At 43.8% G+C, this 261,248-nt stretch overlaps 1 protein-coding gene across 2 annotated transcripts; it reads left to right on the forward strand.

Moving 5' to 3' along the window:
* Positions 1–109,021: 109,021 nt before the first annotated feature.
* Positions 109,022–237,183, forward strand: CUEDC1 (CUE domain containing 1). Of its 2 annotated transcripts, XM_075589539.1 has the most exons (12): positions 109,022–109,367; positions 149,096–149,230; positions 188,062–188,599; positions 191,076–191,203; positions 195,984–196,110; positions 204,289–204,475; positions 206,379–206,462; positions 208,691–208,786; positions 229,961–230,054; positions 231,655–231,713; positions 233,011–233,080; positions 234,096–237,183. In XM_075589539.1, the coding sequence occupies exons 3-12, from the start codon at positions 188,309–188,311 to the stop codon at positions 234,100–234,102; spliced, it is 1,143 nt and encodes a 380-aa protein (XP_075445654.1). In that variant the 5' UTR covers positions 109,022–109,367; positions 149,096–149,230; positions 188,062–188,308; the 3' UTR covers positions 234,103–237,183. The 2 variants fall into 2 exon arrangements, with proteins under 2 accessions (XP_075445654.1, XP_075445656.1); XM_075589541.1 differs by lacking the exon at positions 149,096–149,230.
* Positions 237,184–261,248: the final 24,065 nt, after the last annotated feature.

Below are 261,248 nucleotides of genomic sequence, written 5' to 3' on the forward strand. Positions count from 1 at the left end.
TACTCCTTTAATTATAAAAGCTGATGCATGTCCAGTAAAGTGCTGCATTTGGTGATTATCCGGTCCATTAAAAAAAATATTACAAAAATATATATTTCCTTTGTCAAATAAAGCTCTCCATGTATTTATATGAGGGTTTGTCCTTCTTGCTTTGGGGGAGTCAAGATAAAGCGCCTCCACGGCGGGAAACGCGTCAGAGTTTTAATTTGTGTGTCTGTCCTTTTGGCTTATATGCCTAATAAATAGTTGTTATTTTTTGCCCTAGCCCTTTGCTCTCTTTTTTGGCAGTGCTCTACCTTCCATTTCTATTTAACTCAACATACATTACCACATATTAGGCTTCTCAAAAGGTCTTGAGTTGAAAATATTAGAAGCGTTAACACTTACTTTGTTGAATTCTAAATTCATATCCCAAATGTATGCGTTTATATCCTAAAAAACCCTGCATTGGGAAACTTCTAGGGTGTGTGCTTAACTCCCCTTCATCAATCTCTAATTCATTTTTTAAGGCTTGGGAGAGGAAATAGTTTTTTGAACTAAAAATGCCCTAGTATGAAAGTACCCCATAACTTTCTTTCTACAACTCCTAGAATGTGGGAATCCGCCTTATGGCATTCAGATGAATTTGCCATTGGCGTAGAGATTAGTCTTGACAAAGCAACTCCTAATTTTGAGGGGCAAACAAATATCTTTCCTTTGCACCCTAACAATAATCGATTGTTTATCAGAATTTAATCTGTCCGATTTCAAATGTCCCAAAGATATATTCGTTATTCCTGTGAATCATAGCAGATCCAAGAAATCTTTATTTTTAGTGCACTTGTACAGACATGTGGAATGTCCTGGCCACACCCTCTTGTTTTATCCAGATCACTGAGGAATTCCTTTTAAGCTATGTAAAGATGCTCTGGTTATTTCCCCTGTCAACAAGAGTTGTGGGCCTATGATTTTAATCACCCCACAATCCCAGACCAGGTTGCTGTTAGATAACCCCACTTTTAGACAAACAGAAACCAGACTGGGTCATTCTGGACTGACTCCAATAAAACAAAAATATGTATTATTTCCTGTCCTCTCATCTAAACATTTTCTTGTTTTACGGACCACTAAATACTTAGGGCAGTTTGACTTTACATAGAACAAAAAATGTTTGTTTTTTTAATATACGTTAACCATGTGTGTACCATATTATAAAAATACTGACTTTTAATAGTATTATCATGAAAGTAAGGTATCAATGTTACTGATTTCATATGTACAGCACTCTAACCCCAAAAAAAGTATGCACTCCTGACAATATGTATTTATTATTTTAAGGAATATTTTTAGTCAAAAGGACTTTGCTAGGACCAAAGTGAACTAATGCCAGCAAGATCTGGGTACTTATTGCATTTTTTTCACCCAAATCTGAGACACAAGTAATTTGACATATTTTTTTAAAGTTTGTTTGTGAACATGGTGACTTGCAATGGGTTTAATTTCTTCTGTCTGCTCCCTTTTGTCTGATGTCATTGTGTGTCCAGCAAGGGTTTGCACAGGGTAAAGAAACCACTTGATTGACAAACACTTCCCCATTGAGAGGCCCCTAAGAATCGATTTTATAATTAATCTGCACCCCCCTTACGATATCTTTTCAAATTTTGCATGATGTTTCCTGAGATCACGGAGCAGATTTTTGTCTATGTTTGGATACGATTGGACGCAATTTCGAATCAAGACAGCGGTCTTATCCTTTCGAAACTGCACTGATTTTAACCAAATTTGCCAGGATTATATTGTGTGTGTGTGTGTGTGTGTGTGTGTGTGTGTATGTATGTATGTATATATATATATATATATATATATATATATATATATATATATATATATATATATATATAAACAAAACACAAAAAAGCGCAAGCTCCATAGATGTGGACGAAACGCGTCGAGACGTGGTGACGTCATCTTAGACGACGTGTGGGAGGAGGTCCTGAGTACCCTGATACTCTTTTCAGCTGATCCGCCTTCACTTCCAGCAGTGAACTACACATGGAAGTGATCTGAGCATTGGAGACGCTGAAACGCTGCAGCACTTGTGGCAGTAGTTGCAAACAGCCACATCAGGTGCACAGTATCATTGTCGGACCCCCCTCCACCCCCCCCCCCCCCCACTCCTGTAGATGAAGGATGAAGCCCCTTACAGATTCTCTCCAATGTTTGTGTTATTTTAGCATCCTGTAAGTGTATCTCCTAGGGACACTTTCCTTTAAATAATTTTACCCATTTTGTACACAGTTACACGCTATGGAGATTGCGCTTTTTTGTGTTTTGTTCTTCTAGGTTTATAGTGGGTGGCTACACCACTTTTTCTGAAGCAGCAAGGAGCTCCTGGGGTCATTGTGTTGTTGGGATCTTTCCCTCCTCTGAACCATCATCAAGTGGAGACATTTGGACTTTATCCTTTTTTTGGACTTTACACTGTTATGTTTATTCCATTTTTCGTTTGGTTTTATTAATTATTAGACTATCATATTCACAATTTATGTGTTTATATTTTAGTTTCACATTTATTCACGTCACTTTGTAGAGCTACTTTTTTTGTGTTTTTATTTATATATATATATATATATATATATATATACCCCGTTATAATGTGTGTATATATTATAATCCCATTATAATGCGGTGCTTGGGGTCCACATATTGCCACCGTGTTATAACTGGGATCGCAAGAAAAAAAATGGCCGCCACAATCGGGTTCCACATCCGCTGTAGTGTGTCTGTGTGAGGGGAGGGGAGAGGAGGGAGGGGAGGATCCAATCCACCTCCTATGTCGGCAGATCCCTCTGATTGCATATATCCACTATTACCTGCCCCTCCTCCTCTTTGCTGCTGTGCCCCGTATATTACTGCACTGACTGAGCTCAGGAAGAGAGGAGCTGGGGAGCCCGAGCAGGACTGCAGCAGTGACTGACTAAGTGAGTGTGTGTGAGAGTGTTTGGCTTCAAACTAATTCATGTTCCGAGAGCCACAGGGAAATTAGTTTCTCAGGGTTATCACGGTAAAAACACAGGTCCTTCCAAAGTCCTTTATGTACAGTAATATACACTGCATTATTTTTCTGTTTATTTTTCATTATTAACGTAAGCATAAAATGTGAGCTGTAATCCAGATCTGCACAGAATTATATTTCCAATATTGTTTATATTAATAAGGAGTGGAGACGGTCTATCTCATTTCAGTGTATGCAGTAGAAATAATTTGAGCCACAAAAAAATTAATATTTCCTTTTAAGTCTTTTCGAAGGAAAGATTAATAAGCAGGAATAGGATATTCAGCGCTCGTGCTGCAGAAGTTATTGTAGGAAAAATCCCTGTGCTGCACATGCATGGAGCGTCTCCCCAGAGGCTCCCACTTCAGAGGTGATCCCCCCTCAAAAGGGGGGAGGACACCCTGAGAAACAGAGAAAGAAAATTGCACAGAAGCGCACAAGAGATGGAGTTAATAACAGTATTTTAATAAAACACACACATAAATAGCTGAGAGGATCCAACCCCTTCTCAGCTCAAGAAGTAAAATGCCCAGAAAATAAAACCATACATATGGTCTCTTAACATAAATTATCTAGGGAAAATACATCACATACAACATAAGACAATCAGTGTAAAAATAAACAAAGAAAGTACTAACAGCCCAAGGGGATTTAAATGAAAACCGCCATAGAGGACTATATAGCCGCTGACAGGGGGAGACGAACACTTACACTAAGGCAAAGGTGGGGGTCCACAGATGACCGCACAGGATCCGGATCGCGGCACCAGGGAAGATGAAAAAACCACCACTTGAGCCTCAGGCAGGCTCCGTCTCAGCCTCTCAGCAAACACGCGCAGGATGACCTGTCGTGACCTCTACGCGTTTCGCACCACGTGCTTCGTCAGGAGGTCACGTACAGCGTCATCCGCGCGTATTTATGGAAGGAAGGGAGTTAGTAAGGACAGCCCCCTTAGACACCAAGTCTAACGCCCTTAGATTGGCAGCTAAATACTTAAAGTGATGCTACCTCTTTCCCTGACAGTGTCACATGTTGCGATAGTCACGTGATACAGGTCTACCAGAGTGAATACAAAACGGGAACTGTAACACAGCAACAGCAGCACTGCCAGAGACCATCACTAAGTATAAAGACAAGAAACACACAAATACCAATTTATATATTAATTAAACATAATAAATGTACACATGAAAAGATATATATAATCCTAATACATATGTTATAAAAATGAGAGATTAATTACATTTTAATAAAAAGAAGAAAAAAGAAGAAAATAAACATAATTTATCTTAAAAAAGGTTTAAGTTCAATGAGTTCATTAAAACCAATAGGATGTCTAGTTTACATTTCGTAAATCCAATACTGTTCACGTTTCAATAAATGATTTTCTCTATCTCCTTGTCTGCTGTTCATTTGTATATGTTCAAGCCCTTTAAATGTAATACAAGCGGGGTCATTATTGTGTATCTCTTTGAAGTGTTTTAGTAGCGGGGTAAGCGGCATACCTTTAGCCAGAGTTTTAGGTATGTTTTTTACGTTTCTCAGATGTTCTAACATACGCATTTTTAGTGGCCGTTTTGTCTTGCCAATGTATTGTAAATTACAATTACACAGCAGGACATACACCACATGCGTGGTCTGACAATTAATAAAACTGTTGATATTATACATCCTTTTAGTAGCACAGGACGTGACAGTTGTTCCTTTACAGATGTGGTTGCACGCCTTGCACTTCCCGCATTTATACGTGCCTTTAATGCCCAAGCGATCTTTAATGTCACCAGATACAACAGTTTTCCTTGTTATTTGGCTAGGGGCCAACATATTTTTTAGATTTGGCGCAAGTTTGAACACTACCCCTGGTTGTGAGTTTAACTGAGGGCCCAATACAGGGTCCATTTTCAGTATCCCCCAATGTTTTTTTAGGATCTTTCTGACCCCATGATGCATGTCACTGAACTGAGTTATAAAAGCAGGAATTTTTGTATTTTTGCCCTTAACCTTTTTGTTTTTCTTATATTGTGTCAGTGACTTCCTCGGTATTTTCTCCAGTTTCTTTATAGAGGAATCTATCAGTTCCTCATTATAATTCTTGTCAAGAAACCTTTTTTTGAGGAACTGGGATTGTTTATCAAAATCCTCAATTTTGGAGTTGTTTCTCTTCAGTCTAAGAAACTGGTTGAAGGGGATATTTTGGACCCATCTTTTATGACAGCTAAAGGGGTCGAGGTAAGAGTTAACATTTGTTGCCTTGAAAAATGTTTTTGTTTGAACAGTATTGGATTCAATATATATTTCCAGATCAAGGAAATTTATGCTGACTGAGCTGTTAACACCACTAAATTTTAGGTTACAGTCATTCGCATTAAGTTGATCAACAAATAGAAGATATGATTCCTCAGAACCCTCCCACACAATAATAATGTCATCGATATATCTCCTCCACAGCCTAAGCTGTGGAGGAGGACATCGAAAAACCTCAAGCGACTCCCACAGTCCCATATACAGATTAGCAAACGATGGGGCAAAAGTGGTCCCCATCGCCGTCCCCAAGATTTGTAAAAAATAAAGGGATTCAAACATAAAGTAATTGTGACCCAAAATAAAATTAATGGATGTTAGAATAAATTCTATTTGTGTGATCGGTAGTGTTTGTGGTGTCAGGATTAAGTGCCTAATTGCCTCTAAGTCTTTTTGATGGGGAATGCTGGTATATAGGGCTTGCACATCTAAAGTGGCTAATCTACATCTATCATTCCAAACAAAATTATCCAAAACCTGTAAAACCATAGTAGTGTCTTTTAAGTGAGACGGTAGTGATGTGACAAGTGGTTGTAGGTAAAAGTCAATATAAGTGGATAAATTAGACGTGATAGAATCAATCCCTGAAATTATAGGGCGTCCAGGTGGTGAAGTGAGGGACTTGTGAATCTTGGGGATATAATAAAAAATGGGAACTGTGGGTGTCTTAATAAACATATACTCATATTCTGCCTTTGACAGGATCCCAATAGCAAACGCCTCACTCAGATGCTTTTTGATGAGGCCTGAGTATTCCTCTGTGGGGTCCTTTTTTAAGGGGACATAAGTGATTCTGTCTCCCAAAATGCGATATGCCTCCTTAAAATAGTCCTCTTTATTCAGGAGGACTATTCCACCCCCTTTGTCCGCTGATCTCAACACTATATCTTGGTTGGCTTTCAAGGTATTAATGCTTTTATATTCCTCCCAAGTTAGATTGGAATTGTGTTTAGAGTATCTCTTTTTACACATTTCTTTAAAGTCTCTCTCCACCAATTTTCCAAACATTTCGATATTGGGTCCTCTGGAGGTGTATGGATAGAAAACTGAATTGGGCTTAAATCCCGAATGTAGATAACTACTAGAGTTAACAAAATCTGGATCGCTTTCTCTTAAAAGAGATTCTAGATCTTCAATTAGTGCCTCTTCCTCAATATTGAACTCATTCGGCGTGTTTATTTGAGTGCTAGCTGCTGTGTTGTTAGAGCTACTGAAATGACGCTGTAGAGTCATTTTCCTCAAATATTTTTGGAGGTCTATGTATAGATCGAATTCTTTTGCATCCCTTGTAGGTGCAAACGTGAACCCTTTCTTTAGCACCTGAAAGAGATGCTGGTCTATTGTAAGCGAGGATAAATTTAATATCCCACTTGAGATCAGTGTTAATGACTCAGGGATCCCCTCTTTGTGGGTGGGCTTTCTCCCTCCTCTCTTACCTCGTCTGAGTATCCCCTTTTGCGGTTCACTTTTATCATGGGGTTTGAGGGAGGGTTGTCTAGATCCCAGCTCGGTCTTTTGAGCTTGTTTTTGGATGTTTTCTGAAAAAAACAATTGTCATCATTATCGCTTACACTACCTTGACCTCTCAACTTAGAGAATTTATTGGAAACCGGGATATCAAATTCTATACGTTTCTCTTCCTTAGGAGCATACTGTTCTCTCCTTGGATGTTTGTATTTATGTTTGATATCATTTGGCTTCCCATTTTTGCCCACTGTTGACCAATTATCACTATGGCTTCTCTCTTTAGGTCTGTTTTGCTTATGAGGCCTTTTCTTAGAGTGATCTTTCTTATTCACATAGTGTGGTCTATTTGAATTAGTATTCACTTTGTGGGCTTTTTCATTATTCTGAGGATTTTTCTGAGACTTATTTGTTTTTGGAATGGCACCTAGCAAGTTTAGTTTTTGATCCTTACTTGTAGGTTCTTTTTTAGATGGATTCGTGCTTATTGACTTTTGTGGAGTCTGATCAGATAAAGTTATTTCTTTATTCGCACTTTTAACTGATTTGTCTTTCCAATCTTTTTGCCTGTTTTCCAAATAATCAATTTTATCTCTTAAAAATTTCTTATTTTTTCTCATCATTATGCCCTTTTCATGTTTTTTCAGTTTTCCCACCATATCTTCCACCAGTTTCGGCAGCCCATCTAGTGTTGGTAAACTGATAATGTCTGTCTTAACTTTATCGATTTTGACGGACAATTCTTGTAGTTCTTTTTTCCTCTCTCCCATAAGGAGTTTTATGAGGTTGGTAGAACTAATTTCAAGAATTTCTTCCCAAATGGCTAAGAAAGCTGGGTTTTCGTTGCCATATGTGGGTTTAATTAGCAGTCGCAGACCTCTAGGGATCCTTTTGTGTTTAATATATTCCTCAAAGGATACAAGCTCCCAGAATGCTTTAGTTTCTTGCTCTGGCAATCTAGTGAGAGAAAGTACTAGTGAGGGTAAGTCAGTGGAATCATCTTCCAAATTGACATTATCACTAAACATTTGACCTACTAATGCACTTCTATTGTTTCTATTATCTAAACTAGACAATAGGGAAGTGGTGAAATTAGGAAGCTCAGCCATCTTGTAAAGATAGCAAAACTAATATACAATAAAAACCTTAATAAAAAACCTTAGATAAAAAGTCTCTCAAAAAAGGAAAACATACATTAAACTTAAACCTTTTTTAAGATAAATTATGTTTATTTTCTTCTTTTTTCTTCTTTTTATTAAAATGTAATTAATCTCTCATTTTTATAACATATGTATTAGGATTATATATATCTTTTCATGTGTACATTTATTATGTTTAATTAATATATAAATTGGTATTTGTGTGTTTCTTGTCTTTATACTTAGTGATGGTCTCTGGCAGTGCTGCTGTTGCTGTGTTACAGTTCCCGTTTTGTATTCACTCTGGTAGACCTGTATCACGTGACTATCGCAACATGTGACACTGTCAGGGAAAGAGGTAGCATCACTTTAAGTATTTAGCTGCCAATCTAAGGGCGTTAGACTTGGCGTCTGAGGGGGCTGTCCTTACTAACTCCCTTCCTTCCATAAATACGCGCGGATGACTCTGTACGTGACCTCCTGACGAAGCACGTGGTGCGAAACACGTAGAGGTCACGACAGGTCATCCTGCGCGTGTTTGCTGAGAGGCTGAGACGGAGCCTGCCTGAGGCTCAAGTGGTGGTTTTTTCATCTTCCCTGGTGCCGCGATCCGGATCCTGTGCGGTCATCTGTGGACCCCCACCTTTGCCTTAGTGTAAGTGTTCGTCTCCCCCTGTCAGCGGCTATATAGTCCTCTATGGCGGTTTTCATTTAAATCCCCTTGGGCTGTTAGTACTTTCTTTGTTTATTTTTACACTGATTGTCTTTTGTTGTATGTGATGTATTTTCCCTAGATATTTTATGTTAAGAGACCATATGTATGGTTTTATTTTCTGGGCATTTTACTTCTTGAGCTGAGAAGGGGTTGGATCCTCTCAGCTATTTATGTGTGTGTTTTATTAAAATACTGTTATTAACTCCATCTCTTGTGCGCTTCTGTGCAATTTTCTTTCTCTGTTTCTCAGGAAAGATTAATAATCCTTACCGGCTCCAATGTTTCCTAAGATGCTTTTGCCTCAAGGAACATGAGAATATTCTATTTAATATGAACCATTCCTGGCTAAGTTTAGAGCTTCCTTTTCCTACCTGTTAATAGACAGTTGGCAAAGGAATGATAAATTCAGGTTTCAATGAATCTCAATTACTGAAAAACAATCATGAGTAATGCACAGTTACAAATGTAAACCCTTCAATACAGTAACTAAGGGCCATTGCTGTATCTGAGGATGTTGTAGTATGAAGAATGGTGCTCATGCAATCACATGTGGCTCTATATGGAAAAATCTCTTTTTCTTATTTCATAAAATGTTTCCAAATGTCTTGGATGTTGAGAGGATGTCCAGTATGCAATATATGTAGTATAGCACAAGAAAGGGTCCGTGTCTAGTGGTGTCCACTTGACCACCCACAAAGAACAACACAGAAGAATACACCCAATCAAGTGTAGCAATATACAGTTCATATGTTGACTAGGTAAAAAACGACAATAAAGTATGTTACCTGTCTGTTTGTAGCAATCCAAAGCATCCAGGGTGTGCAATCTGTAGAAGAGGATCCAGAAGCTGTAGAGAGATGCAGAGCACAGATGAATAAAAAATCCAGAGCAATTCTTATTCTGAGATCAATTGAATTGAATTGGATTTTTTATTCATCTGATTTTTGTCCGATTTTTGGCCTTTCCTTGCTGTGCTCTGCATCTCTCTACAGCTTCTGTATCTAAGGAAGCAAGGAGACTAATGTGGATTTTAATAATATGCTTTGTTTTGCCTCTTTAAACATTGGCTATCAGACAATTCTTCAATTCATTGATTTACACGCAGGACTTACCGGGTGCTGGGGATCCGACACCACGTGTCAGCCATGACGGGGGGTGGGTGGGGTGTTGCAAATGTTCCAGCTCCGCTTCATACATGTGTGTTTCTGTGTGGGTGTGTGTATCTGTCTGTCTCCGTGTGTGTCTGTGTGTGTGCGTCCGTTAGCAATAAAGCTTTGGGAAAAATAAATAAACAAAAAACCTTGTAGATGTTTTAAATCGGGAGCCACGCTATATGCGGATCCACGTTGTAGCGGATTGCGTTATAATGGGTTTGAGCTGTATATATATATACAGTGTTCAACAATCCTATACATTTGCATGCCCGGGGAGAGTGGATTTAACATCTGGGTGAGCTCCTATTGGCCCAAGCAGCACACGTGTTTGTTTTTTTACATTTTCCCTGCTCACGCTGAAATTTTCCCTGCTCTATGTGAGCCCGCGCTGTGACGGTGGCCCCTCCCTTTGGATCCTGCTGCCAGGAGCAAGAAGGTAAGCCCCATGCCTCCATTCTCTTCTCTGCCTTTCCTCCCATGTGTCCATTCCCTTCCCTGCCATGTTTCCATTCCCTTCCCTGCCTCTCCTCCCATGTGTCCATTCCCTGCCATGCCTCAATTCCCTGCCTGTGTGCCCTGCGGCAAACCCCCCTACCTTGCGGTGGTCACCCCTGCTGGGCGGCGCCCCCCCTGCCGTGCGGCGGCCCGCGTGCCATGCGGAGCCCCCCCCTACCGTGTCTCAGCCCACCCCTACCGTGTCTCGGCCCCCCTGCCGAGCTGCGGCCCCCCTGCAATGTGGCTTTGCGCTACCATGCAGAGGCCCATGGCGGGCGGAAGCCCCACTGCCGAGCGGCAGCTCCCCAAGCCTGGCGGAGGCCCCCCTGTCGAGCGGCGGCCCGCGCTGCTATGTGGAGGCCCCTGCCTTCCGGGCGGCGGCTCACCATGCTGGGCGGAGGCCCCCCTGCAGTGTAGCGGCCCGCGCTGCCATGTGGAGGTTCCCCCTACCGTGTGGCCGCCCCCCTGCCTGTGCGGCAGCCCCCACTGCCGGGCGGAGACCCCCCCTTTCGTGTAGAGGCCTCCTCTGCGTGCAGGTCTGTGTGAGAGTGTGTGACACAGTAAGTGTGAGACAGTGAGTGTGAGACAGTGAGTGTGAGACAGTGTGACAGTGACAGTGTGAGACTGTGACAGTGACAGTGTGTGACAGTAACAGTTTGAGACAGTGTGAGACAATGACAGTGTGTGACAGTGTGAGACAATGACAGTGTGTGACAGTAACAGTTTGAGACAGTGTGAGACAATGACAGTGTGTGACAGTGTGAGACAATGACAGTGTGTGACAGTGTGAGACAATGACAGTGTGTGACAGTGTGAGACAATGACAGTGTGTGACAGTGTGAGACAATGACAGTGTGTGACAGTGTGAGACAGTGACAGTGTGTGACCGTGACAGTGTGTGACAGTGGGGTGGCCCGTGCTGCCGTGTTGAGGCCCCCCTACCGTGTGGCGCCCCCCCCTGCCGTGCCGAGGCCTCCCATGCCATGCCGAGGCCCCCCTGTGTGTGGGTGTGTTTGAGAGTGTGTGAGACAGAGTGAGTGACAGTGTGTGACAGTGACAGTGTGTGACTGTGTGGCAGTGTGACACAGTGTGTGACAGTGACAGTGTGAGTGTGATACAGTGTGTGTGAATACAGACACCCACCCATAGTCAGTCACCCTCCCACCCAAGTGTCAGTCAGTCAAAGTGTCAGTCACTCAGTCAGTCAAAGTGTCAGTCAGTCACCCACCCACCCAAAGTGTCAGTCAGTCAGTCAGTCACCCAAGTGTCAGTCACCCAAAGTGTCAGTCACACAAAGTGTCAGTCAGTCACCCACCCACCCAAGTGTCAGTCACCCACCCACCCAAGTGTCAGTCATGTGTGAGTCAGTCACCCACTCACCCAAGTGTCAGTCAGTCAGTCACCCACCACCTCACCCACATACTCTCGCTCTCCCTGTCACCCTCTCTCTCTCACTCTCCCTGTCACCCTCTCTCTCTCTCTCACTCTCCGTGTCATCCTCTCTCTCTCTCTCGCTCTCCCTGTCACCCTCTCTCTCTCTCTCTCTGTCGCTCTCCCTGTCACCCTCTCTCTCTATCGCTCTCCCTGTCACCCTCTCTCTCTCTCTCGCTCTCCCTGTCACTCTTTCTCTCTCTCTCTCTCTCTCTCTCTCTCTCTCTCTCTTTCTCGCTCTCCCTGTCACCCTCTCTCTCACCCTCTCTCCCTGTGTCTCTCTCTCACCCTCTCTCCCTGTGTCTCTCTCTCACCCTCTCTCGCTGTGTCTTTCTGTCACCCTCTCTTGCTGTGTCTCTCTGTCACCCTCTCTCGCTGTGTCTCTCTGTCACCCTCTCTCTCTAACCCTCTCTCTGTGTCTCTCACCCACACTCTATGTCTGTCTCACACTCTGGATCTCTTATTTACCCTATATATCATAACTGCCCTATACTACACCGAAATAACCTATACTGCTTTCTTCCGGATCTGACTCAAGCTTCACACAGAAGACATCGGAACACCCCCTAACCTAGAAGACAGGTAGGGAACACATCCCCTCCAATGTATAACATTGCGGGAATGAGGGTACCTGGACATTGAGGGACTACGGATCAGGTAAGGTCCCCGGTGGGATTGCTGCTTTAGATATTGTGAAGCGGGGACGTACATACACTGGTTAAGGGGTTCAGGAAACTAGTCATTCACATCTGGCTTTTATTTCTAGATCAAACACACACACACACACACACACACACACACACACACACACACACACACACACACACACGTAACAAGGACTAATTGTAGTATAATGTAATAAATACATTTATGTCAAAAACGAATGTTGTTCTGCCTAGGAACTTATTAAATGTAGTTTATTTATATGGCAAAACAAGAGTACTAAAACTGGCGCTACACCAAATGTGAAACAGTGCAGTGCACAAAAAAGCAGCCTGGGGATTCTGCTAAGGGAACTATCTCAAAAGTTACCCAAATATATATATATATATACAGTGTTCGACAAATCACCCAAAAATCTACTCGCCGAACCAAAAAATCTACTCTCCACCTTGTCCCGCCCCCCAACCCCGCTCCTAGTCCCGCCCCCAACCCCGCTTTAAAATAAAATATATAAATAAACTACATGAAAATACAAATATAGAAAGGAAACCTGGCGCATGTGTACATAAATAATGTGAATTAAACAAAATCAATGTGTATATTCCATAAAAGGATATGGGTGACTGAAATGAGTGGAGTCCTTTCTTCCAGACGTTGAATGGTTAATGAACAGAAAATGGACTCAGTTCTCAATGCACGTAGAAAAAAGTTTCTCCTTCGCAGCAATTATTGTCCTGTAGAGTGAGACATAAACCAGGGACAAAACATTGCGCAGTATTGTTTTTCAGCAATGAAGTCCTCCCATATGCAACTCAAACAAATGCCCACTTACTAGAGTTAGGGTAGGCAGCATGCAGTGGAGAGAAACTGTATATGTGGTCTTCTAGATCCAGGCGTTTTCAGGGTAACACGAACCCCACGTGGTATCCCGATCTCGATGGGTACTAAAAGAACCTCCTTCTCAGGAAAATATCTCCTGAATCTGTTCCAGGTCTCCTGTATATAATCAGCCTCTCTCTGCATTTGATCTTTTTCTTTTTTCTTGTTCCTCCTCTCTTTCCTCGGAGACGTCTGCTCTTGACCTTTTTCTCTCTGCCTGCCTGGGTTCTTGCCAGTCTCTTCTGTTTTCTGTAGCCCTTTTTTACACCACATTTGCTATCCTCATAAAGGACATGAGCAGCAGTCTATTGCCTGTTGACATGCTATGCTCTATTCAGGCTTAAGGCATTCTGAAGTGTGCATTTACCACTGTCAGTGTATCTAGTGGGAGACCACGATGGAAACGGCTAAACAATGTAACCAGGTCTCCCACTGAATAGCCTCACTTCCCTAGCTACACAGTAGCCTCATTTTTCAGCTACTCTCTATTTTATCCAGCGTTGCTCTGAAGGACAATTTTAACCCTTTGTTTTCTCCTGTCAATGGAGCCTAATTAGGCGGTACTCAGTATACGGGCTGGCCTACTATATATTATCAACATAAATATAGCCACTCCATACATTGTCAATGAGTAACATATCTATCAGATGTGGCATGAAAGCGGTGTGACTGTCTTAATACACTACTGACAGACACCAGACTCTTTCAACCAATATATATACCACACTGTTATAAGTTTTATTTTGATTATTTTTTTCCTTTGGTGCCAGCTAATCTCAGTTCCTTCAACCACTACCTCCATCAGCCGGTACCGCGTGTACCTCGCGTTGTTCCGGCACGAACGTGATGACGTCACCACCTCCGTTCCTAGACCAGTGACCAGATGAGTGTCCAGGCCAGCGTCTCCTTACGCTCCTCCCTACGCGTTTCGTCAGGGGATTGTCTGACGAAGTGACGTTCCCCGTCACGAAACGCGTAGGGAGGAGCCTAAGGAGACGCTGGCCTGGACACTCATCTGATCACCAGTCTAGGAACGGAGGTGGTGACGTCATCACGGGTCGGGCACTTCTAATTTGATTTTAAACTCACGGTTCCTTGTGAGTGTAGCCCTTTTCTGGACACCTACCTAAGGGCTACTGGTCACTGTCTAACACCTGTGGCTCCAGGAGATCTGAGCCTCTGCTAGCTGGGAGCCTGGGGCAATACACACTCATAACATAGCGCAGCGCCTCCACTTACCCAGGATCCCCGATTCGAAAGATTTACCCTGGGCAAGAACCATACCGTACATTGTGAAACAACTCAACTTTACTGCACCTGTCTGTGGCACCTCCTTGACAACACAACATGCATGTATATATATATATACGCGACGGTATCATAGCATGAACACCAACTCCCAACACATATAACAGTTATTATGCTAAAGTGGCTCGGCCACACCTCAAAGGGGATATTGTCCTGTACACTCGTGGCTCGGCCACGCTCTCATAGAGTTTGTCCTTGTGACGCTTGGAAAGAATGTTATCTATCCGCTAGCCACTTGCTAGTGTCTGTTCAAGTTAATACTAAGGCGGGATCAGCGCCTGATGACCGGTGTAGGTGCACTTGCAGAATACAAAATACCTCCCGGTCACGGCGGTGACCACACCTCTTCTCAAAGGGTCCGTCGCATTGGTTCCAGACCTTCCGCTGTCGCTGCTCCTCCGTCTGTGCCCAACCGGCAGTATCAATCCACAACTCTGTGCGCTTGAATTTGTCTAACGTGACAATAGCTCTTCACTATGGGCGGCCCTACAACACCGCAACCTACAGTGACGCGGGGAATACTCCTAGGGACCTGGGGGGGGGGTAGTCTCTGGCCTAGGCAGGCGGGTCACGGACCCCCTGCTCTCACATTCCCTGTTCCTCGGAAACTCCAACTCCTTCTCCTAGCGTGGTACTCTTCCCCCACGCTTCCTGTTCTCCTCCCCTACCAACCCAGCCTGCTCATTGGCTCTTCGCCCCCAGCTGACTCCTCCAAGGTTTGCGGGGATCAAAGTTCAGTACATAGTCCCTTTTCATTGGTTCGCTGTTCGCGCGCTTCCTGGGCGCATGCGCGACCTTTCCTCTATACCAGTGACCTCGCAACATTGCGCAACAACATGGCGGCGCCCTGTACCAACTTGCCGCGTGGAACCCGCCGTACAGTGAACACAAACCCGGGGTATTAGCACATCCTTACATTCTCCCCTCCCCAGAATCCAACGTCCCCGCTTGGCTACACTACATAACATTTATACAAAAACACATAGCACGGTACATCCCCTTCAGCCTTAGATTAGGTTACACATCTCATTGAACATAACCACTACTGAGTGCATTCTATGCCGAGCCCACTGCTGAGCCTCATAATGGGGTGCCCTGAATTGATCATAAGCCATCCTCATTGGAGGTTGACTAGTTCTTTGACTTCTGCGAAGTTGTTCTTCAGTCACCTCCTCTGAGGGGTAACTAGTTTCAGCTGACATTTCCGCTTCTGCTCTAGGAGGGTTCATTACGTCTACAAAGTCTCTCTGGGGTACAAAGCACGGGCTCTGTGGGTCTACTTTGCTGGCTCCTTGGAGTCAGCGTGTCTGCCATTGGACCAAGGGGCTCTTTACCCGTGGCTCCTTCGGGATATGCCCCCGCGGCCGGAGGGCCCCTTTGAGAGGTTCCCTCCATAGGATCCTCAGAGGTGGCATTTATTACAGTCTCTAGGCCATCCTCTGGGCGTTCAGTTTCTCCATTAATAAAAATAGTGGGTACTTCCGATTCGTTGTCCCCTACTTGAGGTATGGGAAGTAGATGATTCCTATGCCACACCTTTACCCGGCCTTCAGAGTCCTTGATACGATATACCGGGAGGCCAGGCATCTGCGATTCCACCTCGTTCACCCCTTCTCTCCACCGATCAGCCAGTTTGTGCTTCCCGGGAATGCCTAGATTACGAAGGAGGACAGCATCCCCCGGGCGGATTTCCTTGTGTCGCACTTTGTGATCATAGCGCCTCTTGTTACCCGCATTCAATTTCGCCGCTGCCTTTTCAGCCAGTTTATAGGCCTGCTGCAGACTATCCCGTAACCGCTGCACATAACGAAAGTAAGTTCTGTTGGATACCCCATCGGTAGATATCCGCAGTCTCACATCTACGGGCAATCGGGCTTCTCTCCCGAACATCAGGAAGTACGGTGTGTACCCGGTAGACTCATGTCGGGTACAATTATAAGCATGTACCAATGTCTCTACATGCTTGCTCCATTCTGTTTTCTGTGAGCCCCTTAGGGTCCCCAACATATCTAGCAGGGTGCGGTTGAACCGTTCGGGCATGGCATCCCCCTCTGGGTGGTACGGGGTGGTCCGTGACTTAGCTATATTTAGTAGCCTTAACAGTTCCTTAATGAGAGTACTCTCAAAATCTCTGCCCTGATCCGAGTGGAGGCGGTTCGGTAATCCGTAATGAATAAAGTATTTCTCCCACAAGACTCTGGCCACGGTCACTGCCTTTTGATCTTTGGTAGGGAACGCTTGTGCTTACCTTGTGTAGTGGTCGGTAATCACTAGTACGTTGCCGATGCCTCGGCTATCGGGCTCAATACACAGGAAGTCCATACACACCAAATCCATAGGTCCAGAACTCTTCAGATGGGCCATGGGGGCCGCTCTGGTGGGGAGTGTTTTTCTTTGCAGGCAGCGGGTACATCTCCGGCAATGTCGTTCCACTGACTCCCTCATCCTTGGCCAATAGAACCGATCCTAAAGTAGTCCGAAGGTCTTGTCAACGCCCAGATGGCCGTGATTATCGTGAAGGGCCCGGAGAACCATATTTCTCAGACGCTCTGGCAAGAATAGTTGTCGCCGGTCAGGATGGTTGTGGTATGGAATTACCCGATACAGTAGGCAATTGTCCAGCTCGAACTTCCCGAATTCGTTCAACAATAGTTTCACCAGTTCTTTGGGGGCTTGCTTAAGTATAGAGGAATCCCCTTGCTGCACAGCTTGACGAGCCAGTTCCACCACTGGGTCTTGGATCTGGTGATGCACCAGGTCTCTCCAGGAAATGATTTTATCCTCAGTGAGATTCATTCCTTCTCGACTCTGATAGGCCCGGGGAATGGCTCGGGGGTGGCACCCTAGTGAATCAGCGACTCTTAGCTCTGAAAATGCCACCTGGTCATTAACCACGGCTGCTACGGAACATAGAGCACGGATTCCAGGCCCCGGAATCTCCTCCCATACTTCCTCATCCGTAGAGGGCTGAAGTCCGGGTCTCCGTGACAGAGCATCGGCCCCCACGTTGGTGGGTCCGGGCTTATACTTGAGGTTGAAACTATAGTTGGCCAGGACTGCTAGCCATCGGTGTCCAGTGGCGTCTAATTTGGCGGACGTGTTAATATAGGTCATTGGGTTATTGTCCGTTCGCACTTCAAACTGTACTCCATACAAGTAGTCGTGTAACTTGTCCACCACCGCCCATTTTAGTGCCAGAAACTCCAGTTTGTGGACAGGATAGTTCTGTTCGCTGGGAGTCAAGCTTCGGCTCGCGTACGCCACAGGGCGAAGCCCGGTGTCATATTTCTGGTGCAGCACTGCTCCTAGGCCACTAAGACTGGCGTCCACATGTAGAACGTACTCACGATCAGGGTCGGCATAGGCCAGTACTGGGCCCGGGTGAGACTGGCTTTTAAATTCAGGAACGCTTGTTCGCAATCAGGGGTCCATTTATCCCCAAACGGCATTTGTGCCGTGACTTTTCTTCGTTCTGTATCCTCCGGATAAATTCTTAGAAGATTATTCAGGAGTTTGGCTTTGCTCGAATAGCCTTCCACAAAGCGTCGGTAGTAGCCACAAAATCCTAAAAAGGAACGCAGTTCTTGGACGTTGCTGGGCCGGGGTCAATTCACCACAGCCTCTATTTTCCCTGGATCGGTGGACACCCCTTCAGCGGACACAATATGGCCCACGTATGTCACGGACGGTCGACAAAACTTGCATTTGTCCAAGGATAGTTTGAGGCCCTCCTTCTGAAGTCGGTCCAGCACCTTCATCAACCGCTCCGCGTGTTCCTCTAAGGTTTTCCCGAACACTATAATGTCATCCAAGTACACTAGGCATTCTTGGGGGTTCATATCTCCCAGAGTCCGTTCCATCAGCCTCTGGAAGGTGGCAGGAGCTCCGCAGATCCCTTGGGGCATGCGGGTAAACTGATAGAATCCTAGTGGACAGATGAAGGCCGTCTTCTCTTGATCTTCCTGGCCCATCGGCACTTGATAGTACCCTGACCTCAGGTCAAGTACACTGAACCATTTGCTCCCCGTCAAGGCATTCAAGAGGTCCTCGATCCGGGGCAGCATATACTGATCGGGGACCGTGCGGTTGTTTAGTGTTCTGTAATCTACACAGAGACGGACCGTCCCGTTCTTCTTACGGACCACCACGATGGATGAGGCGTAAGGGCTATGGGATCCTTGTACAATACCAGCTCCCTCCATTTCGGCGAGCAACCTTCTCACCTCTTCCACGTCTCGGGGGGCTAGACGACGGGAGCGTTCCCGGAATGGGATAGCATCGTTCATTCGGATGGTGTGACGGGCACTGCGACTGCACCCCACATCCATATCACTCGTGGAGAAGACTCTTTGTCGTTCTTGTAGCTGTGCCCGCAGTCTCTCCCTCCATTCTTCCGGAAGCCCCTGCTCTCACACTCCCTGTTCCTCGGAAACTCCAACTCCTTCTCCTAGCGTGGTACTCTTCCCCCACGCTTCCCGTTCTCCTCCCCTACCAACCCAGCCTGCTAATTGGCTCTTCGCCCCCAGCTGACTCCTCCAAGGGTCGCGGGGATCAAAGTTCAGTACATAGTCCCTTTTCATTGGTTCGCTGTTCGCGCGCTTCCTGGGCGCATGCGTGACCTTTCCTCTATACCAGTGACCTCGCAACATTGCGCAACAACATGGCGGCGCCCTGTACCAACTTGCCGCGCGGAACCCGCCGTACAGTGAACACAAACCCGGGATATTAGCACATCCTTACATGAGTATAATTCTGTTCGAGTTCTGGAGGCGTTATTAAAGTTTTTAGATATTGCACAATCCTCTGTTTCTTTGTATCCGTTGTTGGAGATTATATACAGGAGATCTGGAACAGATTCAGGAGATATTTTCCTGAGAAGGAGGTTCTTTTAGTACCCATCGAGATCGGGGATACCACGTAGGGTTCGTGTTACCCTGAAAACGCCTGGATGTAGAAGACCACATATACAGTTTCTCTCCACTGCATGCTGCCTACCCTAACTCTAGTAAGTGGGCATTTGTTTGAGTTGCATATGGGAGGACTTCATTGCTGAAAAACAATACTGCGCAATGTTTTGTCCCTGGTTTATGTCTCACTCTACAGGACAATAATTGCTGCGAAGGAGAAACTTTTTTCTACGTGCATTGAGAACTGAGTCCATTTCCTGTTCATTAACCATTCAACGTCTGGAAGAAAGGACTCCACTCATTTCAGTCACCCATATCCTTTTATGGAATATACACATTGATTTTGTTTCATTCACATTATTTATGTACACATGCGCCAGGTTTCATTTCTATATTTGTATTTTCATGTAGTTTATTTATATATTTTATTTTAAAGCGGGGTTGGGGGCGGGACTAGGAGCGGGGTTGGGGGCGGGACAAGGTGGAGAGTAGATTTTTTGGTTCGGCGAGTAGATTTTTGGGTGATTTGTCGAACACTGTATATATATATATATATATATATATATATATATATATATATATATATATATATATATATATATATACAAATATAGCTGTATGCTCATCTGCATGTCTTAGGCAGGTCTGCAACCCCGCCTTTCCCCATTATCACCCAGCATACAGCACTTCCACTGCAGCAAGGGATTCTGGAAGTGCTGTATGCTGGGTGATAATGGGGAAAGGCGGGGTTGCAGACCGGCCTAAGACATGCAGATGAGCATACAGCTATATTTGCATATTTGCTTTCCTGTGGAGGGTTTTTGTCATTTTTTTTACTCACCATAACTTAACTCAGTATATATATATATATATATATATATATATATATATGTGACAGAAAATATAGACAGCGCCCTTCACACACTATACCTAAATTGCTGCAGCCCTGATAGATGTGGCAAGAAATTGCACCAGGCAAATATGCCCAATAAACAGTGGTGTGAAAATAACTAAATGTATTATGGCAGGAAAAACTAAAAGTGACTATTGGATAAAAACACAAAAGCAAAAAAGAAGTGTGCATAACATATAAAAATAAAAATAATAAAAAAAAGCAATAAAAAAGATATTGCCAATTGATGTGGGTAAAAATGACACTGAGTGTCACTGGGACTTAACTAAAAAATGCAAATATAAAAAATGGGTTCATGTGATAGGCAATGAAAAATTCAATACACGATTATGAACCTATAAATGCAGTGAATATTAAAAATACTTAAGTCCACATGTGTCCATGATAAGTTGATTTGCAAAAGGTCCAGGCTGCTTCTTCTTGGGCTCACCGAACTCCCACAGTACCTATTAGAGAAAAAGAGAAAAGAAGCGCCCGATCCTTGTGTAAAATCAGATGAACAAAGTTTTAATATCTCATGGACAAGACAAATGCACACTTACAATTTGTCTGATAAAATAAAGCATGTTATGGGACCTGCCCATGCACCAACTGAGGACTCCTCGGTCTCTTCTTTGTGTGTGAGTGTCAGTATTGGCTCCAAAAAGGATGTTGCTGTCAGCTGCTGTCTCCAGGGGAGTAATCCTTAGTGTTTGTGAGCACTCAATCTCCACATGCAGCTGCCATTTAGCCTTTCTTCTCACACTTGAAACCGGAAAAAAATCTTCAGGCAAGAACAAGAACATACTGAAAGAACAAGACGAGAGCAGAATGCACAAGGCAACAAGACAAGGCAGCAGGATGCTTGGGGTAAGCACTACGTTATAACCTTGTAGATGTTTTAAATCGGGAGGCACGCTTAGCCCGCGTTATAAGCAGATCCGCGTTTTAGCCGATCGCGTTATAATGGAGTTGAGCAGTGTGTATATATATACAGGCATACCCCGCATTAACGTACGCAATGGGACCGGAGCATGTATGTAAAGCGAAAAAGTACTTAAAGTGAAGCACTACCTTTTTCCCACTTATCGATGCACGTACTGTACTGCAATCATCATATATGTGCATAACTGATGTAAATAACGCCTTTGTAACAGGCTCTATAGTCTCCCTGCTTGCGCACAGCTTTGGTACAGGTAGGGAGCCGGTATTGCTGTTCGGGACGTGATGACAGGCGCATGCGTGAGCTGCTGTTTGCCTATTGGGCGATATGTACTTACTCGCGAGTGTACTTAAAGTAAGTGTACTTAAAGCGGGGTATGCCTGTATATATATATACACACTGAGAGAACAAGACAAGAGCAGAATGCACAAGGCAACAAGACAAGGCAGCAGGATGCTTGGGGTAAGCACTATGTTATGCAACGAAGATCTATGCTCAGCCAATTTGCCAGAGGGCTGGCTGAGCATATAAAGGGCAGGTAGCCAAAGTTTGCACAAAGCTGCCATAGTTTAATCAACTGCCCAATCTGTGTTCAAACGGTCGTCAGGGGACGGAGTGTGCCGCAGGTGCAGGTTAAAGAGGTAATCCCGAGTCAGCATTGCGTGTTGGTATTAACCCCTTTGTGTGATCTTTGTAGCGCGACGCCTGCGCGTGGTTTCCTCCGCGTGTGGCGCGTCACCCGTGTCATCACGGGACGTGATGTGGGGGCGGGGCCTAAGCCCGAACCCTGTGTTATCCCCGTGCCTGATAGTGCGGCACTTGCGCGTAGCTTCCTTGGCTTGGGGCATGTCACCCGTGTCGTCACGGGACCTGTTGCAAAGGCGGGGCCTTAGACCAATCCTCACACTTACCCGGCGAAGTAGCTGGCCGGAAGATATTAAGGCTTAGCCGAGCTGACAGGACAATAAGAAACAGGTATCGTCAGTTTCACGGGTATGACTTCCCTTATGTACCCGAGCTGATCATGCAAGAAATAGATGACAACCGGCAAGATTGGCTCAAGTAGGCCGTTGCAGATTATCTCCAAGCCAAAACTAGTGTCAAGGAATTCATTAAAGATTCCCATATATGTTCCATCATGAGAGAGTGGCTGGTGGGGACTTGTATATTCATGGATAGAGTAGAACTCCGACAGCAGCCTAGTGCCCCTAAGGTGGACTCTGTGTGAGTAAAGGATTTTGAGGGACGGGTGATCCAAAAGCCTGATCCCAAGTATTATAAGTAGTGGCCCCATACTCTTCATGTTGGAAGAGTTAGATATATCATTGCTGTAACCAGTGGATGACTTGGGTTCTTGTTGTCTGTGTATGTAATTTGGTTAACGATGTACCATCTCTTATGTGAAACCTGTTATTGCATTGCAGGCCCAGGGTAAAGGATGGTGCTCCAAATTTGTCCCAGTGAGGACATGGGATTTTCCACCCAGATGAGAGTGGCTAATCCAGACTGCCTCTCTACCCCCTGTCACGTAAGTCCTTAATAGCTAAAGGCTGTGGCAGGCTATCCTAGGGGCATTGACCCCCCTCATGCTGACTCTGAGTGGCAGGAGTGGTGGTGACACAGAGTCCGGCCATTGCCATTAATGGTGCATATCTTGTGCCCTCCCCTTCTGGTGTCTCAAAGAGGAAGTGCTACATTTTAGAGAGTTCTCTTCCACCACTCCTAGGGAGAGTAGGTGTGTGCAGTCTCCTCCCGGCTGGGAGTGAGACATGCCAGGTAGTCCCTCCTGAGTTGACTGAAATAGAGATCAGAGGCCTCAATACTATCAGAGGGACAAGCACCATCCAGAGGTCTAGGACCCATCTCAATCCATCTGCTTCCACTGTATGACACCAGCAGTGGCTGCTAAATAAAGCATCCCTATTGGTATACCCCTGCCTGAGTCTACAGTCTATTGGGCAGGGGTGTAAAAGAAGTCTGCACAAGCGGGGACTGTCTCTGGGAACCCTGGAGCCCGCTATGGCTGGAGGCGCTGACACCTTGAGTGAGCTCTAAAGATCGCCGAAAGCCTAAGTACCGCGGACACTCGACTCTCCTGGACCCTCACAGGTATGACCGCACCACAGACAGCAGTAGCAGAACATGTTTCCAAAAAGTGGGAGAAACAGGGCTACATATTTGTATTAGAAAAAAACACTGTGTGGTGCTCTAAAAGACTAAGCAGATCTGTGAATAACAACTTGGTAAGTACATAAACGTCCACAATGGAATAAACCCCTCCAGTAGCTTGATGAAAATGCAGATAAAAGGCCCAATAAAGATGTAATAAATCCCACTGATTTACTCACGTGAATATGCGTAGTCCTGATAGTGAAGCCTGCTTGTCCAGGGGTATGATGTGTGCCTCCACCTGTGGTAATCAGCAGGAAAAAGCGAAGAGAGAAGCAGAGCACTACATCCAGAGCGTATACAAATTACCGAGATAGTGTTCCCACAGTAGAAAAAAGGCTGGTTTTGATGGATCATCGTAAAAAAAAGACAGACTAGGGCACAAAGCCCGCTATGGCTGGAGGCGCTGACACCCTGAGTGAGCTCTAAAGATCGCCAAAAGGCTGTCCTGTTACCCCACAACACAGCGGCCACTCCTGGACCCTTACAGGTATGACCGCACCACAGACAGCAGTAGCAGCAACATGTTTCGAGATAGGAGGGGAAACAGAGCTACATATACTGTATGACTGTATGTTTCATGAGTACTAGGACATTTGGTCATGGCCGTTTCACCACGACGAATTGACCACCGGCACTTGGTCATAGATGAAACCTCCGCCGGCAGCCGCTTCTAGGAGAATGTAAGCTTTAGTGGTTTGTTTTAGGGGGTTTAGTGGTTAGGTTAGGGGGTCAACAGGGATTTTTAGGGTGAGGGCTATGAGGTTTGGCAAAATCCGTTCCGGGTTTTCAGAGTCTTGATTTTGCTCTTGCTCGCCCTCTGTGGCAGAATCGTCCATTTTTGCTCCTGGCAACTTCCTTTAAAAGGACAGCCCTGTAAGCAGGAAGTTGCCGAACCAAGTTCCAGTTCATGCTGAGTACATGCAATGCGCTTACCTATGGTCTTCCTCATTACCTGACCCGGCTCACGTACCTCGACTATTCTTGTCTTCAGTAGAGTAGATAAGGCAAAAAGCCCAGAAAAAACGCTGCACCACGAATTCAGAAAGCGAAAAGGGAGATGATAAAAAAATGATTTATTGTGCCAAAAATAGAAGAGGGCAGGAATAGGATATTCAGCGCTCGTGCTGCAGATGTAATTGTAGGAAAAAATCCCTGTGCTGCTCGTGCATGGAGCGTCTCCCCAGATGCTCCCACTTCAGAGGTGATCCCCCCTCAAAAAGGGGGGAGGGCACCCTGAGAAACAAAGAAAGAAAATTGCACAGAAGCGCACAAGAGATGGAGTTAATAACAGTATTTTAATAAAACACAATAAAACAAACCTGCGCTTGTTTGCTGAGAGGCTGAGAAGGAGCCTGCCTGAGGCTCTAGTGGTGGCTGTTTCATCTTCCCTGGTGCCGCGATCCGGATCCTGTGCGGTCATCTGTGGACCCCCACCTTTGCCCCAGTGTAAGTGTTCGTCTCCCCCTGTCAGCGGCTTTACAGTCCTCTATGGCGGTTTTCATTCAAATCCCCTTGGGCTGTTAGTACTTTCTTTGTTTAATTCTACACTGATTGTGTTTTTTTGTTGTATGTGATGTATTTTCCCTAGACAATTTATGTTAAGAGACCATATGTATGGTTTTATTTTCTGGGCATTTTACTTCCTGAGCTGAGAAGGGGTTGGATCCTCTCAGCTATTTATGTGTGTGTTTTATTAAAATACTGTTATTAACTCCATCTCTTGTGCGCTTCTGTGCAATTTTCTTTCAAAAATAGAAGAGGATTACACTGACATGTTTTGCCAGCAAATGGCTTTATCAAAGTGCATTAAATCTTACCTTCTGCATGGGTATTTGTATGAACACCGAACCAGGAAGTAATTGACTGGATTCGCGCCATACACAATCGCGTGATGACGTCAAAAGCGTCATCACGCCAGTGCATGTTGTTAAAACAACAACAAAACCAACTTTATTGAATCTAAAAAACGTAAACAAACAAATAAGGTTAAAATACCAAAAAAATCTAAAAAATCATTGTGGAACGAATAATATATCCTAAAAATAAACTAAATATTATCCACAAGAAAAATATTTAAATTAAAAAAACCATTATGATTACAAGAAGATATAATTGGGGGTATGACTTCCTCATGTAAAATGATTGAACCCTGTATCCTCATAACTCAATAGAACAAATATAGCCTGGCCTTCGGCAGCTATTGCTAATTCTGGGCCTTTCCTCTGTCAGTCCTGTTAGAGCAGGCAGTGGAAAGGTTAATTCCTTCAGTTGGCCTGTTTTGCATTTCAGCTATGAGTATTGTAGCAATAGTCAGGGGCGGGCCTAAGCAACCTTTGAGCATGTTATTCCAAAGGGTGGATATGGGTTGGAACACCCCCTGATGTGTGTGAGCCAATCGGTATCCAGCTTTGATGTAATGATTCAAAGTTAGACACACTCCCTGAGTATATTCAAATGGAGGCATGTTTCCTAAATTTAGTGTGTCAGTTAGTTAGAGGATTAGTCTGAGAGAAGATCTTGAGGAGAGAGGACAGAGAATTGTTCTCCCCCTCTTGCCCCACCTGGGTAAGGAGGGGGGGGGAGGTAAAGCTGCCATGAGCAGAATGGCAGAGAGCAAGATCAGGCCTATGATGTTCTGCTGTATGCTGTGTATGCTGCTCTGAATAAAGATCCACAGAAAAGAAGCTGCTGTGTGTGTCCCTGTTCCTGGTGTCTGGAAAATGGATTGTCAGTGGGGGTCTCTCCTCTGGAGACCCCAGGGGATCCCTACTGGCTGGAGGCGCAGTGCACCCTGAGAGAACAAGGTAACACCACACAATCACCTGTTCCGTGTCCTGGGCTCTCCCCACAACACCGCAGAGCACTCAGCCCTCCTGTTACCAACAGGTTTCTGTACCAAATACAGAGCAGAGTAACCAGGAGTGTACCCCCCAATCTCATGTCGGGTGGGGTACCATAGAAGGGTTACACATACAGTTAGGTCCGGAAATAATTGGACACTGATACAAGTTTTGTTATTTCGGCTGTGTACCAAAATAAATTCAAGTTACAGTTAAATAATGAAGATGGGCTTAAAGTGCAGTATATCAGCTTTAATTTGAGGGTATTCACATCCAAATTGGAGGAAGGGTTTAGGAATTACATCTCTTTAATATGTAGCCCCCTCTTTTTAAAGGGACCAAAAGTAATTGGACATTGACTCAAAAGGTGTTTCATGGACAGGTGTGGGTTATTCCTTCATTATTTCATCATCAATTAAGCAGGTAAAAGGTCTGGACTTGATTCCAGGTGTGGCATTCGCATTTGGAAGCTGTTGCTGTGAACCCAAAACATGCAGTCAAAGGAGCTCTCAATGCAAGTGAAACAGGGCATCATTAGGCTGCAAAAAAAAAAGAAAACCCATCAGAGAGATAGCAGGAACATTAGGAATGGCCAAATTAACAGCATGGTACATTCTGAGAAATAAAAGAACTCACTGGTGAGCTCTGCAACACAAAAAGGCCTGGACGTCCACGGAAGACACCATTGTTGGATGATCGTAGGATCCTTTCCATGTTAAAGAAAAACCCCTTCACAACATCCAGCCAAGTGAAGAACACTCTCCAGGAGGTAGGCATATCATTATCCAAGTCTACCATAAAGAGAAGATTTCACGAGAACAAATACAGAGGGTTCACCACAAGGTGCAAACCATTCATAAGCCTCAAGAACAGAAAGGCCTGATTAGACTTTGCCAAACAATATCTAAAAAAGACAGCCCAGTTCTGGAACAGCATTCTTTGGACAGGTGAAACTAAGATCAACCTGTACCAGAATGATGGGAAGAATAAAATATGGAGAAGGCTTGGAACGGCTCATGATCCGAAGCATACCACATCATCTGTAAAACACGGTGGAGCAGTGTGATGGCATGGGCATGCATGGCTTACAATGGCACTGGGTCACTAGTGTTTATTGATGATGTGACAGAAGATAGAAGCAGCCGGATGAATTCTGAAGTGTATAGGGATATATTGTCTGCTCAGATTCAGCCAAATTTAGCGAAGTTGATTGGACGGCGCTTCACTTTACAGAGGGGCAATGACCCAAAGCATACTGCGAAAGCAACCCAGGAGTTTTTTAAGGCAAAGAAGTGGAATATTCTGCAATGACCGAGTCAATCACCTGATCTCAACCCGATCGAGCATGCATTTCACTTGCTGACGACAAAACTTAAGGCAGAAAGACCCATGAACAAACAACAACTGAAGACAGCTGCAGTAAAGGCCTGGCAAAGCATCACAAAGGAGGAAATTCAGCGTTTGGTGATGTCTATGCGTTCCAGACTTCAAGCAGTCATTGCCTGCAAAGGATTCTCAACAAAGTATTACAAATGAACATTTTATTTATGATTGTGTTAATTTGTCCAATTACATTTGAGCCCCTGAAATAAGGGGACTGTGTATGAAAATGGTTGCAATTCCTAAACGTTTCATACGATATTTTTGTTCAACCCCTTGAATTAAAGCTGAAAGTCTGCACTTCTATTGCATCTCGGTTGTTTCAGTTGAAATCCATTGTGGTGGCGTACTCAGCCAAAATTATGACAATTGTGTCAGTGTCCAATTATTTCCGGACCTAACTGTATATAGTGTATATCTACATTGTATATATTTAGAATATTATAATAACTATGGGCATGAAGAAAACACTGTGTTTGACAACTGTACACCAAATGTGAGTCGCGGCTGACATTTGGTTGTGGTTAAATGGCCACAACCAAATGTCCTAGACCAGGTTTCATGGTCTTGGAGCTATGGCTCTGATAGACAGACACACAAGCTCTTTTATTACCATACATATATACACATATACACAGACGCACCATACACACAGACAGATACACATCTTAGTTAAAGTGTAATTAAGGTTGTAAGCAAACCCTTTAAAAGTCTGAAAATGTCAAAATAAGGCATAAATAAATAAAATTTATATTTTGTGGGCAAACTCAGATGCTGCCTAAACACCTGCGGTAACCCAGATGGCAAAACACACTAAACTAAACATACAGGTGTTCGTGGCACAAAATGAATGTGAATATAACAGTGCAATATAACCGTGCAATAAACCCAGTGAATATAAATACCCACGTGCAAGGCTTCCCCTTTCTACGTCTCTCACTCGCGTCCCGGGTTGCCTTGCATCAGTCTAGTGTCAGCCGCTCTGGTTCCTGGTGGAGTGGGTACGGTGGCCTCTGCCGTCCAAAATGACACGCAAACTTCACCCTTCCTCATACTTTTCTGATGTAATCATATATGATGTTACATACGACATCACAAATGACATCAGCAATGACATAACTGATGACATCACATATGGCATCACAAATGACACGACACCATCATATCAGAGATGGAAATCTCATTGAGATTGGGCATCCTTTACCACTAAAGCAAGAATTGGTGAAGGAATAAAAAACTTTGGTTAGTTTCTCATTGTTTGGAATGCACTGGATCTTGTTTGTGATTTTTTTTCCGGTTGACCATTGACTGGCATAGTGTTAAATGATGCCCATATTATATGGGCATGAAGTACCCACTGTGCCATTCAATTGTTTTATTGACATTTGTTATTGGCTATGTGATGTGTTTTATTTTGCTATGTGATGTGTTTTATTTTGCTATGTGATGTGTTTTATTTGGGCCTGTTTTTTTTATTCCTTCACCATTTCTTGCTATAATGGTAAATGATGCCCATATTATATGAGCATGGTGTACCCACTATACCAATGAATGGGTGAAGGGTGGGAGTAGTTGCCTGGGGAGGGTGGTTAGGCCTCCTGGTTGGGTAGTGGCAGAGGGTGGGTTAACCCCTTAATTACTATAGCGGTTACTAACTGCTAAGGTGATAAAGGGGTTAGGGGAAATTAGATTGTCTTTTTTTATGTACTGTATTGTTTGTGGCAACGGAGGACATGGACGGTGATGAGGAGGAGGACGGTCTTCATTGTGGCAGCCTGGCAGGGGTGAGTGCAAGATTTATTTACTTTATTTATGCTGCTTAATGTTGTATTTTAAATGGACAAATGCTCTATTATCCATACTTGGATGATAGTCATTTTGGCCATTATTGTACTGTATAGGTTAAGGGGCGGGGGAGGGAGGGGAGTGTATTTATTTAAAAGTATGTTTTTTTTGGGCGCAGGATTGGTACCGCAGGCAAGCGGGGACCCCCGGACACTTGCCGGGACCACCCGGGGACCCCTGTGGGGAACACCCGAGGGCCACCGACGGCCTATAGTATAATTCCTGCGCATAAAAAAAAGGGGGTTTAAGGGTTGTTGGGAGCAGGGTGGGTTGTGTATTGCAATGTTTATTGGGGGCAATTGTCCCCAATAAACATGCTATTATGCCTTAACCCCTTCATTGACTTAGCGGCTAGCCACAAAGGTAATGAAGCTGCATCAATGTAAATTTTTAATAGTGTGCGGGAGTAGGGGGTCTCCTGAGCTGAACCGCTTTGATTTCTGTCTCAGAGACCCCCTGCTTCCCGAGTTACAAGCCCCGGTATGGGGCATAGGATGCCAGTATCGCCGCCATTTTTAAAGCATCCACGTCGCGTGACATGTGACATGTAAGTAATGGAGACACCGGTACCCCATATTTGGGCCTTTAACTCGGGAATCAGGGGGTCCCCGAGGCTGAAATCAATGCGGTTCTGCTCAGGAGACCCCCTACTCCCGCACAATATTAATACAAATTATATTAAAGCAGCTTCATTACCATAGCGGATAGCCGCTATGGTAATGAATGATTTTTTATTGTGATGTGTTTTGATACTAGTGTAGATGAGCAGGGTGTCTCCTGAGCTGAACCGCATTGGTTTCAACCTTGGGGACCCCCTACTTCATGAGATACAGGCCCCGTTATGGGGTGCCGGTATCCCCTTGCAGGATTTAAATCCCGCAGTCACGTAATGCGGGAGCTTTAAAAGCACAGGGGATACCGGCACCTCATAACGGGGCCTGTATCTCATGAAGTATGGGGTCCCCGAGGCTGCAATCAATGCGGTTCAGCTTAGGAGACCCCCTGCACATGTACACTGTTATTAAAATATATGTGTATACTGTACGATCGCCTGTAAGAGACGTGCATGGAGACGTGGCGTCTCCATGCAGCTCTTACAGGCTGCTTTTTTCCTATCAGCTATCACGCTTTACAAGTTTAAGCATGATAGCAGGGGGAAAAAAAGCTCGGGCGACCTGGCATATTTTTGCCCACCCGTACCAAAATGCGCTTCACTTGTTAGTGAATTCCGCTTTTGGCTTCACTGTGGATAATCCTGGACACATGATACATAAAGGTTGGCCCCCTGCAGATGCACGTACCAGAATTCCCTCCTACAGTCTATACGTTCCCTACCTACCAATTAATTGTAAGCTCCTCGGAGCAGGGACTCCTCTTCCTTAATGTTACTTTTATGTCTGAAGCACTTATTCCCATGACATGTTATTTATATTATTTGTTTTTATATGATTACCACGTGTATTACTACTGTGAAGCTCAATATACATTTATGGCGCTATATAAATAAAGACATACAATACAATACTTTGTAACAGGCGAGTAACATTTTCCCAATCGGCCGCAAAAGCTCACTGCTTAGTGCATAGCCCCCTAAGAAACTACAACATGTAATTATTCATTATTAAACCTCAGTATTTTGTGGTTACTTAGAATTCCCTAGTAACACCGGGCACTTTCATCTTGTGTTTTCTAAGTAAATACAGGCCTCCACCTAAGGGGACATCACAATACTTTATAGTCAGTTTGAAAACTACAATTAAATACAGTTATTTTGTTATCTGTGAAACAGACAAGAAAAGTCAGTTATATTATTATATGGCTGCATAAATGAACAAAGGCTATACATTCAGTTTACAGATATCCCATGGACAGTCAGAGATATGATTATTAGCATAAGTTACATTTACAGACAGGATTACAATTGTGTCAGGAGAGGCAGGATAGACCCTCAATGTGTCATGAGAAGAGGTCCTGCCTCAAGGAGCCCACAATCCACAGGTAGGACAAGCTGACATTGGGTACAGGGCATGAGAGGGTTGGCGAATTTGAGAGGCAATAGATCAGCTGTACATCACCAAACATCAGCGATGGCAGCAAACAGAGACACCCTTTGTTTGCCTTTCGGCATTCGCACAAAGACTAACACCTTTGGGGTGACTCAGGTGTTATGTTCCAGATATGGAAATGAAAAAAGCAGCAGGGCAACACACAGTACCTCAGTCAGACATGCAGGGGGGAGGGGCTGATGGACTCCAGGTGGTCTGAAGTGGCTTTTGTCCTCATGCTCTTAACCCCTTCCACGCTGGCTTGGTGGACAGGGGCAGTGAAGACATATTGGGGAGCCTCTCTTCTTAGGCTGACGCCTTTGGGGAGACTCGGGTGTTATGTCCAAGAGATTCTTTGTGGAAATATATCTAAAAAAAATGTGCTTCTTATTTAATATCATGGCTGTAAACAGCTAACAAATGTTTTCTAAATTTGATAGATATGTTCTCTTGATGCTCTAATCAGAACTTAAAATAGATAGGAATGGGGAATTAGCTAGGTGTGATGGAGATATAATGGGGACAAGTGAGAGTTTGGCAAGCGGGGAGACACCTATATTAAATACAGATAATACTAGAAAACTTTTCAAGACTAAATCCAATTGGAGTAGAAAGGCAACAGGAGATAAGTGATTAGCCATGGCATTTAAAGATGCGTCTTGATAAAATTATAGTAAATAAGGCACCAGGCCCCGATGGTATACATCCAAGAGTTCTTAAGAAGTTAAGTACAGTAATAGCCGAACCATTACATTTAATATTCAAAGACTCCATTTCCACAGGCTCAGTACCACAAGATTGGCATAAAGCAGATGGTGGTGCCAATATTTAAAAAGGGAGCTAGATCACAACCGGGGAATTACAGACCTGTAAGCCTGCGTTCAATAGTGGGGAAGCTACTTGAAGGTTTAATACGGGATAATATTCAGGAATCTCTTATGGAAAACAAAATTATTAGTAATAGTCGGCATGGATTTATGAAGGATAGATCATGCCCAACCAACCTTATTTGTTTCTTTGAGGACGTAAGTAGGAATTTAGACCAGGGTAATGCAGTTGATGTGGTCTACTTAGATTTTGAAAAGGCTTTTGATATGGTTCCACACAAGAGTTTAGTGTACACAATAAAGAAATTGGACTCAGTAAAAATATTTGCACCTGCATTGAAAAACTGGTTGAAGGATAGATAACAGAGAGTTGTCATAAATTGAACTTTTTCAGTTTGGGCTAAAGTTGTAAGTAGAGTACCTCAGGGATTGGTACTAGAACCCATGTTTTTTAACTTGTTTATTAAATACCTTGAGGTTGGCATAGAGTGCAAAGTCTCATCTTTGCTGACAACACTAAATTGTGTAAGGTACTATAGTAGAATCAGAGCAGGATATAATTTCTCTCCAGAAGGACTTGGATAGACTGGAAACTTGGGCAGGTAAATGGCAGATGAGGTTTAGTACAGATAATTGTAAGGTTATGCTTTTGGGAAACAATAAATAACAGGCAACTTACAAATTAAATGGGGATAAATGAGGTGAATCCTTGATGGAGAAGAATTTAGGAGTGCTTGTAGATAGCAGACTTAGCAATAATGCCCAATGTCAAGCAATAGCTGCAAAGGCAAATAAGATCTTATCTTGCGTTAAACAGTAATGGATGGAAGGGAAGTAAACATAATTATTCCCCTCTATAAAGACCACACCTTGAATAGGGAGTACAGAGAATTATGGAACTATAAAAATTGCAGAGAAAATCCGGCAAATTAATAAAGCAGATGAATAATCTGATTTATGAGGAGAGGTTAGCTAAATTAGATTTGTTTACATTAGAAAAGAGGCATTTAAGAGGGAATGTGATAACTATATACAAATATATTCGGGGACAAAACAATGAGCTTTTGACAAAACAAGAACTATTGATCCCAAGGGCAGTACAAAGGACACAGGGTCATCCCTTAAAGTTGGAGGAAAGGAGATGTTACCAGCGGAAAAAAGGTTCTTTACAGTAAGGGCCGTTAACATTTGAAATTCATTACCCATGGAGACTGATTGACCCAGGCAGAAATCTGATTGCCAATTCTTGGTGTCAGGAAGGAATTTATTTTTCCCCTTATGAGATATCATTAGATGATATTTCACTGGCGTTTTTTGTTTGCCTTTCTCTGGATCATATACTGTAAATACAAATATAGTATAATGTATCTGTCGTCTAAATTTAGCATAGGTTGAACTTGATGGACGTATGTCTTTTTTCAATCTCATTTACTATGTAACTATGTAATTATGTAACTCGCCTTGTGTGTAAGAGTAAACATTTTGGAAAGAAAAATCGGAATATAGCTGTTACTTTATTAGCAGTCTCAATATAATGATGTCCTTTTAAGAGAAAATATCAATCAGAATGGTCTGGCTAGCACTATCAGCAGGGAAGGGAGTAGTTGAAAGCACATTAAAATTGCTCTAATCTTTCCACACCACCAACATTGTTCTACTTTGGAACAGGATGAGGGAGGATGGGAGAATGTTACAAATTCTTCAGCTGTGCGTAGCAAAACACTGTCTCACAAATGGAGCATGACATATGTAACACAATGGGGTCTTTAGCAAATAATTTTGCTATTTCAGCCGAGGAAAATGCTCCTTCATCCAGACTTTCTTTATCTGTTTTGTGTAGTCTCCTTTCACCAAAAGAGCAGCTGTCCTGGAAGTTTCCTCAGATGCTAGCATTGCAAAGTAGTTTTCTAATACCATAACAGATGACAATTTCTAATAATATTTTCTTTTTTGTAATGCTAAATCTGTTAGCCTCAGCATCATTTCCTATCATTCTAACCGGGATTGCACACCCACTCCTGTTCTGTTATTAGTGTTTTTATTTTGGATAATGTCCAAATCTTGGGGCCTATACACTAAACTTCGATAAGGTAATTGCATTCCTGATCGGGTTTGCATGTTCGTATCACATGCTATGAAATTTGTGTAAAAACAGTATTCATTAAGAAAAATCGCACTAATTTGTGTTTGCTTAATGAGCAAAATGTCACTCCAGCAGACTGGAAGAGCTGCACAGCTCTTACAGGCGATCACACAGTTTTAATGTTAATTTTAATAACATATTTTGAAGCAGGGTGTCTCCGGAGCTGAACGCATTCATTTCAGCCTATGGGACCCGAGTTCCAGGCACCGGTATGGATTGCTGGTATCTCTGCCATGTTTATATAACATGGTATGTTCCATAAGTACCCAGCAAGCTCAAACTCCCACACCCACCACAAAGTGAATATATATTTATGTCAACCAGAGAGCTACTGAGCGTGGCAATTGTATATAACAAGAGACAGGGGGTGCCCAATGCTGCATCCAATTGACAAAACATATAAAGTAAAATACTTCAATAATAATAATTGGTTATTTAGTTAACCCTTTGGCCAAAGGCGTCATAAGCCTGCATACCAACGTCAAGGTATAACCAAAATAATGCAGGTCCTACACTACACTGTGAAGACCCATTATGGTTTTCCCCTCTCACTGAGGTAAAAGGAAAGGTTCACAGTGTAGTGTAGGACCTGCATTATTTTGGTTATACCTTGACGTTGGTATGCAGGCTTATGACGCCTTTGGCCAAAGGGTTAACTAAATAACCAATTATTATTATTGAAGTATTTTACTTTACATGTTTTGTCAATTGGATGCAGCATTGGGCACCCCCTGTCTCTTGTTATATACAATTGCCACGCTCAGTAGCTCTCTGGTTGACATAAATATATATTCACTTTGTGGTGGGTGTGGGAGTTTGAGCTTGCTGGGTATCTGTGTTAACCTATGTCTCTTTGGAGGCTGTGGCACCTCCCCCCAGAGCTCACTCCTCCTCCTTCACCCTTTTAACTTGGAAGGTCATTTCACTTGCTGCAGGAACAAGACCCATTATGGTTTTCCCCTCTCACAGAGGTAAAAGGAAGGGTTCACAGTGTAGTGTAGGACCTGCATTATTTTGGTTATACCTTGACATTGGTATGCAGGCTTATGACGCCTTTGGCCAAAGGGTTAACTAAATAACCAATTATTATTATTGAAGTATTTTACTTTATATGTTTTGTCAATTGGATGCAGCATTGGGAACCCCCTGTCTTATGTTCCATAAGTACCTGTTTCTCTCCACATAGTGTATCTGCTATGTAAGTCCTGTTCCAGGCATTATAGTGACAACCGGGGAGTCACGCCACCCTCGGCGTGCTCCCCACTCACCTGCAGCTCCGCCGGGTCCTCCCGCGGCACACAGGCAGCCTCCCTCCAGGACGCCGATTGTAGCTCCACGTGGGCGCGCGCGCATGCCGGTGCTCCTTTTCTGATGTCGGCCCTGAGGCAATGCCCGGTCATGCGCCCGCAAGCGCAGCTACATGAAGGCGCGGCCACACGGAGGCACACCAGCCTCTTAAAGGCACAGCACCTCAAACCATTGCTGCAATCAAATGCAGCCTAACTACTGGGCTTTATTGCTCCTCCCCTGGGAGTCATGCTGACCTATCCCTGCCGCAGCCTGTCCCTTCCACCCCCCCCCACCTTGCTGCCCTGACATTGGACCCTCTCTCCTACATATACCCTACAGTTTCACTAACTCGTCGGCTGAGCATAGAACCAGTTGTTCTCATTACTCTCTGCCTCCCTAGTCCTGTCTTGTCTTGTTTTGCAGTCTTCCTCGAACCGGCTTCCTCTACGTCTCTCCGCACCTCTGGCACCCCGAACTTGGCATACGGCAATACGACTCTCCACACCTCTGGCACCCCTGTAACAGGGGAGTAATCCCTGTTCAAGTAATGTGCATTTAATCTGGCAGTGTGGTGGTTAACTGCTGGTAGTCAATTAATAAACACCACCTGCCTGATTGCTTTCAAAAGCCTGTCTTTCCAGACAGGAAGTGACTCCTTAGCTCTGACTGAGAGCTGACCTTTGGAGAGACAGAGAAGTGTTCTTGAGACTCCCAGGAGAGACTGACCAAGAGAACACACATCTCTGGAGCTGACTGGTCTTGAGCTCTGCCCAGCATAGTTGATTGCAAGACACCAAATAAGACTTCTAAACCTGGATGCTGATATTTTCTGTGCACGCACGGGTGCGGTTCCAGGAGAGCAGAGAAGCTTACTCTACAGCAAGAAACAGATAAGACTTTCATAATTAAGAGACTGCTTATATCTGCTTATTTCATGCTATATGTTTTGGGGCTGCGAGACATGCTTGACTTAGGGAGTTGTGAATTAATTGCATGGTATTTTCACTAGAGATGCTCCCAAGTGAATAGAAGCTTTGTCCCCCCCCCCCCCCCCCTGTGTTTGGATGATTTCCTGATGAAAAGGAAAAGGCACAATAAAGCCTATTACAATTTCACCTTATAAAGTCTCCAATTGTGTACCTCTGTGAACGTCCGTCTACATATGGTGTCAAAAGTGGGATACGAGGTGTCCTTGTAGTTAAAAAGGACCGGAGATTTTTATGTGAAATTTGTTTTAATGCTTTTTGCCTACAAACAATCTGAGAAACTTAAAAAAAAAAAAAAAACCTCATGCAGCAGAGATCAGAGTTAAAGGGATACACACTGCACTGAAACTTACAAAAACCCAGAAGAGACTGCTGAAGTAGCTAAACCTTATTTTGCCTATAACAAAGTGTAATATGGTCATTGAAATAGGGGTTTTGCCTTCCAGCCATAGTCAGGGTTCAAGAAGTGAGTCAGCCCTTAAAAAGGGATAGGTGTTTGTTGTTTTCAAAAGTTTCGCTGAAGCAGTGAATACAGATGGTGACCCACGAGTGGTACTGATTATGCAAATAAAGGTTGCCACACCGCATAGGGCTACCAGCTGTGAATGGAGTATATGCAGAAAAGTGTGAAAATTGATACAAGACTGTGCTGAAGCAGGGGAATTTTTAGCAAACAAATGCTGAGTGTTGAGTCACCCTGCCGGGAATGAAAGAATGTTTTTTTCCCTGCAAATAAAAAAAGTCTGCCTATATATATCTTGGGAGCAAAAACAGACACCCAAAGTGTGAAGTGTGAATGCCATAATACCCAAAGATGAGACTGAAAATTACTGAACTCAGGCAGAAAACAAAATTATGTTGCTGAAGCGGAGAGATTGCACCTAGCAAGTAAATGGTGTGGAGAAAATAGACTTTTTTTACCTAGCAACTGCACATCTTGTATACCTGATAAGAAAAATGCATGCACAGTACTGCTGATATTGAAAAAAAAAAAATTCCCAAGAAAGAAAGTCTACAGAGATGCCTGTGAGAGCTACAACCTCTACAAGCAAAATATGCCCATCTGTAGAACTACCACAATTGGGGGTTCTAGCAAATACAGTGGCAACAGCTGCAATAGTGCCTCTTGAGGTCAGGAAGAAAATTACACCTGATAGCCTAAAAATGGAGGACAAGATGCAGCGTTCCTGTAATGAACCCTACCCCACGGAAGAGTGGCCCTTCCAGTCCAATAAAGAGGAAGACATCTCTTACGGGGAACCCGAACCGAGTCACACCCACAAAACACCCCAAGAATGGTGGGGGTGCCTGAACTCGGCACGAACAGAAAGACCGCTCCCTTTGATGAATATGATCAGCAGGAGACAGAGCGGGAGCAGCAGATCACCCAATATTTCTGTCAGCTAAAGCAACTGCAAGAAAAGCCTGGCGTATACTGCACCGACACACTTTATTCAAGCAAATACCCGGTATGTACCTGGCAGATACCTGGAATGCGCCACTCCTCACCTCTGACAAGCCCCGTTGCATTTGCCTTCCCAGCCTGGGTTCATGCCTGGCTGATGGGCGGCTGATCTGTTAAATGATAATGATTAGGATTTAATAGGCTGCAATGCTTCGCGTGTCTACCACATGGCATAAATTCATGAATTGTAATGCAGTATATATATATATACTGTGCAGTATTGCAGCCAGCGGGAATAAAATGCTTCAATCCCTGCTTGGAAAATAACTCAATGCACTCGGGCAGAAAACAGTCACAAACCTCAATACACCCGGGTATACCCGAATTCGTGGGACTAGCCAAGCTCGAATAAAGTGTGTCGCCAGTGTATAATGAAGCTGCTAAAATTTCAAATGAAGATGGAGACCCCAATATCCCTGAAGGGACGGTGTCATCCAAATCAAAAAGGCGGAAAAAGAAAAAGAAAAGCAGTTCTTCACTTACCGTGGAAGGAACAGACACGTCCGCAGATCCTGTGGAGGAAAAGGGGGACCGAGTTGCCCTGCAGCCTAGAGAAAATGGAGAATTCGTCCCGCGGTTAACCGAATATCCAGAGGGCCCAAGGCAGAAGTCGTGTACCCCAAAGAAGTGTCTGTCCGGTGCCAACAGTGAGGAACCCTCAACCAGTCATCCCAGGGAAGCGGAGCCGGAACCAGTGAGTGACGATCCCTTGACCAGCCCTGAAGACGCCCTGAAAATTGCCAGGCATGACTGTGATCTGCTCTGTGAAGAATTGGAAAGGGAGAGAAAAAATAATGCTGAGCTACAGAAGACTGTGCTCGCAATTTACTCTGCGGCCAAGACCGAATTGGAGGATCTCAAGACTGAGCTAGATACTGCAAAGGCTACTATTTCCGCCATGGATAAAAAGCAGAGCCAATCGGATAAAATGGTGGCTACGCTAAAGCGGAAGTATGAGGAGGCACTGAAGCAGATGACAGTCTTCCAGCAAGAGGTTCACACTCTTCGTATAGAGCTTGATGCCTCACATCATGAGACCAACAGCTGCTGCACAGACCTGGAAGTTTCCAGAAAGGAACTACACAGTCTCACTGAGGAGCTGGACATTGCTAAAGAAACTATTGGTAATCTTGATACAGATCTCAAAGTCTCTCAGAAGGAGCTTCAGACCCTCAACCTAGAGAAGGAAGTCTCACGCCAGGAGAGTGTCATTCTCAAAGCAGATGTGCGTAAATGGAAGGAGGACTACAAAGAAGCCCTGAAGAATACAGAGACTGAAAAAAGAGAAAATTAAAGATTAAAAAGAGAAAACTTAAAACTGAAAGAAGAAAATTTTCAGTTGACAGAAGAAGTCAAGGAAAAGTTTGAAGCAGAGCACCAACTACAGAACCAACTGCAAGGTCTGCGTACACACCTCCAGTATGTTGAGGAGAAGCAGCAAACGCTGCAGGAAGAAAAGCTGCAGGCTGCTAAAGAAATTCAAGTACTGCAGGAACGTCTGATGACCCAGTATGTCCCCGCAAAGCAGCATGAGAAACTGAAGGCTACCCTGAGCATCACCAAAGCAACGCTAAAAGCCAAGCTTAGAACCCAGGTGACGCGGCACAAAAGGGAGCACAAGAAGGTCCAGAAACTGAAACAAGTAACTGTGGCCCAAGCAAAGAAGTTCATAGTGCTCCACAATGCAATAAAAATGTGGAGGCAGGCTCAGAGAAAGCAAAGCATGCAGATAAATTCCCTGAGAAGAGACTTGCAAGACGCACTCAAAAAACAGGGATCTCTCGCGGATGAGATTACAGTCCTACAAGGACAAGTATTGACCCTGACTAAGTGTCAGTATCCCACAGCCTCAAAAACCCATGAAGACAAGGGTACAGTGAGAGCTGGGAAAACCGCTCATCTGAAGGACAAGGTTGCAAAATTTGAGCCACCTAAACAAGCACTAGCAAAACCTTCAGCCACCCAGCAGGCAACAAAAGAAGGTACACGTGCTGAATTAAAACCAAAAGAATCCTTAGCTGATGAAGCTGAAAAGATGGGACATTCTCTGGAAGTGGGTGTGGAATTGCAACTTAATCTAAAAGGGGCTGAACTAACAACCCCATTGAGTGGGAAAAGGGCGGTTTTTAAACACTCTGCAACTGCTGCCATACAGTATGCCTACAATAAGACGAGCACCCGATGCGAGGGAAATCTCATGACCGCGCACGTAGAAAAAAGACTATACTTGGAGAAAGTCCTCCTCGAGCGACTGAGGGGTGCTGATCTCAAACACCTTCAGGAGGAGACACGAATAAACTGGAGAAAGGGCTCCAATCCCAACAGGACTGAGGGTTCTCTTCCTCCATCCACTCTCATTCATGTCACTGAGATATCTAGAATGAGAGTGGAAGGATGGGCTTTGGCCGTGGCAAGCCAGAGCTTCCCAGAAACAGGGGAGGTATGTAACAGGGGAGTAATCCCTGTTCAAGTAATGTGCCTTTAATCTGGCAGTGTGGTGGTTAACTGCTGGTAGTCAATTAATAAACACCACCTGCCTGATTGCTTACAAAAGCCTGTCTGTTGAGACAGGAAGTGACTCCTTAGCTCTGACTGAGAGCTGACCTTTGGAGAGACAGAGGAGTGTTCTTGAGACTCCCAGGAGAGACTGACCAAGAGAACACACATCTCTGGAGCTGACCGGTCTTGAGCTCTGCCCAGCATAGCTGATTGCAAGACACCAAATAAGACTTCTAAACCTGGATGCTGATATTTTCTGTGCACGCACGGGTGCGGTTCCAGGAGAGCAGAGAAGCTTACTCTACAGCAAGAAACAGATAAGACTTTCATAATTAAGAGACTGCTTATATCTGCTTATTTCATGCTATATGTTTTGGGGCTGCGAGACATGCTTGACTTAGGGATTTGTGAATTAATTGCATGGTATTTTCACTAGAGATGCTCCCAAGTGAATAGAAGCTTTGTTCCCCCCCCTGTGTTTGGATGATTTCCTGTTGAAAAGGAAAAGGCACAATAAAGCCTATTATAATTTCACCTTATTAAGTCTCCAATTGTGTACCTCTGTGAACGTCCGTCTACACACACCGAACTTGGTATACTGCAATACGACTCTCCGCACCTCTGGCACCCCGAACTCGGCATATGGTAAAACGATTACGTCTCCCTCTCTAACCCCAGACTTGGCTAACAGCTCCCACTACCATCCGTACCTCTCCTGCTCCGACTCGGACTCCCAGACCATTCTACTCTCATGACGTGCCCTCGTGGCTGTTGGTGGCGTTATATCCTTTCCCACCTCAGCACCGCGGTCCCGCCTCGTTTGTGGTGAGCTCGACGTGACATTATGCTCAGCCCAACAAACATGGACCCCGCTGAGGTGGAGCGTACTTTAACTTCCCACTCGAATCTCTTCGCCAGGCTAGAGACTTATCTGGAACAAAATGATAGGCGGATAGATTTGCTTCAGCAGAGCCTTCATTCCCTTACCGTTCAAGCCCGAGCTTCCAGTCTGGGACCTTCACCAATGGCCTCAACGTCCTCCGCATCTCCTCCATCTGCTATGGAACCCCGAATTCCGACCCCCAACCGCTACGCTGGGGACCCCCAAGGATGTAGGGGCTTCCTTAATCAATGTTTCATCCAATTCCAACTCTCACCCTCTCGTTTTGTCTCCTCAACCTCTAAGGTCGCCTATATCGTGGCTCTTCTCTCCGACAAGGCGCTGGCCTGGGCCTCCACCATTTGGGAACAAAAATCTCCCATCACACAGGACATCGACCTCTTCGCCCGTGAGTTCCGAAGGATCTTTGACACACCTGGACGGCAGTTAACGGCAGCTTCCTCCCTCCACCACATAACCCAGGCAGATCGTCCCATCGCCCGGTACGCTGTGGAGTTCCGCACACTTGCTGCCGAGACGGGGTGGAACAATGAAGCACTATCTTCTGCGTTTTGGCAGGGCCTGTCGGAGTCCCTAAAGGATGAGCTTGCGGTGCGGGAATGTCCTACTGACCTAGAGGATTTGATTGCCCTTTGCATTCGGGTGGACCAGCGTCTGCAGGAGCGGAGGACTGAACGTTCCCGTCACCGTCAACGGGTTTCAAGGTCTCCCGTCCATCGTTCGTGTCTCCAGCACCTCCGTCTTTGGACGTCCCAGGAACCAATGCAATTGGGAGGGAATAAGCTGTCCTCTGCCGAGAAACAACGCCGGCGCAGTGCAGGTCTCTGTATGTACTGTGGCAATTCCGGTCACTTGGTGCTCCAGTGTCCCCACAAACCGGGAAACGCCAAATCCCAATGAGATCCAGAGGAGTCTCGTTGGGAACACTGCCTCTCTCCCCCATCATCAAGGAGGTCCTTCCCACCAGGATCCTGCTGCCAGTGACGCTGTCTGGAGAGGGATTTCATACTCAAGCACTGGCATTCGTGGACTCCGGCTCCGCAGGCAATATCAGCGATCAAGCCTTTGCTAGACGGAACAATATTCAACTTACCAGCAAGAGGATTCCAGTGGGCCTGGAGGCCATTGATGGTCAACCTCTACAGCCGGCCTTCATCACGCAACAGACGGTGCCTCTCCTACTGCAGTTTGTCGGGGCTCATACGAAGACCATTACCCCTCGATGTCATCCACACTCCCTCTGTTGAGTTGATTTTGGGCCTTCCTTGGCTCCATGTTCATAATCCTCACATCGACTGGACCAACCGGGAACCCATCCAGTGGGGTGCTCAATGTGCCAAGACCTGTACCAGGCTGTCCCAGAAGGTTGGAGGTTTGTGTACCTTACCAGAGGAGGTCAACTCCTTGCCCACTGTATATGTGGAATTCCGCGATGTGTTCGACAAAGCATGATCCGAGGCCCTATCTCCGCACCGACCTTTCGACTGTCCGATCGACCTGCTGCCCGGGGCAGTTCTTCCCAGGAGGCGATCCTACCCACTCTCTCTCCCAGAGACTAAAGCCATGAACACTTACATTGCAGAGAATTTGGAGAGGGGTTTCATCTTAAAATCTTCTTCCCCAGTTGGAGCGGGCTTCTTCTTTGTAAAGAAAAAGGACGGGTCTCTTCGTCCATGCATCGACTACCGGGGCTTGAATAACATCACACGCAAGAACCGCTACCCGCTGCCTTTGATTTCGGAGCTCTTTGACCGCCTTCAAGGAGCAACCATTTTTTCTAAACTGGACTTAAAGGGCGCTTACAATTTGGTAAGGATACGCGAGGGGGAAGAGTGGAAGACTGCATTTAATACCCATGACGGCCATTATGAATACCTGGTCATGCCGTTTGGCCTGTGCAACGCGCCAGCAGTCTTTCAGGACTTCGTCAATGAGATTTTCCGGGACATGCTTAACAAGTTTCTCATTGTTTACTTAGACGACATCCTAATCTTTTCTAAGTCCGTCCAAGAACACATTAAACACGTTCAGCAGGTGCTGTTACGCCTCCGGGAGAACCATCTCTTTGCGATATTGGAGAAATGCCAGTTTCATCTGACGTCCGTGGCATTCCTGGGATACATTATCTCTGACTCCGGGATACATAGTAACATAGTTACATAGTAGATGAGGTTGAAAAAAGACTTCCTTCCATCAAGTTCAACCTATGCTAAATTTAGACAACAGATACTTTATCCTATATCTATACTTATTGATCCAGAAGAAGGCAAACAAAAAACCCCATTAAGGGGAAAAATTAATTCCTTCCTGACTCCAAGAATTGGCAATCGGATTATTCCCTGGATCAACATCCTTCCCATGTATGTGTAAAAAATAAGAGTATACAAGCGCTAGTGCAACAATAATGAACAAACAGGAAAAACAAAACCTGGGATACAGTCCTAGAGGGTAGGTAGTCCTGGAGCTGCCGTGGAGGTTTAATCTGGGATCTTCCAACCAGATGTACAAGATGTGGGTGGAAAAACCTCTAGTGGCGCTGAGGGTAAGAAGCTGGAACAGAAGTCTTGTGCTGAGGTGTCTTTGGAATGGCTCAGAGAGGGAGACAAGAGAAATACAAGCACCACTATGGTGTATTACTCTTTAGACAATATGAGACATATGCATGGAAATACGGAGCATTTATTAGTTAAAACAATTGTGAAAAACAATTGAAGTAAAACGTGAACTGTAAAATAAACAGTAGATGATCTTCTGTTAATAAACGAATTGAGGGCTTCCCAGCACTTGGGCCGAAAGAAGCCTTGCTGCTCCACCCGAGGTAAAACTGAAATCCTACTCACCGTCCTGGAGTAGGACATGTGCAATGGTACGGGGTCTTTAACCAGGGCTGGCCGTCTGCTGTGGGGTGCTGGACGTCTGCTGGAAGCATGCAGGGAGGTTTCGGGAGTGCTCGTGTTCTCAAACAAACAGAGTGGATTTCGCGCGTCTCCTCCCCTGACGTCACTGCCGGATTGGCTCAGCTACGGTGTCCCTGGATGGCCACAATACCTTCCTACGCATTTCGAAACACTCGGTCACGTGTTTCTTCGTCAGGGAATGAATGCTACACGGGTTGGGCTTCCTTATATACCCCCAATGTTCTAAGGGATGTGAAGCAGTAAAAACCACATTAGAAAGTGACAAATCCATGTCCATTCCACTGGTCAAATTCTTGATGGAGTCAATAAATTACATACTTAGACATAATTATTTTTCTTTTAAAGATCAATTTTACCTTCAGACATGTGGCACCGCCATGGGTACGAAGTTCGCCCCCAGCTACGCAAACCTATATATGGGTAAGTGGGAGGACGACACCATCTGGTCCAATGAAGAGCTGGGGGCGAACCTCATCCTATGGCGGCGCTACATAGACGACGTTATTTTTGTTTGGGGGGGTCTTGTCTGTGAACTGGAATCATTTAAAAAGTATCTTAATAACAACGATAGAAACCTGGTCTTTACATTTAAAGAAAGTACTAATTGTATCGAGTTTCTAGATTTACAGTTATACACAGAAAACAACATCTTAAAAACCAAAACATACTACAAACCAGTACAGGCGAACACCTATTTACTGGCCAGTAGTCATCATAATCTGAATTGGATTAGAAACATCCCCAAAGGACAACTGGTCAGGATCAAACGCAATTGTACTGACCCCGCTGTCTTTGACTCCCAAGCACAAGAATTAAAACAAAAATTCATTGACCGTGAGTATAACAAACATCAGTTGGACAATGCCATTAAGACCGTTACAGCTATGACAAGGTCAGACCTGTTACAATATAAACCAAAAGATAAGACAACCACAACAGGTAATACAGTGGCCTTTATTACAAAATACAGTTCACTTGCACCTCAGCTAGTCAAAATATTTGAGAAACACTGGGGTTTGTTACGGCAAGACGACATCTTAAAAAGTTTTTTGAAAGATAAGCCGGAAATATATTTTAGAAAAGCGAACAATTTAAAAACAAAATTATCCCCAAGTTGTCCTTTCAGTAGAGATGTCCCACACATAAGAGATAGCATTAAAGGTTATTTCATCAATTGTCATAGCCAATTTGCCATCTATTTGCTAGAATGCCCGTGTGGCTTACAATATGTGGGCCGCACAAGCAGAACATTGCAGAGAAGACTAGGAGAACACATTTACAACATTAGGAGAGGCTTTGAGGCCCACAATGTGTCTCTCCACTTCAAACTCAAACATGCACAGAGCCCAATGGGACTAAAATGCCATGCGATTGAATGTCCCACATTCAGCCAAAGAGGGGGAGATAAAATTAACATCATTTCCAGGAGAGAATCCTATTGGATATTTGAATTGAAAACTCTCAGCCCTCTTGGACTGAATGTGGAATTCGATCTGACATCATTTCTTAAATAATTTCACATTTATACATCCACTTTACTATTTACAAAATACATGGTAAGGTTGTCAGTTCTTGTCCGCCGACACTACAACCAATGTGGATGCGCCTAGCTAGCATCACTTAATAATCACTAAGAATATCACTAGTAATACACAATCTAAGTTAGTACACTAAAATACTTTAATTTAATTTAATATTTTATCACATATTCAAGTATTTAATATCGTCCCACTTTTAATATTTAATATTTTATTTAGCATTCACTACTAACCAAATAGATGCACTATCAGTATTCAGCACATTATCGCACATATAAAATTTCTTGTTCCACTTGATTCTGGATATTCCTCCTTGTCCGTGTGAGATGTGCCTCTCCACTTTGACCATTTTCCAAACAGGACTGTGTTTATAGGTCCAATACATATGTATTGTTTTATAAATGACAATATCTGATGTCTATTACATCCAATATGTCATTTTTCTGGCCATTATGAAACAAACAAAGAATCACAATTAATAGATAAAATTATTGGATCAAAGTGTATAATTGTCAGTATACACTATACAATTGTCAAAATGGTATTTAATTGAATAACTATTTTGGATAGAAATATGTTTATTTGATCCACTTTGTTGTAGACTCCTTAATGCAGACAAATTGTTGGTAACATCATATTAGCAATTGTTAATGCATCTGCATTTTTATATTCAAAGATTGCACTGTATTACACACATGTATAGCCTTGGTTAATGTGCTGTATTCACACTGACACCCTGGTTAATATCCATATACTTATCACCCATATCCCTTAGCAAATTATATTGGGTTTCAATAGGGTTTAGTAATCCCTTATGGTCTCAGGAATTATCAGCACAAGTACCAATCGTTATTAGTGTGAGTTATCTGTATCTGTCATTCTATCATGTTGTATATTTTTTCTGCAGGACAATTACCTTTGTATTAATTGCCTAATAGCCTAATCATCAAGTGTCTCTACATTCCCTTGCACTAATGATGTGACCAAGGCAAGTGTTTATGGACTCATTACCCTTTGGACCGCCCTCTGGGAGTTCCCATTGGCCAATTAGAACATTGGGGGTATATAAGGAAGCGTCTAAGAGGGGATAGGATTAGCCGTCACCTTCGCGCGTCTCGCAGAATGGAGGCGGCTAATCCAGTCACCTGTGTGTGCGAAATCGCGTGGATTAACCGCCTCCATTCTGCGAGACGCGCGAAGGTGACGCGGCATCCTATTGGTTTGGAAGCGGTCTGTGTAAGTATAAATTAGCAGTTTTAGAGCACTTTGGTCACCTTGATAAAGTACACTTAGTACGAAACGCGTAGGTGCGTTTATCTGTCCGTTCCCTGTGTGTTTATCAGCATGCAATAAACCTAACACCATTTGTTCATCTTTGGAGTGGCCTGGCTGTTTCTTTTCCCTGATTGACTCTCTCAGGATCCCCTGGCAGTGCGCCATCAACGCTCTCTATTCCTCTGGATCTTCACAAGATGGACTGCACGCCGCCGACGACACGAGTGCCCCCTTGGTAGTACAGGTAAAGAGCTATAGTGCTTTTCATTTATTCCTGCTTACCATGGTCATTGACCACTTATTTCTATAACACTGGTCTGGGTTTGTGATACTGTAATCTAGTGAGGGTCTGGCTGACTCCACGTCTGTCCCACCAGTTGTCAATCAACTCTATTGGGGGCACTCCAACGTTGTTAAGGTTAACCCATTGTGGACCTATATTATACCGGATGTCCAACAAGGACTGGTCCCAATTTAGAGCATCACACCCATTCTGTTTCTATGAGAGAGAGGGTGTGTCTGTCTGAGAGAGAGTGTCTGAGAGAGAGTGTCTGTCTGAGAGAGAGAGTGTCTGTCTGAGAGAGAGAGTGTCTGTCTGAGAGAGAGAGTGTCTGTCTGAGAGAGAGTGTCTGTCTGAGAGAGAAAGTGCTGTCTGAGAGAGAGAGTGTCTGTCTGAGAGAGAGAGTGTCTGTCTGAGAGAGAGAGAAAGAGTGTCTGAGAGAGAGAGTGTGTCTGAGAGAGAGAGTGTGTCTGAGAGAGAGAGAGAGTGTCTGTCTGAGAGAGAGAGTGTCTGTCTGAGAGAGAGTGTCTGAGAGAGAGAGAGAGTGTCTGAGAGAGAGAGAGTGTCTGTCTGAGAGAAAGAGTGTCTGTCTGAGAGAGAGAGTGTCTGTCTGAGAGAGAGTGTGTCTGAGAGAGAGAGAGAGAAAGAGTGTGTCTGAGAGAGAGAGAGAGAGAGAGTGTCTGAGAGAGAGAGAGTGTGTGTCTGAGAGAGAGAGTGTGTCTGAGAGAGAGAGAGAGTGTGTGTCTGAGAGAGAGTGAGAGAGAGTGTGTGTCTGAGAGAGAGAGAGAGAGAGAGAGAGAGTGTGTCTGAGAGAGAGAGTGTCTGAGAGAGAGAGTGTGTCTGAGAGAGAGAGAGAGAGAGTGTGTCTGAGAGAGAGAGTGTGTGTCTGAGAGAGAGAGAGTGTGTCTGAGAGAGAGAGTGTGTGTCTGAGAGAGAGAGTGTGTCTGAGAGAGAGAGAGAGAGTGTCTGAGAGAGAGAGAGTGTGTCTGAGAGAGAGAGAGAGAGAGTCTGAGAGAGAGAGAGAGTGTCTGAGAGAGAGAGTGTGTCTGAGAGAGAGTGTGTCTGAGAGAGAGAGTGTGTCTGAGAGAGAGAGTGTGTGTGAGATAGAGAGAGAGAGAGAGTGTGTCTGAGAGAGAGAGAGAGAGAGAGAGAGAGAGAGAGTGCATCTTGGAGAGAGAGTGTGTGTCTGAGAGAGAGAGAGAGTGTGTCTGAGAGAGAGAGAAAGTGTGTCTGAGAGAGAGTGTGTCTGAGAGAGAGTGTGTCTGAGAGAGAGAGTCAGAGAGAGAGTCTGTGAGAGAGAGAGAGAGAGTCTGAGAGAGAGAGTGATTCTGAGAGAGAGAGATTCTGAGAGAGAGAGAGAGTCTGAGAGAGAGAGTCTGAGAGAGAGAGAGTCTGAGAGAGAGAGAGAGTCTGAGAGAGAGAGAGAGTCTGAGAGAGAGAGAGTCTGAGAGAGAGAGAGAGTCTGAGAGAGTCTGAGAGAGAGAGAGTCTGAGAGAGAGAGAGAGAGAGAGAGAGTCTGAGAGAGAGTCTGAGAGTGAGAGAGAGTCTGAGAGTGAGAGAGAGAGAGTCTGAGACAGAGAGTCTGAGAGAGAGAGAGTGTCTGAGAGAGAGAGAGTCTGAGAGAGAAAGTCTGAGAGAGAGAGTCTGAGAGAGAGAGAGAGAGAGAGAGTCTTAGAGAGAGAGAGAGAGTCTGAGAGAGAGAGAGAGTCTGAGAGAGAGAGAGAGAGTCTGAGAGAGAGAGAGTTTGAGAGAGAGAGTCTGAGAGTAAGAGAGAGTGAGAGAGAGAGAGTCTGAGAGAGAGAGAGAGAGAGTCTGAGAGAGAGAGAGAGAGAGAGAGAGAGAGAGAGTCTGAGAGAGAGAGTCTGAGAGAGAGAGAGAGAGAGAGTCTGAGAGAGAGAGAGAGAGAGAGAGAGAGTCTGAGAGAGTCTGAGAGAGTCTGAGAGAGAGAGTCTGAGAGAGAGAGAGAGTCTGAGAGAGAGAGAGAGAGAGTCAGAGATGCCAAGTGTCAGGAAGAAAACATTAATTTTATCGTTGTTCTTGTTCTTTTTTTTTTATAGTGTACTTTTCGGAATAAACCTACGTTTCTATGAAAATTGAAGTTTTTGGTTTTTTGCGGCCCACCTAAACTTAAACCTTGTTTATTTGGCCCGTGTTAGCCTTCGAGTTTGACATGCTTGTTCTACATTGTTTGATATGACCAAATCCAGAACTGCCCCTCTCCTATTTGGTTCCTCAATAATTTGGGTCATATAATTGTCTTTAAGCACCCCCAAAAACCTGTTCCCTTTTGTTATAACGCTAATCTCATTGCCCCTGTCTATGTCTGGATAATTAAAATCCCCCATTATGCAAACATGACCCAGTTTTGATGCCTTCTCCATTTGCAAAAGTATTTTAGCTTCCTCAATCTCACAGATATTTGGTGGTTTATAGCATATTCCCACAAACATTTTCTTTATACTTATACCTCCACTGCTAATTTCTATCCACAAAGTCTCTACATTTTCATCATTCCCTTCATAGACATCATCCCTTATAATAGGTTTTAGATCCGTTTTAACATATAAACATAAATATTCTATTTGGCCGATCCTTCCGAAAAAGAGAATAACCCTCTAAATTAATTGTCCAGTCATGAGTTTCATCCCACCATGTTTCAGTAATACCTATGGATCCAGCAAAACTAAAGGCCATTCTGGACTGGCCCCGTCCGACCACCCTTAAAGCCGTGCAACGCTTTCTAGGTTTTGCAAACTACTACCGTTGCTTCATTAGCAATTTTTCCACCACGGTATCTCCAATCACTGCTCTAACCAAAAAAGGTGCAGATCCCTCTTCATGGTCCGAATCCGCCATTCAGGCATTTAGGGCCTCATGCAGTAAGCGACGATTATGTGAAATCGGCAAGCTTATCGATTAGTCATGTTATTGGCGTTTTTCCCTCTCCGTATGCAGTAAGTGCCGAATACATTCAAAATCAAGCCGAAAACAAATCCGCCCACTCTCACGATGATGAGCCGATCACACACAGGTGTATCGGCGTGCGTGGCGGGGTGCTGTTAGGTTGCACAATCACAAATCTTGCTGAATCAGGCGAAACAAGCATGTTTTTGATTGCGCGCCATATTTAAAGGCAACGTGTACTGCTAATCATTCTCTGTGTTGTTGGGAGTGAGAGAGAGAGAGAGACGCACAGAGCTGGACGATTGAAGATTTGCATATTGACTGAGAGACTTGTTGTGTATTGGGTGAGCTTTGTCCTTTGTTGTTTTGTTTACATCTTTGTCTTGTTTTATATGTGGAAGTGGGTCGTGTGATTGCCTGTACATTTCTTGTCTGTTTTTTGTGAGTGCTGGAAGTATGCCCGCAAAGCGTGGGAAGAGTGATGCTGGTGGGAGTGGGAGTGCTACTCGTGCGAGTACGCGTCGGAGTGAACGTTCTGTTCAGGGGAGTGATGTTGCTGGTGCACCGAGTGGTGTTGCTGGGAGTGGGAGTGCTGTTGTTGGGAGTGGGAGTGCTGGTGCTGCGAGTGGTGTTGCTGGGAGTGGGAGTGCTGTTGTTGGGAGTGGGAGTGCTGTTGTTGGGAGTGGGAGTGCTGTTGCTGTGAGTGGGAGTGCTGGTGCTGGGAGTGCTGGTGCTAGGAGTGTGAGTGCTGGTGCTAGGAGTGGGAGTGCTGGTGCTGGGAGTGCTGCTGGTGGCGCAGTTGCTGATGGGGTGTCTGGTGGTGGCGTGCTTGCTGGTGGCCAGCTTTTGGAGGCTCTTCCATTGGAAGAAGGAGAGTCCAGTCAGCACCAGCCAAGCTCTGACCCTAAACCTGCTCGGAAGAAACGTGTGGAGAAGCCACGTAATCCTCGCTTCAATGACCAGGAAAATAGGGCTCTTGTCACTGGCATTCTGGAGCACTATGACAGTCTCTATGGACATTTAGTAGGTAAGTGTACCTTTACATTTATTATTCAAATACATGTGATCCTAGGTCATCTGAGTTTTGTTCATATGCAAATATGGGTACACAATATCTTTCTATGTTCATTAGTGTGGAAACACAGCTTTTTATCATGCCTTACAAGGACAAATAAACACAGGCGGTCAATTTGCCAGAACTGCATACAATATGAATGCAACCTTGCTTACATGTATAGGTTTAGTAGTGAATGCTCATGTGCTTCACATATTACACATAAAACAGCATGTTTGCTATCTCTTGGAACAGCTAGCAGTGTAGGAAACTGGTGCTTATATTATTATTAATTTACCTCATATCTTTTATATGTTTTTCAAGGGCGGACAAGTGCTGCAAGCAAAAAAGAAATGTGGGACACAATAGTCATTGGTGTCAATGCCTGTGGGAATAGTGTCAGGGACAAGTATCATTGTCGGAAAAGATTTGATGATATTAGGTCCAAATTGAAAAAGAAAATACAAGACCAACGCGTGCATGCTACTGGCACTGGAGGTGGGCCCACACCACAACGTCTCATATTGACTCCATTGGAGGAGCTGCTTCGGCCAAAATTACTTACCGTCGTCGTGGAAGGCTTGGCTGGTGACCGTGACATTGGAATTTATCCGTCACAATTTCCAGCAGGTGATAAATATTACTGTACTAGGCGTGTCGTTGCTTACAGTTATTTTGCATATTTACACTGCTTTTTATACTGTCTTCACAATATAAGCATACCTGCATCTATATATGTATATGTCTGATTCTGTATATATATATCTCAAAATAGACATATATGTAGTAGTCCTACTAAAAGCAGTAACTAATATAGCACGTGCCATTGCGTGCTCATTTACATGTGAATTCCCAAAATGCATAGCTGCAGTGGAAGCAATTGATGGTGGGCGAAGATGGGGAACAACAGGGTAGTACACATGTGTAACACATGTTCATGAGAAATTATTAGTAGCTACAGGTACAGAACAGAAATATGTATCATATTATTGTGTATTTTATTGATTTTACTCCGACAAACATGACATTACTGCCTATTTTAAGCATGCATCAAAGAAATTGCATGTAACGGCCTACAAACATCACTGGCACTAACACATCTATAGTTGCTTATGAAAAGGTCCATTTTTGCTTTATGTCATATACAGACAGCATAATGAGGCACACGTATCATATGTTATGTCATTGTTTTCATAACTTAAACACTGCAGATGACTACTTAGCTCATCTACCATTGTGTTAAAGCAGCTGCAATTAATATCTCATCACAGCATACACTTCAACAGAGGGGGTGGGGTTCAGCACACACACTAATTACAGCCGCATTTCACGGTCAACTTAGTTCACACCATTTTCACCTGTTTCAAGTAATTGAAAGGTGTGGCTGATTAGGCTTTTTGGGGAAGGGAATACCTTTCTTACAACCTGAATAGCACAACTGAAGTTAATCACACTCATTTGAAAGCTTAACTCTAGCTACTAAATGCCCCAACAACTCATTACTTATCAAAGCGTACGTCACACATTAGTTCACTCATATCTATAGTTGAACTACTATGAAAGACACATTATCACACACTGCATGTGTTGTCTTGTTGAGTCACAGCCACATTCAGGTGTGCCACATCTTCGATTAATGTACCACACATATCCTCTACCAAAAACAACACTTTTTGCAATATGACCACCTTCATGATAACCATTGTGAATGGTCATCTCATGATAGTTATGTACATTATGATACTGATATCACTACACAACATATGATTTTTATGTACTAATTTAATCTATTTATCCTCACGCATTACTGCAGAAACATAGTATGTTGTATGTTAGGGAACTCAAAACTTCTAAGTACACAGGCATGTACAGTGTTATTACAACTATTTATGTTCACTTTCACACACATTTTCGGTTAAGGAACTGATGTTGTTAGTTAATCATAAATACAGAACATACAATAAGTGTTTGTTCAATATTTACACATGTAAATGTAAAACTTATGTTATTGTTATATATAGTTGCCCCTGGAGGACATGTGTCACCTGAGATGGAACAAGTGTCTTCACCTGGGTCATCCAGCTCAACACAACTAGAAGGTGAGTGTATCATTTGCTGGCCATATAATATGTGCTCTTCTATATGTTATGTTGTCATGTTCATTATTTGTTTTGCACATCTTCTTTAAATAGGATTACTTAGTGTCAGTGCAAATTAAGTGTAAGGCAACATGTATTGTGTTAGTGATGTGAACTATCATGTAGGACTTCTGAGTTTAGAGCAACTTTTCATTCATTCATATTTCATACTGAGTCCAAACATTATTCGTAAGTCAAGGTAGTTTTTAATGTGAGGTTATAAAACGTATGCTAACATGTTAGGTGTTACTTAGGACACAGTACAATCACATAGTAACACAGCATACATTAACATGCCATTTAATAATGTGTACATTTCTTTTTAGAACATCATGGTGATGAGGATGATGAGTATGATGAGGATGACGCCGCAGAAGAGACTGAAATACAATCATGTGACCATGAAGAGGTGCCAATAGAAACTGTTGTACCGCCAAATCGTCCATCAACTTCCACATACGATGCAATTGTAGCTTCAGAGGGAAAAATAGTGGACGCAGAAAATCGTCGCCATTCAGACATGATGACAGTGCTGGAAAGGATGATTGGACTGCAGGAAGAAACAGTATCACAATTGGCACATCTCCACAGAGTCTTCATTGAAGTGCCTAAACAGTTGCAAAAAATCAACACCTCATTCGAAGCATTAGTTGTTCAGCAAACACAAGCTAATTACTGGAGAATGACTAATGTACCACAATTCAACACCTCACAGCCAGGATCTGTTCATGCAGGTCAGTTTTCACCACATTCATCTGATATTCATTCACCAGGCCCAAATGTTACCGGTCAAGTAGCAGACATTGCTGTGCAGGTTCCTGACGACATCCTACCGCTGCCATCTGTACAAATTCAGCAGCTGACACCTACAAAGGAGGCCACAAAAAGAAAACACAAGCAGTTACTACTGACCAGTTTTTGGTCAAAAACAAAAAAAGACTCACATGAAACAGACCGACCATCACTTGTGCAGTGTCTACCAACTTGCTCACATGTGTCAGTGGGCACAAGCTCTGTCGGTGAGTCACTTGCCATAAGCCCTGTCCGTGAACAGTCAGTACCCACAAGCCCTGTAGGTGAGTCACTGCCCAAAAGCCCTGTAGGTGAATCGCTGCCCAAAAGCCCTGTAGGTGAATCGCTGCCCAAAAGCCCTGTAGGTGAGTCACTGGCCACAAGCCCTGTAGGTGAGTCACTGGCCACAAGCCCTGTAGGTGAGTCACTGGCCACAAGCCCTGCCCGTGAAGTGCCAGAGGCCACTCAAAGTGGCTCTGTTGTGCCTAAAGTTGGTGGCAAAAGAAAAAGGAAAATTCAAGAGACAACAAGCAGGCCTGTTACTCGCTCGCAAAAGGAACAAAAAAAATAAATGTTATAATTCAGAAAATATGTCTTTGGCCTTGTTTTGTTGACTTCAGATTATCTAATTACTATTGTATGTATGCTGTAGACTGTGTTGTTTCCAAACTTTCAACTATGTTCTTGTACACGTGAAGTTTTGGAAATGTTAACACTCATAATTAATTGTGTTATAAATATTTATGTTTTAATGGTCTGTTCAGTAATGGTCCACCAGGAGCCAGTTGCTAAGTTTAGAGAAGCTGCCATTGACTTTGCAGCAAAACATTGCATTTGGGTGTGTTAATTGATGTAAGAATTGCATATGCATATTAGTCACATGCAATTATAAAAACACCTAAGTAAGTGCAAACATCTTTCTTGTATGTGTACAGCAGGATTATGTGTAAATTATTACTTACCTTTGCCTTGCTTGGCCATTGTAATTTTGTCCTTTAATCATTTGTGTGTTCGTTTCAATAACATCTCAGAATGTATAATAATATATATACACACACACTGAGTGTGTGTGTGTGTGTGTGTGTGTGTGTGTGTGTGTGTGTATATATATGTGTATATATATATATATATATATGTGTATATATATATATATATATATATATATATATATATATATATATGTGTGTATATATATATATATATATATATATATATATATATATATATATATAGTACTATATAGTACTATATAAACTGGTATACATGTATTTTACAAACTAATACACTTCATGCTTCCTTGTGAAAACACTATTTTAATAATACAGGCCTAATGTTTGAGAAATATCCTAAGTATGAGACTCTAACAGTATTGTGCTTAAACAAATGTTTATTACTTAATTCAATCATGTTTCTCACCATTTAAATAGGTTTCATACAAGGTATACTTAATGCCATCAATGTTGTGTGTACTCCTGCAATATTAAAAAAAATAAAATGTAATATATAAATATATATATATTTTTATAAGAGAGATATATTTATATATATATATATATATACACACGTATTTAAACTCATGCAGACAGGGAGTTAACCAGACTTTCACATACACACAGAAATGTAAGCGGGGAAAAAACATTTCTTTTTGCAGGTGTGTGTTTTTACTGATATGCCTGGCTAAGAAATATTTTCACACAGTGGTCTTTGTTAGTTTTCAAAAAAACACTATGTGAACGCATTCAAAGTCTAGGGATGTTTTTCACAAACGAGATAAAAGAAGGAGAAATGTTTCTCCCACAGTCCCATATCACGAACCACAACTGTTAACCCAATTAGACAAACAAATCCAATTGGCGTTTGAAATAAGGAGTCAAAGTAGTTAGTTTTGTTGACCTTGACAAGGAAAAACAGGAGTTTGTTAGCCATTCAGCACATTCATTTTGATGAGCAAATAACACAGACCTGCACACAGCTTTTGTGCTACTCAGACATGGCTGATGAATTCGTTAACAATATTAATCCCCTTTTAGGGTATAAGTACATGATCTGTGAAGCCATCTTGAACAGTCGCGGACAGAAAGCAAGCACACGCCAAATCGATGATTTCATTCGAGCAAAATATCCTTATTACCAAGACCGTAAGCATGCACGGAATTTTAATTCCTCAATAAGATTCACTTTATCAAGTAATGACTTTTTTGAACGTGACCAGGATAAGCTACAACACACCTATGGTTTCTGGAAGATTGCCCCGGAAAAACAATTTCTCCTGAAAGACGGCACTTATATTGTCGTTAAAGGCATATTTATTCCTAATGGCAATAGCAATGTATCCGCTACTACTGATCCGTTTGAATCGATACGTGCTGCAATATCTGCAGCCTCCATTCCTGAAACCCACATTGTACAAGAACAAAAGTACTATGATTATGTACCAAGCCTTTCAGCTGAAAATGCATTGGAATGGGAACCCGAAGAAATGAACCTACCTCCCGACCAATTATTTGAAGAAAGCAGTGGCGATTCCTATGAGCGCATCCTGGAGGAGATATGTGTCATACTGGATTCAGCGGTTGGGTTAAGCGTGGATGAAAATGCCTTGCATTTCTGGAGCGACCAGTTGCAGCCAGGCGAAGAGTTAATTCTAGAAGAATGGTAAATATAACAATCGTTATGCGTTGACTCTGCGTTTAAATTTTTTTTTTTTTTGTAACCACCATTTTCACTTTCAATGAGTGGATACAGCGTAACATTGCAGACTGCATAACATGTAGCGATCACAAACAAATTGTTTCCTAATACAATATAGTAGAACCTGAAAGAGTAGTACACATTGCTGACGGAATAAATATACGTACTTTCCTATCCCTTTAAACATATTAGCAACATTTTTCCATTACTCTAACACATACCTGTTTTGTTATCATGCAACATCTACAACATTGAAAACCGGGTCCACCACGTATGACGTGGGACCCTTGTCATGGGCCAAGGCGTCCTTAAAAAGGATTACTGATGTAAGTCCCGCCCCCAAGCGACGTGCGCGCCTCAAAGCCTATTGGCTGTCATGTTTTGTTATAGTAACGGTAACTGCAGTGTGTGATGCGTGCGGCTCAGTGTTTGTAGGCGTACCCTGGGCGTTAGCCGAATGTTAATTGAGTGGGAGGAGTGTTAGCGTGCGTTTCACGCTGGCTTAACATGACGTCACACGTATTGCATTTGCGCATTGTGTTATCGGCCGTGCTTTCTGTTCAAACACGTCTGTTTAAAAAGAATACAGATGTACTCGTTTAGAACGAATGTAGTTTCGTCTTCATTGTATTTGAAATAAAGATGTTATGTTTACTGGTATTTTCAACATGTATTGAACGCACAACGTACGCTTTGTTTTGCGCATGCGCTAACAGTTAGTGGAGCCAAGCGTGAAGTGCGTGCGCACACAAAGATGTGCGCGCACATCTTTCAGTATACAGGCAACGTTCACTTCTTATACATAGTTATGCCTGCTACAAATTTAAAGAAACATTACATACTGATGAACAGTTTTACTTCTAACATATAAGTGACTGACGTGTGTATCTACACAATCATATAGAGCTGCGTAACGCGTTGTCACGGATGCATATCTAGTAAGGTGCCATCTTTGACCATCATGTGTTTGCTGTATTTCAGAGATGTCGGGGAAGATACAATCGGATCAATGTATGATTTCAGAAGAGTCTACCTTTATATGAGATGATTGTGAGGAGGAGCCACCGACTACTATACTACATATGGAACTAATTTTATATTGCTTGCAGCGCTTATTAACAAACAATTAAAAATGTGATACCCTTATGCCTATATTGCATAAGCACTTAATTAACATAATGATGTTGCAAAAGAGTGCCTCATGAATTTTTATTGAGTGTTCTTTAATGACTACTAACATTTTATGACATGGTGTGTTTTATATATAACAACCATTCCCACTCTGCTAACACATTTGTGTATTCTAATATGTAATGGAACGTATGACTGTCGAAACTATGTAACAATAATAATAATAATATGAGCATGTTCATGTATAGGGCTGCTAGTTGTACGCAGCGATTTACAGACACATGTTTCAGCCTGAGGTCCCTGGCCCGTGGAACGTACAAATGTTTTTTTGCCGCATGAGGCACAGGGAGATAAAGTGACTTGGCCAAGGTCACAAGGAGCCCACACCGGGAATTGAACCAGACTCCCCTGCTTCAAACTATCAGTGCCAGTGTGTGTCTTTACTCAGTGAGCCACTCCTTCTCCCAATGTAAAGGACACTTACAACCAAGTAGCCATTTATTTTTAAAATCTCTTGTTACATGGGTATGTAGATAAAATGGTTTGGGACTGTAGCAAATAATGTTACTGGCCAGATGTTATGGTCCCCTCCAATGCATGATGTTCTGAATATGACATCACCATCATGTTATGAAGTACGTTTCTGTGTATATTTCATTAACCTAACTAACTATAGTTTACTGTGTTTATTAATCGTTTAGAAATACATAGTATAGTCAATATGATGATATAAGCTACCATAATAAAGCTGGTGTTATCATTTGTCGGTGTTATACATGGATCCTACACCAATTGATACACACACAAACAGTTGTCTTAAAAAGTGTGTCTATGCTAGTGATGAATGTGCTCCCGTAAGTAAACAAATAAGTACAGTTATCCCCTTTTCTCCAAACACCTCTATATTACATTAATGGAAATTATAAGGAAACATACATAAAATGTGATGAAATGTGAGTAATCATTTTGTAATACAATGCACATGAAACCTCAAGAGTAGCTAAATGCATATACATGATACAGAAAGTACATATATGTAACATTTGTGTTTAAACCAATATGTTGGGTTTTTAGTTCCAATAATTATAGGAAGATTGAGGTAGCCACATCTTATGAGAGTTGTCAGCAAATATACATACCATGATCAGTCATACTGCAAATATACCTATAATGCAAAGGAACAATATATAAATTGCAAACATTGACATGCCATCTTCAGTACCGTAAAGAACACATCAAAGTGTGTATTTGGTGTTAAATGTGCAACACCATGTATATTTAATGACATTCAAAATGTAAATCAGCCTGGTGTACACATCATCTGGATGTACATGTTACACTGCACCAATAACATTGTATGTAAGCATACTAGAAGCATGAATGATTATGGGCATAATATGTGTTTTGTCTTAGCATAAGGAATAACACAATGCTAAAATATTATTGCTTTGTTACCCAAGTTGTATTCACATACACACAACTAAAGTACAATTGAAGAGGGATTATATAACCTGTGCAACAATAACATACCGGTGCCACATCCCTTTGTGCACACAGCAGAGAAAAGAAAGGTGTGCAACCCATATTCATCTGTGTCCTAACAGAAGGTTATATAAAGAAACATTATTGTTAATATAACATAATTAAACTATAAAAGTAGTACTAGGAACATATGAGTTTGTACTTACAAGAAAAAAATGAATTGATGAGATTCTGTCGTGTCTGGCCACCACTGGCTGTTTGTTCATTTTCAGCAGCTACATGGGTGGGATGCTCGTCTACCAAAGCCTCAGCTAGGTCTGACTGTACATTGTGCCTGAGTGCAACATTGTGCAAAATGCAACAGGCAAGGATAATATCAGACACTTTTTGAGGCTTGTATAGAAGAGCCCCACCAGTTCTGTCCAGACACCTAAACCTGGTCTTGAGTAGGCCAAATGTCCTCTCTATAACAGATCTTGTAGATATATGGGCTGCATTGTACCTCTCCTCTGCTTCAGTTTGAGGGTTTAGCACCGGAGTCAAGAGCCACGGCCTAATTCCGTATCCTGAGTCACCTATAATGAATGGAGCACACATAAGCTGACATTAGTGATCAAATTGTACAATGCCAACATTCCTAAATCAAAATGTGTTTTGTGTTAGAACATGTAAATGTGTACTCACCCAGCAGCCAACCTGGTTCAAAATGACCCTCTTCGAACGCATGGAAGACTGAAGAGTTCCTCAGGATAGAGGAATCGTGACTGGAACCAGGGAACTTGGGTACCACATGCATTATCCTCATCGTGGCATCACATACCACCTGTACATTGAGTGAATGGTAGTGCTTCCGATTGCGGTACACATGCTCACTCTGACTAGGTGCAATCAAAGCAACATGTGTGCAATCGATTGCACCCAGCACAGATGGTATCCCTGCTATATTATAAAAGCCAGTCCTGACTTCCAGCCACTCTGTTGCCTCTGTAGGAAAATGAATATAATTCCTAGCGCGTCTATTGAGTGCATAGAGAAACTGGGTCAAGGCCCGCGAGAATGTAGATTGCAAGACCCCGCCCACTATGCCCACAGTTGTCTGGTATGACGCGGAAGCAAGATAATGTAATGAGCACAGCATTTTAACAAGCCCAGGGACTGCACGACCTCTGGCTGTGAAAAAATCTAAATCCCCCCTTATCTCCTCATAAAGAGATAAGATTGCTGCTGAACTCAAACGATAGCGACTTACAATCTCCTCCTCACTCATCCCATCTAACAGGGTTCTCTCCCTGTACAGACGCGGACGAGGCACAAGTTGTCTCCTCTGTCTTCTCCTCTGATCTCCTGTCCCTCTACCTGTCCCTCGGCCTGTCCCTCTCCCTGTCCCTGTCGTATCCGCGTCACTGTCACTGTCCCTCGGTGTGTCCCTACCTTGCCCTATATCATTCTCTTGATCAGCAAGCATGTCATAGAAAAGAATGTTCCTGCGTCTCCTAAACATTCGCAACATTTTGAAATGAGTAGCTGTGAATGAGCAGGTAATGTGCGTCCTTTAAATAGGTATGTGATGATGTCAGGTGACATAGTAAAATGCAAGGTGTTACATTAACATAATAAAGTACTTCTGTGGCAAGCTGTGTGCACTTGTTGTTCTAAGTATTTGTTGTGTGTATTCTGCAGGGAATGATGATATTTGGCAATGATGTGACGTGAAGCTTTGTACAAAGATTGCTTGCAAATAAATAGTTGCATGTGCAATGCATGTAACACTTGTGAACGCAAGAGTCAGTCATGTAATGAGACAAAAAGGCTGAGATTGACGTGGGAAAAGTTTTGTGTAACATGTGTAATTATCCATGTTATTGTGACATGTTGGCAACAATGAATAGTCGTGTGCATATGCATGCATTTGTGTAAGGAGGATAGTTGCTATAGAATGAGTTTACAAGGTGTCCCAATGCTGAATTACTGTACATGTGTGTATAAGTTAGGTTGAAGTGCTTGTAATGCAACGGTTACAATGTAAACATGCAATGTGATTGAGCGTCCAATAAGTGACGTCATGAAAATAGGGAGGACCCAAACGTAGATGTAAACATGAGAATTTAGATGTACATGAAGGTTTAAAGATGCGTGACACATTACAAGCATTGTGTAATGTAAAGGAACATGAATATACGGTGTATGTGTGACATGTGTGACATCATGTAAATAATTGTCGCTGAGTTGAGTAAAATGTGTGATATGATGTGAGGTTCTCCTTTAAGAGTGTAGTATAGTATTTTCCCTTGCCACATCATCACATGATGAGTAATGTGACCCGCAAATGCTGAAAACATGTAAAAGTCGAATGTTATGCAAATAAGACACATCAGCTGTGACACAATGCAGGGAATGCCCCCACACTGTAATGCAAATCCCCCTTGTATTGTGAGCAATGAAACGTAAACAGTACTATACTGTTATACGTCCCCGCTCCATTGACTTCCATTGATGTACAGAAGATTTTTTTTTTCTAAGTGCCGTTCCGGCAGCCTTAGCGATCGTTCTCCCGTCCAAAATGCCAACTTTAGTTGGCGGGAGAAATCGGCCATAACATCTCAATTTCGTAGTGCTGATCAGCCCCGATAAGCTGTTTTTTTTTGTTGAATCCAGCCGATTTAAAAAAGTGGCGATCAGTGTCGAAAACAGGCTTATCGGCAGCCGACTGGCCATAACCAAATTATCGGCTCCGAAACCTGGCGATATGAAGCACTTATCGGCGCTTACTGAATCTCAAACCCAATTTTGGCTATAAAATGGCCATATTTCCCTTATCAACGCTTACTGCATGAGGCCCTTAATCTTCTCAAGAAGGCTTTCGTGTCGGCCCCTATCCTCACCCACCCAGATCCTAATTTCCCATTTACCCTGGAAGTGGATGCCTCTGACGTCGGGGCTGGCGCCATTTTGTCCCAAAGGACTTCCCCCTTAGCAAGATTACACCCATGTGACTTCTTTTCTAAGAAATTTTCTTCCGCAGAACGGAATTATGATGTCGGTAACCGGGAGCTCTAGGCTAACAAGTTGGCATTAGAGGGATGGAGACACCTCTTAGAAGGCACGGAAACTCCCATAACCATCCTCACAGACCATAAAAACCTGCTCTATTTAGAAGGGGCACGTCGACTGAGCGCCCAACAAGCCCGCTGGGCGTTATTCTTCTCCCGCTTCAATTATTTCATCTCTTTCGTCCCTGACTCCAAGAACCTGAAAGCAGATGCCTTGTCACGACAATTCCTTACAGAGGATAGGTCAGAAGAACGGCTTGAGACGATAATCCTTCCCAAATTTATCGTATCCGTCAACTCCTTTGACGTCATGGACAAGATCCGATCCGAGCAATCTCAGTCTCCTACGGGGCTTAAGGTCCCGGAGGGAAGACTCTACACCACACTGCAACATCGCAAGAGAGTCCTCGAGTGGTGCCATTCCTCTAAATCCGCAGGGCACCCAGGGATACGGAAGACCAACGACCTCATCCAACGAACCTTCTGGTGGCCAGGGATGTCTAAAGATGTGGAGGAGTTTGTGAAGGCATGTGGCACATGTGCCCGCAACAAAGTACCTCGGGTTAAACCAGCAGGCCTCCTTCTTCCATTATGTAACGATGCACGGAACACGCCCCCTGCGGCGTGTTCCTTCCTTCCTGTTTGCTTCTGATCGCCGCCCTCTTGCTGCGAGTCAAGACCCTGTGTCTTTAAGGATTCTGAAGCAAGCAACACCATCTTGCTTCCTGGCAAATCCTGCCCTCTTCCTCCTGACAGGAAGTAAACCTCTCTTTGACTTTCTCTCTGTTATTAGTCATTTGCTGCCTGCCCTGGTGCCTGCTAGTACTCATCGCGTACTGTTCCTACCTGGACCTCCTTGGGACCTTTACTTATCTCCTGTAGATTCCGGAAGACTGGGACAGTTACTCTTACTGCACCGACACACTTTATTCGAGCAAATACCCAGTATGTACCTGGCAGATACCTGGAATGCGCCGCTCCTCACCTCTGACAAGCCCCGTTGTGTTTGCCTTCCCAGCCTGGGTTCATGCCTGGCTGACAGGCGGCTGATCTGTTAAATGATAATGATTAGGATTTAATAGGCTGCAATGCTTCGCGTGTCTACCAGATGGCATAAATTCATGAATTGTAATGCAGTATATATATATATATACTGTGCAGTATTGCAGCCAGAGGGAATAAAATGCTTCAATCCCTGCCTGGAAAATACCTCAATGCACTCGGGCAGAAAACAGTCACAAACCTCAATACACCCGGGTATACCCGAATTCGTGGGACTAGCCGAGCTCGAATAAAGTGTGTCGCCAGTGTATACTACTGAGGTTAGTTTACAGTCGGGTAGTGTAGGTACCTGCTTAGTAGGGTTCACCTTGACGTGGTAGCAGGCTTATAATTTCTTGGCCAATGGATTAGACTAAGAACCCTTATGTTATATTTAGTTTCGCTGCACCTTGCTGTTTCTGGCACTTTGCCTTTAAGGAGGCTGGACGTCCTCCAAGAAGCAATTCCCTTGTGGATGTTACCTTGTGCTCTGGACTCTACCGCCTCGGCTCCTTCCATGTTCATGTTCCTGGTTCCATGTTCCATGTCCATGTTTCTAGTTCCTGGTTCCCGTTCCAGATTCCTGTGCTGAAGCGTTGGCTTCCAGCAACCCCCGCGTTGGTGCCTGAGAACACGCGCGCTCCTGCTCTGCACATGCAGCTGGATCACTCGTGTCTCTGAGACAGGCACCGCACCTCCGGACGCGTCGAGCATTCTCATGCGCGCGGCGCGGTCACGTGACTACGTGCGCCGATCCCCAGCTGCGCGGCAACTTACTCCCTTTGTATCCCCTGCGGCCTCCCCACCTCGCTAACGGGTCCTTCCCTTTCCCTGCGCTTGTGAGGAGAGCACAAGCGTGACACATTACCCATCCCAGATCGCCCTTGGAACCATATTTCTATGGATTTTATCGTGGATCTTTCCACTTCCAAAGGGATGAATACCATCCTCGTTGTCATTGATCGCTTATCCAAGCAGACTCAGCTTGTTCCCTTGAGAGGTCTTCCGAATTCCCACAGGCTCGCGGATGTTTTCATCCAAGAAATCTTTCGTCTCCATGGAGTGCCATCGACCATCGTCTCGGACAGGGGGTCCAAATTCATTTCAAAATTTTGGCGAGCCTTTTCACTAAAAATGGGTATTTCATTACAATTCTCCTCAGGATACCACCCACAGACCAATGGGCAGATGGAGAGAGCCAATCAAAACCTGGAACAGTATCTTCGTTGCTTCATAACCGATACACAGGACGATTGGGTGGATCTGCTACCTTGGGCCGAATTTGCCCTCAACTCCCTACGTAATGACTCCACTCAAGAATCTCCCTTTTTTGTAAATTTCGGGTTTCACCCATCCCGCTTACCCTCCTCCCCCCTATCCTCTGGGGTACCAGCGGTTGACAAACGTATCACCCGGCTGAAAGACTTATGGAGGAAGATTCAGGAGAACCTAAGAGTGGCTACTGGAAGACAGAAACTGCAGGCAGATTGCCATCGACGCTTGGTCCCGGAATTCTCTCCGGGAGACAGGGTGTGGCTATCATCCAGGAATATTCGTCTAAGAGTCCCCACTATGAAGCTGGCACCCAAGTTTCTAGGTCCCTTTCCCGTGATTAGTAAGATCAATCCGGTGGCATATCGCCTGCGTCTTCCGCCCTCAATGAGGATTCCTCCGGTTTTTCATGTATCCTTGCTAAAACCTGCATTTCAGAGTCCTCGTTTCTCCAACCACTTCTCCTCCACTCCCCCTTCTGATGCAAGGGCAACAGGAGTACGAGGTCCAGTCTATCCTGGATTCAAGGATCTCCAGAGGAGGAGTACAATACCTGGTCCACTGGAAGGGGTTCGGACCTGAGGAACGCTCATGGATTCCCCACCGAGATCTCCACGCTCCTCGACTCATCCAAGCATTCCATCGTAGGAATCCTTCCAAACCGTACCATGGACGCCCGTAGGTCGCCCCTGAAGGGGGGGTACTGTGACAACCGGGGAGTCACGCCACCCTCAGCGTGCTCCCCACTCACCTGCAGCTCCCCCGGGTCCTCCCGCGGCAGGCAGCCTCCCTCCAGGACGCTGATCGTAGCTCCATGTGGGCGCGCATGCGCGCACGCCGGTGCTCCTCTTCTGATGTTGGCCCTGCGGGCATGCCCGGTCGCGCGCCCGCAAGTGCAGCTACACAGAGGCACGGACACACGGAGGCGCACCAGCCTCTTAAGGCACAGCACCTCAAACCATTGCTGCAATCAAATGCGGCCTAACTACTGGGCTTTATTGCTCCTCCCCTGGGAGTCATGCTGGACCTATCCCTGCCGCAGCCTGTCCCTTCCACACACCCCCACCTTGCTGCCCTGCCATTGGACCCTCTCTCCTACATATACCCTACAGTTTCACTAACTCGTCGGCTGAGCATAGAACCAGTTGTTCTCATTACTCTCTGCCTCCCTAGTCCTGTCTTGTCTTGTTTTGCAGTCTTCCTCGTGTACCGAACCGGCTTCCTCTACGACTCTCCGCACCTCTGGCACCCCGAACTTGGCATACGGCAATACGACTCTCCGCACCTCTGGCACCCCGAACTCGGCAAACGGTAAAACGATTACGTCTCTCTCTCTAACCCCGGACTTGGCTAACAGCACCCACTATCATCCGTACCTCTCCTGCCCCGACTCGGACTCCCAGACCATTCTACTCTGAAGACGTGCCCTCATGGCTGTGGGTGGCGTTATATCCTTTCCCACCTCAGCACCGCAGTCCCGCCTCGTTTGTGGTGAGCTCGACCTGACAATTAGCAGGTTAATCTATGGGCCAGTAAACCCCCCCCCCCTTTCTGCTTCCCTTGAAAGTGTAGGAAGGTAGGTGGTGACTCATGATCTGTGTACAGCCCACCTGGTAGGTGGGTACAGTCCATGAGCCCGCCCCTTCCAAAGTTTTCTAGGGGAGTAGCTAAAGGTTAGCAGTCTTGGGCTATGGCTCCTCAAGGTGTGACGACGGAGCTGTCAGACTTCCCCATTGCAGGGCAAGTATGCTCACTCTAGTCAATATTCTCAAACATATGATAGCCCGAGAAATGAAAGAAAGCCCACAATAGTGCAATACTGCTAATATATATTATTGCGGCCTCATCCGGTGTGCAGCTCGGTGATGAACTTCCGGGCTCACTGGAAGTGACATCATCAATGGCGCCAGGCGGTGGTTGCACCACAAGTCTCGCGAGACTGGCGCCCGGAAGTCACATCACCAAGATGGCATCTGCGGAGCCGGTTACACCACCGCTGGGCTCTGAAGCGGTGCGTGTGGACTTGGCCCCACCAGATGTCGCCCGCCGGGCGAAGAGTCCCTATATAAATGGAGAGAAGTGCGTCCCTGCCCCGGTGCCACCCCCTGCTGGAATGGGGACACCGAGTGGCAGCAGCCTAGGCATCATCCCCAGTTTAAGGGGAAGTGAAGTCCCGGTCTGTATCTTCAATAAAAGATGTGTTTGAGTCCCAGTCCCTGGCATTAGCCTTAAGTTCTTCTTCCTGGTAAGGGGAGCGCTGGTAGTTCACGTTGTGTAATATGTGGAAAAATCAAATAACAAAATATGGTGTAGCCAATAGATAATGAACCCTATCTAATATAAGCAATAGGTCTCACTCACAAGTGGAAAAGGAAATAGAAGCATATCAGAGATTCTTCTCTCTCTGATAAGAGATCTTTATGCTGTCTTCACACATGGATCTCTGGATCCAACTGTATAAGCCTTGGATAAGCCCTTAGTGAGCCCTGGATGCGCCTTGGATGCGCCCTCTGTAGTCAATATTCTCAAACGTATGCTAGCCTGAGAAATTAAAGAAAGCCCACAATAGTGCAATACTGCTAATATATATATTATATTGGATGAAAATAAAAATAATCGCACTCACATTTGCGTAAATATAACATTCATGGGAGAGAATAACGCAAGGAGATATCACCAGCTACCCAGTTCGCGTGTTTCCACATCCGCACGTGTCACTTCTGGACTTCCCCATGGCAGGGCAAGCATGCTCACTCTAGGCCGGCTGGCCTAGAGACCACCATAATCAAAGCCCTACTGACAGGTATGCAACTTCCAGAATTCCTGGGGCTAGTGGAGAAGATGATGTGCTGCAAGGAAGTGCTGCTGCAGCATGCCTTACAATAAAATCCGTTCAAAGACACTTCTGCCTCTGGTGTCAGTTCCTGGGCAGGAGGGGTATGATTGTGCAGTGATGGGGGCTGACACCCACACCCCGTGGGTTCCATCACAGCTGGAGGCGCTGACACAAACCCAGAAGAACCCAGAGACCTGTCCGAGCCAGTCCTGTTCCTGTCTCCTTACCATCTGTCAGACCACTCAGTTCTTCTGCAAGCCTACAGGTAGAGCACCACACACACCTGGCAATATGCCTATTCCCCAGCCTGTGTCACTAAGTGTGGTTGGGGGGGGGGGGAAACCGTGTTACATTTAAAACTGCACTGTCGCGTGACCGGGACATTTAAACAATGCAGGGAGATACTGGAAACCTATATTGGGGCCTGTAACTCGGGAAGCAGGGAGTCCGCCGAGGCTGAAATTAATGTGGTTCAGCTCCGGAGACCCCTGCTTCAATACTATGTTATTAAAATTAACATTAAAAACGCTTAATTACCTTAGTGGCTAGCTGCTAAGGCAATGAAGGGGTTAAGCCAGAGTACCTGTTTGTTGGGGGTGAAGGGGGTAGTTGACCCAGGGTGGGTGGTTAGGCCTACCAGTAAGGTTGCGGGAGGAGTTAACCTCTTCACTACCATAGCAGTGGTAATCGCTATGGCAATGAATGGGTTAACCCCGCCTGCTATCCACCCGAGAGGCCTAACCACCCACCCTGAGAAAACTACCCCCTTCACCCACCCCCTCAACCCCAATAAACATTAAAATATAAAATACAACTACCCTACTAACCTCCCCACTCCCTTCAACCCCCCCCCCCCGCCCCATCAACACATACAGTACAATAATGGGAAAAATTCCTATTATCTAGTTCTGGATAATAGAGCATTATCCCATTCTAAATAAAACATTACCCAGTCAGCATAAAGTAAATTAAAGTTGTACTTACCCCTGCCAGGATGAAGGCCATCCTCGTCTTCCTCCACATTCTCTGCATCTTCTGTGGGCAGCAATATTAAAATAAAATAAAAAACTACTTGCTATAAACTCCTTAATCACCGTAGCAGTTCGTAACCTCTATGGTAATGTTCAGAATCTGATTTCTCAGCGCCTTCCGTGCAGCACACAGACTACCCTCAGGGAGACTCAGGGTGCGCAGCGCAACCTCCGCTTACCTGCCTCCACGGGCCGTCAGCTCCTCCGTCGCCACAGGGCTCCCCCTCCCAGTGGCCCCACCGCTCCTCCTCCTTCTCAGTGGCAGGCGCAGGTCCTCCGTCCCACGCGCACACGTGTGTCCTCCTCCAATGCTGGTTGCGTGCACCCGCAGCTTACAGAGCACACGCCCAGCATCCACTCTTCTACTTCCACTCCTGCTGTGAGGCTCCGCCCCCGTACACCGCACGGGTGTAATCAGAGTGCTACCAGTGCTCACCTGGGCTCTATCAGCCACACCTATCCAGAGAGGCTCCCTGCAGTCCTCCTGACCCGCCTCCATCCCTGATTGGACAGCCCAGCCTTATCTAGCATCTCTCAGCCCTCAGTCATCGCTCGACATAGTCTCTGTATGGAAGTGTTTGGTGTACTCTCGGTTACTACAGGTTTTGACATGGCTCGTACGACTACCCCCTTTGGCTCTCGACTTTGGCTCTCCTTGGACTACGTATACTCTGGCATCCCACGATCACGGCTTGGATTTCGACCTTCCTCATCTCTCCGCTCCCTGACCTCGGCAAGGCAATCACTATTCTACTCCTATATCCGGTACCGGCAAGTACTGTCTACGTTACTTACATCTGGCCTGGCAATGCTTAATACCACACTCCGGATGCGCTCCCTTTGCTGTAGGTGCGTGTATTCCTACCTCCCCCTTCATCACAGGGGATGGGTCTGGTCTGCGGGCAGCACCGGCGTAACAGGTAATTAGGGGTTAACCCCTCTCCCCTTCCCACCTGGGTGGCCTAACCTCCCTCCCTGGGGCAACTACCTCAACCCCCTCTACCCATTGATTGTCACTGTAGTAAACCATGCCCACAAATGGGCATGGATAGCCACAATGGCAATGAATGGGCAACCTAAAAATGAAAAAGAACCACAAAATACAATACAGATGAAGTCCTACATTTGGTCGTTCTCACCTTGCAGGTCTCATATGGCATCTTTCCCCGCACCGCGTGCATTAAAACTTTGACCGTAATTTGAAAGAAGGCAGAAAATGGAAATTTTGTGTTGTCTGCAATTCTGGCCAGAAACGCAAGTCGGCGATCGCATGTTATTGTGTCTTAAAAATATAACTGCAATGTAACTGTAAGGAAGTAGGGAACTCACAACCCTTCCTTACCTCCTGCAGGGAGTGTGTCTACTTCCCCTTTCTTCTCCCAGTGCTATCTCCTCCGCAGGCAGGCTCCGTGTCAGCCGATGCTGACACACGCGGCCACCATGTTGGCCTGGACGTGCGCGGTACAGTCTTACACCGCGCGCGGTCCCGGCTATAATTTATTCACTGCACTGGCAGCTCCGTCACGCCCCAGCACTCGCTCCAGCTGTATTCACGCCCCCCTGCTTCACAGCTGATGCCACTTCAGGATCACCGCATGCACCCATCAGCTTACGCTCCACGGCACACCTCTGCTCCTACTACCTCTCTGATTGGATCTCCCACCTTTATTGCTCCAGTCCTTCCCTGGAATCATTGCTCTGCATAGCTTCTGCTTACCTGGTGTGGATCTCATCTTGCTTGTTTTTGTGCTTCTCAGGTTTTGACCCAGGTTGGCTTACGACTCCTCTCCTGGCTCTCGACCCCGGCTTCCTCATCACTACCCTGCTTCTCACGTCCCTCGATCTCGGCCTTTCGGAGGCGATTCTTCCTCGACCCTCGGCTTCGGCACCTACTACGAGTTTTCTATCTCCGGATCTGGCAGGTACCTCTGATACCCTCACTAAAGTCTCCTGGCCTGCCTACGCAAACTACCACACTTTGGATACGCTTCCTCTGCTGCGGGTGCGTGTTACTATACGTCCCACCTCAGTAAAGGGACGGGTCTGGTCTGCAGGCAGCACTACCGTGACAGTAACCCATCAATTATTGCCGTTCATGTGCACACAATACGATACCACACAGATGTATGTACTTGTAGCCAGGTCTCCCCAGCCTGTCAGCACCCCCCTCACCTGGCTGGCGATCGTGGGTGCCGCCAAGTTCAATGGCGGCCCCGCGCTGCGATTACAGGGGTGAGGGCGGTCAGGCCCTGGCTAGGGGGTTGCCGGCGACGCGTGCGGCCGGTTGCCAGGGCCACACGCACGTCACAGGCTTTCCAGCACTCCCGGAGCCGGGCGGCGAGGGCGCCGCCATTTTGCAATAGCTCGCGCATGCGCAGTGATAGTCAGGCACCGGGGAGACTCCAAACAGATCACGCATGCGCAGGGAGGCTGCGAGAGGTAGGGAGAAGTCGCGCGAGTGTAGAGAAAGGCCAGGGAACAGTGAGGCAGCCCCAGATAGCCTGCGCATGTGCAGGAAAGCGCATAGAAAGCCCGCGAAGCCCTAGCCTACCAGTGAAGGCTCTGAGCAGGGACTACGAGTCCCATGAGCCTCTGCACGCATCACGTGATGCCAGGGAGCCAATAGGGCTTAGGATGATTTGGCAGAGGAGAAGAGATACATTGTTTGGGCTGCAGCTACGCAGTCAGTTGGAGTCAGGGAGCTGTGAGGGAAGCAAGGGTGCGGGGAGTAAGTGCAGCTCCTGCCCCAGATAGGTACCCACACCCCAGGTAGGCCCCAACTCCCCATTAGGTTAGTGGGTCTGGAGAAGGGCTATAGTGGTTCTAGTTACCTTGAAGTAGCGCTAGGGGTAGGATGCCTGAAGGTAGACGCCCAAGATAGGCACCTTGTTGCTCAGCACTTTGGCTGCGAGCATCCAGTGGGTCTCAGCTTGTTGCTGCAGGCACTGGGAAGAGTTAAGGGGGTGGGGCAGGTTATTAACCCCTGTAGGCCCCTAGGAGTTTCCCCCAAAGCCATTACAGGTTGCTGTGCTGTAGGGACGGCCTATAGTATAGCGCGTGTCACGTAGTGCTGTAGGGACAGGCCCTATGTTAGGGATCCTGTCACAGTAGGGTAGATTAGATAGGGACTCAGCGGACGCTGCGGTTCCTGCTAAGAGGTTCGGATCCAAGTTGGGGTCCGCAGAGACTGTTTCCAGGTTGGGATCGCCCCTGGCGGTCCGCGTGCAAGGAGGCCGGTTGGGGATCAGATGACGCCATCCTACGACTGATCCTTTGTGAAGTCCTTGCAGGCCCGAGTGCTGGAGCACTCGGCAGGTACTCTACACGTGCACCAACAAAGATCATAACATTCTGTTAACACATAGTGGCAGCGCTGACCACGGGACACAGGGGGTTGGGCTGTGGGCACTGTGGGGATGTTATATGGTGGTGATGTTATGAGTACAATTGTGATGTATTGTTATCGTTTATTCATTCAGTAAATCTGTTATCCAAAATACTAGTGTATGTGGTTTCTGGGTGGGTTCCTATGTTAGGGTCATTCTACATTTCCATAGAATCCTACATAGGTGGAGGCGCTGAAATCGAGACCGTTCCAGAGGATTCACCCCAGGCTCTCACTAGCCGAGGCTCAGGCCTTCTGTGAGCCTGCAGGTATATGCACCACACCGGGTAACACCATATGTTCTACGCACCCACACTATATATGCGATTGGGTGGGGTGGAATACCCGTTACATTTGGAGGCGCTGCTGAGATACCACCTGGGGTGCCGTGTTCCATTTTTTTTCCAAATTGTCCTGCTCCTATTTTTGTCACCATGTTTGTAAAGTCCGGACACGAGGTACTTGCCTGGGCTTTGAGGCAATATCTAGATCCTGGCCAGGTAGTGGCGGTAGGAGGCATTCCCGTAATTATACCCTCTATCAAGGTCCGGGACTATATGTGTAAAATTCCTGGGTGGCCGTACTCATGTTTCTTAGATGAAGAACAAGATGCCACGTCCACATGGAAAACCATACTTTTTGTAGTAACCCACACTGCAGATATATGCCTGGCAGAGGCACCGTCCGCATTGTTTATGCCCGGGGCCCCATATGAGGGGTACCCCCTAGTCTACGCAGACCAAGCAAAATGGTGTCTCCCGCCAAATCAGGAGAGCGCACGTGCTGCTGACTGCGAACCTGCACAGCAAGATGTTGCAACAATCTGTCCGGGTTTGGCGTGAAAATCAGAGCCCCTCCCCTGTGATGTGAGTGACTCAGCGCAGAGCCAGAACCACTCCCTTGTAGAAAGTGCCCTTCCTTCAGATTCCACCAGGGGGAGCCAGCACGGTTATCTTCAACCATACGTTGACGCCGTAATAGACTCTTTGTTCTCTGAGGATGAGGATAAGATAGACTGTCAGGGGATACACCCTAATGTGTATGTGCCCTGGCGAGCGCCAGGAATAGATCTCCTTATGCTAATGTGCCCATGCTTGCAAGAAGCCTATGACGAGGGAGCCGACATGTGCCAGTTACCAATAGACTTCAAGATCACCGAGGTGGATGGGGAACCGTGTACACAGTGCTTTAGTCCCACCTGTGACTGTTCTAGAGGCGCACTGGCGTGGGAGCCCAAATGTGATTGCTGCGGTGCAATTTTCTTGACGCCTATTGTACCCCAGCCTACAGAGCCAGCTAAGGAGCCAAGTGAATCATTGGCGGAGAAGAGCGCGACCGCAGTGGAGGTACCGGAGCACGCCAGCTTCGTACCAACAACCACTGGCTGTATCGCCGAAGACCCCGGTGACTCCTGTGCGGAGGATACTATCGTGATATCCTCCGGGGAAGAGGTTGAAGTCCCATCGGTGGCGATGCGCCTACCGGCGAACCACCCCAGCGGTGGTACAGAGGAGATAGAGGAATCACAGGGTAAGGTGTCTATACCCCCATTTTCCTTTAGTGAAATCATCGAATCAACTATTTCGGCGGATATAGAGCCTGCTGTGGGCCCGTGGGCCCTAGAGGAGGTGTATCCAGATGTTGCGGACCCTGCTGTGGGCCCGTGTGCCCTACAATGGTCAGTCCGGCCTACTACGATGGTACCATCGGTCCTAGGCTTGGGACCAGTACCTAACGAAGACAAGGGTGAGTCGACTGCCCCAGGGGTGTTGGGGGTGAGCCTCCAGGTGACTGCGGAGCACGATAGCTCCTGAAGTCTGGTCACCAGGACGAATGGCTCCCCTCTGCATCGCGTCCTGGCGGAGGTGTCCTCCTTAGAAGGTAGCTGTCCAGTGGTGCGAGTGGACTCGTACCTATCTGATCGTGTTCCAGATGAAGCGGAACCCATCGCAAGCCAGCGGAGTGGTGAGGAACCTAATTACTTCGCACCGGCTCCTGATCTGAGTGTGAGCCCGTGCGCTCCGACACAAGTGGTCCCAGGACTGGGATCCCACGCTCCCGAGTTTCCAGCGAGTAAGTGGATTGCCCCAGAAGTGCCGGGGGCAGGTCCCAAGACAGTCGAGGTGGGAACTGACAGCGTCCCCGAGGACCTGTTGGCCTCCGTGAATCACCGCAGTGGAAAGGTATCTACCCTTTACCCCCTGCCAGGTGAGAGACTTTGAGGAAAGAGACATTATCCATTTCTCGCTTCCCAGTGGAAGCCTCGCAAGTATGTAGGGACAAAGACTGTGGAAAGAGGGATTCAGGGAAAGCTGCCTCCTTTAAGCCCAAAAAGGAGCGCTCCATTCACCACGTAGTGGACCGCGGGAAAGGTCCTGGCCTCCTGGCCTACCGCATCCATGCCGCGGATGGCCGGGTAAAGGCCTGGTTAAGAGACATTGTACTCTTCCTTCCACCAGGGGGAGGAAGTAGTACTGAACTGGTGACTGTCACTCCAGAGTGTACTCTCCAAGAGGTTTTTCTGGGGGAGGCTCACGGATGCAAAAGTGAGGTACCCCCACATGATGAGTTAGGGGCATCCCACAAATGGTCTCAGCTCGCTTCGGGTATCGTATGTGGAGTACATTGTAATCTGAGGTTTAAAGTCACAATTGATAAGTTGTACATATGCACTGCATTTTCATTGTATAACTGTGTACCAGGTTATGTCGTTCCCCAAGCGAGGATGTTGGATTTACCACCAGGGGGAGAGTGTAGCCATGTCTCCCCAGCCTGTCAGCACCCCCCTCACCTGGCTGGCGATCGCGGGTGCTGCCGAGTTCAATGGCGGCCCCGCGCGGTGATTACAGGGGTGAGGGCGGTCAGGCCCTGGCTAGGGGGTTCCTGGGGATGCGTGCGGGGATGCGTGCGGCCGGTTGCCAGGGCCGCACGCGCGTCACAGGCTTCCTGGCGCTCCTGGAGCTGGGCGGCGAGGGCGCCGCCATTTCGCAATAGCTCGCGCACTCGCAGTGATAGTCAGGCACCGGGGAGACTCCAAACAGATCGCGCATGCGCAGGGAGGCTGCGAGAGGTAGGGAGAAGTCGCACGAGTGTAGGGAAAGGCCAGGGAACAGTGAGGCAGCCCCAGATAGCCTGCGCATGTGCAGGAAAGCGCATAGAAAGCCCGCGAAGCCCTAGCCTTCCGGGGAAGGCTCTGAGCAGGGACTACGAGTCCCATGAGCCTCTGCACGCACCACGTGATGCCAGGGAGCCAATAGGGCTTAGGATGATTTGGCAGAGGAGAAGAGATACATTGTTTGGGCTGCAGCTACGCAGTCAGTTGGAGTCAGGGAGCTGTGAGGGAAGCAAGGGTGCGGGGAGTAAGTGCAGCTCCTGCCCCAGATAGGTACCCACACCCCAGGTAGGCCCCAACTTCCCATTAGGTTAGTGGGTCTGGAGAAGGGCTATAGTGGTTCTAGTCACCTTGAGGTAGCGCTAGTGGTAGGATGCCTGAAGGGATAGCCTGTTAACAAGGTCAGGAATTCTGGAGAGGATTTGCACTAGGCTAGCCAACAGTAGGTAGACGCCCAAGATAGGCACCTTGTTGCTCAGCACTTTGGCTGCGAGCATCCAGTGGGTCTCAGCTTGTTGCTGCAGGCACTGGGAAGAGTTAAGGGGGGTGGGGCAGGTTATTAACCCCTGTAGGCCCCTAGGAGTTTCCCCCAAAGCCATTACAGGTTGCTATGCTGTAGGGACGGCCTATAGTATAGCGCGTGTCACGTAGTGCTGTAGGGACAGGCCCTATGTTAGGGATCCTGTCACAGTAGGGTAGATTAGATAGGGACTCAGCGGACGCTGCGGTTCCTGCTAAGAGGTTCGGATCCAAGTTGGGGTCCGCAGAGACTGTTTCCAGGTTGGGATCGCCCCTGGCGGTCCGCGTGCAAGGAGGCCGGTTGGGGATCAGATGACGCCATCCTACGACTGATCCTTTGTGAAGTCCTTGCAGGCCCGAGTGCTGGAGCACTCGGCAGGTACTCTACACGTGCACCAACAAAGATCATAACATTCTGTTAACACATAGTGGCAGCGCTGACCACGGGACACAGGGGGTTGGGCTGTGGGCACTGTGGGGATGTTATATGGTGGTGATGTTATGAGTACAATTGTGATGTATTGTTATCGTTTATTCATTCAGTAAATCTGTTATCCAAAATACTGGTGTATGTGGTTTCTGGGTGGGTTCCTATGTTAGGGTCATTCTACATTTCCATAGAATCCTACATAGGTGGAGGCGCTGACATCGAGACCGTTCCAGAGGATTCACCCCAGGCTCTCACTAGCGGAGGCTCAGGCCTTTTGTGAGCCTGCAGGTATATGCACCACACCAGGTAACACCGTATGTTCTACGCACCCACACTATATATGCGATTGGGTGGGGTGGAATACCCGTTACATACTGTAAGTGTATTTAATTGAAATGTAAAGAGTACAAACTTGAACACACCAAAAAGTATTTTTAGAGAATGAAATGTTTTATTTGCACATGCTAATAAAGTAAAAATGAATAATACAATAATACAAAGTCTCTTCCTACAAATTTACTATTTCTTTTATTTTTCTTCTTAGAACTGGCTGGCTGCTCTTGGATGTCTTGGCCTGTAAAGAAAGAGACAATATCCAATATTAATAATCGCATATACAGTTTTATTTTTTTAATTTATATTAATGTTTTCAGGAAGTAATACATTGAGAGTTACCTCTCGTTTTCAAATATGTCCTGGGGCACAGAGTTATAACAATACATGGTTACATTAAATGTACAGGGTTATACAGTCAATTCACAGACATTTCATGGACAGATAGAGTTGGAAAATTGGGTACAAGGGATAAAGGGCTTGTGCATTTCAGATTGAAATAGAGAAGCTTTAACATCACCAGTAGAAGTGTGCTGTGCATGCGTGTCGCTGTGGAGCCTGGTTTAAACGCATATGCGTGTCATAGCATTTCTGTGCTTGCATCCGTAGAAGCGGGCACGATCCATGGCACAAGATGAAGTACTGTACAGTATCTGGACAAGAGTTAGTTCAGATACAGATTAGAATGTGAGAGGCTATGCAATTTGTGTCAGCTTTTATGCACAGTATCGCTGTCATCATACGTTGGTGGGCGGGCCCACAATGGAAATGTGTAAAAAGTGGGCGTATACTTTACCTGTCTAGGTACATGATAAATACAGCTTCATTTCTGTAGACACAAAACACATTGAATATACATCGAATATACATTGATCTGTGCTTCATTCTTTTTCTTAAGCAGCGATTTCCAGAAAAGTAATTGTCAAGGAGTTTAGCACGGCGATACTGCAGATGTACAAGAAAGGCCACCGAATAATGCAGATCCAGTGGTGGTTAGCTACAGCGGCATCCAGGTAACACTGTGCGCGCTATCATGCCCATGGACAGACTAAAAGTGGTAAAAGGATTCGCTAGGTCAGAAACGAGTAAGTACATTCTCATAATGTACAGATAAAGTCTCCGGTTCGGGTCGAGCCTCCAGGGATGCTCCATGGGTAGTCTGTTGGCTGCTTGCAGGGGCATTTACGACTCTCAGCGGCACGCTGGCACCCGCAATGATTTTTAAAAAGCCAGGCAAATAGCGCGTGCGCGCCTCTCATGTGCGCAGGGGGTGGGGGTGTTTTCATGCGCAGGTGCCACGAGGAGGACGCACTAGAACTGGAGTCTTCATCTGTAAATGATTCTGCCATGTCCATCTTTTAAATCTGTGGTGTTAGAAATTTATTTAGACTCCTGGATTTCAAGTGAGAAGATGTTTTCCAACTTGTATTTTAAATTTTGTTTTGGCCTAGGAACTGATATATTTGAGAACAAAATTCAACATTTAAAAAAATGTACTGTATTTCCCTCACACAGGAGCACAGTACTGTACTGTACAGTGTGCCTACAGTATGCACCTGCACACTTATAATCGGTCTCATGTTTTTAAAACTGTAAGGAGGCGATGCGGCTGGTGGATGAGATCAGCAATACATATGATGAACAGTCCGCAGCAGAGTTTCGGGCAGTTCTGGAGAGAGTCATGAGCTGATAATGTGTGAAAGCAGCATCAGGCGAATGAGACATGAATAGGGCTAGATCTATGGACGTGTCAGGTAAATTGTTTCACTGTACTAAAATGCAATAGTCTTGTTCTTAGAAGTGTACAGTAATGTCTCTTGTTACAGCACTGTACCTACTGTAGTGCATCTCCTAGAGGAACAGTACAGGTGGCATGTTTATTCAGGTGCTGTCCAGTACTGTATGGAGAATGTGTGTTACCTCACTCAAGCCCCTAAAGTGAGATCGCGTGCTGCCAGGGAAATGGTAGAATAGATCAAAGGGTCCCAAATGACGACGCACCGCAGACCAGAGTTTAATTGTATCTTGGTCTAAATGTGCGACTAAAGACAAATGATTAAAATAAAGTTTATTCACACAAAAATATAATTAAAATTGTTCAATCCTAAATCCTAAATCTCTAGAGTGAGAGATAAAAGCCTCTAGCTAAAGGCTGTGCAAGATGATGTGTGCTAATGTAAACAGCCACTCAGATCGTAGTGTATGGAATAGTGTGTCTGTTGCAGTGTATCAAAAAAATGCCTTGAAAAAGGTGTATTGATATAATGAAAGTCTGGAGGTTTAAACCACACAGTTGCGGTTAATACCTACTAGGTTAGATAGTATACTGATAATCAGAGACTAAATCCTCTTGATAGATTAGTGGGGGAGAGATATTAATATATCAATTTATAGTCCCTGAGTCAGTAAGAGGAAATGTTCTATTGCAAACAGAAATGGATAAAATCCGCCACTGTCTTTCTGAGATGGCTATATTGATATTGGTATTTGTAGTGCGTCTCTCTTGGTCTAATCTCCTAGTGATTGTATACCTTAATGCTGTACCAGGTCATCTTGTTAATACCCCTGATACATATATCTGGACCATATCGAACACAGTGTATATGTATATCTTAAAATGTTGTACCTCACTGTGTCTTAATGCCAGTACTGTGATGGTAATGAATGTGTAGTTACCGGCAACCCTGTTCAACAGTTTGGTCAGAGTAGCGTGATGTATACAGTGTACTTAATATAGCTCTTTGGTACCAGCCCTGTAAGTACTGTTGAACAGTATGTGCAGTCCAGGATAATCACATTTTGGGATACTGTATGCTAACGTGCGGGTATACTGTATCTATAACCAGTGGTCGACAAATCACCCAAAAATCTACTCGCCGAACAAAAAAATCTACTCGCCACCTAGTCCCGCCCCCAGCCCCGCCCCTAGTGCCGCCCCAGCCCCGCCCCTAGTCCCGCCCCCATGCCTGCTTTAAAAAAAATGGAATAAATTCCTAGTAAGAACAACATTAGTTTTTGACATAAGTTTATTTATTGTATTACATTATACTACAATTAGTCCTTGTTACGTGTGTGCGTGTGTGTGTGTTTAAATGTCGGCTCTAGAAAAAAAAGCCAGATGTGAATGACTTGTTTCCTGAACCCCTTAACCAGTGTCTGGATGTCCCCGCTTCACAATTTTTAAAGCAGCAATCCCAACTGGGATCTTACCTGATCAGCAGTCCCTCAATGTCCAGGTACCTCATTCCCGCAATGTTATAAGTTGGAGGTGAGGTGTTCTCTACCTGTCTTCTGGGTTAGGGGGGGGGTCCGATGTTTCCCGTCTGAAGCTTGAGAGTCAGATCGGGAAGAAAGCAGTATAGGTTATTTCGGTGTAGGTATAGGGCAGTTAAGATATACAGGGCAAATAAGATATCCAGAGACAGAGAGGGGAGAGAGACAGAGAGGGGAGAGAGACAGAGAGGCGAGAGAGACAGAGAGGCGAGAGAGACAGAGAGGCGAGAGAGACAGAGAGGGGAGAGATACAGAGAGGGGAGAGAGACAGAGAGGGGAGAGAGACAGAGAGGGGAGAGAGACAGGGAGACAGAGAGAGACAGGGAGACAGAGAGAGACAGGGAGACAGAGAGAGACAGGCAGACAGAGAGAGACAGGCAGACAGAGAGAGACTGGCAGACAGAGAGAGACTGGCAGACAGAGAGAGACTGGCAGACAGAGAGAGACTGGCAGACAGAGAGAGACTGGCAGATAGAGAGAGACTGGCAGACAGAGAGAGACTGGGAGACTGAGAGAGACTGGGGGGTGACTGACTAACTGGGGGGTGACTGACTGACTGGGGGGTGACTGACTGACTGGGGGGTGACTGACTGACTGGGGGGGGTGACTGACTGACTAGGGGGGGTGACTAACTGGGGGGGGTGACTGACTGACTGGGGGGGTGACTGACTAACTGGGGGGGTGACTGACGGACAGGGGGGGTGACTGACTGGGGGGGGCGCGCGGCCCGAGCTGGGGGCGGGAGCTCCTCCTGCGGGAGGACGTAAAAGTCTGTGGGCGTACGTGCGCATGCGCGCGTCCCGGGAACCAGGGAGAAGGAAGGAGGGTCCCGCTCGCGGCGGTGAACAAGTGGAGCAGGAGCGCGCTGGGTGAGTAGTGTCGCGGGGGGAACCCTCTTTGGGAGAGGTGTTCCCCGAGGCCTTACAGTCAGGTAGTGCTCACCACAAACGAGGCGGGACCACGGTGCTGAGGTGGGAAAGGATATAACGCAACCCACAGCCACGAGGGCACGTCTTGAGAGTAGAATGGTCTGGATGTCCGGGCCAGGGCAGGAGAGGTACGGATAATAGTGGGTACTGTTTGCCAAGTCCGGGGTTAGAAAGAGAGTCGTAATCGTTTTACCGTATGCCGAGTTCGGGATGTCAGAGGTGCGGAGAGTCATATTGCCGTATGCCAAGTTCGGGATGCCAGAGGTGCGGAGAGTCGTATTGCCGTATGCCAAGTTCGGGATGCCAGAGGTGTGGAGAGTCGTAGAGGAAGCCGGTTCGGTACACAAGGAGGACTGCAAGACAAGACAAGACAGGACTAGGGAGGCAGAGAGTGATGAGAACAACTAGTTCTATGCTCAGCCGACGAGTCAGTGAAGCCGCAGGGTATATATAGGAGAGAGGATCCAATGGCAGGGTAGCAAGAAGGGGGTGTTTGGATGGGCCAGGCTGAGCCAGGGATAGGTCCAGAAGGGCTCCCTGGGGAGGAGTTAGAGAGCTCTGTAATAAGACTGAATTTGATTGCAGCATTATGTTGAGGTAGGGTGCCTTTAAGAGGCTGGAGCGCCTCCATGTGGCCACGCCCCCGTGCGGCCGCGCCTGTGAGCGCGTGACCGCGTACACCCCCCGAGCTGGCGCCATATGAGGAGCGCCAGCGTGCACTCGCGCGCCTTGGAGTGGCGGTGATTGGCGTCCTGGAGGGAGGCTTGTTGCGCAGTGCGGGGAGACCCAGCAACGGTACCGGAGAGTGGGCAGCACGCAGAAAATGGCATGACTCCCTGGTTGTTACAGTGCACAGGGCCGGTCTAAAACAGAGAAATGCTGATGGGCTTTCTAGGGTGCACTCCTTGATGTCCATGGTCGCTCACGCCAGTAGAAATGAGCTGGGGGGGAGTATCTGTGAGAGGAAAGGTGGTAAAATTGTAGAGGGTGGTATATATACCTCCTGCTTTGGCAAACTACACCTCTCCCTACTAAGGGTTAAATATCCAGGGGAGGTTCTGCAAGCACTGCCAGGTGCAGATCACCTGTCCTTAATAACAGAGTGTAAAAAAGGGAAGGCTGAATCAGTTCTCCCCTTATGCCAGCTAAAAGAGCTGGATGCTACAGTCAGGCACTGGCCTGCAACAGATTTGGTTTATGATATCTGTGTTTTATTGTTTGTTAAGTGGGAAAGCTACCCAAAGATAGCTAGAGAATTGCTGTCTAGTTAATGCTCAGATAGAGCTAGGATTTATTTTGATTCTTTTGTTTGTCACTCCAGCAGACAAAATCAAGACAAATAAATAAAGCACTTAAACCAGAGCTGGATGGTCCTGTGACTGTGCTTTACCCTAAGAGACAGTGGGTTTTAAGGTCCCCAGACAAGAACCCTTCAGTCAAAAGGGGTACACACACACACACACACACACACACACACACACACACACACACACACACACACACACACACACACACACACACACACACACACACACACACACACACACACACACACACACACAACAAATATGTATATGTGCCAAATATAATCATTGGAGGCACTTTATAAAATTACAGGCACTTTCAATTAGGACAAAAACAAACAAAGAGACAGCGCAAAAAACCTCATTGTGCAATATATAAACAAAATTGTATTAGTAAACTGGTAAGTATCACACGTACATCAATATGGTTAAATTAGGCAGAACATGTTATGGACATGTTACCAATCTGTACTCTGGATAGGGGACGGCTGGTCAGCTCACTTCCCGCAGGTCTCGTGGAACAGCTGCAAACCGGCAGGATGCAGACACAGCGATCGTCGCCACAGGGGAACTGCCGCCACAGAGGAAGAAACCACTCCGGTACCGGACAACGCAGTGGAAAGTCTCACAGCCTGCAGTTAGCTCCTCGATCGCCAGCTGTAGATGCAGTGACCACCGCCACACAGGAGGGAGATACTCCAGCTCTGTCCACCGCAACGGGAAGCCTCACCATCAGCTGCTCACTCCTAGAACGCCAGACGCGCATCCGTGACGTCACCGGGCGGTGTCAGCGTAGGATCAGTGTCGCACACGAGTGAGTCACTGCGTGGGGGAGATGGAAGTCCCGCAAATGTCCAGAGTCAAAGATAGACTTACAAATATTGGCATAAAAACCTCCAATAGGAGAAAGATGAATGTGCCCTCAGTCCAACGCGTTTCGTGTATAAAACACTTCGTCAGGGAATGGAGGATTAGTTGATGGGGGCGCTTCATATACCCACAGTTCTCGTATGATTGGCTAATGCCAGAAAGTCCAGCCTCTCTCGTGGGTGGTACAGTTAAATCGCAAGTGCTTGTAAGCATACATAAAATACATGAAATACACACAATATTTATTCAATTAAAACATACTTGCGATGTTGCTAAAAGATAAAAAACATATATTAGTATACAAAATAAAAAATATATAGTATAAAACATATAATTATCGGTAAAAAGATCTACATATGATATTTAAAAGGATATAGGAATAAAGAAAGAAAAAAGAGAGATAATAACAGATCTAAAGAGAGTCTCTATATATAAAGGATTGGCATCCATTTGTATTTAAAATTCAGCAAAATAAAAATTTATAAAAATCAATAAAGAGACCATACATTGAGTTCTTCATTTAGCCCTAGGGGAGACAGAGTTTGCATCTTATAAATCCACAAACTTTCCTGTTTTGAGAGCATCTTATCTCTATCTACCCCACGTCTCCCAATACTAACAGTTTGGATACCAATATATTTCAGGAGACTAGAGTCACAGTTATGTTTATTTTTGAAGTGCCTAGAATCACTATGGTGTTCTAAACCTAGTCTAATGTTTCTAGCATGCTCTAGTATCCGAATTCTCAGGTATCGCTTAGTGCGTCCAATGTATTGGTAACCACATGGACATTGAAGTAAATAGACTACATATGTGGATTTACAGGAAATACAGTCCTTGACCGTAAAACATTCTTTTGTGGTGTTTGAAACGATTTTTTTACGGTCAATATGAAGCAGTTTACAAGCTTTACATTTACCGCAACTGAAATTGCCATTAGGTCTCGTTGGTAACCAAATTGTCCCTGATTTAGGGTCAACTCGAGGACCAATGTCACTAGGTGCCAAATAGTGTTTTACATTTTTGGCTCTGCGGTAAAAGAAGCATGGTGTGGACTGTAAAGATGGGCCAAGGACAGGATCGTTACATAGAATTTTCCAGTTGTTACTAACGATTTTCTGGATGTTTCTATTTACTGAGTTGTATTCTGTTACAAAAGGGACTTTAATTTTATTGTCAATAATACTGTCCTCTGTCACTATTTTAGTGTTATTTTGTATCAGAAGCGACTCTCTATCCATATTATAGACCTTCGCTAATGATTTAGTGAGGAGGGCCCTATCGTATCCACGATCAATGAATTTATCAAACAAGAGTGCTGATTGACTCTCAAAATCAGACAATAAACTACAATTACGTCTAATACGCATAAACTGACTCTGTGGAATATTGTCAATCCAGGACCTTTTATGGTTGCTGGAAGACAATATGAAGCTATTTGAATCCACTTTTTTGAAAAAAGTTTTCGTGTTAATTTTCATATCTGTTCTAGACTCCAAATGGGCAAAATAACCCTTTCTCCAACCATGTTATTGTCTGGAAAAGATATATTGATGATATTTTATGTATTTGGGAGGGTGACGAATGCACTTTGGAACTTTTTAAGGTATACCTCAACACAAATACATTTAATTTGAGGTTTACAGCTGAAACTAATGCCAGTGAGATTAATTTTCTAGATCTCCATTTGGAGTCTAGAACAGATATGAAAATTAACACGAAAACTTTTTTCAAAAAAGTGGATTCAAATAGCTTCATATTGTCTTCCAGCAACCATAAACGTTGTCCGGAACCGGAGTGGTTTCTTCCTCTGTGGCGGCAGCTCCCCTGTGGCGACGATCGCTGTGTCTGCATCCTGCCGGTTTGCAGCTGTTCCACGAGACCTGCGGGAAGTGAGCTGACCAGCCGTCCCCTATCCAGAGTACAGATTGGTAACATGTCAATAACATGTTCTGCCTAATTTAACCATATTGATGTACGTGTGATACTTACCAGTTTACTAATACAATTTTGTTTATATATTGTACAATGAGGTTTTTTGCGCTGTCTCTTTCTTTGTTTTTGCACTAGTTTGGTTGTGGAGCGGTACCACGAGCGCAGCAGCATAACCTCCTTTATTGTAAACAGGTTACCATTGTTTATTTAATCACTTAGATCACGAAGAGCACAATATCACATTTTTTTGAGCGCAGATCACTTTTTTTCATTATCACTTTCAATTAGGAGTAATATGCATTACTCATTTTTCACAAAATATGATGCTATTAAGCATCACACATTCACATATAGACCAGATATATTTATTTAATTAATTTGATATATTATTAATTCACTTTTAGACAATTTTATGTATGATTCACAATTCACATCATTACTTGAAAATTATAAAAATTATGAAATTATTATTATGAGCACTTTTTAATTATTATCAAGTATAAAATACATTAATATTTAGTTAACCAAGTTCACCAGTGCCATTTCTAGTTCTATTCAGCTGCATTTACCTTGGATGTACAGTTGACAGTCATTTGTCATTAGTTACAGCTAATTCACTTTGATGCAATTGGATTGGCTCCTAAAGGCCATTTAAACTCACTGGCAGCCCCATCACGTGTTCTCCTGACGAAGCACGCAGTACAAAACGAGTTGAGGTCACAAGGGGCTGCTAAATGAGTCACCATTGGTGTAAGGACGGATCGGTAGGAGAGAAGAATACACAGCTGACGGAACTCCACGTGTCTGGACCTGCAACATCATCTCCTCCTTCAGCTGCATTTCCAGATCTCCCGGTCATTACCCACACTATCCATAGCTAGATTAAGTTTTAATATATTGTTACATGTTAGATTTTGTTTCACTTATGTATTTTCACTATTGATATGTTCATGTTTTGTCCTGTCGGGGGGACATTTTTAATACAAATTATATACAGCATCTCAGTGCGCTTTCCGTTTTTTTTTTGTGTTTCAGACAGAGACATTGAGACTGTTTAAATTCCTCTATTTTCACTGTACACCCTATCCCTCATGCTGGGGGGCGGGGGGGAATATGGGTGTTACATAAGATACTATATCAATGGTACTACACACCGACTAAATTACATAAAATATTCCCATCAGTATCACCATTATGGTGGAGGCATTGTAGACAGAGGGGAACAATGTAGCACATATGGTAGTCATTCCCCAAATTGATACAACTCTGGAATGGAGTTATACAGATTGTAAATCATTTGCCCCCATCCCATTAAGTGTATTTTCAGTGTAATTGTAAACTAATGTGGGTATGTTCTTTTCTGTAAATAAATCACAATTTATTTTATCTCTTCGCTTTGCTCAATCAAAGGATCCGGGTATTAAGGTGTTAAAAGTGCTGGTCTCCCATGACACTACCTTAATGACACGGACAGTAGGTTCCAGAAGATCTGGTCACCGTACATATGCCAGAAACTCAGACGAGATTTCCCCCCTAAGATTATTGTAAAGAAAATAAGACAAACTAAAGAATATTGGTAGTTCCACGATAAATTCCATGGATAGGTGGGTCCATGGACGATCTGGAATCGGAAGGAGTTGGAGTAACCCTGTGTATCTGTTACGGGGAGTCTTATTTTGAGCACTTGTAGGGCACGCGGTGACAAATATCTTGATCTCCCTCCGCATTCCCGTCCCCCAAAAGGTCGATGGTTTTCCTAGTACCTGGATGTCTGGAGCTCTTGGAGGAGTGACCCCATTTGAGTACCTTCCTACGATATGCAGGTGCGGTGAAAAGGTGACCCTCTGGGAATTCGAGACCCTAAGGGATGTCGGACTGAACTTGAACGATGTTCTCCAAAGAATCTAAGTTATTTGCGGCGATTATGTATTCTGGGGGGAAGTATAGTCTCCTTTTGGTCTTCAGCCTTGTCTTCCACCATGAACTGACGGGAGAGGGCATCTGCCTTGACGTTCTTTGATCCTGGTAGATACGAATTGATCAAATCTGAACCGAGGGGAAAAAAAGTGATCATCATGCCAGTCGTGACCCTAACCGATGAGCGCCGTCAATGTTTAAGAGATTTTGTGATCCGTCAGTATGGTGACTGGATATTCAGTGCCTTTGAGCAGATGCATCCATTCTTTTAAAGCCATTTTGATGGCCAGGAGTTCCTGATTGTCTACATCATAGTTTTGTTCGGCAGAAGAGAATTTCTTGGAGAAGAAAGTGCACAGGTGAAGTTTGGCCTGAGGTGTCTTCCTCTGGGACAATACAGCTCCAGCACAGACGTCAGATGCATCCACTTCAAGGGTGAGCTGACACAAAAGGCTGTTTTCAGTCTCTCAAATGGTTGAATAGCAGCAGGAGACCACAAGGTGTGATCAGCACCTTTCTGAGTTAAGGTCGTAATAGGCGCTACTAAGGAGGAGAAATTCTGTATGAATCTTTGGTAGTAATTGGCAAAGCCTAGGAAGCGTTCTACGGCTTTCAGAGTCGTGGGACGGGGCCAATCCAAGACCGCTTTCACCTTGGCTGGATCCATGGTAAGGCCAGTATCAGAAATGATGTAACCTAAAAAGGCTGACGTGGTCTGATGGAACTGAGACTTCTCTAACTTAAGGAATAGATGATTCTCTCGTAGGTGTAGAAGTACCTGTTTATCGTGACCAGGATGTTCCTGTACGGACTTGGAGAAGAGTAGGTTATCATCAAGGTAGACAATGACGTATTGGTCAAGGAGTTCCCTGAAAATTTTGTTAACAAAGTCCTGGAATACTGCTGGAGCATTACAAAGGCTGAATGGCATAACAAAGTATTCGTAATGAGGTTGTGGCTTCCTCCTGTGGCACTACTATTGAACTTGATTCTTCCCTGGTAAACACAGAGGAAAAGAATTTGTTTAATACCTCTGCTTTTTCCTTATCTCCAATAATCTGCCTACCCATCTCACAATGAAAGGGTCCTATATTTTCTTTTCTCATTTTTTTGTTATTAAGGTACTTAAATAACATTTTAGGGTTGACCTTACTTTCTATTGCAATCCTTTTTTCATTATCCATTTTTACTAATTTGATTGCCCTTTTGCAATTTTTGTTACATTCCTTATAATTCTGATATGATGTCTCTGTCCCTTCTGACTTAAAGAATCCTAACGCCTTCCTCTTCTTGTCCATTTCCTCCCCTACCTGTTTATTTAGCCACATTGGTTTTGACTTATTTCTTTTCTACTTATTACCCAAGGGTATACACTGATAAGTGTGCTTTTCTAACAATGTTTTAAAGACTGCCCATTTATCTTCTACATTTTTGTATACTTATGATTTACCCCCGCTTCAGCTTAATTGTGAACAGAGGAAATGGTGCTGCAAGGGGCATTTGAACTTGTACACAAATAGACAGACAGAACCCCTGTAGTACTCAGCTGATAACTCGGTATCCGTGTATACAAGAGTCTCAGCAGCGCTACAATACTTACCAGTAATTCATCCACGAATACTACTGTTAACTCTAGACCTGTTACTACACACCTGGGGTTCACACGTGTTAAGCACTACCAACTTGCACTCACGCACCACCATCTATACATGCTGGTTATAGCAAACATCATTAGGTGCACTTTGACCAAGATTTGCTCTACTCAAATCATTAATGTACTAGTATCTGCAGTACAGAGCAGCACAGTACAGGTTCCAATAACCAGTGCATCTATCAGTAGTCTATTACTGGGGCACTACATATGTGGTCCTAACTGCCGTTCCATCAGCATAGACCTCTAGCCCATTCACTCCATATGAGGAATACTAGGGCCAGTGAATATCCCAACACTGGATATTAACCAATTATTGTATACTCCTCTGGATACACTCATTCCAAGAGCTAGCAACACTTGGTATTATTTAATCATTGTTTTAAACCCCAACATTTTAACGACATTGTCACTAATAAAGATATTTTAAGTTAATCACCATTCCATACCGGATCAGAGTGCTATCTACAGGGGTTCTGTCTGTCTATTTGTGTACTCTTCTACATTTTCCCTGCAAAAACATCATCCCATTGTATTACTACTAGATTAGACCTCAGTTTATTAAAATCTGCCTTGGCAACGCCGTGCCTTGCCACATCCTTGTTGCTTGTCCTGCCTTGCCTTGCTTTGTTGCCGTTAACCTCTTGTTGTCTGAACCCTGCTAGCTCCTTGGACTCCGCTTCTCTCTACTCCTGATCCGGCTTGTATGACAATTCTCCAGTCTCCAGTCCTGACCTTGGCTAAGTACTCCAACGATCCGACATTCTCCTATCCTGAACCTGGCAACGTACCCCGACTATCTGATACTCACCAATCCTGAACCTGGCTACGAACTATGACGATCCGTAACTCTCCACTCCTGAACTTGGCAAGTACCTTAACCATTCTCCAATCAATAATCCTGACCTGGCTGGGGGAGAGGGGGGAGGGGGACGGGGGGGAGGGGGGCAAGGGGGGGAGGGGGGGAGAGGGGGGAGGGGGGCAAGGGGGGGGAGGGGGGGAAGGGGGGGGGGAAAGGGGGGAAGGAAAGGGGACAGTGGATAGGAGGAGGGGAGGGAGGTGAACAGGAGGGGAGGGGGGTGGACAGGAGGGGGGGACAGTGGACAGGAGGGGGGGACAGTGGACAGGGGGGGGACAGTGGACAGGGGGGGACAGTGGACAGGGGGGGCAGTGGACAGGGGGAGCAGTGGACAGGAGGAGGGGGGGGGCAGTGGACAGGAGGAGGGGGGGACAGTGGACAGGAGGAGGGGGGGGCAGTGGACAGGAGGAGGGGGGACAGTGGACAGGAGGAGGGGGAAAGTGGACAGGAGGAGGGGGGGTGACAGTGGACAGGAGGAGGGGGGGACAGTGGACAGGAGGAGGGGGGGACAGTGGACAGGGGGCGGGGGACAGTGGACAGGGAGGGGGGACAGTGGACAGGGGGGGACAGTGGACAGGGGGGGACAGTGGACAGGAGGAGGGGGGACAGTGGACAGGAGGAGGGGGGGACAGTGGACAGGGGGAGGACAGTTGACAGGGAGGGGGGACAGTGGACAGGGGGGGACAGTGGACAGGGGTGGGGGACAGTGGACAGGAGGAGGGGGTGGGACAGTGGACAGGGGGGGGGGGCAGTGGACAGAGGGGGACAACAGTGGATGGGGGAGACGACAGTGGACAGGGGGAGACAGTAGACAGGGGGGGATGACGACAGTGGACAGGAGGAGGGGGGAGGTGGACAGGAGGAGGGGGGGGCAGTGGACAGGAGGAGGGGGGACACAGTGGACAGGAGGAGGGGGGGGGACAGTGGACAGGGGGACGGGGACAGTGGACAGGAGGAGGGGACGGGGACAGTGGACAGGAGGAGGGGGGACAGTGGACAGGGGGGGACAGTGGACAGAAGGAGGGGGGACAGTGGACAGGAGGAGGGGGGACAGTGGACAGGAGGAGGGGGGGACAGTGGACAGGAGGAGGGGGGGCAGTGGACAGGAGGAGGGGGGGACAGTGGACAGGAGGAGGGGGAGGGACAGTGGACAGGAGGAGGGGGAGGGACAGTGGACAGGAAGAGGGGGGGGACAGTGGACAGGAGGAGGGGGGGACAGTGGACAGGAGGAGGGGGGGGCAGTGGACAGGAGGAGGGGTTGGGCAGTGGACAGGGACAGTAGGGGACAGGGACAGTGGGCAGGAGGGGGACGGGGACAGTGGACAGGAGGGGACGGGGACAGTGGACAGGAGGGGACGGGGACAGTGGACAGGAGGGGATGGGGACAGTGGACAGGAGGGGACGGGGACAGTGGACAGGAGGGGACGGGGACAGTGGACAGGAGGGGATGGGGACAGTGGACAGGAGGGGACAGGGACAGTGGACAGGAGGGGACGGGGACAGTGGACAGGAGGGGACGGGGACAGTGGACAGGAGGGGACGGGGACAGTGGACAGGAGGAGGGGGGACACAGTGGACAGGAGGAGGGGGGGGGACAGTGGACAGGGGGACGGGGACAGTGGACAGGAGGAGGGGACGGGGACAGTGGACAGGAGGAGGGGGGACAGTGGACAGGGGGGGACAGTGGACAGAAGGAGGGGGGAAAGTGGACAGGAGGAGGGGGGACAGTGGACAGGAGGAGGGGGGGACAGTGGACAGGAGGAGGGGGGGGCAGTGGACAGGAGGAGGGGGGGACAGTGGACAGGAGGAGGGGGAGGGACAGTGGACAGGAGGGGGAGGGACAGTGGACAGGAAGAGGGGGGGGACAGTGGACAGGAGGAGGGGGGGACAGTGGACAGGAGGAGGGGGGGGCAGTGGACAGGAGGAGGGGTTGGGCAGTGGACAGGGACAGTAGGGGACAGGGACAGTGGGCAGGAGGGGGACGGGGACAGTGGACAGGAGGGGACGGGGACAGTGGACAGGAGGGGACGGGGACAGTGGACAGGAGGGGATGGGGACAGTGGACAGGAGGGGACGGGGACAGTGGACAGGAGGGGACGGGGACAGTGGACAGGAGGGGATGGGGACAGTGGACAGGAGGGGACAGGGACAGTGGACAGGAGGGGACGGGGACAGTGGACAGGAGGGGACGGGGACAGTGGACAGGAGGGGACGGGGACAGTGGACAGGAGGGGACGGGGACAGTGGACAGGAGGGGACGGGGACAGTGGACAGGAAGGGGACAGGGACAGTGGACAGGAGGGTGACGGGACAGTGGACAGGAGGGGGGCGGGACAGTGGACAGGAGGGGGGCGGGACAGTGGACAGGAGGGGGGTGGGACAGTGGACAGGAGGGGGACGGGACAGTGGACAGGAGGGGACGGGACGACAGTGGACAGGAGAGGGATGGGTGACAGTGAACAGGAGGGGGGACAGTGGACAGGAGGGGGGGTGACAGTGGACAGGAGGGGGGACAGTGGACAGGAGGAGGGGGGGACAGTGGACAGGTGGAGGGGGGACAGTGGACAGGAGGAGGGGGGGACAGTGGACAGGAGGAGGGGAGGGACAGTGGACAGGAGGAGGGGGGGGACAGTGGACAGGAGGAGGGGGGGGACAGTGGACAGGAGGAGGGGGGGGGACAGTGGACAGGATGAGGGGGGGACAGTGGACAGGAAGAGGGGGGGGACAGTGGACAGGGGGAGGGGGGTGACAGTGGACAGGAGGGGAGGGTGACAGTGGACAGGAGGGGGGGGAGTGGACATGAGGGGGGGGGGGAGTGGACAGGAGGGGGGGGTGGACAGGAGGGGGGGGAGTGGACAGGAGGGGGGGGAGTGGACAGGAGGGGGGGGGAGAGTGGACAGGAGGGGGGGGAGAGTGGTCAGGAGGGGGTGGAGAGTGGACAGGAGGGGGGGAGAGTGGACAGGAGGGGGGGAGAGTGGACAGGAGGGAGGGGAGAGAGGACAGGAGGGGGGAGAGTGGACAGGAGGGGGAGAGTGGACAGGAGGGGGGGAGAGTGGACAGGAGGGGTGGGTGACAGTGGACAGGAGGGGGGGTGACAGTGGACAGGAGGGGGGTGACAGTGGACAGGAGGGGGGGACAGTGGACAGGAGGGGGGGACAGTGGACAGGAGGGGGGACAGTGGACAGGAGGGGGGGCCAGTGTACAGGAGGGGGGGGCAGTGTACAGGAGGGGGGGCAGTGTACAGGAGGGGGGCAGTGGACAGGAGGGGGGGTCAGTGGACAGGAGGGGGGGGTGGGTTGCTTAAAATTTCCATGTCCCTCCTCTCCACTCCACCTGTATGTTTCTCCGCTCCCCCCTCTCTCTCCACTCCTGCCCCCTCCATGCGCAGCTCAGGTCCCCACCCTACAGTGTCTGACACACACACACACACACACACACACACACACACACACACACACACACACACACACACACACACACACACACACACACACACACACACACACAGACAGTGACACACACACACACACACACACACACACACACACACACACACACACACACACACACACACACACACACACACACACACACACACACACACACACACACACACAGTATCACACACACACAGTGTCTCACACACACACACAGTGACACACACACACACACACACAAACGTTACCTCTCCTTCCGGGTGCCGCCATCTTAGTTACTCCGCGAGGGAGGAAGGGGGTCCTTCCGGCCGCCGCCATCTTAGGTGCCGCGTGGCAGCTGCAGGCTGCCCGCCCACTGCCTGTCCCCCCGCCGGGGAGGGAAGTGAGTGGAACGCCGGGGAGTGGAGGGAGGTGAGTGGAACGCCGGGGAGTGGAGGGAGGTGAGTGGAACGCCGGGGAGTGGAGGGAGGTGAGTGGAACGCTGGGGAGTGGAGGGAGGTGAGTGGAATGCCGGGGAGTGGAGGGAGGTGAGTGGAGCGCCGGGGAGTGGAGGGAGGTGAGTGGAGCACCAGGGAGTGGAGGGAGGTGAGTGGAGCGCGGGGAGTGGAGGGAGGTGAGTGGAGCGCTAGGGAGTGGAGGGAGGTGAGTGGAATGCCGGGGAGTGGAGGGAGGTGAGTGGAATGCCGGGGACTGGAGGGAGGTGAGTGGAACTCCGGGGAGTGGAACGCCGGGGAGTGGAGGGAGGTGAGTGGAATGCCGGGGAGTGGAGGGAGGTGAGTGGGAGGTGAGTGGAATGCCGGGGAGTGGAGGGAGGTGAGTGGAACGCCGGGGAGTGGAGGCAGGTGAGTGAAGGGAGGTGAGTGGAACGCCGGGGAGTGGAGGGAGGTGAGTGAAACGCCGTGGAGTGGAGGGAGGTGAGTGGAATGCTGGGGAGTGGAGGGAGGTGAGTGGAACGCCGGGGAGTGGAGGGAGGTGAGTGGAATGCCGGGGAGTGGAGGGAGGTGAGTGGAACACCGGGGAGTGGAGGGAGGTGAGTGGAGTGCCGGGGAGTGGAGGGAGGTGAGTGGAATGCTGTGGAGGGAGGTGAGTGGAGCACCGGGGAGGGGAGGTGAGTGGAGGGGAGGTGAGTGGAGCACCGGGGAGGGAGGTGAGTGTGATGGGGGGGAGAGGGCAGAGAGAGGTGTGTGTGTGTGTGTGTGTGTGTGTGTGTGTGTGTGTGTGTGTGTGTGTGTGTGTGTGTGTGTGTGTGTGTGGCCAGAGGCTGAGGACCAATCAGATTCACTGCAGCTAGTACCAACCATTCGATTTTATATATTAAGATGTGGCAAAAAATCCAAGCATTTCGTAAAAAGCTATTTTTTTTTTCAAAACTCTTCATCAAAAGGAAATTTCGGATTAACATTTTCCCCAGTTAGCAAAGGTAATTCATGAGCAGGAGGATTCATGCGAATCATTTGAAGAATACTCAGCTGTTATAGACTTATTAATTGGAGAATACAATGACAGGTTCATTGACTTTGAGAATCATGACATCAAACTCAAATTAGCATTTCAACCTCATCTTGTTGATGTCTTTAAGGCAACTACAGAACTACAGATGGAATTGATTGAGCTCTCAGAAGATAATATTGTAACGTCCTTATTTGACGCTAAGAAAGATCCACTTGAAATATGGAAAAATGCAATAGAATACCCACGCCTTCGGCAACACGCACCAAAAATGCTTTCGTGCTTTTCAACCACTTATTGTTGTGAATCTACATTTTCCTACATGACCAAAATCAAGATGCCCTTAAGGTCACAAATGACGGATACTCATCTAGAAGACGAGCTAAAACTACGGACCTCCATGCTGCAACCAAATATTCAAATTCTTTCCTGCAAAAAGCAGTCACAAGAAAGCAATTGAAAGGTATGTTAACATTAAAATGAACACTAAAAATAATTTGTGTATTTATTGGTCCTAAACCCAATAATATTACATTTAAATATTTTCATTTTATAAAGTTAGTTAGTACATAGTAGTTTGATTTTTACAAAATAATGTACTTTTTGAAGTGCATCTAATTGAAGTTTCTTGGATGCGGTCTTATTAGGTTACAGCTAACTAAATGCGGCCTTCCAACTTGAAAAGGTTCTCCACCCCTGGTCTGAGGGATCCATCCCTTTTCTTTACAAAGAAAAACCCAGCACCTGCAGGAGACGAGGACTTCCGGATGAAGCCACTTTGCAGGTTCTCTTGGATGTAGTCCTTCATGCCTTGGTCTCTGGAGGTGACAGTGGGTAAGAACATCCATGCTGAGGCACCGAACTGGGTAAAAGGTCGATGGGACAGTCGAAAGACCGGTGGGTTGGCAGCTCCTCGGATTGAGCCTTGTTGAACACGTCCTGAAATTCTGAGTAGATTTTTGGCAGATGAGAAGTTACCTGTTCAGGTACTGAAACCCTGCATAGGCCTTTGGACGGCACAGAGCAGTTCTTTAAGCAGTAAGAACTCCATTGGAAAGGCTGCTTTTCTGTCAAGTCGATCCGAAGGTTATGTAGTTGAAGCCATGGGAGTCCCAGGATGACGTAGACGGTAGGAGAATGAATGACATCAAAACGGATCCTTTCGGTATGAACTTCTCCTGTCTGCAATTGAAAAGGGATAGTTTGAAGAGAGATGAAGGCGGGTTTTAAGGGTTGACCGTCAATAGCCTCTAGCTCTACCGATGACTTTTACATCTAAAGGAATTTTATTTTTCTCCGCGAACCCCTGGTCCATGAAATTCCCACCTGACCATGAGTCCAGAAAGGCCCGAGTGGTGGCCTTGAAGGTGTCACCAGTTAGGGTGATAGGTATCTAAATCCAGGTTGGCATCTTGGCTCTCGCTGGGAACTTGGCATTTCCCGACTTCTGGGGGCAAGCAAATACCTGGTGTCCAACATTACCACAATAAAGGCAGAGTCCAGCATTACATCTGCGTTGTTTCTCACCGGGCGAAAGCTTGTTGCCTCCAAGCTGCATGGGTTCTTCCAGATCCGTAAGAGAGGGGTTAAGAACCTCTGTGTAGTGGTTGTGGGGAGACTGCATACCTTGCTTGCGTCGATTTTTGCTCGCCCCTTCTTTCCTGTTTTCCACTCGGATGCATAGGCCGATGAACTCCTCCAGTTCTGTGGGGTGTTCCTGTGCAGCAAGTTCGTCCTTAAGGTTCTCGGACAGACCTTGTCAGAATGCTGCCGCCAATGCCTCATCGTTCCAGCCAGTATCAGCGGCTATGGTCCCAAATTCGACTGCGTACCGGGCCACAGGACGACTACCTTGGGAAATATGGAAGAGAGATGAGGCAATGGTTACCTTGCGTCCGGGTGTGTCGAATACTCTGCAGAACTCTTTGGTGAAGCGGCCTATGTCGCACGGGAGGTCCGGCCTTTGTTCCCAGATGGGTGAAGCCCATGCCAAGGTGTCATCAACTAGCAGGGACACAATATAAGCCACCTTATATCGCTGGCATAGAAAACATGATGACATCAATTCAAACTGAATAGAACACTGGCTAAGAAACCCGCGACACCCAAGAGGTTCGCCGCCATAGCGGTTGGGTGTAGGGAGTCGGGGTTCGGAGGCTCTGTTCAGGGGAACAGTTGTGGGAGCAAACACCGCTGAGGGGACAGGGTCCACAGTAGCCCTTTTAGCCTGGTCAGTCATAGCTTGTACTGTAAGCAGGGCCACCAACAGAAATCATGGGGCCCAGGACAAATGAAAGGAGCACGCCCCCCCCCCCCCCCACAACCCATAGCGCACCTACAATTAATTTTTTTTTCAGTGCGCAACTTGTACTTAACTGTTTTCTTCTTATTGTAATACGGAAAAAAAACATTTTCAATGCAATCTGGTTATTACACCCCCATAATACATATAAAAATACACCCCCACCCCCCCAATACATATATAGGTCCAACCACACACATCAATAAGATAATGAATAACATTTGGCAAACACTTCACTACAAGAAGATAACAGCTTACCTTAACGACTGGAGCCGGGGCAGGAGGCTGGCGCAGGGGGAGCTGGGGTGGTGGGCGCGTGCTCGCCACGGCGCTTCCCCTCCATCACACGTTGGATGCCACTCATCTCACCCCTGCAGGCCGGACACCCTGCGCATGTGCGACGAGACCTCTGCGCATGCGCACGGGCAGTGCTTGACGTGCGAGTGTGCGTGTGTGTAAATGTTGGATGAACTCACTAAACTAGAAAAAAATCCAGATGTGAATGACTAATTTCCTGAACCAGTGTCTGGATGCCCCCGATGCACAATTTTCAAAGGCAGCAATTCCGCCTGGGATCTTACCTGATCCGCAGTCCCTCAATGTCCAGGGTACCCTCATTCCCGTAATGATATATACTGGAGGGGAGGTGTTCCCTACCTGTCTTCTGGGTTAGGGGGGCACTAGAGGAGAACCATGGGTGGGCATGTGGGGGCCAGGGGAGGGCGTAGGTGGGGCAAAGGGAGGCCGTGGTGGGGGGCCCAGAGACCAAGGGGGGACAAGGGGAGGGCGTGGGTGGTCCAGGGGGGGGGTGTGGGGAGGCCAGGGGAGGCCTTGGGGGTGCCAGAGTAGACCATTGGGGGACCAGGGGAGAGGCAGGGGACATTGCTTGTGAAAAAATGGTGGCTTCACAGCTCAGAGCCTGGCTGCGAGCCAAAAAAAACCCCTGGCAATGCGCCAGCGAATCAGGTTGGGGGGGGGTGTACGGCAGGGAAATTGTAGGGATCGTCAGGGGCAACTGGAAAGCCGAATTTGTCAGCACTGCGCACAGGGATTTTTTTTGGACACTGGGGCCCGGGACGCCAATACCCTCTGTCCCCCTGTTGGCGCCCCTGAATGTAAGTAGAAGTAGCTCCATAACCCGAATATTCTGGTCAAGCTGTTTCTCCATTTGGATAAACATGTCAGAGTGCATGTGAAGGACTCAACCCACCTCAGCGGGGTCCATGTTTGTGGGGCTGAGCATACTGTAACGAGTACTCACCTCCAACAGGACGGGACCGCGAAGCTAAGGTGGGGATAGTGATATACACTGACCTACAACCGCGTACGGAGTACAGAGTGAAGGTCGTGAAGCCGGGTCAGGGTGGGAGAGGTCAGAATGGTTGTTATACTTGCCGTGGTCTGGGGTTGGAGAAGTCGGATAGTCATTGTGCATAGTCGGGGTTCCAGGAGTAGAGAAGGTGGGAGTCCAAATACAAGCCGAGGTCAGGGGTCAGAGAAGGGAGCAGTCCGAGTACAAGCTGAGGTCAAGGCAACAGAAATCAAAGCAGAATGCAAGAGCAACAGCAGGGCAGCAGGATGCTTGAGGCAAGCACTAGAAACATAAACAGAAGTTTATGCTCAGCCAATTTGCCAGATGGCTGGTTGAGCATATAAAGGGTAGAGGACCAATGGGAAGGCTGCAGGCAGTGAGTCATCACACATATTCTGTCCACTGATAAACAGGGGCAGAGTGCACCGCAGGTGAGGAGTAGTTCCTGATAGTATTAACCCCTCGAGTGCCCCTGGAATTGCGACGCCGGCGTGAAGTGGAGACAAGAACGTCCTCCGCTGCGTCGCGGGATGCGGTACGGGGGCGGAGTCTAGGCCCGGTCCCGGCAGGAGTACTGCGGCGCTTGCGTGCAGCGCACGCCCCAATGCATCACGGGACGCGTCACGGGGGCGGGACCGAGGTCCAATCCTCACAAAGTCAAGGTAAATACAAGGACATCTTTGAGCTAAGAGGACATTTTCATATGCTAGAATATCCAGCAAGTTACGTGCATATATATCTTCCTATGCAGTACACCTGCACGGTGTTTAAGTATTTTTTACGGTATCACTTTTAAAATTGATTTGGGTATATACTGTACCTACCTGTTGAAAGTTCAAAGTGAGGAAACTTTGTGTAGTTATACACCAACTAGGAGGAATGCAACTCTAATTAGAGAGATAGAGGACACTCTGTTTGCTTCAGTTTCCGGAATTGTATTTATTCGACCATAAAAAACAAAGGATAAACCGGCGCCACAGATAATAAAGTGAAAGTCAAACCAATAAGTAATAGTCCAAATGGAGTCCTATTAAAGCTGGTGATCAAGGATTCTCACATCAGTGGAGTATATGTGGAAAAAAGAAAGAGAAACAAATTATGGTGTAGTACATCAAATACTGGGGCTTGGGAACAGACTAACAACACAAGACACACAGGACATACAAACGAAAAAACACTAGCACGGCCTAAATACTAAAGAAAAGCTAATTTATTACTGGGTGTGAAGAATAAAATATGCACGCATCCGGAGGGGTAAAATTACAACCCTACTCACAAGATGCTGGATATATACAGGCAACGAACTGGAAACATGCTGCTGGGCTTCCAAGATGGCGACCGGAGCACTCTCGTTGGCGTCCTCACGTGACAGAGGTGGAAGATGAGTCACTCGAATGACAGGACTTCCTGGCGGATATGATGTCACGCACACTGAAGTCCCACCACAGACGTTCCTCCTTGGCTGTTCCTCCGCAGGCTCACCACGATACCACCACGAATCCGCTGCTGAACTGTAAAACTGCAAATTTCTCCACAGGAAACTACAAACTTCTCCACAAACCAGGACAAGCTCTAAAAACACTCGAAACTTCCCGACGCGTTTCGTACGCATGTGCGTACTTCTTCAAGGGATGTGCTAACCTCCTGGACTCTATGGTATATATACCGTCAGTCCTGAGCTCCAATTGGTTGATTGATAATTACATTATATTAACCCTATGTTGGACAGGCTCAAGGTAGCACATAGGATGGGCCTATGCTAACACAATACATGAAAACAAACAAAAACCACTTACAACATTAAACATAATAACATTAATACATAGAATCATTAAAAAGCATTAAAAATACATAAATAAATATTAAGAGGCAGAATAATAAAAAAGAAATAGAAAAGTTCACAGAAAGGCTTTGAGTTCAAAATCTATGTTCATTCCTTTTGGGAAGAGTGTTTTAAGTTCATATATCCAGTAAGCTTCACGCATGCTAGCCTGCTGAAGCCTACTTCCCCCTCTAGGATTGACATCAACCAACTCAATGGCCTGACAAATAAGACTCTTGGGGTTTTTGTCATGACACAAGAGAAAGTGATGTGAGACACTATGTGTCACCAAGCCCCTCCTAATATTGTAAATATGCTCATAAACACGTCTTTGGAACATTCTCCCAGTTCTGCCTACATATTGTAAGCCACAAGGGCATTGCAATAGATATATGACATACATTGAGTGGCAGTTGATAAATTTTTGTATGGTGTGGCTCCTATTAGTGACGCTAGATGTAAACTGTCTGGCATTCTTACTAAAGGAGCATGCTACACACTTAGCACAGGTGAAAAAACCTTTCAAGCTCCCTCCTTGTCTCTGCTTTTGTTGTTTTACCGGACAGCTCGGAGCTAACTTTGATTTCAGGTTATTGGCCTTTGAGAATATAATGTTAGGTTTTTATGGAAGTATATCCATTAACACTTCATCTTGTAATAAAATTGGCCAATATTTATTTATAATTTGTTTTATTTTTGGCGCCATCTCATTGTATTGAGTGATGAACGCAACCTGATTATTGCACCTTTGTAATATGTCCTTTTTTTTGACATTGTATTGAAGTAAAGTGTCCCTATGTATCCTGTTGACCTGATTAAAAGCCTCATTTAAATCAGACTCTGAATATTTTCTACTAATAAATTTTTGTTTTAAATCTTCTGCTTGTGTCTTAAAAGTCTCTTCTTCGGAACAGTTACGTTTAAGACGCACCATTTGGCCCTTTGGGATATTTCGCAGCCACTGCGGATTATGCTGACTATCTGCGCACATAATTATTCGCCTGCACAGGCTTGAAAAAGGTCTTAGTGTGCAATGTGTCATTTTTGACGTATATGTGAAGGTCCAAAAAGTCAATGTGTTCAGTGCTATAACTACAAGTGAATTTAAGATTAAGGTGATTTAGATTAAGGTATGTGCAAAAAACATCAAGTGAATCCTGAGTACCTGCCCAGACAAAAAACACATCGTCAATGTAGCGCCGCCAGAGCACAAGGTTTGCTCCCAGAGGACAGTTGTTCCAAATAAACTCCTCCTCCCAACTGTCCATGAATAGGTTGGCATAACTAGGGGCAAACCTCGTGCCCATAGCGGTACCACATTTCTGAATGTAATAATGTGAATTAAAAGTGAAATAATTGTGCGACAAAATAAACCAAATACTGTCAATCAAAAAATTCCTTTTAATAAGTGAATAACCACTAGAGTTCTCCAATTTGCGAGACACGGCTTGGCAGCCTTGATGATGATCAATAACAGTATATAACGATGTTACATCAGCTGTAGCAAGTATGTAACCATGCTGCCATTTTAGATCTTTCAACATTTGTAATATATGTGTCGTGTCTCGCAAATAGGATCTACCACCAGTGACTAAAGGTTGGAGATGGTGATCAATAAATTGTGAAAGATTAGAAGTGAGGGAAGAAATACCAGAAATAATAGGTCTCCCCGGGGGGTGCAGTTAAATTCTTGTGTATTTTAGGTATAAAATAAAATAACGGTGTACGTGGAAACTGAACTGACAAAAAATTGAATTCATCTTCACATATCGCCCCACTGTCTACGCCAGAAGTCAGCAGTTCTCCAAGTTCGGCCTTGAATTGGGCCAAAGGGTCACTGGTAAGGGGGAGGTATGTGGTCTTATCTCCCAATAATCTCATGGACTCCTCTAAATAATATTTTTTGTCCATCACCACAATGCCCCCACCCTTATCAGCCGATTTAATGACAATAGAGTCATTCTTCTCTAAGTCTTGGACTGCCTCTTTCTCCTGAATGTTAAAATTGTCTTTTTTAATTTTGTATGTTCTACAAGAATTCTCTAAATCTGTACTGACCATCTCAACAAAGGAGCTCACCAGATGCCCTTGGGCAAACTTAGGATAAAAGGTGGATGCTTTCTTAAAGATCATTTCTTGAGGGTCGGTAGTGCTGCGCACCTCTCTGATTGGATTTGTTTGATTGGATATTGCATCCCTAGCAAAATATTTTTTCAGGGCGAGTTTGCGGGCAAATTTGTGGACATCTATAAATAGATTAAAACTGTTTGGTCCACAAACAGGGGCAAATTTCAGACCTTTGTTGAGTACCTTTTTCTCGATGTCAGTAAGATGGTACTGACTGATATTGAAGATATTCGGATATTCCACCTTGGCCTTTATCCGATTTCTACTAGTACCTCCTCTTCTCCCTCGGGCCCTGTCTTTCTTTTTTTGGATGTAACGGGTATTCCCCCCCAATCGCAGATATAGTGTGGGGTGCAAGGGAACATACAAGGTTACCATAGGTGTGGTGCATTACCTGTTGGCTCGCAGGAGGGCTGAGCTTCCGCCACGGGGAACCTGGGGCAATTATACTAGGGGTACTCACTTACAACAATGTAGCGCCTCCACCTGCGATGGCTCCCACCAGAGGGGGAGTGGTTCCTCGCAGGACAAACAATAATGATCACATAGATAGCAAGGTATAATAACTAATGATTTTACTCACATGTATGAATAACCTGTGTCCCTCTCACGAGGAGACACTAACCGTGACGTCTCGCAGGACGATTCCCCAACACCAAGTGATCCCACCCAGTGTCCAAAGAACCCCACCCAATGTCCCGTACTCCTACAGAGAGTCAATGGGTGACTGCGCAGTCACTAATTACGCGAAGGGCCCGGTGGTGCACTTATGTATTAGATACCTGCCGAGCACTCCGGTGCTCGGGTCAGCAATCTTCACAAAGGGTCAGACGTGTGATGAATCCGTCTGATCCTCCAACCGAACTCCGGCACGTGTGGACCGCCAGGGCGGTCCCACTCTGGAATCGTCTCTGTGGACCCCAACGTGGGTCCAACCGCTTCCACAGGAACAGCAGCAGCCGCTGTGTCCCTATCTATCTAAGTGGTACTAACGTGACAGGAACCCTAACCTAGGGCCTGTCCCTGTAGTACAGCAACCTGTAGTGGCTTGGGCAACTCCTTGGGGCCTACAGGGGTTAATGACCTATCCCGCTCCCCTAACTATCCAAGTCCCTTACAGCTTCTCTAAATGCTGCCAGCTAACGTGCTGCGCAACAAGGTGCCTGCCTGTCAGACCTCACAGCACTAACCGCCGTGACTCTGACAAGGCAGCACTCTAACGCTAAGGGCAGCGTCCCTATCTTGGGCCCCCCTCAGCAATTAACCCACTACCCTAGTGGGGGGTTGGGGCCTACCTGGGGTGTGGGTACCTATAGGGCCGCAGGAGCTGCAATCGCTCTCCGCGCCCTTCCTTCCCTCACAGTTCCCCTGCTCCAACTGCAACTCCTGAGTGACAGGGTCCCTCTCTCTAGAGCAGTCCCTGGCAACACTCTCTCTGGGGTGATTAGCTACCTCAGACCCTGGGGGTGCTGCCTAGTACAGGGAGCCTCTCTCTCCTGTACCCTACCTCCTTCCCTCGGCTGCTCCGGTCTCTCACTGACCTGCGTGCTCCAAGCCCGCCAAATGTATCTCTTTGCCTGCCTGTGGATCTTCAGCCCTATTGGCTCCCTGGTGTCACATGGGGCATACAGAGGCTCATGGGACTCGTAGTCCCTGCTCAGAGCCTTCCCTGGTAGGCTAGGGGTTCGCGGGCTTTCTCCTCCCTCTCCTGCGCCTGCGCAAGCTTTATGGGGCTGCCTCAACATCTCCCTGCCTAACCTAGCCCTCGCGCAACTCCGTCCTGACTCTGGCGGCTGTACTGCGCATGCGCGACCCCTGCGCATGCGCAACCTAAGGGGCAATGGCGGCGCCCTGTCCGCCAGCCGCCGGGACCTTAGAGACGCGATCGCGGCCTTAGCAACGGCCCGATCGCGTCCCCGGCAACCGGCCGCATGTGGGGTAAGCCGCGCTGCTCCCTGCTCCAGCCCCCACCCTTGGAAGCAGCCGTCGGGCCCGTCAGCACCTGTGACCGCGCTGCACAAGGGGAGGGGGGTCTCCAGGAGCCACGGGAGCTCCAGGCTACATGTAGTTTATAGGAGGTTGGATTTCTGATGTTTGTTTGACAATTTCCACCTCTGGAACTATTGAAGTTATTCAGGAACCCCCTGTTGGAGTCTTAAGAGCCTACCTATTTATCTACACAACATTTACCTCTTGTCACTATGGATTAAGGATATATGGACATATATTAAGTAGGATTTATATTAGATCATAATATTGCTATATATTATTCAGCTCATGTAAGGTTCAGGTATCTCAAGTACTATTCTAGATATTTCTATTGTTGATTGTATATTTTAATAAATGTGTATTTCATACTTTATATACTTCTTTTGAATGCTGCGCTTATAGTGCCGGCTACGGCTACAGCTACAGTACGGATGACGTCTCCCGTCTCTGTAGCCCAAGCGAAAGTTGTAATTTGAGTTTGGGAGACGTCTCTTGCTACAAGGGGAGTGACAGAAGGCAGAGGGGCGGGGACAAGAGCAAGGGGGAAGGCTGAAATGGAGAGGAGTTGTAATTTCTGTTTGTATGCAGAATTTACAGTACTTTTACTTAAAATTACGGGAGAATTTACTATTTTAAAGTTGTTCATATAGTGTATTTCACTTGACAGAAACACAGACACACAGACACACTCACACAATCAGGGCTGCCAACAGAAATCATGGGGCCCAGGACAAATGAAAGGAGCAGGCCCCCCCCCCCAACTCAATCACGGAAAAACAAATTGTAGCGCACAACTTTTACTTAACCTTCCAATACATATAAAAATACACCCCCAATCCCCCAATACATATAAAAATACACCCCCAATAATAAAACGCTGCACCCGGTGCCGGGTCTCTCGGCAGCACCGGAAGTCAGCTGGGCTGAGCTTCCGGCGCGCTGGCGTGAGAGGGAGGTCCGGCGCGCGCACGAGCAGCCATTGTGGGACTGAGAGGTGCCTGCAGCGGGGCAGGGCCGGCAGCAACTGCTGTGACCTGCAGCTGGGCCCCTGCCACCGCCAGCCCCCCGCAGTCCCGCCCCCACCGTCCCACCGCAGTTCCGCCAACCGCCGGCCCCTCACAGTCCCACCAGCTGCTGGGCCCCCTCCACCGCCAGCCACCGGCCCCTCCCACCACCACACCACCCCCCCCCCCCTGCAGCCACTGGCACACAGCCCCCCCCCCTGCAGCCACCGGCCGACCTGCGATAATCCGCAAGGTAAGCCTGATTTTTATATGTATTGGGGGTGTATTTTATATATGTATTGGGGGGGGGCCGAGAGTGGGGTATATTTGTAAATGTTTTTTTGGGGGGGGGAGTGGGGTATATTTGTAGATGTTTTTTGGGGGGGAGTGGGGTATATTTGTATATGTATTGGGGGGAGTGGGGTATATTTGTAGATGTATTGGGGGGAGTGGGGTATATTTGTAGATTTATTGGGGGGGGAGTGGGGTATATTTGTTGATGTATTGGGGGGGGAGTGGGGTATATTTGTAGATGTATTGGGGGGAGTGGGTTATATTTGTAGATGTATTGGGGGGGGGAGTGGGGTATATTTGTAGATGTATTGGGGGGGAGTGGGGTATATTTGTAGATGTATTGGGGGGAGTGGGGTATATTTGTAGATGTATTGGGGGGGAGTGGGGTATATTTTATAAATGTATTGGGGGGGTGAGAGTGGGGTATATTTGTAGATGCATTGGGGGGGGGAGTGGGGTATATTTGTAGATGTATTGGGGGGGAGTGGGGTATATTTGTAGAAGTATTGGGGGGAGTGGGGTATATTTGTAGATGTATTGGGGGGGGAGTGGGGTATATTTTATATATGTATTGGGGGGGGGAGTGGGGTATATTTGTAGGATGTTTGGGGGGGGGAGTGGGGTATATTTGTAGATGTATTGGGGGGAGAGGGTATATTTGGAGATGTATTGGGGGGGAGTGGGGTATATTTGTAGATGTACTGGGGGGAAGTGGGATATATTTTTAGATGTATTGGGGGGTGGGGGTGTGTTTTAATATGTATTGGGGGTTAAGTAAAAGTTACGCGCTAAAAAAATATTTCCGTGGTAGGTGCGGTATGGGTTGGGGGGGGGGGGGGGGCGGGGGCGGCTCCTTTCATTTGTCTTGGGCCCCATGATTTCTGTTGGTGGCCCTGATCTCTCTCACACACTCCCACACACACCCCCCACATACACACACACTCCCACAATCCCACACGCAAACAATCACACAATCACACACACACACACAATCCCCCCTGCCACACCCACACACACAATCACACATGCACTATTCCACACACACAATCCCACACACACACACACACACACACAATCCCCCCCCCCACACACACACACAATCCCACAATCACACACAATCCCACACACACACACACACACTCCCACACAATCACACAATCACACACACACACACAATCCCCCCTGCCACACCCACACACACAATCACACACGCACAATCCCACACACACAATCCCACAATCACACACACACACACACAATCCCACAATCACATACACACAATCCCACACACACACAATCCCACACACACACACAATCCCACAATCACACACAATCCCACAATCACACACACACAAACACACAATCAAGCCCCCCCCCCCACACACACACAACCACACATCCCCCCTCTCCCTGCACTCACACACAAACACATTCCCCCTCTCCCTGCATCAGAAGCTATCTGATTGGTTACATGATGAGACCGTCTCTGTAAAAATCAAATTCTACTGACAACAGAGATTCACGTCGCTCCGTCGCCGTCGCGCCTACTATAAGCGCATGCTACAGAGTCAATGCATTTGTTTTGAAGCGACGTCGCGTCGCCGGCACTATAAGCGCAGCCTTAGGCACCTTGGCCCAGTAGGCTCTGCATTCGTTAGAGATAATTGGGTTTATGCGCCAGAGTTTTTTTCCTATTTGCCAGACTTCACAAGTAGAAGGAACAAATAGGGGGACATAAATCAGCAATTCGGGGAATTTCTATGGGTACTAAAGCATCTAAAGATTCTCAAGCAGCAAGACATTTTAAAGCTGCGGAACGTAATGTTAGGCCGCAATTATAGTGGCTGCGCGACGGAGGGCATGACGTCACTTGCGCCTGTTGCTCACGTGAAACCTGCACTGAGGTGTCCAAGAGGCGTGGCCATGATGTCACGTGAACAGTTCACTCTCAATGGTTGAACCGCGCACGTGACCCTGCCGCTGCGCGACAAACACAAAATTGTATGTCTTCTCGAGACTCGCACGGGCAGTCGCACACTCTATAGGTGGCCCCATAGAGAAGTGGTCTGTTGTTCGCGCGTGCGCGCGCACACCGTTGCTGCCACTCTAAGTCTGCTGGTCAGAAAGCGTATAGCACAGCAGATGCTAATGTCAAGTATCGACTATGGAGATATAGTATACAGCTCGGCACCCCAAACCCACCTTAGCAAACTTGACACCCTCTACAATTCAATTTGTCGTTTTGTTCTCCAATGCAACTACAACACACATCACTGCGAAATGCTCAAAGAACTAGATTGGTCATCACTCAAGTCTAGGCGCAAAGTTCACCTTTCCTGTCTTGCCTTCAAATACTTTATGGGAAAGCTACCCATCTATCTGAACAAGCTCCTCACCCCTACCACATGCAGCACTTATCATCTGAGATCTGACTCCAAAAGACTGCTCATTGTCCCAAGGTTCAGCAAATTATCCGGCCGTTCCTCCTTCTCTTACCGTGCACCCCAAAACTGGAACAATCTACCGGAGACTCTCACATCCACCACCAGTTTAAGTTCTTTCAAAACTTAGGCTGCGTCCATAGAGATGGGAGCAGTGCTGAACTGCGCTGACGCTGAGGCTCGCCTGCTGAAGCCTGTGCGATTTCATGCACATGCAGGTGAGTCAGCGGGTGCGATCAGGAGGCGGAGCTTTGGCTGTCGGCTGAAAAATCCAACTCCTGAGCACGCCTGCGGACGCTCGCGTGAGCCCCCTCTAAAGACATCCTCATTGAGGATGCCGGGGCTCTGCGCGGCTCAGCGCTGCTTGTCCTTCTATGGACGCAGCCTAAGGCTGTCTCACATTTTAATCTGGTCTGTAACTGTTACATACGCCTATAATATATATTATCTTTAACTGTGCATGCAATGTCTTGTATAATCGTGGCTTTAGTAAGCTGAATTTCTAAATAGTGGCTGACGTACCCCTGTATAAAGGGTGACCATCCAAGATTGGTTAAAAGGAAGGAGTGTCTGTGGGTACACAGATTGAGAAGCCTTGTGCCATTTGCCATGAACGAAGAGCAGGATCTCTCGTACTTTCTGGCTTGAGGGTTCTACAATTTTTTGTCCTGGTCATATTTGCTTTAATCACTGCTTGCGATAGATTTGTATATTTTATATTTGTTTGCTGAATGTATACTCTGTTGGTATTTGTTATATTATGCATTATCGCAGCTATGATGAATTATATAGATTTGTGATACAATGTATTTATAATTTTACTATCCCAGTGTACAATAGATAAATTAAGTTATTTATATTTCAAAATACTACATATATTAATGACATGTTGACAAGTTTAATAAACAATTGTATTTATATATGTTTTTATATACAATACGCTATTATGTTGCTAATTTAGATATACGTTGCAACACTTTTTTTTTTTTTTTTTTTACCTTACACTTACCTGTATTGTGTCCCTTTGCTTTTAAGTTTTTTTTTGTGATTACTATTCAGGATGTAGTATTGAAAGAATTATATTTCTCCCCTCTAGGTGGCACTGTTTGAATGTATTGCTACTTTGTTGGTTTTTTGGCCTGAGGGACACTCCGTAGCCATTAGGTGATGTCACTAACACATGGGTGTTGACTCCATACTGCGTGTTGTGTGTGTCAGTGAACTTGTGATGGTAGCACAATGCGTGACAAAGGTCTCCGTGTAGCACGAAACGTTGCACGTCTCGATGATTTTCAAAATAAATCGGTGACGATGTCATGCACTTCTTTTCCAAGTGTTTATTGAAGCAAGTAATGCGAAAATATAAGTTGCCACCACTAGGAGCAGTTTGAATCAGGACCCCCCCCCCAAAACAAACTGCAACAGGGGGTTTCCTTAGCCCCTGATCCGGGCAGCACTTCTCCAGGAGCTGGTGCAAGCTGTCCTCATCCTCCAGCTGGTTGTCCGCTGCTGCGAGATCCCGGTGGGTAGATTTGCGTCTCTTGTACTTGGGGGAATTGCCGCACTTGCTTTGCAGGGGAAGGGATGGGGGAGGTACTGGGGGAAATGCGTGTTGGGATTCCCACGCCAACCCAAAATAGATGACGAGTGCTTGCTGTTGCTCTACTGCACTTTTTGCGAGTGGCAGTCGTATCATTAGAAGGGGGAGATCAGAAGATAGAGAGGCCTCTGAGCCATATTCATTTTGCTCTTCTCCCCCTGCCTCAGTTCTCTCCCCCTCCACCCCCCTTGCTTGTGTACAGTACCTGTGTACCTCTCTGCCTTAATGCCTTTGTGGGAGTAGCATTGAGTTAAGTGCTATTTTGAAAAGCTGTGGTCCTATGCTCAATTTCAAGAGAGTATCATTCTGTTTTACTGTAGATGCAAAGAACTTGGAACCCCTTTGTTATGTTTGGTAAAAAGGGAAGAGTACTAGGAATGGCATACTTTTATACCAATTTATTTTTTAAAGTTTAGGTTCATAAATAAAGTAATACTGTATTCCCTTCCACTCCATGATTAATATAGATTTCCTTTTAAGGTAGATAAATAAAAATGTGTAGTTTTAATAATGGAAATCACTCCATGCATCCCTTCCTAATGCTTACCATCATGTTTTGACTGTCTAGTATTAAAAAAAAAAATGTTGGGGGTCACTGTCACTGATTCTGCCCATCTCCAATTATAATTACATATTGGGGCTCCAGTTAGCTTGCTCCAAAAATAGCTGCTTTGATGTTAAATTTGTGCTCAATTGAGGTATTTTGAATTTGTGCCTAAAATTGCACTAAAATATTTGTGCCTCTATCGCTCCTATTTTGCCTTTTTTTTGCGTTAGTGATTTGGGGTGCAGTTACTTTGGTCAACAACATATGACTAATAAAGTGGCAACATTTTTTCAACCTTTTCAGTGTAAACAAACAAAACAAACGTGTGTACGTATGTATGTGTGTATGTATATATAATACATATATCGCATTTAAAAAAACAAATTGAATGCAGACGCCAAAGCAAAGGGCAAAAGCGTTGCCGTCTATATATTAAACTGATATTCGTTTTACATCACATTTACAGCTTTGTTTGATATGAGAGCTGCTTAGCATTGTATGTAAGAATTTAGTCATTTAATTGTGCATTTTCTCTTTCACTTCATTATTTTTTTATAATATTGTAGGGGAAGGGATACAGAAAGCAAAACGCGGGGTTATAAGGGGAACATTGGTTGCCCAAAAGAAGTAGCTAATATGCTAACTTGTTATACATCAGTTTGAAAAAGGCTGTTGTCATTGTTAAACCCATATGAAAGATGCAAGTAGAAGATCAACATTTATGTAGTAGAAATACATCTCTGTTAAGGATGGGGCATCAATATTTAGCACCTGGGTCCCAAATGATGTGGAATTTATTTAGTGTATTGTTCAAGAGATATGTTATCTTTTTAAACTATAATATCTTCTAAACCTTGACAAAATTTGAATTGGGGGCTGCTGGTTTCCAAAAGGCTGCGATACAGTATCCAGTTTGAATTACATTGTTTCTACATTACTCCAGCTCTATTTAAATTCCCATTAGCCCATTTAGCACAACAGAGACCAACATTATGTTCAGGTTATGGCTTCAGAAATATTTGAGAATATGGTTTGAAATCTTGTTGCTTTGGCATTAACATTAATAAGCTTGTGTTGAACTTTTCTCATGTCGGGGACTTTTAGTGAACATTAAATAGGCGTTTCTTAATTACAGGGAAACGACAACTGCGATTTAACAATGCCAGTCCTGCATATTTGGCGGATGTGGTCTCTGAAGTGAGTCCGAGTAATGAGAGAAGGAGTTCAGTAACATCAACAATGTAACAAGATGATTATACATCTCTGAACTTAACTGTTTAAGGGCTGTTAAACCACCATAAGGGTACTGTGGCTCAATTCAGGAATTCTGTTAAGCTATAGAACTCTCGTCTGAAAGGTTTATACTTAATGAAAACTGTAAGAATTTAAAGGAAGAGAACCTTTTTAGTACAAGTAAATGTTTCTTTCTACGTAACAATTGGATTTGAATGTGAAAAAGTAGTAGTATCGTCATCGCCTAGTAAATTCAGGAACTTTTGTGAAGATACAGGAAGTAAAGCAGGGTTTGCAATACTGTATGTTGAATTGATCCAGTTCACTATTGGAACATTTTTCTATCTTTGATGCTGACAAAAGACTCCGGTTACAAGAAAGGGTAGCCAAGTATTGCAAAATCTCATCGCTTGCTGGCCATTGATCAAGCAGCTTGTTTTTTTTTCTACATTCCTTGGAAATGCGATCTTCTGTATTGGATACTGCATATCCACATATCCACATTAGTTATAGTAAGTTTAGCTAAAACTGGGATTTCCTTGCTCACTCTGCTGAGCAGGGGAATTCCTACTAAGGGCCAGATTACACTATTGGTGCTAGGAGTGGACACGAGTACTGATGGCGCATAAAGTCATGAATTGAACCTATGTCAGTGGGGCAGGTTGATTTTATATTTATTTAGTACAGCTTTATTATTATTTTTACATGCTTTCAGAAAGCATACAGTATGGAGGAACCAGGCGCTTACCTTTAGTGACAGATTTACGGAAGAGCGGTGAAACCAATATATATGGTTATTTTCTATTGGTGTGGAGGTGTTCCTGCGATCCCTTCTGCTTCTACCAATGATAAAGGGATGATCCAAAGCCCTTATGGAAACGTAGAGACAAAACAGAGTAGGGGGAGCGAGGGATGAATAGATGCACAGATAAACAAATGTGGACAATCAGTTTAACATATATTAAGCCCAGTAAAGGGGGGTGGGATGGTGAAGAATCTATAGGTAGAGGTGAGCTATATAATAGATGCTTACACGGCCGTGTGTAAACACAATCCAAAGATGATATCTTTGGGATGGATGGTAACCCTTCTGCAATTGGGTGCAGGAGGGGTCGTGGTAATTCACAATATAAACAAATACTCACACGGCCCAGTGTGAGTAAAGGCGTAGGGCAGATGTCTTTATGGTATACACCTAGGTTCCCCGTCAGAGATAATCCCGGGGGGGCTGTGCACGCTGCTGCTGGCAGGCAGGGGGTTAAATGCGGGTCTCTCTCTCAGTTCTCCCGTTCTGGGCTTCTCCCCTCCCTGTTTCAGTTAGGGGCGTGGGTGAGGCAAAATAACATATTGGGATCAGCAATGCTCTTAAAAACGTGAAAGTTTAATACACATTAGATAAGATCCACAACAAATGCACTCACATAGAATATCAATGTTCCGGCGTGCTCCCGTGGCTGTGGTTTGCAGTAGTCCCCGGCCGCTCTCTCCTCCGCGTCCGGAGTCGGAATAGATGGCAGTTCCTGGCGCGGCTGTGTCTACAACTGCTTCTCCCAGCTACGGAAGCCCCAATGGTCCAAAAGTCTTCACCGAATTAGAGCAACACGTTTCGCCGATTGGACGGCTTCCTCAGGCTCATTCAATGACGTAAAGAGGGTCTGATGAGCTTATATAGACCCTCATTGCTAATTAATTAAATAGCGGGAAGGATTTGTTGGTTGATTACAAATGCTTGCAATAAGTGCCTTACTCTCCATATAAATGATAAACTCCTTAGTGTGTTCCGTAACACATTGCAATTATAAAAATAAACTTGCTCATTTTCATTTTGTGCACCCTTTTGTTAGTAGGTGTCTTAAGTGTTCTAAAATAACCTTATGGTCTATGTTTGTAATAAGTTAAAAAATGGTACTAGCACCTGTTAACAATCTATATCATCTAACATACTTATTCACAATATGCAGTCATTAGGTTTATACACTGAAGTCTAAAAACAACAATCTTTATACAAATCGCTATAAAAACACACACATAGTTTATTTAAAAAAGATGGTATTTGAGACAATAATTGAGATTCAATCTCTACCTCTCTACGCATGTCTTAGCTGATAGTGGAGTTTTATTTAACTTTAAAATTCCTCATAGGATCACAATAAAATGACAGGGGTTTACATATAAATAATTAGATGTCAAAGCATTAAAATGTTACCTCAATATAAAAGGGGAAAAACGCGGAGAGGGATTGGATTGGAGAAAGAGAGGAGGAACGGGGGGAGGGACGGGGGAAGGAAGGGGTGGTGGGGGATGGGGGATGGGGGAAGGGGGAAGGGGAATAAAAACAAGCGTTAGTATTAGTACCCAGTGGAATTTTTGGACAAAGTATATTAGGGTTAAATAGAACTCTAATAGTTATAAACATATTTATAAAAACGCTGGGATATCCAAATATTCATTTAGGCCGTTTGGTGTTAGAGTTTTAAGTTGATAGATCCAGAACGTTTCTCGCTGTCTTAAACGCCTGAGTCTATCACCACCTCTCCAATTCTCCGCAACCAGTTCTATTCCCCTATAGTGCAGGCCCGATGGGTCCCCCCCATGGGCCAAACTGAAGTGGACTGGTACACTGTGAGTTGTGAGGCCTCTTCTAATGTTGCCTATGTGCTCCAGTATGCGGACCCTAAGACTTCTTGAGGTCCGGCCCACATACTGGAGTCCACACGGGCATTCAAGCAGATACACCACGAAAGAGGTCCTGCAGTTATAAAGTGTTTAGTTTTAAAAACCTCCTTCGTAACGTTGGAACTGAAATTTAGTGTCTCTTTATCCGCCTGTTTACAGGCTTTGCAATCAAAACATTTAAAAAAACCTATAGGTTTTGGTAGCCAACTTTCTGTCTGAGTTTTTTTCCTCTTTTCTGAATGCACTGGGCACTAGTTTGTTCTTAATATTGTTAGCTTTCTTAAAAATGACTCTAGGTGCCTCCGGTAAGTGTTCTCCTAAAACTGTGTCTTTGCACAGAACATGCCAGTGTTTTTTTTAAATTCTTTTTATGTTGTTAGCTTCATCATTGAACTTGGTAACAAAGGGCACTACATAATCTGATTTCTCTTTCTTTTGCTTAGGTACCAACAATTGGTCGTTACTAAGTTCTGACGCTCTGGATAGAGCATTTTCAATTATCTCTGACCTGTAGTGCCTCTCTTCAAATTTAGTTTTCAGAATACCGGCCTGCTCTTTGAATATCTCCATGTCAGAGCAATTTCGCCTAATGCGTCGAAATTGCCCATAAGGTATATTATTAAGCCATTTCTGATGGTGGCAACTACTGTTTAAGAGAAAATTGTTAGCATCAACCTCCTTGAAAAAAGTTTTTGTCTTAATGGTGTTGTCTTCAATATATATCGTTAAATCAAGGAAGTTGATGCTATCAATACTCCTCTCAGATGTGAAAACAAGATTGACATCATTATTGTTTATGTGATTTAGAAAGAGGTCGAGGTCTTCATTGTTTCCCTCCCAGATGATGAGCACATCATCGATGTATCTCTTCCACAGGACCAGATTTGCTCCAAAAGGGTTGCCAGCCCAGATGTTCTGATCCTCCCAGTGTGACATAAAGATATTGGCATAGCTCGGAGCAAATCTGGTCCCCATTGCGGTGCCACACTTCTGCAAAAACATATGCCCATCAAACCAGAACAGGTTTCAGAAAGCATACCGGGATTTGTAGCCCTTTTGAGATGACAAGACTTAACCTATCTTGACAACCTGAGCTTAATTCTCAACCTTGCATACATGAGCATCTGTAATATACAAAGAATCAGATGCTTCTTTTTGGAGCTCTGTTCTCTAAGGAAGGCGATTTAAAACTCTGCAAGGGCTGAGGTGGGTTGCATGTATGATGAACTTTCCTTGATGTATACAGTAGCTCACATTTCACAATGTCCACTGGGCAATACTTTTGGCAAACTGCACCTGCATATTCTATTTATTTAGCACTGAATACTAATTGACATGTACAAAAACGTACAAGACATTTTCTTGTATATCTACAAAAAATGTTTTCTTCTTTTTAAAGAGATACAAAATTCTTTTCAATACTCCATACGTCTATAGGGGTTTTATTTTATGGTATAAGTTTCCTCTCCTGTAGTCATGAGTTGTGAAGCAGCCTGCATTGTAACTAAAAACAGGTGTATGGATATATTTCCGCACAATTACATTTTAATATGTAACACAATGACAATATAACAAGAAATAAATGTGCACCTAATTGTAAGTGATATAAAAGAAATGATGTATACTGTTGATAAAATATCAATTGGTGATAAACCAAATGGGGTCAATACCCTAAAAGTGATATAGTGAACAAATCAACGTGATCTTATTGTCTAAAAATGTCAATGTTGTAGATAGAAGTGAAAAAATGAATACACATGTAACCTTCCAATAGGAGCAACACACGAGTCTGCAGCTGTTCAGTAGGGATGGCCCAGCATCCCAAAAGCTAGTAGAAAGAAAAAAGAAACAGCGCACAACTCATAGTGTATTAAAAATTCTATTGGGCTAATTGTAAAGAAGGCAAGTATTGCTTGTACATAGAGCTAGATAAATCAGGCAGTACATGTTATGGACATGTTACCACATAGCGCAACACATATGGCCGTCAATACACCTGGGCTTCCACATCAATTGGCACGCGTCACAGTTGATTCCTGGATATACAAAGTCCGGTTCCCTCGGTGTGTGCACACGGGTCTTAAATCCTCAGTCCCGAGTCTGGATCTTCTGTTTCAGTCCAAAGGGTTACAGCGCTACCTGGTACTACTATGGTAGCCGTAAAAACACAGCCACACGCCGAGAATCAGAGCTCTGGGTATCATGCGGCAAACACTCTCTATAGATATCGATCTCAATTTATAGATATTGATCTCGCTTTATAGATATATCTTTAGATATCTCTATCTATAGATCAATATCTATATAAGTTAAATGTGTATATGTTTTTTCATATAAGACTTCCTCAAATCAGAGGGGATCAGATACTATAAAGCTTTTAATTGAGATACAGCATACAAATCTATATTCACTGGAGATCAGGACATTGGCATATAAACCAGTCGGAATCATCATAGTGGTTATTTCATCATATTTGCTATAGTTCATGTATTGGTTATATTTGATGTATGTTTTTAATTCTGTGTATGTGCTATGCGGCTTGATTAAGCTTAATCAAGACATAGGACTATCCGTATGGTAGATTCCCATATAGGGATCCATTTTATTGTATTGTATTTTTCTTTCTTTTTTTTAAATAAATTGTATTTTATTTTTATTACTGCTTATTCTGTGGGAAACTTGGTATACCATCAGTGCTTCTAGTTATCATCAGTAATATATTCAGGTGCCAGGGTGTCTTCCCTTTTCTTCTAGCACTTTTTGTGGGGGTGTGAGATTTCAAACTTATATCAGGCTGCAGAATATTCACATTAAATATAGTATTGCATATATTTAGAGATCACACATTAGTGCCTTGATCATTCTTGATCTATAGTTATTTTGTTATACATACCAATGTGTTGAATCCTGTTGTCTGACCTAAGGCCACATGCTCAGTCGGTAAATATCTGCAGCCAAAACGGCGAGACAGAACTCAGGCCCCCGCCTCAGCAACAAGAAGTTAGTCTGAGGTAGTTAACTGAGGGGTTGTACGTAGTTATCTAAATTTACGAATTTAAATAACTGCAGCGTTTCAGCTGCACCTTAGTGCAAAACACTTCAGACAGTAAACGTGCATCAATGCTGCTACATTTCTCACTGTTAGTGAGATTTGCTATTGAAAAGGGACATTTCTATTCTGTACACAATTGTATTCTGTCATCCCAGCTAAGTGGTAGTCAAAGATGGTTGCCATGGAAAGATTCCACCAGTGGTATAAACATTCTAAACAAATTAGGCCCTGTTTCAACTAAGTAAGCTTTCAGATTTAGCTGAGTTTCTTTGTTTCAGTAACCACACCTTTTTGTTTAGGACTTGACAAACTTAGTTGATTAAATTCCTGGCTTCTATGGGTATTGAACTATCCATTAACTGACCTTATTCTGGACCCAGGTTCATATGTAGCATGTGGGTAAGTCCATGTAGCTTCACTCGTTCCCTTTTTAAAGCACACAAAGTCCTTCTATTTTCTTCAACTTTATTGAGAGGAGTTAATAGAAATATACAAGTTGTATATATGGATTGTGCTAGCAGATGTCACTTGTGAGGAGAATACCTTATGAGAGGAAGGTGTTCTGCTATGGGGGAAGTGCTTCTCTGAGGGGAAGGTAAAAAGGATTTCCTTTTCTGAGGGAGCAGTGGAAGAAGTGTCTACTCACTTTGGCTGCTTGTTGGAAAGACCACACTTTCCTGTTAGACAGGAACAGGCTAAGGGGCATAGCAATATGTAGATAAGGCAGGAGAGAGGACTAAACCAATCTCAACTGTAAGCATTGGGAGGTTGCCAGGGCAACTGACTAGAGGCTGTGTAAAAGGGGATTACTTGTAACAATAATGTTGCAATATACACAGCTCTGGCTGCTTTAGAGCAGGGAGAAACATGTAACTTTACCTGGGGAGGGCTGGCAGCCTGAGAGCAGGAAAAATACAGTGAAATAAACAATCCTGTTCCAGGACACTCCCTGTCTGGTATCAGTAGATACAGTACATGTATATGTCAGATATAGTGGTATGTGGAACATATAAAATACAACAACAATGTATCAAGTCCATGTTCACATAACAATGTTGTGCCGGCGGTACCACTGGCTCCAAAGTCCCTTTGGCAAGGGATGCCGGGTAGGTGCACCAGTCCAGGATGGCTGGGTGATCCACAATGTCTCTTTGTCAAAGTCTCTGCAACTGTTTCTTTTTGAACGTGTCAGAGAACAGTCTTTTTTTCCTCTGTAACTTTGACAGTATGCAACCTTTGCGTAGGTGCCAGCCGTGACAGCTGGCTGCTTTGCCACCAAGCCTGAGATGTGCCATTGCTCGCAGGAAGATTGTCTGATTTGTTTTTCTTATTTTAGGCGATCTCTTTGTCTATCACCTTCAGGAGGTTGTTTTCTTCCCTTAGTGAAGTTGACTCATCATCTTTTGTCGTCTGGGCTACTGACCTTAATGAATGCCTGGATATACTGGAACGCTGTGATGCGGTCTACAGCAAGAGTTCCTTTCTCTCACCTTGTGCTTCCGTGATGGCAGTCTGCACGATACCGTCACGTTCCAGATCAATCGTTTTTTGTAGGTCGTGTTCTCGTAGGCTGTCTTCCGTATTAGTCCTTGTCAGATAGGTGAACTATGCCCGTGACAACGCTATGTAACGTCTGTGGCATGACTTAATCTGAGTTATAACTTGCTTAATCTGCTTTTCTTGATCGCTAATATTTGTGGCATTACACATTTCAAGTTCAGTACTTTCCCAGGCCTTCTCTAACTTGTCGCGGTGTGCGTCAATGTCTGTTCCGTACTTTTCATGTGCCTTTTGTTAGTGTAACTGTCCACTTAGGCCTGGCACCTTCTCGTGTGTGTTGCAGTTGTGTAGTGATCTCAGCGTCTGAGTTGTCACTCTCCTGCGTGGTATCTGGTTAGGGTCTGAGTTCTGCCATGCTGCAGGTGTATGAAGGCCTTTAGCCAGTGCGTGTGGCGTGCAGTCTGTTACCTGCGTCAGCGATGGACGATTGTCTTGGATGGTGCCGGTCGGTGTCCTGCAGCGGCTCTGACCCGTGTCCTGCCGGATGTCCGATGGCGTGGCCCTTAGTAGCCTTAGCCATGGCGACGTAGCTCAGGGGCTAGGTGTGATGGCTGTATCTCACTGTGTAGCTGGGCAGAGGGTGGACTCAGGCAGGATATAACAACATTTTAATATAACAACATTTTATGTAATTTTGTCTTTCATGGTTTCTTTCTGCGCATATATTTTATTATATGTTTTGATTATATGTCTCTTTATTAATTATACATTTATGCACAGTTTTAAATGATGTATTTTAGATGTTGTTTGGTTTTGCCTTTGCATAATAGTTGTCATCCTCTTCTCTTCCTCACCTTTTTGATACCCTCATCTGCGTAATTTTAAATTCATTTTATATTTATTAATAAATAATATATTTGTATTAGGGTTATTAGACACATTTTATTGTATTAGTATTAGTGATTCGTGTTTATCATTCATTTGTTATGTATTGCGTTTTTTCCACTGAAGCTGCTATGTACTAAGCAGCGAAGTGTTTCAAATGCGTCTGTGGGAACACACCAGTCTCTCTTGGATCTCTGATATGCTTGTTTTTATCTGAAGAAATCTATGAGTGATACTGATAGACATTTTTTGAATATCAATAATGTTATTACCATCTGCGCTATTATCTGTATATTTTCTTATTTTTCACTTATCACCTTGAGAACTACAGCGCTCCCCTTACCTGGAAGACAACGCGTGACTCTATTGGACCTGGACAGTTCATTACAAGGGTGTAGAGCTGCTGTATTTGTTTATTTATACCTGTATTTCACTTATATTATTACACTAATCACTTTTTGGTGTAGGTTAAATATCCACGTATGTTTATTTATATATATATTTTTTTTTATATATGTTCACACTTTTTTTGGTTATTATCACCATTAAGTCACTTAAGTAACTTTATAGATAGAAGCGCCCGGTTCCATCCTTTTTTGTTAGGATAGGAGAGTGATAGCACTGGGTATAATGCACGGATCTGTGTAGCTGTATAAAGCTGTTTGCTTTGTATAGCTCTTACAGCTGTTTGCTCTGTGTAGCTGTATAAAGCTGTTTGCTCTGTGTAGCTGTTTGGAGCTGTAGTGCAGTATCTGATCTTCCAGAAAGCTGTATTACTGCAGCTTGCCTCCCAGCAGTATGGCTGTAGAAGCTGGAGCTTTCTGTGCTGAATCCTAAAGCACAAGGTATCCTTTTCACTATTCTGGACCCAGGCTCATATAGCATGTGAGTAAATCAATGTAGCATAACTCGTCCCCTTTTAAAGCACACAAAGTCCTTCTATTTTCTTCAACTTTATTGAGAGGAGTTAAAAGAAATATAAAAGTTCTATATGTGGATTGTGCTAGCAGATTTCTCTTGTCAGGAGAATAACCTATGAGAGGAAGGTGTCAATGTTCCAAATTGACAAACGGGGTTCAGTTGATAATAAGTTGTTTATTGTGCAGTATCATCATACTCATTTAAAAGTCTACAAGACTCTCTCTGCCAGGGAGTGTTTAGGCAGCAACCTTTATACATTTTTGGTTCCTTTCTAAAACTGTAACTAGGCAGATTATACTAACCACTGCTTAATTCTTAAACAAATTATCTTACAGCTCATTAAACCTGGTTAAAACTGGCCTCAAAACAGCTATGAATAGGTACCTGGTACACACTATCACAAGAATGTGGGCGTTACTTTAGGCACAGTCATAAATCAACTTAGGAGCGAAATCTCTCATTCACACCAGACACATTCTTACTCACAAAATGGATACTAGACTTAACTGACTTTACAAAATGGAAACTGAACATCACTTTTAATCCTTCTCCAGAGACCCCTCCAGTCCATTTCAGTAATATATCAACAGTATCTTCATTTCAGCAATATTATTTCGTCAAAGGTGTTCTGCTATGGGGAAGTGCTTTTCTGAGGGGAAGGTAAAAAGGATTTCCTTTTCTGAGGGAGCAGTGGAAGAAGTGTCTACTCACTTTGGCTGCTTGTTGGAAAAGAAAGAGCACACTTTTGTGTTAGTCAGGAACACACTAAGGGGCATAACAAAATGCAGATAAAGCAGGGGGAGAGGACTAAACCAATCTCAAACTGTGAGTATTGGTAGGTTGCCAGGGCAAATGACTAGAGGCGTGGTCAACCTAAAAAGTGACATGCAAGGAGGCTCCAAGGATGGTGGTTCCCTTCTTGTAGGGAGGGCACAAGACATGCAGCATTTGTAGAGGGGCAGGGGTTAAAGAGTGACAACTGTGCAAAATAGGATGGTGGCCTGCTGATCACAAATTAACAGAAAACACTGTTTTACAGGTCTCTTACACAAATCTTTAGAATATTTCGTTAAAAAATAAATAAAGTCTCTCTCCCAATAGAGAGCAGATTAGCTAACTGGCAGTAATTAATTTAGCAAGCAGTTGTCATACAAGTTAGCATGGTAAATAATTTGTACCATGTGATTTGAACACCTTTTTAAACCTCTTGGGGACTGTAATAAAAATGGCGGGTAATATTAAGTATGTTAATCAATCTGGTGCTTCAGGGGCTATTGTGGTTACAGTTTGTCTTAAAAATTCAAGATATTGTGTTTGACATGTCAAGACCCTTCTTGTCTGGGTTGATCTACAAAGAGGGCTATTGCTGATGGCTCACTAAAAGTGAAATGTGTGTAGTTTAGAAGGCTATCGAATGCCAAATCCCGGGCAGTCGGCCTCAAAGAAAACTGTAACATTCTTGAATTATTACTTGTGCATCACAGAGAGGTGACAAACAGGTCACCACTTACTTGGAGAACTTTATTAAAAATAAGGATATCATGTGTTGTCTTTTGTATAACAGGTACATATTTGGCATCATTGCAATGAGAGATACAATCCTACCACACTCCTCATGATTAAGGGGTGCCAAAGACAACTTTTTATCCTGTGAAAATAGTTGTTAGGCTGTCAAATTAGATGTAGCATGTGGAGAGCACAGCCGCAACCGAGACGATGTCTTGTGTTTAGGTATTCAGGAAATTAACTTGTGTCTCTATATTCAGTCAGCCTTTTTTTAAACGTCAAAGGAAAAAAAAAATTCCCCCCCCTTAAGTCGTAAAACTCTCAACCCAGTAGCTGATTTATGACTGGGTTGGGCTTATGTTGTTTCAATGAGCAAGAAATAGTACAAAATTATCACCAAGGTAATTTGAAAATTAGAATAAAACAGAGGTTTGTTTTGAGATCAGAACACGTGAATTCTCTTGTACTCCAGTGACCTCTCTGGGACTGTACCTATGACGTATGGTCTGTATAGGGATTTCTGTTTGTATTCTTTTATTTTAAGAAACTGTTCTGCATTTATTGTAACTGTATTTTCGTGTTATAATAATTTTCCTGTAATCTAAGCACTGTCTTTTTTTTATACACTAAAGCCAAACTTGAATAATTGATGCTTTGGGTTCTGAACAGGTTGCACGCTTTTTCTTGTAAAGTTCATTTTTGGACGCTTTTTGCTAAACAGATTTTTGTGTTGTGTGCACAGTTTTTCTTTCAATAGGGACCTGAGACCCTGGCAGATACATAATTACATAGGTTTGCATATTTCTTGTATGGTGGCAGCGATATAATTGCAATCTAGTAAGTGGTTAATATTAACAAATTGAAAGTACCTTGCACAAGAGAAATGTGAGCTGGCTAGAGTAGCCGTGTGTATTAACTCTGGTTGCAAATCTATGGCACGTGCTCACAAGTGTGCTGTTCGTGACAGATGGTATTTTGGGTTGGATTCAGGGACCTTTGCAAAGGTGAAACGTGGACCAGCTAGCTGTGTTACCCATGTTCCATATGCAGGTCACGTGCTCGTAGGTGTGCCACACGTGACAGTGACAAAAGTTTAAACGGACCATATTTATGCCTTGATCTGGGGCAAGATTTATATTTATTATAAATTTGTGGTGAGTAAAATGTAAAAACCTGTTCAGCAAGTATTCTTCCTTACATTACCAACTTATTTACATCAAGGTTGACCTCATCACAGACCTATTGGTATTAATAAATACACAAAGTATATTGACTACAGATGCTCTTTGTTTTGAGGCAAAATTCAAATGGATTTCTTATGACAGTTTGTGGCCTGTGCAGTCTTTTTTCATATTAAATCACTTTGAGCACCCAGTTTGTTTTGAAGGGAGTTGGAGGCAATTATGTGGCATGCTCCTGAGTAAAGTTTTGGGCACCCCAAAACATTGCTGCTGTCTTGCAATATAGTGTCTTAATTATGCTGTGACCATACTACAGATCTGAATACAGCTGGCCTTTCCTGCATCAGTGAGTTCTTTACACTTTTGTGTTTTCTATCTGGTATGCCAGTCACAAATAACTTTTTTGCAATGTGTTCATTGAGGACATGGGAAGTAGATAGCCGTGACCAGAGCACCTTATGATTTGTTAAAATGAGATGTTGGATGAGTGCTGGTTTGACTAGTATTTGTTTTGTATTATATTTATTCTTTTTCTCCCACCCAAAGATTAAAATGGGAAACTTCCAGGAGCAGACTTGTGAGATGGCAGCATAGCTCTGAATCTCTGTGCTGCCTGAATAAAATCATTATCCATCTATGAATAAACAGTTGGGGTAGGAAATGGAAAATAAGAGGCAGGCGTTTTAGATTCTTGCAGTCAGAAGGGACGGAGGCTTCATATCAGAATGATAAGGAATGTAACAAAAACTGCAAAGGGGCAGTCAAATTGGCAAAAATAGATAATAAAAAAAGGATTGCAATAGAAAGTAAGATCAACCCAAAAAAGTTCTTTAAGTACCTTTAATAACAAAAAATTTTTTTGAAAAAATATAGGACCCTTTCAGTGTGAGATGGGGAGGCAGATTATTGGAGATAAGGACAAAGCAGAGGTATTAAACACAATCTTTGCCTCTGTTTACCAGGGAAGAATCCATTGCAATAGTAGTGCTGCAGAAGGAAGCCATAACTTCTTTTTTAACAATTGGTTAACTGAGGAAGAAATGTATGCTAGTATATTAATTGTACATAATAAAAGTTATATCTTAATTAAATTAAACATTTCAATGCGTCACTTGAGTGCATGTTGTGCATGAAGTAGGTTATTTTTCATAGTTGCTATCAGATACATTTACCTAATGTGCACCATCTCGCACCTGCTGGAATTAAATAACTCCACTAAACTATCTATCTTTAAAGATTATCAATTGGGTATAGTGAACTTTGAGCAGGTTCTACTTCTTTTCTACTAGGCGAAAAAGCAGAAATATGACAGACTTCTCAAGTATAAAGCCACATCACCACCTGATGACATTGCAGCGTTCTATTGGATGCTTTGTCCATCGAATCCCCATTTTTTTGGGAACTGAGCAGTCACTGAATCTTGAGAGCATCACAGTTGTCCCCCAGATCTTTCAAGATAAAAATAAATGAAAAAAAAACTTAAATGTCAATGTGACTGTAAGTGTATATTTTCAGATTTGAACTATTGTTGAATACTGTAGCTTGCTCGATGCATTTCTTTTCCAGACTTTTTTCACACCTTCACAGGTTTTTAGTTAAAAAAATAATATGACGTTACATTGTAGATGAGGTTGAAAAAAGACATACAGTATGTCCAAGTTCAACTTATGCTAAATTTAGATGACGGATACATTATCCTATATTTGTACGTCAGTATATTGATCCAGAGGAAGGCAAACAAAAAAACCCAGTGAAATATCATCTAATTATATCTCATAAGGGGAAAAAATAAGTGCCTTCCTGCCTCCAAATATTGGCCATCGGATTAATCCCTTGATCAACGTTCTTCCCATGTTTACTTATTTGGTATATCTCTGTATACCTTTCCTTTCTAAAAAGATGTCCAATGCTTTTTTTTTGAAGAGATCTATTGTATCTGCCATCACAGTCTGCATGAGTAATGAATTCCACATTTTAACGGCCCTTATTGTGAGTAACCCTTTCTTTTGTTGCTGGTGAAATCTCCTTTCCTCCAACCTTAAGGGATGACACAGTGTCCTTTGTACTTCCCTTGGGATGAATAGTTCTTTTGAAAGCTTCTTGTATTGTCTGTGAATATATTTGTATATAGTTATCATATCCCCTCTTAAACGCCTCTTTTCTAATGTAAATAAACCTAATTTAGCTAGCACCTCATAAATCAGATTATCCATCCCCTTTATTAATTTGATGGCTCTTCTCTGCACTCTCGTTCTATAATGTATTTTCTAAGGACTGGTGCCCAAAATTGTACTCCATATTCAAGGTGTGGTCTTACTAATGCTTTATAAAGGGGCATCACTATGTTTACTTTCCTTCCATCCATTGCTGTTTAATGCAAGATAAGATCTTGTTGGCCTTTGCAGTTACTGCATGACTTTGGACACTATTTCTAAGCCAGGACTATCAGAAAAAGACAACAAGAATGGTGTTTATGGAAGGATAGCCAGGAGGAAACTACTGCTCCCTAAAAAGAACATTGCTGCCCATCTGAAGTTCACCAAAGAGCACATAGATGATCCACAATACTTCTGGAATAATGTTCTCTGGACAGGCGAGTCAAATGTAGACCTTTTTGGCTTTCATAAGAAACATTCTGCTTGGCGAAAACCCAAAACTGTGCTCGAACAGAAGAACCTGATCCCAACCGCCAAGCATGGTGGTGTTAGTTTGATGGTTCGCGGCTGCCTCCGGACCTGGACAGCTTGCCATCATTGATACCATAATGAATTCAGCCTTGTATCAGAGGATTCTATAGGAGACTGTCAGGCATCTGTAAGCTGAAGCGAAAGTGGATCATGCAGCAAGACAATGATCCTAAACATATAAGCAGATCTACAAAAGCATGGCTGCTGAAGAAGCAATTACGTGTTTTAGAAGGGCCTATTCAAAGTCCGGACCTAAACCCCATCGAAATGCTGTGGCAGGACCTGAATTAAGCGTTCCATGCAAGGAAACCCTCAAGTGTCACTGAGTTCAAGCAGTTCTGTAAGGAGGAATGAGCTCAAATTCCTCAAAACCGACGTGAGACTGACCAACAGTTATAGGAAACGCTTAGTTGAAGTCATTGCTGCTCCGGGTGGTGCCACCAGGTAATTAATTACATACTTTTTCACACATGGATGTTGAATCATTTGTGGATAAATTATGAAAAAGTATGTTTTTGTCATTTGTTTGATAAGGTTATCTTAATCTACTATTATGAGTTAGATTAAGATCTAATAACATTTTATTTGTGAAATATGTGAAAATTCTAAGGGGTTCACAAATCTCTTCTCGGCACTGTATGTGCTATGACAGAGGTGCGCAAACTGGGGGGCGCAAGATTGTTTAGGGGGATGCAGGCGGCGGGGGCGATTTTGCAGAGAAGCAGAGAGAACAGCAGTCATAGCTGCAATTTCTCCTGCAGCCATTAGGTGGCGCTGTGCTGCACAGCTCACGCAGCACTGGCTTTGACTTCCTGAATGCCGAGTAATGAGTTGTGCGCGTGTGAGAGAGTGCGCGTGTGAGAGAGTGCGCGTGTGAGATGATCATCTATCCCCAGGGAGCTCCAGCAGGACCAGGAAGAGATCAACATAGGATCCCCCGCCCCAGCTAAACGGAGGGATGAAGGTCAGGCAGAGATGGCAGAATTGAGGGGCTTGGGAGGAGGGTGAGTTTTGGGGGACTGAGGGTTATTCTTTGGGTCAGGGGTGTCACTTGGGAGTATTGATCAGCAGGGGAGATTCATTAGTACCCCCCTTGAGTTTGGTTATGGGGATCCCTGATCCCTGGGCAACATTTAAAACGGGAATAAATAAATAATACATAAAACTGGTAGGTAGGAGTGGATGACACTGGGGAAAGCCAATGGGAGAAGGAAAAAAGGGAGGGGAAGGGGAAAAAGGGGGGGGGGGAGTGAGAGGGAAGGGAGGTAGCAAAGAGGTGGATGGATGCCCCCTCAAATGGATTGCCTTTGTGCACCAGAAAAAAACATATTACCAGATGCCAGCAAACAATAAAATAAACAGTGATCCAATACTAGTATACTGCCTGCGCGCACGCCTGCAGCCCAAGCGATTTGTGAACTTGGCTGCAGGAGATTTTAGACACCTGGCGGAAGCATCACAAAGCTGGTTCGCCCTCATTGGCTGAACCAGCTCACGTGCGCTAGCGTCATGTGATTTTGATTACATCAGGCAGAGGGGGACCGAGAAATTTCATGGATGAAAAGGGGGGCTCGGCATAAAAAGTTTGCTCACCCCTGTGCTATGATAAGGTTGAGGCCAGAGGAGTCTGACAGCCGAGTTGACTTGCTCGTAATGAATGCTGTCTTAACCACTAACATGAAAGTTTTTAACACGTGATTCAGCATTAGCTGTAAAATCCATCCTATGCATAGAAGGAGGATATGGGCTATGTGGTGACTTAGTTGTAAAAACTACATTTGAGGCACATGAACCTGGTTCCAATCGCAATCTTTCATTTCCTTGGGAATTTGGGCAACAAAATACTATTTTAATTATTTCGCCAGGAAAAGATTAAGCAGTCAGGGCCTTCTTTAAATATATTTTAAAGTAGTAATGTAGTTTGTAAAAATAGGTGTTTTGGCGTTTAAGGTGTTTGGAGTTTCTTTAACCAAGACTTTTGGATAATGTCAATGAGTGTTGATTGGGACCTTGCACTGGCACGGTGCCTTTCATCGTTACAAATTGACTTGATCATGTGTGGGCCATAACATAAGCTCATAAACAAGTACATTGAAATATTTTCCCTTTCAATGTCCTTGTTGAAAATAAAATAAAATCTCAATTTCTAAATTAACAGAAATAGTCAAAGGATTGCTTTGAAATTGATTACATTATGTTAAGGAAGTCTATTAAATTGTTTAGGCTATTTTTTGAATTAATTTATAATTGTTACCAGCACTCAACAATAATAATTGAGACCCAGAAGTTTCCAAAAAAATAATTTTTTTCCCTGGAGTGTACACAAAATATTTAGAGAAACACAGTTGTATGCAAATAGGACTGTTGAAAACAACTAAAATACAAATGACAAAATATGAAAGAAAAATAACAATATTTATCCACAGCTCTCGTAGTTATTATGCATTCAAAACAAAACAGGACTGGCAGAACGCTCTAGTATCTTAAGATACTGTAGCTGCAAAAAATAACTTCTAGGGGGTGAACGGAACAACTGTTACGGAGGTAAAAAGCACAAAAAAAGGAATGAACTAGAATATACAAAAAAAACGAAAAAGCAGACAACATAAAGAAATAAAACAAAAAAAATGCAAAGTATTATGGTTACAGAAAAAAAAGTAAGGGGGGGGGGGAGGCAATGTTTTGGGTACTGTCCCCTTCAGGGTCAAGTTGAATCAACAGGAGTTCTTCCCTTAAATAAAAACAAGTATGATTTTTTTACGATACAGCAAAATCGGAAAGACAGGAATGTGCTCAAAATCCAGCTATTAGTCTGATCAAATACTCTTGGCAGCCCACTCGAGTCCCAGCCAGTACCCAACATTTTCTGTCTTTGAAACATTGCCCTCCTACTTATTTTTCTATAAACAATATCCTTTTTTCAGTTCATTTTTTTTAGTTATCTGCTTTTCTGTATTTTCTAGTTGATCTTTTTATTTTTGTGCTTTTTACCTCCGTAACAGTTGTTCCATTCACCTCCTATTGAGGTTCTTTTTTGCAGCTGTCTTACGATACCAGTGCGTTCTGCCAGTCCTGTTTTGTGTGCATAATAGCTGTGAGATAAGTAATGCTATTTTACTTTCATAATTTTGTAATTTGTACTTTAATTTTCAACAGCTCCATTTGCATAAAACAGTGTTTCTCTAAATATTTAGAATGAGACCGCTTTGTAACCGGGATTGCGTTAACATTTCGCTGCGCGATAGCCATCTCTCTCCTCTTTGCAGCTGTCAGCTCTCTCCTCACTTCATAGGGCTGTGTCCATGTGCTCTCCTCTCTGCAGCTGTCAGCTCTAATGCGCGGCGTCGCAGAGGACGGTCACATGACACAACACACATTCCCGTACACTTTGCAATGGACTACGTATGTGTTAAGTTTGTTATTAGAGTCTGTGACATCACACAATCCATGTGGCATAGACTAAAAACAAACTTAACATATACAGCTAAACCCCGTTATAACGCGGTCCTCGGGGTCCACCCCGAGACCACCGCGTTAGTAACGGGGTCGCGCTAATTTTTAAAAAAAAAAATAGCCGCCGCGCGCCTGATCGGGAGGGAGTTAATTAAATAAATAAATAAAAAAAAAGTTTAAAAAAAATGGCGGCGATTCATCCCTCCTCCCTCTCCCTCTCAGCCCCCTCTCTCCCTCTCAACTCCCCCCCCACCCCCTCCCCCCCACCCCCGAGGTATGCCCCCGCAGGGCAGTGCCCCTCTCTGGGTGCAGGAGGGTGGGTTACATGTCAGCCGCACGTTGTACTCACGGTCACAAGTACAACGCTGCAGAGGCTGCAAAATGGAGACGGAGCCCCCAGGAGGAAAGCTGGGACCGGAGCCAGATGCTGCTAGAAGCAAAGCATTCTGGGAGTGGACGGGGCTGCCTCTGTCCAGCCTCATCTGCCCCTCACAGGGAGAGGGGATCCCCCATAGAGACCTGCCCCCCTCACTCCCAGCCAGGGCACAGGGGTGACCCCAAAACAGAGACCTGCCCCCCTCCCTCTCAGCCCCCCTCCCTCTCAGCCCCCCTCCCTCTCAGCCCCCCTCCCTCTTCCTCCCAGCCTCCTGGTTTTGCGGTGCGTGGCAACGTGTGTCTGTGTCCTCCCAGCCAGATCTGCTGCTGCAAGAGGGAGGGGGGGGTTGGGCTGCTGACATGTGAGTTCTGCTGACATGTGAGGGGGGGGGTGGGCTGCTGACATGTGAGGGGGGGGTAGGCTGCTGACATGTGAGGGGGGGGGTGGGCTGCTGACATGTGAGGGGGGGGGGGTGGGCTGCTGACATGTGAGGGGGGGGTGGGCTGCTGACATGTGAGGGGGGGTGGGCTGCTGACATGTGAGGGGGGTGGGTGGGCTGCTGACATGTGAGGGCTGTGTGCGTGTGCAGTGTGTCAGTGTGAGCAGTGTGTGTGCAGTGTGAGCAATGAGCAGTGTGTGCAGTGTGTGGCATTGTGTGCAGTGTGAGCAATGAGCAGTGTGTGTGCAGTGTGCAGTGTGAGCAATGAGCAGTGTGAGCAGTGTGTGCAGTGTGAGCAATGAGCAGTGTGTGTGCAGTGTGAGCAATGAGCAGTGTGTGCAGTGTGTGCAATGAGCAGTGTGTCAGTGTGTGCAGTGTGAGCAATGAGCAGTGTGTGTGCAGTGTGAGCAATGAGCAGTGTGTCAGTGTGTGCAATGAGCAGTGTCAGTGTGTGCAGTGTGAGCAATGAGCAGTGTGTGCAGTGTGAGCAATGAGCAGTGTGTCAGTGTGTGCAGTGTGAGCAATGAGCAGTGTGTGTGCAGTGTGTGTGCAGTGTGAGCAATGAGCAGTGTGTCTGCAGTGTGTCAGTGTGTGCAGTGTGAGCAATGATTAGTGTGTGTGCAGTGTGCAGTGTGCAGTGTGAGCAGTGTGCAGTGTGAGCAGTGTGCAGTGTGTGCGCAGTGTGTCAGTGTGTGCAATGAGCAGTGTGTGTGCAGTGTGCAGTGTGAGCAATGAGCAGTGTGTGTGCAGTGAGTGTGTGTGTGCAGTGTGTGTGCAGTGTGTCAGTGTGTGCAGTGTGTGTGCAGTGTGTCAGTGTGTGCAATGAGCAGTGTGTGTGCAGTGTGTGCAGTGTGTGCAGTGTGCAGTGTGCAAAAAAAAAAAAAATGTTTAAATTTATTTATTTATTTTTTTAAAAACGGGAGCCACGGGAAAACCACGTTATAACCGAATCGCGGTATAGCGAGGCGCGTTATAACGGGGTTTAGCTGTATATAGTACACAGTGCAGTCCATTGCAATGTGCTGTTAAGGTTAAGTATATGTAAGTAGAGAATGGTACTTGTAATATGAAAGGTCCTGGGTTCGATTCCTGTATGATATGTTATCATTTATAATTTCTAAATTATAAAATAAGTAAAATAACAATTTATAAATTATACAATATAATAAAAATAATAATAATTTTATTTATAATTTATAAATGATACCATATCATACAGGAATCGAACCCAGGACCTTTTCGTATACTGATACCATTACACCACAGGGACTGTGTGATGTCACAGACTCAAGAAACAAACAAAACATTCCCACATGGTGTAGGTGTGTGTGTGTTTGTGTATGTGTCCGTTAGCAATAAAGCATTGATTTGAATGTTTAAAAAAAAAAAAAGTGTATGGGGATGTGTGTTGTGTCATGTGACCCTCCTCTGCGATGCCGCGCGCTAGAGCTGACAGCTGCTGGTATGTCCTCGCGCGGCAAAATTGAGGTTTTCAAATCGGGAGCCACGGAAGGACCTCGTTTTAAGCGGATTCGCGTTGTAGCGAATCGGGCTATAACGGGGTTGAGCTGTAACTTCTGGATCTCAATTATTGTTGAGTGCTGGTAACCATTATAAATTAGTTCAATTTTATCAGCGTCTCTTTTGGTTCCATTCATTCTTAATTATTATTTTTTTCTATCATTTATTGAATCTGAAGTGGTACTGTTTTTCTCGTATAAATTATTGGGGTTTTTGGTGAGCGAAGTGGTGTAGGGACTTTAAATTAAGGTACATTCTTTGAACCTGTGGTTATTTACATAAAATATAAATTTTTCTTTTGTACAAAGCTTTCAAATAATTTGTGACCATAATAGCTATTTACATACGAGTGTTATACAGCAATGAAGAAATGCACCCTAAAACTACACAACAGGATTAGCCTTGTGGTTGTTTTTGTCTGTGCTGGCTTCAATACACTATTTACGATTTACAGCAGAAGAAATCAGGGTCTGAAGTTTGTTTTTCCAAAGCAAATCAATGTTTTTTTGTACTTTTACAGTGTAGTATTTGACGCCGGGAATCTGAAATTCTACACGTGTTGTGTGTTGGCCTGCAACATTCTAATATTAGGCTTGGCAGCATGTATAAGGAGAGATGTGTAACATAAACCCAAGAGGATAACATTTGCAATATTGATTATAGAGCATATCTTTTGTAGGAAACAACTGACCCATTTATTTAACCAAGCTATACGTATATTACATCCATTAAATCATGGAAAATTTTGTGGATGTAAAAAAAGATTCAAATTAAATTAACCAGGCACAGACCTTGTAAAATATGTATAGTTAATAAACAGATAAGTATGATGTAATGGAGAAAGTCTCATGTTAAAAAGTTATCCCAGGTCTAGCACTTCTTTACATATTTCATTTTAAACCCACATGTACCCCTTCAATACAATCCCGAATCCCTGGCTGATGAACTCCAGGTTCTCTACAAGTAGCTCACATACTCCTGACACACCTTGCTTATCCCACTGGTCAGAATATAAAATTAATAGCTAGCAATTACACTTTTCTGGGAAACTAAATCTATAGTAAATAACTGTTTACTGTATCGTATTTACCAATTGGTTAACACAAATTCACATTTTAGTTTTGATATTGCTTAATAGCCCTTGTGGTGCCCGTATGACGTTCCGTGAACATCACAAGGGTAGGCACTCGGGAGCACCATGCATTTAGCTTGTTCTCTAGGTGGAGATCGTGCTCACCGCTTCAAGTCGTGATTGCTCCACTTCCATGTGTGTCACTCGGGCCTGGTCGTGATCACATGATCGCTATCCCAAGTGATCACTTGTGTTCACCAGTCTTCAGCATTGAAAGGGTTAATGACTGACCGTATGTAACTATATACAGTGGTGTACAGAATTATTCACCCCCCTGCAAATTTTTCACATCTTGGTATCTGAGCATACTCCACAACGCTTTCAAATATTAGACTTAACATGTAAAATCTACAAAAATTACGCCAAAGTGATCAAGTTAGAAAATGCATATAGAATTTAAAGAACTAATATTTACAGAGAAAACAGATTAATCTCAGTTGCATAAGTATTCAACCCCTTTGCTACTGCAGTCCTAATTCAGCTCAGGTGCAATTTGTTTGAAAGGTCACAAAATTAGTGAAATGGTTTCAGCCTGTGTGTAAACAAACTGGTTCAACTTGTAGATCATTTCCCTCACATATATAAAGACTTTCAAGCTGCAACTCCGTGTGATACAACAAAGTAACCATGACTCTCAGCACAGTGAAGTCCATCATTAAGAAGTGGAAGATGCATTATGCCACCCAGACACTAGCCACATCAGGTCGCCCTTCCAAGTTGGGCAAGTAAGAAACTGGTTTGGGATGTCATTCTGAAGCCAACATGGACCATGAGAGATGGGTTTCTGTGTGAACACAAACGATACGCCGGTCCCTATACAAAGCTAGCCTTTATAGATGTGTGGCAAGAAAGAAGTAATTACTCGAAAAAGGCTAATCTTGCATCACATATGGAGTTTGCGAAAAAGCATATAGATGATACTGCAGATGTGGAAATAGGTTTTGTGGTCAGATGAGACAAAAATTGAACTTTCTGGTCTAAATTCCCAGCGTTACATCTGGCGCAAGTCCAACTCTGTACATCATCCAGTCAACATCATGGTGGCAACATCATGTTACGGGGATGCTTCTCTTCAGCAGGGCCTGGGAAGCCTGTCAGGATAGAAGAGAATGGATGGTGCAAAGTACAGGTGAATCCTTGAGAAAAACCTGTTTGAGTCAGCCAAGACTCTGAAACTGGGGAGGAAATTCATATTTCATCAGGACAATGACCCAAAGCTACATACTGTAAGTGGTTGAAGAAGAGAATTAATGTTTGTGAGTGGCCCAGTAAAAGTCCTGACTTGAATCCAATCAAACATTTATGATGAGACTTGAAGATTGCAGTCCATCGATGATCCCCAACAAACTTATCAGAACTGGATCAATTTGTCCGTGAAGACCAACACCATTTCCAATACCTCTAAAAGGAACAATATTTATCACTAGAAATGCTCAATAGAAACCCCCCAAAATCAGGTCTTAAATTGTGAAATATTTCTTATAAAAATGCAATTCATTCTTAAATGTAAAATAGCAAATACATTTTAGTATATATTACATTTTTTGAATGAAAAACTTGAAAATACATTATTTTACAAGAAATTAATTAAAACCCCATTACTGGCCCTTTTTTTCTTCACCATACACACACTCGCTCATCTGCCATTTTCTCAGTGAGCCCTTGATTCTTAGTTGCTCTATAAAGTTCATCTTTCAAACATTTAATATTAATCATAGGGTCCATTTTGGAACATCATTGTAATCAGATACTGCTCTGAGACATTCGGCTATATATAATCATTTGTATTAAGACTAACCAGGGAACCAACCCCATCTGAAACAGACTTTTTACACTTTCATCTATACATTAATGAACATTGTGGATGTTTGAAATTTGAAGTATCACCTTTTTACAGGACTCTAGCCCTGTTTTTAGTTTATCTCCCGGAGTGCTTTGAGGTTTAGCGCATATTATTATTTTTCCCAAGTATGTTTCAACTTTTTCAGAGTTTTTAAGTTTCCACACCTTTCATTGCTGCTGACCTGCCTTTCACTGTTTATTGAATTTGTACCTCTGCAACCGCCCGTGCCACCCACTTTGCGCACCACTGCTCTAGACAACTATGTACGCCTGTACCAAGGGTTTTACGTATAATAAAAAAAAGAAATGCTTTTGAGACAAATAAGGGGGAATTCAACACAGAATGGGATAATATCCTAGACTCATGCTCAATTAAATTAATTAAACTTTTAATTAAATACAGGGAAGAAAAACTTGATGATATTAGATTGAATATTAAAACAACCCAAGAAAAACTAGACATACAAGGATAACATAATTTCAGAGAATTAATAGAGATCTGCAAGAGAACTAACAAATACGAAAATAAGTAATTTTAACAAACAAAAAGTTCCAGAGAGATAAAAACGAGTAAATTCATAATAAACAAAGAATGGATCAGACCAAATGGACCCAACCCCTATTCTTATTCCAATCATCCATATGACACAATTGTCCATGTGCTCTCCTCTCATATGACACCTATAACAAGTTAGACAATTGAAGATTTGCAAACACTCAACATAGAGGTTGTTATCATTACAAGGGGCTAATGAGCATTCGATGAGTGTTTATCTAAACCAGGGGTCTCAAACTCGGGCCTCATGGGCCACCAATAGCAGGTTTTATGGATATCCCAGCTTCGACTGAGCCACCTGTGCTGACGCCGGGATATCCATAAAAGCGGGCCTGTTGGTGGCCCTTGAGCACTGAGTTTGAGACCCCTGCTCTAAACATCCTACACGCACACATAAATAACACAGCTTTCCATCCCGCAATGCCCGATACTACCAGAGTATATGATCATTTTATTTCTGGAGGGGCCATACCCAAATGTAATACACAAAGTGCCCATCAGTCTTTTTTAGGGAATTGCCCTCAATGGCCCTTTGCTATTCCCCACCCCATCTATTCATTTAGTTATTTTTTCATGTCCCTCCCCCCTCCATCCTAGCTTAAAGTTTCCTCCCACGCTTTTAACATTCTCCCCAGTAGCACAGAAGATCCCACTTCATTGAGGTGCCATCCGTCCGTACCATAAAGATTGCACCTCTTAGAAAAGGAGTCCCAGTGCTATAAAAATCACAAACCCTCCTTTCTACACCACTTTCTTAGCCATACATTAACCTCCCTAATCTCTGAGTAGGGTATATATTTTGCATATTTTTATTAGCATAGTTCCCTGGTGTGTTCTTAGGTACTTCTCCACTGATTGTATAGAGGAGTGTTTTGAGAAGTATATAAGTAAATGGGTACTTTTCTGAAACAGACACTCGCTCCTTAGCTCCTTCCCGCTCACTCTACAAAAACCCCCTAATTTACGGTCTAGTTGGGAGTAACGTCAAGTTTAGTTATGACTTGGCTAATGTAATGTTACGTCCCTGCGGCAACCTTAATTGACTTAAGTGGATGTGCAATGTTTGGGTAAATGCATCTTTTGCATCCCATTATTATGAATGGCAGTTATAGTTGATGCAATACTTTTTGTGGGAGAAAACATGACTGAACGTTGCTTCTTGTCCACTCTAAGGCTAAGGCCCCGCTCCCAGAGTCAGCGCACCCGCACTGCAGACAGGCGGTGCGCTGAGATACACAGACCGCGATATGCGGTCTGTAGGGAGCCGGAGCGGGAGGTGGGCGGGAGTGGGAGGCTTGACAGGGAGGGGGGGCGTGGCTTGAGCGGAGGGACCCGCTACTCTCCCCCCCCCCCCTCCCTCCACAGACTCGGGCTGGAGCTGCTGAGGGTAAGTTTAAACACGCACGCAGGCAGGCACTCACGCACGCACTCATACACACACGCACGCACACACAGGCAGGCACTCATGCACTCATATACACACACACACACACACAGACAGAGGCAGGCACTCACGCACTCGGGCACACACATACACACACAGACAGGCACTCACCTGCTTTCACTCCACACTCCTCCCCGCTCCCCGAAGCCTCTCCTCCTCCCGAAGCCTCCCCTCCCATTGGCTCACAGCCACACCACGTGACGCGTCAACGCTAGGAAACACCATTCTCTTGTGTCTCCTAGCGGCTGACGCGCCACAGCGTGTAGTAAGCTGTGCCGCTAGGGGGGACCGGGACCGGCTCGCGAGAATTCCCCTGCTGGTGGGGAACTCGCGACATGGCCGCCTGCGCCAACGAGCGCAGCGGGACCGAGGCCTAAGGCTGAGCTTATACACTCTTCTTGCTTGCGAGTGCGAGCTCTTGCTGCAGTAGCACAAGCGATGTGTACTCATAGTGTAGGAGGCGATTGAGGGCATGGCCATGACATCACAAAGTTGGTTTGCCGTGATTGGCTGAACCACTCACTTGAAGTGGCCATGCCACTGCTTGAAAAGACACATTTCTTTTCAAAATGCGGTCGCTCCGTGTGTGTGTGTGTGTATGTGCATGCATGTGCGTGCACTTGGAGCGGCCTCAAAGGAATCCTGCACTTTGTGCACTCACGATAAGCTCAGCCTAACGTGGATCCCTTTAAGCTTTTGCCTGCTGTTTTACACTATTAAAGCAAAGCCTGGGTCAAATAAGTACATAGCCAGTAAACCTACTCTCAGGCAGCTGCTTTCAGCTTTTTGGGTCTTGTCAGTGTGAGGCTGTTTTTTTGCTGGTTGCTTTCCTCGCATTGTGAAGCCATCCTTGCATAACCAGATACAGATACAAAAGAAACAATAAAGTCCTGGCGCAAAGTATCACACTGAATACCAGTCCTTCCTTTGAAAAGGTGGTGTGTGGGGGGGGGGGGGGGGGTGGTCAAGGAATTCTTGATCACGCTATTAGTCCTTTTCTGTATGGAAGTTTTTCTTTCTCTAATTCCTCATAGCTCCATCTTTCTGTAAAAATGGAAAACAAAAGACCATTGCCCAATATTCTCTGAGTTAATTTGACTCACTCTCGCTGGCACTAAATACTTACAGTACAACAAAGTAGTAGGAAACATGTATTGATTGGTATCTTTCTCCCTGGAGTCCGGTCACTGGAACTGGGTCACTGATCACCACGTGTTCCCCCAAGTTATTTGTTTTTCTCTTCTTTTTTTCTTTTCTTATGGTATTGGATGTGCTCTCGCCTCATTGTCCTGGGTTGCCACTCCCCAGCTGCTGCCTCTCCCTGACTGTGCTGCTTTTGGCTGTGGGGGGCCCGACTGGAGCTGGTTGGACTTCTTGTTGTCGCTCTGTATCTCCCCACATGCTGGTATGCCTCCTGCACTGTCCCACACCGGGCCACTAGTACTAAGAATGACATCCGCAGTTGCTGCTTCAACCCTGATTGAATGCTCTTTCCTTGATGACAATCGAATCAGATTTACTTTTTAAAATTAAACTTGATGATGTTACTTGTGACCTTGTAAATGAAAAAAAAAAAAAAAAACAGACATATAGATAAAAAAAATGTTTGTAGCAATATTTGCTGGATTTCAATAAAACTTTTGAATGTTCAATAAAAACAATGTTTTTGTATTTAAATGTGACCTTTTGAGGGTGGGACCCCCAATTTACACTTAGCCCAGGGCCCCACACTTTGTTTTTATTGAACATTGAAAAGTTTTATTGAAATCCAGCAAATATTGCTACAAACATTTTATTCATCTATGTCTGTTTTTTTTTACATTTACAAAGTCACAAGTAACATCAAGTTCAATTTTAATAAGTAAATCTGATTCGTCTAATAGCGTGATCAAGAATTCCTTGGCCCCCCCCCCCCTTTTCTAAGGAAGGACTGGTATTCAGTGTGATACTTTGCGCCAGGACATTATTGTTTCGTTTTATCAGCATATTATAACAAGTCATTGGATAGATATGTTTGTATTGTCCTATGGCTGCCATCCCATAATCTACTCATTGGTTTTGTTTGGGATTTATATCACTATATCAATTTATTTTTTCTTAGTGTTTTTTGTATTACAGGTGGGGTGCACATTTGTGTTTTTAATTAGGTAGCATTGTTTTTTGTAATAGTTTGAGTGCACTGTGTAGATTATTCTCTTTTTAGACAGATACAAACAAGTTTATAGGGACAAACCGTACAAAAACCGTACACTGTGCGTAATAATAAAGAACACTTATGAGCACATTCACATGTCTCCGACTCATTATCACCCACAGCTATCTAGCATCATTGTAGAATTTATTCATTTAAAGCAAAGGTGATCCGAATAAAAATGGAATACATAAAAATGGATTTGAGTAATAATAATTGTTCTTCTATAGCGCTGCTAGTTTTACGTAGCGCTTTACAGAGACATTTTGCAGACACAGTCGCTGCCCCGTGGAGCTTACAATCTTCTCTTTTTTTTGTGCCTAAGGCACAGGGAGATAAAGTGACTTGCCCCCAAGGTCACAACGAGCCAACCAGGTTCGGTGCCAGTCAGTGTCTTTACTCACTGAGCCACTCCTCCCACTCTTATCTATGCATGTATGTAGAATGGCACTTTTTAGCTTTACTCATAAATTGAGGCAATTGCATGAAACCAGGTATATATTTAATTTGCTTTTCGTTTTGATCAGGGAGTACTATGCTAAATGAAACACCAGGTGAAAATGAGGTTACTGAGTCTCATCAAGTGATTTTGTAAGATGTATTTGTGCCTCAAGGCAAAATGAGTGGATACTTCCCCTTTAATGTCTCCTTTTAGAGACAGCTGGTGTGACTATTCTCTTTTTACCCTGCTCAGATGTCTGTGGCTTAGTGACCTTCCATTATTGTAATGCTAAAACCCTTGGGAAATGAGGGCTCCCTGCCTCCCTTATGGTGAACCTCCTTCTCTTTTATATCTTTCTATCAACTGGCCTGTGACACGCACCATGGAGCTCTTCTTTGTTAAAGGTTCTCACAGGAATCCCTCATCTACTCTTCTTGCAGCTAGTAAACAGCTGTGAGCTACGAGAGTAAAATTAACTGTTCCTTGCCTTTACAGAAATACAATTATCTAAGCTTTCGATCGATCTATTCTCCTGTGATCGGTGAAGATCCTGCTTCCCAGGGCACGCAATATGGCTGCCTATTTGAAAAGGGGAAGGGGTGTACTTTATGAAGTAGCAACCTGATGAAGCTTAATACATTAAAAAGGGCATAAAGTGTGTGTGTGTGTGGTGGTTAGGGTGCACAACTGATTTATTAAAGAAACACCAAGCAGCATTTCATTCAATGTCCTGTGTGTGAAAATTGTCTTCTGTAGTGAAGGAGTAATCAGTTTGATTGAAAAATAATAGGTACAAAAAAGGTAAATGTTTTAAATTAAAATATTAATTATTTCTGAATCCTCAGAATTTAAAGCATATTCCCCGAATCATAAATTAATTTTAATAAATGTATGAAAGGAAAGTTAGAGAACATAAAAGTTAGATGGGAATAAGTTTGTCCTGCGCCTCCTGTTTTTTTACTTGCAATCTCTACTATATTGAATGCATGGCTGAAGTTGACAACATAAACAAAAAAAAAATGCAATCTTCACATCCATTGACCGTATTTTATGTTACATTACTTTTGGAGTGGATTCCCATAAATGCCTGTCCGTGTAGGAATATGTGTTCAGTTAGGATGGGGCCCCGGTGTCGGAGCTGCACGCGCGCCTGCAGCTGAGATCCCCAGTCTGCACTGAGCTGCAGGGGAAAGATGGGGTGGGGGGCATGGCCATGACATCACCCGGCAGGTTCGCCCACATTGGTTGAACTGCCGGGGGCGTGGCTAGCGCTCTGTCGCCAGTTCTGAAGACCGTTTTTCTGTCTTCAGAAAAATCTGGAAGTGCAGCGGCCAAGGTAGGTAGTGGGCCCGGTCCCTTTTGAGGGGCAGTTCCAGTCCCTGCACGCACGACACAGCGCGTGCTGAAGTGGGGACCTAGCCTTATGCTTTGCAGCATGGTAGGCTTAGGGGTATACGAAACACAGTAGGGCACAAATAGGGAGGGGCTTATTTATCAAACTCTCCTGTGATACTGGGGTAGTAGTTCACCATATTTATAAGGGGGGGAAAAAAGTCCTATTGTTGCTGGGATTTTTTTGTATTAGTATTGCATCTGTGAGACTTTGCTAAATACACCTTTCTTGTTTATTTTTGTATTTCGGGGGGAAGGTATCTTTGAGAGTTAAGGATGGTATTATTTTTTTTTAGCTTGTCTCCACCTGTTTATACCAAACATATAAATGTCTATCTGACCCCATATAGGAGAAGCTGAAAATAAATACAGTTCCTGAATCTCACACCAATTGGAAGCCTTACTACATAATTTGCACAAAAAGAGCTGTATGATCTAGAGCAGGGGTGCATTTAAATGAAATGCCGGGGGACCGCCCGAGGCCTCTGTAAATTCCCTTACCTTGGCTTCGGGTGATGTGTCGCCATGGCAACGTCAGGTCACATGACCCCGCGGCGTCATTTGACAACAGAGCCAAGGTAAGGGAGGGGTGTGAGCAATGAGGGTGAACAGGCAGAAGAGCGGAGACTGAAACGTATGCGCTCCCCTGATCTAGAGTATATGGACTGACCCCAGCTTTACTGTACATTCAAAGGCACACTAGTTACATTATTTTTAGAAATGAATAGAGTAGATCAGGCCTGCACAACATACGGCCCCCGGGACTCCCTGTGCGGCCCGCGACGACCCCCTCAACCCCCCTCCCCTTTTAGGCAAGGATCGCGCTCCAGCTGTGTGACACGCTCCCCCTCCCCAGCACAGGGCTGACGCGCTCCCCCCCCAGCAGAGGGCTGATGTGCTCACTCCCCCAGCACAAGGCAGACGTGCTTCCCTCCCTCCCAGCCCGCTCCAGTCAGGTATGACGCGCTGACGCGCTCCCTGCCCCCTAGCCCGCTCCAGTACCAGATGATGAGACGCTGCCGAGCCCCCCCCCCATTCCTCTTGGCTGAGGCCTGCCGCTGCTTCTTCTGCCGCCGCCACGATCAGGTAGGCATGGAGGCGGTGGGGAGACTGTTGAAGGGTGCTGGGGGGGAGAGATGAAGAGTGCTGGGGGGGAGAGATGAAGAGTACTGGGGGGGAGAGATGAAGGGTGCTAGGGGGAGAGCTATGAAGGGTGCTGGGGGGAGAGCTATGAAGGGTGCTGGGGGGAGAGCTATGAAGGGTGCTGGGGGGAGAGCTGAAGGGTGCTGGGGGGAGAGCTGAAGGGTGCTGGGGGGAGAGCTGAAGGGTGCTGGGGGGAGAGCTGAAGGGTGCTGGGGGGAGATATGATGTTTTGTGCATTTTTTAGTATGTCTGCGGTCTCACCAAACAAACCCCATTTTATTCAACAATGTTGTCCTGCCTAGTGGATTGATCCAAGATGCTGGTCTTTCATGGCATGCTTTTAAAAAAAGAAAATGTATAATTTTTAATAATAGATGCTGTTTTACCCGTGCGGCCCAAATCTGTTTTCCTTGGAGCATTTGGGCCCTTCTCACTTTACAAGTTGTGCAGGCCTGGAGTAGATCTTGTGCTCAAACAATCAATTGTCCCATGTAGTTGATAAACAATCCATGATATTTGAAAAAAATGCCTCACTTTATTTTAAATACAGGCAGTCCTCGGTTATCCGACACAATGCGTTACTCAAAATGGCGTTGTAAAGCGAAACGTTGTAAAGCGAAACACGTTTTCCCATAGGAACACTGTTTAAATGAGAGGTTCCGTTCCTGAAGTCATTTTTAACACTAAAATACACCAAATATTTTCTGCAGGCAATAAGATATGCAGCACACAGATAAATTATAGTGTATATACTGTATTATATATATAATATAACATAATAAATAATATATTATATAGTATAATATAATATTATATAGTATAATATTATATATATATGCCCTTACGACGCTTTGCAACGTTGTTTATGTGAATGTGTATATATATACACACATACACAACGTTGCAAAGCGTCGTAAGAGCGTTGGATAAGCCATTTTGGCGTTGTAAAAATGAATATAGGTATGCATTGCACAGCGTTGGATAAGCCATTCGTTGTAAAGCGAAGCGTTGTAAAACGAGGACTGCCTGTATTGAAATCCAATATAGAGTACATGGAGAATGGTGCCTAGTGTGTCCCATTGGTTAGACACACAAAGCCCTGCTAACACTAATAAATCTCTCGAACAAATAGAAGGGGAGGTGCAGTATGTTTATATGTTAAACCGGATCTAAAACCTATTATAAGGGATGATGTTTATGAAGGGAATTATGAAAATGTAGAGACTTTGTGGATACAAATTAGCAGTGGAGGTAAAAGTATAAAGAAAATGTTTGTAGGGATATGCTATAAACCACCAAATATCTGTGAGATTGAGGAAGCTAAAATACTTTTGCAAATGGAGAAGGCATCAAAACTGGGTCATGTTTGCATAATGGAGGATTTTAATTATCCAGACATAGACTGGGGCAATGAGATTAGCGTTACAACAAAAGGAAACAGGTTTTTGGGGGTGCTTAAAGACAATTATATGACCCAAATTATTGAGGAACCAACCAGGAGAGGGGCAATACTGGATTTGGTAATATCAAACAATGTAGAAGTAATAACAAATATTCAAGTCCTGGAACATTTGGGTAACAGTGATCATAACATGGTCTCTTTTGAAATAAATTATCAGAAAACAGATTGCTTGGGTTCAACAAAGACCTTAAACTTTAGAAAGGCAGATTTTAATAAACTGAGGTCTAATCTACAAGTAATACAGTGGGATGATTTTTTTGCAGGGAAAAATGTAGAAGATATATGGGCAGTCTTTAAAACATTGTTAGAAAAGCACACTTATCAGTGTATACCCTTAGAGTAATAAGTATAAAAGAAATAAGTCAAAACCAATGTGGCTAAATAAACATGTAGGGGAGGAAATGGACAAGAAGAGGAAGGTGTTTAGATTCTTTAAGTCAGAAGGGACAGAGACATCATATCAGAATTATAAGGAATGTAACAAAAATTGCAAAAGGGCAATCAAATTAGCAAAAATGGATAATGAAAAAAGGATTGCAATAGAAAGTAAGGTCAACCCTAAAATGTTCTTTAAGTACCTTAATAACAAAAAAATGAGAAGAAAATATAGGACCCTTTCAGTGTGAGATGGGTAGGCAGATTATTGGAGATAAGGAAAAAACAGAGGTATTAAACAAATTCTTTGCCTCTGTGTTTACCGGTGAGGAATCCAGTTCAATAGTAGTGCCGCAGGAGGAAGCCACAACCTCCATATTAATGAACAATTGGTAAACTGAGGAAGAAGTTCATAAGCGACTTGAAAAAATTAAAGTAAATAAGACACCTGGCCCCGATGGCATACATCCAAGAGTTCTCAAGGAGTTAAGCTCAGTAATAGCCAAATCATTATATTTAATATTCAAGGACTCCATTTCCACAGGCTCAGTACCACAAGATTGGCGTAAAGCAGATGTGGTGCCTATATTTAAAAAGGGAGCTAGATCACAACCGGGGAATTACAGACCTGTAAGCCTGACTTCAATAGTAGGGAAACTACTTGAAGGTTTAATACGGGATAATATTCAGGAATACCTAATGGAAAATAAAATTATTAGTAATAGTCAGCATGGATTTATGAAGGATAGATCTTGCCAAACTAACCTTATTATTTCTTTTAGGAGGTAAGTAGGAATCTAGACCAGGGTAATGCAGTTGATGTGGTCTACTTAGATTTTGCAAAGGCTTTTGATACGGTTTCACACAAGAGGTTGGTGTACAAAATAAAGAAAGTTGGACTCAGTAATAATATATGCACCTGGATTGAAAACTGGTTAAAGGACAGACAACAGAGGGTTGTCATAAATGGAACTTTTTCAGGTTGGGCTAAAGTCGTGAGTAGAGTACCTCAGGGATCGGTACTGGGACCCCTGCTTTTTAACTTGTTTATTAATGACCTTGAGGTTGGCATCGAGAGCAAAGTCTCCATCTTTGCTGATGATACTAAATTGTGTAAGGTAATAGAATCAGGGCAGGATGTAATTTCTCTTCAGAAGGACTTGGAGAGACTGGAAACGTGGGCAGGTAAATGGCAGATGCGGTTTAATACAGATAAATGTAAGGTTATGCATTTGGGATGCAAGAATAAAAAGGCGAATTACAAATTAAATTGGGATAAATTGGGGGAATCCTTGATGGAGAAGGATTTAGGAGTGCTTGTAGACAGCAGGCTTAGCAATAGTGCCCAAAGTCATGCAGTAGCTGCAAAGGCAAACAAGATCTTATCTTGCATCAAACGGGCAATGGATGGAAGGGAAGTAAACATAATTATGCCACTTTACAAAGCATTAGTAAGACCACACCTTGAATATGGAGTACAATTTTGGGCACCAATCCTAAGAAAAGACATTATGGAACTAGAGAGAGTGCAGAGAAGAGCCACCAAATTAATAAAGGGGATGGAAAATCTAACTTATGAGGAGAGACTTGCTAAATTAGATTTGTTTACATTAGAAAAGAGGCGTCTAAAAGGGATATGATAACTATATGCAAATATATTCGTGGACAATACAAGGAGCTTTCGAAATAACTATTTATCCCACGGGCAGTACAAAGGACTCGGGGCCATCCCTTAAGGTTGGAGGAAAGGAGATTTCACCAGCAACAACGGAAAGGGTTCTTTACAGTAAGGGCAGTTAAAATGTGGAATTCATTACCCATGGAGACTGTGGTGGCAGATTTGTTTCACACAAGAGGTTGGTGTACAAAATAAAGAAAGTTGGACTCAGTAATAATATATGCACCTGGATTGAAAACTGGTTAAAGGACAGACAACAGAGGGTTGTCATAAATGGAACTTTTTCAGGTTGGGCTAAAGTCGTGAGTAGAGTACCTCAGGGATCGGTACTGGGACCCCTGCTTTTTAACTTGTTTATTAATGACCTTGAGGTTGGCATCGAGAGCAAAGTCTCGATCTTTGCTGATGATACTAAATTGTGTAAGGTAATAGAATCAGGGCAGAATGTAATTTCTCTTCAGAAGGACTTGGAGAGACTGGAAACGTGGGCAGCTAAATGGCAGATTAATAAAGGGGATGGACAATCTAAGTTATGAGGAGAGACTAGCTAAATTAGATTTATTTACATTACAAAAGAGGCGGATATGATAACTATATACAAATATATTCGGGGACAATACAAGGAGCTTTCAAAAGAACTATTCATCCCAAGGGCAGTACAAAGGACTCGGGGTCATCCCTTAAGGTTGGAGGAAAGGAGATTTCACCAGCAACAAAGGAAAGGGTTCTTTACAGTAAGGGCAGTTAAAATCTGGAATTCATTACCCATGGAGACTGTGATGGCAGATACAATAGATTTGTTCAAAAAAAGGTTGGGCATCTTTTTAATAGGAACGGTATACAGGGATATACCAAATAAGTATATATGGGAAGGATGTTGATCCAGGGATTAATCTGATTGCCAATTCTTGGAGTCAGGAAGGAATTCATTTTTCCCCTTATGAGATATCATTGGATGATGTGACTCTGGGGTTTTGTTTGCCTTCCTCTGGATCAATAAGTATAGATATATGATAAAATATCTGTTGTCTAAATTTAGCATAGGTTGAACTTGATGGACGGAAGTCTTTTTTCAACCTCATCTACTATGTAACTATGTATGACACACAGTAAGGCATATATGCTGAATAAAACAATAGGAACAGAGTAACTCACTACAGAGTCCTGTTGAATCCTGGAGGATGTCTTGGGATGTGCATCCACTGTATATATCATAGAACAAGAGCACACAAAGTCAATCAGGCACCCATGTGATCTATATCCAACAGACTATAACAGAAACCACATTAAAAACAATCTAAATGACATGGCAAGTAAAAAAAAAAAGAAGAAAAAAAGCAGGAAAGAAGGGGGGGGGGGGGGGGGGGCGGGAGGGTGCAAGAAAGAGCGAGAAAAGAAAAGTAAAGAAGAAAAATATATATATAATATAAAATTACCATAAACATAAATGCCTTTATTAAATAGAAAAAAATAATAAATAGTAATGAAAACTGAAAAAATAATATCATAAGAAAGAAAAAGAGAGGGCTTAGGAGGTTCATGAGGTGCAGAAGAACATTATCTATGCCCTTAAACATATGGCTCAGACTAGATACAACAAATCCCTCAACTTGTACTGGGATTGATATAAACCTTAAGATTTAAATATGAACCATCGGAATGATCCTGAATCTAACTTGCCATGTCCAAAAGAACCACTCAAACAATAGGGGTAGTATACAACTAAGGGGGAACTAATCCCATATTATTCTTGTTCTATGATATCTGTTTACAATTTATTTAAATAAAGTTTTCTGACAGTGGAATATTTTGCAATGGCCGAGTCAATCACCTGATCTCAAGCCGGTCGAGCATGTATTTCACTTGCTGAAGACAAAACTTAAGGCAGAAAGACTCACGAACAAACAACAACTGAAGACAGCTGCAGTAAAGGCCTGGCAAAGCATCACAAAGGAGGAAACCCAGCGTTTGGTGACTTCAAGCAGTCATTGCCTGCAAAGGATTCTCAACAAAGTATTAAAAATGAACATTTTATTTATGATTGTGTTAATTTTGTCCAATTACATTTGAGCCCCTGAAATAAGGGGACTGTGTATGAAAATGGTTGCAATTCCTAAACGTTTCATACAATATTTTTGTTCAACCCCTTGAATTAAAGCTGAAAGTCTGCACTTCTATTGCATCTCGGTTGTTTCATTTCAAATACATTGTGGTGGCGTACAGAGCCAAAATTATGAAAATTGTGTCAGTGTCCAATTATTTCTGAACCTAACTGTATATATGTGTGTGATGTTTGTGTATGTTTTTATTTAGAAGTTTAAAAGCTACATGTTTTTTAATCTGACTTGTGATATAATTTAAATTACATTTTACAATCTACATTTACTAATAAAACTTATTTTGATGTTATTTCAGACATGTCCTTAAGTCGATCAAAATCAAGGCGTGATCACCTTAAAATATGACTAACAATGTGGATTTAGTTGTTGATATTGTCTTCTGATTAAATATTTGAAATATATATTGGATGGGAAAATCTTTGCGTGCATTTATATTTGTGCATAGCGCGTTACAGTAGTAATGCACGTGACATAATAATGAGACATGATAGGAATAAGCACTCGCTAGGGGTGCTTATAACTACATGCTTGTGGTAAATGGATACACTTGCACTGTTTTCTGTAAATCTAATCAGATTGCTTTTTTGGCAGTATAAGCTGTCTCTTGTTATATTGTAAAGGAATTTCCTGTGCAGAGCTGCTGCAAATCACAGTTGAGATTTATCACTGTTTTAAGGCATTAGTAACACATTCTTATCACCAGCATACTGGTCAACTATCCCTAAGTTTTCACTGATACAATGCAGCAGTATTCCACTTTATCTCTGAATACAAATTTTCATACTTTGGCTAGTATGATCACCAGGTTATTTTCAATATTATTATTTTTGATTTGGCCCTTTCTGTTAATCACTTGAGAGCCCTAATGACTTTCACTGGACAGCATCAGGACCAGCACTCTGGTGACCCTTGTTTTCAAGAAGAGATTGCATTCGGAATGGTGTGTACCAGGGGTGCGCAAACTTCTTGAGCTGCGCCCCACTGCCCGGGAGCCACAACATTTGTGCCCCCCCTCTCCAATGACTCGGCGTCAAATGAAGTCGCGGGTTATGTGACGTCACGTGACCCCGCCGCGTCATTTGACGCCCGTTGCCATGGCGACGCGTCACGAAGACCCGGCAGAGAGCAGGTAAGTGAGTTACAGAGGCCTCACGCCTCCCTCGACATTTAATTTAAATGCTGTCAGGAAGAGCGCGGGGCCACTGTAACCGTCCGCGACCCCCCTAGAAATTCTCCCGCCCCCCAGTTTGCGCACCGCTGGTGTATACGATCTAAGCAGAAGAGAACCCTCCTCTTTGGTAACATTATTGAGGTGACATTACTACCTCACTCGATGGCTGAGGAACGATCATGGGGTTGTGACTTGCGGGAGGGGGACCTCTATAGCACTGAAAGGGTTAAGAAGTAAGTTCCCCAATCGGATACCTGCATACATTTTAAGACGAGATATTTTGAGATCAGCATAATTATGTTTTTTGTTTTTTTGTTTTGTTTTTTTTTTAATTGTGAGCATGGACAAAAAGACTGAAGAGGGGGGAGAAATACAAGTCAGAACCTCACTTTAAATTTTTTTTTTATTTCCTTTGTTTACGGAGGTACTTTCTGGTTAACATTTTTTTTGGGTGAGTAAAGGCAAATATTTTAGTTAAAGAAGCAGCCCCATGTTATGCATATTGTACAAGTTCCTAATGCGGACTTTCTGTAAATGTTAATCTCTGAATATTTAAAGCCGCATCCTGCCCTACCCTGTGTTTTTTTACATTTTATAATTAGTACCAGGACGTCTTCTGTAGCTAGACCATGCTAGTCTCAGTCGGGAATCCCATGGTTCCATAGAAGTAATTTTTGTTTTTTAATGGGCTGTTTTTTTAATTTTTTTTTTTTAATCCCTTCCAGGAAATGGAAACGACTGCAGGTTCAGCTTCTTTCCCTAAGGCCACTGGGAAGCAGTGACATCATCGAGATATTGCATTGCAGCTTTCTACTGGATAACCCTGGCGGTCATGCAGATTTTTAATGGCACATTAAAAGGTACATTTCTCAGGAATTAGAGGGTCCTAGGACTCAGAATAGCGCGGTTCAGCTCTGGAATATCTCTCTGTTCGAATTCTAAAGATAAAGAAAAACCTAATAGTGGGGAGCATAGCTGCTTAGTTTTTTTTTTTTTCTTTCTAATTTGCGATGCAGGAATTTTGCTTGTGATAGTTACTGGTCCTTTGCTTTCATGTGATACTTAAGCCTTCCTGATTTGTATTCTACGATAGCTGAGCTTATGGTTCTAATGCTTGTCTTCATATTTTTCTCAGCAAGGACACACAGAAACACACACACAGAAACACACACAGAAACACACAGAAACACACACACACAGAAACACACACACACAGAAACACACAAACACACACACACACACACACACACAGAAACACACACACACACAGAAACACACACACACACACAGAAACACAGACACACACAGAAACACAGACACACACACACACACAGAAACACAGACACACACAGAAACACAGACACACACACACAGAAACACACACACACAGAAACACAAAGAAACACAAAGAAACACACAGAAACACACACAGAAACACACACAGAAACACACACAGAAACACACAGAAACACACACAGAAACACACCGACACACAGGGACAGGGACACACACACACAAGGACACACACACACACAGGGACACACACACCTCTCCGGCATCCCTCTCCCTGTTTGGGCCTCAGTGTTAAATACTGTATAGAGCAGCTGTCAATGGAATGTGTTGGAACAGAGAAGACCTAAGTATTTTCAGCTGTGTGATGGGCCTTTCTATCTGCTCTGCACCAAAAGATTCTAAGTACAAACTAAGAACCAGGTTCAGTTATTTAAGAGATCAATAGAAGTCCATACTAGTTTTCACTCCTGGAATGTAAAGGAAATATCCACTTAACTATGTGAGCTAGATTAAGATGTTCTACATCTTGGTTTAGGATTTCAACATGCTTCAAATCTAATATTTGCAAACTAATAGCATCTAAAAATATTTAGAATATATTTTAGTTAATTAAGAGAAACAAATTCACATGTTTTTATATTTATATATACATGTAAGGTTTAGCAGAATACCAGGAAGTGTGTACATTTAAGTAAACATCAAAATACATATAGGTGCTCTTGTGATTTCTGCTTTTTTTTTTCTTTTTCTTATTTTGATAATGTTTGTGTATATGTTTATTTTTATAGCTCCAACCAGGAATGCTGTGCTTTACCATTTTTACAACATTACAATACAATCACAATATAGGAAAGGGAATCATACAGATGAGATAAATGCATCAAAACATAAATGTAACATTGCAAGAAAGGAGTTTGTTCCCCCCCAGAATCTATGGCATTGTCCAGTGCATGTAGCTCGCGCCTAAACAAACACTAGGACGCCAATGCATATGCTCATAGAGCGCGCGCGCGCTAGTGTGTGCACATGCGCTACAGGGAGAGTGGTACTTCGCAATACAAACAAATTTGTACAGCTGAACCCCATTATAACGCGATGCTCGGGGCCCACCTGAAGCGATCGTGTTCTAACCGGATCGTGAAAAAAATAAATGGCTGCAATCAGGGGTTCCGCGTCTGCCGGAGGGGGAGAGCTGGGATAACTCTCCCAGCTGTCCCAGACCCAGCGGCGCAGTGGCACCTCCACACAGAACTTACCCGGCATCAGCTCTTCTCCTCTCCCTGGTGTGTGTGTGTGTATGTCTCGTTTGTGCAAGTACTGTACTTCAACATTACAAAAATATACAACAGTCACAGCTTTGAGGGGTAATCGTAAATGGGGAAAATCAATTGTGCTCACACAAAAAATAAGAAACAATTTACAGAAGGATAAAGCAGCCAGTTATGGACTGGAATGTGGGAATAAAAGCATTTAATGAAAGTCACTACTGCACTGAGGGGTGCTCCTCTGCTTCCTAACTTGGTAGTTAGGACCATTAAACCGATAGTGGTTTATGATAGTGGCCATAATAATCCCTGAGCTCTGACGGTCCCCAGATATCAGTGATGCACAAGCTGTGGGACTAGGATCTCCTGTCACTGATACCCCCAAATATCCCTAAACCCATGTACAGGCTTCCAGTGATCCCTGACTGGTGGTGCCCCTGGTCTCTATGCTGACGAGACAGGGCAGTACCTGGGTGATGAGGCAAGCAAGGTCATTGTGCAACTTACAGGTAAACTGTGAAGATGCTGATGTTGCCGGGCAGTGTGGTGAGCTCCCGGTCTGAGCAGTCCACCCTCAGCAGTATACCGTTCTGTTCGCAGTTGCAGTAGGCCGGGCTGGGCAGCTACGGTGTTGCTGGTTCCCCGGCCGAGCCGCGCTGACGAGCTGCAGGGTGCACAACACAGAACACGTGAGCAGTCTAGTCCAGGAGGTGCCGATCAGGTCCTGGGTCCCGTGGGAGGTGCTACTCTAGCAGGATTGGGTACAATGCATTGCCCCTTTTGGGGAGGGCTGCTGCAGGATGGTATATAGGGTTTGAGGTGAGCACGGGACGTGCAGCCGGCCCCCTCCCCCCTCCTCCTCTTCTGCGTTAAATTACGGGGTCATTTGACACAGGAGGGTGGGGGGTGGGGGGCGGTGCTGGCAGCAAGAGCACAGAATCAGAAAGGTAGGATATATTCTGCTTAAATCTGGAGCCACGCTCAAACCGTGTTATAAGCGGATCCGCGTTGTAGCAGATCGTGCTATAACGGGGTTCAGTTGTATTTGAAGCGCAACGCCGGGAGGAGGGAGCATGGAAGCTAGCACGAGCCACTATGGACGCGGCCTAATTGGCATGTCGAAAGACACAAACAATAGGAGTACATTTGAGTGCATTGGTTAAAGTGTATATAGGAACATGCAATATGACTCTATAATTTTGTTTACGCGTATAGACCTATTGGCATTAAAGAGGCAATCCAAGCAATATCCTACATGTTGTTTTTTTTTTTTTTTTAAATAAATTAGTTCTGTAGTATTATATAATACTTACTGCATTTTTTTTTTGTTATTCAACTCTTAATGCCATTTTTAATGAGTTAATATACTGAGCATCCTTTGATTTCTATAGCAGGTTTTAGCACACCTCCCCAGCAGTGCAAGATCTTGGTTTGTGATCATTTGTTGCCAATATTCTCAGCAGTTTGAGCTGCAAACTAACAATAGATAATGTTACCGTAGTAATATAAAAATACATTGTAGCTTTTGAGTTACACTGACTGAAGAATTGATTTGAAACTGAATGGCAGCCATTTCGTGAACCCTGGGAAAACAGGATCTTTGCTGGTCGATCACGGGAGAAGGAATCAATCGAAAGCTTAGGTAATTCGTTTTCGGTAAAGGTAATCAAAGGCTGCATACATTAAAACAAACAAACCAAAATGTTTATATATAATTATTTTGAGTGGTTCTTGAATTGCCTTGTTAAGGGACAGATTAATCAAGTTCTGGTGCAGGGTATCACATCCGATCTTGTGTTAACTGCAGTTCATGCGATACACCTCATTGGAGCTTTATGAATCTCGACATACATATCATATAAATGACAGATACATTGGAATATAATGTTATTGTTTTGAGTGGTTTGAAAGCCATGCTGAGAAGACCAGCAGTTTCTTAGCTTAAAGTACCTTAAGCAGGGAGTTGCAATATTAAATCTTGCCAATTACCGCTTTGTTTCGTCAGATTAAAATGGACAGAACCTTGCCCTCATATATAATTCACTGTGCCCAAGGGAATATGTAACTGTGTAAAATGTTGTTTCCATGGTAACTAATTCTACTAAAATAGGCAAGTCAAGGACACCCTCTTTCCATTGAGTAATAAGACCACTACTATACAGTAGATTTGAGGATGAACATCAAGTCTCCAGTGGCATATTTAATAGATTATATGCAAGTTATTTACAAAGATTTTTTTTTTAACATTTCCATGGAAAACTAATGCTTTGGTCTGATCTTCCCCCCCCCCCTCCAATCTTTATCTACTGTCTGCTTTGGTGATAAGACTGCAATGCTCAGCCACAATAAATTGTTCTTTCCTTTCTTTGCCTTGTTTTCAAAGTAGTAATGATGCCATCTTTAGTCGAACGAATAGATCTAAGTAGCTATACAGTGTATATAGTATGCTTGAATCCAGTTTTCCAGGAGGAACGCAAAACTTATATATTTTTTAAAAGATACAAATAAGTAAAACGAAGTATGAGTGTATCTTTTATATTGCAATAATTTTTAAGGCATTCCACATTCATTCCTCTCATTGTTTTGTTTGTTCACTGCATTAGCTTGGTGGATATCAGATAATGCTACTTCTACGCTTTAACGCAGTGGTAGGCAATCTACTACATGCAGCCCTTTTGCCCTCAATAGGGCAGCACATTATCCTTAATCTCGGTAATAAGGAAATTATCTTGTCTCTCATTGCTCTCCTGCCTGCAGCCTTAACCCTCTCATTTCTCCCCATGCCCAGGGCCAGCTTTCCCACACACAGAACACACTATACAAACATTCTTTCAGACATACATAGATTGGCACACATTTACACACGATGTGCTGTGATAAAAGCGCAAGAAAAACCACCTATACATATACAGTGGACAAATAAAGCAAATAAGTGTAATAATAAGGAAAAGTCAAATACTTTTGGATTAGGCCTGCTGCTCTCCAAAAAGTGAAATTCTGATTTGTTAACGGAGGAGCAAAATCCATCTGACGATATCTTCGAATATATAAAAAATGGAATAATGGATCCAGAGAATCAAGGGTCTGCTTCCATGAATAGCAGGAACCTACAGACAACATAGATTTCTAGTAGATGATCGTAGACCTTTTAAAAAATCACAAAAGAGAAAACATAATGTAATTTTTTTTTTTTTACTGGGGTAGCAGGCACCAAAATAGATATATTGCAATTACAGAATGTCAAATAAAATAGGCTTTGGGTCAGGGGCTGGCTGGCAAATTTTGGCTCAAGGGTGTAAGCCCAACCAACCGGCCCAAGAATCAGGCAGCTCACACACCAAACACAGATGCACCATACACAGACACGCACACACACCAGATACAATCACCATACACAGATGCATGCGCACCATACACACTACACTGAGAGCACTCCATACACCTATAAACGCACAATAAACACACACACGAGGTACACCAGGGATAGACAATTCATGGGCATGCGCACCTAAACGTTTGTCCTTGGCAACCTTGTTTTGGGGACATGGTGGTCCAAAACATGGTTGTTTTCGTTTTTTGTATTTTAAGGGCTTGAATAAAATGTCTTCTTTTTAATACTCCGAATTGCTGTGGACAACCCCAATTTTGTTGGTATGCATATACAGTACATGTATACACACACTCACACATGAATCTTACACACACACACAGATCCTTGAAACACACACACACATCCATGTGACACACACACACATCCATGTGACACACACACATACACGTTACATGCCTCAAAGTCATACCCCTCACTTAATTGCAGCAGCACTAGTTAGGGCCCCGCTCCCATATCTCTTTATAGGCAGCAAACCCCAGCCAAACTCCTTACCTTGTTAGCCCCCCTGCTCAAAGCCCTTTACATGGTTAGCTCCCCCTCATTAAGTGCAAACTCCTTACCTGAACCCCCCTGCTCCATCTGCATTGGCTTCGCCACCAAACTCTGTCCGACCACCCCTTCCCAAGTCCTCAGCTCTGTGTGTATTTGCTTGTGTAGTTTGTCCCTCCCCGGACTGTCACTGGCTCCTCTCCCACCTCACCCAGTTCCTGCTGCAGGCTGATGCTGTCGGCTTTTGGAAGAAAGCGAAGCGCTGGGGCTGCAGCAGGCACTGAAATGCACAAAGTCAAGCGGCCAGCATTGCTGGAAATAGAACCGAATTGAGACGAGAAGAGTAGAGCACAGCCAAAGAAGGGAGTTAGGAGAGGATCCAAAATACAAAAATCTTTAATGGAGTCAATACAGCATAGGAAAAAACCTCCTACGCGTTTCGAACGTCTTGTTCTTTATCAAGGAGTAAAGAACTAGTGCAGATCCGTCCCCTTTTAAATACAGCTGATCCGCAGCCGTTTCGCGCCGAAAGAACGTGATGACGTCATGACGCATCCAGCTGAGCGCAAGCGCATCATAAGAAAGTTCAATCAGTACATCCAGCTTCCCTGGGGCAGAGCAGTAACGGATCGCCACAATGGACAAAAATAAAAGAAGCAAAACTGTGAAAGACTACAAAATGCCCCATCCCAGGTGCTGTCAATCCGTTCCCACTGATAAACAGAAGGAAGAAAAACAGCAACTGCCTGAGTGTGGGCTAATGTAAAGTCCACAGTGAGCTCGAATACAGAAGGCATATTTTATTAATAATAAATAAATTGCAGGCTCTCACAAACTCCGGACGCTGGTACCACAAGGGTTAAATGTCAGCATAGATATAGGAGCTTTTTTATGATGATCATTTTTTATCATCTTTTATTATATAAGATTTAATGGAATTGTCAAATTCTCTTTCTTGTCATTATAATTCATTGATATGCCTTTTTCCTGTCTCCTAGAATTATATATTACGTGCTATTTTAGAAATATTTAATCAGTTAATTAGACAGATATTTCCTAGTTAATGTACTGTCTGTTATCTGTATTTTAAAATGAATTGTCTTTATGCATATTGTTGTGCACTTATGAATTAATTATGTTGTATTGTATTATTTGGACCACTACTATGGAATGAGTAGTGGGTATATTTCATTTTTCATTATATAAATATATTGTAATCAAAATTAGGTGATAACTTCAATTAAGTTAATCAGTACCATCATGCCTATAAATAAACAGAGGAGGGGTAGAGTAATTAGATTCCTGAAGAAGTCGTACTGACGAAACGCGTTGAATCAGTGTTGATCCATTGCAAATTCGTGACGCGGAGTCCTGGCAGCCGGAGATCTTTCTACACAGCCTTTCCGCCCTCAACCTCACTCAGCCGGAAGTGACATAGACGAGAGCCGAGACGCGGAAGTGAGCCTTACAGTGTGTGTACCGGTGAATAGGTTGAACAACAGTCGGGATTTCGTACCACGAACTGCCAATATGTAATGAATGTGAGTGCACATTTGTATGCTTTTATTGTCATTTTAATACAATTTGAGATATACTGCGCAATTAGTATTTTTTCATTATTTCCTGGGTATACCAACCACAGATGGAAAGAAAAGATTAACAAAGGGGTTTACACATGTGGAGTTTCTGATCCATTGCTCCATTCAGAGAGAGGAGTGTCTCTGTACTGCTTTAATGAAAAGGAGGAAAGTGTGAGTGGAATATTTTTCACTTATACAGTATCCGTTCGGGTTGAAATTGTACTACACTATGCTGTTTCTGTTATTTTCTTTCATGACGGTGACGTGAACGCTGGCATACCTGAACTTTTGAAGAATTTGGGGATTCTGCAGAGGAGACCTGGGGACTACAAGTCACAGCAGCCTCAGGGGCTGCAATACCACGTGGGCAGGAGAGCCAATAGGGCTCAAGGAACCAAGCATGCAGGATAGAATGTTGCTGGCAGTTGCTGACAGTTGAAGCAGGGACACCAAGGGAGAAGGTAGTGTCCGGGTGCCAGGGACTCCCGGATTAGGCAAGATTCCCCCCCTAGGCCTAAAACAGGCCTTTCCAGATTGTGGTTGCTGTAGGGAAGGCCCCCCGATAGGGACGCTTCCCCGTAGTCACTACGCTAGTGCTGATAGTGGTATTGAGTATCACCGTCGGACAGACACCACGCGGTGTGTGTGTCCTGTGGTCATGGACCTCACCGCAGGCACAATATAGTCATTAAGGAACACCTTCCAACTGGAGTTCCCTCAAGTGGCGGACGCAGTAGGCGGAGAGAAAGGATCCGGTAGACCGCGTCATGGGATTAGTGTGTGGTTCCATCATCTCCATATACCTTGGTCTGGACGGAGACCAGGAAGGTACCCACGTGCACCAACAGCCACACACAAGGAGTTGCGCTACTCCACACACCTTAGGTGAGCTTGGCTCTGTGGACACCGGGTGGTTAGGTGCCTAGGGCACCTTAGTATTTTGGGGGATCTCACCGGGACACATATATATTATGGGACTGTATTGTTATTTTGTTATAAATGTGTTAGTAAAGTAAGTAGTAATACCAGTGTGTGTGTATCTTTAGTCATAACTGCATTGGTCCTGAAGAGGGGTTATCCTGCAGTGCTAGGATCCCTCTTAGGTGGAGGCGCTGAATACTGAAAACGCGATCACCCCAGGCTACCACTGGTGGAGGATTAGGCTTCCTGTACGCCAAACAGGTATTCAGCATGCGCAGTTCCCTTAGTCATGGGGAAAGGGGGCGACGTGTTTTCCACTGAGCTTTTTCCATCTCTGCTCCAGCTACACACAAGGACTGCTACCGGCGTGCTATGCTGATTTTCACCTCTATCAAATTATACAAACTGCGTTTTAAACTACTACACTTGTGAGTGCATTTTTATGGTTTTCTCCAAAACCACTATTGTATTAAATTGAATTATGGTATGTATGTACAGGCGGTCCTCTCTTACCGACGTCCCGGTTTCCGACGGATGCCTTATCCGACGCCGCATGATGCAGTTCGCCGGACGCATTATCCGACTCAGGACCCCCTTTTCCGATGGTCACCGCCGCTGATTAACATGGGACCCGTTAGTGGGAAGCATTTCGTCGGAAAAGCGAGGACCGCCTGTATGTATGCATACTTTTTAGCAGCAATTGGTTGCAGTCCTTGAACTTGGGTAAAAATAATCAATTTTCTCACTCTAATTTCGCACTGTTACTTTCATATGAGGCTTCTAGCAAACAATGTCTCCTGACCCCATTTTGTGTGATTACAATCAAAATCCTTTGCTATTTAGAGTACAGGAGGGCCCCGGGTATACGGCGGGTTCCGTTCCAGGGGCCCGGCGTATAGTGAAAATCGCCAGAAAGCGGATCCGGCGATTTTGCGTTCTGCGTATGTGCAAACCGGCATATTTTCCGTTCTGCGAATGCAAGACCTATGGTCTGCACACGCAAACTACGGTCTGCGCATGCCTGCCGGGTGCAACCGCCGGTTCTGCGCATGCGCGACTTAGGCTCCAACATGGCGGCCCCCTTCTCGGTGTCGCCGTATCGGCGGATTACCGAAAAGCGGAGCACCGAGAAGCGGGGCCCTGCTGTATGTGCAAATTCAGTTTGTAAAGGGACATTTCTTGTTGGTCCAGGATGTTTGGCTGCGACATTTCAGACATTTCACTGCCGGGACACTTCACTGCGATGTCTGCTCCAGCTCCCGACTGACGTCTGCCCGCGCACTTGACTCGACAAGCCAGGTCTGACGCGCCCAACCCAACAACTGCATGTTTACATGTCCCGCGTGAGACCGCTACACTGCCTAGATGGGCTGCTCAAGACGCACCATCTCTATGTAGCGCTGTTTCACCCACCCTATGGGAAATGTGGCGGCTACTGAGTGTGTGGTGCTTTACTTGTGGGTCACAGGAGGCCTGAACCTCCACTGCTGTGAGCCCGGGTGTAACTGATCAGTCTGGTGACAGCGCCTCCACTTGTGAGGAATCCTGACAACGCCGGATAACCCCTTCACAGGACCCAATGCAATAAGATCACACACTTGTATTTAATAACAGTTTACTGAACACAGGTACTACTAGATATATCATTAACCCACATACAATATAGTACTGAGGGGCCCTTAGGGACCCAACCTCCCTGGTGTCCACAAGAGCCAACCCAGCCAATGTGTGAGACAGCGCTGCTCACAGTAACTAAAAGTGTTGTAGTTGGTGCACGTTGTGAGGTACCTGCCCAGGTACTCCAGGTTATGGCCGAAAAGCAAAAGGGATCCACTGATCTGGCGACGTCTGTCGGTGAAGCCTCTGAGTGGGGTGAACTCTGGTAGGAAGGTCTCACCTTTGATAGCCTATGAGAGTGCGATGGTGGTCCTGCCCCAGACCACAGTCCGCAAATCGCTGTGCGGTGTCTTCAAATGGCACTATACACTAACTGTATACAGCTACAAGGGAAATGTCCCTAGCTAGGGGGTTTCCCTGTAGAGCCACAATCTGATTAGGTGAGTGAGGCCTATCTTGGACCTAAATGGTTAATCTGGCCGAGTCTGGATGCCACTGACACCCAGACCCTACCTTCCCTTTTCTCTTTCCTGGCTCCAACTGTCAGTTCCCCTAACTGTTAGAACCCCAACTGTCAGAAAACTAACTGCCATGCATCTCTCAGCCCTATTGGTTGCCTGACAACATGTGGTCTGCAGCCCCTGAGGCTGCTGGAACTTGTAGTTCCCCTGCTGTGCTATACTCCTAATGGCCGCCGCTTGCTACTGCGCATCCCCCCCGCACTCTCCCCAGTCTCCCCTGCCTTTGGAAAGGTAAGGGGACAAACAGGGGAACCAGGCTATACTTAAATGTTGTTGCGGGCGGTAGGGGCATGCTGGTGTTGTTGTGGTAGGCATGGCTTTGCTTGTTGGGTCGGGTGAATGGTGGACAGCGGACATCGTGGCGAAGTGTCCTGCGGCGTTGGTTTGCAGCTAAACGTCCTATTCCAATTTCTTGTTTTGTACTTTTATTGGGACCCCTGATGAGCTGTGAAGGATTACAACTATATTTTCAGCAGGTAATTGGAATTACTTTTTTTTGCATCCTTTTCCAAACATACTCATGAGTTTGGAATGGTTCAAGTGTTATTAACGAATACCGGTTGGTTTTTAGTTAAATCGGATCATTTTTAGTGCTGACCAAGGAAATTAACCTGCTCACCTGGTAAATCCTATGCTAAAATGAGGAAAGATGATATATATATTGACACTTCCGATGTAGCACTATGTTCAGTTGCCGCCTCCCCCAAACCGCGCACATTAAATGTTTGCTCGCTTTTTGCACGATATGTGACAGAGGGCTGAACATGGAACTTCAGCATTGTTTGCAATACCGACCAGAAACGCAAATCGGCAATTGCAAGGTATTATCTTAAAAATAGATATGCAATGTAACCCGTCACTTATTCCTGTTCATGTTCGCACGTTCCGATATCATTCAGTATCACGCTGTATTTACTGGAAGTATACTGGAAGTGTATTGAATTGTATATAATGGTATTGAATTGAAATGTAAGATGTGAAAACATCAAAAAGTAGTTTTAGAGAGAGATGTTTTATTTGTTAACGCTAAAATTTAAATTAATAATGCATTAATACAAAGGCTCTTATTCCAAATTTACAATGTTCTTTTATTTTTCTTCTTCGACCTGGATGTTTTGGCCTGTAAAGAGAGAATATTCAATATTAAAAATCGCACATACCGTACGGTAGTGTGCTGCGCATACGTGTCGCTATGAGACCTTGTTGAAATGCATATACTGTTTTTTTTTTTTTTTAACTTCAATAGTTTTATCTGGGCAATCTCTACTTACCTAAAAAAAACTGCATAGCTGCCGGTTAATTCGTTCTCCGTCTATTGATCGGCAAAGTTTGGCGACATCTTTAAATATGGGGAATGTAAATCGTTGCTATAGGAACAAACATGCTTGTTAAAATAGAATACAAGAAAATTGGTCTTTCAAAGTTGTTTTTTTTAAAACCGAAAATACTAAAAGTATTTTTTCTTACTCCAGAACTGATTTATTAAAAAAAAAACACACATGCAGGATATTGCCTGAACTGCAGCTTTTATGTCACTTCTTTTGAATATAATGTGAATACAATCAATCTGGCAAGACCTAGCCTAAAATATTCATTCTATATGCTGCATCAAGTATACTTGGTTGAAAAATATTTTTTGTATTAAAACCAACCATTATTCACAAGTGGGGTGCTGTCTAGAACTGCAAACTTCATTGTTTTTTCATTGCAGTTTGTTATTACATCTTTTTAGTGACTATTCAATCAGGAGAGCCATGTATGGTGTTAGGTTGCTACCTACTACACACCATACTTTTTGGACGTACATATTTTCACCACCCTGAGGCATCTCCTACATTACTATTATAACTAATTCAAGGTGCCAGTCTTTATATCTGTATCAATTAGTCCCTCTGTACACCCCCCTAACCACTGTGCTTTGTTTAATACTTGTTTTAATTATCTACGTGATTAGGTGTTATAAGTGTTTTGTCTGTGTTTTAGTGTTCATCCCAATTATGTATATTAATCTGGAAAACCAATAAAGGTTAAGTTTTATTTTGTATATATCACACACCCATCTAATGAGTGCTAGTTGTATAGGGGTCTCTTTTTCACTTGTCTAGGCAAGTGTACGTCTGTACGAGAATGGTTAACCTGACCATTCTATCTTAAATGTTCACTTTATATGGATTTCAGTGATCATTTTTAAGATTGGGATTAATCCCTGTTTTATTCACTACTGGAAATAATCTTTAAATGGAGACTTTAGGTTACTTAAAAGCTAGATCTGCAAAAAGCCCATCGAAACCTGTTTCATGCTTGTTGGGAAGGGGGAAATGAAAGCCAGCTGCCCTTGCACGGAGTCTCCCAGCTGTGCCCTTGACATTGATTCATGAATGGTATACTTGTCTGGAGCTAACCACAATGTTGTCACCCAGTACTTTCTGTTGGCTGGGACAGTAGTTTCTCTCTACCCTCTATTCCTTTTTTGGTAAGTTGCACTGTTTTACTTGCTCAAACAAATGCTGTGCGCCTTCTGTAAGTCTTTACTGGCTATTAGTAGATATTCAATGTTTTATAGCTTCGTTCTAGCAGTATCGTAATTGGTTGGCTTTCTGTTCTCAGCACATTCTTACTGTATAAGTGTCAGCATTAAAGGAAAGCCTTCTCCCGCCTTAAACATTTCTCACTGACTGAAGTGCCCTTCCCCTCAATATCCGACTTGCACCTTCTATATCCACCTTTAAGGCCCATCTTAAAACACACATCCTTAATGACGCATATGAGTAGCACCGTGGCTGACACTTTTCACCTCATAAATAAACATTGACCCCTTGCAGACGCACTTACCACAAACACCTTCTTACAGTCTCTATACAGTATGTTCTTCCTACCATCTAGATTTTAAGCTCTTTGGGCAGGGACTCCGTTTCCTAAATGTTACTTTTATCTCTGATGCACTTCTTCCCATGGTGTTATTTGTATTTGTTAATTATATGATTTATGACATGTATTACTGCTGTGACGCACTATGTACATTAATGGTGCTTTATAAATAGATATACAGTACAGTACATACGTAAGTGATTGAAGAATGATTTTTATAATCTTGTACATACTACAATATTTATTAATATTTGATTAGTAAATCTTGTAAGAAACACATTGTGTGCATGGGCTAATCCAGTAAATCTTGAGTCACGCACGGTTTTTGTTGCTAAACTGATGAGACCCTGAAGAGCAACCACAGTGTTGAAAGGGCTGAAGAATATATTTCATATACTATCTGAAGGAAAATAGACTTGTATCGGCTATCTTCCTTTTAATGTGTCAGTACAACATGATTGGAGCTTCACAATATTTCTTAGTGATCAAAAAGTAAATCTTATATATTTTTGTGCACTCGCACAAAGGGGCAGTTTTTTATTTTTTTATTAGGCTGCAAATATAAATACCACACTTGGGTACATCCGCATTTCTCAGACACGTCTGCATCCTTGCCTTTCCCCATTATCTCTTAGCATACAATACTTCCACAGCAGCCAGAAAATGACATGCACTGTCACCTTATATGACTCTGAAAAGGGCTCTCTCCCTCTCACTGTAGCGACTGCCATGTCCCTCCAAAACGGTACTTCCTAAGTCATATGTTCTGATCCATTAGACCTAGTACAGAAACGCTTTAGTTGCAGGGGTCACATGCAATCCAGGGCTGCTGCTCCTTTGGTGAGCCTGGACTTGAGCTTGCTATTATGCTCTGATTGCATTTCTTTCGCCCTTCTGACAGTGTTGCTGTCTTCTCATTTGTCAATGCCAGTGCTGATCACTGGAAAGCCTATATTTTTGTTCAAGTAATGAAACCGGAATGCGTTGCCTGAAGGGGTAGCCTATTTGTATATGTTTAATTGCACTTAGAAGTTTATCATTCCTTGTTTCACAGCACCTTTTTTCCAAAAGTCCATCCCATGGACTTAATCCTGTATCGTATCTAAGTATACTCTATTTCCTTCCTTGGCAGTGTTTCTAACAATTATGGTCTTATTTAATCCATCACATACAACCATAAGAATTTTTCAACGTTGATTACAGTATGTGCATTGACTTTTGAGACCATACTTGCCTTCTTTTAGATGTGACCATGTTTTATGTTGAGGAGCATACCTGCATCCAAGGTATGAGTGTATATTTTAAGTGTAGTTGTTTAAGGACGTGGTGAACAGTGATTGTATTATATAGTAAATATAGGCCTTTGTGTACAATTTAGCGCACATAGGGGGTTATTTAATAAACTGTGATGGCACCAATTGGGGTACTCTCAGACAGGAACTTCCATAAGCGTTACAGGTGCCAAATTAAATAGCAAGCCTCTTCTCGTTGAATTTAACCAGATTCAAGGTTTTCTGTGGATATTTTCTGTGGTTTAAATCTAAATCACAAGGAGCAGTGAATAGAGCACTCTATTTAAATCTCTATAGGTGTAGAGATGCTTAAGTGTTTTTTATACTATTATATATAGTATGTTAATATGTGAGAATATTGTTATGCAGCTCTTGAATATTGTGTATATTTAACCAGTGTCAAGATACTTAAAAGTATATTTAACTTTTTTGGCGGTGTATAGTGGCACAGAAAAAATGCGTGTCTCTATATTGCTATCACCTTCCTTCCTGTATATCTGAGCTCTAATCTCCCATTATAAGCCTACTTGTCTGATGTGCTTTGCTATAGGCTGTCTTTTTCTGATCTCTACTGCTCTTTCAATTATTAAACCTTTTTATTTACTGCAGCTGTCTCTATATTCCTTCCAATCTTTTTGGTAAGGTCCCTCTCAGTCATTCTTTTGTTTCATATGAAAACCCAGTTTGAGTAAAACATTTTCTAATAAAGGAACTATGTAAAAAAAAAAAAACTACCTAGGTTTTAAGCCATGGGGACACGGATTCCTTTGTCCTCTTTGACAGTCTGTGTATTCTAGAGAACTTGCAGTATGTATGCTTTCCAGCGTACAGGAGGTTAAACTCACCTGTAGAGACGATTTTCAGGGGCACCATGTTGAATAAGATTGAACTCCAGTTTGCTGCAAGGGGGTTTAAAAGGCAGTCCGCAAGCTGCCCCAAGAGAGACTTTCCCCAACCAGGAAGGACGATGGCTGGTACGGTACCCCAGATCTGGTGGACGCAGGGCCTGCTGGGGCCCACACCCAGCCATGCAACCTCCACAGCCTGCTGTGGTAGCAGAGCTGCCCTTTCTGCATGGTGTCAGTTCCAGAGGGATTTCCAGGATACTCCTGGGATGAAGTCGCAGCACCACAGTTGAGCACATTCTATTTTGATATTGAATATGGATTAAGACTGGAACTAATGTAGCTAGCCAGTCATAATTCGGCTATGTTTAGTTAGCCTCCCAAATGTGGAGTAGGCTTTTGTTTCTATGATTTGCTTTTCCCTTATATGCATAGTGTCCCTACAATAACTTATTTTGGATCTGGGGAAGTAAACCACCAAAGGGTTTGTTGCAGCCTCAAATACGATGTGTGGACTCTTTCTAACTCCTACCATGAGGCCGTCCTGCCACATAGAGTTATGGCTCAGGTACATAAACAATATTGCTAATCTGAAATGGCTTCGAAGCTATTTTCCATGAGTTTGAGGGTAAACTTAAAATCAATTCCCTGAATTCAAAACTACATTTGGATTTCAGTAGCATGGACATTTAATTCCTTGACCTGAAAATCTTCAAAGATACAGACTATGCCATTCAGATTAGTCTACAGAAAAAGCATGGCCACTAATAGTCTTCACCTGGCCCAAAGGCAACACCGTTGATCCCTCATATCAGGTATTCGCACTGGTCAGTACCTCCGATTTGCGGAGAAACCGCTCCACTGAAGAAGACTTTAAAGTCAAGCTAAAGATCTGAAAGAGTGGTTCCTCAATCAAGGTTATCCACTGAACGCCCTTAAAGGATCCTACAAACGAACACTAGCCAATAATAGAGATATTTTGTAAACAGCGCAACACCAGCCAGAGGCTAAACAGATCAGATGCATTGGCGTATACAATTGCCGCTGGCATCAGATACAATCTATCTTTCATAAATACTGGCACATCCTAAAATCTAATGATGATTTGGCTAAAGTCTTAAATGATACTCCCAGTGTCACCCCTGCAGAAAATCACCTCCGTGATGTCATAGTCACTTGACACGAAAACCTAGCACACCATGGTTAAGATCCACACTTAAAGGATGTTACCGTTGTAACAAGTGCAAAGCCTGTACATATGTCACCAACTAAAGAGTTTTCAAACGGCAACCATACCAAGTCATTTTTGATCAAGCACTTCATAAATTGTAGGACTAACAATGTAATGTATCTCATTACCTGTAAGTGTGGACTTATGTATGTAGGCGAGACGTGTCCTGGAACACATCTATTCCATTTTTTTTTTCAACAAAAAGGTTTTTATTAGGACATGAGACAGTGCACACACTGTCAAACAACCCATAAGCATACATGGATAGTTCCGTGCCCAATTTTTTGTTTTTCAAAAGTCCATCGGTACAAGTACTGACGCATTATAGGGGAAAAAGAAAAAGAAAATAAGAAAAAGGACAGACATACGAGACGGACAAGACGAACCCAGGGGAGGAGGGGGGTGGGAGGGTAGGGGGGGGGAGGCCGAGCGAAGAGCGTCTCCTGCTTGCGATCTGCAACCAACGATATCGTGCCTGTTCCTCAAGGGTCTTCTCCTTGCCATCTCACTGTCTGCCTACGTCTGCCCTACCAGTACTCTGTTCAGTCGCTGTCCGTGTCGCCACCCCAAAGGAGAACGCATTTCTTGGTATCACAGCAGAATATTGGTGGCGTTCACCTCTGGGATGTCAGATTGGTCTAGCCAAGGGGCCCATATTTTTAGAAAGTTTGTGCCGGTGTCATTGACCAGACTCGTCAATTGCTCCATCCGGCAAACGTACCAAATTCTATTCCGGATTTTCATTATCGTGGGTAATTCTGGTTGCTTCCACAATGCTGCGAGTTCGCACCTCGTGGCTGTTTCAAAGTGTGCAATCAGTTTTTGAGCCGGTCTGCTTAGCCCCCGCCTGCGCCTGCCCAGCAGGAACAGCCAGGGGTCCAAGGGGACCGGGCGTCCGAGAATTCTCGCCAGCCAATCCTGGATTTCCTCCCATAAAGGAGCCACTTTGGCGCAACCCCACAACATGTGCAGCAAGTCTGCAGGCTCCCCACATTGCTTGGGGCACAATGGGGGGTAATCTTTAACAAACTTTGCTAATCGTATTGGGGTGAGGTACCACCTCATTAGGACTTTATATGCGTTCTCCTTCAGGGTCGCGCAAATCGAGCTTTTGGCCGCTGCCAACACTATTGTGTCCCAGTCATCGTCTTCTAAAGTCTCCCCTAGGTCAGCTTCCCATGCACTTCTGTAGCTTAATTTAATGTCGTCCGTGGGTCCAGGACAGACCACTGCTCTGTAGATCGTAGAAGTAAGTCCCGTAGTGTCCGTACCTCTCGAACACAGCTGCTCAAAATTGGTACGCCTAGGGCGGTTAGGGATTTTGTTGTAAAAGGCTCTAATCTGGAGGTATCTAAAAAATTCAGAGTTTGGTATCCCACTTTCAGATTTAATTTGGTCAAAAGATTTTAATAATGGACTACCTTCCAGATGTAGAAGCTTCGTGAGGCCCTTTTTTTTCCAGGCCCCCAGGTTCCCACTTGGTATGCCCGGAGCGAAATCAGGGTTCCCTACAAACGGGGTCATATATGTGTGCTAGGTGGTAAGAGCACATCTATATCTGGTGTCTCCCCAAACGTCCAACGAGCTCGTCATTGTCGCAAGCGGGATTCTCATGGATTTTTGGGCCCTTTTTGGGAGCCATATTAAGTCCTGCAAATCTACAGGAAGGCTACATTCTCTTTCCAGTTCCACCCACCGTCGGAGATCCGGCGGCATGTGCCACTGTACAATTTGAGACAGTTGTGCCGCTTGAAAGTAGGCCAACAGGCAAGGTACCCCAAGTCCTCCTCGTAATGTTGGGCGAATTAGCTTACTAGCCTTGATTCGTGGCTTTTTATTACCCCAGACAAACTTCACCATGGAGGACTGCAAGCGGAGGATGTCAGCTCTGGCCACCTGTACCGGGAGGGTCTGAAAGAGGTATAGGATTCTGGGAAGGAGGTTTATCTTGAGGCTTTGGATCCTGCCGATCCAGGAAATTGCATAGCCTGACCATAGTCTGAGATCCTCCGTCAAAGTCCTTATCAGTCTGGGGTAATTGGCTTTGTATAGGGTGCTATAGTCTTTGGTAATATTTACCCCTAGGTATTTAATGGAGGAGGCTTGCCATTTGAAGTTAAAATTTAATTCTATCAGTTTTGCTGTGGCCTTTGGCAGGTTTAGATTTAGTGCTTCTGACTTAGTTTGATTAATTTTGAACCCCGAGATCTTATTAAATGAATCTAGTAAGCTGAAGACGTTCGGCAGAGAGGTAAGGGGCTTTGACAGCATTAAAATAATGTCATCTGCATACAGGGCCACTTTGTGTGACTGGTCTTGAATTTGAATACCTGTTATGTCTGGGTTATTACGGATACGTGCCGCCAAGGGCTCAATGCATAATGCAAATAATAATGGGGACAGGGGGCAACCCTGTCTGGTGCCACTCCGTATCGGGAATTCCTCCGAGGGGAAGCCCTGGTGCCGGATCTTCGCCCGCGGTTCCCTATACAGGGCTAGAATGGCGCCCAACATTCTGCCTCCCACCCCAAACTCACCAAGCGTCTCTGTTAGGTAGGGCCAATCAATTCGATCAAAGGCTTTTTCGGCGTCTAAACTAAGAGCCATAGACGGAATATTATGTTTTTGGGCCACATCAATTAAGTCTATGATCCGTCTAGTATTATCCGCCGCCTGCCTCCCGCAGATGAACCCTACTTGATCTGGGTGGACCAGCTTGGGCATAACCGTATTTAGGCAGTTTGCCAAAAGTTTGGAAAAAATTTTGGTGTCGGAATTGATCAATGAGATCGGGCGATAGCTCTTACAGTCAGCTGGGTCCTTCCCTGGTTTGGGGATCACTGAGATAGACGCTTGGAGCATTTGGCCGGGTATAGGGACACCATCCAGAAATGAGTTAAATAGCTTTGTCAGGTGAGGTACTAACAGTTTTCGGAACTTTTTGTAATATAGGTTAGAGAAACCATCGGGGCCAGGGGCCTTCGACGGCTTCAGTGATTTGATTACCTCAGATATTTCCTCACTTGAGAAATCTTCCTGTAGCGCCTCCCTTTCCCTTCTGCTCAATTTGGGTAGATTCGCCTCCTTTAAGAATGTCTTCAGTTGCTTACGCGTGGTCTCACAATGGGAGACCTTCGCCCCGTCATATAGGGTCGCATAGTAGGTTTTAAACTCTTCTACAATTTGTTTAGGGTCAGAAGTAAGGCCACCTTTGTGAGTTCGAATTGACTGTATATGGAAATTACTACTCATGTTTCGAAGTTTGCGGGCAAGTGGGGTATCTGGCTTGTTGGCACGTTCATAAAATTTCCGTCTGGACCATGTCAGCTCCTTCTCAGCTCGGGAGGCCATCAGTAAGTTAAGTTGTGTTTTGGTGTCCAGCCATGCCTTAAGGGTTTGTGCTTGCTTATTTTGTTTATGTAAGGCGGAAAGGGATTTTAGGTCAGATTGTAGACTGTGAATCTTTTTTTCCCTGTCTTTCTTCCGCCTACTTGCGATCCCTATGAGTTCTCCTCGTAATGTCGCCTTATGGGCCTCCCATAGGGTAGACTGAGATGTCACGCTACCCGTGCTCTCATCGAAGTAGGCCCTGATCTTTCCCCCTATTGATTGTTCCACCTCGGGGATTATAATTAAGAACTCATTGAGTTTCCAAGTCGCTCCAGGCCTGTTCAGTGTAAAGTCGGTGCACCGCAGCTCTATAGGTGCGTGATCGGACCATGAAATATCATGGATTCCCGTGTGGGAGATCTGCGAAAGCATTCTATTGGTCACAAAGAGGTAGTCTATCCTGCTGTACCGGTCATGTGGGTGGGAATAAAACGTGTATTCTCTCTCCCCCGGGTATTGCTCGCGCCAGATATCAACCAGGTTATTGGCCCGGAGGCCCCTGATCCAGGCAGCTCTACCCTGTGGATTTTTCAGACCGCCTAGGGTGCAGCTATCCGTGTGCGGGTCAAGTGTGTGGTTAAAGTCCCCTCCTAAAATTATAGCTCCCTGTGCCGTTTTGTGTAAAATCGTAACGAATCTATCAAAGAATGAGTCTGCACGGTCACTAGGGGCATAAACGTTTGCTATGGTAAGTGGTTGGCCACGAATGGTCCCAACCACTATTATGAACCGACCGTTTGCGTCTTTCTTTGTAGTTTTTATGTCTATCAATAGACGGTTGTGCAACAAGATTGCGACTCCTCGTTTTTTCTTATTGGCTGAGGCTGCCACCCAGGTCTGGTATCTGCTATCTAAGTATTTAGGGGAGTTACGTCGGGAAAAGTGTCTCTCCTGTAGAAGAATAACGTCAGGGTTCAGTTGTTTGTAATCTGTCATGGCCAGGCGTCGTTTTTGGGGGCTGTTAAAGCCCTTTACATTATGTGAAATGACTGTGAGGTCCCTACCCATTGGCGCTTCTAGTGCGAGGCTCTGCGGTGGCGATCTGGGTGCGGATCCGATGTGGTCGAGATATCTGGAGACATCGGAGGCTCGTCATGTGATCACTTGTGCTTTCGGCCTGAGAACGGGGAAAACAGTAGGGAACAAACATCGGGAGTACACAGAAAACACTGAGACAACAACACATAACAGGTTTGGTGAACCCATGGGATTGATCCTCACTGGGTACCAGGGCTGCCCCTTCTGGGGGTCCGGTCCGGGTCCTTCCACCACTCCCAGTGGGAGAGGGCTCCCGACCCAAATGCACCGGCCCAGTGGGGTCTTGTGCGGGTCTCCCTGAGGATAAGCCCCAGGATCCCGCCTGGAGTCCCATGTCGACGGCAGGCGTAGCGCTGCCCGTCCCCGCCTTTGAACAGAAAAACATAATAAACATTAACATAAACATTTTCTCCTTCAACTTGTGCCTTTTCCCTGACTGAGAGATCCTTAGGCCTCTTATCTATTGTCCCTCACCACTGAGATCTGCCTCCTTGCTTGTTCCCTTTAGTGTGCCTTTTACTATGTTCTAATAGATATGTGTATCATGTCTAAGCTCCTTCTATACCCTGCAGATATTTAGGCAGGAAGGTTTGGCTATCTCTTACCTCTCAGAGAGGTGCGTGGGGGTGGGGGAGGGAATTATGGGAGGGGGGGAGAGGCAAGGAATGGGGAGGGGGTGAGGGGTGTCTGCTGGAATAACTTCTAGTTGTATCTACTCTTAGTGGTGATCCCGAAGGAGTTGACACACAGGGATATGGACGTTATTATCGCCAAATGCACGCTCCCTTTCTTGCTTGAGCCCCATGGACCCGAGTCATTGAGCTGGGTAAACAGCAAAACTGGAGACAAGTCCCGGTCAGATTTTACAATGTCCGAAATCCCTTGGGTGAATGTGCATGTGACCCGGGGGCTTGCGAGTTGGGGGGGGGGGAGGAGGGAAAAACAAAAGGGGGGGATATGTAGGGGGGTGGAGGAGTTGGGAAGGGTGGGTATGTGGCGGGGTAGATGGGGGGGGGGGGTTGGTGGGAGGTGGAAAGTGGATTAAGAATATTGGGGGGGGGGGCAAAGGGCTGTGGTAGGGGGAGGGGATGGTAGGCTGGGATCTAGATATGATATGGGGGAGGTGCGGTATGGGGGGAGAAGGATTAAGAATACGGGTGGGGGGGGGATGAGGTGATGAGGGGGGGGGTAATCCAGGAACCTGGAGGGGGGGGAGAAGGAGGGGGGAGGGGGGGTTAGGGGAGGGGGTGAGGTGGTGATATGGCGTGTGTGTGAGGGGTATGGGGGGGTGCTATACGATGGTGTGATTGGAGGAGGATGAGGCATGTGGGGGGGTGGGGTACGGGGGGGAGAGAGGGGTAGGGTACGGGAGGGGGGGAGGTGGGGGGCGGGGGTTCCGCTTGGTGTAACAATCTTTTATTACTCCGCCTCTCGCTCAAAGACTCCTCTATGAGGGAGCCAGCCTTTTGCTCCGACTCCGGAAGTGGGAGGTTGGCTGCAGCGGTCTCTGCGTATGGCACTTCCGGTGCTGGGAGTGTAGTGCCCCAACCAAGATGGCCGCTCCTCTACTTCCGCTGACGTCCATCCGGTCGCCGCCATTCTGTCGTCGGACGTCGGAGGAAGCGGATGTCTCCCAGCCTGCTCTTCCCGCGTAGATACCTTCTTCATCCGGTAGGTGATGGAGGACCTGCCACGCGGCTTGGCGTCGCCATCTTCTGGGTCTTGCGTGTCACGGCTGGTTTCCGGGTTCGTGATTTTTACAGCAACTGGATCTGCAGGTGAGGTAAGCAGCGAGGGTAGCTGTAGTGTCCTTAACGCTGTTGTGATTGTTCAGGACTCGCTGGGAAACGGTAGGAGGCCTGCTGCTCAGTTACCAACGTCCTCTTCAGGGTGATAGGCATTCTATGGAGCGTAAACTGTGGCTCAACGATAGCCAAGAAATCCGCAGCAACTGCCGCTTTCATTCTTTTTCCTCTGCCTCCCGGTCTTTGTGTTTCCTGGAGCCGGGGGCCTGCTGCCACTCCGCTGTTGGGCTCTGGTCCCTCCGGGTGGCCGGCGCTGGGCCCTCTTCTATTCCCAATTTACGGAGGAATTCCGGGGCTTCTTCGATTTCCCTCATAGAGATGGCCTTCCCATTCCTCAGGACCAGCAGTCCGAATGGGAAGGTCCACCTGTACCTGATTGCCTTGTCCCGCAACACTTTGGTAACCGGCTGAAGTTTCCTTCTGCGGGCCAGGGTGATAGGGGACAGATCTTGATACAGCTGGAGGGAGGTCCCCTCAAAGCTGCATGTCCCTGGGCCCCTCGCTGTTTGGAGCGCTGCCTCCCGGGTGCTATAATAATGCATCCTGGCTATCACATCCCGCGGCTGGTCATTGGCTATAGGCCGGCTCTGGAGGGCCCGATGACAGCGGTCCATCGCCAGCTCCGCCACAGGGACCTCAGGTAATAAAGCAGACATCCAGCGGGTAATAAAGTTTTTTATTTCTGTGATGTCCTCCGAGATGCCTCTGAAGCGGAGGTTACTCCTACGGTCTCTGTTTTCAGAGTCTTCTTGTCTGTCAGCCAGCTCTGTTATCTGGGCCTGTAGATGGTTTGCCCGTTTCTCAGCCTTCCTCGCGGTGGTGGTGGTGGCCGCCATACTGTCCTCCAACGCTCCGGTTCGCTCCCCAAGGCCCTGGACCTCCTTCCTTAGTTCCTGAATTTCGGCTCGGAAGAGCGACTTCATGCTATTGTATAGCCGGTCGAAGTCGCATCTTCTGACCGGCAACAGGCCCTCCGTATCCTCCACCTCCTCTTCATGCTCCGATTCAGAGCCCGCGGCAGAACCCGGCGCCATCTCTGCCTCAGCCCCCTTCGTTGCCGTCCGGCTTAGATATCTTCTGAGGTCGCCGGTCTGTTTCTTCTTTGTCGACTGCGGGGCCATCCTGGGGTATACCCCTGATAATATTTGGCACTTTGGAGCGCAAAAATATGTTTATTATTTCTTATAACTATGTGCTTCGTGCGGCGGGGGCGGGAGCTCTCAACTTAAGCAGCTACCCACCTCACCATCGCGCATGCGCCTCATCTATTCCATTTTTAATGAACAGGACACCCCAGTATCCCGCCACGTCATTCAACACCACCAAGGTGACGTGGATAGTTTAAAGAGAGGGCGTGATATGGACAAACGTCTACTAATGAAACAATCTGAATGGATTTATCATCTGAAAACCCTCAATCCATATGACTTGAATGAAGGGTTCACATATACACTATTAATTTAGCTGCACTTTTTGCCCAACACTCTACCATGTAATAGGATATAATAATGGTGTTATGATAGTAATTGTGTGGTCGTTGGACACAAACAAAGGAATTAACTTTGATATAATTCAGCCCCACTTTCTACATTTTATGTGAATTCTGTAGGCATGCTTATCATATCACCAATGAATAAGTACAGTATTTGGAGTTATGCTATGATTCTTTACAGTTATCACAGGATGTAAGTTAACAAACAGACACCATTACAGACAGCATCATTCTTATCTTTGTTATGATGGTAATTATGTGGTCCTTGTACCCAAACAAAGGAATATACTCCCTATCTTGTCATCATTCAGCCCCACTTTCACATATTATGTGTTCCTTGTGGGCATGCTTATTGTTTGACAATTGAATAAGTAATTGGAGTTACGCTGTGACCTATATACAGTTATCACAGAATGTCAACTATTATACAGATACCATGAATATACAACATTATCTCTATTCTACTACATTTTGCCCCCCCCCCCCCACCCCTTATTCTCACCTTCCTTATCTCTGTTTTAACACCCCTCCAGTGCCTCTCTGTTCTTTATTCTTCCTTTTTGTTTTGTTTTTTCTTTTACAATCCCTGTCTAAGTCACAGAAACCTTTTGTATATCAGTATTGCTAGACCTGAGGAAGAGAGGAAAACTCTCGAAAGCATAAATTGTTGGTCCAAATAAAAAAGTTATCACCTAATACTGAAGAACTCATTTATTCTGCACTATCGCAACTGGACTAACACGGCTATTTCCGTTTTGTGTGTGTGTGTGTGTGTGTACACACACACACACACACACACACACACACACACACACACACACACACACACACACACACACACACACACACACACACACACACTCTATCTCTCTCTATCTCTCTATTCACACATACATACACACACACGTGTGTGTATATATGCAGTGGTCGACAAATCACCCAAAAATCTACTCACCGAACCAAAAAATCAAGAACATAATTCGTTTTTGACATAACAGTTTATTGTATTACATTTATACTTTACTACAATTAGTCCTTGTTACATAATTACGTGTGTGTGTGTGTGTAAATGCGGATCTAGAAAAAAAAGCCAGATGTGCATGACGAGTTTCTTGAACCCCTTAACCAGTGCCTGGACGCCACTGCTTCACAATATCTAAATTCGCAATCCCGCCTGGGATCTTACCTGATCCGCAGTCCCTCAATGTCCAGCTACCCTCATTCCCGCAATGTTATACATTGGAGGGGAGGTGTTCCCCAACCTGTCTTCTGGGTAAAGGGGGATTCCGATGTCTCCCGTGTGAAGCTCGAGAGTTAGATCTGGAAGAGAGCAGTATAGGTTATTTCGGTGTAGATATAGGGCAGTTAAGATATACAGGGTAAATAAGATATCCAGAGTGTGAGAGAGTGTGGGTGACAGACAGAGAGAGAGTGTGGTTGACAGAGAGTGTGGTTGACAGAGAGTGTGGTTGACAGAGAGTGTGGTTGACAGAGAGTGTGGTTGACAGAGAGTGTGGTTGACAGAGAGTGTGGTTGACAGAGAGTGTGGTTGACAGAGAGTGTGGGTGTCAGAGAGTGTGGGTGTCAGAGAGTGTGGGTGTCAGAGAGTGTGGGTGTCAGAGAGTGTGGGTGTCAGAGAGTGTGGGTGTCAGAGAGTGTGGGTGTCAGAGAGTGTGGGTGTCAGAGAGTGTGGGTGACAGAGAGTGTGGGTGACAGAGAGGGTGACACACACACTGACGCAGACTCACTCACGCAGACTCACTCACGCACACTCACTCACGCACACTCACTCACGCACACTCACTCACGCACACTCACTCACGCACACTCACTCACGCACACTCACTCACGCACACTCACTCACGCACACTCATGCACACTCACACTCACACTCACATACTCACTGGGTGGGTGACTGGTTGGGTATTCATTGGAAGGGAGGGGGCCCACCTGTGCAGTTCATCCAGGACTCCACATGCAGACGGGGGGGTGGGGCAGCCGGTCGGGCAACCGGGCAGGAGGGTGTTGAAGCTGGGAGGGGGGGTGTCTGAAAGCCGGCCGGACGGGGGTGTCTGAAAGCCGGCCGGCCAGGGGGTCTGAAAGCCGGACGGGGGAGGGGGTCTGAAAGCCGGGGGGGGAGGGGGTCTGAATGCCGGGGGGGTCTGAAAGCCGGGTGGGGGGGGAGGTCTGAAAGCCGGGGGGTGGCCTGGAAGTTGGGCGGGCGGTTCGGGGGGGCCTGAAAGCTGGGCGGGAGTTGCGGGGGGGCCTGGAAGCTGGGCGGGAGGTGCGAGGGGGCCTGGAAGCCGGGTGGGAGGTGCGGGCGTGCCGGCGCCAGGCTCCAATCGGTGCTACCCAGCATCGGCTGCCTCCTCAGCTCCTTGACGCTGCGTGACGTCACGAGCATCATGTTGGCATGGCAACGCGGCGTCTGACGCCGCGCGGCCGTTGCAGGAGGCAAATAATAATGCCCGTTGAAGCGAGGGCTCATATCGCAAGCAGAGAAAATTGCGTCTGCTGCTGCATGGGCGGCCATGAGGTCGCCACGGGGTCAAATCCAGTCGCCAGGGCGTGCGGGCGACCGGATTTGTCGAACACTGTATGTATATATACACTTACACATGCATGTATTCTCTCTCTCTCTCTCTCTCTCTCTCTCTCTCTCTCTCTCTCTCTCTCTCTCTCTCTCTCTCTCTCTCTATATATATATATATATATATATATATATATATATACGATTAAAAATACTATTATTTAATAGTGTCACTGTCTTTATATGTTAATGTATGAGATGGCATCATTACCTTTTAGAATCAGCTAAGTGATTAATGCACTTAAGGCTTTTTTTATATCTACAGTTGTAACCTGCAGCGGTGACTAGTATTACCCCATTGGAAGCAGCAGGAGACATACTATTGGTTGCAGGAGTGAAGGGGTGTGGGGCGCTAATGTGAATTATAATTAATCTGAAAAGTGTTTATAACATTTAACAACTTGCAAATCCGGGAGAAGTGTGGGTGTTATGTACAGTGAATTTCTGCAGCTGGAGTAAGGGGGTATTCCACACCCCAAAAAGGTTGCAAGAAAGAGAGAACATTGGCGCATAAAATTCAATGCAATATACACGTATATATAGCAAATGGAAATATTATGGATACTTAGAATCAAGGTGGTTATCAGATGACAATAACAGCATATTATAAGGCAATATTGCACATTTATTAAAACCTAACAGTTAAAGAACTGTGTAATAGTTCTGTTTGAACCCAATTTTAGGTAAATACAAATAGTTTTACACAAAACAGATATATAACAACAATATTCACGTGCACGTCCCTAAGTCTTCCAGATAATTAGCCTCTGGTTTTCGAAGAAATAATCCCCCAAAATATAGCTCTTCCTTCCCAGAATAGATGAAGATATTTTAAAGATTTGGATTTCCCACAGTCCTCCTAGGTTAGTAGGGAATATTTGAGGAGCAGTCCCTTAGATATCCTTAGTGTTCCTCAGATAAGGTAAATTGGAAACTTTTTTGTGGGAATAAATGTTTTGCACTTATTGTGTCAGATAATTCAACACACTTACCCAGAACTCTAGGTGTTACCTTCACAATAAGGGTCTCTAAGTTAATGCAGTTCCTCAATATTTGGGTTTTGGTTCTGTTTTTTTCTCGTCTTGCTGCACCGCTGTACTCTGCGGTCTGTGCTGTATTTCTCCGGAGCAGATTACCTCTGCAGCAGTATGGATGTTCCTCCTTTGATCCGGTATTATAGCTGCTTCGTAGATTTCTCCTGTCGGGCTGCACCTCTGCACCGGTTGGGGCCACATTCAGCTTAATAACCTTTCCATGTCAGTCAAATACCACCAACACTCCTTGAAATATTAAAATATTACTACTGTTACAGAAAGTGGATAGTTTCACTTTTAATTGTGTATATATTTGATGCTCATGTAAAGCCTTTTTCATATTTATAATTGTATGACAAGAATGCTATCAATTAATTTTCATGGCCTCTTCTGTACCTGAGACATCAATTCAGATAAACTGGTAAAACAGTAGGAGGCTGACTTAATCCCTCAAATCAGACTTCGTAAAAATAACGGTTATTATAGGCTAAAACTGTTAAATTATGGGCATTATTGAAATCCCTGCTCTCTAATTGGTTAAAAGGCCCAGCATTATCAAATTAGTAATGGGCCGGAATTTTTGGCACCCTGCCAAGTTTTCAGCCAATCAGTTTTCAGTTCTCAGTTCTCATTCACAAAGAGTGAGATCAGACAGGGGAGGTGATTGGACAGGAGGCAGCAGCAAGGCACTGACTCCTCTCCCACTCTGCCTGCAGAGAGCTCCGCACAGGAGAGTGAGGGGAAATGTGTGTGTGTCTGTTGTGTGTTTTGTGTGTGTAATGGGGGCCAGCAGAGTGTTTTTTGGTGTGCGTGTCTTCTGTTGGTGGGTGTTTTCTGGGTGTTTTGTTGGTGTGTGTGTGTGTTGTGGGTGCAGAGCAGGGGGGGCTGCAGTGTGTGTGTTGTGGGTGCAGAGCAGGGGGGGCTGCAGTGTGTGTTTTGTGGGTGGAGGAGGGGTGCAGAGTGTTTTGTTGGTGTGTGTGTCTGCAGTGTGTGGGTTTACAGGGGGCAGCAGTGGGCGTAGAGGGGACTGCTGGTGTGTGTTTTGTGGATGTAGAGGTGGCAGTCTGTTTTGTTTTTGTGTGTCTTCAGTGTGTGTTTTGTGGGTGGAGGAGGGGTGCAGAGTATTTTGTGTGTCTGCAGTGTGTGGGTTTACAGGGGGCTGCAGTTGGTGTAGATGGTGGGCTGCTGGTGTGTTTTGTGGATGTAGAGGGGGCAGCAGTTTGTGTGGGTGTAGATCAGGGGTGGGGAACATCCGGCCGGCCCGCAAAATCATTTGGTCCGGCCCCCGGGAAGCAAGCCTGCAAGAAAGGTTTAAAAAAAAAAAAAACTCCCCCTTTCCTGATTGGCTGCACGTGCTGTCACTCTGCCAAGATTTTTTTTTTGGCCCGCCTCTTCCTACAGCACTGCTCCCCTCCCTTCTCTCCAGTAATGCCGGGCTCCAAAATGTTAAAATAAATAAAAAATAAGCCTACATTTAGCCTAGAATAGCAATAATCCCCACACAACAGGGCATTACTGGCCAATGGTGCCCTGGCTGTGTTAAAGTCCCTCTGCTTCGCCTCAGTCCTTCAACTCTTCCAGCCAGGGCATTATTGGCTAGTAATGCCCTGTTCTTCTGGGATTATTACTTAAACATTGAATACCCAGAACAAATGATATGTCTCACATTGTATATACTATATGTAATACATTAACTCTCCTATATCCTACTATCATTGGAGTATAGAAAGAGGTAAAAACAAATGTTTTTTTTTTCCCCTTTGCAGAATTTAGAAATGGCAGATTTGTATACTGTATGTGATTTCATATTTTGCAATGGCTGAAGCCCATATTTGGGTAACTGGAATCTCACAATGCTTGTGAAATTAATACTTCTTTGTGTCATGTTACTATGTAGCAAGAGAGGCATGGGATTCTCTGTGCCAGCCATTATTATTCTATCTTTCCATACAGGGCATGTGTTGTCCAGAAATCTATTGGGCTGACAAAAAGGTTCAGATGATTTTAAGACCCTCTGCCAAGCCAGTGCAGCAGTGCCTCTTAGAATAGCCTATTTGATTCACTTGATACTAAAACCACTTGCCCAATTAAAACTTCTTGCCAAATTTTTAATGTAGTATTCGGTGGTCATTAAATTATGGGTGCTATACTTGAGTTTGGGAAAACCATATTCATTAAAATCAAGGAATGAAGCTCCTAAGGCTATGCTTTTAGTGCCGGCGACGTCAGGCTGTGGTTGCTGGAAAAATCAAATTGAGATGACTTCCAGCGATCGCGACCAAGCCATCGGGCTTACTATAAGGGCACGCGATGGCGGCAATGCATTTGTTTTGACGTCACGTCGCTGTCGCCGGCACTATAAGCGCAGCCTTAGACAGCATTTATAAGTTAGCATCACAGAAGGGGACAGGGCTAGATGTAACATTTTTAAGTCCTCAAATTTGCTCAAAATATAGCAGCACTTTAGCTTGTTCAATCAAATTTTATAGTGATAACGATCATACTTTAAGATATGTTTAATATTTAGTACCTGTAGACATAAATGTATGTGGACAAACTAAAATGTCTTTCCGCAAAATCAATTTTAAAACTGCAAACATTACTTGTATCTGAAGATGGGGCTTTACTCCCAAGATTAACTATAAAAATGCAGCTGTGTAGGTAGTATTCTTTGCTAGTTAACACCGTTTAAACATATAGTAATAGTTAGGTAAGCAACAATATTAAAAAATAAAAATAAAATTGTTTTCCTATCCCCAAGGTTTTCATTTAATGATTCAGTGATTATAAATATTGGTAAATCTTAGATATGACATTAAGATTCTGCAATATCACATGCCATTTTCTTCTGCCCATAACACATCATGCATCGATAACCAGTAAAATCTTCAGCCAGTGCCAGAGCTTGAGCAGAGAGACGCTTGACAAATACAGCATGGCAATGTGGAATGCATTGCAGGAAGCAGCATTTATTGATGTTTAACTGATGCCATCTGTTATCGGAGTCGGAAAGAACACATGGAAGCAGCATATCATGTGAGCACCAAATGGCATCAGTTTTCAAGCCATGAGAGCCACATACAACTGGCAATACTTCATTTACAGCTGTCGTCTGCCCGGATACATAAATACATGCACGGATCTTAGACCGAGCAAATTATGTTGGTTTTATTGTGCACCACACAGGTTAATTAATTGAAAAAGTACTGCTAATTGTGAAGAATGGTGGGCAATATAGAATCAGATGGTCTAGGATGTTTGTCCGCCACCAAATCGCTACCGGGACATTCTCTGCGATGTCTGCTCAGACGCCCGACTGCCATGCGACCGACCTGACAAGCCAGATCTGCTGCGCCCGCCGTCTGCTCCAACCACGGAATATTTAAATGTCCCGAACGGAACATTAAAATATGCATTTATCATAGAGGGTGGTCGGGTCATGCAGTTGTCGGGGCGGCATTCCTGGCTTCGCTTGTTGGGTCGGGTGCATGGCGGACAGCAGCCGGTCGAGCACAGGAGTGGACATCGTGGCGAAATGTCCCGAGGCAAGCTGCTCTTCGGCAATGGTGCCGGCGTTTTGGCCACAGCCAAACGGCCCATTCTGGAATCAGAATCGTGTCACCTGTCCTTTTATAAAATTGAGATCTAGATTTCTAATAGTTTGCTGATGTTGTCTTTCTCATGTTAAAAAGCTTGTTTGCCCTTGACCAGTAATTTTGAGTTGTTTGAAGATGTCTAGCCCTTCCAATACAGAGGAGAGGCTCAGTGAGTAAAGACACTGACTAAGTAAACCATTACGCAGAGTTTGAATCAGAGGTACCTGGTTCAGTTCCTGGTGTCGGCTCCTTGTGACCTTGTGCAACTAATTTTATTTCCCTGTGCCGCAATGCATAAATTGCAACCAAATGTATAGATTGTAAACTCATCTGGACAAGGCACTGGGTCTGTAATAATTCCTATCTGCTGCATAATGCAGTATTTTAATTGTTAAGTGCTCTAAGTCACATTGGGAGAAAGGAGCTATATGAAATAAAGTTATTATTATTATTATTATTATTATTATTACTTAATTATTGTGAGCTGAATATATTTCTGCTAACTCAATCCCTACTGCAAATGCCATTGATAATGTAGCATTCAACAAGTTACCAGTTTATACATGTGTGGAAACTACTTTATCCTAACGACTTTCAATCTACATAATAAAATGATGAGCCTTTTACCACTAATAGCAAGAACAATTATTACGTACGAGTACATTTTCATTGAGAAAAGCTAAAGAAACCATAATATAGCATTAAAACGCGCTTTGAAGCGCCAAGTACACTGTTGTTGGTGCTACATAAATAAAGACACACATACCAGAAATGAAATGCTAGGATCAGATTCAATTATGCTTAATTTTATTTAAGAGAAATTAAATATTTACTCCTTATTACACACAATTAGTTTATTTATTTTTTAAAGCTGAATTTTCAATTGATGTAGTTTGTAAACATGGTAAAGTGACACATGGGATGTTTGCTTCTGTTGACTAATCCCTTTCATGTGAAATCAATGTGTGCTGAACAGTTTGTCCAGGCAATGATCCCTCTGTCCTTCCTCTTTATCATTATTTCCCATATATTGTATTAGGTTGGTGGGGGTGGAGTGGCTTAAGGTTGAGTAAACACTTGGCAGGGTCTACCCATTCTATGACCCCAATTTGGAGAAAATGTTGAATCTTCCAAGAAACCAAAACTGCCAAATATTTGCTTTAAGGTAACAATAGCCCCATATCCCGAAATGCCTGTTTGACAAACAAAAATACAAATATGGGTGCAGAGTCGCCAAAAGAAAGGCGCAACATCATCTCCTGTTGACGACATACATTGTTTGTTGACTGCCAGAGCAAACCTTACCTCGTAGCCATTTTTTGTCCACCAAGCAAGCATTCTTGTGGACAAGACTAGCTGAATCCCGGTATATATATTTTTTTGTTTCCCCCACCCCCCTCTTTCTGTTCTACTATATGCAGCATGTGTGTAGCTTTAATGATAAATTAGATTACCGAAGCTGCTGTTCGATCCATTCTCCTGTGATCGATTACCCAATATCCTGCTTGTGGGACTTTAAAAATGACCGATTTCTGACTGTGCTGCTAGGTTTCTTTCTCCAACCCCCCATCCCTTCTCTTCCTCCCCCCTCCCCTCTCTTCCCCCACTCCCCTCTCTTCCCCCCCCCTCCCCTCTCTTCCCCCCCCTCCCCTCTCTTCCCCCCCTCCCCTCTCTTCCCCCCCTCCCCTCTCTTCCCCCCCCTCCCCTCTCTTCCCCCTCCTTTCTCTTTCCCCCACTCCCCCTTCCCTATCTCCCCCACACCCCCCTCCTCTCTTCCCCCCCTTCCCCTCTCCATCCTCCACACACAATTTAAGCATTGCTGCCCAGCTGTCATAAAAGAAATGTGAGTAAATGCCCAATTATCTGTTTCAGTTACAAGACACAGAATACCCTAATAGTTATTGACATTTTCTTCCTAAGCTTGCATAAGTTCCTTCGATCAATGATCCTTGCATACCCAGACTTCAAACAAAAGAGGTAGACATTGCTTTTAGTTGGTGCTAACTGAAACAAACTGCCCAAGCCAACCCTTAAAAAAGAAAACAAATGGATGCAAAGTCCTGAACTCGTAGCTGCCTAGCTAGTCCCACTCCCATGGATGCATTAACTGTGGTAATGTGTGTAGCTTACAACATGCCCCTTCCAACGTCGACTGACAAGGCCCAGCCGTACAGCTGGCACACGGACTCCGCCATTATTCTCACTTGGGCAAGTGTACGCCCTGCAGTTCCGCCAACATGAAGTCCCACTAACCCCTTGAAGTTAATCTGGGTTTTCGTGTGATAGTGCCCTGATTGGCATGATGACCGTTTCATTAATAACCCCCCAATGAGTCTTAAATTATTCCTGAAAGAACAGCTTATAGATTTACCAAGAGAAACTCACTGTACATTGTTTGGAATTAAACAAAGCCCCCATGCAAAGGGTATTTTAATCTTCTGATTTGTACTGTATGCTTAGGCAGAAAATTAGTTTACTAAGCATAGCAACCGAGATTCAGCCAACATAGGTTTTGTGACTCAAAGAAGCATTACAGACACAATTTTTTGTTATACATCTGTTCCGTAGTAGTAAATACTTACTGCATTAAAAACAAAAAACATGTCAACTCTTAATGAGAGTTGCAATGTACTGAGCGGCCTTTCCTTTGGTTGCTATACCAGGCTCTTTTTGAGCCCAGCAGTACAAGAGGGCTTTGGCAACAAATTACCACAATCAGGAAAGTGTTGCTTGCAGTGTTCCCAGCAGGAGACTGTGGATGAGTTGAAAGTTGCAACAATAGACCATGTTACCCGTGGTAATATAAGGTTATATTGTAGTTGATGCGTTCCACTGACTGCAGGATATATTCAAAGTTAATAGGTATATGTTAACCCCTCAAAGCTCCAAGACTACCCTCATGATTGTGTATGTTAGAATTGCCAAAGTTCCACTGTAGGCTGTTGGTAAAACATAGTAAATGCTGGGAATATGCTACAGCAAAAAAGGCAGGTATACTTGATATCCGCTATACTCACGACTGCTGCATCGAGGTGATCAGAGTCCACAGAAGATCCCACGGGGCATATAATGAGCAGCTGATAGGGGGTATCTGCACTGCAGTGGATAAATGAATTGCCTCCGTAGCCCCCGATCAACGTTGAAGCTCTACCTCCGTGTCTGTTGATCACGGCTCAGCGTATAGTTGCTTCTAATGACGTCTCCTCTGGAACCGGATGGTGCGTGCCCTGTGTAGCGGGGCCTGCCTGCCTGTAGAGCATCACTCCAATCACGAAAAAGTATAGAGAATGACCAAAGATTGGTTGAACAGCAACCCAGCGGAAAAGCACACGCAACTCACCGGGTATTTATAAAAATAAAAAATATTTATTGGGTCACATATACTAAAAAAACAAAAAACTTACTAGCGACAAAACAGGGAAAACTCTCCTCCCACACAATTTTCACGTTAACAGCGCTTTTAGCGTGAAACGCGTTGGGAGGAGAGTTTTCCCTGTTCTGTCCCTAGTATTGTTTTTTGTTTTTTAATATGACCCAATTATTAGAAATAATATAAATCTCTCATCCTTATCTGTTTCCTTTCAGGTAAGTAACATGGTGCAGGAGGATAAATGAGAATAATACAGGATATGATCAAAGAAGATCAGAAAAGAATCCTCCACTGGATTGCACTCTATGTTTCCATATTAAGAATTTTATTTGGACAGATTGTCCTGGCAGAATCTCTTACTCTACAAATGGCTATCTATTGATTCTGAATCATTTACTCAGTTTAAAATAAAAAACAATAAACATTTTATTACATCGACTTATTTGTGACTCTGTGCTATTATTTACAGTGTATATTGTTTAAAATTCCCTAAAGGAGTTGAGTAGACTAAGTTTGCCTTATATTGTTTTTTATTAGACTTGTTGTCACATTAATATGTGTGTCTTCCGGTATAGTAAGGTTTACTATGTCTACTCCGACATCTCAATACCCAATACATATATCCATCTGTAAGGAGTATAAATATATTATGGCTATATGTATAGTCTTGGTCGCACATATATGATGTACTTCCTATATGGTTATATTGTTAATCACCATGAATAGTGCTATTAATATCTATGTTGCCCAAATACAGAGTACTTGGGATAGAGTGAGCTACCGATGTGTATATATAGTTAGTTTAGATATCAGAATAAATTTTCAATGCATGGCGTTCTCGTATACATCTAGTAGCAATAAGTATCCCCAGTATGTACTTTGTAGGTGTTTAATTGGACACTTTACATAGTAATTTCACTTAGCCCTCTGGGTGTATCTCCTGACATGCTGTAAAGGTATATGTAACTTTCTATTTCAATGTGCGACAATGAATATACAACCTTTGCAACATAGGAAACCGAGACCAGAGATTTCCACACAGCATAACGGAACAATCCATTCTGGGTCTGGTTAGACCAGGGTTCCATACAGGCATACCCCGCATTAACGTACGCAATGGGACCGGCGCATGTATGTAAAGTGAAAATGTACTTAAAGTGAAGCACTACCTTTTTCCCACTTATCGATGCATGTACTGTACTGCAATCGTCATATATGTGCATAACTGATGTAAATAACGCATGTGTAACAGGCTCTATAGTCTCCCCGCTTGCGCACAGCTTCGGAACAGGTAGGGAGCCGGTATTGCTGTTCAAGACGTGCTGACAGGCGCATGCGTGAGCTGCCGTTTGCCTATTGGGCGATATGTCCTTACTCTCGAGTGTACTTAAAGTGAGTGTCCTTAAACCGGGGTATGCCTGTATATAGCCATAATATATTTATACTCCTTATAGATGGATATATGTATTGGGTATTGAGATGTCGGAGTAGACATAGTAAACCTTACTATACCGGAAGACACACATATTAATGTGACAACAAGTCTAATAAAAAACAATATAAGGCAAACTTAGTCTACTCAATTCCTTTAGGGATTTTTAAACAATAAACAATATACACTGTAAATAATAGCACAGAGTCACAAATAAGTCGATGTAATACATTTTTTATTGTTTTTTATTTTAAACTGGGTAAATGATTCAGAATCAATAGATAGCCATTTGTAGAGTAAGAGATTCTGCCAGGACAATCTGTCCAAATAAATAGTTAATATGCAAACATAGAGTGCAATCCAGTGGAGGATTCTTTTCTGATCTTCTTTGATCATACCCTGTATTAATATGACCCAATAAATCTTTTTTTTTAATTTTTTAATTTTTTATAAATACCCGGTGACTTGAGTGTGCTTTTTCGCTGGTTTGCCCTTCAACCAATCTTTGGTCATTCTCTATATTCAAAGTTAGGCTAAGGCCCCGTTGCACGCGTCCGCACGGCTGTCTTGCTTGCCGGCGGCGCGTGCAACTCACTGCACCGCGATCTGCGGTCTGCAGGAAACTTTTTTCGGAGCGGGGGGGGGGGAGGCGTGGCCAAACGGGTCGGGGGGCGCGGCCATGACGTGGGGGGACGCGGCCATGAAGTTTTCCCTCTTCCGTGTTTGAAACAATTTGCTCCCATTGGCTAGCACTAGCTGGCTTGCCATTGGTTGATGGGAGCCAGTCTATGATTGGCCCCTTCGCGTACCATGTGACACGTTGCCGCACGGAAACACCATTCTTTTGTATCCCGTGCTGGCTGACGCGTCACAGTACGTCGTCAGTTGGCAGTGAGGAGGGACTGGGACCGGATCGTGAGGTTAAACCGCAATGGTGAGTTGCGCTCACGCCGCTGCCCGCGCCTCCGGGCGCAGCGGGTCCCAGCCCTTAGCCATTACGAGAACCCAGAGAGCAGGTTCTTCGCCAATCACAGGAGAACGTATTGATCGAAAGCTTAGTTAATTTTCATTAAAAATTCTCTAATGTTGCATATATTAAAACCTCCAAAAAAAAAAAAACATTTAAAAAGTTACTAATCAAAATTAATTTGGCAGATAATTGATCAAGTCTGCATTATTATTGGTGTTTGCATTGTGAAGTTGGATTAACATCAATTCATAAGCATACAGTGGCGACACACTTAATCGCAGTGCGGCCAGATCCGCAAGCCGGGAGATTTCCCGGCTTGCTAGTGGCCGCCCCTCACCGACGCGCGGTCACGCGTCTTCGGGAGCCTGCGCCCCCTGCACGCGCGTCCAGGGCTCCCCGAGGGAGCCCTGGTGTCCCGCGATGTGGGGGACGGCGGCAGGGGGTTCCGGGGGACCCGGCGGACCCGGCAGCGGTAGGGAGAGCGCCCCGATCGGAGGGCGCTCTTCCGCTGCTTCGGCGCGCGCCCGTCACCCTCCGGCGCGCGCCAGGCTACTGCTGCGGCCAAGAACGGGCAAATGCTCAAATAAACTTGGCCGCAGCAGTAAGTAGAAAATGTAAACTATTCTTGCAGTGGTAATGTTGAAATCTACGATGCTTTTGCCATTTTTGTAACAATCATTAAAATGAGTTTAGTAACTAAAAGAAACAATTTAAAAAGTCAACAAAAGTCAGTCAACAATTTAAAAAATCAGCAAATGTACGTACACCTGTTGGCATTAGTACACGGAGTAACAAAATATATTGGAAAAGATGTATCAAGGCTAATTGGCGCAAAATATTTTCGGTCTAAGACATTTGTCTGTGACCAAACTGGTGCTGCGCTGTCGCAGGGCAGCTCGCTGCGTGCTCCGACGCCATCTTGAAATGGCAATGTCCTGCCACAAGTTCAGTGTGCTCCTGCGCTACCTCCTTCGACAAGCCATGTTTAAAAGTCCTGCACGGGACATTTAAACATGGCTAGTTGGCGCGGGAGCACGCGCTGCGTGACATTGTTATTTAAAGGTAAAGATAGTGTTGGAGTGCGCCCGGTGAGGTGCCCTGCGGCCATGTGTCGCCGGTCAGTGTTGTTGGCGGCAGATCGACGCTGGCGGTTTGATCGTGGCCAAACGGCCCATTCAGAAATATTTTCGCATGGCGTTTTTATATTCATGTATCTTGGCTCCACTTTTTACTCCATGTGGGTTGTGTCAGGAGGAGTAGTTAGGGAGGAGTTACATGATGCATAGATTAGAATGAGATGTATTAAATTGTGCATCCTTTGTGTGGGTACAGCAGCTCTGTGCACAGCTGCTATCAAAGGCCTACCCTTTTTACAATCATTAAGTAATATAAGAAAACGCAATATCAGCTCCAAGTTCTAACTTCTTAGAACATATGCAAGAATATTGTGACCTATTTCTTACGTATTATTGAGGTGATTATGATTTAGCTGGCTTATACTGTATAATTGTTCCTTCAATTTCTCCAGCCATGAAATAACTGCTAACATATGCTCTGTGTTTAGGGGGCTTAATTAAGTTTGCTCATATATTTAAAACTATTTTTCTAAATTTCTCTATCTTCTTAACAATGCTATTATAACCGATTTACTTTGCCCACAGATCAAATATTCTGTGACATGTTATGTCATGAGGACCTGAAGGAATTGACTTTGAGAAGAAACATGTTAGAACAGCTCCAAGTTCACTGCTGATGAATTCTTTCCACAATTGCTTCGGATTATGGGACAGCGTGGAGATTAACAACATCTTGACCTCTTGACCGTGATTCACGACAATGGCTTGCAATTTCCTCTCTGCATTTGAGATCTCGTAAATTTCAAACATTTTCCAAAAACAATTATCAAAAATGACAAGCCTGTTCCGTCGGAGCAGCAGCAATGGAAGCTCAAGAAGCAGCTCTTCTGCCCAGGAACTTAACAACAGCCGACCTGGCAGGCCTGTACGCAGGCTTGAGTTTAACCAGGCAATGGAGGATTTTAAGACCATGTTCCCCAACATGGAGTACGATATTATTGAGTGTGTATTAAGGGCAAACAATGGAGCTGTGGATGCTACAATTGATCAGTTGCTTCAGATGAACCTGAATGGTGGTGGATATGAAGACAGTTCTGACTCAGATGATAGCATCCCTGCAGAGGTTACTCTTCATTTTGTTTTGATTTTCTCTTGTATAATCACACAGATTTTGTTTTTACAGCTTCAGATTGGTAACTGTAGGACGTTGGAAGTCAGTGTTTGAATTTTGCGAAATTCCTATATTTAACTGATGTATCCTTTTGAAAACAGTTACCATTGAAGTAAGAGTGGGCACACTAAATTAATTTGTGATGTAAAATTGGTATAAAAAAATGCATACAACAAAAAACAAACAAAGATGTCCAAAGCTACTTCCAATGTGACAAAAATACTCAGTGCAATACCTATATATTCTCTTGAAAAAGGGTCATTTAGTTTAACACTTTGGCCAAAGCATCTTAAGCCGGTCAGGTCAGTTTCATTTTGCTGGGTTACGACAGATCCAATGCTGATCATTCTTCCTGTAATAATATAGGTAAATAGGAATTTTAACTCAGGGAGTGTTAGGACCTGCTAACGGTCATGCCTTGAAAGTGGCGGCAGGCTTAAGACACTTTGGCCAAAGGGTTAAACTAAATGACCCTTTTTCAAGAGAATATACAGGTATTGAACTGTGTATTTTTGTCACATTGGAAGTAGCTTTGGGCATCTGTGTTTGTTTTTTGTTGTATACATTTAGCCACGCCCACTAGTAATCCTTTTGACACTTATATACATATATACTGTACATATCTATCGATCTATCTATATATGTACAGTATATATGTGTGTGTATGTATATGTGTGTGTATATGTATATATAAATATATATATATATATATATATATATATATATATATATATATATATATATATATATATGGTAATGTGGTAATGTTTGGGGCTTCTCAGAGCTTGTTGGGTGACTGTGTATATAAAAATGCACCCGATTTATCAAAAGGATGCATCCCATTGATTTTTTTTTTCTTTGATAAATCTTGTGCTATTTTTTGCAACAGTTATGCAGCCACGAGACATGATACATACCCCCTAGGTGTGTCATGGTCACAATAGGTTTTCTAAGGTGCCATGGCTGAATAAAGTTGTGTGGTGACTCATATTGTATACCTCTTTTGTTTTTCAAACCACAAACAAAAAACAAACCTTAAAAAGATGGGAAAATACAAATGAAATTATACTTAAGAGGATATGGCTATTTCAGTATGATATTAAATGACTTAATGCAGCCCAACTCAGAATATTACCTTTCACCTGCTACTCTGTCCTCAATAGTTGAATATATTTTTACACTATAATCGTGAAATCTATATGGTGTAATATATGATGCATTTCAGGAGTGATATCTCTTTGCTTTTGTGATTGCAGATGAAGGGAATGTGAAGCTTTGGTTTTTTTTTTTCCCCCAATCATTTTAAGTGTCAATTTTGTATATTTTTCTATGTAACAAAACCCATTCTAGGATAACAACACAAGTGGAATACACTTTGTGGGGATTCACAAATCACGGAGCTCAATGAGCATTAACGGTTATTCAGATAAATGCTGATTAAGCTCTGATACCAATTATCAGAGCTTATTATATTTCCTTCTCCTCTGCCCCCAGTATGTCTTAGGCTGCGCTTATAGTGGCGGCGACACGTCGCGGGAAAACAAATGTATTGTCGCGTTCGCTTATAGTAAGTGCGACGCTGGTGGTGAGAATTTTTGAAGCCGGTCAAATTTGATTTTTCAGAGGCTGTCGCCACATGTGACAGACTGAACCAATCAAAGACCTGGTCGCCCGCGACGTTGCCAGAAAGCGAATTGGAACTTTTGCTAGCAGCGACGGGTGATGTCATCCGTACGTCGCCGTCGCGCGCACTATAAGCACGGCCTTGGTTATTTTTGTAATGCTCTGTTTGCTTTGAGGCAGCAAGATGATATGTTTCCAAGTTAAGTTGCAAAACAGTTCACGGTATTTCAGCACCGTGCAGTCATCTTACAGTGTTAAAATGCCAATAGCTGTTTTGAGGTACAGTAGGAATACAAATGTGAACAACAAAGTTTTTTTTTTCTTTTTTCCTGCAAAGAGTAGCCTCCTTTCTAATATATTACAGTGAGAGGTTGACTGATTTTTAAATCTAATGCTGTCATTTCAGACCCAGAATGTGTTTTGCCACATCGTTTACTGTCACACTAGTATGCATGTAATTAATATGGCATTTGGAAATAAGTATTGTTTTAGATAGCACGCCTGATTTCTCTACATAGCCCCAGCCTTGTGAAGATTTTTCGTGAGCATGTCTATTCCCAACCTATCCTCCGAATTGTCTTTTGAAAAATAAGTGATGACTGCACAGTTGACTACAAAATGTTGGTGTCACTCTGCGATACAATGTATTATTTGCCTTGTTTTGCAGTTATGTAAGTAGACAACCAAACTAGACTATTACCCCGTTTAACCCTGGTGTATGCAATTCAATCTTAGCCCTTGTGATAAAAGCCTATTGCATGACCGCAATCTATTTCTTTTGACCTATTGTTATTTGCATTTACAGATTTTGGAAAGAACTCTCGAACCAGACAGCTCTGATGAGGAGCCTCCTCCAGTTTATTCCCCTCCTACTTATGACATGCATTCATTTGACAGATCACATCCACAAACCCCGCCCACTCCTCCACCTCGGTATGTTGTGTAAATTAACTCCCTGGACAGATATATACGTGTACAGTATTCTTACTCCCCACATAAAACACAGCAGCGTACATAATATGTATTTACTTTACTATATTAAATGACTGTCTTTCTTTATATGCACCCACATTTAAAGCATCAATAGCCATTTTTTTAAAAAGAACTATTATAATTTTATTTCTTAAGACAGAAGGACAGAACTGTGGTAATTTTATATCAAGTCTAATGCTTGTCAACATTCACCTCTGATTTCCTGTTATTTTATATGCCAATAAATAACTATAAATATGTAAAGATACATGAATCCTTATAGCTAGTGCCTATTTTTTGTTAACTTTAAAATATCGACATTTTGGAAGTGAATGTTTCCCGAACTGTGCGATAGATGTATGTATTTCTCTGTATGATAGTAAATGAATACTCTTGAATCATTAAACGGGGGGGAAACAGTGGATTTTGTTGAAGGTAAGTAATCCAATATCTCTGCAGATATTTTGGCACTGGAGCCCAGTGTTTATTTTAAAAAAATGGATATAAATAATGGCATTTTAAAATGTAAAAGAGGAATTTAACAAATATCTAAGTTTAAATGTTATTCCTATGCTGTCTCATAATATTTTGTCACATCCATTACTGATGTAAAGCACTATATACATGGGTGGCGCTATACAAATAAAGATATATGTACTGTAAATACATGCATGCATTCTTGACTATGTAGGTGAAAGCACATAGTCAGCTATACACATTCTTGACCATTTAACAGCTGTTTGCTAACTTGCAATGTGCTTTTGCTTTTAAAATGTAGGCTTTAAAGGAACTGCAAATAGAAAAACAACAAATACCACAGAATATACAGTAATGAAAATATTCCTGTTTTTATTCCATAGCTGCAGTGATCAGTGGTGGGTTATAAAATCCTTGTTAGACTTGCAGTTCTAAGGAAGTCTCCATCCAATGCCCTGAAGGTCCTTTTAGGGTGCTGAAGTACACATCCTCCCACTATTTTCAGAAGTGTTAGATTATATAGCTTTATAGCTATTCAAAGTAGTTTTGCAAGATATGTAGTTGCCGTAAACATACTCCTCACCAATGCTCAACTCCAGATACAGATGCAGCGGCCGTTATTCGAACATATCTCGAAATTGATTTTCGAGATATGCCCGTGATCCTCACTAGTTTTGCCGCAGCAGACTAATGGCCCATAGGATTAACCCAGCAGGGGTACCTGCTGTGGGAATCCTACCGGGGTCTGCCTCTCTGTAATAGACGCGCAGTAAGAGGCTGAATCAGTCACTCTAACTGCGCGCCTGTCACAGGCGATCGCAGTGGTTTTATTAAAATTCTAACACTGTAGCAGGGGGTCTACGGAACTGATCATCATTGATTTCAGGTCCGGGGACCCCCTACTTCTCGAGATACAGGCCCCGTTATGGGGTGCCGGTATCCCCATGTTAAAATCCTGTGGACCACGTGACCGTGGGATTTAAACAAAGCAGAGGGATACCGGCACCCCATAACGGGGCCTGTATCTCAGGAAGTAGGAGGTCCCCGAGGCTGAAATCAACTTTTTTCAACTCTCTCTCCCCCCCCCCCAATAAAAAAATATCATTACCATAGCGGGTAGCTGCTAAGGTAATGAAGCTGCTTACATTCTATTTTTATTCATAGCGTGCATGAGCAGGGGGTCTCCTAAGCTGAACAAAGTTGATTTCAGCCTCAGGGACCCCTTACTTCCTGAGTTACAGGCCCCGGTATAGGGTGCCGGTTTCCCCGCCATGTTAAAATCCATGTGGGATCTAAAAAAAGCAGAGGGATACCGGCACCCCATAATGGGGACTGTATCTCGGAAAGTAGGTGGTCCCCGAGGCTGAAATAAACTTTGTTCAGCTCAAGAGACCCCCTGCTCACACACACAATAAATAAAAATACAAATGTAAGCAGCTTCATTACCTTAGCAGCCATGCAATGCCCGCTAAGGCAATGAAGGGGTTAAGCCACAATACTGTAGCATGTTGCATTACAATATGTACTGTACTACCCATCCACTAACACACAACCCACCCACCCCCTGTGTCCCCACATAAAAACATTTTTTATTTTTAAAAAAGCCACCAAAAATATTGACTGGCATGGTGGCACTCCCATGCCACCTGGGCATGAGCTGCCACTAGGCCAGACAACACTCATCCTGCCAATCTGCCAAAAAACATTCAATTTTAATCTTAAAAAAGCCAAAAAAAACATTGAATGGCATGGGGGCACTCCCATGCCGCCTGGGCATGAGATACCTTTAACTTCGGTAGTAGGGGGTTCCCGAGGCTGAAATCAACTTTGTTCAGCACAAGAGACCACCTGCTCACGCACACTATGAATAAAAATGAAATGTAAGCAGCTTCATTACCTTAGCAGCTACCCGCTAAGGTAATGATTTTTATATGGGGGGGGAGGGGGGTTGATACTAGCGTGCGGGAGCAGGGCGTCTCCTGAGTTGAACAAAGTTGATTTCAGCCTCGGTGACCCCCTTCTTCCAGAGTTAAAGGCCCCGTTATGGGGTGTCGGTATCCCTCTGCTTTGTTTAGATCCCACGGTCACCTGACACACAGAATTTTAACATGGAGATACCGGCACCCCATAACGGGGCCTGTATCTCGGGAAGTAGGGGGTCCCCAGACCTTAAATCAATGCGGTTCAGCTCCGGAGACCCCCTGCTACAATACTGTAGTGTTAGAATTTTAATAAAACCCCTGCGATCACCTGTGAGAGGCGCGCAGTTAGAGTGACTGATTCAGCCTATAACTTACTGCGCATCTCTTACAGACAGGCAGATCCAAGTAGGATTCACACAGCTGGAACCCCTGCTGTGTTAATCTGATGAGCCCTTATGTCTGCAACGGACCATCTCGGTCCACCACGCGGCATAGCGCAGGAATAACCCAGCTAAATGTTCTAATATCGACCGCTGCATCTGTATGTGATGCTGAGTGTCCAAGTGATAGAAAGGTGCCATGTAATGCTGCTGCAAGTGTTACAATGCACACTCCAATGTGCGTCATCATAAAATATATACTAAAAGCAAATGAAACGGGCAACCAGGCACAATTGGTCATATAGTTCTTGCGTGCAAATCATTTTTACTCGCCCCCTTTGTGGTTATCTATATAGCCACACAAAGGTGCCATCTGCTGCAATTTTACAGAACTGCAGCTATTTATTTTCTAATGAAGTGGTCCACATTCCGATCATATGAAGTCATTAGAGTAATTGGAGAACCCTTCAGAATAATGGTGCTACTGGTGCCTTTGAACTAAAGCAACGCCTGCTGATAAGATCAGGACAACAGCATTGTGTTTGGTCATCTTTCAAACTTTGTAAAAAGATTAATGGAAAAAGCCATATTAAAGGTATAGTTATTTATTTTAAACTGAGTGCAAGACTCTCACTGCAAAATAGGGAAGTAATGGTGCACTCTTTGTACTCCTGTAGTTGGAAGCGCCTCGGGTGCACGCCCAGCGTCAAAAAGTCTAATCGGCATACATTTGAATCTTTAATTTAAGGTACACTCCATAGGACTTGTAGAAAAATTGCAATTTATTGAAGGGGAATCAACGTTTTGGTCCCCAAATTGGACCTTTGTCAAGATCAGATCATCTTGATAAAGGTCAAAGTTGGGAACCCAGACGTTGATTTCACTTCAATAGTGATTTTTCTACAAGTCCCATGGAGTGCTGCTTTGCCCCTTCAATTGAAGAAAATTTTAATTGATGATTTTTCTCACTGACTATTGGCAATCTGTAGTGGAATTTGACAATAATTTATGAGTAGAAGATCAGTCTTTCCTTACTTGTGATCTTACCTGTGCCTGAATTTGAAATGGGTACTTTTTAAAACGAATGCCCCTTTTTTTACAGGATTTGAACCAGGGGTCCTCCAGAGTTAAACCGGTTCCTGATGTACTGAACAGTGAAGTTACCAGTATTACTTCCTAGTTTTTAGACTGGCTTTAAATAACTCCTATTGGCTTCAGATTTGCTGGCCATTACGTTTGCCAAGGAGTGAGATTTAAACTTGGTAACTTTACCTGTAGGGGTATCTGGAACCGCGGAGTACCCGGATACTGACAATAACTCTCTGACTCTAGTTCACTCCGTGATAAAGGTCTGGCAACACATTGTGATGGTAAAGCGGCTTAACGGCTTAAAAAGAGTGCCATCCATTGCATTATTTGTGCTACTCTGTACTGATAACAACAGTTTGTATTTATTTGTTCTAAATTATATTTCCATCTAATAAGAGGTTCCTTAAAATGGTTCTCATCTATCCTCGGAGGGCCTTGAGTACCTCTTTCACCAGAACCAGTAGCCAAAAAATAACAGGATATTAAACGTACAGCCCCCACTACGCAACTTAAAGTGAAAACACTTGCTGTATAACAGGATTTTTATTTTACCTTTTAAACAGTTCTTACATGTCAAAACTTGTTTTTTTTACCTAAATATTTCACAACAAAAAAACTGCTATTATGTGGTATGCAACACTTTCCAAATAACATATCCGAAGACAGGGATAAGTGCATCAAACATAGATGCAAACTATTGAAATAAGGAAACAATTAAATATGTGGCAAGGATGAAAATGGATAGTAAAAATTAATGAAACAGCATTTTTGGACTAAGTGAAATTGCATTTTGAATGCAATACAATAAAACACCTGCCTTTGAATATTACTTGCATACTAATAATGCTCTGATTTTTTTGTTTTTTTTTAAAGGACTGATGTGCAGGTTTCAAGTGGATCTAAGGTACAGAAGCATTACCGAAACTGGAATCCCCCTTTATTAGGCAACCTGCCTGATGACTTTCTTCGCATTTTACCCCAGCAGATGGACAGTGTTCAGGTGAGGAAAGTGGATCATTTTCAGATGAATAACTTTCTTCATTTTGTACTCCCTAATGCTGCTCGTTAATGGTAGTGGAGACTAGACTTCAATTGGGTGATTACAAATGGTGTAATAACTTTAAATTCCAGGATCATTATCCAAAAAAAGTATTTTGGGATCTAGCACTCTGTACAGGTTCTTTGGAGGCATAGTTCTTAAAGCTGCAGTTCAAGCAATATCCTACATGTGTATTTTTTCTTAATAAATCAGTTCTGTACTATGAGAAAATACTTTTTGTTCATATAGCAACCATATACAAAGTCGGAACCCCTTCCCCTTCTGAAACAGCATCACCTTTTTTGAGCCCTGCCCCCTCTAGCAGTAAACCAATTGAATCTAGTGCCTGCCCAGTCAGGGCCGCCAGCAGAAATCGTGGGGCCCAAGACAAATATTTAAAGCAGCACCCCCTCCCCCGTGTCGGCGGTATTGCGAGCCCCCCACCCCATTTCACACCTCACGAGCCCCCTCTCCTCCCCCCCCCCCCCCCCACCCACCCCCTCCTGCCCCCTCACTCTCCCGCCTCGCATGTATTTCTCTCCCCTGCGTCTTACTCTTACTCCCTCTTTTCCTCACTCACCCCACGCATGCACCAAGAGGCACGTTGGACGCTTGCATCAATTAAAAGCGCCAGTAGAAGGAAGTGTAGAGGAAGTCTCTCTATGGGACACAGAGTGATGACACCATCCGGTCTCTGGAACATCCACACATCCTGTTAAACTACTGGATACAGCAGAGGAGGCACCAACGGAACATTTGGCGTGTACCCGTGCAGCTCTCTGGCGATTGAGTATATCTCATACATGCTTTTTATTGAACTCTGTGAGTGCGTTTTTTTTATGTTTCAGTCCTATAAATTATTTTTATACTTTAATACACTAGGAGTGCGCCTTTTTTTTCTTTTGTTTTTGCATATACATTATATATATATATATTTTTTTTTGTGTGAGCACCATCTCCTATACCATAACCAATATATATATATATATATATATATATATATATATATATATATATATATATATATGTTACGCGAAATCAAAGGGCAGAACTCAGGTAAGTAGGTAAACAAGTTTTTGTATTGAGAAAAATGACACAACAAAACCGAAGTTTCGGACCCACAACGGGACCTTTCTCAAGGTGGTACAGTGAGTGGAAGACAGTGTGCACATATATACTCCTTCAAACAAGTGTTGATTATCAACAGTAATTGCAATCAATAAAACAATTAGTTAATCAAAAAACCTGGCAAAAGCCCGCCTAAACAGCCTACCTGGGGATTTCAAACTGATCAGCCATTGTACTGTATGTTGCTGTGAACCCCGTCGTGCATGCGCAGCAAGGTTAAAGACACTGCTGTATGAGCTGCAGTCTGAATTGTGCATTGCGAGGCTGCAAACAAGCGTTGCTAGGCAACAAAGAGCCGCCGCGGCCGTCTTTGATCACCCGCGCATGAGCTGTCAGTGACTCCTAATCCGGGCTTAAGGCATCTGGGTCAAAGTGAAGGAGCCCTGATAGCTATAAATGTGATAAACACAGCGGATAAGCCAAAAAACATAACACCTAGTGAAAAACACCCTACAGTGCTTTAAATGGTGCAGGGGAACTAACATGTATACACATAATGATGACGTCGCTTGATCACGTGATGTCGGAGGGATATTAACATAATGTCCAGACTGAAAGTGCCAGAGGGGGCAGTATCACAGTGAGCCTAATTAAGTCACCACACAACATATGAATGCAAATATCCAACCCAAAGGGTATCAAAAGGTCACTAATATGAACATACGTATCTGTATAATGCATTAAAAACTAATGTCAATATGTGTGAAGCATAGTGGTGTAATGATCATGATTAGTGAACTCCCACAGAACATGTCACAATGAGTCAAAAAGGTACATGCATACTGTATCACATCATGAGTAATTGTCTCTATTGCACATAAGGAACAGTCACCCTGATTAATTGATAAACATAGTCCTCTTGATACATAGTCAAGTCATGGAAAAGTGCCCTTCTCTGGTGCTCATCTGACTCCTGGGAGAATTCCTTCTCCAAGATGTAGATCAGATTGGCAACCATCTGATCATTGATGCACAATAGTTCTGCTGTGGAAAATGGATAATCCTATTGTCAGCAGCATCTGAATCCGCGAGTGTCCATTATAGGAAACAGCTTAGCTTGAAATCCTTGTTTAATCCTCGAGGACTCAGTGTCCAGGCTATAGATCATCCTAGCTTCTAGCTATAGGAGTACTTTATTCCGGTTGTCTCCTCTTCCAGATGCACGCGCGTGTGTGGACAATAGCCATGCTGCGAAGAGTCGCTTGTCCATGTTTTTTCTCCTTAAAATGTCTATCCACAGGTTGGTGGATAAGATCCTCCTTGTCCTCCGTATCTGCAAATGCTTTCCGGATAGCTGACCTGTGAAGACTCAGCTGTTCTTTTATCATTCTCATGGTTTTGCCCACATACACTACCGACACACTTTATTGAAGTGTGGTCGGTACCGCAAGCCGGGAAATCTCCCGGCTTGCTAGTGGCCGCCCCTCGGCGTGCCGCGCGTCATAGACGCGCGGTCACGCGTCATCGGGAGCGTGCGCCCCCTGCACGCGTGTCCAGGGGCTCCCCGAGGGAGCCCTGGTGTCCCGCGATCGCGGGACAGCGGCAGGGGGTTCCGGGGGACCCGGCGGACCCGGCAGCGGTAGGGAGAGCGCCCCGATCGGAGGGCGCTCTTCCGCTGCTTCGGCGTGCACCCGTCACACTCGGGCGCGCGCCAGGCTACTGCTGCGGCACAGAACGGGCAAATGCTCGAATAAACTGTGCCGCAGCAGTAGTATAGACCACAGGGGCACCGAATAAGTAAACCACATATCTTGATTCACAATTCAAGAATGCCTTGATTTTGATGCGATTGCCATTGTGTGGATGTGTGAATGAGTATTAGGTAAGTACAACCTCAGATGAACAACAACACATGACATATTACACCGTGTCATGATTTATTTAACAAAACTAAAGCCAAAATGGAGAAGCTATGTGTGAAAAACTAAGTACACCCTTACTGCTGCCAAAGGAATTAAGATGCTATGTAGCAGACAGGTGCTGCTTATCAAATGCCCTTGATTAATTGATCAGCCGACGTTTTAGCAGTTTGCTGGCCTGGAGCATTCAGGTGTGTGTTAACACAATGCCAAGGAGGAAAGACATCAGCAATGATCTTAGAGAAGCAATTGTTGCTGCCCATCAATCTGGGAATGGTTATAAGGTCATTTCTAAACAATTTAAAGTCCATCATTCTACAGTGAGAAAGATTATTCAAAAGTGGAAAACATTCAAGACAGTTGCCAATCTTCCCGGGAGTGGACGTCCCAGCAAATTCATCCCAAGGTCAGACTGTGCAATGCTCAGCGAAATTGCAAAAAACCCAAGAGTTACATCTCAGACTCTACAGGCCTCAGTTAGCATGTTAAATGTTAAAGTTCATGACAGTACAATTAGAAAAAGACTGAACAAGTATGGTTTGTTTGGAAGGGTTGCCTGGGGAAAGCCTCTTCTCTCTAAAAAGAACATGGCAGCACGGCTTAGGTTTGCAAAGTTGCATCTGAACAAACCACAAGACTTCTGGAACAATGTCCTTTGGACAGATGAGACGAAAGTGGAGATGTTTGGCCATAATGCACAGCATATCAGCACAAACACCTCATACCACCTATCAAGCACGGTGGTGGAGGGGTGATGATTTGGGCTTGTTTTGCTGCCACAGGACCTGGGAACCTTGCAGTCATTGAGTCGACCATGAACTCCTCTGTATACCAAAGTATAATGAATCAAATGTAAGGCCATCTGTCCGACAACTAAAGCTTGGCAGAAATTGGGTCATGCAACAGGACAATGATCCCAAGCACACCAGCAAATTTACAACAGAATGGCTGAAAAAGAAAAGAATCAAGGTGTTGCAATGGCCCAGTCAAAGTCCAGACCTCAACCCGATTGAAATGCTGTGGCTGGACCTTAAAAATGTTGTGCATAAACAAATGCCCACAAACCTCAATGAACTGAAGCAACGTTGTAAGGAAGAGTGGGCCAAAATTCCTCAACAACGATGTGAGAGACTGATAGTCATACAGAAAACGATTACTTCAAGTTATTGCTGCTAAACATGGTTCTACAAGCTATTGAATCATAAGGTATACTTAGTTTTTCACACACAGCTTCTCCATTTTGGCTTTAGTTTTGTTAAATAAATCATGACACGGTGTAATATGTCATGTGTTGTTGTTCATCTGAGGTTGTATTTACCGAATTTTAAGACCTGCTAAGGAACAGATGATTGTTATGTCCTGATATGTAAAACCATAGAATTCAAAGAGGGTGTACTTTCTTTTTCACACCACTGTATATACATATACACATCATATAAAAAAACAACCTTCCCCAATGCATATAAAAAATACCCCCATGCCCCCCAATACATATAAAAATACCCCCATACCCCCAAATACATATAAAAATACCCCCATGCCCCCCCCCCCCATTACATCTAAAAATTCCCCCAAGTCCCCCAATACATATTAAAAAGACCCACACAATACATATTAAAAGGACCCCCACAATACACATAAAACAAAGACTTACCTTGTGGATGATCAGGCTGGGTCCAGTGGATGTGGAGGCCCGGCAGCCGGCACTGCAAGTTGGGCTCGACCACTGGCTAGGCCCGACTGCCGGTGATCTCGCGGCTGGACTCCGGCTCTCCCCTCCGCAGCAGCATGCATGCCTCTGTCCCACGCCGAGCTTCCGACAGGCCTCCCTCTCATGCCGTAGCGCGCCGGAAGCAGAGTGCTGACATCAGAGCGCTTCCGGCGCTGTCAGTGTGGGACAGAGGGATAGAGTCATGCAGGCTGTTGCTAAGGGAGAGCCGGGGACCGGCAGCGAGCGGACTGGCAGACAGGCCTGGTCAGAGGTCGGGCCCAACTTGCAGTGCCGGCTGGCCGGGCCCCCCCCCCCCCCCGACTCACCGGGCCCGGGACACCAACCCCGACAGACCTACCCTGTTGGCGGCCCTGTGCCTGGTCACATGATCTAACTCAGAACTTTGGCTGTCTGTGCAGTAGATTACCCAAGATGCATTTAGTGAATCCCCAGCCGAATTTCATCGATCGATTACAGGACAATGGATCGATCAGCAACTTAGCTAATCACTTGTCAGTGTGTAGATTGTATTGATGGACATATTGAATGGGGGAAATTTTATTTATTTTGAACGATAGTTTGAACTGCAGTTTTAAAGAGATTGGTATTCACAATTTAAAATATATATATCTTTGCACGAATCTCAAGCACAGCATTATTGTGTTTTGAGATGACAATGTTGGTCCACAATAAATAAAATCCCAACTAGACTTGCCAGGAAAATACTGACCTTTTGGTCATAACTGAAAAAATATTATTTAACATAATATTTTGCCGATAATCTTTGTTAGCTGCAGATAATGGCTTCATGACAAAGTAGCTGTCTAAATGATTTGCAGTTGCCTTTTAGGAGAACACTTCGACCTTGCTAATTCAAGACAAGACTTGCTCAAATGGCCAGCTTGTTTCAAGGGCCAGTGAAGAAACACACAGGTGACAATGGGCCTCATGCAGAGAGCAGCGCAAAAAGTGAAAGCGGCATTAATTGGCGGATTCTGCCTTCAGAAAGGCAGAAACCGGCAAGTTTAAAAAAAAGCGCCATTTTTTTTTTTCCCCCTTCAAATTCGCCGCGCGCCTGGAGAGTTTAAATTCTCTCCAGTTTTTTTCTCTGTCGTATGCAGAGAGCCGCGATCGCCATCTAGTGGCTGTTCGCGGCAAAAAAATGGCGCGATTTTCAACATTTTCCCTCTCCACCAAGCAGCTGGCGCTCCGCGGCCGGTGGAGAGGGAAAAAAAAAAAAAACGCGATTTTTTTCCCCAGTAGTTTCAACAGCGCTAATAGCGCTGGTTGAAACTCTCCATATGCAGAAAGGCAGTTTTCTGCCCTTTCTGCATATGGACATAAAAACTCTCCAAAAAAGGTAAAAATTTTCCCCCTCTCCAATTCTGCATAGCGCTGCTCTCTGCATGAGGCCCAAAGATTCATTCAAGTACGGCTAGATTGGAATCCATAATCTTATTTTAATTTTGGAGACAAGCTGGAGGAGATAAACTACCTAGTTAGGCGCACAGTTTATGAGAACTAGCACAGTTTATCAACAACTAAATAATCTTCATAATAATACCCCAAATGCTTTATTCTGACTTGGTGACAGAGGGAAATTGATTATAACTGGAGGGTGCATATCTCTTAATTTGCACTGATATAGCATCTAAAAATAGCCATCTCAGTGAATTTAGAGCCTGCCATAGCATGATTAATTTCCTTATCCTTTGGCTTGGAAGAATAGCTGCTTCACTGCACGTGTTTAGCAGAGTGATAGTTTTACTTTCCAAACTTTATTGCCTTCCTATGAATAGAAAGAAGACAATATTTTCATAACATCAGGAGCATACTAATGCTTAGCCTCATGTGTCTTGTATGTTTTTTTCTCCATTTGGTGGATTGAAAAAATACCACAGATCACAAGCACAGTGTGGGGAAATGGTTAATCTTCAGCAGTAACTGTAAACTACGCTGCTGCTACTACTATTAAAATAGCAGTCTTTGAAAGACGATGGAAATGGCTTACCACACGCTAACCATGCCAGTGAAAGTGTTTTTGTCACACTCACTGGAACATGTGTTTTTAAGAGCACTGTTTTTATTCCAATCTATTCATGTATTTTGATTGTCCAGAGTCCAGAATTAACTGTCTTTTTACACCTGCGTCACAAACAGACCTTGGAATAAAAAATTCTTTAGCAGTAATGGGACGCAAATTCCTAAATGGGAATGGTCTAGTTGGAAATGATAGAGATCGATATATGTGTGTGTGTGTGTGTGTGTGTGTGTGTGTGTGTGTGTGTGTGTGTGTGTGTGTGTGTGTGTGTGTGTGTGTGTGTGTGTGTGTATATATATATATATATATATATATATATATATATATATATAATTTGCAGATTCAAACTGAATCTAAATACTGATTCAAACGTGAAATTACTGCTTATTTATGTAAACAGAGCACAAAACCCCAGCAAGCTCTTTTTGGGAACCCCTGAGTCCCCACAAAATATATGTATGTATTTAAGTGTCAAAATTGAATGCTATTGAGCGTGGCATATGTATACAACAGATGACAGAGAAGCCCAATGCTACATCCAACATGACAGAAATACACTGTAAAATACTTATATATTCTCTTGAAAAGGGGTCATTTAGTTTAACCCTTTGGCCAAAGCGTTGTAAGCTTGCAAGCCACGACAAGGCAGACACCCGTTCGCAAGTTCTAACACTACCAGATAAAAGCTGAAACTGTTGGGGGTTAGTGGCTCCTCCTTCCCAGGTTTTAAGCCCGCCCTTCCCCACTTCCCAAGTTAGTAGGTCCTTTCATTCTACTGGATATAGATCCAATGTGGTCTTTCTCACTCCTAATAGAGGTAAATGAGAATTTTAATCCTAATAGAGGTATATTAGTATTTTATCTGGTAGTGTTAGGACTTGCGAACGGGTGCCTGCCTTGTCGTGGCTCGCAAGCTTACAACGCTTTGGCCAAAGGGTTAAACTAAATGACTCTTTTTCAAGAGAATATATAAGTATTTTACTGTATATTTCTATCATGTTGGATGTAGCATTGGGCTTCTCTGTCGTCTGTTGTATGCTTATTTATGTAGCCATTTTTTCTTTATCTGATAGTTGAGATAAACTAAAAATGAGTATGATGTGCTGTAACAAAACGAACAGTGTATATGTGTATGTATGTATGTATATATATATATATATATATATATATATATATATGCAAATATAGCTGTATGCTCATCTGCATGTCTATATATATATATATATGCATATGTATGTATATCTTTATATCTTTCTAATTTAGATACTGGAGTAGCAATATCTGTGTGAACGAGAATGAATTGAACGTAATTTCATTAAAACTGAACTTTTCAATTTGCTAACATATTGATGACATTTGTAACATAGAACACTCCCCTCACATTGTTTGTTATTTTTTAGTGTTCCCAACAAAGTGGTTCTTCTGCTTCACATTGTGAGAGTTCCGAAAAAGAACAGAGGTCCATGGAGCAGGAGATGAAGTTAAAGCAGTACTTGGAAGACGAAAGAATTGCTCTCTTCCTACAGAACGAAGAGTTCATGAGGGAGCTTCAGAGAAATAGAGATTTTCTCCTTGCGCTTGAAAGAGGTATACCTAGATGATGCCAGAAATAACATCAAAGAAAGAGAGTGAGCACTATTAGGAAAGATTAAAGCACCACTAAATTACATAAAAATATATATCTATACATAAAGATGGGTAACTCAAATAGAAGAAAAGGATCAGTACCTATCAAACAGTATTTAAATAATACTGTAGCATATTGAGCCGAGGTAAATAATTTTTCCAGAAAAAAACAAAAAAACTTTTAAATTAAACAAAACAAGATAGAGCGTCAAAACAAGTGATTGAAGTGCTCATTTGCATGTGATCACCCAGAATCCCTGGCCGCAATGGAAGCACTATATGCTAAGAAATAATGGTGAAAAGCCGGGTCGGAGACCGGTCTGAGACATGTGAATGTGCTCACAAGTGATATTTTTATTAGCTATACACTAAAAAAGATATCCGAAATCATAAAGACCAATATATTTTGACATTTCTGCATGCATTAAGTTGATTTAGCAACATCATGACATATTCCTCTATGTAGTCTTTCATACCTGTACATCTTTTCTTAAAACTAGAGAAATTAAGTCCGACATCATACTGTATGGTATGGTGAAGCCTCTTTAACAAATGCAAATTCAGGGGGAACTGTCCTTTTGAGAATATAAACAGCCACAGTTACATAGCTGGACAGCCTAGTTACATGATTGGGTGGGTTGCTTTACATTTTACAACTGTATTTTCCCATTAAAAACTGCTTAAAACCAGTTATAAAAGACAATTTATAGTATAGTCCAATCAGTGACAAACAAATACAAATCATAAGCCCATTAAAGAGAAAATCTTGTAAAATGTGGAGGTTTATAATTTTGTTCTAAATTCCTAGGTGAACTAGTTAAACTTTCACACACAGGGAAATGTATGACTATACATCGATTATGGTCACTTTGAAAATGCAGTAATGTGTTCTTTTATGGTACTGTATGCTTTATTTGTCTTTTATAATATAGTTTACCTGTTCTGAAATAGTTAACCTGTAAAATGTGTAATTGACTAAAGGACTTTGAATATGTGGGATTACTCCTTTAAAGCATCAGTCACTCACTTCACTGTTAAATCCCAAAAAAGCGTTCTGTTTTGGAGAAATGTTAATGAATCACTTTTCATAGTACTTCTGCCTTAGGCTGAGTCCCCACAAGCGCTGATCGCGCTCAGCGCTGTTACCTCTTTGAATCTTTATCCTCCTGTCCACGCTGCGCGCCCGCACGCTCTCCCAAGCTTGGTGCTTGGGGAGACAAGGGAAAGAGTCTTTTGAGCCCAGAGCAGTGTCACATGACCCTGCTCTGACCAATGGGGAGAGAGAGGTAGTGTGGGCTGAGCGGAGAGAGGTGGAAGGGGGTGAGAGGTGAAAGGGGGGGACAGGTGAAGGTGGGGGAAGAGAGAGGGAGGGTAAGGGGGAGAGAGAGAAAGGGTAGGGGGGGGAGAGAGAAGGGAGGGGGGAGGAGATTGGAGTGAAGGGGGGGAGAGAGAAAATGGAGGCGCAAAGACACACACACGGCCCCGATCCAGCCAATGACACGCCCCCTCCCTTAATAGTGGTGACGTCACCACTCTCAAGCATGAGGGAGCTCAGCGGCAGCCTTAGTCACTGGAGCTTTCCCGCAAACCGTAGTATGTAGTACTGGATTGTATATTATGTATACAGTATGTATAGTATTTATTGTTGTGCTATGCTGGTCAGGAGAAACCTAGCAGGTCGAAATTTAAAAATCTGTTACAACAAAATATATCTAAACTTGAGATGCAAATATTACAAATAATTATTTTTTCTTCATTTGACTGCAATATAGTAAAGAACAACCAAATCTCATGCACCTAGGCAAAACACAATACTCTCGTATCTAAATGTACAATAAAAAATGCTTGTACGTGTTTTTTTCAGATCGTTTGAAATACGAGTCAAAAAAATCCAAGTCTAGCAGTGCTTTGGTCAATAATGATTTCAGCTTTTGCCCTTCAATTTCAGGTAAGGACATGCTACAGTAAAGAATCAATATATTCTCTACATACATTCAAACTCTGAAGATTTTATAAAACAAGAGGGGCATTGAAAATAGCAATACATAATTCAACAGAACTATTTTGTTGCTTTGTGCAGAAGAATATTGTCTAAAATATTTATCTCAAACCCAACAGTATTTTACACACCGCTAATGGCAGGACCTCCTACTTTTGTGTGCCACACTTTTTCCTTTGATTGTATTCTAAGCACAGGGTTCCACAGAATTAATGTTTCCTTTCATTCTTGGCCATACAGCTAGTCATTACTACTCTTTCTTATATGCGATACAGTACAGTGGTAGTAATACAACTGTGTCCTAGATGGTTTCTACTTTATTCCTCATTCTTAGAGCAGGGAACCGGATACATTAGAAAAACAACAGATTAAAAATAAAAAATAAATAGGTTTTTAGAAGCTTCCCTGCCTGTGGGAACAAAAAGAGAGAAAGTAGAAATCTGTTAAGATTATTTTGTTTTGGCAGGACCAGTTGTTTGTATGGTGGTACTCTGATCCTTTTTTATTTTACCGTAATGTTACAAAATTGTTCATCTATAATTTCCTTTTTTTAATATTTTGTAAGAATTCTATTCAGAGTCAAATCTTTGTGGCTGTTTAAATGTGCTTGAATGCTGTAATTTTATTTCTGGATCAGCATAGGGAGAAACAATTTAAAGGAACGAAACGCAATCAAGCAATATCCACCTGTTTTTTTTTTTTTAAATAAGTCAGTTCTGTAGTATTAGAGAATTACTCCCTTTTTTTTTATTTTATAATGCAACTATTAATGCAATTTTTTATGAGTTTTAATATATTGAGCATCTTTTGATTTTCTATAGCCCACCTCCCGAGTAGTGCAAGATCTTTGTAACACTTTCCTGTTTGTGATCATTTCTTACCAATATTCCCAGCAGCTTGAGCTGCAAACTTTTACAATAGATAATGTTACCATAGTAATATAAGCTACAGTGTAGCTGCTGAGTTACACTAACTGAAAGATTGATTGAAACTGAAAGGCAGCCATTTAGTGAACCCTGGAAGCAGAATTGTTGCTGATCGATCACGGAGAACGAATTGATCAGCAGCTTAGGTAATTAGTTATCAATAAAGGTTATCAAACGCTGCATTTATTACAACAACAAAATCTTTTTAAGCTGCTTGGATTGCATCTTTAGCTCCAGTTTTTTCCACGGCCCTTCTGGTACCCAAGATACTTAGACGTATAGATTCCAGGTTTAAATCTCCCTCCTGGGGAAATAATATGGCTTCCGCTTGAGGGAGGAGGGCACACCAGATTTATAGACAACTAAAAGTTGTTTTATTTTAACAAATAGACATTTTGGTGCAGTTACAACACATTCATCAAGACAAAAATGGTGTCAAAATACATCTTATAAGTATTTTAACATCAAAACACATGCCAAAACCTCCTACCCTTCCGCTAGGGGCTACCATGCAATCGCAGTCGGCGACCCAACATTAAGGGCTCACCTACCAACTGTGATTTCAAAAGACCCCAAGTCATGCATAAACCTCTCATTTTTTGTGATTTATTTAACTAAATAATGAAGAGCTATAATGTTGACTTACTAAAGAGCCAGTCTCACATTGCCGGTAAAGAAAAATAAAATCTTTATACGTTAAGCTCTTTACAAACAAAGAAAACACAATGTGAATTTAAAGTTTGTAGATACAAAAAAAATGCTGTAAAAAGTAATTAAAGCATCTGGAAACCAAGAAACATTGAAAGTAAAATTAATAAGAATAATATTATTAAAATAATAATAATTCAATGCTTCTGATTTTTTTTTTAAAGATGCCAGTGGTCTACATTTAAACCATTAAACATATTGATTCCATTAGTTCAATTTGGTCTTTGGAGGGATTGACCCTAAAATGAAAACTCCATACACTAAATTAACAATACTTCAGAAGCAACATGATTACTAGACTTCTGCACTACTGTAAAGATCATCGCATATTGCGAATATAGACATTTTTATAAAATGTAATAAACACCTATTGTCTTGGAACCTGAATTACAGAAATGTTGTAATATATGGAGATGAAAAAAGTAGTACAATAACAGGATTTGAAATGCCAATAGTTAAAAAATAAAATAAAAATCATGGCAATTTGTGAAGGAGCTGTATCTTCCTATTTATGTTGACCCATTATTAATGTTTCTCTTGCAGGTGACAAGCTCTCTGCCATTTCTGGAAGTTGTGAGTCTAACAGTACTGTATCTGAAGAGGCCTTATTTAGGGATAAATTGAAACACATGGGCAAATGTAAGTATTTTGTTACCCATCACTGTTTTGTAACAGATTAGCCTAAATGCCATTTTTGAAACCAGTCGAAATACTGCTGCCAATGACTATCATTGTGCTTACCCTTGAAGCAAATTATTTTAAGGGCACGGTGGATTGTAGGCCAAGTCACAAAATATATTTTTTATATATAAAAATTCTGGAAACTGTCATGCAGTCATGATATAAAAATGGCAGCTTGACAAAGCACATTTAAATGGAAGACAAGTCGTTTGTAGGTCTTGTTATAGATTTATTATATTTAAGATGTTGGTCATGGATGTAATAAATTTGATAAAAGTGACCTTAAAAAAAGTAACCTTTTTAATCAGGGCACCTTATACCTTTATATTATGTTTGTGTTATTTTACTATGTTTAATCCTTGTTACAGTACTACTATATAGGAATATGTAAATCCAATTTTATATCATCTGCCAACTTTGAATGCCCCCTGAATTCAGTCTTTTTATTATGTCTTTCTGTGGCCTCAAACTTAATATTTCCATAATATGGAAGTTCTTACTTTCAACTAAGGTAAGTTTCACTACCATATATCATGTTCTCCAAAAAAGTTGCTCAGGTGTCACATTTGACATCTACCTTTCTCTCAGATTCAATTTTCTACAAACTTCTGTTCTTTCTTCCTTTGTAACATTGGAGAATCCTCCTTTTCCTCTGTCGCATGACTTCCCTGAAATCTATGCAAAATAATACAGTTGTATTATACTCCTCAGCACTATACCAATTCTGACCCTTACTTGGTACAGTACATGATCCTCTTTCTGAATCGGTTTTACTGTCATTACACCACTGCAGTTCTCTTGTACTCGGCACAAGGCTGTCTCTTTTCTTCCCTAATTACCACCATAAGTTGCCTACTCAAGTCTTGACTAAACACCTGCATTTTCAGTGACAACACATTGTTACCTGCTCTCACTGTTATGTATTTACACTCATCAAAACTGTAATTTATATACTGATGCAGCGGCCGTTATTCGAACACATCACGGCGCCGGTTTTGAGTTCTCTGCTGTTCCCCATGCAGCATGAACGCGGCCAATAGCCCCAGGCACCCACGCTTATCGTGGATGTTTTGTTTGAATTTCATGGATTCTGTTTCTTCGTTTGCAATAAAATCGATGAATTGTAATGTGTACAGTACTGTGCTACTGTGTCAATTTCATGTTTTTAAAAGCCAGAACACTAAAATTCGTTTTTCTGTCCTTGCCGCGCTCACATCTTAGTGCGGGAAGGCTGGAATTCATCCCACGGTTTCAAATCGGGAGTCCGATGTACATGACGCGTGAAGTGTTCGAATAACGGCCGCTGCATGAGTACCAACATTTATATTTACTTCTACTGTCTGTCTTGATATTTTTTTATTCTCTGTATGTTTATATTGTAAAGTACAATCTGCAAGGGTTGTGTTTTACCAAATGTAATATATATTTGTGGTTTATAGTGTTCCATTACAGGAAAATAAACCATTGATATCAGAAATAATTTTATTTACCAGCATACTACCAGATAATCCCATAATTTCAGTGTCCCTCTTTCGTCCTGTCTATAAAAAAAAATTCTTTCCAGGAGGTCATGCTGTACTCTAACATAGTATTTGTTCAAAAGTATTTTTACTGTTTTAAGAAAAAATTACCCCCTATAGAACGAAATATACTATATTTTGTAGCATTATAACCGAACGTCTCTTGGACATGAACCATGGTACTAGCAATTCTACCCTTGGAAATATTTATCTTCTTTTTTTTTTTTTTAAGCCTGTAAATTAAAAATAAATCCTAGATGGCCACACGGTTACCTAATATAAAGCCTCAAACTAATTTCCCAATAGTGGCCAGAATAAGACTGACAAAGATATTTAATAAGTAAAAATCTCAGTAACTGGAGAATCCCCTTAGAACCCCAGTACTGCTCTGGAGGATTCTATTTTGATTCCAATACTCTTACAAAAGAAGCCCAGAAAATGAGCAGCTTGGATTGTTGCTTTAAGACTTGAACATTTCACTAAATATATATTTGGACTGTCCTCAAGACTGTTAAATTTATCCTGATGCTATTTACGAGTGGGGGGGAACCTGAAAATGGGAATTTGAATTAGAATGGATTTGCTGTTTGACGTGTGATCCATAACTGTGCTATATAATACTATGAAAAACTGGAATTGCAATCTATAGAAATGTCAGTAAAGGGGCGTAATTGTCACCCATAAATTTATGTTCCTATTGTACAGTGTTAAAGACAAAATATAAGCCAAGTTTACTGTGCTATGACGTTATACAACTCATTGAAGTGAATGAGTCAGAAGGTGTATAATGGTATAGCAGAGTTTAGTAAATATGGCCCTCAGTAACTATCAACGGTGTGATTTAAAAAAAAAAAAAAAAGACAGCATTGATCTTTTTACTAACGTCCCTTCCATAGTGGGGTCTCATTAGGACGCACAGGAGGAGTGTCAGGTCAGTTAAAGAATCTAAAATAACCACTACATAATAGTGGACATAATCATAGTGGAAAACTCAACGTTAGCTAACATCCACACCAAACCTAAATAGGACCAGCTGTGCAGCTGGCCTGCATTATTTTAGATACATTGCTGGTGCTATATTAGAAACAAATATTACTATACAATATTTTCAACCACTTTTTGTTGTTGTTCTTTAGTGCAACAGATTTGTTTTGAAGGTAGATGGCGCTCTTGTTTTCAATTTCTTGACTAAATTCTTGACTTTTAGTAAATCTTTAAGATTTAAATAGTAATTAGTGAGATATGGGACCTTTTCAGGATCGTAGAGGAGGATTTATGGCACAGCTATTTAAAATTGTAGGTCTATTAATTTTTCAAATTTCTCAGTTAACAATTTGCCACTTGATCCTCAGAATGCACAGCAATTTTACCATGCGTTAAATATTTGTTGGTCCATCACCCAAATGTTTAATTTCATTGTATCTAGTCCAGCAAACTTACTGCAAAAATATGTTCTGAAAGTAGAATTTAATCTTTGAGTGTAACGGAAGTAAACGAAGAATTCTAATTCCGCAAAATTTGCAAAATCTCACCCTGGAGTGTAGAAAGAGACTCTCCATATTAACTTCATCCCGCTATCTCCTTAAACAACACCCTGGACTTTCATGATAGGATGAAAAGGGTGCCACAGGATTTCCTTTATCTCCCAGAGCAGGGCAGTTTCGTGTTTGTGTGTGTGTGTGTGTGTTTTGTGACTTTCTCCCCCTCTGACTTCCCAGACTCCCTGCTCACTATCTCTTCTGACTCTACCGCCTCCTCTGTCTGTCTCTCTTTCTCCTGTGACAGTCTCACTGTCCTGTGTTTTCTGTGACCCTGTCCTGTTGTAGGAGTGCCTCAGCAACTGAGCACAGTTATGTGTGCCCCAAGAGGACTTTTGTATTTCCATATGTTTTATTTACGTATACGACAATGAGTACCTGATTTGTGCTGGTAGTTTCTCTTTCGTGAATTTGGATTTTGTTTTTGAGACACTGGAGTCAAATATTTGCGAATGTTGATTTCACAACATTTTCACAAGCTGTGAAGGTAAAATATTTACATGCGCATTGGATGAAAGATACTAGACAGATCCTACATCCAAAATAATCCCTTTTTGCATTGCACTAGTGGAGGGTGGGTAAGTAAGGGGATAACATTATCCAGGGAACAAATATACCCTTAAAGCCATTCTATTGAATAGTAGACCATAAAAGTAAAATATGTGACGATATATATACAAATAAGTACAAATAAGTGATTCAAATCTTGGTGGTGGGGCTGTACTGGGGATGGGGAGTACTCAGTATGTGATAAAGGCAAAATTGCCCCACAAGGGGTTAGTACTCCCTGAGGATAAATATCCTTCCACAGATTGTAACAGTTCTGAGAGTATTAGTGTGGAACCACATAAAATGCACAATAGATAAATGTATCCATGTATATGGTGAATGCATCATTGACAGTATTCATTGTTGAAAGGAAACTATTCACAAATGGCAACAGAATCTCTAGTTCAAATACAGGATACAGGCATACCCCACATTAACGTACGCAATGGGACCGGAGCATGTATGTAAAGTGAAAATGTACTTAAAGTGAAGCACTACCTTTTTTCCACTTATTGATGCATGTACTGTATTGCAATCATCCTATACGTGCATAACTGATGCAAATAGCGCATGTGTAACAGGTTCTATAGTCTCCCCACAGCTTCAGTACAGGTAGGGAGCCGGTATTGCTGTTCAGGACGTGCTGACAGGCTCATGCGCGAGCTGCCGTTTGCCTATTGGGCGATATGTCCTTAATCGCGAGTGTACTTAAAATGAGTTTCCTTAAACCGGGGTATGCCTGTACTGAGACACTCCAATGTCTTCATATCCACTGTAATACACTGAATAAGTGCATCGAAATGTGGTAAAACCTATAATCTAATCTCTAAGAGGTACCATTGGTTTAGGATGTTAATAACAACTTGATAATAGAATATATAGGTGTCACATTCAGTGTATTAATGTTTAGCAGTATAAACAAAGGGGTGTGAGCCCGCTCGGGTTAATAGCAGACTTAAATACACTTCAGCAAGTGGAGTCTGTATGCCATCCTTTCCCCCACAGATATCGCAATATATACAAATCACCGTAAGTCACAGGAGGGTCCCGGTACCTATCATGGAGAGTCAGGTCAGTCTAAATAGACATAAGATATCAAAGAGATACTCGCATGATGAAAGTATAGCAAAACGGAGTTGCTCAATGTAAAGTAAGTATAGCGCTATACAACCAAGCGCACACATCCTGCTAGTCTTCTCCCGACACTACCGCTCCACCACCGACGTCATGACGTCACTAAAATCCGACGGACCGTTTCGCGTGAGATCCACGCTTCATCTGGGTAGGAGGAGTCAATCATCACTCCTATATTCAGGTAATTTATACCCTGTAATAGGATGCTCTTTGGCCAATCACAAGAGAATCCTTAATAGCAGACTGATTTCTCAAAATCTGAGTCCAGACCCTGCTATTAACCCCCTAAAGAGATATTGTACCTGCTCAGGAAGGTTGGATAGGGCTTATAGGGAGGAAAGCCCACTTCATGAATTTAATTTAGAGGAATCAATTAACACTGAGCTCAACACATTACATGTGTATTACGGCTTAGCTGAATTGGGCTTGTAACATAGGTGAAATGTCTAGATCGTCAAGATCAGTGTTTCCCAATTAAATTTAGCCGTGGAACCCTTTGATATTTTGTAAAACAGAATGGAACCCCTTAAATATTTTTCGCGTAGCACATGAAAAAAAAAAAAAAAAGAAATGCGCGCAGGCGAAACATTTTCTTGGTTCAAGATCATTTTTAAAAGACTCCCACTGCCCCAATACATTTTTAAAAGATCCCCACCGCCCCAATACATTTTTAAAAGAGCCCCAACGCTCCCTCCCCCCAGTGTCTCTCACTCCCTCCCCCCAGTGTCTCTCACTCCCTCCCCCCAGTGTCTCTCCCTCCAGCCAGTGTGTCTCTCCATCACCTCAGTGTCTCTCTCTCTCCAGCCAGTGTGTCACTTCCTCTCCCCAGTGTCTCTATCGCTCTCCCTCCCCAGTGTCTCTCTCTCTCCCTTCCCTCCAGTGTCTCTCTCTCTCCCTTCCCTCCAGTGTCTCTCTCACCTCCCCCCAGTGTCTCTCCTCCTCCCCCCAATATGTCTTACACCCCCATGTCTCTCTTTCACCTCCCCTCTGCCCATGTCTCTCTTTAACCCCCCTCTGCCCATGTCTCTCTTACACTCTCTCACACACACACACACACATACACTCTCTCTCACACACACATTCACCTTATCACGCAGCATGCAGCCAGTTCAGACGAGGTGCTGCATGAGCTGGGCAGCACAGCGCCACCTAATGCCTGAGTGAGAAGTTGCAGCTACAGACAGACTGCTTTTTTTGAGGGGGAATTCCGGCACAGTGAGTGCGGGCGGCCGATCCGTAGGTGGAATCCCTGGGACTGCTCCACGGAACCCCAGGGTGCCACGGAACCGCAATTGGGAAACGCTGGTCTAGATCGTGTAGCACGTTTGGAAGGTCTGTGTTAATTTATTACATTGATTATTAAATGTTATTCTTGCTTTGTAGAATCATTTCATCAAGACTCATCGAGAGTACAAATTAAGTGTTTAAAGATATTGGACTAGACTCGTGTGACGAAGACATGGGAGACTGGGATAATTGATATCAACTAAAACCTCTAATGGTTGTTAATGTAAAGGACGTGGAAATAAAATGAATAAAAATAGACATAAATATATGTAACACTGTGTGTATGTCTCATATTATGAATGAAAATATTAATGATAATAATAATAAGTGGGGTGTAGGATTGTGTGTATCTTAAATGAATCCATCTCTAGAAGTTAAAACAGGTCCAAATGAATGTTTACAACTCAACTGTATCCCAAGTATCCCAATCTCAAAAAGGAATTGTTGTAATAGAAGTGATATGGTGTATAATGAACACAAAAATAGACAGACAGTTATCCCATCTATATAATAACTATCCTACTCAAACGTGCTTATATGAAGGGGTGTGAAGAAGTATAAGGGCAGGTCCATACTGCCGCAGACCGCACGGAGGTGTCCGCGTGTGGCGCGATCACATTGCTTAAAGGCATTGATCGCGCCCATAGACAGTGCGGGCGCAAGCAGGAGGGGGCGCGCGTTGTCCAAGAAATCAGTTGAAACTGATTTCTTCACGCGACAGGCACGTCACATGAGCCCCTATGCGCGCGCGTCCAAATGGACACAAAACGCACCCACTTCACGTGGGTGACGTCACAGCCTTCGCACGCCTCCGCGCAGGCGAAGGCTGTATGGCCTTAGCTTTAAGGTGTAGAATTGTGTGAAACTTAAATGGGCCCGCCTCTAAAAGTCAAAATGGTTCCAGGGGGAGTGAGATCACTCGACTATATCCCAGGTACCCCTTTACTCCACAAAAAGGGAATGTAAGTGACCTGGTAAGTGTGATAAGGAGTGATAAGTTGTATAGTGTCAAAGGTGAATGAGTCCATGAATAGCAACACTACCTCATGAACAATTACTGTAAGTATTCACATAACAGAACTAGATCCTAGCTACTAATTTATATGTGATGATCAATAATGATAGTGTAGATTTAAATATATTCCAGAAGGTGGATACCACGTTGAGATGGAACATGATGCACTAGAGAAAAGACGTGTACATACAGTATAACCCTCATTCAGTCCACTAGGATTTAATGTCCGTAAGATGTGTATCCACCTACATTCTCTTTGTATTAACCGTTTGCCCCAGTCACCTTCTCTTGGCCCTCATGTTTAATACCACAGAAGTGTAGGTATCCAGCATCATCATTATGTTTATCCACAACGTGTCTAGCTACCGGAGTGTCGGTGCGATTTCTTACAGATCCGACATGCTCGAGCATTCTCACTTTCAGTGGTCTGTGTGTCTTTCTGACACGGTTTACAACATTAACACGTGATGAGGTAAATCCCTCCTGTGGTAAGACAGTTGATATTGTCCTTTATCTGATATACCTTGGATTTGTCAGAATTAGAGAAATTTTTGGTAGCTGAAGTGTAGGCACATGCCCTACAACCTCCACAGGGGTATGATCCCACAGGCTTTCTGTCTCCTAACCATGTCTTTACATGTTGTTTATGGTAATGACTGTGGACAAGTTTGTCTTTTGACTTTTAGAGGCGGGCCCATTTAAGTTTCAGACAATTTTACACCTTTACACTCCTTCACACCCCTTCCTATTATCACGTTTGAGTACGACAGTGCTTACAGTATATGCAATTGATGGGTACAACTGTCTGTCTATTTTTGTGTTCATTATACACCATATCACTTCTATTATACTGATTCCTCTTTTTTGAAATGGGGATACTTGGGATACCGTTGAGTTGTTTGACTCGTTTGGACCTGTGTGTTTGTGTCTGCAGTTTTGTGGGTTTACAGTGTATGTTTGTGGGTGTAGATGTGGCTGCTGTGTATTTTGTGAGTGTAGAGGGGGCTGTGATGTGTCTGTGAGTGTCTTCCGTGTGTGCTTTGTGACTGTAGATGGTAGAGGAGGGCTGCGGTGTGTTTTGTGGGTGTAGAGGAGGGGGGGCGCAAAGTGTGTAGGGGGGACGGCAGAATGTGTTTGTGTATATAGAGGGGGGGTTGCAGAGTGTGTTTGTATAGAGTGGGGACTGCAGAGTGTGTGTCTGGATAGATAGATATAGAGGGGGCTGTGTATATGTACAATTTCCTTTTAATAAACTTACAGTAAAAGCAAAAGAATATAGACAATCATGCTGATAAAAATCAATATGACTCCAAAAGTGTCTTTTTTATGAAAACATTTAAAAAAATAAGCTTACATTTAGCCTATAATAGTAATAATCCCATCAGAACAGGACATTAGTGGCCAATAATGCTCTGTTCTTCTGGGATTATTACTTAATTAGTGGTTTTAGTTGATATCAATTATCCCAGTCTCCCATGTCTTCGTCACACAAATCTGGTCCAATATCTTGAAACACTTCATTTGTACTCTCGACGAGTCTTGATGAAATGATTCTACAAAGCAAGTATAACATTTAATAATCAATGTAATAAATTAACACAGACTATCCAAACGTGCTACACGATCTAGACATTTTGCCTATGTTACAAGCCCAATTCAGCTAAGCCGTAATACACATGTAATGTTTTGAACTCGGTGTTAATTGATTCCTCTAAATGATATTCACGAAGTGGGCTTTTCTCCCTATAAGCCCTATCCAACCTTCCTGAGCAGGTACAATAGCGGTAGTGTCGGGTGCAGACTAGCAGGACATGGATGTCTGGTTGTGTATGTATTTATCTAATGTGTATTTTATGTGGTACTTTTATGGTCAACTATTCAATAGAATGGCATTAAGGGAATATTTGTACCCTGGATAACGTTATCGCCTTACTTACCCTACATGAGTACAATTAAAAAAGGGATTATTTTGGGTGTAGGATCTTTCTAGTATCTCTCATCCAATTTTCACCTGGTACATTTTTGTAACTAAGATTATTAGGTGAGCGGTAGGTACATCAGTATATGACGAAAGGTAAAATATTTGCCAGTATCAAATTTGTGCAAATGTTTTGCATATTTATAATTGAAGCTACAGGCAAAAGATGTAATTTAATTTGTGAAAATTGATCTATTGCTATCCTTTATGTAACAATAATAAATATTTGAGTTGGTGTAGTTGGCTTCATAATGCTGAATTGTTAACCAAGATCCAGCTAATGACCGAATCTGGAAATTCTTATATAGCTGTCAGTAAGTGAGTTTTCTGATTCTTTACTTAATAAAAGAGGGAAATGCAGGAACTCTGTAGAGAAGAACAAAATACTTAACAGCCGGTTCTCCGTAGCATGAAGGGAATCCAGAAGTCCCAGTAACTGCAATGGGAGGTATGGAGTGATACAGGCACACAGGCTTGGATAATACAAAATGTTATTGTGCCAATGTCGGTGTGCCTATATCACTCTTTACTTCCTTAACCAAGCCTTTGCTGCACAAGTAATATACAGTAAAGGTAAAAGCTCAAAGAAAATGTCCATGTTTGAAATGGATAGGAATGCTCCTTTACATGCTGTTACCCAGAATCTTAAGTCTTTGGGTGCCCCTTGCTGTAGCTCCCTTGTAATGTGCGATTTGCAAGTTTCTAGGGAGATAATTTTCAGGGCTCCTGTAAACTCCTCCTATTCTGTTCCATTATCAATGATGCTGTGAACACGTGATCGCTCCTGAGGGGAGTAGTCGTGTGATCGTGAAGAGTGCTCAGGTGCCATGGCCTCTCCATTATGTAGGAAGTTCCCAGAACAAAAGTCAAGTGTCAGTGCATCATAAAAAATAACACGTGGGTAACATAAATAGATATTTGCTGCATCGAATGAAGTAGAATTGGTACCAGAGGCTTGTGGTGTTTTCAAAAGGAAACTTATCAAATTGTGGCGCTCTAAATATTCAGATATCAATCATATAAAGTGAAAAAACAGTGATACTTATGTATCGAATGAAGTAGAATTGGTACCAGAGGCTTGTGGTGTTTTGCATATAATCGCATGCAGTATGGATGACTCATATTATGGAAAAAACACAAATCCCACGATGTTGCCCTAAGGGGTTGTCGATGCAAGGGTAGATCCCAACAGGCATGGGGCTGGTGTCACCTGGAGTACAAGCTGCAGTCTGGATAAATGGATTTGTAAGTATCAACAAGAAAATTAGGTACTCACGACCTTCACAGGATAAATTCCACGATGAGTCTCTGGAGTCAGCATGCACACGGCAGAAGGAGACAGGTAGACGGATGTATTCCCACGGGGGAAAGATGAAGCGGTGCACAGCCGCAAAAATGGATGAAGGCTGGATCACATAACAAAAGTTATTTATTCTACCATAGCGATACAATAAAAATCATCTTCAGGGAACGGTAGAGGACACTAACACGTTTTGCGCTGTTTGCGCTGTTTGCGCTTTGTCAAAGTGCAAAACGCGTTAGTGTCCTCTATTGTTCCCTGAAGATGGTTTTGTAACGCTTGCGCTCACCACGAACAAGGTGGGACCCCGGTATTGAGGTGGGAAAGTACAAGACCACGCACTCACAGCAGCGGGACCACGCATGGAGGGTGGATAGTCAGCGTAGTCGGGTCTGGGTTGGAGAGATTGGGTTAGTGTGAGTACTTGCCGAGATCTAGGGGCGGAGCCAGTGGGATGGTTGGTGTCCGTTGTGCCGTAGTCTAGGGTTGGAGCCAGGAGGGTGGTAAATTGTCCGAAAGCAGAGGTCTGGGTTGGAGAGATGCGGGTAGTCAGAGGCAAGCCGAGGTCTTTATCTAGAAGGGGTCCAATAATCAGGCCGGGGTCTTTATCCAGAGGGGGTCCTATAATCAAGCCAGGTTGGTACACAGGAAAGCAACAGAGAACAGCAGCATGGCACGTAGCAAGGCAAAACAACGCAGGAACAGAAGGTCACAAGAGATATGCTCAGCAATGACTCTGAGCATGAGCAGGGTATAAATAGGTAGCAGGAACCAATAGAACAGGAGGCGGAGCGGAGGCGCAGCCCCAGCGGGAGCAGCGATAGGCTGCAGGAGACAATTGGCAAGAGATTAGTTGCTGTGCAGGTGGGGAGCGGTGCACGACATGTCGGCGCGTCCGGGAGTGCAGAGCAAAGCTCCGTGGCAGTGCTACAAGAGCTACACGTGCTCTGTAACCCGAGCGGGGGTGCACGCACGCGCTGGTGCCAGCGCGGAGGTCTGTGCAGACACTGGTAAGGAGGGAACACGCCGCAAAGGACGTGTTCCCCGATGCCTTACAGGTTTTTATTGTATTGCTATGGTAGAATAAATTACTTGTGTTGTGTGAATAAGAAAGTACACCCTCTTTGAATTCTATGGTTTTACATATCAGGACATAACAATCATCTGTTCCTTAGCAGGTCTAAATATTAGGTAAATACAACCTCAGATGAACAAAAACACATGACATATTACACTGTCATGATTTATTTAACAAAAATAAAGCCAAAATGGAGAAGCTATGTGTGAAAAACTAAGTAGTAGCAGCAATAACTTGAAGTAATTGTTTTCATAAAAAAAGTGAATGTGCGCGCTGTCCCTCTAAATCTCTCCCTCAATTTTCTGGTCTTCCCTGCAGCTCCTGATCTCCCGTGATGAGCGGGGCATACTCAGTACATCAAACACAAAAATAGGAGCGCATGGAAAGAAGCAAAAAGCCAAAATTAGTACATTAAATCTTTATATGTTAAAAATAAAGGACATATAACACTACATATAGAGTTTGATCACATGGATCTAATTGTCCGTGACACACACACAGGGTCAGGCTCTGGTGACCAGAACCCCGTGATCAGAGTAAAGTCCTCAGTTGTTAATAGAGGAAGAGTCCAAGACTAGATGGAAAGTAATAAACAGACCTTGAACTTAAATTCCTCCTGTCGTGGTGTCTCTAGACTGCAGCCCGGAAGTCCGTCGTCATGGACGTCGCGTCGCTGCGTATGACGTCACCTACGCGTTTCGTGTCAAATGACACTTCAGGGGATTAGTCATGTGATGCTCTTGGTGTTACTTAAGTACCTATGTAGGAGAATACCTCAACCAATAGGGATCAACATCTGGATAAAAAACACAGACTTCCAATCATTTATATATAAACAAACATTGATTAACAAAACTAAATGCACATGATACAAAAAAGAGACCCACACTTAAATAAACATGCAATGACAACACATATAGACCACATATAACCACTTATAAAATCCTAATGGAATATAAAAACTACCAATACAATAAATAACATATTAATACTTAAAATATAATTTTAAAACTATTGTATGATTTACTTTACACTACTACCAACTAATTTTTAATACATGACAAATTAAAATGTATTTTGTTGGCGTGTATACCAAATAACCTTGAAATACATACAACTATTAAAAATATATTATATTTATATAAAAACATATGTTAAAAAGTGTTTTAGATTTTACATTTTTTGCTATTACAGAGTCCTGAATACTTATAACAACTAATAAAAGAATTATTGAAAAAGTAAAAATAAAAATGTCCTGTATACATATTATATCAAATAAATTGGATATTATGTATATATTCAGGATATTTGATAGACCTCCATGTAAAATATAATAACCCATGACCAACATGACACCTAATTGGCCATATAATATCTTAATAATTGTTAGGCACAAATGGACAATTAGTCAATCTATGGTAAACAGAATAGTGACTCACAGAGAAAAAAATCATCTGTTCCTTAGCAGGTCTTAAAATTAGGTAAATACAACCTCAGATGAACAACACATGACATATTCACAGTGTCCTGATTTATTTAACAAAAATAAAGCCAAAATGGAGAAGCCATGAGTTAAAAACTAAGTACACCTTATGATTCAGTAGCTTGTACAACCACCTTTAGCAGCAATAACTTGAAGTAATCGTTTTCTGTATGACTTTATCAGTCTCTCACATAATTGTGGAGGAATTTTGGCCCACTCTTCTTTACAACGTTGCTTCAGTTCATTGATGTTTGCGGGCATTTGCTTATGCACAGCTCTCTTAAGGTCCCGCCACAGCATTTCAATCAGGTTGAGGTCTGGATTTTGATTGGGCCATTGCAACATCTTGATTATTTTCTTTTTCAGCCATTCTGTTGTAGATTTGCTGGTGTGCTTGGGATCATTGTCCTGTTGCATGACCCAATTTCGGCCAAGCTTTAGCTGTCGGACAGATGGCCTCATATTTGACTCTAGAATACTTTGGTATACAGAGGAGTTCATGGTCGACTCAATGACTGCAAGGTTCCCATGTCCTGTGGCTGCCCAAACAAGCCCAAATCATCACCCCTCCACCACCGTGCTTGACAGTTGGCATGAGATGGTTATGCTGTGTTTGGTTTTTGCCAAACCTGGCGCTGTGCATTATGACCAAACATCTCCACTTTGGTCTCATCTGTCCAAAGGACATTGTTCCAGAATTCTTGTGGTTTGTTCAGATGCAACTTTGCAAACCTAAGCTGTGCTACCATGTTCTTTTTAGAGAGAAGAGGCTTTCTCCTGGCAACCCTTCCAAACAAACCATACTTGTTCAGTCTTTTTCTAATTGTACTGTCATGAAATTTAACATGCTAACTGAGGCCTGTAGAATCTGAGATGTAACTCTTAGGTTTTTTTTCACTTTTTCTTAGCATTGCACGGTCTGACCTTGGGGTGAATTTACTGGGATATTCATTTCTGGGAAGATTGGCAACTGTCTTGAATGTTTTCCACTTTTGAATAATCTTTCTCACTGTAGAATGATGGACTTTAAAGTGTTTGGAAATGGCCTTATAACCCTTCCCAGATTGATGGGCAGCAACAATTGCTTCTCTAAGATCATTGCTGATGTCTTTCCTCCTTGGCATTGTGTTAACACACACCTGAATGCTCCAGACCAGCAAACTGCTAAAAGTTTGGCTTTTATAGAGGTGGTCACACTTGCTGATGATCAATTAATCAAGGGCATTTGATTAGCAGCACCTGTCTGCTACTTCACAGCCTATTGTTCCTATCTTCCACCATCTCCCAAAGTTCCATAAGACATTGGTCGACCCACCTGGTCGACCAATTGTCTCTAGTATTGGATCTTTGGGAGATGGTTTGTCAAGATATGTCAATAATTGTCTTCAACCATTTGTTAGGAAATTACCTTCTTTTATATTGGACTCTGGTGATCTTCTTAGTCAAATTAAACATGTCACTTGGGATAATCATTATTTGTGGGTAACACTTGATGTTACATCTCTTTACTCAGTTATACAACATGATCACGGGATGGCAGCTGTTCGCCAATTTATTGAGATACCAGAAATTTCAATTTTTCAATCAGCATTTATTTTGGACGCTATTTTCTTTCTTCTTACACAATTTATCACCTTTAATCACAAATTTTACTTTCAGTTAATCGGCACTGCTATGGGCACGAGCTTTGCTCCTTCTTACGCAAATCTCTTTATGGGGTGGTGAGAAGCACTTTTTATATTTTCTAGCACCAACACTTTTCGTAATAATATTGTTTTTTATAAAAGATTTGTGGACGATTTAATTATTATTTGGAAAGGGGATGTCACTACACTTCACTCTTTTGTTAATTATCTTAACAGTAATAATTATAATCTTAAATTCACACTCAATTTTCATTCACATCACATTGAATTTCTGGATCTACAATTGTTTGTGGATATTGATAAACTAATTAAAACGGATGTATATAGGAATTTAAACTCAAGGAATACTTTTCTTAGGGTGGACAGCTGCCATCCATCTCATGTGATCAGAGCCATTCCTAAAGGACAGTTCCTCAGACTGAGAAGGAACTGCTCTACACCTGGTGGCTTCCTTTCTCAGTCTGAGGATCTTGGTAAACGTTTCTTAGATAGAGGTTATTCCCAGTCTCACATTAATGTTGCTTTTTATAATGCCCTCAATACAGAGAGAACGTCATTGTTGCCCACTCGGGATATGGGTGATTCTCGCCTTGGTACTGACACAGAGAAATATGTGAATCTGCACGGTACTAATAGATCTGCAAAATCCAATAATAAATGTCCATTATTTATCTCACAATTTAATAAACATAGTGGGAAAATGAAATGTATTATTTCCAAACATTGGAACGTATTATCTATGTATCATGTGCTCAAAAAATACACTGATTCTGGTCCTGCATTTGTGTACCGTAGGGCGAGAACCATCGGATCATATGTTTCCCCAAGTGACATAACTACTTCTAGGATTGATAAATCTTTTATCACCAGGGGTTCTTTCAAATGTGGTTCTTGTAGCGTTTGTAAACATATGAAACCAGCCAAAAGTTTTTTTCAGGACAATTTGCCGCAGCCACATGATGACGACAAGTCATATTAAGAAATTCGATATCAATAATTTCATAAATTGTAAAAGTCAGTTTGTTGTATATCTTATAACATGTGGCTGCGGCAAAAGATATGTGGGAAGAACGATTAGAGCTCTTAAGGTTAGGATATTAGAGCACTTAAGACTCATTAGATTGCATGATACTAACCACCCTGTTTCTAAGCACTTCTCCGAATGTGGTCAGGTGGGCATCAGGAATTATTCCTTCCTTGGCATTGAATTAATAATAGACCTAGAGGAGGTGATCGCATCAATTTATTGAATCGTAGGGAAGCGTATTGGATATTCATTCTCCAAACGCGCTTCCCTATGGGTTTAAACATTGATTGGCAACTGGCCCATTTTCTATAAGAGATATATTATTGTTTCATTCTCTTTTCAGTTATAATAAACAATTTTATATATTTTTTTTTAATATTTTGTTACTTTACATATATTTATTTTTCAACTTGGTACATTCTCTGTTTTCATTTCCATTTTTTTCATTGTCATTTTTTTGATCATATTTTGATTATATTCTTGATCAATTTTTGATCTATTTTTTCTTGTATTATACTCTTTTGTGTTCATTTTACATACATACATTTTATATTGGTCATCCTATATGTATTTTCATACTTATTCCCTCGTTACTTCAAGTTAAATTAGTATTGTTTTTCGTTCTTTATTTCAGTCATTCATTTTTTGTTTTTAAATATTATAATCTTTGTATTATATTTTTAATATACTTTGTGGTTATATGCATTTTTAAGTATTATCTTTCCCTTGATTGTTTTTTGAATAGGTATAAGAGGTTCAGTGGCTTTGGTCATTGTTATTGTCTTTTGATATTTTCTTTTTGTCCCACTGTGGTTGCCGTATGCATTGCCCTTACTACATTGCTTCACACTGCCTGTATTGACAGTTTTGCCCTCAGACGGCGCCGTGTCGCTCTGCGCATGCGCGATGATGCGCATTGCGTCATGACGTCATGGTGCTCCCGTTTTTGGCGCGAATTTGCCTGCAGGTAAGAGGGTATTTAATGGGTGGTATTACACTATATTTTATCCTTGAAAAAGAACGCTGCGACGTTTGAAACGCGTTGGATGGGTCTTTTGTCACATTAAAGTGCCCTTTTATTCTATTTTTGATTCTGGGTCCTTCCTGCTCCGTTTTTGCTTGTGCGCTCTGGTTCATCGTTTTATCGGTGAGTAATGACACTGACTCAACAATGACACAAAGTTTGAATAAGGGGAACCTGGTTCAATTCCCGGTGACCTTTGTCACTTTATCCCCCTGTGGCTAAGACACCAAAAACATAGCTTGTAAGCTCTTCTGGGCTCATCTTTTACAGACTATCTGTAAAAATTCCTATGTGCTAATTACTGCACACTATACTGTAATTGTGAAGTGCTTTGTCCCATTGGGAGAAAGGCGCTATATGACAGTTATTATTATGATTATACTATGGCAACCCTTCTCATCTTGTGGGTAAGTGTAATTTCATAATGGTATTGGATCTAAACATTCAGAAATATTTTTCTTGTCTGCATCCTGTAGCATTACATATGTTCTAAAAAGATTCCCCTTCCTACAATTGGTAGGGAATTGGTAGGATATCTTCTGTAGGATCCCACCCAGCTGCATGTACTTTTACCTTTATCACCTGTTAGCTGTTTATCTTCCTCCATTTCACTTCAGTACTTTGCTGACTATTTCAAGACTAAGGCGGATTCCATTTGTCAAGCATTCCCTTTGTATCCCCCTCCATATTCTACACCTCTTCCTACTGTAACTCTGTTCCTACCTTCCTTGGCTCTTTTCCCTCTGTCACAGAGGAGGAAGTGTTGCTGCTGCTCTTCTAATTTCCCTCTACCAGTTGCCCTCTTGACCCCATTCCCTCCCATCTTCTCAAGCCTCTTGCTTCCAATCTAATCCCTATGCATTTTAAACACCCCCAGCTCCGGTACCTTTCCCACCTCCTTGAAGTGCACAACAGGTATCTCTATACTTAAAAAGGCAAGCTTGACCCAATCTCTCGATTGGCCTGTCTTCCTCCTGCCTTTACTTCTAAACTCCTTGAATGCCTTCTATGCTCTTGCTTGTTCCATTTTATGAACTCCTATTCTCTTGTAGACCCATTTCTGTCTGGATTCTGCACTGCTCTCTCCACTGAAACAGCCCTCACCAAAATAATTAATGACCTTCATGCTGCCAAAGACAAAGGTCAATATACGCTGCTTATATTGACTTCTCTGCAGCTATTGGTACTGTGGACCACCCTCTTCTCCAAATTCCCCATACTGTTGCTATCTGTAACACAGCTCTATCCTGGATTTCCTCCTTCGTCTCCCATCATACTTTCAGTGTCTCGTTCTCCAACTCCTCTGTTGGTTCTCTCTGTGGGTGTACCCCAGAGGTCTGTCCTGGGACCTCTTCTCTTTCTAGACACTCATCACAACTTTTTGGGTTCAAATATCACCTCTATACTGACGACACGCATTTGCTTTTCAACTCCTGTTGTCCAGACCAAAGTCTCTGAATTTTTCTCTGCAATATCAACCTGGATGGGCCTTCCGCCAACTTAAACTTAACATGTTGAAGACTGAGCTCCTCATACCTCCTCCCAAGCCTGGCCCGATTTGACCCCTTCTCCATTACAGTTTGTACTGTAGCAATGTCATATACCCAGTATCAGAAGCAAACTGCCTACATATCACATTGGTCTCCTCCCTGACATTTTCCTCACATTCAGAATGTAGCTAAAATCTGCCTTTTTTCCTCCAAAACAAAGATACGCCCTTTCCTCTGTAGCTCTACTGCTAAAACACAAACACATGCCCTTATTATCTCCCATTTTGACTATTGTAACCTTCTATGGTCTGTCCTTTCTGCCTCTCCCCTATCTCCCTACTCTCCCCTACTCACTCCTACCTGTAAATCTGTCTTCTCTCCTCTCATGCTGAAATCACTCTCCAGGTTTCCTATTAAATCCTGCATTACTTACAAAATTCTCCACTCTTTTAAGGCAATATACTCCTCTGCCCCTCATATCTCAGCCCTGATTTCTCAGGATACATCTGCTTGACTATAGGATGTCTTCTGTCTACCCTTTTGTATCTAAAGCCCTCTCCGACCTAAAATCCTTCTCACTGCCTCACACATCTGGAATGCCTTTCCCATCTATCCGACAAGCGCCATCTTTCTCTGCCTTTAAGACCCATCTTAAAATACATCTCTTTGATTTAGCATTTGGTTATCTCCTTTGTCTATTACTATACATATCATATGAATATACCATAACCCCTTGCATACCCACTTACCAGAACACCCTCCCACTGTCTCTAATTTTTCCCTACTTACTACCTGGATTGTAAGCTCTTTGTGGTTGGACTCCTTTTTTCCTAATGTTTACTTCTATGTCATAAGCGCTTATTCCTATTATGCCTCATATTAGTTTGTCACGTTTGTTACTGCGTTGAAGCGCTATGTACAGTACGTGGATGGCGCTATACAAATAAAGCCGTACCTACATTCCTACCTGCCTAGATGTTCTCTCCATGCTAAAGGAGGGCAGAAGGAATTTAGTGCTGCTATCAGAATAAGGGAGGACTGTGGCAGCACACTAGGTCATGGCCCCCATTACAGGCCTGAAGATTTAAATTCAACTTCCTCTACAAGTTTATTTGTGGGAGCTGTTTGGTTTGTCAAATACAGATGCATTGTGTTGCATATGCAAGAAAACAAATACTCTACATATTTTCTGTGCTCCTCCCTTTTTGAACTATGCAGCTGGTAAAAGGATTGGCCTTACATTTATGGAAAACAAAAAACAATTCCTGAGCTCCTACCAATTGCAAAACGATGCCAAGAATCTCTCCAAGAGGTAGAGTAGTCAGAGAGGAAGCCCCCTGCTGACTTCCAGCTGACACACACATTTTTGGATCCTCAAGAGTCACTTTAACCGCTTTATACAGATATCCATCAAAGGAACTTGAAACCTTTTTTTCCCCTTAGGCCAATGAAATAGCTATACTCTGGAAACATTTTGTGACATCAGTAGGGTAAATTCTCAGACATCATTGACATTTAAGGTTGTGCACAGGCTGCTGACAGTGCTTTATCGGATGCTCAATTAACAAACACATACATGAAGGCATTAAATTGTATAGGAACTCCAGCCAAATCGGAGTCCTGTCAAGAAAGCACCATCAAAAAATCCTAAACTGGCTCCATGAGGAGTTCTTGTATTTATATACAAAGTGTTCTAATTTAAGATGACCTTTTTAGTTCAGCAGAAAGCCATATAGAACAGTTAATAGTAAATGTTGACATTTTGAGTGACATAATTCACTACACAAAATAGTATTTATGCTAACATCACAGTTTGCTATTGTTTTTAAGTTTTCTAAAGAAAGATGAGATGTCAATGAAATGGAAAACTGAATTTTAATTTCCTGTTATCTAGTATAGCAAAATATACTGCACTCCTTGGAATCCAGCAAATATATAGAAATACTGTATGCAAACAGTTTTTAATTAATTATGCTTTAAAATGCACTTACCTCTATTCTTTGGTAAGCCCATTCTGCATTTTACAAGGTTGGGGTGCAGTCTTGACTATATTGTTAAACATAATCCAAGTATAACTTAATAAATTAAACATGATTTTAGATTTTTGTATGTAGGTTTAAATTCCTATAAATAAATAAATATGTTCTGTAGTATTAGATAATTATATATATAAAAAAAAGTTATTCAACTCAAAGCCATTTTAATACGTTTTAAAGCATTTGATTTCTACAGTAGGTTTTAACACACCTAAGCAGTGCAAGATATTTGCAAAATGTTCCTGTTTGGGATAATTTGTTGCAAATGTTCCCAGCAGATTGAGGTGTAAACTGTAACAATAGATGTTACCTTAGTAGTATTAGGATACATTGTACCTACTGAGTAAGGCTACGCTTATAGTGCCGGCGAAAATCAAATAGAGATGACTTCCAGTGATCGCGACCAATGCGTCGCACTTACTATAAGAGCACACAATGGCGGCAATGCACTTGTTTTGCCGCGACGTTGCGTCGCCGGCACTATAAGCCCAGCTTTACATTGACTGAAGTCGCCATTATGTTAGGCACACAATCAGGATTTTTACAGATTTATAACAGGAGCACCAAACAACTGCCAGTTTAGGTAAGAATGACGAATTAAACATTTTCACATGCTTTACATATAAAAATAATGAAAAAGAAAAAAGTTGGAAAGTAGCTGCTTTAAAGTAACATAAACCTATAATTCTGTTACATACTACTAAATATGATCAGGAATTTACACAGTTAATGTTATTCTTTGGCTTCATTTGTATAGTTTATTTGATACCTTTTGTAAACCTGTAAATGTGAACCTAAAGAGAGAAATTATATAGCAGATATCTGTTACCATTTTGGCAATGCATATTGGCCTACATTTAATGTCATTATTTATTATACTTGTTTTCTTGTATTGGAAACTCTCCAGTAGACTTGAATTTCTGAACCTCAATGCCAAAAATAACAGACGTTGCTTATGACTACATTATTTATCTACAAGATGGTCTCTAACCTTAAAAGGAAAAACTTTCAAATAATTTCTTTGCAGCTACCCGAAAGAATTTGTTTGAACTCGCCAGAGCATTCTCAGACAAAACAAAGATGAGGAAATCAAAGAGGAAACATTTGCTCAAGCATCAGGTGTATCCTTTGGCATCTCATTGAGACGCATAAATTGACCTCTAATTTGCTTCGGTTGTTATCAATTGCATATTCAGAATACACGCTACCCTTGTGCATGTGTGTGAAAGGGGTTAAAAACAACCAGTCTTCCAGTTATCTCTCACCTCCCCACAGGGCACCAAAAATTACTACTCCCACCACCAAAACCGTTAAGGGTTTATATAGCTGCAGCCGCTGGTTTTAGACCACTTGCCATCGAAAATCTGTGGCTATCTCGCAGTAACGCTGTGAGATTTCTGCAGCACGAGATTTCTGCAGCCAAACTAATGCCCCGTTGGTCAATTGTCACATACTGTACAATATCATCTTGATATAAGCATGGCTTACTCTTCATTGTTTTATTGCCACCTTAAGTAATGCACCCATGACATTCCCGCACACAACAGAAACAGGGTTATGAAAGTTAACCCGTTGGTTGCTGGATTGCTCCTGTTCTTTAATTATTGCATGGCATTATTGTGACATGATCGTTTGACCCATTGCAGTAACTTAACTGTAGTTGTCTATTACATCTCAATTAAAACATTTTTAGCATTTTATTTTGATTTCCTTTTTATACAAAAGGAAGTAGTAGTACATGGTTTGCCCTGTAAATGAAAAGGCCAATCCGATTTATAAAAAGAGAATTAAGGACGCTTTCTATAATAGAATTGTGCTGTGAATATATTTTTTTCAACTACATGAGAATTCAGTGAAGGAATGTGTTGTCAGTTTTGTAAGACAAGGGCCACAGATTGAATCATCATGGATAAACAAAAATATCTCAACCTAAACTAAAAGCTGTAAAACAATACAGGCATACCCCGCATTAACGTACGCAATGGGACCGGAGCATGTATGTAAAGCGAAAATGTACTTAAAGTGAAGCACTACCTTTTTCCCACTTATCGATGCATGTACTGTACTGCAATCGTCACATACGTGCATAACTAATGTAAATAACACATGTGTAACAGGCTCTATAGTCTCCCCGCTTGCGCACAGCTTCGGTACAGGTAGGGAGCCGGTATTGCTGTTCAGGACGTGCTGACAGGCGCATGCGCGAGCTGCTGTTTGCCTATTGAGCGATATGTACTTACTCGCGAGTGTACTTAAAGTGAGTGTCCTTAAACCGGGGTATGCCTGTACTATGTCAATCTTTACATGTTTGTACTAAAGAAACATTACATCATAATACACTATTAGAACAAGGCAGTAGAAGAGCACAGAAGACCCAAATAGTGTAAACCTTTTAATTAATTAAATAATGTAGAGGTAACAGATATGCAATTACCAGATGTACACTTATAAACAGCATGTACAGTAGTTGGGAAGGAAACTGTTACCCCAGCAGCAGGAACCCGCAGCGTCTGTCCGATCTCCTAGGATCAGCGTCGCACTATTATTTGGGAACTGAATCTTACTGTGGTATATAAACCATCTGTGATACAGGTATAGGGTAATTTCAACAGACATCTTAGGTCCTACTGTTTGCCATGTTTAAACTTGTTTCCAGCAGAATTGTGTTTTTCTTTCTGAAAGAAAGCAAGGGTTAATTTTTTTTCTTAATGTAAGCTGCAGTCTTGGAACAGCTGCCTCTACAGCCAACCTACTGGACGATGTTGAAGGGCATTCATGTGGTAAGTTTTTTTTTTTCCCCCTCCAAATCTAAAGAGTTTAGCAAAGACAATTTAATTTAAGTCATCTTAACCCCAACTCCAAATGACAGATTTTTTATTTCTTTAGGTCAAGAGGGACCTGCTAGGCATTTTATGAATGATTAAATCTGAAAAAAAAACAAAAACCTGTATAAAGACATTGCTACAAGTTATTTCATTTGCTTAACATGCTTCTCGTAACCAGTACCTAATGACCAATTTGTCTTGTCCACCATTCCCACCTCTGTGCACCAGTACATGTGCTCCGGGGATTACCCTACGTGTTTCGCAATGCTAGATCACTTAATTAGGGGATAATTTGAGTAATGCCTATGTTTCTGTAATATAGTCTCTAGGTTGCCATGGATATTATATTTAAAAAATGCATATACAGTATCTGCTTCAAAAGGCAGATGGCAAAAATATAATTCTAATTTGCAAGAGTTATTGATGAAACCAACTCAACAAGTATGTCATTTACAAAATAAAACAAATATTTATTAATTATGGTTAAAATCTGAAATAAGTCAATCCTAAAAGAAATTCAACAATCACAAAAATGTGAAAAAAAGAACAATTGATGAGGGAATGATTTGAAAACCCCTTGAAGTTATATTCAAACTTCTTTTTTTTTTTTTTTGTGACAATATCAAAATATATAGTAACGAAAAAGGCTTGTAAAGTTAGTTAATAAAAAGAGTACTGATGAGGTTAATTATATATTTATTTATAAAATGTTTTACCAGGAAGTAATACATTGAGTTAACTCTCGTTTTCAAGCATGTCCTGGGCATAGAGTTCTGATCACAAATACATGGTTACCAATACATAGTTACATTAAGTCAACAGGGTTATACATTATATACAAGACATTGCATGCACAGTTAAAGATAATATATGTTATAGGCGTATGTAACAGTTACAGACCAGATTAAAATGTGAGACAGCTTTAGTTTTGAAAGAATTTAGACTGGTGGCGACTTTAAGAGTCTCTGATAGATTGTTCCAGTTGTGGGGTGCACGGTAAGAGGAGGAAGAGCGGCCGGATACTTTGTTGAACCTTAGGACCATGAACAGTCTTTCAGATGAGGAGCTTGTTCAAATAGGCGGGTAGCTTGCCCAGAAAGTATTTGAAGGCAAGACAGGAAAAATTAACTTTGCGCCTAGACTCAAGTGATGACCAATCTAGTTCTTTGAGCGTTTCGCAGTGATGTGTGCTGTAGTTGCATTGTATCTATTTTATAGCTATAGACTGTGTAATAATATCTCTTCTTTTCAGATGAAGATGTTCAGATTAGGATGAAACCGAAGAACTGTGAGGAAATTGAATCACAAAAAGGACAATTAAAGTTAGTACTGTATCACTGAGAAACATAGCAGCAGTGTTTAAACTTAAACTAGTCAAAAGTACAACTTTCAAAAATGTGAAGCCTCCTGTGAATAAAAAAGGAGGGTTCACTCGTTTTTCAAAATGTTATTAGAAAAGTAAAAAGGTAAAAATTAAGTGTTTTTCATTCAACAGAAATTATCAGTGCACTCCACTTTCGGCAGAATTTAGAACATGCTATTTGTTTCGCTCTCAGACAAAAAAAAAATCTGCCAATTTTACAGTACGTGTGATGTATATTTAATTAACCCCTTTTACAGTAGAGCAGCTTTGTCTATGCAACAAAAAAAGCTGTTGTAAATTTGTGATGTCATCACCAATACTTTGGTAATTAGAACATAGAAAGCGTAAAGGTCAGATGGCGAGATATTGCACTGCCTAAAACAGGTTCCTGAGATTTTAATGGTTCACGTAATCCAGAAAACTGTGCTACTGTACCTATGTGGTGCTTGTTACTGTTTACGTAGTTCTCGGGCAGTACATTTATACATATCAACAAAGGAACAGTTTATTTATTTTTGTTTAAACAACAACTAAATTGCGTTGTAGTTTAGGAGCTAATGTGCAAACTGCTAGCAATAGATTTAATTAATATGCAATAATGTGGATTTTTTTTACATGATGTAATTGTAAAATATATTACGGCTTAAGTTTATGCAGCTCACCGGACCATATCTATTCAAAAGTAAATAGAATATTATGTTCAGTGTCTATCTTTCTGCAGGTTACAAGGTTTGCTCATGATCCCCCAAAGTCATAGAATCCCTTCTCCACCGTCTTCATTTTCTCTTCTTTTCTTTGTCTTTTTTCCTCTTTCTCTCTTGCTTTTCCAAATGAATACTCAATGTGCATAAACAGAATGATACATTGATTGAATAGCACCATACCTTTTGTGTTATTACATCATTATCTGCTTAGAACCTTCATTTCCTTTGAGGAGGTGCTGCTTGAGTAATCTGATTTCGCTCTTCTTTCAGGTCCTAAATCCCGTAACGGGTCCTGGTTTGAAATGCATTACTTGTCGATCAAAGAAGATAAAGATTCAACTTGGCCATCTGTTTTTGTGCTGCATTTAACTCCTTTTAAAAATTAATACAATGCACAATTTTTTTTAATCATGTATTTTCCTATCTGATGTCTTCAGCCAAGCCTCGGACTTTTTGTAGTTAATACTGCTTTACATATAGTTGTATGTTATGAAATGGCACAAAATTTTACCTATAATTTTTCTTGTATAAATGCTTTTGATTTTTTTTGTTTTCTGAAGGGGAACAATTATAAACTTTCCCCTTAATAAATGAAAAATATCTTTAACCAAAATAAGTAAATGGATCACTATAGGATACTGTAGAATGTAATGTTTATTTTGAAAATATGGGTTCATGGTGGTATCTGGTATAGTAATTAATCAGAGAGGAAACGGGGGGTCAGTAGAGCATAGCAGTGAATCAGTGCTTTGGGATGTTTCTACAGTGACATATGTTTAAAAAAATTCTGAAAATAAAGGTACTGTAAAAAAATTTTTTTACACTATTATACCATGTTGGGTTGCCCCAATAAAAATGTACATTTTGGAGTACAAATAAGTGTGACATTTGCAGCAGACTTAAACATTTTGTACTTTGAATATGAGGAATAATAATTGCTGTTTTCCCTCTGGTCCCTTTAAAAGATAGAAAACTCTGCTACATGAAAGGACTTTACTGATACTCGAGGTTAAATGGCAGTGGGGAGTGACACAACACAAAATCATTATGTAAGACCTAGTAAGGGACTATGAGGGCTATTCATCAAGCTGCATTATGGGTTAACACACCCGAATGAACATTAACTCTCATTCAAGTCAATGGGAGTTAACGACCATGAGCGGTCTTTAATCCATAACAGAGCTTGATAAATCTTGGGGTATGTGCTTAGGTTGCTTTAACTTTTGTTTCCTCATTGGAAGATTAGATTTGATAGTTGGTAGTGTATAGAGATGTTCAAGTCATTGTAAAGAACTGAATGCTCAATTTCTTGAGGAGTAACGTTTGTTTACCTTCTGAACATGACCTGCTTCTTTAATAATGATTTTACTGTTGCATCAGAACTAGAGCCATTTTTGTATGTATCATACATTTTTATAATATGGTGATAAGACCACAGATTAGATTTGTAAACACTGTCTAAAAATAGAGTATGTATTATTCTAATTAAATAAGTGATGTCATAAACATCCTTATCTAATTATTGTTTCTGCGAGGTTCTCGCATTTATGGAGATCTAGGGTCCATTTTGAATACAGCTTGTGGGAAACACCTTTGTACTTGATTCAGTCCACTGGAGAAAAATGAAATTCAACAAAAGTACATTCCCATTTAGGTAAGAAGGTTTAGGAAAAAGCAGGAATGCATACATAAACTATGCGTGTCTTTTTAACTATTCCAGAGTGTCTTAATGCTACATGCAAGGATTGGCCTATAACATTTGATGAGGTCATATGTGCTGAGCATGCAGATAACTTCCGAAAGGGGGTGCCACAGTCGCAGTGTGCTGACTGCATGCTGTAGTTGTAATGTAGTGACCCCCATGACTGAAAGTGTTAAGCAACCAATGGAGACTTAAATATTGTCATGAAAATGCTGGATTACCCACAATATTATCTGTTAAATGTCTGAAAACAAAGTGTTTAAATAAGTCAGTATTTATATGACGTAACCTATGATTGTTCGTGTTTTTGTAATTACTGTACATTCTGTTTATTCTAATCTGTGTTTCCCAATTGAATAGATTTTGAGCCATTACAATAATGTTTTTAGGATGATTATTCTCTATTCAAAAGCGTTTAAAAAATACATAGAACATTGCGGACCTGATGTAATTGCACACCAGTAATCTCTGTTTATTTAAAGTTTACTGTGTTATTCGGTTAAAATGGAAGAACATGACCAACAATCAAATACCCTGTAGAGCTCCTCAACATGTGTCAATGGGAACCTAATTACATTGGGTCTGTTTAACTTTTTTTTTAAATCTGGTCTGTGATCTTTGTGACAAGAATGTGTAGAAATAGGTGATGGGGAAAAATGGCAACATACAAAAAAAGAAGCACGCACAATAACAGCAGGTATCTTGCCACAGGTGCACGTCGCTCTAAACCCACTGTTTCTAAGCCCAGTGGGGTGCTGTTTGATGTTTTCCATCTTTAACATTCAGAACATACCATGAGAAACTCCAATTCATTAAGTCCGTAGAAACTTAAATCATGTTTTATTTTTCCTGTTTTCCGTATTGCTCTTTCTACAATTATAGATGACTATTTTAATATTATACAGCATAATGTAAAAAATATATTGTACTTTAAAAAATAAAAAAAGCATAGTTCTTCCTTCCATCCACGTTGTTCCTTATTCTTTCCTCCGATGGCCCACATTATGTGCACACTATAAGGCCTGTAATATAGAGCGCGCTTTTGCCCTACCGTGTGCGTCAATTACAATTGACTGTGCGAGGCTGACGTTGATACAGTCGAGACGTGAGCGGTGGCACAGCAGACCAGAGAAAGTACAAGAGAATTGTATTTTCGCGCTGTCTCTGCACCATGTGACGCTATGAACCAATCACAGAGCGGCCTAGCACTGTGACGTCATAGCCACGCCCCCTAGCCACGCGCATCACCTCTTACCTTCTACAAACGAAATGCCTGCACCACGTGAACGCGCAACACCGTGTCCGCACACACCAGCGCGAACTATATTACAAGCCTAAAGCTTGGAGCCAGTTATATACAGTCAGCATTAGACTTGTTTGCTGAGGAATGAGGTGGAGGATAAGACTGATGTTTGGGTATTCTAGTAAACTGTCGTTTGTAGGATTAAAATGCAAAGGTCTGCTGTGGACCTGTAAGCACAAATTTCTGTCTCGTATATTAATTTAACTCCAATAACTTGACTTTTTGTTTCCAGTGCTTTTTTCTATTGTGTGGTGCTTTGAAAAACATTACTGTTACAATAATGCAGCGCTTCAAAGTGAAAATGTGTTGTATGCATTAAAGATTGGTTGGGCTATGCTCTCATTTAATTACAATATGATTTAATTTTTTTGGTATATCTATTGAAATTTATTTTCCCTATAGATTTAAATTTTTAATATGTGGAAAAGTCCTGAAAAGCAATGGGAACACTTGAAGAGGGTTATTACATTTAGGATGCAAGACCAAATTGACCAAAGTTCTTTTGCCAAATAATCTTATGAAAATGGTAGCTTTCATTAGCCTTTGTAAGCCCTGGTGTCTTAATAATTATCGTCTTACCATTTACAGTAGGCTGCCAAGTCTGTCTAACCTCAATGGTTAATTAACTTCTAAATATTTAATATGATTAGGAGCCTGCTGGAATGGAGTCTTTAAAGTGGGATTATAAATTCACCAGTTAAATTCACCTGTTAACCATAATATTTCAGATATATAAACGTTTATATTATAGGATAATATAGGGGATAAAAGCACAATTTGGTATAAACCAGGAAGGAATTAAAAGATCAGCAGAAGGATTGTTATTTATGACTTTAACAGTGCGTACAAAGTTGTAGGGAAACAAGTTTTCAAGTGTGTTAAATACTAAGTTCCCAAGTGAACAGGTTTAAAGTTGACTTCTGGATAGTATGCCCGGAAATATAGTCACTTGTGGATTAGTGAGGCTAAATCTATATACACTTGTTGAGGTGTCCTCACTTATATTGAGACATCTGATTTCTCCAGAAAGATATCTGTTTATCTTCTCAGTGCAGCCTATTAATTGGGCCTCAGCATCTCATATGTTGCTGGTGTCTAATTTACCACCTCACACCAGCAAATATTCTAACGTAAATATTACTGTGTACCTCACTATTGACATACCATGGCAAGTGGGCCTGTCCCTAATCAAAGCCAGATTGAGTTTACATTGACCAAGAGATGCCAGAGCAGACCCTTTGAGGGGCTGATACTCCCTTCCCTTGAGAGGCACATACCTCCACAGCCACAAGTTTGTAGGAAACCTTTATTTTATTCATTACCCATCTTTAAAAATATTCCGAAGTCTCATTCATTCCTCTCATGCCAATTGAATAATTTTAATATACATTGCATATTCATATTAGCATATTTTCTAGGCATTTCAGGTGGTGCAGGTTTTCTAATCGGTATTTCTCCATGTGTTGTATAAAGGAGTGTTTGGCTGAGGTACATAAGTCAATAGACCTTTTACAAAAATTGGTGTCTTGCGCTCTCTCTGAATGGTGGCTGAGGTGCAATTCATTTGCAAAATCATGGTGGAAATGTGATTTGAGAAATGTTCACCCTTAAGTTATGCAAACCAGTTTGCTAGGATTCAAATTTGGTCAAAAAACAGTTTTTAGTTAACAAATGTTTTTACGTTTTGCACATCTAATCATTTTGATATACTGCTAAACATTTTCACTAGTATAAAATACATCTTGATGCTATCTTTGTCTATGGAAACATTTCTGGAAAATCAGCATCTGCCATTAAATATAGTTATATAGTAGATAAAGGTTGAAAAAAAAGACGTCCATCAAATTCAGCCTACAGATACTTTATCCTATATTTAAGTAATAATCCCTGAAGAACGGCATTACTGGCCAATAATGCCCTGGCTGGAAGAGTTGAAGGCCCGATTTTTATCAGCATGATTGTCTACAAACTTATGCTTTAACTGCACGTTTATTAAAAGTAAATTGTACATATACACAGACCCCTACACACTCACACACACACACACTGCAGCCCCCCCTTTATACACACAAACACACTGCAACCCCCGCATACACACACAAACTGCAGTCCCCCCTACACACTGTGCAGCCCCCTCCTCTACATCCACAAAACACACTGCAGCCCTCCTCCACCCTCTACACTCACAAAACACACACAGCAGCCCCCCCCCCTCTACACCCACAAAATACACTGCAGACACACACTAACAAAACAGACTGCTGCCCCCTTTACATCCATAAAACACCAGCAGCCGCCCTACACACCCACTGCAGCCCCCAAGTAAACCCACAAACGGCAGACACACACACACACACACACACAAAAAACACTGCACCCCTCCTCCACCCACAAAACACCCATTGCAGCCATCCCTCTGAACCTACAAAACACACATTGCAGCCACCCCTCTGAACCTACAAAACACACACTGCAGAGACACACAAATCAACAAAACAGACTCTGCCACCTCTACATCCACAAAATACACACCAGCAGCCCCCCCTCTTCACCCACTGCAGCCCCCTGTAAACCCACACACTGCAGACACACACCAACATAACACTCTGCACCCCTCCTACACACACTGAAGCCACACACACTGCTGCCCCCCTCTACAAGAACAAAACACACAGCAGAAACACACCAACAAGAGACTGCTGCCCCCTCTACACCCACAAAACACACACCAACAGAAGACACACTAATAAAACACTCTACTACCCCCTTTACACCCACAAAACACACTCAACAGACACACAAACCTTTCCCTTCACTCTCCTGAGCAGAGAACTCTGAAGACAGGGTGGGGGAGGAGTCAGTGCCTTGCTGGTGTGTTCTGTCCAATCACCTCCCCTGTCTAAGTGCAAATTTCACTCTTTGTGAATGAAACCTGAAAGCTGATTGGCTGAAAAACTTGGCAAGCTGCCAAAAATTCCGGGCCATTACCGATTGGTTAAAATTCTGGGCATTATCCAATCAGAGAGCAGGGGTTTCAATAATGCCCTGAATTTACCAGCTTTAGCCCATAATTGTATGTAGCGGTCATGCAAAATGCCTACAGTCATCTCTCCTGCTGGCAGTAAGGCCTGGTAAGTGTGGGCATGCCAGCAGTAATTATGGAGGTTTCCCCTCACACCCTGGTGGGGTGCTCTGTGTATGGCTGGGACTGGTCACATGCTCTGACTCCATGGTTAGTGATGTCAGAGATGTGTCAGCCTCAGAAGCTTACATAAGGCACAGCACTGTGTTCCAAAGTTAGTTGCTGTCTAGTTCAAGTTCTGCTGAGAGGAGGAGTCCTGAGTTGCTGAAAGAGTTGAGTCAGTTATGTTGTAATAACTCCATGGGAGGCTGTGTCCAGGGACCTGGCACAGGACAGTGATTCCTGCGGGAATAGTGAATCCCTGATCTAGGTGACATACCTAATTAAAGGGAGCACTGGCGAGATGAGCGGCTGAAGATACTCCTTGTGGAGGGCAGTTGCCCTGCCGTGTCAATAAAGATGAGTTCAGCCAGAAACCCTCTCGTGTATCTATCAAGAATGAGTGTACAGAGAGGAGCACCACGGAGGAGTTCCTCGCCAGGATCATCCCCTTGCGGACGCAGGGACCCTGGTGAGGTGGAGGCGCTGCACTGGAACTAGGTGAGACTCAGCACACTACCTCAGCTGCCTGTCTGACGGGTTCTCCCCACACACCACCATGCGGGAGACTCAGGAGTCCTGTAGCCAGCAGGTGCACCATATGACATATTCACACTGTAATGGGGTCCGGTTAGACCACAGGGGCCAATGTGAGATTGGGTGGGTCAGGCCGGGCCAGAAACACCGTTACATTTGGAGGCGAGCTGCTGAGATCAGATCCGTCAACAGGACAGGCTTTTAGCTAGGTCACTTGGAAACAGGGAGAGTGTCTGCTGCCACTTTGTGCTGCGTAGGGACGGACCTAGGGGTGGTCAGGGGGCTGACGGGATATTGTCAGTTCGCAGGGACAACCTAGGGGCCTGAAGGGAGTGAGGGGTCTGGAGCGGGCTATAGCTGACCGAGTCACCTTGAGGCAGTGCTAGTTGGTAGGATGCCAGAAGGGACAGCCTGTTAACTTGGTCAGGAGTCCTGGAGAGGGTCTGCGCTAGGCTGACCAAGACAGGTAGACGCCCCAAGTACTGCATGGCAGAGCCAGCCAGAGTACCTAGCCATTCCAGACACTCACCGTAGGGAGCACAGACTGGGAGGAAGGAGTCACAGCAGACACTGAGAGAGTGAGCCTAGCCTGAGGTAGTGCAACCCTGAGTCACACCTAGATAAGGTACACATGTGGTGGTGCATCTGAGCTAATCTTTATTGTACCGGTGTGGCTGCCCCGCAGAGTGGAGCCTCATGTACGACAACTGTTATGAGAGAGTGGAGGATCCGCGTGGCACGGAGAACGTAAAATGGCGGACAGAGGCTGATGGGGAGGGCACCCGTGGCGTGCAACCCACTGAAGAGCAGACTGTCGCCGAGTTGTCATTGACCAGGCTGCTCTGGAGCGGAGCGAAGGCTATGGCTGCCCCGTTTTTATCCTGTATGGGACAGCGAGGGGCCACCCTTGAAGAGTGTGAAGAAATTGTTATAATTGGGGGAGAACCCCGTGAGGAGAGCGAACGAATGGACTTTTTGGGTGCAAAAACCAACCAAAATGGCGGTTCCCGCTTGCTAGGGAAACCGCATGGGACAGTTACAGAAAAAATGGCTGCTGCAGGACTTGCACAGAGCTGGCCGGGAATGGCGCGAACAGCAGAGCCCCGCCTTGAAGGGGGGCATGGCGCGAAAGCTATGGCTGCGCCGGGATGGACAGTGACTAATTCAGCCCCTGTGCTGAGTCAACCGTTGAGTTTATGGGACCCTCCCCTGATTTCTACCAGGGGGAGTGACTTTCAATTATGGCCTGTGGGGATGCACCCACTGGGCCCAGGGACTGATATCCAGACGGCGCCACTACAAAAAGTAGTTCCGGCCGTGGAGGTGATTTGCAAGCAAAGGTACCTTGTGCAAAAAGCTGCTGCAAGGAGAAGGCGGGAACTAGCCGCGGGAAAGGACTCCAGCTCTGGGGAGGAGACTGGCGCGAAAACGCAGACCGCGCCCACCAGGACTGAGAGAGGTGCGGCCTTAATTAAGGGGCATGATATTTCCCTGTGGGACCCGCCCATTATTGCAACCCCTGGGGGCGGGTTCCAACTCTGTCAGAGAAGGGAGGAGCCGAAGCAGGGAGTGGCGGATCCAGCAACTTCCACCAGTCAGTTGCGAGGAACCACAGAGAAGGAGAGACCTGTACAGGAAGTGACTCCTGTACCAAGAATGGCCTGCTCCTCCACTGTGGGCACTATGGTCTCCACCCAGCCCTACTCAGTGCCCGGCGGGGTGCTGGTGGTGAGGGTGGCCAATACAGAGACGGTGGTCGGGCTCTGCCTACAATGCGGGCTGCCCGGAGGTACTGTGAATACGATGGCACGTTGCCCTCATTGCGGGACTTTGTATCTGTGGCCTATGCCCACATTCGTCCCAATACAGCCTGCTGACCCCCCGGTGGATGTGACACGGCGCTCTGCTGAGTCCCCGGGCGCGCTGTGGATCAACCGCGCGAGTCCCGGAGACAGGGGACTGGAGCCGGTCAAGTCGGCTGGGTCACTGGCCATTGAGGCGGCTGGATTAAACCCCGCGACAGGGGCAAAGAGACTTTCACCACGCCCCGCGACCCCTAGGTCGGGGCGAGGGGACTACTCTGATGAGGACCTCCGTGAGCTGGCGGTAGCAAGAACGGAGCGGAAAAGACAGACGGGGAGAACGACGCCCCGTGGGGTGAGTGACCGGACGTCCCCCGCAGATCGGCGATCCGACCGACGGAGTCCCGCCATCCCAGGACCTGGCGGAGATGGGAGAGAGACGCCTACACCCCTGCGGATGGGTAAGCCAAAAAGCCCTATCTCTTACCTGGTCACAACAGACGGCGAAGCGCTGGAAGGGCCGCGCCAGGCCCAACGCGCACGTGGAGGGACGGCATCACTTCCGGTGGCGACGGCGGAGCAACCGGATGTCGTGGGAGAAGAGATCCCGCATGGGGGTCCAACGCGAGATGGCGACGCTTCCGGTTCCGGGGAGGACGTCACTTCCGGTGGCGACGGCGGAACCCAGGAAGGGGAAGCAGCGACGCTTCGGCGATTGGGGGAAGGTCCCCGACCGCTCGTATTGCCCAGAAATCGGAGAGGCGATCTCAGGACTGAGGAGGGTGAGACATCATCCTTGGACCAGTCTACGGACAGCCAGGAGCGGGTCGTAACCCCGTGGGGTCCCGTTCCCTGCCCCTATACCCAACCCCATGCCCTAGCTAATGCCCCTACCCCTATCACACGGTCACCGGGTTCACCGCCCAGCTTGGAACTTGTGGACATACCTTTGGGGGGGGGAGGAAAAACGGACTGGGGAGAGGCAGCTCAGTGGAGCTACGGAAGGTGATTCAAGGGGAGGAGGAGAATTGAGGGTGGCGGATACAGCACCCCAACCGGCAGTAAAGGCTCCGGGGTCCTCGAGGTGGTCCAAACCGCGATCCACAAGGTCGTCAGGGGTGTTTTCATTTGATGACGACCGGGAACCCGGGCCTAATCCCTTTAAGGAGACCAGGTGGTGGGCTCCACTATTTGAGGGGTATTCCGCATGGATGGACCGTACTCGGTTCCTCATCCGGCGGGAGGACGTGGTAGATTTCTGGTGGAGAGAGGGAGAGTTTACACCCGAGCAGAGGGACAGGGAATTACAGGAGAGGTGGTTCCAGCTGGAGCGTAGAGACATAGCGCCCATGGGTCCCGACACACTGTCAGATCCAGTAGATTCTGATGAGCCCCTATCATGGGTGTTACCTGGGAGGGCAGGTAATGCTGATCTGACCAGGGTCAGTAGGGCAGAGAGGGCTATAATAGCCAAATATAAAAAATCCCATGGGTTGGAGTATCCCTATGTTCCGGAGCCCCTGATGGATGAAATTGAGGACAATAGGGAAACGTGGCTCCAAGAAACTATAGAGCTGTACTTAACCAATAGGGGGAGCGACATTGTAGGTAAAAAGGCGGAAGAAAGAATAGACACCCTGATGCGAGTGTGGAGCATAGGGAGAAATGTTCACAAACATAGGGTGACCTATGTGCCAGAGAGAGGATCACCTAGGCATTATTATGTTACGGTCCTGGATATGGGTAACCGGGAAGTGAGGAAACCTGACCCAGATCACTATTATTAAGGGGGTACTGAGACATTACGCGGGTTCGTGGCTGCTGGTCGGGGCGGGCTTGGCGGATGACTGTATTCATATGTACTGTATTATGAGGAAATTTGTGTGATGTTAATTATGTTTTCCGTTACAGTGCTTCCTGGAAAGAGGTATACAAATTTAGGTCCCAGCGAGGACGATGGGATTCACCAGGGGGAGAATGTAGCGGTCATGTAAAATGCCTACAGTCATCTCTCCTGCTGGCAGTAAGGCCTGGTAAGTGTGGGCATGCCAGCAGTAATTATGGAGGTTTCCCCTCACACCCTGGTGGGGTGCTCTGTGTATGGCTGGGACTGGTCACATGCTCTGACTCCATGGTTAGTGATGTCAGAGATGTGTCAGCCTCAGAAGCTTACATAAGGCACAGCACTGTGTTCCAAAGTTAGTTGCTGTCTAGTTCAAGTTCTGCTGAGAGGAGGAGTCCTGAGTTGCTGAAAGAGTTGAGTCAGTTATGTTGTAATAACTCCATGGGAGGCTGTGTCCAGGGACCTGGCACAGGACAGTGATTCCTGCGGGAATAGTGAATCCCTGATCTAGGTGACATACCTAATTAAAGGGAGCACTGGCGAGATGAGCGGCTGAAGATACTCCTTGTGGAGGGCAGTTGCCCTGCCGTGTCAATAAAGATGAGTTCAGCCAGAAACCCTCTCGTGTATCTATCAAGAATGAGTGTACAGAGAGGAGCACCACGGAGGAGTTCCTCGCCAGGATCATCCCCTTGCGGACGCAGGGACCCTGGTGAGGTGGAGGCGCTGCACTGGAACTAGGTGAGACTCAGCACACTACCTCAGCTGCCTGTCTGACGGGTTCTCCCCACACACCACCATGCGGGAGACTCAGGAGTCCTGTAGCCAGCAGGTGCACCATATGACATATTCACACTGTAATGGGGTCCGGTTAGACCACAGGGGCCAATGTGAGATTGGGTGGGTCAGGCCGGGCCAGAAACACCGTTACATGTATTTACAGTATATTGATCTAGAGGAAGACAAAAAAAAACTAGTGAAATATCATCCAATGAGATCTTATAGGGGGAAAAATAAATTCCTTCCTGACTCCAAATAATGGCAATCAGATAACACCTTGGATTAACCTCCTTCCCATGTTTACTTATGTGGTATACCCCTGTATACCTTTCCTTTATAAAAAGACATCTAATCTTTTTTTGAAGCTATCTATTGTATCTGTAATCATAGTAACTATGGGTAATGAATTCCACATAGTAACTATGGGTAACTGCCCTTACTGTAAAGAACACTTTCCTTTGTTGCTGATAATCTCCTTTCCTCCAACCTTAAGGTACGACCCTGTATAGTTTGTACTGACTGCCCTTGGAATTAATAGTTCTTTTGAAAGTTCATTGCATGGTCTCTGAATATATTTGTATATAGTTATAATATCCCCACGTAGATGCCTTTTTTCTAATGTAAACAAATCTAATTTAGCTAGCCTCTCCTCATAAATCAGATTTTCCATCCACTTTATTAATGTGGTTGCTCTTATCTGCACTCTTTCCAGTATTTACATAATGTCTGTTTTATGGAGTGGTGCCCAAACTGTACTCAATATTCAATGTGTGGTCTTACTAATGCTTTATAAAGGGGCATAGTTATGTTTACTTCCCTTACATCCATTCCCCACTTTAATACAAGATACGATCTTGTTTGCCTTTGCAGCTACTGCGTGACATTGGACACTATTACTAAACCTGAGCCTGCTATCTACAAGTTCTCCTAAATCCTTCTCCATCAAGGATTCACCTTATTTTTCCCCATTTAATTTGTAAGTTGCCTGTTTATTGTTGTGTCCCACATCTATCTGTAGTTAACCTCATCTGCCAGTTACCTGGCCAAGTTTCCAGTCTCTCCAAGTTTTTCTGGAGAGAAATGACATCCTGATCTGATTCTACTACAACCTTACACAATTTAGTGTCATCAGCAAAGATGGAGACTTGGCTCTCTATGCCAACCTCAAGGTTATAATAAACAAGTAGGGGTCCAATACTGATCCATGAGGTAATGTACTCCACTCACATCTTTAGCACAACCTGAAAAAGTTCCATTTACGACAACTGTGTTGTCTATCCTTCAACCAGTTTTAAATCCATGTGCAAATATTTTTACAGAGTCAAATATCCTTTATTTTGTACACTAACCTTGTGTGGAACTGTATCAAAAGCCTTTTCAAAATCTTAGTAGACCACATCAACTGCATTACCCATGCCTAAATTCCTACTTCCCTCAAAGAAACTTAGGTTAGTTTGGCACGACCTATTCATAAATCCATGCTGACTATTATTAATAATTTTGCGATCCATTACGTATTCCTGAATATTATCCAGTACTATATCTTAGAGCAGCTTCCCCCCTATTGATGTCATGCCTACAGGTTTGTAATTGTGAGTGCTGTTCTGAGTGACTGAAATTGCAGTTATTCAGTGTGGAGTTAGAACAAGGAGGGGAAAGTGCTGTGCATACTAGCAAGGGTGACTGAACTTGGGGAGTTTACAGTGGGTTCATTTATTTTTAATTGTGGGAATTGAAAGTCTAAACTTTTTTTTTTATCTCTCCTGCCTGGTTGTGCCTGTATTGGGTGTGGTTTAGTTGATTGCTTAAGCTTGTAATGAATCCCGAGCTTGCCAGTGCTGATCTTAGTGACTGAAATTGAAGTTGTGTTTCAAGTGCAGTTATGTACTGTATGAAGTGTGGAATTAGAACAAGGAGTGGAAACAAGGAATGTGTTGAATACGGTACAGTATATTGACTTGTTAGCACTTTATACACCATAGTTGCAACAATGAGCAGGATTAAGAATGCCACTCGCTGAACATTGTGTCACATGTATGTGCTCTTGGAGCAGATGTTCCAGGGAGCTTACCTCTGTGGGAAGTGGGGGCAAGTGGTCTCTTTGGAGTGAGACATTGACAATCTTGAAATGGGTTTAGTGCTCACTGGCTGGGACTAGTGGTGCAGAGGGTGGAGCTGCGAGTGAGGACCAGGAACAGGTAAGTCGCTTGGTAAAAGAAGGGGAAGGAGGAAGAGGCAGGCCATTTCTGAGTGAACCCATCCCAATAGATTTGCCAGATTAAGTGAAGATGTTTGGTGGCGTCAGGACAGGAATGACGAGGCTTGGGAAGACTGATTCATCTAGCATCCAGGGAAGGAATAAGTGCTCCGTGCTACACGGTCGCATGTTTGCGTTGACTTTTTTTGCATAAAACTTATGCAAAAGCAGTTTGAAAGAATAAATTCAGATTCTGTACCCATTCTAAAACATTCAAATCTGAGGTGGTCGTAAAGGATAGGCCTTTCTGTAGAACTGAAATGGGGTCCCTGTTTAATTCGAAGGTAGAGAGATTGAAGATTTGTAGTCCATAATAGGGTGGGATAGTCCCATTGATTTCTTCTGATAGAAATAATGTGAGAGAAAGTGGAGCACTACAAATGGAACGGAGGCATACAACCCACCTACGCATTTCATGCTATAGCGTGAAATGCGTAGGTGGGTTGTATGCCTCTGTTTTTTAACATGACCTAATCTTTCAATTTCTTTATGGGAGCGTACTTCTCTGCGATTTTTTTTTTTGTCTACAGTCATTCCATTAGTAGTGCTCTGTTTTCGATCACATTATTTCTTGCATCTACCACAAGCGGATTGCACATGCGTAACCCAGGACATATGGGATTTAAGTTTGGACGCTGCACTATTGAAGTAAATCCTTCTGTGATTATACAGCACAACTGATTCCCCCAGGTGGCTGAAGGAAGGTATGGTCAATTTATGCATGCTGTCATTTCTGGACACTGGTGGTGTTAACCTCTATTGCTATGTTTTATGAGGTTTTCAAGGCAAGGGTTTTTCTCCATACCCATTCAAGCCCTATATATTTATAAAGGCTACCTCAAGGGTATTGTTTGGGGAATATATATGCTCTATGTTTGTCTGTCATTAGTTCTGAGCACCACATGTATCTTGGGACTAGTTTTCCTCTTATAGTGGCCCTCTCTCTGTCATCCTTCTTCCCTCTTCTCATCCTTCTGAATTTATTGTTTGGTCTAGCCGAATCCCGGTCTATCATACGTTTTAGATTTTGGGGATGTTACTGTTTAGAAGGTTTTTTTCTCTGAGATATGGCTCATATTCAGAGGTATCAATCTCAAATGAAGAATTGCTCACAGTTACATCTATTCTTTCTTATTGATCTATAGTTATAAACCATATCTTGATTATAATTTGTTTTATCTCGCAAGAATTTGGGATGTTTTTTTCCCCTTGATTTAATTCATACATTTCTCAAAATCTTTCTCTAGTCTTCTCAGTTTTCAACCTGTGGTTTGATCTTACATTGATCCTGGTTTTTCAGTTGACTATCCAGATCCTGTTTAATTACTTCCATACGTTTTCTCTGTGAGTGAATAGATAATAGCTTCAACTCATGGGAGCATTTTGACAAGATGGTTACCATCTTTGTGCAAAGTAGCTTGTTATGATGTGATGTGCTGGTGTAATATTCATTCCAAAACTTCTCGGTAACATATTGTTCTTCATGTAATTTTGGAGGCTTGATACTTCCCACCAAGTTCGTGTTTGTACTTTAAATAGTTTCAACATATTCCTAAATTACTCCAATATCTTTGTTGTGTCTACAATTTAATAGTTATACATACATTTTAAGTAGAAAATATATTCCTAGCCGTATCTTGCCATAAATTAGTATTACCAAATGATTAGAGAGTGATCATAAAAGAAACCCCAAATGTTTGCACTCTACCATTAATAAGTATAGTAAATTATCTTAATACAAACTGAGTGTTCAGGATATGATTCTAAGAAGGGTAAATTCCAAAAAAATAAAGTTTTATTAATCAACTCTTCTAGGTGCATAATAAGTGATAGAGGTAAAATAATTTAACATATCTCACAATGAGATAGAATGCCGACTTTGTTTCCACAGAGAGGAATACCTAATAGGTGACTCCAATGGGTTCACAAAATATACACATCTACTGATGGAGCGGCCGTTATTCGAACACTTCACGCATCATGTACAATGGAATCCCGATTTGAAACCGCGGGATGAATTCCAGCCTTCCCGCACTATGATGCGAGCATGGCGAGTGCAGAAAAACGAATTAGTGTTCTGGCTATTAAAAACATGAAATTGACACAGTAGCACAGTACTGTACACATTACAATTCATCCATTTTATTGCAAACGACGAAACAGAATCCATGAAATTCAAACAAAACAGCGATAAGCGTGGGTGCCTGGGGCGATTGGCCGCGTTCATGCTGCGTGGGGAACAGCAGATAACTCAAAATCGGCGCTGTGATGTGTTCGAATAACGACTGATCCATCAGTATGAAGATGGGTTTAGCAATTCACCATACTGTATCCTGTGTGAAGACTCTCAGCTCATACACCTTTAATACACACGAGCTCCGTGGAAAGACGCCACAGAGTAATAAGCTTATCACTGTCAGCATTGTAAGTTTGTAGCAACTGGTCCGCAAGAGAAACACATTTAGTAACTGTTGTTCATACTTGTAAATAGGTGTATCAAAGTGTACAGAGTGTGCTAGTACTCCTGGGATTGTCACAGCATCATCCTTGAAGTGGTGATGTAGTTATACAAGTTGTAACCCATAATTTCAAATCACATACATTGTGTCCCTGACTATTGGCCACACAAACCATTTGACATAGAGAATGTATTTATACACTGGCAACCAAATTATCTTATCCTACTAATGCAGCCATGCTGCAGTATCAGCCCTCACTCACTCCATTAGAAAGTTTATTTATTTATTTATAAAATATTTTACCAGGAAGTAATACATTGAGAGTTACCTCTCGTTTTCAAGTACGTCCTGGGCACAGAGTAAAACAAAATAATACATGGTTACAAATACAGTTACATAAATGAACAGGGTATATATTATATACAAGACATTGCATGCACAGTTAAAGAAAATATATATTATGAGCGTATGAAACAGTTACAGACCAGATTAAAGTGTGAGACAGCCTTAGATTTGAAAGAACTTAAGCTGGTAGTGGATATGAGAGTCTCTGGTAGGTTGTTCCAGTTTTGGGGTGCACGGAAGGAGAAGGAGGAACGTCCGGATACTTTGTTGAGTCTTGGGACCATGAATAGTCTTTTGGAGTCTGATCTCAGGTGATAGGTACTGCATGTGGTAGGGGTGAGGAGCTTGTTCAGGTAGCTGGGTAGCTTGCCCAGAAAGTATTTGAGGGTGAGACAGGAAAGGTGACCTTTGCGCCTAGACTCTAGTGATGACCAATCTAGTTCTTTGAGCATTTCGCAGTGATGTGTGTTGTAGTTGCATGGGAGAACAAAACGACAAATTGAATTGTAGAGGGTGTCAAGTTTGCTAAGGTGGGTTTGAGGAGCCGAGCCATATACTATGTCTCCATAGTCAATAATTGGCATTAGCATCTGCTGTGCAATACGCTTTCTGACCAGGAGACTTAGGGAGGATTTGTTCCTGTAAAGTACCCCTAGTTTGGCATAGGTCTTGGTTGTCAGGGTATCAATGTGCATCCCGAATGTTAAGTGGGAGTCAAACCATAAGCCCAGGTATTTAAAACTAGTGACAGGTGTTAGGGTGGTGGTAGCGTTGGTTCTAATCAGGAGCTCAGTCACTGGAAGCTTTACAAATTTAGTCTTGGTCCCAAATACCATTGTTACAGTCTTGTCAGTGTTTAAAAACAGTTTGTTTTGGGAAATCCAGTTTTCGAGTCTCAAAAAGTCAGACTGAAGTATGTGTTGAAGGTCAGAGAGGCTATGGCTGTGTGCATACAGGATTGTGTCATCTGCATACATGTGTATTGAGGCTTCCTTACAAGCTGTGGGAAGATCATTAATGAACACTGAGAAGAGTAGGGGCCCCAGAACAGAGCCTTGCGGTACACCACAGGTGATATCCAGGGGGTTGGAGTTAGAGCCTGAGATGGACACATGTTGGGATCTTCCTGATAGGTAGGACTGAAACCAGTTTAAAGCATGTTTCCCTATTCCAGAGCTCTGGAGTTTGTTAAGCAGGATAACATGATCAACTGTGTCAAAAGCCTTTGCAAAATCTAGGAATACTGCACCAGTGAGTTGTCCCCGTTCCATTCCACACTGGATTTCATTGCAAACTTTTAGCAGGGTAGTTACGGTGGAGTGTTTGGGACGAAACCCAGACTGGAATTGGCTAGGGAAATTTGTCTTGGTGTAGAAATCGCTTAATTGGGAGTGGACACATTTTTCCATAAATAAATGGTGACCATATATAAAATAAAGCAGGAAAGAGTATAAAGAATATTATGTGCCACTATCCATATATACACCTAATTCCAAGGTACTGCACCGACACACTTTATTCGAGCAAATACCCAGTATGTACCTGGCAGATACCTGGAATGCGCCGCTCCTCACCTCTGACAAGCCCCGTTGCGTTTGCCTTCCCAGCCTGGGTTCATGCCTGGCTGACGGGCGGCTGATCTGTTAAATGATAATGATTAGGATTTAATAGGCTGCAATGCTTCGCGTGTATACCAGATGGCATAAATTCATGAATTGTAATGCAGTATATATAGATATACTGTGCAGTATTGCAGCCAGCGGGAATAAAATGCTTCAATCCCTGCCTGGAAATAACCCAATATACTCGGGCAGAAAACAGTCACAAACCTCAATACACCCGGGTATACCCGAATTCGTGGGACTAGCCGAGCTCGAATAAAGTGTGTTGCCAGTGTACCAAGTGAAGGAATTACTGGGTTCAGATTGTATAGCTCTAATATTTACCAATTAAAGAAGGAGTTGGAACACCCGACATATAGATTTGTGATATGTTGTCCAGGTATCTCTCTCATTCTTTCCCTTTATTTTGAGTGAAAGTTGGAATCAAAATAATTCCAATATATAGTGATATGGTGTTAATGTGTAGGAGTGTTCTAGCGCTAAGTGGACCGCCCCTATGGTCAATACGGTCCCTCTTAGGTTAACGTATCTCTCTACCTAGGTATGTTATGTGTAGGAGTGTCCTATAGCTGGATGGTCTGCTTCTAAAGACAATACAGACCACTTGGTTAATCCACTCAAAATCAAGAATGGTCAAACCCTCATGTTAAATGGCAGCTATAATAATGTTGTTAAATAAATGGAGAGAATATAAACCCTTCATTTAGCCCAAGGGGACTCAGGGTTTGAAGGTTGAAAATCCATCTACATTATTTTTGTAGTGGGTGCCTATCCTAGTCCCCTTTGCGTGGTCCCAGAGATAGCTGCATAATACGTGAAAACCGTAGTACATTACAGTCCCCATGATGAATGCCATTAACATGTCTTGCTGGTTTATCGTGGCTGTTCCTTACTGATCCGATGTGCTCTAGGACACGAACCTTTAATTGTCTATGCGTCTTTCATACATAACTTTTATCACATTTACATTTGATGAGGTAAATGACACATTTGCTTACACAATTTATAAAGTCCTTTATCTTAAATGTATTTTGTTGTTTGGAGTCTGAAAATGTTTTAGTCGTGGTCATTTAGGCACACGCCTTGCATCTTCCACATGGGAAGGATCCTTGAGGTTTCTGATTCAGCCATGTCCTTGTTACAGTTGATTGATAGTGACTCTGAACAATTTTATCTTTTATATTTTTAGATCTCCTACTTGTCATTGTTGGAGATGGATTCAGCACATCAGCCAAGTCACTAACTTCCATCAGGAGATGCCAGTATTTAGAAAAAAAATGTCTGATGTCATCCCACTGAGTGTTATAGGTTCCAATAATTCCTATGACCTCTTTTCTCATGTCTGGTTTCTGGTTATTGGTCAGCAGAGTTGGTCTCTGTGTGTTCAATGCTCTATGAAAAGCCTTCTTGACTACCTCTCTGCTGTAGCCCCTTTCATAAAAGTGTGTACTCATACCCTCCCCTTGGGTCATAAAGTCGGAGGTTGATGAACAATTCCACCTTAAGGGTAGGAATTGACCGGTTGGTATATTTTTAATTAGATGAGTGGTGGTGGATATCAGCTTTTAGTAGGCTATTAGTTGCCGTGGGTTTTCTATATATTGTAGTTTCAAGATAACCCGTGCTTTTAATAGTGATATCCAGAAAATTGATTTTATCATGGTCAATTTGTATTGTGAGTCTTAGGTTGTGTGTATTATCGTTTAGTCTCATTACAAATTCACGTAAGGCTTCCTCCGTACTCCTCCATAGAAGTAGTATGTCATCTATGTAGCGGACCCAGAGTATGATCTGGTCCACGTACATATCCAGGGCCTCGCCGAAGACCACGACTTCCCAGCATAGATAGAGATTACTGTAGGTGGGAGCGCACATGGTCCCCATGGTGGTGCCCTGGATTTGGTGATAATATTTTTTGTTAAAGATGAAGAAGTTACTACTTAGAGTAGTAGTTTAATGATAAATTGATTATGTAGGTGTGCCTCGGTGTTTCTAGATTTAAGAAAATGGCTCACGGCGTTCATGCCTATTTGGTGTGGTATATTCGTGTACAGGTTCTCATTACTGGATAAGAACCAGTAATGTTTTGATGCCCTTTTAAATCTTGCTCCGAACAATTGTATCAGAAGAGGATTCAAAGTACCCACAACACTTACATAGATACAACACAGAGACTAACACTGCTCAATAAGTCTATTGAATCTCAGTTTAACCACAATGTGTGTACAGTAGGATAATTGCCCCAACTCAGCAAAGGGTGAGGGGGTGCTAACGATGTACTATTATAGACAGTGTTCGAAAAATCACCCAAAAATCTACTCGCCGAACCAAAAAATCTCGCCACCTAGTCCTGCCCCCACCCCTAGTCCCGCCCCGCTTTTAAAAAAAATACATAAATAAAATAAGTTGAATAAATTCCTAGTAAGAACATTCGTTTTTGACATAAGTTTATTTATTGTATTACATTATACTACAATTAGTCCTTGTTATGTACAGTGTGTGTGTGTGTGTGTGTGTGTGTGTGTGTGTGTGTGTCAGAGAGAGGGGAGAGAGACAGAGAAGGGGTGGGGGAGAGACAGAGAAGGGGTGGGGGAGAGACAGAGAAGGGCGGGGGAGAGACAGAGAAGGGCGGGGGAGAGACAGAGAAGGGGGGAGAGACAGAGAAGGGGGGGGAGAGACAGAGAAGGGGGGGAGAGACAGAGAAGGGGGGAGAGAGACAGAGAAGGGGGGAGAGACAGAGAAGGGGGGAGAGACAGAGAGGGGGTGAGAGACAGAGAGGGGGTGAGAGAGAGAGGGGGTGAGAGAAAGACAGGGTGGAGAGACAGATAGGGGGTGGAGAGACAGAGAAGGGGGGGAGAGACAGAGAAGGGGGGGGGAGACAGAGGAGGGGAGAGATGATGGAGGTAACTGACTGACCTGGGGGGTAACTGACTGCTGGGGGGAGGGGAGAGAGATGATGGAGGTAACTGACTGACCTGGGGGGGTAACTGACTGACCTGGGGGGGGGGGTAACTGACTGACTGGGGGGGGGGGGTAACTGACTGACGGGGGGTAACTGACTGACTGGGGGGGTAACTGACTGACTGGGGGGGTAACTGACGGACAGGGGGTAACTGACTGACAGGGGGGTTACTGGGTGGGAGAATGTGACTGACTGGGTGACTTTGACTAACTAGGTGGGGGGTGGTGACTGATTGGGGGGGTACCTCTGGTGTTCTACACACACACACACACACACACACACACACACACACACACACACACACACACACACTGGGTGGGGGGGTGGAGCGGAGACAGATACAGGGACCAGGGGGAAAACCCACGCTGCCATCTCGCGGCCTGCGCGAGCAGTAACGGGGACCGGAGGGAAAGCGGGAGCGGGGACCGGAGGGGAAGCGGGAGCGGGGACCGGAGGGGAAGCGGGGACCGGAGCGGGAGCGGGGACCAGAGGGGAAGCGGGAGCGGGGACCGGAGGGGAAGCGGAGACTAGGGGGAACACCTGCGCTGCCATCTCGCGGCCCACGCGAGCAGTAACCGGGATCGGAGGGGAAGCGGGAGTGGGGACCGGAGGGGAAGCGGAGACTAGAGGGAACACCCGCGCTGCCATCTCGCGGCCCGCGCGAGCAGTAACGGGGACCAGAGGGGAAGCGGAGACCGGAGGGGAAGCGGAGAACAGGGGGAACACTCGCGCTGCCATCTCGCGGCCCGTGCGAGCATTTACGGGGACCGGAGGGGAAGCGGAGACCGGAGGGGAAGCAGGAGCGGGGACCGGAGGGGAAGTGGAGACCAGGGGGAACACTCCCACTGCGCGTGTGGCAAAGGAGCGTGGGACGGAGGGGAAGCGCCTGGGCAGCAGCCACAGGACCCTCCCAGCCTACCACCCGCCCCGGGCAGCAAGCGGGAATCGGGGGTTGGGGCTGACCCTAAATGCTTGAACCACCGCCCTACCACAGAAACTAGGTGAATCCCTCCGACACAGCCGAGGAAATCTTGTAGTTACAAAATAGGTGACAACTTTAAAAGACACCATGGAAGACCTTTAAAACAGGAAGAGGCGCCAAAGCCTCTGCATCAGGAACATACCCGCGTCTCACCAATCAGGGAGGGGGATTATTTATTTATTTATTTTTTAAAATTGGCGCGAGCAGGGGAATTCCTAGAGCCGCAGCAACGGCTCGCCAGCGGCCTAAATCCACTCGCCGCGGGCATGTAGTTATAATTAATTGTCTAACACTGATTATAGACATATCAAGACAAAACCTTAGAGACCAGAAGAAAGATCTCTGAAAGCGGAGCACATTCATTGGAGCACACACTGGGGCAGAAAAACTTAAATGTTATTTACATACAAAATAGAAAGGAGATGAGCTCAAATAAAAACTAAATAATTATAAACCGATGTAACCCCATGTATGATGCAATCAAAACACTCACACTGCCCCTGTTAGGTTCCTCTCCAGTGTGCGATGGACATATACTCAGCCAATGATTAAGGATGTGGAAGAGGTTGGAGTTATGGAAGTGGAGCCTTTAAGAAGGGTTGGCAGGACATGTGGAGTCAGATCTGCACGAGCCTGAAGGAGTTCAGACTCTGAGTGTGACCCGGGGCTAGTCTGTGTCCTGCTAAGATAGAGCTGACATTGACTTCAGGGAAAGCAGTACAGTGTACAGAGAGGCCCAGCAGATCACCGCTCAGAAGCTGGACATGGAGTAGTGGTCATCGTCGGTGGGGACCCTCAATGGTTGCAGGTAAAGTGGTACTGAATTATTTTGTGAAGTACAGGCCTGCTACACATTGTTGAATTAAAGAGCTCCAACAGTGTGCCAGCACCATCACAAAGGCCTAGATACCCAAGATTGGGTGGCTATATCATCACTGACTGACATACACTCGCACAGTGTTTATGTGTAGTGTTATGTTGATGTGCTGTTATGTGACTGGTGATCCTTTATTAAGGATGAAGAGGTTCTCACGTATCTCTATTACATCCATAAAATCTATTATATCACACTTGCATTGTTTGTTTCCTGTTGTCTGACCGCAAGCCACGTGTGGCATAATATTTAGCCATGAAGGACTCTGAGACTCCGACCCTGCCTCAGCAACGGGTGTCAGTCTGGGGCCTATGGTAAAGAGGGCGTCCAATGGAGGCACTGCTGGGATTTTTTAGGTATTTTGGATGTTGTGTGATACACGCAATATTTTCCCCTAACCATACGGTCAGACACAATAAAAGAATTACACAGTAGCCAGTTTTGACTGGGCAAGGCAATAGAAGTTGCTTGAACACTTGCCCTATTGTGCCCCTTGCCAAATGTCCCTGATTGATTCTTACCCTGAGCGCTGCTATTTTAAGTGTGTGGAGAGCGGGGGACGTTCTGGATTGTAACAAAGCTCTAATCCTAATGATCCCAGATATGACAATGTTGTGTTACAATACTAAGACTGCATATCTCCTCTGTATGTGTGATGAAGATATTGATCCTGCTAAAATGTCGAACAGTGTAGTGGGAAGGGACCCTGAGATGTGGGATATCACTGTTCTCTGTTGGCCCGAGGAATGTTGAAAATCATGCCCAGACAAGGTCTAGGTTAAAACTGAAGAAAGGGGCCCCCATGAAAGAATTTCATAATAAGATGTACCCTGAGTTACCTACTTCCTCTATGGGACATCCGAGAGTGGGGAGGAATTATATTTCCATTTCAAGGGAATGAATGAACAGTACGGCGAGAAACGGAGTTCCTGCATAGGTTAGAAGTTGCCCTATGGAGGGTAGTGAGGAATAAGGGTGTTTCTCCTGATTGGGTTGATCGCACCAGAGTAGAACAATTAATCTGGGGAGTACCTTCCGGAGATAGGATGACCCTTTACTTACAACTCAGAGAGAGGAAAGAGTCTCCCCCAAACTTCTTGGAGCTGTTACTAGAAATAAAGGATGAGGAAGAATAGATGGCACGCTGCCCAACCACCGGACGGTCCACCTGGAGCAATGCATCAATGGGCATCCGGAGAGCGCCGAAGAGGCCTGGTTGGCAAAGGGACAACTGCGAGACCTGATCCCCAATAGAACAAGTGAGGAGCGGCCGGGGTCTGATAAAGTGGGTGAACGCCCGTGGAGGAGTGTCGGAACTGATGGCTGCCATGTGGACGGAAGAAGTGCCTAGTGGCATTAACCAGGAGGAGCACCAGGAAGAGGCACTGTGGATGGGATGGATAGAGACTGTCTCCATATGGGGTAGGAAACCTCAAAGAAACTTTGAGCAGAAAACTGGAGGGACGGATTTCTGTTATAGGTGCAGAAAAGAGCACTACACAATCCATTACTGTAAGAGAGAATCTACCTTAGGTCATTTAAATAGTTTATCTGCTCTGGCTCTAATGCGGGAAATGACACTGCGACCCAGTGAAGGAGCATACTGGACCCTGCATGCAGAAAGACCCAGTTTGGACTGCACCAACAAGCAAACATCGTACATCCCATTTATTAAGGGGACTTCCTGGGCCATTGGCACTAGCGGAGGCAAAAATAGAAGGAAAGAAATAATATGTCCTCCTGGATAGTGGATATTGGGTATCCATTATCTTCAAACCATGGTACGAGTGACACCTAAAGCATCTGCCGTTGCACTCCTTACAAGTGCTGGTCGTGTGGTGCCTCAGTAATGCCAGTTACCCATATCTAGGGTACGTAGTAGTAAAGCTAGAATTTTCAAATAAGATAACTGGCGTATCGGAGTCCTTAATGGTGGTCGCTCTAATATGCCCAGAAGTCGAAGCAAGGACGAAAGTGGAGCCATAATTGGGACCAATGCAAATATCTTTGTACAGCTAGCAAAATGGTGTCAGACAGTAGGCGAGAGCGACTATTGAAGGATGCTGACCCTTTTGTTTGAAAGCCTATCAGAGTACTATGGCTCAGATTGAGGGGCCTCTGCGGGAGGTCACCTGGATGGGCCCTGCGGCCTGTCTGAGTAACCCCCCAAATAGCATACAAAAGGTGAATGGGAAGGTGACCTTTCTGAATCATTTAGAGGGACCCAACGTCGTGATAGATGGCACTGCTCATGGAGGATACCCATGGGGGCTGTTGGTAAAAAGCGGTTTAATGTCTGTACCCACAGGGAAGATGGAAAAGATTGTTGTAGAAGTAAGAAATGAGACTGCCCATGATGTATTTGTATGAAGAGGCACTGTGGTGGCCCACCTGCACAGCGCTGAAGTGATGGGGCCTGCTCGTGGAACAAAACTGATGGGGATAAGTTGACCCCAGAGATGTTTAACTTCAGAGACAGTATCGCTCCAGAACATTGGAAGAAGCGCCCAAAGGAAAAGATGGCTCAAGGGCCTGAAGTATTCTCCACTCAGAAGTGGGATGTAGGAAGGGCAAAGTGAGTGGAGCACCATCTTCATGATGCCTGTTCAAAGAAAGGTTGTGAAGATTGGCCCCGGCCGATGTGGAAAATGTGAGGCACCACCAACAGGAATTATTGGAGGTAGGATTAATCTCGGAATCACGCAGCCCATATGCATCCCCCATAGGTGTGGCATGAAAGAAAAGCGGAGTCGTGAGAATGTATTGACTACCGCACTTTTAACAAATGGACCACCCGGACTAATATGCCATGCCCCCCGTAGAAGATACACCGAACTGTCTTACAGGAAACAAGTGATTCTTGGTCCCCGACTTACATAGTGGATGCTATCTGACTCCATTGTGTGAACAAGACGGAGGAAAACGCCTTAATAAAACCTTTGGGGTTTTATCAATTTGAGCGCAAGACACAAGGAATGTCAGGACCCCCAGCCACTTTCCAGAGACTGATGGAACGAATTGTGGGGATATGAACCTACTGGAAGTTGCTGCCAGGCTTCCTCTCCCCCATGTTTGTTCAGGCCTCCTCACCCCACTGATGTGCACCAGAAGTTGGGCCTGGCTACAGATGGAGCCCAACTTCAACGACCACGTAGCACCAGAGGCTCTCCCCAAAGTAAGGTGTGGGGGGTATTGCATGGGTGTGAAGAGTATTGTGGGGGGAGTGGTTTTGTGTGGGTATTCTAGGGGAGTTTTTTTTTTGTAGGTATTGTGGAGACAGGGCTATTGTGTTTGTGTGTGTGTGTGTGTTTATTGTGGGGAAGGGGGAGTATTGAGTGTGTGTGTATTGTGATAGAGGGGGATGCAGTGTATGTGTAATGTGGGGGAGGGAGGTATTGTGTGTGCGTGTGTATTGGGGGGGATATAGTGAGATTGAGGGTGGGGTAGAAGAGTAAGACTGTGTGAGAAAGAAGAGGGGAGGGGGAGAGACAGTTTCCCTCTGCCTTTATCTCTCGGGCCACTTACCGGGATTCTGTCTCCTCTTCTCGGGATATATTTTTTACTGAAAAAGCTCTAGAAAAAAGTGTAGGCATAGGTTATAGTTACTATGTATTTTATTTTTTCCTATTGCGGCTTGAGTCTTGCAGTCGGAATTAAGAATTGTCACCACAGCTCTTCTGAGTTTGATAGGAATGTTCTAGACAGTGAGGAAACACCAGAAGACTTTAAAAAAACAGATATAGTAATATAATTAGAAATCTAACAGGGACTTATAATCAGACATAGTGTACCTATATATATCATTAGCATATGATGTAGTCAATTTTGTAGTGGTGAAATAGTGAATAAATATATCAATAACACCAGCATACCAATATATAAAATATTCAAAGCCACACCTTCCATTCATCTTTAATCTATCAATTTAAACATCCTTAAAACAGTGCAAATAAACCCAATGTTACATACCGTATTCATTAACTCACATTTATGTACAGTATGATATAGAATCGCAAAAAAGTACATTATGAAACACAAATACAACCCCAAATGTTATAACAGTACCTAAAGAAAATCTATTGTATGTATATATATATATATATATATAAATATATATATATATATATATATATATATATATATATATATATATATATATATATAGTCATGTATGGAGATTAGCACTCACGTTTTGATGTAGGAGGCAGATGCTTGTCCCATAAATGGTATGTAGACATATGGTGACCAGGGGATCCTGATAGCCAAAAGAAGACAGCACACTGCAGAGTTGGTATCAAAAAAAGTGAATTACGTGACACAGGGCCGCCAACGTTTCGGTCCTCCCAACGGGACCTTCCTCAGGGCAGTGCACCTCAGACTGACACAAGCACCCATATATACCCCTTAACACATACTAAAAACCACCTGAAAACAATCATGAAAATCCAAATTGCAATCTCAGATACAACCCACATTGCTTAACAGCCAATCCAACACACTGACACTGGTTAGCACCAATGAAACAGCCTGATCTAAACACATATATAATTGGTCACATGATAGATCCATGCTATCAACATAGTGATGTCACAGTACATCCTGTCTAAGTAACCATGACTACATGAAGCATACCATTACATTTAAATGCACATGAATAGTTAAAATACATATAAAGTGATGCCCAAAGCAACTGCTCACCCTCAATACTATAGATGCATGCTATGAGTACTGCTATGATTTCCCATAGAAGCATACCTTTGTATAGATGGTCCTA

The sequence above is a fragment of the Ascaphus truei genome, chromosome 3 (assembly GCF_040206685.1).
Source record: "Ascaphus truei isolate aAscTru1 chromosome 3, aAscTru1.hap1, whole genome shotgun sequence".
Lineage (NCBI taxonomy): Eukaryota > Metazoa > Chordata > Amphibia > Anura > Ascaphidae > Ascaphus > Ascaphus truei.

What these genes read in the sequence shown, in the direction of transcription:
- CUEDC1 (XM_075589539.1), top strand. Translation starts at nt 188,309, where the DNA reads ATGACAAGCCTGTTCCGTCGGAGCAGCAGCAATGGAAGCTCAAGAAGC. An exon ending in CCGCCCACTCCTCCACCTCG is followed by an intron (nt 191,204 to 195,983) that starts GTATGTTGTGTA and finishes TTTTTTTTAAAG; the next exon opens with GACTGATGTGCAGGTTTCAA. An exon ending in CTTTTGCCCTTCAATTTCAG is followed by an intron (nt 206,463 to 208,690) that starts GTAAGGACATGC and finishes TTTCTCTTGCAG; the next exon opens with GTGACAAGCTCTCTGCCATT.